The following is a 243,793-nucleotide window of genomic DNA, read 5'->3' as shown; positions in this document are numbered from 1 at the left end:
ATGCATATGTGCACCCACTCAGTGAGGACAGTATAGGACAGCTAATTGAACAATATCAAGGATGTGACAAGAGGACCAGAGGAGAAACTCTGCTCAATGGTGCCATCTAGTGCTTTAACAGAATGAGCTCTATAGTACAGTAAGAGCTCTCACCCCCTGCTACTGCTGCTGCTACTGCTGCTGCTGCTGCTGCTGCTGCTGCCGAGGAAGTTTGGATAACAATTATCTGTTGTATTTGCATTAATGTGATTGCTTTGTCTGCAGACTCATCTGACTGCAATTATAAAGAGTAGCATTAAAACACTAATTAATTAACTCAATTGTGGGTAGATTGATTAATTCTAAACAAACATGAGATCGCAGCAAGCAAATGAGCTCTGGAGTGCCGATGCATCTGGGAGTGCTGCTGCAGAAGACATTTTGATTATCTGCAGACACATGTAGTTGCAAATCTTTTAATTAACATAAATAGATAGTGGGAGTGAGTCAGTTGTACAACTCTCCTACTTGTTACTTGTAATCATAATTTGGTCAGTTTTTTTTTTTTTTTTTTAAAGGATGAGGGTGTAAATGTGCTGCTGTTGCTTTGAGGGGTGGCTCAATTATTCCAAAGTTTGCTGCGCATGTGCGTGGGCGTGCACACGTGCACATGCGCAGCCCGTAACGTGCGTGTGAGTTTTGAGAGTGGAACAAAATGGGTCTTGACATGGAAAGTCATCCCCACAAAAAGAGATGATCAAATTATGATCGAAACAAAACAGATGGTCACATAAATCACCCATTCACGTGTTGGACTGGTGCCTCCGTTGCAAAACTATGAATCACTGCCTATCGATGGTAGGATCAAAACAGAAGGGCTGCGATGAACGCAAACAAATCCAAAAGATATTATTGAGATGAGGAGCATTCATCCTCATCCTCATTCATGGAGGTTTTTGTTCAGATATCATATTGTTTTTGGTAAAATGCCCACAAAAACCCAAAACTGAATAATTTGACAGCGCAGTTTAAATAGAGAAAGATGAAATGTTGACAGTGAGATTGAATGAAACAGGGTTTTCATTTTCTGTTAATGTGATTTTTCTATGTGTGTACACGTGTTTTATGTTTAAAATGATGAGCCTTCAGAGAGAATTTCTTACAGATTGGTGATTTTGATGCAAAAATATCTCTTTTTTTTTTCATTGTGTGTTTTTCATGCATGCACACACCTTCATTATCCAGAAAAAATCCTGGGCTCCTGAACTAGATTTAAAAGGGAGCAGTCAGTCAGAGCTCCCTTTCTCAGTGTGCTGTCAGCATCTGCACATGCAGAAAAGCCTAATCAGAGAGATACCAGTAAAGTGCATGTAATACTTTAGAGATTTAATGCAGTTTTTAATTGGATAGAGGCCCATTATTTTTCAATACAGAAGGGGCACTGAGGCACATAAAGCTCTTGAATATTTTTGCAAATCGTGTTCAACAGCATAGTGATTAACCATGGCACTAAATTTGCCTCACAAAATGAAAAGCAAACTTCATGCAAGGCGTAATTTAATTGTTTCCCTTCACATTTTCTGCCTCCCATTGTTGGAAGCTTAACATTTTTAGAGTCTGCTTAACAGCTGCCTTGTGATGCTTGAGCTCCAACAATGTGACTGACAAATGTTTTGAAGTAGCTGCAGACTTCCTAGTGTCTTTGCAGGCAACGTGTCAGGGAATCTGACTTCACTTAATGTCACATTTGAAGCCTTCTTACATGGATTAAAAAAAAAAAATTAATTTAGGGCTCCAAATTACCACTAAATGTATAATTCAATATTTGTAATGCATCTGCTATTTTTTTTAAAAATTTGTTTCTTTTTAAAAATATTTTGTCAGCACAACTCAGCTGCACATTCATGATCCACATTTTTACACAGAGACAGCAAATAAAAAAGGACAGATATTTCCAAAATGTCCCCAGCCCTGCACCTGGAATTACATAAATGTTTTTCTTTAAACCACAGCCTACTGTCAGATTATATAAATATCTGCTTTGAGTACATATGTATATTATTTTTGTTCCAACATATCACATAATTGTGTTGAGCATTTTTGTTATTGTACCATAAAACATTTGAGCAGTCAGAACATCAGGTCACATTTTCATTCCAACCTGAGGAGAACACTGCCATCTGGGCTGCAATTAGTGGAAATGCAATTCTGGGCCATTTGCTTGTTTGCATGAATATCCAGAGTCAGAAGCAGAATCGTGTTAATTACTGGTCATGAATTTTCAAATATAATACATTATTTAATTTAAAAATAAGAGCAGGATTATTGAAATGTGTATTAAAATGAAACTGTTACAAATACAGTGTATCAGCTATAGAGAAAAACACTTGAAACAATAACGCTGTGGCTATAAATTGATTACAAGCAGCATGCAAGTGTTGTTGGTTACTGTGTGCAAGGCGTGAAAGGACTTGCAGAGGGTGAAACTTATGCACAGCCTGTGTTGTGAATGAAAGTGTGCAGATGGTTATGCTACATTTCTGTTGAATCAAAAATGCCAAGTAGTGGTTATGTTTAAAAACTGTAGTAGCACGCTGATGGATGAGTGGGTTAGTCATCAGTGGGATGCACCCTGTGGAATCTTCCTCTTCTTTAGCATGATCCCTTTCAGCATATGCCATATAAGAGAGGAGGTGATATAAATTACAGGACATGGGTGGGGATGCTGTCCACTGATTATCTGAGTTTTCTCTATTTACTTTGCAGGTGTGTTACAGTACTGGAGGATGGACATGGTGGCAGCAACAAGAGACAGTGTGCTGTTTCTTCTGCTGGGATTTTTAATGATCATCTTCCTGAAGATGGAAGCTCTAAAAACATGGAAGATCGATTTTCATTTCCTTTGCATTAAAATCTACTGTGATTATCCAGCAGAAATTCAATAAATCATTTACAGAAATTCCAGTCTAACCGCTGCGTGATCTTCTTTTCTTCTTCCTCACATCTGTAGTATCTTTAACGCACATTTGCTGTAGCTGCAATGTGATATGTGGATTTGTGCTACAAACGCAGTAAACAAGCCTCTCGCTGCCTGAGCGGAGAGCACTGATAATCTGCCTGAGCATTATCTTATGTCACTTTTTTGTGCATGCTATGCCCTTCTAATGCCAGAGTTTTTACCATGTCAACACTCAAAGCCGCGCTCGCTGAATTTCAATTCAGTCATAAAAGAAAGTGACATCTGTGTTGGTTTGTAGTGCCGGTGGAGGAAATAAAATGATAACAACAGCCTTGCTCTAAATCCAGCAGAATGGCAACTTCCCTCATTCAGCAACACAGAGACTTTTGAGGAGATGCCATTGCTGCCTCATTGCTTTTTCACTCCCTCTGATTACTCCTCTCATCTTATGTAAATCCTCTTAAGTCACATGTTATTGTTTATTGCAACTGTGAAGGTTAGGTGTTCCTAAGCCTTGTGCGTGCTCTTATCTCGCCAGTGCATGCATCTTTGTCTCTCCGATGTGTCTTGTTTTCGTAATACACTAATGGATGGGAAAAAGTTGTCTGGACTGATGCAGCGAAGACAACCAATCCACTGCAGTAAAATATTAATCTCTCCCGGTGGCTAACAACTCTTCATGAAAGAGAGGCAGTTGCATGCTCTAGGGATATCACGGCATTATCAGCAGCCTGCTGTGTTGGGGTTTTTTTCCCTTTATATTAAATATAAACAGTTCCAACAGATGTGTTTATTTATTGGTGGTGGAAGTCAAAGACTTTCTTAGCAAATGACCACGCTCTTCCAAAGGATATGCTCTCCAGGTGTTCCACTGTTACTGATTTAATATATGTGTGCTACTGCTGCTGCCACTGTTTCCACAAGTCAAAATGTGTGCCTTCAAACAGTTATCTAGAAACAGAGGTGACATACTTGCTTTTAATACTGAAGCTGAAGTCTCTTTTTCTGGTAGCAGGAAGTGAAAAATGAACTTTTGCCAGTGGATTGTTCAACATCTCTTGATATATGATCTTTTGTAATGTGGTATTATTTAAAAAAAAATTATTCATATTTACAAACTGTGGTATTATGAGACATGATAATATTTATACATTTTTATTGTATCTTTGTTTTGAATTCTCTGTATGTTTGTCACATCCTTAACCTCCATGTTTGTGGTCCATAACTGCTTTAAAACTGCATTTCCCTTGAATATTGTGTCAGGGAGACAAATGTCCTTTATTAGGTTTTCATAGGTTTGCTTTTTGTTTGCTTAAAGGAAGCTTGTACAGTGTAACACAAAACTACAAACACTAAAAACTAAAATACTATTTTCATGTTCAGAAATGTTTTGTAAAAAAAAAAATAAAAAAAATTCCAGTGCAAAGACTTGAGATTGTACATCTAATATGTCTAAGTAAACAGTGCCGTTGCTTTACACGGGATCTTTCTAGAAAAAGACACCACTCATACACATCTCACAGTTTTTACATTACGAGGTAACTAATATTTCTATTCAGCTGCTTGAACATCTTGGAAAATTTTGGCAATAGTAATGTGTGGGATGTAAAGGTTCGGGGCATTGATCTCTGAGATAATGGAACCACAAAAAGTACAATTTTCCCAATGATACCTTGAAACATATATTTTTTAAAGCACTATAACGTCAGTGACCACAGTGTGTTTGGTGATTTGATGAAACGTTACTCTAGAATTTGTTCCTACTAGAGGGATCTATTGTCCTTTTCTGTTTCTGAATCAAGTGTAGTTATAAATTAGTGAGGAGATGGAAATAAAGCAGATCTTTGGTTTTAGATACATAGAATCCTAATATAAAAGGACTATCATAGTGACGGATTCCAAATTTCTACCCAAATACTCAATAAATTTTGACTGTAAAAGTTAAAACACAATGGTCTAAATTACCTCATATGTTTCTATGCAGGGCTTTTTCTGCAAATATAGAGTTTAGATAACTATTATATCAATTTATGACGTCTTTATGAGTGCAAGGCAACAACAGTATTCAGTAAGATGAAGCTAGTTACTGGAAATAACTGATATACAATATCATATTCAGAGTGCAGGGCTAGATTTTCTTCCTGAGGGCCCCTGAGACTGTGCCTTAAAGTTTCATTATTTCTGCAAGCAAAAGGAAATTAATCTGTGAACTGAACGTATGATTTAATTACGTTTACTGACACAAAACTGATTAAACTGAACTGATTAATAACAATTCAGAAAAAATAACCGTTTTAGTGATTTTCTCAGCTTTTCATTATGAGAAAACTTATGCTACACATTTTAATATTTTACATATGGAACAGTTACTTAGTTATTAAAGACATCGGCTCAGTTTTGGCTCACAGTGAGTCAGTCCATCCAAGACTTCTATGATATTCTCCACATATTCTTATGCATAACGAGTTAGTATAAATCATTATTAAGAAGGCCAAATCTCTTTGGGTTAACTTTAGCGAAATACTGACCTGGGGCGTTTCTGTCCTTTGATATCTCATATGAACTTTGGAGCTGACCTGCGTAGCTTCTTTGGCACAGCTTCTGGATTCCACTGCACACATCAGCGTCAGAGCGCAGAGATCGGTTCAGTTTGCGCAAATTTTGTCCTTACGCAGTCCTAACACTCTGAGTTGCGCGGAGCAGGAATGGAAGAGCCCAGCGGCATCCTGATTAAAGGGGGCAAAGTTGTGAACGAGGACTGCTCCGTGATCAGCGACGTCTACATCGAAAATGGGAAAATAGTTGCGGTTGGACTGAATCTTCAGATTCCAAAAAGAGTGCGAGTCATTGATGCCACCGATAAACTGGTGATCCCCGGCGGCATCGACACGCACACGCACATGGAACTGGCGTTCATGGGAACCAGAGCTGTGGACGACTTCCATATTGGAACCAAAGTAGTTTCATTTAAAATTAATCTGTCATTTTCATTTCATTTTGCTTGGCAAGATATGTTTGGCTATGTTTAGCAAACCAAAAAAGCTGGTAGTAAGAGTAATCACCTTCACCTATTATGAGTGGAAGTGGAAGTGCATGCGATGGATGCAAGTCCTATTTTGTTTTTTAATCAAAAGCTGAATTTGGAATTTGAGAGTAGAATCAAATTTCTGAAAAGAAGGAGAATATGGGACAAAATATGAATAAAACACTACAGTAACCTGAGAATCACCTCTGTCTTAAAACAGCATCAACATGCAGTTTTGCTCCATAAGTATTTGACAACAGCTTTAATTCAAGGAAACATTGTTTGTTCAGGCACCATTCACAAAGGTGATTGTTTTTAACATCTGGACTAGTATCCACACTCAAATCACTTTTTTTCCAGCATTTTCTACTTTACAGGTTAATCATTTACTTACTTCTCTGTGGTAATGTGTGCATTTCACCAGGCTGCTCTGGCAGGAGGGACCACAATGATCCTGGACTTTGTCATCCCCCAGAAGGGCAAGTCTCTTCTCGAGGCTCATGACCGCTGGCGTGAGATGGCTGATCCCAAAGTTTGCTGCGACTACTCGTTGCACGTTGCGGTCACATGGTGGAGTGACAAGGTGAATGAGAGTGAATCCTTTTGTTTTAGTATACTACTAGTATTTACTGTCTAGACACTAAAACTAGTGACACTAGGTCAAGTAGGTTTGCCCAGTCCAAATATTGCAGCCCCCTTTTCCCCAGAGCTCCATACATGTCTCCCTTATTACAATCATTTTTCTTTTTTAGGTCAAGAAAGAGATGGAGACTCTGGCCAGAGAGAAAGGAGTAAATTCCTTCAAGATGTTTATGGCCTATAAAGATGTGTTTATGCTGCAGGATTCTGAGCTATATGCTGCTTTTGCTCAGTGTAAGGAGGTCGGAGCCATAGCTCAGGTTCATGCTGAGAATGGAGATTTGATTGCAGAGGTTGGTGTGAACCACACAAAACAAATGAAAAAGAAGTTGCTTGTATTAATGAGCTACAATTTTTGTTTTTTTCTTACAGCTACTTATTGCCTATACTGTACAGGGGGAAAAAGTTGCTAATAGTAAAGTAGATCTGATATTTGACATTCCAAACTTAAGCAATATGGTTATTTTTTGTAAAATATCAAGAGTTTAACTTGAGAAATGAAATAGCTTAAGCGTGGTGAGATACTAAAGCTGAACAAAACCCTGTGTCATAACAACACAAGCCTATATGCTGTTTTTGATTTTCTGTCAGTGAAGGTTTTGTAAGTGCAGCTCAGGTAATCAGTGTCAGAGTATAAACACACCAGAGCCCAGAAGGAATGCTAAGTTAATGTTTCACCCTGACGGCAGCTAAGCTTCATTTTGTGTCCAAAGAATAACAAACACTGTGGCTGTGAGGAACAGAGAGGAACTGTGGTGCTGAATGAGGAAGACAGGAGCGGCAGAGAAGTATGTGAGAGTTGTGCAGGACATGTATGAGGACAGGGAAATAGTGGTGAGAAGTGCAGTGACAGAAGGGTTCAAGGTGGCGGTGGGATTACGTCAGGGATGGGCTCTGAGCCCCTTCTTGTTTGCAGTGGTGATGGATAGACTGACAGATGAGGTCAGCCAGGATGTTTGCACACAACATTGTGATCTATAGTGAGCATGCAGTAGGTATGTTCTGGAAAAGTATTAAAAGTTAGTAGAAGCAACACACATTACATTTGTGTGAATGAGAGGGAGACAGGTGGAAAGGTGAACATCCAAGGAGTAGTGGTAGTGAAGGCAAGATGAGTCTATGGATGGTCAGCGATTCAAAGCAATGGCACGAGAAGTAAGGAAGAGAGTACAGGCTGGATTAAGACGAATGTCAGTGATAATTTATGACAGAATGACAGAAGCATGAGTGAAAGGGAAGGTTTACAAGATGGTAGTGAGACCTGCTATGATGTATGGTTTGAAGACGGTAAAGCTAACAAAAAGACACAAGGTTGAGCCGGAGGTGTGCAGGGCTGAAGATTTTCATTGGCAGTGACCTGAAAGGACAAGATTAGAAATGAGTACATCAGAGCGACAGCTCAGGTTGAGCGGTTTGGAGACAAAGATAGAGAGACAGGTCTGAGATGGTTTGGACACGTGCTGAGGAGGGATAGTGGATATACTGGAACTTTGTGGAGCTACCAGGCAGGAGGGAAAGAGGAAGACCTCAGAGGAGGTTTATGGATGTAGTAAAGGAAGACATTCAGAGGACTGGTTTGACAGAAGAGGATAGGGATATGTTGGGATGGAGGCAGATGGTCTGCTGTTACCCCTGAAAGAAGAAGATGAAGAAGGTTGGTTGAAAGCCCTGTGACACGCGATGTTGGAGCAATGCCAAGGAAAAAGGATGAAATCCCGCTCATTATCTGTCACCAGAAACCTTCCCCACAGATATTTTGACAAGTTATGTCAGGATAAGCATAGGTATAATTAATAGCATCTATTCAGTTAAGGTGTTTAAGTTCCAGAGGGATAGGAATAGTCATGGTGGCTCACTGAATTGACATGAATTGGAAATTAATGATGTCATTTCTATTAATATTAGACAGAACTGCAGCTACATTCAGACAGTCAAAATCCCCACTATGAGAAAGATCTGTTATTTCTTATGTTTATTTTTCAACATTTTTTTTCAAGTGTCATGGCAAAAAACTACCACCAGGGGGAAGCAAATACTCAACAACAACTCATGTGGCTCTGCTGTTGCTCAGAGAAACATGAATACTGTATTATTGCTGCTTGGAAGTGTGTTAAATGTCTTGCCAGCACTACAGTAAGGCACTCACATGTAGTGAATAGTAGCAAATTTTATTTTAATCGAATCAATATAGATTCATCAAGTATAAATCCGACTGTCTTTGCCTGGTCAGTCCGTCTCTGCCTTGAAGTGACACTGTGCCGTGTTAACCTTCCATCTCCTTTAACCTTTAATCCTGACTTGTTGTCCATGCTGTGAACTGACAGGGGGCTAAGAAGATGCTGTCCATGGGCATCACAGGACCAGAGGGCCATGAACTGTGTCGGCCAGAAGAGGTGGAGGCCGAAGCCACCCAGCGAGCTATCACCATCGCCCATGCTGTCAACTGCCCGCTCTATGTGGTTCATGTCATGAGTAAATCTGCCGCCAAGGTTGTGTCTAACGCACGCAGAGATGGTGAGTGTGGACTCCTCCCACCTGCTGTTTAAAGAGGGTGAGGCTGAGAGGTGATGAGCTTCAAAACTGGTTTCAGTTTTCTTTGTTTTATGTTTTAATAAAATATTGAGTTATACAGTGTTTCCACATTTTGTTTTTTGTTGCCATGGCAAAAAAAAGCCACTGAGAATTTTATCTCAGCATGAGGTTTCTGATTGCTCTCGAGCAGATAAAGTATACTCGATTTTAGTAAACATCCAACACAGGTTTTTTCTTTCTTTCTTTCTGAACAGGGCGTGTAGTGTTTGGGGAGCCAGTTGCAGCTGGTTTGGGCACTGATGGTACCCACTATTGGCACAAAGACTGGGCCCGTGCTGCTGGTTTTGTCATGGGTCCTCCGCTTAGACCTGACCCCACCACACCTGGGTACCTTATGGACCTACTAGCTAAGTAGGTATAACTGAAAGTCCAGCAATATTGCTTGCTGGTGGTTTTTATTCAGTGCAGTGTGTGTTTTTTCCTGTCTCTCTCCCCGCACCCCCAACCAGTCGTGGCAGATGGCTGCCCCTCCCTGGGCCTGGTTCTGCTGGAGGTTTATTCCTGTTAAAAGGGAGTTTTTCCTTCCCACCTTCACCAAGTGGTTTCTCATAGGGTATAGTCAGATTGTTGGAATTTTTTCTCTATTGTTGTAGGGTCTTTACTTATATAAAACGCCTTGAAGCGACTGTTGTTGGGAGTTGGTGCTATATAAATGAAACTGAGTTGAACTGAAATTCAGTTCGGTTTGTATTTTGGCTACAGCTACAGATTTTTTAGGCTATGAGAGTATAGAAGTTCAGAATCCCACGTGATCCCACTCAGAAGCAGCTAATACAAATTTATCCAAATCAGACAAAATTTATGTTTGTGCTGGTTTATGCTGCTACAGTTTTTGTTTGTGCTGCTATCATTTTAAAAATATTAATAAAAGAACATTTCTGAAGAAATTTAAAAGCATGCCACTTGGTGCGTATCAGTTGGACCAGAATCAGAGGTTCTGTTGACGAGTTAGGTCCAGCAGGCCTCAGGTTGGACCATCAAACCCTAAACAGCTTAAAAAATACATAGTTTGTATCTGTCATTGTTCCATGTGATAAAAATACCCCAAAGATTGTTTGGTCAAATTGTTCATCCAAGGTCAACCAAATTGACCTTTGAGAAACTTTTATTAATATCTTTAAAATGATAGAGGCACAAAGAGCAATTTTTGCAGCGCAAACATTGAATACCACGTCTGTTGGATTTAAAGAAGGTGGGGATTTTAGCATTTTAGGATCATGTTCACATATGACATCTTTGCATGACAGAACTTTCACTTGCAATTTTGGATGGTACGACAAACTGTGTTAACAACAGTGATTTCTGGAAGTGTTTTTGAGGCTGTGCAGCTATTCCTATGACTGAATCATTCATGTTTTTAATGCGGCGCCGTCTGAAGGCCTGCAGATCAGGGACAACTAATATTAATTTTGAGCCTTATCGATTGTGCACTGAGATTTCTCCAGATTCTCAGAATCTTTTAGTTATATATTTTTCTGTAGATGATGAAATATTCAAAGCTTTAGCAATTATTAGGAAAATTATTCACAAATTGTTCCACAATTCGTACAGTTTTTTTTTTTCAGATTGGTGAACCTCTGCCCATCTTTACTAATGAGAAACTCTGCCTCTCTAAGATGCTCTTTCTATACCCAGTCTCATTACTGACTTTTGTCAATTAACTTAATTAGTTGCAAAATACGTTAGTTCCAAATTAGCTCAAAATGAACTAATATTTTCCATGAAATAGTAAAAATGTCTCAGTTTAAAAATTTGATGAGCTTTCTATATTCTATTGTGAATAAAATGAAGGTTTATAAGATTTGATAATTTTACATGCTGTCACAACTTTTTTGGGAATGAGGATTTAGAATTGACCACAGTGACCCTCAAGGTTACTGATACATTTTTTAGGTTATTCCATCATCAGTTTGGACATAACAATCTTTTTCCTTCTGTTAATTGTGCCAGTGATGATTTAAGCGTGACAGGGACGGACAACTGCACCTTCTCTGTGTGCCAGAAAGCCCTGGGCAAGGACGACTTCACCAAGATCCCTAACGGTGTGAACGGTGTCGAGGACAGAATGTCTGTCATCTGGGAAAAAGGAGTGGTTAGTACTAAGGATATACTCACTTTTTTAGTTGTCTTTTTTTAAAGCACCGGTTTCTTGACAACAAGTTTTAAAGATGCCATGTGGTTAATGTTCGCATAACAAAAAGTAGCAAATACACATTTTTGACTCTGTACCGGCCCATTTGCATTCATGACGTCGTGCCATGATGTTTAATGCTGGGTTACTGTTTTTACTATCAAATATTAATAATTCTACTTTTCTCACAATTATTTGGATGATATGCGTATTTCTTTTTTCCTGCAACACACAATAAACTCTCAGAGCTGCAGATGGCTGCACGATTGCAAGCACTGCATTTTCTGGCCATTGTTGTGGGGACTGTGTATCGGCTCAGCTGCCCCAAGGCCACTGGAAAGATTTACTTTGTGCAACAGTGCTTACAAATCACACATTAGATGATATTTTGGCAGAAATGAGTTGCTTGCAGCACAGTTAAGCACTGACCTTTTGTCTGCTAATTCTGTGTATTGTTGTCATCGAGTGTGGCCCCCTAACTCAAACTGGGTGCTTTGTGCATTTTCTCCTCCCCTCAGCATAGTGGCAAAATGGACGAGAATCGATTTGTGGCTGTCACCAGCAGCAACGCAGCAAAAATCTTCAACTTCTACCCGCAGAAAGGCCGAATCGCCAAGAACTCGGATGCTGATGTGGTTATATGGGACCCAAGGATGACCAGGTGAGAACTCCAGCTCAGGTCATTCAGCAGTCTGGAAGAAATCTTTAGAAATCGAGCAGTGAAAGAAAGCCCTCAGCTAATGTACGTAGTTTTAAAAGTGCATGATGAATGCAAATCCTGATGTTAAAAATGGTAACATCGCCACTGTCTCCATCACAGCTCCATCACACGGTGATGCTGAACCATTTGGCACACTTGAGAGCATGTCTTAAGGTTGTCAGGCACTTCACTAACTAAGATAAGGTTTTTAAGTTTAGCTGTAAAGCATGTAGGCCACAGATACAGGCACCTAAAAAGAGAAGAGCTATATCTTTCATCCTGTGCCACGTCAACACTAACGCACTCACTAACCCTCCACATAAGCTGATTACGTCTATGCTCCATCCAAAAGTCGGTGTATGTCATCACTTATCTATAGCTGCAAATTAAAGCATAACACAATTTACATATGAATGAAATTCATCACTCTATTAAAAAAAATCTTGAAATGGTTCCTTTTTTCTATGTTTGGTAATTTTATATTTTTAGTAAAAGATTTTAACACACTTACATAAGCTCCATCTACAAGGCATGAGTGAGACGATGCTGATGGGTCATGGTGAGAATTTTGAAACTGACGAATATTTCATGTGGGAGCTAAACCAATTTCCTTCGTGCAGAATACACGGCGTTATGGCTGTTTTCAGGAATGTGCTCAGAATATCGCAAAACTGGTCATGTGATTGTGTTGTATTATTTGAGCTGTTGTGTGAAGCACACGCACAAACGAAGACAGTTTGCATTCCAGCATCATGTGTACTGTAGCACAATCTTATATAACCTGGAAATAGCAATGCACCACTCTGATTGCTGAAGGATCTGGGCTGCGTCCCTCAGGGATCTAACCAACTGTGGATGTGAGTTGATGAAGAGCACATTGAACCCCAATGTAATTTCTGTAAATGAATTTACTGATAATAACACACACACACACACACACACACACACACACACACACACATGTCTGGTTTGCTATCCTCGTGGGGACATCCCATTGACATAATGCTTTCCCTAGCCCCTTACCCTAACCCTAACCATTAAAAATGAATGCCTAACCCTAACCCTTACCCTAAACCTAACCATAACCTAATTGTAACCCTGACAGTAAAACCGCATTTTGAGTGTGAAAATTGCTTTCAACCCCGAGGGGACCTGGATTTTGGTCCCCACGGTGCAGAAAGTCCCCACCAGGATAGTAAAAGTCAGATTTTGGTCCCCACCAGGATAGTACGAACCCGTACACACACACACACACACACACACACACACACACACACACAAAGATTGTGTCAGGGACCAATAAGTTGTTACTATGAAGTGCTTTGCAGTATGTCTTTCCTCTCTGACCTGTCACTCCTGGACATCACCTGTTTACTATGCTGTCCATTTAAGTTGTGTCTTTACCATATGTGCATGCCTGTGGAAGTCATAATGACTTTCAAGCATGAGAGCGCATTGTATTTGATTGCTGCACAGTGAATTCATCTGTGAAACTGTGTAATTAATTTGCCGTGAGCACAAGTGTCACTTCATAACATCCGGGACCAGGGGCCACAAACAGTTGCATAACCGCCTCCCCCCCACAAAAAAAACCAAATCCCTAGGAAGCTCACTCAGTTGACTTGTTTCTCATAATTGGGTGAGCTGAATAATGAGGACACATCTTGTTTTTGTCTGTGCACACTAGGCTGGTGTCTGGCTTCACAAATCCACAGGAAACATGTTTGTGAATGGAGAGTAAAAGGGGTCAATGAAAAAAAAAGAAAGAAAGACATCCGGTGCATTTCATGGAAGCAGCTGAGTCACACTTACTTTGCTGTTCCCTGCTGACTTGGTCTTTCACTCAAATATGATTTATTTGTTCGACATCATCAGTTTGTACTGTGCAAAGCATTCATACTTTTATTATGAAGAGATTTTCTACAGTTTACAGAAAGGCTCAGTCAAGTCCTAATCAACTTACTTCACGTAGTTGTGCAAATATACATTTTGTAACTTAAAGCTGCTGTGATCAGTCATTTTCTGCAGATTGCCCACTCCTCTCTCTCTTATATTTTTGTTTGTTGGTCCAGTCAATTCCAACTTTAAAAGTGACTTTGGTTTCAGTTTTTGATTGAATGGGGTCAAGTTAGTAATTATATGGAATCTGTCTGATAATACAGCCACAAATTCACATTAACTCCCATTAATTTGATACTGTATACATCAGAAATTCAGAAGTTTGTCAACATGCCTAAATATATTGGGTGAATCTCATGTGTTTGACTGATCATATACACCTGTTCAGCTACTGGTTGAACAGGTGTACCTTTTTCACATTTTAATCCAGAAACTAAAACCTAACAAACAAAGAAATTCTATAATTTCTTTATAAATCAAACCAGGCAAGCCCGTGTGAACTGTAGCCCCAGTTTCCTGTCCTTAGCTCACAGGCGTGGTACCCAATATGGTCTTCTGCTGCTGTAGGCCATCTGTTTCAAAGTTCGACATGTGTACATTTAACACCAGCATTGTCATTGTACACCATTTAAATTACTTTAATAATTTCTGCTACTAAACTCCATCACTGCTATGCTAAATTTATTTTGCTGAGAACTGAAAAATGTTGCCGCTCTTGTGTTTCTTTGTTCATATTTACCATCAGGCTCCAGCTTGCACAGTCTTTTTTTATATCTGGATACTGGCTATGCTGCAATATTATGTGGCAGTGCTCATGCAGCAGCCTTTGGATAGATGCCACAATAATGTAATAGGCAGCAGTGAAAATGTTGAGGTGCCTTTTTATTGTCTGAAAGAAGCTTAGTGTATGTGCTTAGTAAGCCTTTAAGAGCCTCACATGAGCAAAAGTTTTGAATAATACATTATATTACTGCTGCACAGTGAACAAACTGCAAGTACATCTTGGCCTGATTCAAACAGTTTCAGATGAGGATGGACTGCATTAAGTTTTCACAATAGATTTATCCTTTTCTTTGGTATTCAGAAAGCATCCAGCAATTATCTAACGCAGGCTACATGTGACCAATGAGTTCAGCTCATAAAAAGCCTCCACTGACTGTTTTTAAAGCCGCCAATGTATCTTTATGTAGGAAAATATCAGCCAAGACTCATCACCAGGCTGTGGACTACAACATCTTTGAGGGTATGGAGTGTCATGGGGTACCTGTCATTACCATCTCCAGAGGCAAAGTGGTGTATGAGGATGGGCAGCTGAAGGTGTCACCAGGACATGGCCAGTTCATCCACAGAAAACCATTTTCTGAGTTTGTTTACAAAAGAATCAAGCAGCGGGAGCAGGTTAGTAAAGCCTTAGCGTCAGAAGTGTCACTGAAGTTCCACATTTTTTGGATGTGAACTTAATGGGTAATGTATACACATACATATACAAAAGTGTTGCGATTTTGCAAAAACATTTGCTTTTAAAAAAATGCACTCAAAAAAATCAAGTTGACATCAAGCGATGATTAGCTGGTCCTGAAACAGAGATTCTGGGTTCATCCAGTTCTCATGAGAGGGTCCAAGAGTTCAAGCTGTATCACGATAGCTTTCATAGGTGAGTCTGAAAAATATCTTTAACACACAAAATATTCACACCATTTTTACACATCTGGTGTGTAAAAGCCTTTAGCCTAACTGTTCCCTCTTTTATTTACTATTTATGGTCAGTTGAGGTAAGCAAACTGGATGCTGGTTGTAGCGTCATATATGCTGTAAGCATAAAAATTTAGATTAAATTACCCAGAATATTGCAAATAACTATATCTCAATAAGATGAACTATACAGGAGACTACAGACTCAGGACACCGGGGTGTGATTTTGACTCAGTCTACTTCTGATATTTGCTAAAACTGATATTTTCCTGTGTCTATTCCAAGTGCAGATCATGAATTGCACAGAGGACATACACTGGCAGGACTGCTTAGCTGTAAAACACTTTTCGTAGTTAATTCAGAATTATGAACTTGAAGCAACCAGACTGGGAGTAGGTACCACGCACAGGATGACCTAATGTTTCTGTCTGTTTGTATTTGACCTGCAGGTGAGGAAACCTACAGCTGTGACCAGAAAGCCATATGAAGGCAAAGTCATTTCTGTCTGAACATATACCTGAGAACTTAAAGGGCACCTTAAATCTCCAACAGTGCAACCCAGAAGCTACCCATTGCACAAACAACAAGTGTTTTCTCAAAGACAACCTTCTTTGGAGTAGCTTTTTGCATTTCAAGCATATGAGGGTTATAACATGTTGAATTTCTGCCTGAGTCAATGCTCCGCTGGAAGAGGAAACTGAGTCACATACAGCTCTATCTGCAGCCAGCTCTGTTCAGTACACAGATCACAAAAACCAACTCTGCTGCTGCAAACTATACATTTATTACTAACACCATTATGTAATAACGCAACTCACCATAAGAAATGCAAATCAGGTTTATGCATGAGTTCCTGGTTAGTAAATGAAAAGTCTCTAAATAGAAAAAAAACCCAATTTCACTGTATATTGTGTTCTGTGCTCTACAACAATAGTAAATCAGCATTTTTAGTTGTGTGTAATTATGCCTGAGTTTTCTTCTTCACAGCATGTTTTTGCATTTTTTACCCCCCATCTTCTAAAATGCCAGTTGCCACTGGTAACAGAACTGTCTCTCACCCAAAAGCATCCTTTCCCTTTGATGAAATATTCATTAAAATACACTGACATGCATGCAGTAATAAGATTTACTCCACTGACCCAGACGGACTCTGTGTTTGCATATTCAGCAGGCTCACACATTATTATACACTCCATCTATGCCCATGTATGGACTGCATTCATTCCTTCTCGTGGTAAAAAAAGGTCTGCGGCTGTCATCGAGCATCATGTGGCAGCTTCCCATTGGGGCGGGCATGCTGGCGTGTTATTATGCCACAGGGCCAGTTGAGACATAGTGTGAGCTTATCAGGTTGCCACACGGGTCAGTGGTAGTATGTGAGTCACAGAATGCCTACTCATCCTCAAGCAAGAATGCTTCTTTCCTCTTTTCTTAAACGGTGCAAAGGATGGTTGGGGGATGGCGGGGTATTGTACAGTGAATGGTGAGCCTATTTAAAATGGTGACCTGACTCCATTTCAATACAAGTTAACACAAAAATTATAATTATAACTTGGGTTTTCAAGCTTTAAACACAGAGGAAGTGATTCATGCTAAATATTTACACTTTAACTAGTGTAACCCAAAGTATTTTTTAAGTGATCACAGTATTTCTAAGAATCAGGTTTTGCCAAACATGGTGATATCAATTAGTCTTGCTAACTGTAACAGCAATGAAAATGTTTAACCTGCAGTTGAAGAGGTATACTTAACTAACCAAAGTATGGGAGTAACTCAAAGTATCTATTATTCTAGTATTCTGAACTTCAAGCTGAGCATCAGAATGGTGAAGAAAGACCTTTCAAATGACTTACTCAAATAACCACTCAACCAAATGGCTATTGGTTGGATAACAGTGTAACACCATTGTTATAGCTGGTTCCAGCCTGATATGTGCCATGTCACAAGGCTGAAACAATCTCAACCTGGTGTCTTGAAAATGACAGTGAGTTCACTGTACATAAATGGCCTGCATAGTCACCAGATCTCAGGCCAAAAGGGCACCTTTGGGATGTGGTGGAACCAAAGCTTGCATCACTGATGTGCAGCTGACAAATCTTAAGCAACGGCATGGTCCTGTCATGTTAATATGGAGCAAAATCTCTGTGGAATGTTTCCAGCACTTTGTTGAGTCTGTGCCGTGAGGAATGAAGGTAAAAGGGCATCTACCTTTGCAAGGTATACCTAATGTAGTGGCTACTAAGGATATGTTCTCACTTTGCCAGAAATTATATATTAAGTAAATATATTAATCATGACTTTCCTCAATCCTACAAGGCTGAGCCAGTGGTGACGCCAACTGCAGCTGAGTGATATGATTTGAGCATACTACTAAGTAGCGTGTGTGTACCACTAATTATTTAAGTACACGGAATGATAGTAAATATACTGAGCATGTAGTGTATAGTATAGGATTTCTACTACTTAAAACATCTGTCATAAGCTGTTAAATAAAGGAAGTTTTTTTTTTTTTTTTGCAAAATATTAATGCATAATGAACAAACACACCCTAAGGGATTTCTCAAAACTGTGTATATACCAATAAGACAGTAATAAACTAATAGTATTTACCTGTATTTAGTATTTACCCTGAGGAATACACATTAATAGCAGTTTTTACCTTTCCCTATTCACACATCACTGCATTTCTCACCTGTCACAGTCTGCATTATAAAGTCAGTAGGCTGTGACCTGTCCCTATGCTGAGTGAAGAAACAGCACCTGCATGATGCTAATGAACAGTGACAGTGCATAAGTAGGAAGAGGACAGTGCTGCTCACTGCACATGCAAAGGACATCTGTCTTAGATTATGTAAGCAAATATCGCTGTTCTACATTCTGCACAGAGGTAAAATGCAGAAGCCTGTGAGGTTATAACTGTGGTTTCTTTATTTGATATTTTATGTAACAAACATAATTAGGTGTTTATTCATATCAGGAATGACTGCAACCATCACAACTGATAGTTTGGGGTTGATTCATAATAAAATTCTTCCTCTGTCATGTTATATAATGAACATGATGTAATAGGTAAGTAATAGGTATGTATTTCCTATTGCTGAGAGCTCATTGCAGCTCTGATGAATCAAGGTAATACCGCTTAGCTTATGGTCTTTAATTGCTCCACGGTTACCACAATCATCAATTAGTAGACTGAGCTGTCATGTGATGCCATAAATCGTAGTATACTGCTCTAGTTTTCTGAATAATAATGACACAGTAGGTGGTGGATTACAGGTGAGAACTGGGGCACAAAGTCAGAGTACATATTTATTCTGATAAGTGTTAAATATAAAATAAAACAATTGCGGAGAAATGGTTCACAGAAGCACAGTTGTGCCTACAGTCATACCAGCACTGAGGTCAGCCTGCTGAATACTCACAGTGATGATGCTTATATGCTAATGTTCAGCAAGTATAATGTGCATTATGTACTGTCTTTGTTAAGTGTGCTGAAAAAAAAAGACTAATTAGCACTAACCCAAACTACTGCATATAATCCACATTAGGTATTAAACCATCAAGAGAATTAATACCTTATGTGGCTAACACCTGTACCCATGTCATTTCACTTACAGTACAATCATAAGATGGTGCTAGAGAAAAAGTCAGATGTTGTTGTACTGGTTTATTCAGAAGTTTTGGAGGTATTCCAGCTTTACTGAAAATAATCAACAAGCGGTAAACTAGCAAGATGTGCATGATGAACTTTCTATTACTTAAATATCCTTTTCTATCTTCCGGTACGTAAAATGACTTACAGTCATAATGTTAATAATGTGTGTCTCCTAAAGTACCAAGAAGTTGGGCAAGGTTAAGCCTCTCCAAAATACGGCTCGTGGCGCAAAATGTATATTCACACTTACGAGGTACTCAGTGGATAGGTATTGTTTGTTTTTCTGCTAAACCAACAAAAGTTTCTGAACTAAGTATAGTATATAGTAGTAGTATACTTACCTTACCTCAAAAAAACCTGACTTGTTACTCCTTTATTTTCATATATATTTAAGTATTGGTAACTAAGAACAATTATGATGTATTTTGAAATAACATACATTGAAAGTTTTCTATATGTCCACCCTAGGCACTGATTTTATATTAGGATTTAAAAATCTAGGTGGTATTGGTATGGCGAGTAGCCTTCAGTAATATTAATAAATCACACAGCAAAAGTACATTCATGTAGTTGTAAAAAGCATGACAATATAGTAAGTAATCAAAGTATTCAGAGTAACTTAACGAAATACGTTACAAACTACATTTTGGGGCATGTATTCTGTAATCTGTAGTGGAATAAATTTTAAAAGTACCCTTACCAACACTGGGGATGGTTAAAACATCACTCTTAGATGCACCCTGGCTAGATGTAGAGCAGGCACTATGCAATAATATAGCAATAATATAGAGATTTCGGACCTACCATTTATCAGCTCAAAGACCAACCTACATGTATGTTTTAAAAGAGTCAACATCAGCTCTTCTCTGACAGCACAATGGGAGTTTCTAAAAATGACTGAGTCTTCATTAATCCCATGCAAATGTACACCTATCTGGAACAAAACTGACATACTACAAAAAAATAATATGATTAACCTCCCAGATTGGAGTCGTAAAGGAATTAAATCCTTGGAACATATATTAGAAGGAGGACTTTATTCCATTTGACAGACTAGTTGTACAGTGTGGGATTAACAAGAAAGGATTTTTAGAATATCAACAAATTAAATTTATAATAAAAAAAAATGTAAGCCTAATCAAGTTGAATTACAAACACCATCAAGTGTGGTACAATTTCTTAATCTTAAAACCCCAAATTACTGTCTAAAATATACTGGACACTCTCCAAAATAGATGAATCAATATCCCTTTGCAAAATGGGAAGTGGATTTATCAGTCATCTTAGACCAAAACGTCTGTTCCAGTCTACAATTAATACAATACAAAATACTACATAGAGTGCACTATACAGGTCAACGGATATTCAAGATGGGCTTTACATCTTCTAACAACTGCTCACACTGTCAAGGCAATAAACCTGACAGTTACATCCACGCTGTTTGGTTCTGCCCACCAGTTCAGAGGTTTTGGTGCTGGATATGTGAAGACTTATCAAAGTATCTGAAATGTAACATTCCAGACTTCCCTCTAGTCTGCTTGTTGGGCATCTTGGATGATGTCACTACATAGATGAATACAGCCCACATGGTTCTCACCAACCTATGCATTGCCATGATAACTGTCCTCATGAACTGGAAAAATAAAAATAATCCTAATTCTAACCATTATAGAGACCGTCTGAAAGATCATATTAGTCTTCCCGCCTTCATTATTGCGCTTGATGTGGGGGTAGGTACAGGCTTGGGGTGTCTGGGGATTCTTGGGGGACTCAACCTGGGGGCTGTGGTACTGAACTGAATGGGGATCTGTGGCTCTTGGGTGGTGTTTTCCTGGTGGTTGCCTGCAGCAGGGCTGGAGGAGGGTCTGTGCTGGCGGTCGAAGGTTACTGACCTGGTAGTCTAGCTGAACTCTGGGTGGGTCTAGAGTGGACTTGGGGTTCTGGGCGTGCTAAGCCTCCAGGCTGGGGCTCTGGCTGGACCTTTGGGGCTTGGGTCCTGGTTGGTGTGTCACCGAGGTTGTGGGCGGGTGCATGCACGGAGGCCCAACCCTGGTGCGGGGGGCCTCTGGTGCATCGATGGAACTGGGGGCCGCTTCAGCTGGTGGGGAGGTTGTTGTCGTTTTGCTTGTTTTCTTCTTTTAGCAGATTTGTAGTGTCTTTTCTCACTGTCCCTCTTCCCCTCTGTTAATCTTTCCCTCTCCTTTTCTTGAACTTCTCCTGTCTGCGTCTTTCCCTTTCTTATCCCCCGGTCGTGTCTGTTCCAACTGTAATAACTTAAAACTTTAAATACATAAATAAATAAATAAATAAAGATCAGTCAAGTGGACCAGTATGGTAAAGCTGTAATGATCCACTTGGGAAAACAAATCTGCTGGGCATTTTTCTTGGCCTTCAGACAATAATTCTGAGTGCTACAGTGCCGGACAGGACAGGGAAAAAAAAGAAAAAAGAAAAAGAATAACAAAGGTTTACTTTTTTATGCAGAGAATGGGCTTAAGTAGAATGGTCTCCCTCTCCCAATTAGCAGCTTAATAAAAAACAAAAGGAAACCAATAATATAATTATTATAATAAATAAATATTGTTGGATCTCCACACTGCCATGGTGCAAGATACCAATACATTCTTATCGTGCCAGATAATGATGTTTTATCAAACACGGTTGAATGTCAGACATACGTAGAAGGTGCTCTTGGTGTAGGTGCCCTGATGTAACATGTTTGCAATATACTGTAGTGTTTACCCGGACGAGGCAAAAATAGAGACTTTGGTTCAGAAGTTCTCATTGACAGACTAAAGTATAAGGCTGATATTTCTCTCCGCGAGATCCATGGACCATCCATGTTGATCTGTCAGTCTGCACCAGACTAGTGAGACCAGCCGACCAAAGACTAGCACTACCATCACTAGAGTGTCTGTAGAGAGTGGAGAAGATTTTCCTCACAGGATACTTTGTGGATCCTCTTTGGGATGAAACAGTAGCGGGAACCAGAAATATGGCTGATGAAGAAGAACAGAAAAAGTACATAATTAGAGATTTGGCTTTTTTTTTTTTTGGCTGGCAATAGTTATTCTCAAGCAATATGTTAACATGCACCTTGGTAATAAATGACCTGAGGCTGCAGTCATTTTTCTCCTTTCTCATTTTGAATCTTTTCCTCAGGATTTTGCCGTGGAGGTACTCCACTCTCTCCTCTGCAGCAGAGGGGAAGAACTGTTCACAGACCATCAACCTTAGCTGGGAGACTTTGGTTGCCATCAGAGCCATAACAAGCAGGGTGAGCAGGATGGCAGTCAGTGGAATTACAGAACTATATAGCAACAACTTGGGTTTGGGGAGGCACTGCTTCTCAAACAGAGTCACAGAGTAGGAAAAGTCTTTTTCATGATTTTCCTGTCCAAGAGGCATTCCAATTAAAGTTGCAATCCCCTGCAAGGATAAACAAGTGAGTCTTTTGTGGTTGAGATGAGGAAAATATTTAAAAAATAAATAAATATTTACTACACTGTACTTACTTTGATGCTCATTAACAAAGGGACATGGAATGGCTCCAGCTCTGATAACCTTGTTGTAACAATGTCAACAAAACAGTACAGCAAGGCGTCCACAGTTATGAATATGACCCAAGCTACAAAGTGGGAGACAACTGGAATTCCAAATTTCACCATAGCTTTCCCTTCTCTTGTTGTGGGACGGGCGGAGGGAATGAAGGTGTACAGCTGCTCCTCCTCTGCCGTGAGGGGAAGGACGTGGGATTTTCCTTCCGCCTTCTGCTTCTCATCAAAATGAACAAACTTGCTGCTGATAAACCTATTTTTGTATTTCATGTCTCTGCAGTATTTTTTTATGTGCAATCCTATAAACATCATGAGCACGAGGAAGCTGATGGCAGGAAACATCCTGTCGGTCACTGAGCTCACTGTATTCATCAGGGCCTGTGCATATTTAACAGTCTCGTTGAGCTTCTGCTCTGCTCCTGCGAGCCTCTGCCTGAATTCTTCTGATTCCAGTCTTGGAGAGACGTTGAGCTGGGAGTCAAGTCTCACTACTCCCAGGTTTGTAACCCCTTTGAGCATGTCTCCGATCCACTTCAACATCTGAACATAGTTAGTAAATGGAGCAATGATGGAGGCTTTTTTTGCCTTCAGGTTGCAAATCATACTCCTGACCAGCAGCGAGAGGTTCTCCAGAGTGTTACGGATGTTCTTAAGAACCACTAAACTGGTTCCAGCAGTTAACAGCAAGTTCCTACTCTTTTTCATGAAAATGGATATAACAAAAAGAGTCCCTAAACACCTTACTCTCTTTGATAGGAAGAGGGCAACAGTCAGCAGTGTCCCAAAGCAGGCGGCAATCCCCCCAGCCACTGCTAGCTCATAGTCCAGAGCGAAGAGGAGGTACAGGAGGAGCAAGGAGCTGAGCAGGAGGCTGGAGATGCTACAGATGAGGAGGAGAAGGATTGTTCTTCTGAATCCATCCCTTTTACCAGTGGTGAACACATCCACAGCTTGAAAACCCACATCCTTAAGGCTTTGTTTTACTGTAATCCATGAGAAAAGCATCCTGGATATTAAAGTAGACGTTGGAAAGCAAAAGCAAAATTGGAATGAAATGGCAGGTTATAAGAAAATCATTAACAAATACAATATATTCAGTAACTAATGTGTCCAAAAACACACTTGAGCTGAACAGAAAGGCAAAGTAGTAGCCTGATGTATAAAGCTCAGCAGTTCTTCTGATTCATGTAGAGTGCAGTCGCCTTAAATACGACATAAACAGGAAGACTCTTGTCTTCGTCATTAGTCATTTTGTAGTCATCCCTATTTTTCAACCACAAGCAGAAGTAAACAGAGGCTGAATAATGACTGTGTGGTGTATGGAACTGAAATATCCTTTTCACATAAAAATCTAATGCTTTACTAAGAATTTCAAGGCGGTATTGCACGAATGTATGAGTAGATTGAATACCAATAATTTTGTGTATTTAGGGTAACATATTCATATTGCAGAAACAATGATAAAATACCCTTTAACAGGAATAGGTGATTTCAGAGAATCCTAATATTCAATAGAATTAGAAGGTCCGTGTGACTGTATTCATTTGACCCTATATGGTCATCATGTTTGTCACATGTCCAAAATGGCAGGCAACTTAACGTTAAGTGGTTAGTGGTCATGTGATCTGCAAAACCTCAATGTTGTAATGCTTAACATCAGAATTTCAGCACTGTCTTGGTCAGCACATTAAGTTCTGTGTACTTTATTCACACACTGAGGCTAGCATTGAATGCTTGTTTCAGAGAGAGGTGATAAAAAGAAAACATTTTCACTGATTTGTGAGTGTGACCTGAATACTTAGCGAGCTTATTTAGCTAATTACCTTTAGAACAGGCTTTGATTTTTCAGACAAAGAAAATAATACTTCAGAAAGTCTATCTTGTGGTATTTTCCTTCATAGTAGAAATAATAGATGCCTTTTTTATGTTTAATTGGAAAAAAAACTTGCACAACCCTGTCAAGGAGAAACCCGTTGAATTGAAACATTAAGCAAAGTAAGTTGTCGACAGAGCAGCTGGTGTGTTTGTGGTGTGGACCCAAAAAGCAGACAAAGGGGAGACTGAAATGAAGTTTAAACAAAAAGTGAGCCGTTTATTTGGCTGAAAAAGCATGAACACAAAAACAAAGCAAGCCGAACAGGTGCAAGAAGTAAAACTAAAACCTAAACTGGGAATAACTAGGAATGACTATGAAAACTATGACAAGAGAAACATGAACATAAATCTGAGCAGGTGCAAGAAAACAAGAAACATGGACATGGACCTGAACAGGATTATGAGAAAGCTGACGTGAAGTGGAGGGAGGAACACAGATGAACCGACAATGAATTAATGAGAAAGAGGACTTAAATACACAGGATGGTAATGGGGAAAACAGCTGACACAAATGAACTTGAACGCCACAGGGGAAGTACAACTAAACACACTTAACATGGAACACCAGACTCTTTGCAATAAAACAGGAAAGAGAAAAGCGACGTAGACAAGACAACACCAGCTTGACAAATAGAACATGCAACACGAAGACATGAAATACATGGGGAGACACAGGACACACAAAAGACACAAACAAGGAGACACAGAAAAAACATAACTAGACCAAAACTCAAGTAAACCTTAACTAAAATAATAACACAAGAACTTTACATGATTTCAATTAGGGCAGGGCGATATGGCCAAAAATATATATCACGATATATATTTGAAAATTTGCGATAACGATATAACTGACGATATAATTTCTGCAAGACAAAATACAACTCCACAACTTTACTAGCGCAAAAAAAACCCCATCCATTTATTTTACTTAAACAAGCAGCTGGTTTTTTTATGTGCATTAAAGCTATATAAACATTTAACAGTGCAAATGCAAATTCCTTGCTGAAAGTTTAACCAAAAGGCATTTCCAGTAGAAATGGGCTGACATATCCTGAGCATAACCATGTATCCACTGAAGTTAAAAAGAGGTGCGTTGCTACATTAAACTGCAGTGTGCCAAATAAAAAAGTCAAATATGTATTTTTCGGACCATAAGGTGCACGGGACTATAAGGCACATTAAGCAAAACAAAGCAGTCAGATAAATCAAACTTTATTCAACTCATTCTTCTTTCTTCCTCCACTTCTGTACCATTGATTCGTTAATGCTGTATTCTATTACAGCTGCTCTATTCCCATGTTGTTGCAGTATATTAATGACTAACCTCGTATTGTGGATGGATTATCTCAGTTGTTATCTTGACTGAAGTTTGGTCCGTTTACAGCATCCTGCCATGCGATTGCATTTGTCTCTAACCATCAGGAACCTTCACGTTAACGTTTATCGAGTGGAAAAGTGTTAGCGTTCATCCTCCAGCTTCACTGTTTATGTTATGCTAACATAGCTGTGTCGCTAGCGATCACGTAGCACATCATTAAATACCAGCTAGCCCAACTTCAGTAACCCTACAAACGTCACTGCTGTGTAGCTTCCTGTCTTCATTTATGTTGGAAGTGATAGCAGAGCTGTACGTTAGATTTTTTTCAGAAATCTCTCAGTCAGAACATGCTATATCATGCTTAGGTAACTAGCGAAACTAGCGAGCTAACTTCCACTAACTTATAACTCCGTTAAATGTAATGAATTCTGTTTTCATGGATGCCTGGATGTTAAACATCATAGTTACACCTGGTAAAGCAGCAACGCTGATCGTTTTATTAAAGATGGAAGAATTTAGACAGTTTTTAACTCTCAGTGATGTTCATTTGACTTCAGGACCTTAAAGGACGGAGTTTAGGACCCAGATTACTCCCTGATTTACGAGCACTTTAGTCCGACAAATATGGCAATAACGATGGCCCGCTTGCATGTTCTACAAAAAAATGTGCTTTGTTGTGTATCTGACGGACAAACACCAAACCAGTTAAGTTTCACCATTTTTACAAACTAATTCTGGTTCATCCGTTTCACTCAACAATCTGCTTTCCACATTCTCATTCTCAGTTACTGCCGTGCTTTTTAGGCACTGCGCATGCGCGTTTTACCCATATTCTATCGCGATATTTCATTTTCTTATCGTTGCCTAGCATTGTACCGGTATTACCGTGAACGGTATAATATGGCCCAGCCCTAATTTCAATATAACAATCAAAAATACTAAATAAACTCAAAATGCTGGGTCACAGACCCAGCCCCCTGACAGAAGTGGCTAAAAGGGAGTCAGATCCCATAAACTCCCACGTTAAGATAGCTAAACACATACTTACAGCCTGCCAAATTCTTTTGTAAATTTCCCCACTCATCAATTATCAACTCTGAGTGGAATTCTTAGATTTTTTCCCCACAGGAACACTGGTTTTATTAACATCTAAACGGATTCCCTGTATCTGCACCCTGACTGGGATTCATTCATTGCAACATGAGACTCTGTCACAGTCACATATAATCAAATGTATGTACTTGCCACTGCAGAAGGTTTCCCTGTTTACAAATGGTCTAGTTATTACATGAAATAAGCATCCATAATCACATGGTAACCTTGATATTTGAGAGGAAAAAAGCCTGTTAACTCAATATGAGTAAATAGTCACTGTTTACATGTATAGTGCACTTTAAACGTATTCATATGAATTTATTTGTGTTTTGATGGGAAAGCAAAAATTCTCTCTAAAACATCCCATAAACTTCAAAAACAAAAAAATTCAAATAAAAACATCTTCACTGTGGAGAATGTTTGTCTGTTAAATCAAAGAGCTGCAGTCTGCCTGCTGAGAGTTACTAGGTGTATGATGTCACAACGGGACGGAACTACCCATATAGAGCAGAGGCTTCAGTCATTTCACTGCCCTTCCTTCGTGAGTGCACAACAAAAATCAGAGCTCGTTGTTTAAGTGTCTAAATATCACATTTTGAAAATTTTTGGGGGAAGAAACATCGTGAATACACTGACAAGCTTCAGGAAAACCGTTGCTGTATTTATTGGATCCAGCCAAGTGGTGTAGCATCTTTTTACAAGAATGCAGCGCCAAAACCTGTCGCCAGTGTCTGAGAAAGATCAGCTGGGTTTAAACCCTGTCAAGCTCCCACTAAAGAGAAAGCGAATCCAGGATGATGCTGCACAAAATTGCAGCAGAAGTGCTGACAGCTCCTCCCCAGCAAGGGAAAAGCGCAGAATCTGTGGAGAGAAATTTGTACTGAAAAGAAATTTCAGTCAGATTTCAACCAACTGCAGAAGCATCACTGAGGCCTGCTCTTCAGAAAGAAAAAGGATGAAGAAAGACACAGACAAGAATGAATCAGCTGTGACACCACCAAGCATCCCAAAAAGCGCCTCTATCACGATGATCCGACTCAAAGGCAAGAAATTGAACGATACGGCCTTGAGTTTCCAGAATGATGCCAGATCCTCTGAAAGCAAAGTGATGGAGAAAAAGAGGCCAGAAGACCAGAAAGTTAGAAACATTTGGATCATTGGCTCAAGCTACGTCAAAAGAGGAGAGTTCGGAGCAAGACAGAAGTTTGGAGAGAATTTGGGACTTAATGCCAAAGTCCAATGGTTTGGTAAAGGAGGGATGCGCTGGAGCGGCGTCCTTCCACGTTTTTATGAAGAGTTATCTACATGGAGCCCGCCTGACGTATTGATTATCCACGCGGGGGGCAACGATTTAGGACTCATGTCTGCCCAGCAACTTTCTGGTATAATGAAGACGGAATTGATGCAACTGCACAAAGAGTTCCCCTCAATGACGATTGCTTATTCCTGCATCAATCAGCGCCAAGTGTGGAGGTATGGAAGTCCATGGAAGATAAATAAGGACAGGGAGATTGTCAACCACACCATGAGAAAGGCTACCCACTGCTTTGGAGGGGTGATTATTGAACATCCCTGTTTGAAATTTTTCGACAACACAATCTTTGTACCAGACGGAGTCCATTTCACAAAGAAAGGAAATGAACTGTTTGTGACCAGCATCCGCTCCACCATCAAGAACATTCTGCAGTCAACGCAGAGAAAACAGATTTGAGGCATCAACCTCTATAATCTGACTACACATATGAACGAGAATACTGAATAAATGCAAAGTCAAAAGAGCAGTGTGTAAAGACTCCTTTGCTTACAGATTCTGAATAGAGATTAGAAAATGTTTGTGACAAAGACACATACACAGACAGTCTCTCTCTCTCACATTCACACTCACACTACAAGAAGATTGTTGATTCATGTGTCTATTTTCTAATTTTTATTCCATGTGCTGTATGTTTATTTTTTTATTTTTTTAATGCAATAACTGAAATAACACAGATAGAAATGAATAAACCCAGATAAAAGATTCACATGAATAAGATGAGGCTACAGAGATTTTTTTTAAAGCTGCTTTTGGAAAAACAAAATGTGTTTGGCTATTCTGACTGCAAAAGCTGCCAGAGAGGTCAGGATTTAAAACAACGCTACCCCCCCCCCCCCCCCCCCCCCCCCCCCCCCCCAAAACCCTTTAAATCTAGGGTGTCAAACATAGGGCCCAGGGGCCAAAATCGGCCTGTCAAAGACTCCAATCTATCCCACTTGATGGCTGGATGGATAGTGCTTTTCTACTCTGCTACAGCACTCAAATCACTTTCTACAACATGCCACTTTCACATACACATTCATACAAACTCCTTTTCTACATCTAAGTGCTTTCTGTCTAACATTCACACACACATTGATGAACACACTGGGAGCAACTTGGGTTTAGTATCTTGCCCGAGGATCTTCAGACTGGAGCAGCCAGGGATTGAACCCCCAACCTTCCAACCAGTCGTTGATTTGTATGAATTACTCCAGGGCGGTTGTGGAGGTGGTGAGCCACAACCACCGTCAGGCAACAAATCACAAAGAACTGTGTTTTTGTGTTTCTTTGTCTGTGCTCATGCATGGTTTATGTGCAATAGCATGCATGTGTGATTGCATGGGTTTCTATTAGGGGTGCAACGATACACAAAATTCACGGTTCGGTTCGGTTCGATACTTTGGTGTCACGGTTTGATATTTTTTCGATACAAAAAAATGTTCATGCCTTCTTAATTTGTCATTTATTAAAATTATAAATATATATTTTAACTCAAAAGTACACTTTTTAAATTTAATGTTGCTGAAACAACAAAATAATAATAAAAAAAAAAAATCTATCTGATCGAGAAATCACTCATCTTTGGAAAAGAGAGTTTATTATAGAGAAATGGCTCTTTCCAAAATAAAAGCTATACTATACCCTTCTTCTGGGCTATATTCTCAGCAGCATATTAAACATATCAGGTCCCCATAAAGAGAATCATGTGCTAACGGCTGTCTAAATGACTCAGGTAAAGTTTGTAGCATGCGTGCTTGTTGTTTTTGTCTGCTTCCACTTGTCTTTGCACTAGGATGATGTCGGTGTAAATGTGCAGTCATATTCGTTGTGTTCCCACTAGTGCTGTCAGTGTTAATCTCGTTAAAATGACATTAACGCCATAACGCGGCAAATCTCCATTAACGAGTTACCGCGGATCGCCCCGTGCGTGGGGCTGGACAACGTCAACACGTTAACAAGCTAACTGCGCTAACGCACTAGTTCCCACCAATTGAGCATTGTGTGGCACATCCGACATACTGTTTTACTTTTGTCCATGACGCGTTTACCATCAGGGTCATGCTTCACATTAAAACCAAGATAGTTCCAAATGCCAGATCTGAATGAGGGTGGGGGAGGTTCAATTTCGGGTAGCGTTGAGGCAGTTGCCATGTTGCAACGAGCTTAGCTTCTGTCTTGCTAGCTTGCGCTGCGCTCAGTGGATCTGCACTGACAGTGCAGCCTAGGCGGAGTAGTCGAACGCAGATCCACTGAGCGCTCAACACAGACAGCATCGTCAGAAAAAAAGTTGATAAAATAAATAAAAAATTTTGTATTGTTCGATACATATGCATACCAAACCGAAAGCACTGTATCGAACGGTTCAATATCGATACCGGTATTGTTGCACCCCTAGTTTCTATGTGTCTGAATGTGTCTCATTACACTGTTTGGAACTTTAGAAATGAAAGGTGGATATCACATTTCTGTCATTTGACATTTGGAGTACCATTACATCCTTGTACCTTACATGTCTTCTCCAAGCTCTTGAATAAGGTGTTTTGGAATGGGGAGACACCTAAAAACGTAAAACAAGCCATCCTAAGGACCAAAATTTAGAACCACTCCTTTACCATTATTGCCTGAAGAGAAGTGACCTAACTGCACAATGTTGTCCTGAGGCAACGGACCAAAAAATGCTGTTTTAGTAAATAAATGAAATCAGAATCTGCCTATAAACAACTAAAAAAGTGATTCCGATGTACATGAACATATTTTTTTAAATATGCTTATTTCAATTAAAATATGCATAAAAATGATTTTAGTCTTAGCAGTAGCTAGCACTCTGTCACATGCATATTTGGCATCTGAAAGAATTGCTCCACCCCCAAGTCAAAGGTCAAACCGTCTGCTGCTCATCATTTTACTGAACACAGAAAAGTTTTGTCACAAAATAAGTTAATATTTGAAAGGAAGAGCGTAATCACTAAAAAGTTGGTTTGCCACAGAGGGTTAAGTTATAAATAAAACAACTTAATGACAGGTTGGAATGATTTTTAAAAATTTCTTTAAATGTATAATAGTTTTTTTATTGTTTATAACTGATTTCCCCAGATAATTGAGTTAGGGGTATGCTCGTGCTGACTGACTAACGTGGCCGTGTCTGCACCCGGTACTTTTCTGATCGAGCAATTTATTCACATCGATGTAAAAGATGATGTAGAAAGTATTTGACTTGCGCGTGTGTGAGTGTGCGTTAATTTGATCATCACTCAACTCTTGACATCAGTGTAATATCATTTTTTTTTTATTTTTAATTTGAAAAATAACTTACATAAATCTCTGTACTCAACCATACTTAACCAAGACATAGCCTTGGCATTAACACATTGCACCAAAAAGAGAAAATGAAAAGGCATTCAAAAGGATAAATAACATGTCTTTGTCATCATGAGGCATTTTTCCTCTTCCAAAAGAATCTATCAGTCTATTTGTGGTAGCTTGTTTACTCAAATTCTGACATCTAAAGGTATGTACAATGAAAATGAAAATATATACTGTAGCTTGTTAAAGCGACAAGGTTTTTCTCTGACATTAAAATGCATTATCTTCACGTGGAAAAGGAACAATGCCTCAATTCAGTTTCATTCAGACATACTGCAACTATAAGATTCATGTACTTCCCAGACACGAGAAGTATTGTTAATTACTAAAAATAGAAAATAAAAAATAAACTGGTCTTGGCTTTTAAATAAAACTAACAAAAATATAGTAAAGTAATTTCATTTTCATTAAAACAAGAAAAAAAAATTCTGTGGCAATATCCCTTATTATTTCAACTTGTGATTAGCTCATCTTCACAAACAGTGATGTAAAATTGAACCATGGCAACACGCATGTCGTGCATGTTTGCCATCTCTTGATTCAGTATAGACCTCTTTGCTGTACCAGTACAGATTATTTTTGCATGTTCGTCAACAATACTGAAATAAAATACACTTGCAATCACAACTGTTTCGCCAGCATCCATTAAATATAAAATATTTTCCTTGTCGTATTTTTTTTCTTCTTTTTTTTCCTCAAAAACCTGAAAGAAAATGTGACTTTCGGGTGGGGTGGAATGTTCTGTTAAAACTTCAATAAATGGCCCAGGAAGACCAAGAACTAATTTGCCATAGAGCTCAATTTAAGGTGAGGGAGAAAAGTAATGAAGTTGACATGCACTGTACAAGAAATTGCAAAAATTCCAAATATCATCTTTATCAAAACATGCTGAGTTACTGTAAGGTGTGCCCAAGCCATGTTGCAAAAGACCCTTTTCAACATGCTTGTTAAACAAATCCAAATCCAAAAGAAGGAAGAAAACAAACATAGTGAAACGATACAGTACTGTAAAGTAACCAACAGTCCTAAAATCTGGACGAGTCAGGGGACTGAACAATGGTAGCAATGAATAGTACGATGAGAAGTACCCTGGGAAAGGAAGAAAAAGAGAAACATGTACAATTTGCACATTATGTTTATCTTTATAAGGCATTAGCCTTTTACAATGAAATAGATCATTTACATTTATTTTCATTATCACTTTTTGTCACATAAACATTTTCTGTTAAATAATTCTTAAGTTCCCCTTTTCTGCATGTCTGCAAAATGCAGATTCATGAATGGTCTAAAGAATGATAAACAATGTCTTTTTTTTCAGTCACGATGTTGCATTCACTCCCCTTGAAAACCATGCACTAGTGAAAATTTTCTTTAAAAATAATATAAATTGTTGAAAATGGCTGATTCTGTTTATTTTTCATCTTTTATTTTGCAAGTTACAGCCTCAAGAAAATAATTTTCTTCTTTCTTTTTTTATTCAGCTAAATTTGTGTCCATGCAAAGAAACTAAAAAAAGGGAAAAGGAAAATCTCATTTAATTTTCATACAATATATCAACAGAGAAAGAAATATGGTAAGATTGTACATCTTTTCATGGAGTTTGGATTGTTACTGTATTTCTTTATTTTTTGGGGGAAGGGGGTGTTGAGGGCAGCCACTTTAAAGTGGCCTTTGATTAATCTTTTTACGGTGCTTTACCAGTATGGGTTGATCGGGTAGATATATGTAGAGTATGCAGGGTTTTTCTTTTTGGGGTCTGTGGGAGTGTGGTTACAAGCTGGGACACACCTCACCCAAAGTGATGGTCTCAAAAACTCCATCTACACGGCTAGGTCTGTTGGCGTGGCGTGACCAAGCATCTGGTTAGAAACACTGTCACCCCCTTCAGATACAAGTACACCGACATTTAAAGAAAAAAGTAAATAAAAGAAATGAAAATGAAACAGGAAAAAAAATCAAGCAACACACAGATTTTTCATTCGAAAAGGGCTTCTGTAGAACTCATTCAGAGGTTCCCAGTGTTGACCCCCATGGCTTCGAATTGGATGAAAACCTGGAATTGACGGATTCCTCGTGCTAAGGAGTTCATTCCGGCTTCCTCCAAACAACAACAACAACACCTGGCAATCCCTGCTACCAGGCGCTCGCGATACGCTTCGCCACGTGCACAGTGTGCGTGACGTTTTTGCTCAAAACACAGGATCACGTTTGCACCCCTAGAAACAGGCTCAGAGGACACAACATCAAGCATGCAGTGTAACCGGGGGGGCGTGACCTGTAATCGCAACACTGGCTGCTACAACAACGCTATCAGTCCACACGCTGCTATGATCGAGAGAAACTGTCCAGTGAGGATTGGGAAGCTCTTCTTGTCAGTGGGGCCAGAGTAGGGTCCACCAGTGAGGAAGGAGGAAAGAGCTTGTACCAGCCAATCACCATGTTGGACAGGTCCAGCTCATCTAACAGTATCTGAACTGCTCCCATGAATGATTTATGGTCCATACGTCCATAGTCACCCCATACGATGACCTGCAAAGAAGAACGAAAAAAACTTTAATTAAAGGATGGTACAAGTTTAGAAAGATAAATGAAGTCAACAGTCTTAGTCAAAATTCAGTTCAGTTTTATTTATTTAGTGCCAAATCACAACAACAATTGCCTCAAGGTGCTTTATATTGTAAGGTAAAGACCCTACAATAATACAGAGAAAACCCCAACAATCAGATCAACCTCAATACAGCTTATATAGCTCATTATATGAAAAAGCCAATCTGATGTGCAGAACAGTATCAGCTGTGTGTCCTGGAATTGAGGCCAGCAGACTGCAAGGAGAAATGCTAATTGTGACACTTTGTTGCAGTCTAAAGGAATAATATTCTTACCTGTAAAACCTTCCCTCCTGGACTCTCCTCAAACGGCAGTTGCTGCTGATAAAGAGGATCCAAAGTTTTTCTTGCTACTTTAGTTTTCTTTTTGGCTATGCAGACTCCGTTTTCCAAAAGGTAGACCTTTACATACGGCGCTGGAAATCAAGAAAGCGTAAAGGAGAGATGAGCTTTTGAAAGGCTTCCTTTTCTCTTTCCGCAACCAAGTCATGCTTACCTTTATTTACTCTGTGAATACCTGACATAGACTAGCACATTTAGTAGCTTTGATTACCTGGCAGTGCCTTGGAACCTGGTTTTCCCACAAGGCCACGGGCTCTGATGACCTCCACCTCCAGTGCACCTTTCTTCTCCACCATGCCAATCTGGATGTCTCCTAAACAACCAACAAAACCGAAGATTTTAACTTGTCTGAAGTGAAGCTTCCATCATGTCAAGCTACAAATCTCTGTAAAAAAAGAAAAGAAAAAAAAAAGGATAACTGTCCTCACCCATAGGGGGAGTAGCCAATGTCTGTCGCCCAACCAGCTGAGCAGGGCCAAGACCATCCAGGAAGTCGCTGAACTGGGCATCTGAGGACAGCCTCACACCAGGGAAGATGAGACTGAAACATTATTGAAAAAAAAACCCACCAGGTGTTTATAGTTAGACTAGAACCTGATACAAGTTATCAAATGAAACTCTGAATTTTTCGTGTATATAAAAGCTGCTGAATTATCTTTTTGATCGTCCGCAGAGCGTGAGTGCATGTCTCCTTACTTTCCCTCGGAGCTGTAGCTGTTCATGCTTCCGTCTGTGGACTCCCTGCTGGCCTGCCGAGTCATCCTGCTTCTCATCTCCACCGCCAGGCCTGTCTCTGTGCTCCTCTGGATAGTGCTGCGCAACTTTTTACCTCCCGCTTCTGAACACAGAGTTACACGCACGACACAAATGACAGAGAAGGAGAGAGAAGAATTGTCAGTCCACAACACTGAACTGGGGGGATGCGAGTCGCACGGCGAGAAGCATTCACGCGGATTATCAGTGGCGTACGAACGCTTTCATCGGCTCGTACAAAAATCTTTCCTCAGGAGAAAACAAAGCGCACCTCAGTGAATTCAAATTCTATACCAGAGCACTGCCGTCTCTTTAAAAAGATCGATATTAGGAACACTATGTGCAGCCTTCCTCCAGTCTGCGCCACCGACTGCCTATGGGGGACTTCTGGGAGCAAATTCACCTACAAACATCCACTGTCTATGCATCCCCACCCCTCCAACCCAAACCCACCATCCTGACTGATCCAAGAAGAAAGCTGATTCTCTCCATTAAGCCACCCGCTGCGCATCTCCACCTGACCGCGTGCGTGTGGCACAATGTGGACACGCCTGCGGCTTACAAACACATAACTCCTCAAAAGTATAGTATGTATGCTCTACCACTTTGCACATATATACACACACACACATACACACTTTTTATATCCCATTTAAAAAGAGGTTGGCAAAAAGTTGTCTTTTACTTTCAGTAAGACTAATATGCTGAGAAGCTCCTCAAGAGATTAAAATGAAGTGAAACATAATAGGTTACTTCTAAAAACCTCCGTATGAGCTTTCTACACACATGCAGCTGTGTTAAACTGAAAACACGTCCCTTTCTAAACATTTAATTGTGCACTGCTACGGGGTGATCCAACCATCACTAAATGTTTTCATGCCTTTTGCAGGTATGGGATTAATTTTTTTTCTTCTTCTGTGTAATCAAATGTAGCAATAAGTTATTTCCCAGTGGTCAGAAAATCCCTGCAAAGCCTGATGAAGGTAATAACACAGAGGTACTATACACAAAGCTTCAGCTCATTACTACAGGGTGCAAAAAACGGCCGTTCACAGACCTTATGTAATTTCTCTCTAATATTTTGCAAGTTGGTGCAGATGAGTAATTTCTAGGCTACAGCAGTCCTAATCCAGTTATAGGCCTTGCAGTCTTTACTCTCCTTCCTCTCTCCTTTGTTTGCCTTAGTAGAGGAGGAACTGAAGGTAAAAAAAAAGGATCATTTTGTGCCTCACACAGACATAAAACAGGCATGATGCTCTTCAGCCTTGAAATCTCAGTTATTCAGCTGGCCTCCGCCTCCTCTTCCTGCTCTTCACATTTTTTACAATAAGAGAATCAGCCACAAAGGTCGTCTCTGACGTCTGCAGCAGACCTCCGCTGTCATTCAGTGGCCAGTCAGATGTTATCAACGAACTTGAAAAACACATGATTTATTAATGGCAATTCTCCTGCGCTTTTGACACAAGTTACAAGGTGCAGTCTTGGATTTATGCAGCTTTTGCACTACATTGAGCGCTATGTGTTCTTATCTGAGCACTTTAAATTCTGTTCCAATGCATTTCAAATAAACACTGTATGTATCTGCTCTATAGACAAAAATATACAGAGGTGCATTAAAAAGCAGTGGCAGATAAGATAAAGATTAGACTGTTATAAGCTACTTTTATAAACTATCCAGCAACCGCGAAGCAGGAGAGGCCTCAAAACGAGACAAACTGGCTCATCTCCATAAGTTTGCTGCCCTCAAATTGCGACCCTGCCAGTCAGAAAAAGACAGCAAGTCTAGGGAAGCTGCCAATGGTGGAAGTGTGAGTTTAAGTGAGTGTGAAATTGTAGCTAAAAAAAAAAAAAAAAAAAAAGGAGGACGAGGAGTGGTGAGTACTGTGGCAAGAAATATGTTGCCAGATAAAGCTACAGAAGAATAGATCATGCGCACTGCAAATCTTCTTTTGTAAATACAACTGCAAATAGAACGAGAAGTGATTGTGAGGCTGAGCTATAAATACACACAGTAGGCGTTACGCTACCTTTTTGGAAATTTGAAGTGACAGTCAGAACAATGTTGTGGTTCTAAGCAAAAAGACAAAGAAGCACTACTTTCCACCTAAATACTAAAGAGGGATTTATTCCAAATACAGAGTCCTTTGTTTTCATCCACAGAATCAGAGTCACAGTCATGCGGGGCAAATTAGATTTTTAGACCAGCGTGAGTGGCATTTGTAAGCAAACAGACCGGTTCCATTTTGACAACACCACCATTGGTGGCAGCAGCAACAACAGATGCAGAAAGAAGTGTGACTTCTTTCTGCATCTGCAACTAACTGATGATAAACTGACCACAGATGAAATTGCACATTAAGCTTTATGTCATCATATAACCAGATCATGCACAGTATGGACAGCTCAAGCCTTATAACACATTACACTTACTGAAATAGACTAATTGAGCTAAACATCCTAATTGAGCTAATAACATTTCTGAACTTTCCAACGTCCCAGTTCTCTCCCATGCCAGTACCTCTGCATCTTCCCTCTAATCCTAAATCTATCTCCCCTCGCTCACCGCCATCTTTTAGTTTAAGCTGCACTGTTTACCCCCCAGCAGGAAGCTTTGGCTGTGACATTTCCCCGCCTGTCATCTTACCTCCGTCCTCCTCATCAAAGGAGTTCATGCAGGGGAAATAGACAGCCAGCGCTTCGAATGATGCTGACAGGCTCATCTTGCTCTGGGAACACTGGATACGCATCCCAGGAGCCGGAGGAGAGGTATCGTTCCCCTGCCTGCCCATGGTGACCGGTGGCTGTCCTCCTCAATGCGGTGAATTCGATGCTCAAGGCGTCAGCTTTGCCCTTTCTGGCTGATAAAAGCTTTAAAATGTATCTCCAATCTATTCTATTCGATGGATTCCTAAGGCTAGCAGTAGAAGATGCTCTGCTGTAACAGGAGAGGGATCTGGCATCTAGTCTATCCCTAGATGCTCTGCTGACTGCATCCTAGGTAGAGCTTTGGAAAAACGCTGCTTCAGTAGTCAAGTCTTGTGCCGTCTGGGTCTGACGTTCCTGCTGCACCTCTTTCTTCAGGGGGGGAGGGGAGAGCGCTGCATTGCGCTCCGCCAATCAGAGGGCCGGGCTGCTCAGGCGCACCTCGGCTGGCTCTGCGGGTGAACAAGCTCTACCCAGAGATACTGATCCCCCCCTCCTCCCTAACCCACTCTGTTTCTCAGCAGTATTTTTTTTCATACCCTTACTTTTGTCATTTGCTTTTTCATTTTTCTCTCTGCGCTTGTTCTTTTGTTCCCTTTGTTCCGTTCACCACTACTATTTTCCTTTTTTCCCATCCTCTACCTCCCACCCCTCCCTCTCCCCCGTTTTGTGCACACAGGCCAGTGAAAATAAGCTGCCATTAGGCCTGCCAACAGTCCTGCTACTTGATGAGAACGCACGAGCCACATGGCGATCACTCAAAGTTCACGTGCCAAACTCTGCTCCTTCACTTTACTCTTTTCCACAGCCGTGATTTCACAGCTGTGTTGCGTTAGGAGGAGTTCTGTTTCTCACAGACAAGAAAGTCAACGAAAGGGAAAAACAACGTTAAAAGCTCAACCTGAAACCCCTCTCGTCTGTCGTCCCTTTGTGGCACAGCCACGTTAAAAAAAAGTATGTCTCTCTTCATCCATCACAAACTTTTAAACAGCCACAAAGACTCTTTGTTTGAATTAGAGCCTCACATTTCTAAATATTAACTTTTCTTTTTCTTCATTCCATTTCTGCCATTTGTGGACAGCTGGGGTCAGCTTATTTTAAACAGTCGAGAGCCAAGAGACTCAACAGCGTTGCTCGCTGAAAGGACTTCTTCACCGGTGGTCCTTCAAGTGCTCATGAATGTACCACCGGAATCGGGTGTGAGTGATACCGCAAAGTAAATGCACGACTTTCAGCCGAACTCCAGCTTCTCTAGTAGCTGTCACCACCGCATTAGGTTCAAGCATAAATCCTGAGAAACTGTACTGCCCCGACATGCTGCCAGAAGTCCTGCTTTTTTGTTCTCAATATGAATGTGACAGAATAGGCGCAGGACAAGACAATTATGGTGCTTTCTTTGCACCACGGTAAATATAGGAAGCTCCCTGTGGTGTTACTGCAGAGGCAAAAGTTCCTCTCTCTGAGACACTGCAACCTACTTCCACAAAGGAGCCACTTAATGTCCATTTGCGGGTTTCATCTAGGTCAACACTGACAAAAACAACTCTTCACGTTTACCGCCACAGGGGGAATCGGAGAAGCGCGCACAGTTATAATACAAACAGTTGATTTAATATGAACCACAAACTCCTTTAACTCATTTAAGGATCAGGTAGGTGCTTCTCTGAATTCAAACAGTGATGTGAATGTGAATGTTTAAACTTTTATCAGTTAAAAGAAAACTTCTGATCTTTGCCCTCATGATGATGATGTAGCTCTGTGTTTCTGATCGTCGATCCGGGCTCGGAGGTTATCTTCTCCGTGTGATGAATTCAACTTTCTTTGGTGGTTATTTTGCTGTTTTTGTAGCACTAAGAGAAGGCTGACATTTTTTTATTAAAGTGATTTTATAGCTATGAATTGGATGATGCTGAATGATTTTGGTCATCTCCTGTTAAGTTCTAGATCAGGGGGTGTCAAACATAAGGACCAGGGGCCTTAATCAGCCCAGCAGAGACTCTAAGCCAGCCCACTCAATGGCTTTAGAAAATATGGTGGACGAAAGTTTTGGACTTTTAACTTTAAGTTTTACAGCTTTTCCTTCTGATATAGACATGTCACACCAAAGTAATTCAATTACTGAATTACTTTCCTGTTTTTTCACAGTCTGCTATAGAAAAATCTTATTTTCTACCTATTCCTTACACTTTTAGCCCAAAGAGTCATGCTGACAGATTTCTTTCATTTACTACAGCACCATTAAATGTATAACACAAAGGGGAATTTTACTGGTTAGGTTTACTTAAAATCAAACTTGGCTTTACGTGGCCCACTATGTAAAATGAGTTTGATATCCCTGCTTTAGATAAACTCAAAGCCAGCAGGTCAAAAACCTACTACTGAACAGATATGAGTTCAAGTTGTTTAAATAAGTGGAGATATTGCTGACATGTGACTAGAAATTTGTATGATATGAATTTGATCTTTTTAATTTTTATCTTTTTAAGAAAGCTGGAACTGTGTTTTCCAAGCAGTTTAATTTAACTGAGGCCTCAGACACACATGACAACCTCCAGTCACTGGGGAAAATCGTACCGATAGGTTGGCAAGTGGTTGCTTGAGGTTGTTGACTGTCTCTGGGTGAAGTCAGTCAGAAAGAGGATGCTCTACCAAAGCCCCCCTCAGGATTGCTTTTGGTTGCTAGCAGATTGCCAGAGTTGCCTGTAATTTGTCTGGAAGACACAGACTTCAAAGACTCACTAACAACGGAGCTGCTCGGAAAAAGTGCAACACAAGCTAGAAATGGAGAACATTTGCCCATAAAGAAAAAGTTGTGCCTTACCACTGAAACCAACACATTTCAAGAGATGAGACTTTTACTTTGAAGATAAACAATCTCAGTTTCACCACTGCTTAACAAGTAGCTGGGAAGTAGTTTACAAGTTGGAAACCAGTTTCAAACAGATCAGGGAATATATGTATTCCCCCTAAGACCACCTGGTGACTGGGGTTTCACAATCAATTTCACAGGAATGGCCAGCAACCTGTAGCAACCTCTGGCAACTTTTTACTCCTTAGCAACTAGTGATTACTGTGGCGGGGCGTGGTTTGCGATGCTGCTGCAGGTGCAATGGACGCACCTGCGCAGCATCTGCAATCACTCCCCGCCAGCTTAAAAGTCGGGACTCTGAATTAAGGTTGTTGTTATGTCGAGCTGGCAGCAGGAGAGCTGCAGCTCTGTATGTCCAACAACCGATGAAATAAAAACGATTAAAATGCCACTGGGTCTGCCGTGTATGTTTACAATTACCAACCAGTCTCGAGCCTTGTGCGATTGGGGCCTAAACTCCATATCTACCTTAGGTAAATTTCTGTGGTTCAACTCCCTCCAATGTAAAGTAACTGGTCGGTTGTACTAATTTAAAGTAGATTCCTTAACAAAGACTGTAAGGATACCTGTGTGTCTGAATTCAGCTTTGCTTTGTCCATGTACAGCCACACAGAGTGGTTAGCAAACTTTTGGCCAAGGACTTGAATACAAAAAACTGCAGTAAAATGTTTTAGCATTAACAATGAAATATGGTCAGTGTATTTCACTCGTATGACCTGCTTAATTATATTAGCTGGTCCAAAAACAGGGGAAGCAATTTGTAAAGCGGCTTATACACCAAAACCCTGCTAGAGGAATATTTCTAAGGAAAGCACATTAGGACTGCTAATAGCTGAATGCTAATCACTGTTTCCTCGACAGTAGCAATTCGTCACTCTATTCAGTGATTTTTACTAACAGTAGTAAACAGAAGTAGACAGAACCTATAACGGGTCTGCTGTTTTATTGGCAATAAAACATGAATGTGTCTTGATGCCAGAGTGTAAATGTAAGAGTGTAAGTGCAAATATTAATGGATTGACTAAAAAAAAAATCAGTCATTCATGATTACTCCTTTAATTCAGTCACATGTTTTGGAGTGTGAGGTTATCTGTAGATTCCTTTACAGTATCACCGTTAAGTATAGTGCTAAACTCGTCACTTGGCTTCTCTGGTATGTTTCTGCTAGAGCAAAAAAACGTCATTAGAATTGTACTTGTTGACACTGTGAGGTAGACTGAAGCCAGGCACAGACAATATGGAACTACCAGAGCTGCAAAAAAATATAATAAGTGCCCTTACTCATTAACTGCTTAAGAGAAAGTGGTGATTCACATCATGGCTTTGCCAAAACATTAACAGCAGACCACAATAATTCTTCTCTCCTCTGTAGCTGGCTCGTGCGCACGTGTCTCCAGCAATGCATTAGACACGTGTGGATAACTTCAAATTTTGTATCTTGGACACAGTTTATTATTATCTGTCCACCCACAACCAGTGACATAGTGAAAGAAAGAGGCATTGCAACAATTTTTACTTCACCTGACACGCACAGCAACTGGAGACAAAAATGTGCTTAATTACAGTCAACATTAATCTGCTTAATGCAGCACGTGGATGCGTGTTCACAGACTGTGAAAACAGAGTTTGCATCAAGTACGAAAACAAACTTTGAAACTTTTATTTGCTGGGTAATACAGATCATGCTTAACAAAAAAAAGACTTCATTACAGATCAGAGCATTTTAAACACACTCAGCACTGTGTTTGTAGTAAGAGTGTAGTTAGAATCTAGGTCGCGTCACTAGACTTTTAGCTACTTTACCTCTTTATTAAAAACACGTGGCTGCAGTTACAAAGACCAGATTGCATGTTAGATAAATGATGTGCCGAAAGACTTCAGGAGCCAATATTGGCTGGCCTTTCTATTAAACGTTGACGTGATCGGGGTGCCAGTTAAACAAGACATCAGACCTTTAGCTCATGTGATTTAGAATTAAAGTATTTGGCACTCCTTCCTCTAAAGCATCTCCATCTTAGGTCATAAGCGTACTACTCTCTGATTTCACAACACTGTGACTAATGCTGGTTAACACTGAACATATCTTGCTTTGCTCTATACTATGACAAATCTGCCAGACAATGACCACACAACTGGAAATCACAAGCACCTCAGAAGGCAGGAATGTGAAGAATCTACAACAACATAGGAGCGTAATATCCCAGAAGTCCTTCTGCCTGAGAGGTGACGGGACTAACAGGCGAAAGCCTTCAGAAGTCTTGATGTGATTGATGAGCCCAGACCAGGCCAAGCATCAGACAGCAACTCTGACCCTGCACACTGTAAACAGAGCTTAATGGAGGGCTCTAACCCTTTCCCTCACATGCATGGAAGTAGGCAAACAGACACCAATAAGTGTGTGAATATGAACACAAGGATACACAAGTACAAGTGCAAAGGTAGGTAAACACGCTCGCTCTTGCAGGATGTAAATGTAAGAGAATAAATAACACATCTTTAGCTTTCTTTAGGTTCCTCTTTTTTAAAAATAGCATGACGCTAACATTGTCTGGACACAGTTGTTATGTCTGCACGCAAAGAAACAATTTACTGAAATATGAATATGAAAGGCCCAGTCAAACTTTAAACAAAGGCAAAACCTTAAATGGCTAAACACTTCATAAAAATGCATAACGCAATCAAAAGTGCACAAAATAAAATAATGTTCCACCTCAAGCCGTTTACTACATATGAAAGGAGACTCCACTCACAAATGTATACACGGCGTTTCCTGCTCTTCACTTTGCACCTTAAGTAGAAGTTGTCAGGCTAAAAGCAATATTTAAAACAGGCCCTGCAGGTGACGTTTGAACAGTTTGTCCCCTGGCTGCCTCCGTCCACTCAGTGGTGCAAACACTGAAGCAACAACAGATGGAAAGCTCATGAGAGAGAGAGAAAGAGAAAGAGGATCCAAATACGATCTGATAGAAACTGCTGACATCTCTTACGGTCACAACAAACTACTGTCATATGCAATATGTTCTATATTACTACAGCTTATTTACCTCTCAGACTGAAAGAGGAAATAAGTTGCTTTAACCACTTTTTTAAAAAACAGAAGCATCCAGCCCAGACTCTATGACTACCCTTACCGCAGTATTTTTCCAGTACATGTCTCATCAGACTTCCTCTCTGACTGACAGCTACAGAGTGGGACTGTCAACAATAAAAGAAAAAAAAAACAATCAGAAGAGGAAGTACAGTATTTTTAGCAATGCCTAAAAATCTAAAAATGCATTGTGTAAGTTCTATTTTAGCTCTGCTCGGGCGGGAGGGAAGAATGTGCTGTGCTTGAACTGCGAGACGTGGCAGTACAAGTGTATTCTTAAACTGCGTCCAAGCTTCAAATTCAGGCAAGGGAGACATATGGCTGAGGAGTGTGAGTCACACCGCAGGTAAAAGCACCGTGCAGCTGATGGAGCACGGAATGGGCAGAAGATGAGTCAACGGCTTTAAACCTGAGCTCACTGAGATACTGCCTGAAGACAAATAATCTTTGACTCAAATATATAACATACCAGTCATGTGAATGGCTGAGTGCACCCAAACTTTTGACTGATACTGTTTATTTAGAACACTCAGCAATTTTTTTAAAGAAGTTGTAAAATCATGTGTACTTTCATCCTTCAAGGATCGCTGTGTGTTTTTAGTCTACTCAAAGCAGAAAATCACTGAACATGATAATGAAACTTCCCATATGGAAAGGGAATAGAAAAAACTTATAAAAGACTTGCATAAGATTTGGCTTACTTCATATAGTGAATCATATAAGGCTTATATGATTTACTCATGAAAGTGGCCACTTACTCATTACTTTCATATATTGTTTTAGTAAGTATCCAAAACATACAAGTTTCATTTATATAATTTTTCAAGGGATCTTATATCTGTTTTCACTCTTGTATGCTTTTCATACAAGTTTCACACAAGACAGATACAAACCTTATAAGATTTATATATATCTTGTCCATATGGGTTAAAAGAAATTAAATTTAATTGAAAAGCTTTTATTGTGTAGATTCTTTATTGTTCAAGGTTAAAACATTTTGAAATAACTCACTAATTTCCTGAAGCTTAATAGCTTAATAGTCTAGCACTGGCAGCTCTTCATATTTTCTTTAGATCACAACTGAATTATGCAACACTTAAACAGCACAACAAGTGGCGGGAATGGGAATCAGCACTGGTCCATCTACGCCCCCACCCTCACCTATGGTCACAGGCTTTGGGTAGTGACCAAAAGAGGGAGAGCGAGAGATAAAAGTGGTAGAAATGAGCTTTCTCCAAAGGGTGGCCTTTTCCTTAGAGACAGGGTGAGGAGTTCAGCTATCCGTGAGGGGCTCAGAGTAGAGCCGCTACTCCTCGACATCGAAAGGACTGAGTTGCGATGGTTTGGGCAACTGATAAGGATGCCTACTGGGTGAGGTGTTCTGGACATGTCCCATTGGGGGGAGACAATGGGGCACACCCAGGACACATTGGAGAGATTATATCTCTCGACTGGCCTGGGAATGCCTTTGTGTTCCGAGTGGACAAACTGGAGGAGGTGGCCAGGAAGAGGGAGATCTGGACTCTCCTTAGGCTGCTGCCTCAGCGTCCCGGCCCCAGATAAGCAGAAGAAAATGGATGGATGGATGAATAAAGAGCACATTAAGAAAAAAAAAACATCTTCAAAACAAGAACATTGGTTAATATCTTCAAAACAAGAACATTGGCTGATAGCTTAGAAAGGACAAAATACACTGTCTGCTGGGAGAGACACCATGTCCTGCACACGCTCAGTGTGAAAACAATCTGTTTAGTCCGCTACCTCGGAAATTCACATCACCGCTTATGAATAAACAATATGACTGAGTGATCATTTACAGTCAGAACACCCAACCCCCAACCCCACACACACACACACACACACACATGTCTGGTTTGCTATCCTCGTGGGGACATCCCATTGACATAATGCTTTCCCTAGCCCCTTACCCTAACCCTAACCATTAAAAATGAATGCCTAACCCTAACCCTTACCCTAAACCTAACCATAACCTAATTGTAACCCTGACAGTAAAACCGCATTTTGAGTGTGAAAATTGCTTTCAACCCCGAGGGGACCTGGATTTTGGTCCCCACGGTGCAGAAAGTCCCCACCAGGATAGTAAAAGTCAGATTTTGGTCCCCACCAGGATAGTACGAACCCGTACACACACACACACACACACACACACACACACACACACACACACACACACACAAAGAGCAAATACTTATCTTAGCTGATATCTGTGCACTCTTAAACTGTTTTTCAGACATTAACTTTAGACAATCTCAGGAGTCAAGGGTCAGGATTATGTCCATAGTTGTTCTTTTGCATATGAAATAGTCCCCTTGGCATGTGTTTGTGTTACCATTAATACTCTGTATTGGTTGAAGTAGCTGCCTGGAAGGAACGTGCAGCAGGCAGCCCACAGGATGCCCACTTGCTAGCAATGAATAAACCAGACAGGTATTAGCTGTTCACACATCAATAGCTGGCAGCTTGGGAACTGGCAGGTTAAAGACCAGCTTGTGTGTGATCCAGCTGTGCAGGAGGTTTGCCATGTTCCCTTCTGCTAGTTAGGTCTTAGAAAAGTTCAGGACTGTTGTGTAAGTGTGAAAACAACTTTAGCACATAAGTGGGCGTCAGTTCCAGCACCAGGAAGTGTGACAGTGTAATATTATGGTAAATGGTAAATGGCCTGTATTTGCATAGCGCTTTTACTTAGTCCCTATGGACCCCAAAGTGCTTTACACTACATTCAGTCATTCACCCATTCACACACTGATGATGGCAAGCTACATTGTAGCCACAGCTGCCCTGGGGCGCACTGACAGAGGCGAGGCTGCCGGACACTGGCACCACCGGGCCCTCTGACCACCACCAGTAGGCAACGGGTGAAATGTCTTGCCCAAGGACACAACGACCGAGACTGTTGGAGCCGGGGCTCGAACCAGCAACCTTCTGATTACAAGACGAACTGCCAACTCTTGAGCCACGATCTCATAATATTATGAGAAAAACGCATTAGGGTTTCATCTTAATCAACTATACAACCATCACCCGTTTACACTACACACTGTAAAACATGTGTAACACAATAGATACACTGTAACAGACTTAAGACCCATCCACATACGAAGCAGATCACTGGGTAGCTGACAGTTTAGTCACTAGTGGCTGCTCTGTTTGTGTATTGTAGGTAAATGTCGTCTGTATTTCCATTCAGTCAGGTTGGTAAACAGCTGCATTAGAAGTCACTTCAAATGCCTCAGAGATAAGATCAATTTAATTCAATACCTGCTTGCTTTGCATCAGTTATAAGTTGCTAAGTTTCACTGACGTTTTATGATCTCCGATCGCCATGTCAATGCATGCCTTTTACTTTGTGTACGCTAGTTAGGGGACTATATAAGATAAGATAAGATAAGATAAGATAACCTTTATTAGTCCCACACGTGGGAAATTTGTTTTAATTAAAGTGCGAGTTTAAGTATCATCCCAAGTGCTGCGACAGAACACAAAGGGACTTCAATAAAGAATTCATAACAACAATTTTCTCGGGGTAATTTACATTGTAGGGATTTGGCAGCTGGGATTTATTTGTTATGGACATCATGTAATGAAGATATAAAACTGACATCTGGCGTATACAACAACCAGCCATGAGAAACTCGTACTGTCAACTGCAGAGGGTAAACCTTAACAACTTCCAGACCAACTTCAGTACTAACTGCAGAAGCACTATAATGGACACCCATGAATGCTGTGCCTGTAAATGTTGGTGGTATAAAGCTTTAGGGCTACTCGGGTAAGCCTGACTGAATAAGTGCAGACATCACCGATGGACGACCGTATTCAGTCATTAGATGAAAACTGTCAATCACATAATGCTGCCTCTTGCTCAGTTAAAGCACTAATAAACTGAATCTGCTGAAAACATGTGTTGGATATGTACAAGTTACCATGTTAAAATCTACCTAAACAACTGTGCAGTAAAGAGCACCGATGTGTGCTTTGTGAACTTTTAACAACAGGATGTTTCATCATCATCCATTGCCATTTCTGAGTCATGTGTGGAAATGAGGGGTTTATTTTTATTGTCTGCTGCATGTCGATTACTGGACCTACTGCTGACCATCATGACTCATCCTTGCAGCTGATTCATGAAACAAATCTGAAACTTTCAAAAGCCTCATCCTACCTACAGTAGATCAGCAGCTATTTAGGTCAATGCAAAGATGACTCGTCTGAGTGCCTGGACTGATTAACAACCATGAAGCCGCTTTTGAATAGTTGAAATCGAGAATGATGGAGGACACGCAGGGGAAAAAGAACAGCTAGAAGAGATGGTAGGGGGAATAATGAAGGAGGTTAGAAAGAGATGGGAAGAAAACACAAATAATGATAGAGATATAATAATATCAGGAAGATCTGAAAGACTAGGTGAGGCAGAAAGAGGGTTGGGGCTGTACCTGTGCTGCTGTGTTCCATTCATGCATCACTCTGAGAGCAGCGTGTCTGCGCTGGCCCCCTAGGAGATTAATTAGGAGCCTCAGCTAGCAGAGGAGCTGCTGAGATAGGCACCCAGCTTAACACCGAAGATAAATTACCTTGGCTGAAAGCTCAAAGTTCAGCTATTTTACCACATACAAAAACAGACTGAGGATTTTGGAGGTCCAAAACTGCGTCAGTACCTGGTGTAATAGGAGGGAGAAAGGGGGGCAGCCATCGCTTTCTTTCTATACTGTATACATTTGGCTATAGGTTCACTATTTTTGGGAGGGGTGAAGGAAGATTAGTACTCAAAGCAAAGTTTTGAATTTTTTACTGACCAGACTCAAGCCGCTGAATATTTCAACTCTTCCTGGATGAAATATCTCCATATAAATCTTCATCAAAGTCAGTTACCCAGCTATGTGACTGCAGAATCAGGTGCACTATCAACATTAAATCTGAGGTCACCAAAATAATTCAGTTTCTAGGAGCAAAAATAGGACGGTTACATGACAAGATGTTTACAGATAACTTTTAGAGCATCAAAAGAAATGTCTTAGGGAGAAACATTATAAAGAGAAGGTCAAATCTGGTCAGGTTTCTTTCAGGGTCGTAAGTAAAAAAAATAAATTGCTGGAACACTCAAGGCTGCACCCAGGGGAACAGGAAACTAGATGTTACTGACAAAGTATCATATAACATACTTAAATCCCTCCCACTGATTCCACATATTCCTTATTTCTATATCACTGCAGGCTACCTCGGTCACTGTTGCCCTTTTTTGTTTGACTGATCATCATCTCAGCCTTAATACTTAGAGGCCGGTGCTGAGTCACAAAGATCGCTGTGCAACTGCATGTGAAACATAATGAGGACAGATGGGGGTGGGGAGACACAAGTGAAATTTATTATCAGGTAAAACGCTACCAGCCATGCTACAAAAATGGTTTCAGGGGCTCAATGAGTATGAAGTGTTTTATAAAGCCATTACCTCACATCAGCTAAAGTTGCAAACAACAGAAACAAAATTTGTTTTTTTATTTAAAGTGGATTCACAACACCATAAGGCTGAAAACAATATTTAAAATTAAAATATTAACAAGCAGAAAAAGGAAGGAATGAAAAAGCATCCCACCTGCAGATCAGCAGCACAAATAGCAATTACACTGAAATTACAGGCTGCCCTCTTCAGAGGCGAGTTGGAAGATAAGTTTATGAAGAAATACACACGTGGTGAAAGTATGAAGATGGATTTTCAATAAGCTTGCAACATTAGACTGCTTAACTATCTGCTTTTTTATCTGCATGGAAGCTGCTTTACTGAGGTGTTTAGGAAATAAACTGCATCTCTGTCAAGCTTAAAACATAATGCACATGGAAGAAAGGATAAAAAAAAAATTAACATAATAAGTCAAGTTGATGAATGATTGAGTGACAATGCCTTAAATGACTACATGTAAAAGCCTAATAGTGTTTTTTAAAAGTATTTCAAAATTTACATTTAAAGTTCATGTAAACTATCAAATAAACTCAACAATTCTCTGTTGCTTAGTAACAACATAGTATAACAAGAGCGAAAACCTCTGCCACTCTTTGGTTAGTGTTTACTTTTAAAGGAATGATACTGTATTTTCTATATATTGGTTTTTGTTAGCCTGTCCTGTCCAAGGTAGTTGGGATAGGCTCCAGCCCCCCCGTGATCCTGACAAGGATAAGCAGTAGAGAAAGGATGGATGGATATATTCATTTAGTCTTATGCTTGTGGTAAAAAAATCAGATAAGGGTACCGTGACAGATGTTTAGGTTGATTACACAAACATTATGTAGGTTGACATTTACTGATTTGTAAGTAACTGAACATGAATATCTTGAGCTTAATATTTAATATTATACTACAGTATATATAAAAACAGGCAGCTCGTTTTATTTCTCTCAACAATACGTTCTTTGATGATATAACACATTTTTTACCACACATTTTCAACTTGAATGAAAGGCAGATGTGAAATGTAAAAGTGAGGTCAGATATATGATATATATTTTATATGTCGACAATACACACTTGTAAGAATCATAGTTTCTAAGCTATAAGGCTTTCTTGTCAGTTTTAAACCAATAGATCATTGAGTGGAGCTTGAAGACCTTGGTGGATGTGAGTCAAATTAGAATGGCTTGTTAACGAGACCCCACTTTACAAGTTTTATCAGAATTCATTCAAAACTTTTCGAACTATCCTGTTTAACGACGCACACAAATACTGCCAGAAACATAACTTCATTGAAGGAGGTAATTATTTCTTCTTAACATCTAATTAACTAGTGATTAAAAAGCATTTCTTGATGCATTACTGAACCTGAGCCTGAATTAGAATCAGCTTAACTGGCCAAGCATGCAAGGACTGTGACTGTTTTCAGAATGAACACAAAGAAAAAGAGAAATAAACTCATAAAATTGACTCCCATGTGTCCACCGTTTGCTTTGTACTGCTCACTCAGTTCCTCTTACAACCCTGCGAACTTAGAAAGTAAATTTCCATCACTTCAGGTAGCATATTTATGCAGCAGTTAGCAGTTGTTGGTCAAAGCATATTAAAGCACTCCTACTTCCTGTAAAGTGTACCGTCTTGCACTGTGGACCGAGAGAATGACGACTGAGAGCCAGAGCTGCCAAATTTGTACACACTACTCATGGCGGTCACCTGGGAGCACATCCATTCCACCTGACTAACCAGTGTTTGTCAAAGCCAGAGTCGTGCTGCTTGGCTGATCTACCCATCCCCCATTGGCACTGCACACACAACCCCCCCCAAAAAAACTAAAAGAAAAATCAGCCATGCTTTTGAATGCACCTTTGAAACGGGCAATGAGCCTCCCAGCACAGCGCACAACAAAGTAGGACACAAGACAACTTAGCAGTGTACGTGCTGGTGCAGAAACAAATACAGATACTGAAAGGGAGATGCATGCACACTCTTACTAACTCCCTCTGATGCACTTAAAAGCAATGAGTAAAATATTGATAGCCTGAGGAGGTCCGGGCTGCTCAGTATGTGCTCTGTACGCACGAGGAAAGAAAGTATGTTCATGTGTCTGCTAAAATGAGTATCTTCAAAATTTGTATCCATATAAAAGTCAGAATAAATGCCATTTGTTTCTACTGTTCTCAAAATTGAACTTCAGAGGGTTCATCTTATTCAGCAACAAAAACCTTCTTCATTGTCAAAAACATTAGCATCTCCTAGCTTATATAAAAATCATATATAATAGCTGCAAAGACAGGCTAATTGTCATATTGATGTGATTAACAGTTAGTACAGTTATTAACCCGCAGAGATAAGGCAGCAGCCCATGTGCCAGTTAAATCACGAGCCGGGGAGTGGTGGGGGACAGCACAACGCCACGTGAGCGTACCATCTCTCCACTTTCTCGCTCGTCCCTCCTCATCATACACATGCATTCATCCCCCCCGCTGTGGTATTGGAGAAAGCGCTAATGGACAGAAGTGATTACTGGCCACCTTAAGGTTGAATAGGCGAGATGAATAGGTGTTGAACGCTTCAAGATACGGTCACAGCCTCGCAGGGGGAGTGGACGAATCGACTGACCTTCGCATGAACAGACCAGACTCCAATCTGTCATCCACAAACTTCGCTGCACACCACCTGCTAGGCTGTCTTTTCACACTGTGTGGCACCAGGTAATGAGTAATTTTGAAAAGAAAGCAAGATGGAAAAAAAAACAAACCGAAAAAACAGAAAAACTTGCAAAGTGTAGAATAGCGAAAGCCCCTTTTCCACAGCAGATAAATACACATTACTACTTTCAGCTACAACACACCCTTTCTTGTTCATATCTCGCACGTGCACGTGGTCTCACATGTTCTCACGTGCACCCGGAAACAAATACAAAACAACTGCAGATGGCAATAGTAAAAAAATCATAGTCAAAAGAGCATCAAACGAAAAAAAAGTGACAAATATTGAAAATTGTGTTTTAGTTGTGTTTGGAAGGATCAAATCCAGTTTCCCAGAATGAAAACATGAAAACACAAATTTGCACATCATAAGCACAACAAATGAGCAGCTTTGGGCTCGGAAAGGATAACTCAAACTGAGTAAAATATCAAAGAAAAGAATAAAGGGAGGTAAGCAAAAAGGGGAGAGAGGAGTTGAATTCACTGTTACCTAGAGAAAAGAGAAAACATTGTTAATAGTATTTTCTTCAGCTCAAAGCCCTTGCACTAAAAAAAAAAAAAATCTGAGGGGAAACTGGAAATAGAAGAATTAGTACTTGGTATCAAGAACAGAGCGAGACGAAGCAAAGTCAACACAGAGACAACGAGAGGCCACGGGACAGATGCAACACTGAACAGTGGGAGCACGCTGGCTGTGTGACTGGATGCCCTACCTGTTTGGCTGAGTTGAGAGGTACTCCGGCTCTTGCGCGACATGCCAACCATGGCCTGCATTTTGGCACCAATGCTGGAGCGCCTCTTCTTGTCGTCAGTGCCTACCGTGCCAACCGCCGTGTCCGACTGACTGCCGTCCGTCTTCTCCAGGTTACACATGTCGCCACTGATGCTTGTGCTCTTGGTCATGTTCATCCCACCCGACGAGCCCATCTGCCTGTTTTTCATTTTGGATGCAAAGTCACTGTCAGCCACCACCATAGATGGGGGGGAGGGAAGGGGACAGGTGAAGACAGAGAAGAGAGGACAGGGCAGAGAAGGGGAGAGAGGAAGCCAGTGGAGGGGGATGTGAATGGAGAGATGATGGAGGAGGAAACAGAAGGAGAGGATGGAAGAGGAGAGGAGAGGGATAGTAGATGACAAGGTGTGGGGTGAAAAGGAGAAAAGGACAGAGTTCAGGTACAGGAGTTCATGACTTACAGTATAGATGAGGTTAACACTGATGTAGTGTATATTCTAAAGCCTTTTCATGCAGTGAAAGACCAACCATAGTCTGCTCTCCAGCTCTCTAAATTGTTTTGTAAAGATTTTGAAGCCGTTTGGGAAATCGGGAGTAACATAGAGTTAATACTCTGCATTTTATCTGTTAGGTTATTTAGTTTTTTGATTTAAGATGTCTAAAGATACTAATCAACTAAGACTTTGGTAGTACTCTGAGTATTAATTTAATAATCAAAGTATTAATTTATTAAATGAAAAGTTCACGGACATCCACAAGTAGGTAAGAGCTGTGATCAAGCGCTCAAAGCCGCACACAGAAAAGTTGCCTGTCATCAGCATTATTCTCCAGCTCCTGCAGTTTGAAAGGAAATAGGCCAGTGTTCAAATGAGGGTCCTATTTTAGCCCTGCCAGTAAAATTATCTTTAAGAGACAAATTACATTCTGTATCATAGGCTCTGAATTCTTAATGGGATAAGTTACGTGTAGCACCCTGAGGCTACTGCTCATTAATTTAAGTGTCTGACCTCCATCATGTAACTGTGTTGCAAAGACCGCTCATAGAAAGATGTGCTGGGTAAAACGGGAGAAGGTTTAATAAATTCTGACAACTGATTCCATCAATTAGTTCAATCGTACTCCAAATTTCACATATATCAGACACTCTGGTGTATTCAATAAACGCTGGAGTTTATGTCTGATATGGTTGCGACATTTCATTATCCTGCGCATGAACACAGTGATGCTTTTAGTTTAGACAATCAGCCGTGCCAAAACATCAGCAGTCGACCAGGCCTTCGTCTGTCTCACGCACATTCTCAGGCAGTTAGCTCATAAACAACATATGGAACCGTCATGAATGTGTGAGCACGTAGTAATGGCTGCTCACGTCACTCCTTGCTATGCTGGCGTGGATAGTATACACTGGCACATGCGTATCCTGTTTTGGCGGTCCGCACTTCATATTTTGTTTTTCAGCTGCTGTTGGTGAAATAAATCAGGTGTGCTGTTAAAGAGCACCTCGTACCCCAGCCAGCAGTAGCAAACCTTTTGTTTACACCAGTTCTAGCACCAGTGGCTTCTGTTAAGTATCAGCCTGTGCTTCAACACATAAATATTGAATGCTTATTGGGAGATTAGCGCCTTTGATCGGTTATTGCAGCCCAGAGGCTTTGAAGACGACTTCAAGCGCTCGGCCGGCACCACGGGCCCGTGTGCTACAGGTGACATTCTAAAATATGCTCTTTCACCATCATCGCAGTGAGGCTGCATTTCATCTGCTCCGCACACGGTGATCCCGCTGCCTCTTTCATTACATCAGCACAGCAGCGAGGTCAGGGGGGATCGTGGCCTCTAACAATGATTGCCAGCTGAGGTTAAAATGCATGAGCGCAGAGGCTTTCAATTAGAAATTTATGTTCTGTAAAATATTTAACGACACAAAATAGGAAATGAGATGAAATGTATTCTTCTGATGGAATAAATGTCTCGTCTAATTCCCTACTTGTCTAATAAAACACACAGTGCCTGTCACCATGTTTATATCAAAGGCAAACTTTAATCCTTCTCTAGGAGGAAGGCCAATAATAATATTTAATCTAAAGTGATGAACACTGCCGGTACGTGGACACATTCTACCAATTATCGGAACAAAGGACAGATGAATTATACCCAAACCACTAAGGGTCTATGATGGTTTGTTCCCTAAAGGGTGAACTTGCAACTGGATTGAATACACATTCGGTTCTAACTGAATTGACGGCGCTTTTATTTTTTGTTTGGTTTTTTTGTCAAAATGCACAAACATCTGCTCTTAATGGACACACTGTTCTAAAGTAAATCATAGTCTCACGATTCTTACATACTCTCATAAACCGGTGTAAAAGGACACCTTACTTTGATTGTCCTCAATAAAAACAAGTGCATAAAATCTCTCGCACCTCCTCTCATTACAGTTTCGCCACTCTCTGAACAGGTCTTGGCACTCAATCCAGGGTTGCTGTGTAAATATGCCTACTTGGAAAACTGGGTCTCTCCAGGGATTTCTGAATTTCAACCTCAGCTCAAAGAACACAGAGCTCCTCATCATGCAGATTGCTCACCATGCATTTTCATCTAGGCCAACATGTTCCCAAAGCATAACCCACCCCAAAATACCTTCGAAATCTTTGGTGTTGCAAAAATGTAGACAGGTTTTGCTACACAAAGCTGTCTTTAATAGGCCAATCTCCATACGGTATCATGTATCGATCATTTTCAGAAACGATGGTAAAAATTTAAATAAAGTCTTCTAAAAGGAAATGAGTTTTTAGATACTTAGCAACATTGGGGTGAAATATACATTTTATTTATTTAGTCTCACTGACAACAAGGAAGGAGCAGCTGTTATTAAAGGTGAATCATAAATGATGTATGGAAAAGTGCAGGTACCATGGCAACCGTGCCCCAAATCAGAGCATTAGCATGCGTTCATGCCTGCCAACACAGCTACAAGTTTTTTTCTGTGGTTTTTTTTTTGCAGAGGTTGCAGTGAGCAGAATTGAAGTGATTAATTAAAGTCTGGATATCATATTTATCTTAAGCTGTAACTTGGATACGACAGTCTCGTTCAGATCAGAGATTTTCGCTTCTGTCTTCAAAGGACTAAAAACACACACGGCTATCATGATGTTCGCATGCCAAGCCTGTTTAATGTGTAGCAGATGTGTATTTACACTGTGACCTCAATACATAGGAGATGACTCATAAATAGATGTAGCTGGTGGCCATGTTTCTGCTAAATCACACTGCTTTACTACTTTCACACACAGATAAGGAGAGCAGCGAATGCATCTTTTGTAACTTGAAGCACATCGCATGTCACTTGCTGACTCCTCAAATCATCTCGATACATGTGATTGACTGTTTTCAGTATTCTGACTTCAAATCTGGAGGCTCTCATAGAAAAGCTTTTTTACCTATAGATATTCTCTGCTTGATTACGGTTCAAGTTCTGAGATTTGTGGCTTCAATGCCCAGTGGCACAATTGACTATGCAGTGGCATGAATAACAGATACGCTGAATAATATCCTCCTCAACTTCCTTCCTTTTTCTCTAAAGCAGTATCGAGGTTTAAAACACATACAGTACGTATCTTTGTCAGTGCAAAGGAAGCTTTTTTTTTGAGGGAGCGGTCACCTAGGAAGTGGTGTCCTCGATTAAATAACAGCCAATTATTTTCAAAATAAAGATAAAGATCAAACAGCATATACATTTTAACACGACATACAATTTAGACGTAACATGAAAAACTGCAAGCTGTATGTGTGCGCCAACAGAAAGCTTAGATTATTACTATCAATATTTTAAAACATTTTTATAGTCTAACAATATAATCATAGACTGTATACAAAAGATGGACATTAGTTATGTATGTGAAAAATTAAGCCAATGCAGAAGTGCTTTATCGCTCAATCACACTGGAGTAAAACTAGGACAGCAGCTTTCTTGTGACTAGACTAGAGTTTGCCCAGGGACTTCACTGAATATTTTTGCTGTTTGAGACCAAACGCACATATTTGACCAATTAATTGCCGGGAGATTCAACATTCATCACCTGTAAACACTAGATGACTACTTTCAATTGCAAGTTGACTGCACAGGTCGCCTGGTGGAACGCAACACATTTCCAAAATAGTCCAAATTGGATTGACTGCAAACACTCAGACAGTTTGGTGGAGGTTTGCAAAAAATGTTGTGTAACGTGTCTTAATATGTCTATGTAATTTGAAATAATGCTAATTCCTGTGTATGTACATGACAACAGATGAGAAGTTTTTCCAAATTATTACAATTATTATGATAAATAAATTGCATGTAATTCCCAAATTTAGCCAATTCAATAGCAGACTGACTCTGCCTTATTGTCGTTTTATCACCATTTTGATGGGCTAAAGTTGATTTAAGACTGACTGCAAGTGGTTGCAGACCTGGTACCCAGGTCTGCAGAGATGAGAGATAAGTTCAGTCATAAGCCGCAAAAAGTTTGGTTGTGCCATAGCCTTCAACAACTGCTTTCCCTAGTGTGAATGCAGCATTAAATATGCAGTCTTTCAAATGGCCTGCAGTACATGACTTCTGTGGTTGCTTTTAAATCTTAATAAACAACTTTAATAAAACCCGAATAATTACTACAGATCTTAATAATCACTGCTACTTAATAACCACATGTTTCACAGCTGGATTTTGTTTGGAAAAATATTGTTTGCAATGATTATTTTGTTAATACCTTTGGCTAAACAACCATTTACACCAAACCTTTGATTTGACCTAGTCTACATAGCATGTTAATATTATGTTAATGTGACATGCTCTATCTCAAAGATCCTAAGATCTTTGTGATAGATGTGACATGCAGCAATTTTGTTTTTTCTATTGTGTGCAGCTGCAAAAATCATGACTCAGTGAGCAAACCTGAATGAATAAAATGACACAGAGTGTTTGATTTTTTATCTGCGCGTCTCTTTTTCTCTCAAAAAGCAGAATATTATATTACTCACAACTAAGTGGAATATCAATTTATACTGTAGCTGTCATGAAGGAAAAAGGGTTGATCACACAGATGAGAGTTGTCAGCATTTTTTAAAGTAGGACCAAATGAGCTCACTTTCAGTCAAAATAAAACACATTGCAACTGCAGCATTGTAGCTTAAATCAAATCTCTGGGACGCGTGTGCTCAAGTCGGGTTTTTCAAATCACATTTGTACGTTTCCGGTGAATTCACTGAAAGTGATTACCCCGTGGTCATCAGTATGAGGTTTGTGATGTGACACATAAAAACAGGGAAATATCGAGGAGTAGCTGGAGACAAGGAGGAGGTTTGAGTCGACAAGTTGCACGTGCAAAACATGACTGCAGGGGAGCAAGTGAAGAACATGGACTGATAAAATATTGATGCAGCATCCCAACACAACACAGCACACACAATAAAGCAATATACACAGCAGCTTCAGAGCAAACCGATGGATGAGTGGGCAAAGCGTTAAGACTTCCTAATCTTCTGTTTGCACTGTATAATCCACGATCCACTGTGTAAGTCCAATTTACTTACACTTCAGTGGATCTGCTCCTGTTTCTGCATGTGCATTTAGCCTCCTACGCGCATGTGCAGAGTGCACCTTCTCAATCAGACGGTGCACACTAGTGTAGAGTTAATCACGCGTGAGAGGGTGTAGCTTTTATCTTAATGTGTTTTCTGTTAAGACCGAGGGGCAGAACTAATGTTGGTGAGAAGCGCTTGCTTGGATCCTGCTGTGAATGTGATTTGATAGTAAAGACATCTTATCAGGAGTGCAAGCTAAGCTTCTTTCTGTTGGCCTTCCAAATAAATTTTGCTCTTGAATTTGCTCTTGACACAATTTTCAGACCTGCTAGTCCAGCACAGTGCAAAAATAAAACCACAGTCTCTTGTGGTTTACCAGGAAATAGTGTCATGTTAAATATAGTCTTAACATGTCAGAAGCCAAGCTTCTAATATGCCAAGGCAAGAAGCCAAAGCTCACTAAACATTTAGACATGAATGTCCACTCAGAAAAACAACAGCTTTTATGATGTGTAGTAAAATATCAACAGTTCACCTAACCTCTGATTTAAATAAGTCTTCAACTTTATATTTACTGTACATCTCTATGCACACTGTGAATGTGTGAATGTGACTATTATTATTATTATTATTATTATTATTATTATTATCACCTGTATGTTTAATACAGGGAGGCACTTTGTTGAACCTCTTAGCAAATCAAAAAGTGATGTTTAAGAGGGTCTTGCAGTACACCTTGTGGTAATGCTGGATTTACAGTACTGCATTAAATCTGTGCCATAACCTGGTGCTCACTTTCTCATAAATGTCTCATAAATATTGATCAGCAAAAGGCTGATACCTATGTAAAACATAAAGCAACAGGCTGTGATTGTATCTAGCACACTAATAATCCTAATAGTATTTTTCCATAGTAAACAAGCAGTTTTTCTTGTTTTCATTGCTCTTTTTCATTGGTTCAAAGGTCTTCTCTGCTTCCTGCACATTGGTAAAAGTAACTGTTGTTTAAAAGCATGAAACATGAAGAGCTCAGTTTTCCTCGTGGTGTCAGAGCATTGCAGGCATACGGTAAAAGCAAGCTCTGATTAAGTGCAGTACTATAAATTCAGGATAAAGATTATTCTTTAGATAGTAACTGTAAAGTTCACATTATCTGATGTGTGAACAGGCTGCATGGACACCAACTGTTTTCATGTCACTGCAATTATACACTGCTCAAAAACGTTAAAAGGAACACTTTAAAAATACATTCGATCCCAATGGGATGTGTGCATGACTGACAACACTGGGGCATGCGCTTATTGAGATGACCACTGCTGTCCTGGGAGATCTCCCCCAAAATCTGGACCAGAGTATTACTCAGCTCGTCGACAATCTGAGGTGCAACTTGGCAGCGTGGACTGAGTAAAACATAATGTCCCAGAGGTGCTCTGTTGGATGTAGGTCAGTTGAGCGTGGAGGCCAGTCAGTAGTATCAATTTCTTCATCCTCCAGGAATAGTGTGCTTACTCTAATTACATGAGGCCGGGCATTGTTGTGCATCAGGAGGACCCACTGCACCAGTATAAGTTCTGACAATGTGTCCAAGAATTGCATCCTGATACCTAACGGCCGTCAGGGTGTGTGAGCCTGTGGGTCCCTCCATGGATTATGCCTCCCCAGACCATCAAGGACCCACCACCAAATTGGCCATGCTGAACGATGTTACCCTTCCACGTCTGTCACATGGGCTCAGAATGAACCTGCTCTCATCTCTGAAAAGCACAGGGCACCAGAGGTGGAGCTGCTGATTCTGGTATTCTATGGCAAATGCCAATCAGGCTCCAGTGCTGAACAGTGAGCACAGGGGCCACTTGAGGACGTCGGGCCCTCAGGTCACCCTCATGATGTCTGTTTTTGATTGTTTGGTCAGAGACATTCACACCAGCAGTCTCCTGGAAGTCATTTTGTAGGTCTGGCAGCACACATCCTGTTCCTACGTGCACAAAAGAGCAGATACCAGTCCTGCTGATGGGATAAGGACCTTCTACGGCCCTGTCCAGCTCTCTTAGAGTAAGTGGCTGTCTCCTAGAATCTCCTCCATGCTCTTGAGACTGTGCTGGGAGACACAAAAATCCTTCTGGCTATGTCACACATTGATGTGCCATCCTAGGGGAGTTGGACTATCTGTGCAAGCTCTGTAGGGTCCAGGTACCACCTCATGCTACCAGTAGTGACACTGACCCTTGCCAAATGCAAAACTATTGAAAAAACAGTCAGAAAAGATGAGGGAAAAACGTCACTGGTCTCTACCTGGAAAACCATTCCTGTTTTTGAGGTTGTCTCATTGTTGCCCCTCTAATGCACCTGTTGATAATTTCATTACCATCAAAGAAAAGGTTTAACACCAACCCACAAGTTGAACTGACTTGATGCTCTGATTAAAAAGTGTTCCTTTATCTTTTTTAAGCAGTGTAAAATATTAATGCTACCCTACCTTAGTATTGTTAAAGGTCAACAGGGCCACAGTTACACCATCATCAAGGTAAAGAGAGGAGGGTAGTCACCACACTCTGTCTTGCACGTCCTCATGTAAATGTGCAAAAGACAGTCATCCATTGGGATCTATAGTGGGATCTATACTACTGTTAGTAGTTTTCTTCATCATTGTTAGTCTACAGTTTGAAGCTGCTACACATGTGTTACCTGAGGTCAGTCTCTGAGATACTCCTTTGGTGCAAGTCCTCTTCTTTCTCCACCAAATCCTTCTGATGCTCTTCGCCTGCGTCTACCTTTCCCTCCCACCCCTTCCCCCCTCTCTGCACCCTTCCTTCTTTACTAGCCCCTCTGCCTTTTTCTCCTGCCTCCTCTTCCTCCCTCACTTCTCCTAACTGCTCATCCCCCTCCCGAGAATGGCTCCTCGATCGCAACTGGCTGAAGATGGAAACAGAGGCACAAAGAGCAGCACATGCAAAGCCAAAAGAAACAAAAAAAAAACAGAAAAAAACAAACAAAGCGTGAACAATGTCAACAACAAAAGAGAGACGAACACAGAGATGCAACGCAGCCATGATCAAAAGCAGATTGATTCTAAATCACAGAAGAACTAACGTAGACTTAAAGCAAAGCACCATGCAGAGGAGTTTGTTTTTGCTTTGATATGAGACGACACCCAAAGACTAGAAATATGTTTAATGTTTCAGTGACTACTGCCAGATATGGACAAACTTCCCCCACAGCGTGAAGGAACAGAGTTCAACCACTTGGCTCCAGATTCTCTAAAATGGAGCCAAACTTGAACTCATCACAGGGAGAAAATGACACGCAGCGCTACAGGAGGGGCATTTTCTCCTCGAGTTTAACCATGTGCAAACAGTTTCAAATCTGAAAACGTCTGGACATGGTAATGAATATGGGGTTCACAGCTGAGGGGGGCGGGGTTTGTCCATTCCAGCTTGATGGTAATTTAAAGAGCGGCACAAAGTTTGCATCAGCCTACCGGATCTTGCGGTTTCCTTGCGGCCTTTCTGACTGGACAGACATGTAGCTCGTGCTGCTGAACCGAGAGGCACTACTGGTTCTCGACACAGCGGACACGTCGCTTACATCACTGTCCGACGACTTGGCTGACAAGTTGTCGGAGCCCCGTGGATCTCTGCCTGAACGCTGCAAAGAGGGCAAAAAATAAGACATAAAGTATGGCGACATCAGATATCACAAGTTTGGGTTTTTTTGAGCAGTCAACAATTTTAACAAGTACAAAATGTTGTTGCTAAAATAGTCCCAATGAAAACTTCAACAAGTTACCAAAGGGTATAGATTTCTAAAATGACTTCTACGTCTTTGCCTTGCAAGAGAAAACTATTTGATCAAGACAAGCAGTATTTCAGAAATATGCTGTTGAATGTAAATAAAAGAGAAAAAATATGCACACTATTTTTACGTTAGGCATATTAGGTGAGCGACTTTAAAGGTCAGTATTTTAATTATGTAGTGGGAAAAGATTGGGCTTGCAGTTAGATAACGCAGGGGTTCATGGTTTGAGATTTGGTCTTACCAGGTTCAGAGACTAGGAAAAGTTATAAATGACATCCACAATTTCAGCTTGACTTTCATTTTTGTGTACAAAAGGCTGGAATGGCACACGAAAGCATGTCTTCCTTTCATTCAGCTTCTGATCAGCATCCATCGTTTGTGTGTGTGTTGCAGGTTTTCACAGGTTTGTCTTGTTGATAGTGATGCTGGTATTTTAATTGACTTTTTACATTTGAGCTAATTTATGCTTTGGATCTATCTAGCATGGATATATTAGATGGTAAATGGACTGTTACTTAAATTGTGCTTTTCTAATCTAACTGAGCACCTAAAGCACTTGTTACTACAATTCTCATTCTCCCAGTCAGTGTTTTTTGTGCAAGATCTTGTCTAACATTTGCACATTTACTCACACTCTTTATAAACAAACATGATACATGTTTTAGAGTAACAAGTAAAATGAATTCTGAAAACTAGATTTTTGAATCAGGGCCCACCCACTAAAAGGGAACTAGGGCCAAAAAATAAAACTGTTGTCAAAGTGACAAAACTGCAGATTCTTCAATGGCCCCTTGAAGATGTCACACAAGCAAGCTCCTATGTTAAAATGCCCAGTTTCACAGCAGAAATAAACCTAACATTGGTCAATCTTCAACATCAAAAGAGCCATTTTAGCTCCTCCCAACAAACTACGAGAGAAAAAGTGCAGCACACGCGTGTAACGTGGATTAACATGTTTATTTTCTATGAGTTTTTAACTTGAATATGTCAACCTCTGCCTGCTCTTGCATTACTGTGTTCGATTAACAATGCAGACAAAGAAATAATGCGCACATTTGTGACTGATTAAACTTGTGATAAAGTTTACAAGAAGCTGTTGATCAATCACAGTCCATACAGTGTTGTTGCCAGAGACCAAAGATGGAACATTCGTCAGCAACTGTTCAATAAACTAAATTTTTTGGATATTGTTTTGAAAGATATTTGCAGGCACTTAAGTTAAGCTAGCAAACATTGGAAATATTAGAAAGTCCAGTTGTTCTTGATTGCATCACAGCACACCTGGGAACCTCGGTCTGCGCCGTTGGTTTCCTTTTTGCACGCTCTTTTCTTTTTCTAACAACTACCCAGTTTAAAGTTATGCCTAGCAGTGTGACAGATTTGTGTGATAACAATTGGTTGTAGGTGCAATATGGCTTGCCAACAGCCTGTCCATGAAATATGTAATCCAGTTTTGCTGATTGGCTAGTAATACTGGAAGGCTTTTTTGTGTGTTACATAGAATTGCTCATAACAGGTGTTTATGTCTGTGTGATGTACGTTCCTAACCAATGTGTGATAGCATTAGCTGACAACTTAGGACTCCAAAGATTCATCCAAATATGGTCACTCCTGGCTCTGAAACACCCAGATGGCAACAACTAAAACGCTATTTTCCAGGCTTCAAAACGGGACTTCATAAAACAAAGATTCTTGTCATATCTTGTCAATTGTTTATATACAGGCTAAGGCTCTCATACAAAGCAGGGCTACAGGGATTAAGTAATAAGATGGTTTATAACTTACTTCAGCATGCAAAACTAATTTGCAAAAGTCATTCCCTGTATGCCCGCTTCTTAATGCTTGTGATGTGTAATTTTACTGCTAATTTTTTAGGGTATGATTTCCACTGGTGAAGAAGCTGAATGTCTAACTAAAAACGAACACTTTTCAGTGGAAGACTGGGTGGAGCAAAATCAGGGTTGTGCTCTGAGAACTTGTCCCACAGAGACTGTCAATGACTTGGTCAACTTTCCAAAAATTAAAAACAACTTGAGGTATCATCCTTCTGATTAACTGGATGAGAACCAGAATGCATCGCAGACATACAAGCATGAGGACTTGTAGAGTGCGATCTAAAAACTGCACCCACGCTGAAAACAGTCGAAAGTGGCACAAGAAGATGATCTTAAACAGGCGATCGCCCAAATTTCAATCAGGTAATGTGTTTGTTTTCCATTTTTGAAGACTTGTGATCTCATGTAATTGTACTCTTAATACTTCATGTACATTTTACTAAAAAAAATTAATGAATAATATTCTGATTTACACATACAAAGTTTTGCATGAGTACTTAACCATAAGTGGCAGGAAGACAGTTACCATATACTGTTTAATCCAGTGACAGTCAATTGGCTCACAAAGTCGGATTCTACTCAACTAACTTTATACACAGGCTTTCCTGGAAGCTGAACTGGGCTGGGATGATCTTGGCACAGACTTAGTCCAAGCACATTTGTGAACGTGGATGTGTATATAATATCTTATTATGTTTTGGTTGGCTGTTTACTGTAACTAAATCTGGACGGAGTGTTACAGTAACTGCCCTTATTAGCGATAGCATTGTTTTTGTCAATGGGAAGATATTGCTCAACATACAAGGACTGGGGAATAATTTCAGCAGCTTTTTATAGACTCCAAATGCCATAGTTTTCATAGCACTGTCTTAAAAGGAAAGCAGACAGAGGGGCTTCATCTGCTAGGTCTCAGACCAGACCGCAGTGAGACAGCAGGCTCTGGCCGAGCTCTCTAAACATGTTCAGGACTTCTCCAGAACAGAGTAGTAAACAGTGCACTTTACACACAATTCCTTGAAATTGCAAAGTGATGTATTGAAGTGTTTGGCCTAAATGACAAGGAGAAAAATGTAGTTTCCCACATAGAGATAACTCTAGGTGGCTTTAGATTATTTTGTTTGTTGTTGTTTTAGATTTGTGTGCAATGATTTTGAGATATCATATCTTTCCATTTACTTTTTCTGGGTTAACAATGGACACTGCTGAGAAACTGTTGGGAAGGATTAATAAAATACATCCTGTGGCGCTGTGGATGCATGTCGCTTTTTAAAGTCAAAGCTTTGAATAAAGACGCGTATAATATATATCTGTGACTCAGATGAGCTGATTAGAAGAACAGCTGTATCCAGCTCTGTGTTTTCCAGCCTTTGTGTTGAGTCTTTACCAGCTGCACTTTGTTTTGATATGTTTTGTGACCATATCTGTGCATGATGCAAACATCAGTGAGCATGCATTTTGGAACTTTGTGAACAGTGTTTGTGTAGGAACGTCGTTTTCTGGAGTGTTGAAGCATAAATTAAGCAGGCCTGGGCGAGTTTTCTTTACCTTGTGGTAGTCCTGCTCCAGTCTTGAGTCAGAACCAGCTCCCTGCTTGTACTTGTTCATCTTTAGTTTCATTTGTCTGGTCCTCTCCTCCATGTCCATACCTGAGCACAGAGACAGATGCGAGTCAGCTGGGAGCTGGTGGACTGTGAGGAGAGCCTCATGGAGGGGCATACTGTTATGGTGAGAGAGGCTTCTGTTGAGCTATGAGCCATGAGCTATGACGGGACAGATCTAATGGGAAAAGCTGAATGGTTGGCTGTTTTTTAACAAACACAAACCCGTAAACATATGCTGCATAGAATAATAAACTAATTTTTGAAATCAATAAGTCCCACACAGAAAATTCTGAACAAAATGTTGCTTTTTAGTCAGTCACTAATATTCAAATATTTTTATCTGACCTCAATAAAACACATTTGAATGCTAAGCCAAATTACTCCAGTACTACTACAGCACTAACTGTAACAATAATAGTGACACATTTCACAAAAAACTCTAGATGAATGGAAATGATTAGACAACAAATTGAAATCCCTAAACGATCACATTAATTGGCCAAAGCATCCCTCTCGATTAAAACCGACAGGCATTTTAGTCCTTTTTTAATTGCATAAAATCATCCAGTTTACCCATCTTATCACCTCCCAATTTCAGTTTAAACTCTGCAAATGTGATTCTTACATTCGCAACCATGCACAGGCATCTGTGGAAGTACAAATACCAATAAGAATAGGAACTGTGTACATTTTACAAACCTAAAAATGACAAAATAAGCTACAAACAGTTTCTACAGTGACTGTTTCTTTTCTGCAAAAATGTTCTCCACCACATGGTGACTTTCCTGCTTTTTCCTGCATTTCCATTTTCCTGCTTACTCTTTGTCTCTACTTTTGTGTCATATGACAGCAGTGACAGAGTGAAGATGAATGCACAAGTACAGGCGCCATGCTCACGTGCCTTCATGTACACACGCACACACAAAGAGAAAGGAAAAAGCAAAAAAAAAAAAAAGAGTAAAATAAAGGAATACAAGCTCAGAGCAAATGAATGACTGCATGAGTGAAGCGAAAGGAGTTAACGCATCACGCAGTTAGTAAACTACATGTGGTTTCGCATCTCTCCAGGAGTATTTTGTTAACTAATAGTATTTCATTTAACTTTGTTAAATGATTGTAACTGAGCTGCTTTTGAAATTCCAGTGCAGTCAGAAAGTATTATGTCGTTTTTTGTGATCGCTTCGTTTCAGTGGTCGTGGTAAATATGAGGTTAAAATTGAACAACTTTTAGTTCAGTAATGTAGGAGTTCATGTTCTTTTATACCAACACGTTCTCATCCCAACTTGTAACATAGAAACGCATGTGACAAATCGCCAGTATGTTACGCGTTTGGAGGCATGAGAGCCGTTTGGAATGAATCTATACATGTAAATGTGTTTCACGTTCTGATCATGAATCACTTTGGAAAACACTATCTGATAGTGTTAAGGTTATGGTTATGGTTAGGGTGTAACACGGCTGGAGCGTGTGTTACCGCCGCGAGTGGAATTCTATTGGGTTCAATTGAGAATCCGGAGTGTCTCATAAGGACGCGGAAGGGTACCTTTCGTTACTATGAGATGCCTCGGGACATGACAAATCGTCTGTATGTTACGCGTTGGGAATGATAATGCTCTGTTTATCCAATTTTTACTGGACAGACAAGATTGGACAGTTCATCACAATAAATTGTGTTAGATCCTAGAAGACTGATGGCTTTTTCATGCTTGAAGCTGGAGAAACGAGGCAATTAGCTTAGCTTATCATAAAAACATTTAACCTCGTGTGGTCTAGACATAAAAAGCTGAACGACCAGGACCTCAGAGGCTAGCTGCTTAACAGGTTGTACCTTTTGTTTTGGACTGCAAAGAGACCACATTTTAAGTGACTCGGTGACTGTGCATGAATGTGTGCGGCCATCATTGTTTCATTTCAAAGCAAATCTGTGGAACAAGATCATGAAAACGATACTCACTAAAGTGTACATTTTTGACTGCACTGCATTAGCAGCGTTTAGGAACTCTAAGTCATTCAAAACCACATGAATCAACAAATTTCACTTGAAATAGGCCAAAAAGAAATCAATTTAGGGAAAAAGTAGCAAATCTATGTCCACAAAGAGAGTAATCAAAAAAATAAATCTGCTGTCATACGCTCACAGTAAGTTTTTTTTTTTTTATCTTGGTAGAAAATGACAGTGTCTCACGTGCTGCAAAGAAACCACACTGGTGTGATCGTGATCATGCTTTAGTGAATGATAAGCCCACACAGTCTGTCTGCAGAAAAAATAAAGCAGCAGAAATGGTATGGAAGCCAGAAGCATCATCTACACAACAACGAAGAGAGCAACGCCGCAAGGAATTGGAGTCAAGCCAAACGGGAAAATAAAAGACGACTGAGATGAGGGGAGGCGGGTTTGGGGAGGGGGAGGGCAAGCCAGGAAGACGTACAGAGAGAATCACAGCAGAGGAAGGAGAAGAGGGAGCTGAGACAGAAAAGAAGGAAGGTGCAGAAGAAGAAGGGACAGACCTGAGTTCGTCCAACTTGGTGAGTCCGTGTCTTCTGGGATCACATCACACAATGGACAGACACAGACAGAGGAGAGGAAGATGGATGTGAGAGGATGCACGAAGGGTAAGGGGGAGGGTGAAGGAGGAGAGGAAGGATGGCTGGGAGGGCGACGCCATCACCAAAGGTCTCGGGTTTGGAGGGTCAGAGTAGACGGGAAGGAGTCGGAGGGGAGGGAGGGGGACACGACACAACAATACAACACGACAATGACAAAAACAACAAGCACAGAACACACAAACAAAATCATAGAGTACACCAAGAACACACAAACTCCACCATGGGCACAGTGAGAATTCAAAATAGAGCAAAAAGGGTGCGAGGCCGGGGGAGGCTGAGGTAGAGAGGCCAAGAGTTTAGTTATTAGAAGTCAGAGAGAGAGGGAAGGGGAAAGGTTCTGTGCTTTAAAGGGGAAAAAAGAAGCTGAAACAGGAAAGAGATGTTAATGTACCAAACCAGATAGAAACTTGAGACCTCTCTGCAGGCAGGTGGGGAAAGGAGGAAGAGGAGGAGAGAGGGGAGGGGGTGGAGGTATATAAGGAGAAGTGGATGTCACTTGAACCTGCATGGGGCAACTGTGGGGAGACAGCCTGGAAAAGTAACATGAACGGAAAAAAAAAAGAGGAAAAAAAACCAAACTGAAAGCACAGAGCAGCGAGCACACAAAAGAGAGACGGCTACCTCGCACAGTTTCACCAAGAGAACGTTCAAACTGACAAAAAATAGAGACATCACCTGGGTAGAGTGCGAGAGGTTTAAATACACGCAAGTACACGCTCAGGCACACACACGAGCATCAGCCACAAGATCCCTCTGAAAAGTCACACAATACCAACATCCAACTGTCTGCTGCCAGGCATCTCTGTTGATTCCGATAGATTCACATTGTATTCATACGCATATTTCACTTGTCTCTGTATTATTCATGTTCTTCCTTTCTTCCGCTCGGGCCCCCGAAATATTCTGTTTAACTCCAGAGATGAAGTGTGCTTCCGTTTCCTCTGCGGCTACCAAGACACTTTCACACATGTTTTGATCTTGCGTCGAGACAGCTGCTCATTGACTGACCCGACCTCAGTTCACAGGTTTAACATCGGGGTCCGGTTTGTTACCGACCTTCTCTCTTAGAGTCATGCTGACCCCTTTTGTTTCTCCTGTTCTGCTCTCCAGCCCTCCCATCTGATCTCTATCCCAGGGGCTGAACCTGACAAATCAACAGTAACGACCAGGAGAGCCTTCATTGTCCTACCCCCCCACCTACCCCACCTTCCCAGACACACACACACACACACACAGAGAATTTGCATTTAGCTCAATTAGCACTCACTTAGCTTGAATAATGAAGTGTCACATGAATTAAAAGACAATGTGAGGCATCTGCCTAGCTAGCTTTCATGAAAGTAATAGCAGTGTGGTTTAGCTTCGTCAGTCATTCCAGGAAACACACAGAAAATATGCAGAGTTGGAGAGAAATGAGAAATGGATGGAGTGAAAAAGTGAGAGAGACTGACTGAAGACCAGGCTAGCTGTGGGTTCATCACAGATTGGCCTGTGGGAAGCAGAGGCTTTGAAGACATACCTCTCTGCATCCTGCAGACGCACTGAGAGAGCTACTGGGTTTTTAGCTCAGAACAGCAGATGTTTTATGTTTTATTTTAAAGCCACAATCCTAAATCTGGTTCTGTTGTCAAAACGTATCAGCAAGCGGCATAACAATGAGGCTTAACTTAAAGGAAGGTGAAGGCGTGTCACCATGGAAACATTTCAGGAACACATTTCATGCTTCCTATACATCCATGGGCAACAAGCATCAGGTGTCATTTAAATAACGCTGTTATTTGTACAGTGCTGACAAAAAAAATCAGTAAAGAAATTAATATAAAGGGTAAGAAATCTATAAAATGCATCACTATTTTTTAAGGCGCTAGAACCCCCCCCCCCCCCAAAACAACAACCTGAATCTTTGGTGGGGTTTTTTTCATAGTTTTAAAATGTCAACTCCAAGATGCACTGCAATACCACACCAAGCAAGAAGAGACTGAAAAATAGAAGGATGCCATCCAGAGGCTGACAAAGACACCTCCTGTTAAATCAAAGGTGTGTCCGTGTGTGTCTACACACACACACACATATATATATATATATATATATATATATATATATATATATATATATATTAGGGGTGCAACGATACACAAAATTGACGGATCGGTTCGATACTTTGGTGTCATGGTTCGATATTTTTTCGATACAAAAAAATGTTCATGCCTTTTTAATTTGTCATTTATTAAAATTATAAATATATATTTTAACTCAAAAGTACAGTTTTTAAATTTAATGTTGCTGAAACAACAAAAAAAAATAAAATAAATCTATCTGATCGAGGAATCACTCATGTTCGGAAAAGAGAGTTTATTACAGAGAAATGGCTCTTTCCAAAATAAAAGCTATACTATATCTTCTTCTGGGCTATATTCTCAGCAGCATATTAAACATATCAGGTCCCCATAAGGAGAATCATGTGCTAACGGCTGTCTAAATGACTCGGGTAAAGTTTGTAGCATGCGTGCTTGTTGTTTTTGTCTGCTTCCACTTGTCTTTGCACTAGGATGATGTCGGCGTAAATGTGCAGTCATATTCGTTGTGTTCCCACTAGTGCTGTCAGCGTTAATCTCGTTAAAATGACGTTAACGCCATAATGCGGCAAATCTCCGTTAAGGAGTTACCGTGGATCGCCCAGTGCGTGGGGCTGGACACGTTAACAAGCTAACTGCGCTAACGCACTAGTTCCCACCAATTGAGCATTGCGTGGCATATCCGACATACTGTTTTACTTTTGTCCATGACGTGCTTACCTTCAGGGTCATACTTCACATGAAGACCAAAATAGTTCCAAACGCCAGATCTGAATGAGGGTGGGGGAGGTTCAATTTCGGGTAGCGTTGAGGCAGTTGCCATGTTGCAACGAGCTTAGCTTCTGTCTTGCTAGCTTGCGCTGCGCTCAGTGGATCTGCACTGACAGTGCAGCCTAGGCGGAGTAGTCGAACGCAGATCCACTGAGCGCTCAACACAGACAGCATCGTCAGAAGAAAAGTTGATAAAATAAATAAAACATTTTGTATTGTTCGATACATATGCGTACTGAACCGAAAGCACTGTATCAAACGGTTCAATATCGATACGAGTATTGTTGCACCCCTAATATATATATATATATATATATATATATATATATATATACATATATATATGTGTGTGTGTGTGTGTGTGTGTGTGTGTGTGTGTGTGTGTGTGTGTGTGAGGGTAGAATCCAGTTGATAAAGAGTCCACACAAGGACAAAGTCAGCAATTCTTCACAGAAACCATATTCTGTTAGAATACTTTCAGTGAGTCCATGAGCAATAAACAGCTATAGTAGATACTATTATTATGCAATATTTTATTGCTACAAGCTTCGCTAAACTTACAAACTGAAGTAAATACTATACAACAAATGACAAGTAAAGCAATGACTGTTTTTGAGCTGGTTTAGTTTAGCTTTGAAATGTTCCTGAAATATTCAGTCAGTTAAGCTTGATACACAGACCTTAAGACATACTTGTTGAATTTCAAAAGACAAATTATAAATCTTTTTTTTAAAGGCTTGTATGTAGAAATCATCATGCTGTGTACAGGGCTGATCAGACAAGCATGAAGAGGCCTATACGCAACATTGATGCGCTTTTCTCTTTTTGACCGGGTACTTGTCTGGTTAGATACGTTGATTACTGTTCATGTACTCATATGAGAGAGAGTAAAAAAGACTTGTCCCCTATCAGACCGACCGACCTGTGTCAGTGAGTGAAGGGTAAGGTTGTGTCCCACCATCAGACAGAGAGCCATTCAGCCCTCGCTGCTGGTCCTCCCATGTCACCTCTAAAGCAAGACATACACATAGATATACACACACACACACTGATTTTGACACCATTAGGCGATCTCCTTCCTGCACAAATGTTTCATTTATTCTTCTCTATAAAATACTTTCTATGTCTTCATCTATTGATACATTGCATAATGAGCATTTTGTGTATTATGCTCTGTACCAATAATAGAAAGCTGCTGCAAGCATAAATTAAAACAAACAAACAGATAAGAAAAAGGCATCTTTACTACTTCAGCACTGAAATCAAGGACAGCTCCTTATCAAACATTATGAACTTTGCTCCATCTGCTGGCCAACAGAGGTAACAGCCTCTCAAATAAAAAAAATAAAAAAAACATCATTACACTCTGCAGTACTGCAGCAAAGTGTAATGCACAGGCAGCAGGAAATGCTGTTTATGTGAAACACTATCCTAAAAATGTCTCTATTCACCTTTACTCTATTACGCCATTTTTATTACTGTTTTTGGCAAAAAAGGACAATTTTCTTTGCACTAAGCACCAGTTATGTTTGTAAGAGACTGCCAGTCTTAATGGAGTGCATGAAAAGACTGTGTGCACAAGAGCGCAATAATCCATGTCTAATTGAAATGATTGGCAATTTCACAATGGAAATGGAGAGCTCTGTCTTTGTGAGGTGGAGCTGAGCAGAATTAATTAGTATTAAAGAAGAGGGCAGATTAGAGCTCTGAGGCCACGCTGGAGGCAGAGAAGGGCAGACCAACCAAACTTCCAATCACAGCACTCTGTATGCATTAACATCAGTTACACTACACACAAGTCTCTAGTTTGATCACGCAAATAAAGTCAGAAGGAACGAACCATGCTTTTTGGGTGAGAGATGAAACTTGGGCGAATAAAACACTTTGGTGCAACTCAGAGCAGCTCATCATCAAGGACCACAGCTGCTGCTAACGAATGTCACAGAAGGACCAAGAGAGCCCACACAGCAAAATCACACCATCACACTGCTCGGAAGACTTGCCTTTCCTCCCATTTACCGGTGGGCCTTGGGGTTTTTCCTCACTGCCTGCTGCTAGTGGGGAGACAGATGGAGGTTCATGAAATGGTGCAGCACTGAAACTTTACACTGTACGTCACCGTAATATCACAGCTCATTCCACTTGGGCCCAGACGCAGATGCACATATGCTCACACAAGTCTGCACGCACGCACACATACGCACATATACCACAAGATCTGATGTGCACAGCAAGAGTTATTGCATAGAAATGCCGTGAGCTACTGGTTAATTATTCTGCTCAGTGTGTGATTGTCAGAAAACATTGTTTTATAATATGCAGTTGTACAGTTATATTGACAACTCAACATACAACCATCTTACCATCCAAAGATACCATTAATTAACCCTGTTTAAAAATACAGTTTCCTTTTAGAGACCTTACATGAATATCCAATGTGCCAGTCAGCGTTATAGCTGTGACAGTGTTGAGTAACAGCACCACACAGTCAAAGGACAGAAGCGTGCCACGTAAACAGATGGGAAGGTAGGAAGTAGAAACCGTGGGGAACTCCAGTTTCTGCCAACACTCTTGCCGCTCATTCAAGCCTGGGTTTGAATGTACTATACATCAGCGTGTACTGTACAGCACTCTCGAGCAAAACGCAAACTCCACACACTTAAAACGCAGAGGCTCGCATCCGCCGTGTTTCATTTTTAAAGATTTGCCATGACACAAGAGTAAAAACCCGCTGCTTCAGAAGACTGTGTTCTCAGTGATAAACACACCTGGATGATCGTTTTGGGGTTCAGGCGCCCCGGGCTCTTCCTCTGTTGCCACACATAAACAGATACACACATACAGGACAGTTAATGTATCTGCCAACTAGGCTTATATCAATATTCCAGCTTCTCCCTGGAATAATACAATAATATGGATCCAGTGTAGAAAGGTCCACACACACACAAAAGCACAATCAGATTTGCACTGCATAAGCCAAGTGTCACACAGCTCTGTGGGAACCACGGCGCAGGGTCGGATCAATGCTTCCCCTCTGCCCGTGCAGTGCCGCTGTCCTATAAGGAATAGACTAAAACACAGAGCAAAAGAAGGAGAGAGTGAGAGAAAGGAGAGAGATGTGAAAAGGCAGAGTGCCTGTCAAAGAAAAAAGGAAAAAAAAAAACAGGAGTAAGCGAGGTTGGGGGCAGGTATGAAGAGGAAGAACAAATAAAGGTGACACAAAGGAGCAACGGAGAGGTCCAGACACAGAGAGAGCTTTTGAGTGATAAAAAGATGGCAAAGATACAAAATAAGAGTGGGACTGAGAGAGAGCGAGAGACAGAGCAAAGGGGAGAGAGCGGGGCTGGCTGGCAGCTGTACAGAAGACAGGGAAAGGCCCTTATGGACTCTGACAGTGATAAAAGGGTTGTGTGAATACTTTGACACCTTCACCAGAACTGCACGAGCTTCTTCTCTCCAGATTTATCTCAGTCATTCCCTACAAAGCTTAGAACAACCCTTTTACAGCATCCAATTTAAAGACACATGTGAAAACAATCATTGCCTTCATCACAGTGCTTCATATCACAGTTCATTACAACAACACGCAACAATTTGCCAGAGGAGTGCTGAGTAACACTAAGGACTTCACATGTCTCTGTACAATGTGAACAAATCCAGATTTTGCTGTAATTATGAAAATTGTGGAGTTTAGCACAGAATAGCATAATATTTGCTTCGGTGACGTATCTCAGCAGTCCAAATGTTCCAAAAACCAAATTATTTGCAGATAGTTAGTAACGATATCTGGTGTGTAACTCAAAGCAAAAGAACAGCAAGGCTACAAATCAACACAACACTGGTACGATCAGTAGGATCAAGGCACCACGATGGCACAGGACATTTTAACTGCACGTTTAAACACAACTGCAACGGGGGGGTTGGAGGAGGAGGATTCAGTATGCACAGATCAAGTTTAGCCTCCACTGAACCGAGCTACCCGCCCTGTTGCAGACAGGGTTTTGGCTTTCGGAGGGAGGTGCAGCTCAAGCAGCAATTCCCAGTCCGAAAGACGAAACCCGAACATTCAGGTACAGACCTTCACAAGGCTCTGTTCCTTCGTCTCCATCTTCTGAGAGAGGAATGGAAAAGGAACCGAGCAGAGATGTTAATGGATGGAAGGCCAAAGTGAAAACCCATAAAGCAATGAAAAATCCTCGTACTTTTGAGACTTTTGATCTACAGCTTCTACTGAAGCGTTCCACCGGCTAATAATAATTATCCCTTTGGTCAGTGACACCAAAACCAAAAAGCTCCTCTTGTAACCCACACGTTCGGGTCATAAAACAGTAACTTTATCACTTTAAAATACTGAATATATGAATGCTCAAAATAAATTTAATTAGGTAGACAGTAGCCGTGTAATTTAAATTTAAAAAAGACATCCAGGTGACTTACTTCTGTCTTTGCCTGTGGGTGGAAGCTGTGGGAGTTGCCGACCTCGTCTACTGGACATAGGGGTACTTGTGGGACTGGTCTGGACGGATCCACTACGCGGATGTGCCCTATATGACAAAAAGTAGCAGACAATGGCTTGAGACATAAAGTAGGAGCTCGATGTAGGTGTTGCAAAGAAGAGAAAAGCGTACATTTGATCGGAGACGAGCAACATGAAAAGTAAAACTATGTTCTTTAATGGAGAGCCAATACGTGATTTAATGTAGTTAGCTGGGGTCATTCAATTATTTACAATATATGTAAGGTCATGTGTAATTTAGTCACTGCCAGACACAGCAGAAATCAATCAGTGATGGAAAACTCGCTGCTGACTTTATCTCCAATATAAAACCAATGCACACAGCGGTGATGTTTTGGCACATGGCATGGAAGTGGAGGGCTACATCGACTGTAGGGAGCTGAGCTGCAATAAAAGATGCCAGGAGTGAATCGCATGTAAAGTCGACTCATCAAGCTGCGGGAGAGAAGAGTTGAAATGCAGAAACAGCAGACCAGTGCGACCATGCGTTCAGACTGTCCCCGCAGGCTTCCAACTCAAAAACAAAAGAAGAAGAGGAAAGAGGACAAAAAAAAGTAAAAACAGAATGCCATCCGAGGACAAACGGCATCAGTTGATGTTAGTAATGAAATCAAAGTAAAATGTCGGCCCATCACTGCTATACTCACTCAAGCGTATGAGCAGTGTGTCCCAAATTAAAATTTTTCTTTTTAATAAAAGGAGTCAGCAAGCTATCTACGGTGTCAGGGTCATCGTGCCCGGGATATGTGTAAAGAAAATACAGCACATCCACTGGTGCTTTTGGAGACAAAACAGAAAGTGGCGTGTGACAGGTGGAGGTCGGTGGAGTGAGGTGAGCTGAGGTGAGGTGAGGCGGGGAAGCGGGGTATTAGGAGGGTGGGAGGTAGGTGAGTGTGATGTGGTATTTTTGGTTCATTCTGGGAGTTAGTCAGGCTCGGGGTGGGTGGGAGCTCATGGGACAGCTTCTGTACGGCTTTAAGCCTGTAAAGGTTTTAGCTGTACAAACATTTAGAAGAGGTAGAGCATCTCTGGAGGCAGAAATATTCTTACAGGTTGATTTAAAGCTCAGTGTGAGAGTAGAGCACTTTTAGCTAGGCTGTCTACACAAACCCTAGTTGTAAAACCTCGGTACATGCTGCACATCCCTTGTTAAAAGCAGAATATTAGCCTTGATGTTTCAAATGTGCTTTTCGAGAGTAAGGTTTATTAAGAAAAATAACAAAGAATCCCCCAAACAAATGTTGAACTACTTATTAATGTTTAAATTTTCTGTTGAAATGATTTCTCCCTCCAGCGCAGCTATGCTTCTGGGAAATGAGTGTACAACTAAAAAGTACTGTCTGCTTCTATGCCACGTTGGCTGGCTCTGATCTCTGATCTGGGTCACACCTCGTCAAGGCAGGTGAGGGGGGGGCGGACCTCCCAGATGGCAGAGAAGGCATGGACCTCATGAGCGAAGAGTCGTGGGGGCGTTCAGTGGAGCGCGAGCGGGACGTGGGGCGCTCTATAGTGGGCCGCTGGTCTGCAGAGCGGGACCTGCTGTGATACTCGTGTCTATCCATGGCTCCGTGGCTCCTACAGAGGTTGTTGAGAGACAGGCAGGCACTCAGTGTGTCTCCAGCAGGGCACGGACAGTAAGGAGGGCAAAGAAATTTTCTGCACCCTCAAAACTCCAAAGAATCATGTGGAATCCTGTATTTTTAATTGGTATAATCAATTAACTACCAATAGCATAGATACTTGTCAGAAGCTAATTGGGTGTTATGTCAAGTGTGCCTGATTTGCAGGTAGTAAGCAAAACTACCTAGAGATAAAGACAAAATGAGATGATTCCTAAACTCTTAAAACATACATTATTGTTTATGACTCTCCACGTGAGGCTAATTTACTTTATTTAAAGAGCGGACAACATGGACTGTGCTAGGTGGCTCCTGAGTGCTTTGCAGTCCTTGGTGGAACCAGTGACTTAACTGTGAAGTTCTCAGGATGTGTGCAATGAACAAGGACTATGTGCTGTCTCTCTGTAGGTGATAGGTGAGCATTCTGTTTGAGCCAGAGTGGGAATGTGAGGGAAAAGTGACTGCACTTGGATTATTTTGTCTGTTATATTCTGCAAAATGCCCAGGCAAAAGAACTTTTGGCACAGTGACAATGAAGGCAGATTCAGATGATCTGAAGAGCTGTAGGGGAAAAAAAACAGGTGAGGTTTCTCAGCTGGGAAAATTACTGACGAGGTACAGAGAGGAAAAAAAAATTCGCACAGAAATTCATTGATCAAGAAATAAATTCACATATTAAAAACAGTGAAGCGAAAAAGGCACCTCAGTCTTGGGAAGCAGAGGGGATTTTAGAGCATGCTGTTTGGTAACCTTTGTATGTATGTTACCAGTTTCGATTCATACACCGTGAGTAATAATATTTTATAGTTTTTGTACTTTCATACAGAACAAAAAAGTATTGAAATGAACCGCTGCACACACTGTTTGCTAAAATGCAAGAAATGCAAGAAAACACTATAGATATGTGGGAACGTCTTCAGTCAAACTGGGTTCTAATGATAACAAATACTTTATAAATAATTTCATTAGAACAGTCCATTTTGTTATTGCCATTTAGTGTCTGTAGTCTTCTCCAGTATGAAATATTGTCCAGTAGAGGAGATGTCCTGATAAAGGCTCATCAGTCAGTGACCTTACACAATCTATACAACAGTCATTTACTCTCATCATCACCGGGTCCCGTTCTCATTACGTGCTACGGCCAAGAATCTTTGAGTGATGTGAGGTTACGTCTGTTCAAGCATCACATTATGTGTAATTCAGTGGACACAACTGTAACACACAAACTGCTCTGCTCACTAGATTCTCACAGGAATGTTTGTTTTCTCGGCTCGGGAAAGTTGCTGTATTCATTCCTACATGCTGCATACTGTACAGGCTTTGTCCTGCTTTAAGTGCACTCTGGAGGGTTGCACTTAAACTACAGAACCATGAAAAACCTTTTCTGCAGGCAAATCACCCAAAACTAAAACATCTGGCAAAAGGCTCCAACTCCACTAATGCTCTTTGTTGCTAGACTCTGTTTTTTCTCATCCAAGTGGCTTTTGTGTCTGTATTGTGCCCTCATTTCTTTTCAGGTCTTACTATGCCTGACTGCAGACAGAAACAAACTATCTATATGAAGAGTGGAGGGAAATCAACTGTAGTCTTCTGTCGGCTACTTTCCTTTCTCTGTCAGTTTAGACAAAAGGAAAGGCACAGAGAAATAGATGGACAGCTCTTGTTAATGGGTATCTAGGTTATAGGCTGAGCCTGAAGTCGGGCCAAGCCAGGCCTTAGGGAAACTTTGTGACAGTTTTATAAAGTCAGTCGGGCTCTTGGGCTGAGTTCAGAAGACTCATCAGTTTTTTTTTCCTCCTGGAGAGGAGAGAAGTAGCACAAATGTCACGTTATTCCTGACTGGAAGCCAGATGGCAGCAGGCAAAAGACTGAAGCATGGTGCACCAGTGTGGGTCGGGAATTGATGGGTGTCAGCAGGCCTTTCTATAGGTGCTTGAAACAGCCCAGCAATCCATTCAGACCATATAGAAGAAGTCAAAGGGCCACTCTATGGATGACTGTAAGCGCAGCTGTCAATAGCATGTTAAATTTAAAAAAAAAAGACAACATCAATAATAACAAACACCACTGATCAACATATGGCTGTTTGTATAATGCGCACAGGTACACAATGACATCAACAAAGAAACAGTCAAGTGCGAGCCAGCACTTACACAGCCGACATCAGCAACACAAATAGCTCTGAGCCTCATCGCACAGAGGCAGTTGTGTAACATAACTGTACAGCCACACAACCTCAGAGCCGTGATGACTCCTTAACAAAAACTGATATCAGGGAGGATATCATTTTCCGTCATCACCTGTACGATCACGGATAAATTAAAGACGGACGAAGAACAACTTCAGGAGACCACAAGACGGCGGGCGCAGCAGCGCGTGTCAGTACCTCTCGTAGTCATAGTCGGAGGAGTAGGCACCCTCTGAATAGGCACGGGTCATCCTAGTGGAACGCAGTAACCTGACTGCTTCCTCGCGGCAGATCGGATACACACGATGGTTGCGGCTGCCGAGAAAATATCACAACTGGTCAGCGCTCGAATTTTTAATTTTGTTTCACCACATGGGGGAGGCAACATGACAAAGAAGCTGGAATTCAGATCTCAAAACTGAATACAAAAGTACACTGATGCGCTGAATGTACCCATACAACTGCAGGGGAAACCACCTCTGCTGGACAAAACTTCACAACCACAAAACACTTATCTATTTAACAATATGGCCAACAGACGCTCTTTTAGTAAAAAGACAAGAGACAGACTGAACTTCTCCAAAGCCTGCATTCATGCACATGATTTATTCTAGAAGATTTAAATGCTTATATGATAATGAGATGGTGAGAGAGAGCAATGCTGATACTGGATGAAATGTATGGCTATTATCCAATCAACACGATGCACCACGGGAAAGTAAACAGTTCTGTATATATTTAATCTTTGGCAGAAGAAATGTATACTGATACACATACACACAAAACACTCACCGCACTGACACTGAACAGGTCAGCTGAAGTGATTTACACCTCAAATCCACAAACCCATGTGGCTTTTTAAAGCATGCCACAGTGTCAGTGCTATATCTTCAACACCCTAATGGAAGCTTTCCTCAAAAAACAACCCAACAAATAAAATATATTAAAAAAAAAAAAAGGCTTGTGGGTTGGTGCATGGTTGGGGAGGGGGTTTGGCTGGCTGGTAACTGGAGTAGCAAAGGAGGGGCTTCATGCAAGCTCTGGTAAAAGTCTACCTGGGGTCCTTCTGAGGGTCATCAATAGGCTGAGTATGTCTGGTTCGAGGTAGGGTGAGAAAATGGCTGCAACCACATGGAAGGAGGAGAGAAGACAGAGATGGATCTGAGATGGTGAAGAGACAGAAGAGAAGGAGGAAAGGAGAGAAAGACAGCAGATCGGAGACAAAGATCATACAGGCGGACAGCCGGAAGGGGGAGGAAACCGAGGGGGGGTTGTAAAAGAGAGAAAGCTCACAGGAGAGAGGTTAATGTACACGATTCAGGGTGGAAAAACTGGCAAGGAAGATGAGATGTGAGAGAAAGCCGAGACATCACACGGCGAGGAGACGACTTCCTCGGCTCTAGTGCACAGACAGATAAAAGTGGTACACAGAAGACGCCGGAAGAGAACAGCACAGTCCGAACCCCTAAACCGGTCCCCTCTGCTGGACCATTAAACTACTTTAGACCATTTAATAACTACAGATTTTTTTTTTACATACATCATTTCCCAAGAAAGTCAGAAAACATTAAGTGTTGAAAAAATAAACCAGCAAGGCTCACAGAAAGCTATGAAAGCCATTTTTTACAATATTATAGGATACCTGGGAGAATGCCAAATTCTCTGTGACATTTTCAACTGTTTTCAATAAATAACTGAAAGCTGTTAATTGAAGCAGCTGAAATACACTCAACTGAGCACCGTCCCAGACAATTTAGATAAGTGCATTTTCTGCATCTGACACTGATTTAGCTCCAGCTTCAGAAGTATCAAATAAAGTTAATTGGAAAGAGGGCAGGGTGGGCTGGGGGTGGGAATAGCTGCGACCAGGCAGTGCCAAGGCCGCAATTGGACTCTTGGAGCAACATTTTCCAAAGCTCACAGAAAATAAGTGCTGATGGAGGATAACTGACCACTTCCCCTTGACCACCTCTTCCATAAAGATAGTGAAATACAGTACATGCAAATCCTGTATAATGTGCTCAGCACTGGCAACATTTCTTTGGCTTCCAATGTTTCCTGCAGAATTTCAGTCTCTCCATTCAAACTTGTGCACTTGTCTTTCAGGAGTGTGCCAATGCTATTTTTAACTCTAAGAATGATGATTTTAATCGGGTATTTCCTGCGCTCGTTAATTCTCACTTTCTTATTTGGAAATAAGGAGTAGATGAAGATTGAGGACACAAGTTTTAAGTAGGGGAGAATCCACACTACTGTATCAGGAGGACCCTGAATAAAAAAACAACACAAAAAACCCCCACTACATCACATTAAAGATGAAAGTGCGGACAAAGAAGAAGAGTTTAAGGCAAAAGGCGTTGTGCTGTGGTGTATGCATACATAAACAGCTCACTGTGTACTTACTCATCTTGCGCTGGTCAGCATTTACACATTCATGCTTAAATAAGTAGACGCATGTGCTGCACACAAGTGTGAGCTGAAGTGTATGTGTGTGTGTACCTGTCAGGTGTGCAGTTGTCGTCAGACAAACTGTGGTGCTCCACTCTAGCAGAGGAACTGTACTGAGAAGGCCTAAGGTCAAATGCTTGGTCCAGACTTCTGCTGTGTGACAGAAGTGGACCGATCACCCCTTATGTATGCTACATACTGCCCCCTGCTGTCCAAGAGGCACATGGCCTCATGTTTAACAGAGGCCATGAGAGGAAACAGGAGAGACGCTGCACACTACAGAGGGTTGAGGTGCTATTTTGAAGTAAATATAGCAACATTTGGTGCTACAACCAAAACAGGTGGCGAATTTGAAAGTAACCTGAAACAGCATGCATTTCAGCTAAACTAGTGAACCTATTTTTTTGTCGATTCCAAAGCATGGAAGCACAACACTACGATGTACAAAAGACCTACCAAAAACTATACATGTCGGGCCTTTGGTGCATTGAGCAACTGGTTACCTGGAGGGTGGGGGAACGCTGGGAGAGCGCGACCGCACCCTGTTTATATCAGCTGACCGAGAGCAGTGGTTAGAAGACATCACCTGCTCGGGGACCGACAACGTGGAGCTCTGGAAGTCTCTGCCATTTGGCCGGTAGTCTGTGAAAACAACAATGAATAAAGAGAAGCAGGGGGTGGAGAGAGCAGGAGAGAGAGGGTACAGCGTTATTTAAGCGATTCCTTTATTCCCTCACAACACCAGAGATGCTACTTGTATGCTTTTTACTTGCTTTTTACTTGAGTGCAGATTCCTTTTATACTTGAGTTATTTAAATAACTACATATGGTTAATGAACAATAATGAATGCTGCTTTTGCAGACTTAGTTTGACCACCGTCTGTAATAACTAAGAGGAGTAAGGCAAATCTTGGTCAAACTTTGTAAAGCTAAAAGCCATTCTGCACAGGTGACAGACTCATTTTGATATGCTGAGTCTTTATCGTACAAAAAATGAGGAGTGGGTTTCCATAAAAGTGTAAGTCATCTGCTGTTTTAACACTGTGCATTAAGCATGAAAATAGCCTTTCAAAAGAATCTGAAACATTATAATGAATTTTCACTGGTAGACTGATTAGTCCATTGAACTTGAAAGAGTTCATTAACCGATAATCAGACATGGCTAGGAGCCACGGTTAAGGTCAGTGCTTAGCACTATTAATGTTGATTGATATTCAATAGAGTGTATAGAAGATTTAAAATGAGTTAAAGAAAAGCCTGATTCCAAGTTGGAAAAGATGGAAAGGTATGAAAGAAATGTTGCCCTTCACTTTAAAGGAGTTGCATGTTAATCGCATAAGATTTTCTTTTGCGTGTCGTAGATAGAATAAAATAGATTTCTTTAAACGTGTCAGGCTAAATGACCCATAGAGTAAATTGTCATATTCTGCAAGTCCACCATTTGTTTATTGACATAAACAAATACAAGCTACAAACATCTGAAAAAAAATGACCACAATCCACAATGTCTTCACTCCATTATGATGTAAATTAAATTTGTCATTTCTTAAAAAAGATGCTCCACTAGTAAGCTTCCTGCAGCGCAGCAATCAACTTCCATGCAGAGCCAAATTAAATCTATTCTTCCTCCTGACATGTCGCAGATGCAAAGAGGAGATTCTTTGTTGACAATTAATAGGTTTTAACAGGAACTGGCTGCAATGGTGCAGAAAGAGGCAAAAGAGCAGAGGGTTAAAGCAACATGAAACATGTTGCACAGATGTAAAAAGCCTTAAAAGTGTTCAGTTGTAAGGCCCATTTGTCTTCTACAGTAGCTACTAGTAGCTACAGTAGCTGTACTGTGTGTACTGTATGTTCTGTAAAACAAAAGTAAAATGTTTTCTTCCCCATTTGAACTGTGGAAGCAGATAATGGCAAAAACCGCAGGATGAGATGCAGTGGAGCCCGAGCAAAGGGGAGGGAGCAACCAGGGCTGAGTGAAGGGGTATTCCTTTCACTGTGGATGAGGTGAGGGGGTGGGGGTGGCTGGCATTGTGAGAGGCAGTGAGGGGCTGATGAGAATTTAAAAGAGGCTGGAGGAGGATTTCCCTCAGCTGCGGTATCATCGGCAGGCCGGTCTGAATGTCTGTGTGTGTGTGTGTATGACACGCAGTTTGCTACAGAAACTGTCTATTCTCCTGTTTGTTTTCTCACATTTTTCCACTCGCTTCTTCTGCGTGGTGAGTGATGTGAAACGACCTGCAAACAGTGCAGGTAGCTGTTTCCATCAAGCTTAATTGCAAAAAAAAAAAATAGCATGTCCCGTGGTCTTTTTGTGAAAACTGAGAAGGAGAACTAACAATTATAAAAAGACAGGCACCATGTTGCCCTCAAATGCAACCTTGTGCTTAAAATTTAAAGGAAGCCTTTTTTTTAAGCCCTCGCTGTCTTTTTCAGCATAATTTTTCTTCCTAGTTATTATTTCATGTGAGCAAATTTCAAGCACTTCTCAGTCTTTTTTTCCCCTTCCCCTGTCTTATTCTCTCTGGCTGTTAGCAGCTCTGCCTCTGCTTTTCTGATGCAGCGTGGGCGTGCTGCTGAAGCCTTAGCAAGAACAGCAACTAGCAGTGCAGAGGCAGACAAAAAAGCCCTCTGCTCCCTCACTGTGCTGCTGCTGTTGTTTGCTGATGGGTTGCAGGATCTTAGCCCGATACTGCGAGATGTGATGACGTGTGTAAGCATCTTTCCGGTGGCGACGTGAGTGAGGTTAGCTAAGTACATTATTAAGAATCGTAATGCAGCTCTGGTGAAATGGAGTGGATTCGATTCACTTACGCCACACAACGATGGCCTTCTTAATATGGCCTTGAACTGTTTATTACCTGTTATTACCCCAACGCCGTCTTCACAATCATAGTCTGAGATCTCACTGTCACTTATCCTTTGGGATCCTTTGAGAGAAAGAAACAGACCGAAAGGCAAAGAAGCAGGAAAGAGGAGATAGAGGGGAGAGAGAGAGAAAGAGGTCATTTTCATTCCCTTTTCATTTATTTAGATGTCTTTTTGTTTTTCAAATAATAAGTCATCCCTGCTCTGACTGTAATGTTCACTGGTCAAAGTGAACCCTCCAACTAAAACAAATAATGCAGCATTTCGCTGCTCGATCCCAACAAGAGCAGCCGATCCTTCTTCATCTGAGCTGTGGCACTTTGAAATGGCGCAGTCAATCATTCAGTGCACACGTGAAGGTGGGGACGGGGAGAAGTGATAGGGCCGTGTAGCTCTTTCCTCATCCTTCCCCCGTAGCCTTATCACCCCCACTCCCCACCCAACGCATCCCCACCGCCTTCACCGTTCATTCAACTTAAATCAACTGGACACGTGTGCTTTTTCAGAAATGACAAGTGCAGCACTCTGGCAGTGCCGCTCCCAACCTCTCATCTCAGTTGGCTGAAAACTTTTTACAGCTGTCAGCTCTTTCACTTCACGCTAACACCAACACCCAGAAAATCGTCCTAGTGGGGGAGCAAGCCAGCCTCCCGTGGCTGAAAGAAGCAGCGGAGTGAAGCCGTATGGCATAACGGACTGCATCGCAGTCCTCTTAAGCGTGTTAGGAGGTATGAGGGCCAAAGACTCTAACAATAGTAAGACAAGGGTCAAAAATATCCTATATAAAGAGTATTTCATATTTCATGCATGCAGATAATCAAATATTATTTTCTTCTTTTTCTTTTTTTTTTCTTTTTTTGAGTAAATATGCCAACTGTGTTAGAGGATTAGGCCAGTAAATAAGAAGTATCACAAAAGCAACACAGTCGCCTGCCGTTTTCAAGAAGATATTCACAATGAAGACACACAAACACAAGCAAAAGCAGAATGGGCAGAGTGTGCCACTGGTAATCTGTGCAACTGTTAAGAGGAAAATCTTCATAATAGGCCAAATAACAAACAGTATACATGACAGAGGAGAGGCAGGTGGTCATAGGCCAATTATGTCTGTCAGGAGGGGCGGACAGCTCGGGTTTTAATAACATCACATTAGGACTGGATACAGTTTGGCAGGATCTGGTTTTGGGTTACAGGGTGGGGTTGTGAGCCAGTTAACAGGTGAACACACAGAGAAGGAGAAACCACTGTGTCCTAAATCTCCCCGTTTCCCCACAGCGTCTGTGGTTCTGCTGCTCTGGGTGGATAAGGAACGAGCGGTGTAAAATATACACTGAATCTCCGCACAGAAATCCACGTAAAGCAGCAGAAACGTCAGCTGTTAAGGGGGAGGGGGGAAAGGGGTGGAGAATTGGGGCACAAGGGTGTGTTTTTAAAGAGGAGGAGGACGACACTCAGATGCTCCATAAAGCTGCAATGTCTGGTAGGGCAAAGGTCTTTACCTGAGTTGTGTGAATAAGAGCCTTTGTCTGTAAAAGCAGAAGCAGTAAGGTAGATGTGACATGGACAACAGAAACAAAATATGCAGAAATAACAACGGCCGTAAAGGCCTCGATGACCTGAAGCAGCAACAGAAAAAGCCAGCAGGCAAACAGCATGGGCACTGATCAGATAAATATATATGGCTCCTTGTTTGTTGAAACAACTACAAAAATCAGAAAGCTACCTATTGTTGTTTTCATTTATCTCAGTGCTAAAATTTAGATTTCTGAGTGTTCGGTGCCATGAGTCTGTCGGCACAGATATATTTGTATGATGGCAAGCTTCAAGTAATAAAAAAGGAACAAATTCATTATTAACATACAAGGAAACGTGCATGAAGACAAGCTACAAAACGCACACGAGTAAAAACCTCCATTGACTCTTTCTCTGATAGCTGCAGATTTCTCTCTCTTATTATCCCACAGCTGGTATAAATGTGTTTTTGCACTTAAGGCCACATTATTAGCTGCTGTCATTGCTTCACCTGTCTCATTGGTAGTGTGTGGCAGGGTGTGAGGAGGTGCATACGTAGCAAGGGCAGAGAACCATCAGTGACAGTAGAGTACATTAAACACTCTGATATTGTGCAGGGTGCAAATAAATTAGATAAAAAACAAACATGTTTTTTTAATCTTTCATTTATCGTAACCTTACTTGAGTGTAAAGCTAGGAAAGCAATGTTTAAGTCAAGCATGATTCATTAAAACAAAGACTCCCTGTCTCTCACTCAAAGTAAGGATTATTAATTTAACCCAGGTAATGGACTGATAGTCTGTATCAGCAGATACCCGAAGCCAATGTATCTGCATTGGTATTAGAAAATCAGCTGACCTGCTTCCATCTCACACTGTGAATGAATGTCACATGTCTTTACATTACAGCAGGTAAAATGTTTTTCCTACAGGATGCCCACCTTCTGACTCTTTATAGTCACTTTCAGCACATTTTGGGACCGTTTGAGCGACAGAGGTGTTACTCACTCTGCAGTCGCCGCGTTGGACTCTCTCCGTGGAGCTGCCGGCGCTGTGCGTTCGGGGAGGCACGTGGGAGTGGGATAGATGACACGTCGTGTGTTTGTAGCTTGTACCAGTGTGGCTCGTCATCGAGAAGAGCCGTCTCCAGCTCAATCAGGATCTGGCAGAAGTAAAAGGCCCAAGTAAATTTTCTCTCCTTAAAAACAAATGGCCTCACATGCTTTAAGCTCACATATTTTTTTTCTACTCACTGATGGAATCAAGGGAACGTAAAACATGCTAGCTTTTACAGAAAATGTAAATCCCCAAAAAAGCCCTTTCTGTCACTCACACGCGAACAGAAAAAAGAAAGTTTCTGATCCATGATAGGCAAGGACTGGACCACCCAACACTTTGTGATGGACAGCAGCTTTCTTAAGGGCTTGACACCATTCAAGAGAATAAGCTGAGATACTGTTACTGAGTGTCTCTGTGAGGGCTTGGGTTTGGTTTTCTCACCTCTCCCAGGAATTCGCTCTCCTCCTCCCTCACCCTGGCTTGGTCCCACAATGTGATCTCCAGCATACGTTCCCGAAACTCCCGCCGGTGCACCGGCGAGTACATAAAGGTCTGGTTCCATTTGGGCTCTAAGGATTTCTTTACTGTTTTTGTTCTCCTCTTGCTTTTGTCACTGGAGGAACAATAATTCAAACTGTTTTTATTTACAATCATGATAGGGAAGAGCCACGAATACAACAAATCCATCACACGACACAGCATAGAGCACAGCACCACAGCATGCAGCTGCAGGGAACGACATGGCAAAGTGAACGTGCTAACTGCTTCTTAACGTCCATTTTCTGCATTCCTCATCAATACATAAGAATAAATGACTTAATAAGAAAATAAGAGCATAATTATGAAATAAATCTCACATCAATGCCCCGCATAAATTGACCTTACTGCATAATCTTTTTTTAGTGACTTTCTACCATCGGGGAAATTATGCCCTGAAATAGAGGAACTGTTTCTACTCTTACCTTCTGTCAGGGAGGAAATAGATTTTGACGTAAGGGTTCCTGGGCCGGCCGTCTTCCCTGGGTGGCAGGTCTTTAGCACCCAGGATGGTGACGATTAGCTGATGGCCCACTTTGTCATACCACAGTTTGACCTGGGGGAGGGGGGAGAGCAGAGGCAGTCTGCTGAGAGACAGCTCAGGGCCAGCACAAATGAGAGCACATAAAGGGAATAATGCAGGAGAAGACAACTTCATCAGGTCCTCACATATGCATTTATATCCTTTTGTTGAGTTCAACACCTTTTCAATCAGTATAGGCCTCAGTGCAGGGTCTTCTCCTGTATTTACCCTTTAGGAAAAAGGAGGAGGGTATCCAATTGCTAGGATGTCATTTTCATAAACTAAAACTATATCAATGATAAAATGGTGTGATAATGATTTTTAAAGATGCAAAAACTCTCCTTTTCGTGTTCTAATTTAATCATAATGTTTCTTTTTTTTTTAAATCTATAGTATTCAAGTGTGTCTGATTACAGTTTTTTAAATGGAACTGACCTTTTCAGCTGGAGTGAATTGTAGTGAAATGCTAAAGGCAACATGCTATAAAATTAACACTGTCCCACCATCTACCTATATGATGGCATCTCTAATAGTGTCCTCCCAAGTATTCAGTGGGGATCGATAACGAGAAATCAGTCATGCTGCTGCAATAGGAATCAAACAGTTCACGCTAAAAGAAAAGTATGGACTCCAGGAGAAAAAACTTAGAAGAAATAAAAGGCCAGCTGAAGCCTTAAAAGAAATCAGATGAAATGAGAAGTAAGACTTCTAAGTTCTGGTCCATACTTCATTCAGAATATGATTATGGATAGGGGTCTGCACTGTTTAAGAGGACTCGCCGTTCATGCAGCAATGCAGGAAAGAGCATTCAAGACAAGTCGAAACAGACAGCAGGGGGCTCATGGGAAAAACAAATTGTACCAAGTAATCTCTAGCCCACCAAAATGCCACATACTGCAAAATATGAATTCAAATGTAGAGTAAGATTCACCATAAAAACTAGCAACAATAAGTAAAATACCTAAATATATACTACTGAGTCTGATGTACAGTGTGTCCAATACAGCCAGTTAACAAGTAAGCAGTTTGCTGAAACATGCTGGCTTTAACAACATTAATGTAGACACACACATAAACCTAAACGATTCATATGTTTGATCTGGAAAACACGCAGTGCACCCTTTCCTCTGCATGCTCTGTTACACACACCAACAATATTACCGACACATAGGATATGATGCTTAGATCTCTCTTAAGCAAAACAACACAACAGTGAGATAAACATCTAAGGTTTAACACAGGAATATTAACCCTCAGGCTATCTAAATCAATAATGACCATAAAACAGAAACCACAGAAAAGACAGAGTGATATTAAAGCAGGCAGCTTGTAGCAAAGAGAAGCCTTCCAGGCTTCGCTCTGTTTGGAGTTATTATTTGGGAGGTACAATTTGCTTATTCGTTAAATCTGGTATCTGTAACGGGGGAAATGCAGTTTTGGCTTTGGCTTTCCAAAGAGGATGGTGAACTCAGTATCTTTTCACTGCAACATGAAACCACACAGCCATCAGCTCAGATCTGCTAATTAGCATCACTTCAACTCGCACATGGGGGAGCCCTTCTGTGTATGCGTGTAGGGTTAGAGTTATCGAGGCCTGGGTTCATGTCACACTGAAGCAGGAGAAAAAAGAAAAACAGAGATCTTTGTCCTAGAAAGACTGACAGAGACACCGACCAGCATTGCCCTAGACACAATACTAAACTACTGTTTCAATTAGGTCAATCACTGAAGTCAGTCCAAAGACATCAGGCAATGCAAGAGCGTCTCTTAAAATAAGCTCCGATTAGTCGAGCATGCACTACTTGGGGATAATGATGTGTATGGGTTACAATGAGCTATAAGAACTCTAATCATAAGAATGATACCAAGAAATCAAATCAAAGAAAATGACACAATGCACTGCACTAAGAGGGAAACTCAAAGCTGCCATTTCCCCAGGAATGCATTTTCCAAAGTATGGAAACAGAAAAAAAGGCCAGTCAACAGTCAATGAGCAAAAAAAAAACAAACAGAGTTTGTGCCCTTCACACAGGGCCCATTACCTGGACCCTAGGGGCAAAAGGCGGTGTTCTTCTACTAAGGCTTTGGCTCTGGATAAGCATAAATTAAACAGCAAAAGAAAAAAAAGGAAGAAAAGAAAATGCAATAAAACCAAAACCACAAAACACAAAAACTCACAATACACCCAAAACACAACAACAGAAATTTGTCATTTAGATGAAAGATTTAAGCCAGCAGGTTTTGTATTTTTTTATTTCTGCTTTCTCAAAGATTACTCATCCCTGAGCTGCTCTGCCCTGTTCTGCATAGGTCCTCGGAGAAAATTATCATCGGCTCACAATTAGATCTTTTTGTCTTTTAGACCTTTTTCTCCTCCGCCTCAAAGCTTGCGTCACGGTGACGTTAAACCCGATTGTTATCCACAGACGATGCTTGATACAGACAGCTCCTTACTGTGTAGAATTACTCATCAAGGTCTTGCAAGGTTTATCCAGTGAGCTGAACTGTTTTAGTGATTAGTCCACTGCGAACTTCAAGGTCGGCCCTCTCATGAAAATCCAGAACTTTAAGCAGTGAGTGGATGAAAAGGCTGCGCTATACAGTATAGGGTATGTTTTAGTGGTGACCAAATACTCTACGGGGCTCTCATAAATATTGAAAGAGCAGGAAAAGCACATTCTTGAATCCTAAATTTAAGATTTGATTTATCTCGTTTTAATGCAGCCTTTTTACCAAATTTACCCCAGGAGGGTTTTTATACTGGATAATGAACAACACACAACGTAATCTGATCTACAGTCCTGTGCTGGCTTGGTGAAGGGCCAGCTGAACAGGCTGAGTGAGGTTGCTGAGTCTGACAACAATGTTTAAGAAGGGTTTGAATTAAGATTTAAACTAAAAAAAAGAAAAAAATTGGTTGCATAATGAATCTGCAATGGGAAAATTATACTTTCTAGCTCATCTATGATCTCAAAAGCAATTAAATCCTCTCTAACAATCCAATCCTCTTCCCGGCTTTTACATGTAGCCCATATGTGGAGTTGAGCTCACTTACTGAGAGCTGTCCTGACAGGTACTGGGGGGCGTCCCTCAGCATGCTGGGACTCATAGGAGAAGTGACAGAGATGGAAGGACGGTCCATCTTCTGAGACTCGAAAGAACTCGAACCTGGCAGGGCACAGACGACACAGTCAGATAATCCACCCTATCTGTTTGCTGTTTGTAGTTTTTGCGCCGCACAGGGAGAAAACTGGAGATTGTAGCAAGGACATACAAAGAAAGGAAACACAAAAAGAGCACAAAAATCTTGCCATGTGGGGGAAGATAAAAAGGCAGGGTGACAAACGCAATCTGCGCCAAACAGACATTTCCTTCACTTGGTGTTTCTGGGATGATTAATAGGATCAAACGGCACACTGTCAAACCCACGGAAAAAATGTTGACAGAACTCACTTGATTCCAGTTGTGAGTGTGTGCTGTCTGGTATCCTTGGAATATCTCTGAAAAAAAAAGCAAAAAAGAAAGTGAAAGAGTGTGAGAAGCAGGAGAGAAGGAGGGGGATGGAGCGGATCAATTTAAGCTAATACCGAATGCACTGCGCTTTAATGACCGTAAGCACCACATTAGTCTTCATTCACCCAACGGCTCCCTCAATGGCACAAAGCAGGTCAGACCTAGGAACCGACAAAGCAAAGGTGCCTCTGTTTTTCAAAAACAATCGGAGTGGAGAGGATAAACGATGTGACGGGCTTTCATGTTTTTTGCCGGCCGGCATTCTTTGGAGCCTTATGAGGCCAGAAATGGCAGAGCCGGAACCAGAGGGAGGGAGGAACAGATGCTGAATAAACAGCTCAGCACAGCTCCTTCGCAAACACATTCTGAGCTATGTTCCCTTCAGATTCCCCTTTTCAAGTCTCCACATTCCAAAAATATGAAGCTACTCTGAGTCATAGAGGCAGCTATGTGGCACGAATAAACCTACAGATGTTGGCACTGTAATAGTTTTACAGCGAAATCAAATCAAATAGGTAAGAGATGTTGGCACAATCTAAAGTGTGATTCTTTGAAATACTGACTAATACTAAAGTCCAGATTTATGCATGGTTTGCACCAACGTGAGAGTGAAGCAGGGACAAGTCTTTTATTGTTGTAGCTGGCATTTTGCATTTAGTTTAGGAAGACAAAATACTGAAAGTATTTAAATGAAACTATATGAGTCACTAAGGTTAGAGTAGCAACATATCCTACAGAGTCCTGCAAATTCTGCATTGGTCGAAGGGGGAGAATGAATGCTCATACAAGTAGGTTTGTTTATACACTTAATATAAAGTTAATATAGCCTAAACTTTATGCTTTACATTTCACACAGATTTTCCCATAATAATAACTGCAGAGAGTACTGCAAAGTCTGTTTGTGCGTCCTCAGCCACACACACAGAGCTCTCCAACATCACAAATATTTTTCATATCACGTCTGTTTCAGAAAATACTGAAATGTCTGTCAAAATTCATCTATAAATGTGAATTGTGTGTCTCAGAGCTGTCTGTGTGTCCCATTCTTTCCTTTGTTTTTAAAGAAATACTTGAAGCATGCATTTCCACACACAGCACAACAGGAGCAGAAGGTATACTCTGCACCTCATCTGACTGGCTGTTAGACACAGATTCCAGGTATATGCAGTGGAGGTATGTGTAATAAAGTGGCCCCTCTCTAGATGAATCCCACTCTTGATCTGAGATGTCAGGATTCATCTAGAGCAGGGACGTCAAACTCATTTTACATCGTGAGCCACATACAGCCCAGTTTGAGCTTAAGTGGGCCAGACCAGTAAAAACTCCCCTTCTGTCAGCGTAAAGTAGTTTAGCCACACATGGAAATGTTTAGACATCTTAATAGAAGAAAAAAGAACTTCAACAGTAAATCTTCGTTTTTCCACATGATAAAGAAATGTTGCTGAAGGAAATTGATTTTTTTTTAACTTTGGACCCACTATAAAACACAGAAGCTTGTATTGGAGATAGGGAAAGGTTCAGGATATTTTTTGTTATTTATTACTTAGTACATTTTGGTGTAGTGTGAATGACCATGGAGGAGGTCTCTGTCACTAGAAAAAGCTGCAAAACTTAAAAGTACAGAATCTATTCCTTCCTTCACGTTTACCAAGGCCATCCAGTGGGCTGGAAGGGAGTCTTTGACCCCCAGGCCATATGTTTGACACCCCTGAACCAGATAATTGCTTCTCCCATCACTGAGACCTCACCCTGTTCTGAGTATGTATCAAAAAAGAGTTATTTTTCTTACAGTGCCTCTCCTTGGTCTGAATTATCGTCCTGCACCATATTTAGTTTTATCATTAAACACACAATTCCTTTTCTGGGGGTCACAAACTATCCCAGCACAAGAACATAGTGGGGAAAAGGTCAATGCCCTTGACAGATCCTAGTCCTGGCTTCGCTTAATTAAAAATTACATTTTCAAATCACAATTTTAACACATCTAGTGAACTCGTCTGCTTCAGTATGCTTATTGTGTTGTATGGAAAAGTAACACAATTGCAGCACAAATTCTCACCCATGCCTAACACCTTGGTTAGTGTGAGCGAGAGCATCCTGTTGCTTATTAACACCAAAATCCAAAGTTGTGTCGTGAAGAACAGTGTGTGTCTGCATGTGTGACACTGGTTGCGAGATCTCACCCTATAGGCCGCGAGACCACCAGCTCCACCTGCGGCTCCGGCTTGGATTCTAGTATGATATTGTAAACTTCTTTAAATGTGGCTCCTTGTAAAAGCTTCCCGTTCCACTCCAACACCTGATCTCCTGCAAAAACACCAGAGATGCTCAGCATCACGTGGAAGATCTTAATCCTTTCTGCTCACACTGTCGTCACAGCTGAATTTTGCCAGTTTAATTTCTTCATAAATGTGTGCATGTGTGTTTCAATACCTGGTCTGAGGTGTCCAACAGTGTCTGCTAGACTTCCTTTCCTCACTTTAGTGATGAAAGCACAAAGTCTACCAGATTCTGTCATCTTGCCTCCCACCACCTGTAGAAACAGAGAGGTGACTGTGCCAGTACTAAAATGCATTTGTGAAACAAAAGTCGAGCTATGTCATAATAACTGTAGATTTAATGCACCGCATTAGCACGCAAGCCCTGCAGCTCATAGAAAAACATGGATTTATTTTCTCAAAGCATTCTGTTGATGTCATGGCTTCAGTTTTTGCCTATGAGGTTTGAAACTACAAGAAATACACTGGAAGGGAGAACATCAATGCTAAAAGTCTAAATCTAAATCTTTTCAGAAACTGTCCAGGACTGTGCTTTGTTCCCCGTGGAAACACTCCGGTGCTGTACCGTGGTTCTGTAACAGTGCAAGGCCGTGGGCTAGAGCTGTACTGTACAGTCCTGAGCTGCTGTACTCCACTCTCCTCGGCTTACACTGGCATCATACAAATAAAAATCCCCTCTTAATGGCAGCTGAATGCCAACATACAAAGGAGCTTAGGGAAGTCTGCTAAATGAAATGGCTTTATGTAACAGGCAGGAGATAGAGAGAGGAAGGCTTGCAGATGAAGAGCGCATAAGAGAGAGAAAGAGATGGGCAGTGAGGGCGAGGCTGGCAACCTGACTGATGCACTGACTGGCTGGATTGTGGAGCTGGGTGGCTGCTGCTGAGCGGACAGAAATGCACAGAAGCACTGAGCAGACACAAACATGCCATTTCAGGAGGCTCATTTAATCAGTAATGATTTTTTTCCCCATCTTGCCGCTCTCGCTTCTTTCTCCAGCGGCTGCTGCCATGCTCCTGTGGACATTTGGCCGCTCTCTTATTTTTTTAAGGGTACGCACCACCTACAGAATTACACAACAGTGAAGGATAAAACAAAACTATATCTATCTATATAAAAATAAGTATATGCTTTTTGAATATATGGAGACACTGAAAGGGAAACTGACTTAGCATTCAATAAAGAATTTGATCAATAAGAAGCAGGCAGCACTAAAACTATAAGAAAAAGACACACAGAGAGCAAAGAATGTAAATTTACATTAGAACGTGATGGTACTGTATAATGCACAAACAGGGAATGACTGCAGGGACAATACTGGGAGGTTCTGCTCCGACTTGTTTCCTCCGAGCAGCTGAATTCTGTTCACTGAAGTAGCTCAGTATGAATGAGTTCAGAAGATTAGAGAGCCCAGTATCAAACAACACTTATTAATATTCATCAGGAATATAATGGCTATTAATAGTGAGTCGTACTACTGTATGATGTAACAACAGAAAGCCGTGAAGAAACCTAAAAAAAAAAAGGCACAAGATTTTTAACCTTCCACCTAAATGCCGCATCTAACACTGATCCTTTTGACTGAACCCTACTGGGTAAAATGTTAAAGTCACTGTGCTAAATATGCATATTTTAACAGGATATTCTAATGGCAGTTCAACATGAGTGTGTGTAGTGCAAATGACGCCCACACAGGCTGCAAGCTCACCTTCAGACCGAGCAGAGCACCTGAGTCTCGGGGCACACTTCCATCTTTCATGCGCTTGTTGAGCAAAATGCGCCCTATTAGGCGATCCCCATCTTTGGATGGCTGCCACGTCACTGGGTGCTACAAGGTCAGAGCAACAACACACCTTTTGTTTAACAAGTCATCCATTTCAGTTCGATCACTTCAGACCAAAGCAGACAACAAAAAAGTGAAAGGAGGGCATGAAGGGAGCACTTTATTTGTTCACTTGGCGGAAGAATGTTCACACAAACTTGGATAGCTCAGTAATTTAAACTCCAGGTGATGCAGTTTTATCTGTTAGGCCAAAAGCGTTCAAAGGAAAATTTGAAATTTCTCCAAATAACACACAGCTCATTAACTGTCTCACAGAGTTTGTGTGAACCTGCCGGTGTGAGGGTGGAGTTAAGCTTCATGCAGCGCCCCATGCAGAGTAAAGCAAGCAGCCCCAACACTCCTCCTAAAACCAGCTCTTCAAACGGGAGCAGGAAGACCAGAGTGTGACTCTGGTGCTTTGCTACGCACAAACACACAGCCACCATCAAGTGGAGTAGTGAGGGGAAAAGCAGATAGTGAAAAAAAAAGTGGGAGGGGGTAAGACGTGATACAGATGAAGTAGATCCTAGGGTGCCACATTAGAGAAGGATGAAAAACAGACAGCACAGAATAAAGCTATGAGACACAGGGTGATATCACAGACGCGGCAGTGGAAGGGAAAAAAGAAAAACAAATGTTTTTTTGGTGCAAAACAAATCCAATCTTCCCTGTTTGTGTGTGTGTTTGTGTCTTTTTTTTTCTATAGAAGTGAGTGGAAAATTGGGCAGAGGGGACAGGATCTGTCTGGACTGGGTGCTGTGGGGTAGGGCAGCAGAGTGAGAGGGGACGGGCCCGAGTAAGGGTGTTCCTACTACACTAAACAGGACCGCTGCAGAGCAAGAACACAACATACGGAGGAAAAAAAACGAGCATGCAACTAGGAGAGACCCACATTCCTGAGTGCCATGACAAACAGAGAGGTTGTGTGTCAATGCCCAAGTCTTTTACAGCTACTGTAAAGAGGTGTAGTTTCTATTTGGGGAGCAATACAGCAAGTACAAGTAGCAAGCAAAGAGGGTGTCCCCAAATGACTTTTATTTTTAAGGCAACACCGAGGTGGAGCCAAAAGTAACCGAACCAAAAACAATAAATAAATTTTTTAAAAATCGCAAGAGAAATCAATTTATACAACGTTAAATAAAATCCATAAAACAGACATCTCACCTATTTACACTTGGTAACAGAGAGCAAACAAAGACTGGATGGGTAAGGTCATAAATAATAATCATAACAAAAAAAAAGAAAAAAAAAAGCAGGCTAGATTGTCTCAGTACCTTCTCACTATGGCTATGCTCCTCGTTTAGCGTAGTGCTACTGCACGTATCAACTCCCGAGTCTTTAACCTGCGGTTCACACCATGCCAAGTCCTCTTCAAATGAGTGTCCCCCAAAGCGCACCATTTTCTTTTGCCTCTCAGATAAGGTGTGTGTCGCCTCGGACATAAATGCCTGCTCAATAGTTTTTCTTTTTCCCCTTTGACTGTCCCCTACAGGTGTGGGATAAAAAACAGAAAGAAAAAACAGAAAAAACAACATGCAAAGGTGTAAATAAAACAAAGGAAACATGAAATGACAAAAAGACTCCGGGAGGACAGGGGACGGGGGAGAGGAGAGAGAGAGACAGAAAGAGAGGGAAGGAGAGAGAGAGAGTGAGAGAGAGAGGTGGGGTTAAGGGGGCGGGTGGTAGGGAGGGAGGGTCAACGCAGGGCTCCACATGTCTCACCAAAGACATTGGGGAAGCCTCACTGCTATGCCATGACGCATGGTCCCACCAATGGCCATCCAAATCTCCTGTAAGGTGGGAGGGAGGGCATATACACACGAGAGAGGACATCGAGAGGGACAAGTGAGGACGCCACAAAGTACAGACATTAACGCGCGCACACACCCACACAGAGACACAGAGAGCTCGAAATAAGACATCCAAACATTCACGTTCCAACACACACACACACACACACGCAAACGAGTGCTCACATGCTCCCATAATTCAGCAAGAGAGATAACCGCTCCTAAAATCCCTGCAGAGAAGGAAAAGACGCAGATGGATTGAGCTCAGCACTATACAGTTAAGGAAACTAAACAAGACACAAGCCATGGCTGAAGTCAAAAGCACAATCTGAAGCTTCAAATCCTTTAAAGGTATTAGATGTGTTCCAACAGCACATTAGGAACCTCTGATAAACAAAATGACAACATTCAGACAACAGACAGAATCAGCACCTAATTTGACCTCATCTGGGACTTTTGCAGCTTCAGCTAACTTCAGCGCAGCATTCCATACCGAGCTTTGATTTATCATGTTGAAACTGCTTGGTAGGAAAGGGAATTTTTCTTCTGCTTTATTGTTTTAATCCAGTCATTAATGTTCTTAAACATCTCGCTTGTCAGAGCAAATCAAGTGCGATAATAGACAAGGAATGGGCGGGGCAAGGATAAACGGCCCATTTGAAATAAATAAATATGTTTAGTATGATTATAAAGAGAAAAGAGCATCACTAAGGGGACATATAGGCCACAGAGCAAAGTTTTGTTTTCTTTACAATACTTTGGCTAATAGGTAGCTCTGCATGATTCACAGTTCAAAATAATCCTGCTTTGTCCCCTCAGTTCATGAAACATGTCACACAAGCATTTTTATCTCCCATCCTCCTCCCTTTTAGTCAGCCTTCCTCAGATTAGCTGCCCCTCCCGAGCAGGTGAAGAAATAGACCTTTCTTCATTTCTTCAAATATAGTTAAGGCAAACTTTGCTTTCAATCAAAACACATGTTCCACGTTACATTCCTCTGATTTTTTTCAGACAGCAATCTTCAGAAACATTCGGGCCAGATTCCGTTTTGTTGAAACAAAGTCAGCACACTGCTATCTTATCCTAAAGAAGCTGCATCTATAGGAGGGAGCAGGGCAGACCTCTAATGTGTTTAACTGGGGATTCAGATTGCAATGCCACACAACCTTAACTGACCTCGATCTAAAGTGCACCGGGGAGAGCTTTTAAAGATGAGGCTCTGATTACAACTTCTGCCGTTGCATCGACGGATACATGGCCTTGAGAAAGGCAGGCAAGTGGCTAAGATGACGATCGCAGGATGAAGGATTCTGGGGCATTTCTCTACTCTTGTCGTGCCTTCAGGACAATAATCAGTTATAAAGGGAAGACTTCTAATGAGACAAATGTGAACCGATCAAAACTATCCATCTATCTCCAGAAGCAACTTTGTGATTCTGCAGGGTTTGTCCTGTTCTCCAGTGTGGATGTACAGAGCAGTGAGATGAGCACTTTCAATTTGATTAAGAAGCTTAACATTTAAAGCTAATTAAAAAGAGCAAAAAATATTGAATCCAAAGGTAGTGCTGAGATTCTCAGGGGAGAGCAGTGTGGAGGTGAAGACAGGCACAAGTTAAGAGTCAAATCCTGCTCTTCTCTGTCCAGGACTTCAGTCAGTAACATCATTTTAGCATCCCATTACAGTGCATAATTCATTTAAATGATATTCAGCTACGATGTCAATTCATTTTACAAAGGGGAAATAAAGTTGCTCTTATTAAAACATTTACCGAAGAATGGGCCATTTAAATAATACAGAAACACAACGTGTTCTTGGCAGCAAACATGCTGTTGTAGACTTGTGTGTTTGCACAGATGTACAAAGTCAATAGCGGACCTCAGGGCTGCAGTCACAAGTGAGGTCATCTGAAAACACTCGACTTGTTTAACCCATGGGCCACATACATCACATTCGCCACACTTCACTTCCCCTGCAAAGAGCTGTAGAACCTAATGGATCTATAGAGGACAATCTCAGGGAAATCAGGGAACTCTGATGGAAAGGCATAAAAATAGACTGCATATGCTTCTAGATGTGGAGGCTGAGGAGGTGGTGGGAGGCTGGACTGGACAGGGGTAAAGAGAAAGAATTTTCAGCATAGGACAAAAAAGAACCTGCACGGAAGACGTTATTTGCATAAAGACAGGGTCACTGTGAATACACATAGCCAGAAATGTCTTAAATAATCCCTCATTGCACTGGGGTAATATGGGGTTCAGTACTTTCTTAACAGATGTGTACAGAATTATTTGGAGATTTTGAAATTTAATATTCCGATGGATCGGAAATGGTTTTTTTTCCATTAAGACACACAAAGGATAAACAGCCTTCCATAACATTTGCTATCTCCTGTTGTTTATGCACTCATACAGGCTCTGCCTGACTCTGCTCGGATCAGCTGGCTGTTGTGTTTCCAAACATAGGTGGCCAACTGGTAAGTTGCAGAGTGCGCTCTGGTACTTATAACATCACTGAAGGTGTTTCTCCCATTTTTTTTTAAACTTTTTAAATTTTCATTTATCGGCATAAACGCCAATGCCACTTAGCAAATAACTACTACCGGCCGATAATACAGGCTCACTGATAAATCTCTCAGGCTCTAACCTTTAAAAGAAAATCTGCTTCTCTTAAAGAGACATGCTTGCAGAACTGTGGCTCTTAAACAGAAGGTCTGTTTCTGGCTTCAAATTAATTTTTAGCTTCCTAGCTTTCTTTTTCAATATTTTTCAATAATAAAACACAATGTATCTTATGTCCTATCTTATCCATATTTTATCTTGGTTGCAAATGAAGTTTCAAATAACAAAGTCAGTGTAGTGTCAGTATGTATAAGCAATCAATATTAGCCAAAATCTCAAGTGTCAAACTGCTGTAAACACTGATTTTTTTTTTTTGCACTCTTGGTTCTATATGATATCAGTGGGAGAAGACTTTTTAATTTTTATTTATTATTCTTTTTGTGAATCAGAAGAAAATTCACTTAAAGGTGAAGGAACTTAAATGATTTGTTTCAGAAAGACCACAATCTAGTCCAGTATATGACAAATAAGGATTAGTTTGGACTGTGAATCATACAAAGCTACACTGGAAGAGTCCAAGAAGAAACGATAAGACGAAATAAGATCATAATATTCCCCCTTTAATATAGTAAAAAAAAAGATCTTCAATAACATTTTCCAACTTGCAATTTTGTTGTGACCAAGCTGCAAGGTCAGTTTAGGCCAAACAACACCCTTTGTATTACTATCCATCCATCATTCTAAAGAAGCACTGTAACTGCTTAGTGTATGTAGTAATGTGCTGTGATAAACTATTATGGATGTCCCCAGATAGGCTTTAACCTCCGTGGCCCTCTCGCCAACAGCTGACAATAGTAATTACCTCCTTTGCCTTTCAGCTGCTCTTCTGTCAGCAGCGTAACACCAGAGCACACTTTGCTCTCCAATGAGAGTGTAGTGTGTTTGATGTGGAGCTATAGACTGAATGAATATAGACACTACGTGGCTCATCTCAAGCTTCCATCATTTACAGTTCAACCTCCATCTATGTGTGTTCTTCTTCTTGTGGCACGCCTCCATCTTCAGGCCCCTCCCCAGCCCACTCTTAATGTTTTAAAAAAAGAATTTGAGTGAGCACCGAGACACACCCAGCCTTCTCTCCTTACTTTCCCTGAAGCTTCATTAACAGTGGCATGCCACAAATGGGCACCATTGCCCCTTTAAGGCACTGTCTGATTTTTCAGCAAGCAGGAAACTCATCACGGCCATAAATTGTGAGTATCAGCAGTCTGCGCCCGGCCCTGCCGTTTCGCTCCGACTCCGAGGCCCCGCAAAGTGCTGATTCAGGTCGAAGGCAGCGCGCAGGCAGTGGCGGAGTTCACCACCAGCAGGCTCTCCATCACTTTGACGGCTCAATAAAAACCAGTGTAAACTATTAATTGGATCATTAATTATTGATGCTGTTTTTACTACAATTCAAGAGGTGAGAGCAGAAAAGAGGCAGGTCGAAACAATGTCTATGTTTAAACATAGCCACCATGGTGAAACAGTATCATGTTAAGCTACTGGTGAGCTCAAAACATCAGTATCTATTCTATTAATCTAACCCTAAACTAACCCTCTTTAATATGCCCAAAAACAATGCCTTTCAGGTAGAGAAAGGATGGATTAATAAGACAATCTTTCTCTGATCTAGCATGAGGCCAAACACTACAAACCCAGCAGGGTTACCGAGCTGCAAAAGCTGATCCCAAAGGCCATTAATGAGGATGTAACTTAGGTTGTCACTACACAATGTCCACCTGTCTGCTGCAGTTAGCCAGCCATCCTCTCCTTTTCTGTGTGCTGGGCACTATTATGAGACTGCATGTCAGGGGAATCAATAAAGAGGAAAACACAGGGAGAGGACCATCGCAATAAATCAGTCTCCTGCGTTCACAGACACAAACCAGGCCCATTACAGCTGGCACACCCTTTCTCTTCCAGTCTAACTCGTCCCCTTCAACTACTCTTATTCTCACAACCCCCAGCCCCCCTCATCCTCCTTCTTTACAGATTCCTCCTCTCCCCCTTCTAGGTACCAGAAACTGGAGAGTGTGGGATGCACGCTGCTTAGCCTGCTGTTACACACCAATCTCGTTGTCCAGTCAAGCTGAATGCACAAACCCCCAAGATGCTGACGGGAACATATGGTGAAAAAGTTGCTTTCCGCCCTCGTTTGTCTCACGTGCAATTACAACCACTGCTCTTCGTATTGTTGGCAGATTTCTGATGCTGTTTTTTTTTTCTTCACTTTTCACTGTTTTCACTCTGGTAAATAATCAAACTCCTTCTGTATGCTTCTTTTTTTAAAACAAAGCAAGAAGGAATATTTCTTCTCTCGCTCCTTTTTTAGGAGCATTAAAAACACCTGCTTGATCTGACCCAGCTGAAAAATATTTGAGGGTCACATGTGCACATCGGGGGTGGCGTTAGCTTTGAGTCCACTTTCTAATTATTGCATAATTAAACTTACTACGCAAACACGTACACACTATTTTAAAATAAATGGTTCAGTACAATTTGCTGACCCATTTATCAGACTCCCTGCATGCACCGAATCACAGCAGCCTTAGTTATGTCATAGATGAAAATAATTAATGAAACTGCCAATTAAAACTAAATAAAGCTCCACATAATCAGCTGTCTGAGTATGTTCTGTACCTAGCATAGGAAGCTATACTTATCCAGGTCAACAGTTCAACTCTTCCCTATGTTTTTTTCTCCTACGCAGCGTGACCCGCGGAGGAGGCAGGCAGACAGACGCACACAGAAACAACAGAAACTCTGACCCTCTAAACAACCTGCCTTCTCCCTATTTTTGCTCCACGGCTACCTGTAAATCTGGAAACTCCCACATCAATAATGTAGCGCCGGGTGCTCAGCTGCTCGCCTTAGTGGAGAACAGTTACATAACAGAGCAGGCCAACCAAATTCCACTGCTCTCCTGTGCATTAAACATTTCATCTACCATTCAGCGACAAAGGCGAGCTGTGCCACTGTACTTTTGTCCTTTCTATAGTCTAACCCCTAACACTCCTCCTCCTCCTCCTCCCTCTTTCCTGATTTTACAGCCCAGGAAAAGTTAAAAAAAAAGAAAAAAGAAAAAAATCAATTCGCAATTACAACAACTGTCAACCAGGAGGAGCAGGGAGAAGCTGACGACTGCCTCTGATGTTGATTCTATGCAAAGTGGCATTTCTCTCAGTCAGTGTGTGCTTGCTTGGTGGGATGTTTTTTTAAAAATATATATATACTTGAAGAAATGTGAGATGCCAACAGGCCAGTCACAGCAGACGGCAAGAAAACCACTTCAGTCAGGGATCCACATTATTATTTTAAAGTTTAAGCAGTCCTTGATTTAAGAAATAAATAAATAAATAAAAACCAACAGAGCTATTTTTCAATTTTTTTGCTAAACTGAACTCCTTCGCAATACCAGCAAGGCAGCACCGCTTTCTGCGAGCTGTAAAGTCAAGGCTAACAGCGCAGATACAATTTGCTGCAGGAACACATTTCTACATTCTAAAGTCAGCTCCCTTTGTTTCGGTTTACAGCCACAACTCCCAAAACATCTCGCTTTCTCCTCCTGCCTGTCCATTACGTAACGCTGTCCATTAAAGAACACTGTCAAACAGCTGTGGCAGGACCTGGCAAATAGTGCCGTAACAGCGGCGAAAGCAGAGAGCCTTAAGATCAGCGGTGCTACATCAGTTTCCAACTCACAGCCGCACACATAAACCACCCATCCACACTGAAGCATGTCTGGCTGGCCTGTGAGCCCACAGGCCTCCTCCTCGAAGGCACCAAGAGCTGTTAGAGGAGATTCATTAACGACAAACAGAAAACACCGCAGTTCTCCGCACAAAAAATAAGGCTCATCATTTTCAGTTTTTATAGGCTTTTATTGCACGTGTGCAATGGCTGGTTTGTTTTCTTGTTTGAAGATGAATGAAATGGCAGTAAAGACAGCCACTTTTAAGATGTTCAACCCCTCCCCCCCAAAAAATAATACAAAACCTAAGAGCACTTATTTCTGGTTATGGAGCATTTTAAGAAGAAATTTTCTGCATTTAGATTGTTTAATGTTTTACGAGAATGTTATCTTTATTGAAAAATCTGTATAAACAGAAACATCTTTAAAGATTTTTCAGAGTGAAAATGATGAGCCTTAAAGATAAAAAAATACATTTATAAACAGACACACATACACAGAGCACACGTACACACTGCAGACTGGGGAATCTGAAAGTTATACAATATATACATCTGCATAATCAACATCACTTGAAGACAGCAGCAATGATTGAATTACAGTTCAGTGACTGCTCAATAACAGTAAAGCAGAACGCCTTTAAGACTTCACAATAACAGCACTGATATGTGTGTATTTGTATGCTGTAAAAACCTTTCGATACAGAGAACAAGAAACAGAGAGAGAGCAGACAGAGTGAGGCTCGTGGTGTGCTGGCTCCTACCTTTTTCACTAACTGACTCACTCTCTATCTCCACATCCTCACAGCTGGTGTACTCCGGCGTGGTGGCCAGCTCCTCCTCCGAGCTGCTCAGTGACACCTGCCTCATCTTCCCTCCCTTTTTGGTTTTGTGGGGCTTGGGGGGCGGCGGACGCACCGACTCCGACTGGTCTGAGCTAAGAGAGTCGTTCCTCAACATGCTCTCCATTTTCTCCCTCTTGGTCTTGCGGACAGCTGAACTGGGGTCCAAGTGGTGCTGCGGCCTCCTCATCATATCCCCACCTACCCCCAGGTCTCCTCTTCGCAGGTCCCCCGACCGGTCACCCAGAACGGGACTACGGTGTGGCGTTGGGGGGCTGTGGTTTCCTCTGTGGCCTCCGAGGCCAGGACCCATTGGCCCTGGTGAGGACCGGTCAACGGAGTAGGAGCGCTGTCCCACCATAGGCGGCCGGCGCTCAGTGAGAAGCTGACGCGACAGCCGGATGGGGCTGGGCTCATCTTGCTCCGTGTAGGCCAGGGAGACGTCGCTGTGGCGACGCTCGTGCCTTAGCCGGCCCACTTCAGCGTGCATCCTCATCTGCTCCTCGTAGGGCTGCGGCTTAACAGGGTAGCGTGCCAGGTTGGGATCGCTGCGATAGCGTGCCTGGAACTCTTCCTGGCGCTGCCGCTGGAGGTCATACTCACTGGGCGGTCCATCTAGCTCCTGGTCGAGTGGGTATTCCTGTGAGTGCCAGCGACCGGGACCTCGACGGTCCCGATAGCCCATTCGCGCTGCATCCATGTCTGAGTACATGTGTGGGCCCCGCGGAGCCCGCCGAGGGTCCCCCTCCCCATAGTCAGACGGTGATCTAGGCATGCCGCCGTCCGTCGGGGCATACTGTGAGTGATCGCCCCCCTCCCTTTGGTCGTATTTTTGGTTTGGATCCCTGGATGCAGACGGGCTTCGTTTCCTGCAGATCAGAAGGAGAGGAACAAAAGAAATTATTAGCTGGTCAACTGTAGACAAGATTTTCTCTCGTTCTAATTATATGATGTCTTTTTGGGCTGAAAGCTGTTTGCATCCTGTAGCTTTACTTTACTTTGGTCTGCACTGCACAGGTCCCAGTCCTTGTGAAAAGCTAATGAAAGCCTGCACTGTTTCTGTCACACAGAGAGAGAGAGAGAAGACTAAACTAAACAGCAGGATGTAGCACCAGTTCCATCAAGAGGCAAGAGGACACAAAATATACAATTCAAGTCATTTTACAATATGTGTTCTCAACACATATGCTAAACGTGTGCTGAGAGTAGTGCACTGATAAATGATTCAGTGATCTACCGGCTGTGTTTTTGTGCACATTACAGTGCACATGAAGGGGTTGTAGGGAGACAATAAAAATATCTCTATGTTCTGGTATTGATAAAAAAAGAACACAATTAAAAGCTGGAAATGTTGAAATGTTAGAAAGTACGCCCTGATTACGATCAGCAGCTTCATATTTCTAAAAATTAGGCGTCAATCGTTTTATTGTTGTCTGGTTGGAAGGAAACCATCCAGGAAGTGGATGAAAAGGATGGAGGGGGCTAACTGTGCATTAATGCATTTATTCTTTTGTTCAGAATCAATTATTCATAAGCCACTTTTCTCCTACATTTCTCCCACTTTTCCTCCAAAGTAATAATGACATTTTGGTAAGGAAAAAGCTCTGTGAAGCATCCCCTTAATTTTGTACGTGACAACTTTCCATAAATTTCAAAAGGACTCATAAATCACCGCTGCCAGCTTTGCTCACCAGCCAAGGTAGGGACTCCTCACATGTGATTGGCTGATTCACTGAAGGAAGGCTGGCCCTTCCCTGTTGGATCACAGACCGTTCAGGTTAGTCAAAGCTAAAATGGATGTGCAGTACAAAAGATATAAACATTGCGGTGAGGGACATGTGGGCAAAGATGCTTTTTGTGGTCCCCGTGTTGAATTTCTATGTTGTACACTGAATAATCTCACTAAAGTCAAGTGCTAGCTCTGGGGAGAGACAGCATGATGAACGAGCGTTGCGTACAGTTCATGAACTGCTGTACAGTTAAAATATGGGCTCTTAGAGAGGGGCAGAAGCTGAGCAATAGTGCAGCACAAAATGTGCTTCCCAGCAACGCTGGCACATAAAAAGCAAATTTTACTTAATTGCAAAAGGGACAAAATAACAAGAACAGGTCAAAAAGAGCATTTTAACATATTTACATGCAGCATACAAACATGACTGCCTATGAATGCTAATGTTATGCCATTAATGATGCTTAGGCAACAGTTAGCTGTTCATAACGACATTATAAGGTGAGGATGTCAGTGTTGTTTTTGCAGCAAAAAGAATAAATACTCCATGCATCCATTTCAGGGTCGTGTGTGGGTGTGTGTACGTGGCAAGTTTGCAATCTGCCTGTGATTTTTGGTCTTTACACTAGACGTAAAGGAAGCATTATAGCTGGTGAAAGCTGCTGAGACTTTGTTTGTTTTTTAATGTTCTCAGTTTCTGAGACACAAAAGATATTAATGCCATCTTTAATAACTGTCTGCATTTAAAAAAAATCACAAACACTTAAAAACTTAACAAACACAGACTTTTTTACTTTTTGTACTTGTAAATCAGGATTTGTATGTGTAAAAAGAATTTGTGCGTGCGTAAAAAAGATTTGTATGTGTAAAAAGAATGTGTGTAAAAAAGATTTGTATGTGTAAAAAAGATTTGTGTGTGTAAAAAAGATTTGTATGTGTAAAAAAGATTTGTGTGTGCGTAAAAAAGATTTGTATGTGTAAAAAAGATTTGTGTGTGCGTAAAAAAGATTTGTATGTGTAAAAAAGATTTGTGTGTGCGTAAAAAAGATTTGTATGTGTAAAAAGAATTTGTGCGTGCGTAAAAAAGATTTGTATGTGTAAAAAGAATGTGTGTAAAAAAGATTTGTGTGCGTAAAAAAGATTTGTATGTGTAAAAAGAATTTGTGTGTGCGTAAAAAAGATTTGTATGTGTAAAAAAGATTTGTGTGTGCGTAAAAAAGATTTGTATGTGTAAAAAGAATTTGTGTGTGCGTAAAAAAGATTTGTATGTGTAAAAAAGATTTGTGTGTGCGTAAAAAAGATTTGTATGTGTAAAAAAGATTTGTGTGTGCGTAAAAAAGATTTGTGTGTGGACTTAGCCAAAAAACCCCTGCAAGTTACAAGTACGGATTTTGACCCTATTTTTCTTCTTTTCATCTGATTGGTCAATGTCATGTCAATCACAAATGTAACAATCCAATCACAGAACAGATGGGTTTGCCTGTCGGAGGGGCACTTTTTTGAACTGCAGGTCCTTGAAGGGTAATACAGTTTGAAGCTGGCGGATCTCTATATAAATATCCGATAGCAGCTAGGTCCGCTAACTTTCAGCAGCTGTTGAAAGGATAAAGTTGTGGTATGTCAGTGGTTAGAAATACCATTATTACTTTAGGATTAGTTTAACACAAAGTCAGGGCTGACCCGGGACCATTGCTGTGAGTCACAGTGCGCAACATAAAAGTCCTTTCACATCGGAAGCAGGATGTGCTGCTAATGCTAACTAAAAGCTAAGGATCCAGAATTTGTTGCGCTGGCTGCTGGGCTCTGTGGGTTTTTGCAGCAGCTCTACCTGTACTAGATGCACCTGCTCCTTGTCGTTTCTATCTCTGACTTTATGTCCTCTACAAGAGTTTCTGGGTTTTTTTGCTAGTTCTTCAAATGTTCAATAAAAACCTGTATGCTAATTCGTAATGAAGACTGTCATTTCCAAAACACTGCCCCCCCCCTCCCGCGGTCCGCAGCGCTGTTGAAAAGGCTGTGGAAGTCCCCGTATTAAACACGTAGACCTGTGACACAAAAATCACCAAACTCGGACGACCACAGACTGTTTTCCTTCGTGGTGATGAAGGGAAACGCTGGGTTGGCATGTAAAAGGGCATTTATTCCCTTCAAAGACCTGCAGTTCAAAAAAAGCGCCCCTCCGACAGGCAAACCCATCTGTTCTCTGATTGGATTGTTACATTTGTGATTGACATGACATTGACCAATCAGATGAAAGGAAGAAAAATAGGGTCAAAATGCGTACTTGTAACTTGCAGGGGTTTTTTGGCTAAGTCCACACACAAATCTTTTTTACACACACACAAATCTTTTTTACACATACAAATCTTTTTTACGCACACACAAATTCTTTTTACACATACAAATCTTTTTTACACATACAAATCTTTTTTACACACACACAAATTCTTTTTACACATACAAATCCTGATTTACAAGCATAAAACTGATTTACAAGTACAAAATATTTATGACCACATTTTGAGCCCATACTGGTAGGTTGGTAACTTAATGCACCAAGTTAAAGAAAAATGTCTGGAGCCACACTAAAACTTAATTGGTACTTCCTTTGCCTCTCCTCTCCACAGAGAATCTTAAAATAGCAGTGTTTGCATTATCTTGCTGACTAACAGCCAAACAGACAAGCATGTACGGTGGCCCTGAGAGGTCAAACACAACTTGAGAAAAACCATAAAACACAACAGAAATTAGAAAAAAAACAAACCTCTCAGGGCCACTGTTGCAAAGCAGGCACTGATCACATACCTTCGCCAAATAAGAACGACCTAGAGGAAGAAAAACTGGCCGCTCGAGTCTCTGTGATGCTGCCAGCTCACAGGAGTGACTTCTTTATGTTTCACATCAAAACAAATACCTTCTATCACCAGTATCATGATTCAAAGATGGAGGAAAAACACACGAGGGTTGGTACATTATTCATGAGCTGTTTTCTGGACACTAACCGAGCTGCACTTCATTCACAAATTCAAAGTGAAGCAGCAGCAGAAATTAGGGGGGACAGGCGGCGTGACATGGAGCTGAGGAAGGCGGGGGAGTGTGTGTGTTTGTGAGAAATCTCTCTTTATAGCCACTCTGTAATCACTGAGGTGTGTGTTTGCGACCGCGTGTGTGTTTTTTGAGCCGACTGCTTAAGGAATGCTCTCAGGATCTCTTTGGGGCTTCAGGCCAACGTCCTCTCCGAGACTGTCTTAAAACGCTACACCCAGAAAACACACACACATACTCATAGCAGCTGCACACAGTTCGCACAACATACATTAACAAACAGCTCTTTGATGAGGTCTAACACAACTTGACACAAGCATCACAATCCTCTGCTCCCGTTTAGCCTTGTATGTCCCTCCTGTCCAAACACAGAAATGTCTGTGGCAGCTCGCAAGCAAGCCAGTAAGCCCGTTGCACTCTATCAGCGTCCGCATCATGACTCTGCTGCTGCTGCTGTTTGTGCTGAAGCAACCTTCAATATATACACAACAGAGTGGTGACGCAGGGCTATGTTTTGCACTGTGCAATATTCTCTGCTGCTTCAACAGCCTCTCTCTGCATACACCTGAGTGCTGGCATGACACACTCTGCTGATCTTGGATTTGTATTCCATCCTTAGTGACTCAGACAGAGATGAAGAAAGGAGGGGCGAAATGGGAGAGGAGGTATCGACAAGGAATGTGGAATTAGGTGGAGCAAAAGTACGCAGATGCCAAATTACAGTAACCGTGTCCTGCAGTCGGACATTGCATCTGGTATACGCGCCGCATTAAAGCATCATGTTTGTCAGGCTCAAGCATGAAGAGGCAGGATGTGACACCGTGGGATTATGATGCTTGCCAAGTTGCACAGAAGTCTGGCTGCAGCAACGATTGAGTCACGCACGGCAACGTAAAGGCCTCCTATCACGTCCCCTTATAGTGCAAGATTTATCCGCGTTTGCGTGATGCCAGAGCAGATTGATGAGCAGTGAATCAACCTAACGGGCCAACAACAGGGAGGCACGTGCACTTTGTGCGTGCTACGTTATGGGAATAGAGGCCAGGGCTTCTATACGCTCCTGCTGTGGGAATAACAGCAGCCTTTGTTACTGCTGTTGTCCTGTGCTGAGCTAACTATAGAAATCCTCTGCTCTATCATGGAGCTACAGACAAGGACGGAGATGGCAATAAGATTCGATTCATGCAAGGTGGTGCCGGAGCTTTTCAACTAAAATATAGAAGGTTTCTGACATCCCTTTGATGTCGCGTTATTACTGCTGCCAGGACAGCCTTGTACGCCTGCAGTGCTCTAGAGGTAATTCCAGTTAATCATCTTTTTCAAGTACACTGTCCTTATCAAAAGCAGCATAATGTATCAAATCCAGGGCTCAAAAAAAAATCCCCCCCCCCAAAAAATCATGGGATTACACTATGGCACCGAAAGATTAAAAAGTGTGACCCACAAAAAGATTAAAAGTGACCTGACATGCTCGTCATGATAAAAACCTTTATGTGATGTTATTTTCTGCAAAGCAACACACAAAAAACAACTGGTGAAATTCCCTGATTCACTGCAGGGCGTAATGAGAGGACACTGCCCTATTCTGTCTCTGCAGATCCGGTCAAAAGCATCCACAGACAGAGCTCAGTTCCCAGGCTGCAAATGGACTAAATCGTCTAACTGTGTCACTCCCTGTGTGTGTGTGTGTGTGCGTGTGTGTGTGTGTGTGTGTGTGTGTGTGTGTGTGTGTGTGTGTGTGTGTGTGTAATTTTCCCTACACCCATATACTCTGTATGATGAAAGCGATGAAACTGAGCAGAAAGCCCTGGATATAAATCATAAACATTTGAAGTGAATTTATGATAAATCTACAACATCATCATCACATTAAGAGGCACACACACACACACACACACACAGCCAGTATGCTGTCCAAATTATACACTATTGTCGACTTAAATAATAAGAGATCATGTCCTCTCACAGCTACTTTAATAAGTGTTTTTTTTATCAGCAAAGAAAATAAAATTTCTTATTATTGAGGTCATTTCCACAGTATTTCCACTGAGCAAGGATTTTCTTTCCTGGATATAATTGTGCTGAGAGTTTACTTCCCTTTTAAAACCGAAGAAATGCCACTGGCACGAAAATCAATAACACAGAGTCAATAAGGAAGCTTTCAGTGAGTGATGAACCCTTCACAGATGTCGCAGGATTCAGGTGCATGCGTAGGCACCCAGACACATGTACGCACTGACACACAGGCACTAATGTGCAAAAGAAACCCAAACTGCAATGATGGAGTTGCTGCTATGACAAGTACCCTCACCCAAGAAAAAAGTCAGCAAGTCCACTGTTCTACTGTAAAACAAAAAAACAAAAAAAAAGTAAAAGGACTGGATTGCATCTGCTGTAATAACACAGGGCAAATTTAAATGTTCATACAGTTCCATGGAAAAATGCCTTCACTGCTAAATAACCTTTAAAGCTAAACCATTTGAAAAAACAAAACAAAAAACATTTTCACACATGCTTTATCCAAACTGCTCATACCAGTCTAAATCCAGAGATATAGCCAGCCTTACTGAAAGTCACTGTCGAATCCTGGGATGTAGCTCAGTTCAAATCTCTGCCTGGCAGCTCCACGCAAACACATTCTGCACACAATCCCAGCGCGCACCTAGTCCGATCCACCCTACTACCGGAGCCTTGTTGTTTCCCAGATTCACTCTCCTCTAATACTAAAACTTGTGGTTTTCTATCTAGAGGTCTATGGCGGATCTACCCACAGCAGATGATTCAGTCATGGAGCAGTGCTTTTCGTTGTGACACAGCTTCTGTTTGCTCCTGCTTCTGCTGAAGAAACATGTTAAATAAGAAAGCCAAAAGCAATCAAGGTGAAAATGCAACGCTGCCCCCGCGGGAATGGTGCCACCTCTACTTCACGTATAATGGAGAGCAGTCAAATGAGAACACATGAGCGGCGCCGCGCTGCAGAAGCCCTCCTCTCTTAGAACAAATCTGGCCCGCTAATGACAGCAAAACAACCTGGAACAGTCTCGACTGAGTAGAAAAAAAAGAGGGAAAAAAAAGCAGGGGGAAGAACGAAAATAAGCTGAGTGTGCATGTGAGTTTCGAGTGAGAGCAATCAGAGGAGAGGAGGCAAGAAGAGGAAAAACACCTCTAATGATCCATTTAAAGATGCAGCATCACTCTGCCTTCCAGGACTGACTCAGTTGGTAGCCGTGAATCTGAGACACAGCAGCATGTCCGATCCTGTCGTACAATCAAACCAGCTGAAACCCCCGAAGTAAACCGGACAGTTCAGCTGAATTTCCCAATATCCCAAATGAGGGCGTACCACCCGGATGACCTGCTTTGATTCCTATGGTCTGCTGCATCTAAAGCAACCTGCCACACTGCCGGATGAGCACAGATGACACACGTTTACAGTCCTGCTGCAGATGCTTCTGGGTGGCTGAAAGTGAGCCGGCTGAAAGTGAGCCGACAGCAATGCCGTCCAACCCAGCAGCCACTCTGTCCTCTGTCTCGGAAAGGATTTACACTCCTGGGCCCGATTACTAGCTAATGTCTATGACCAAGGACAAGTACATGAGGAGGCCTCACCTTATCTCATTCAGCCTGCAATTATATGACCAAACTGAACAAATGACATGGCTTATGCATTTTTCTTTTTTTATCCACTGGGCGGATTTTCAGGCATCAAATCAAATCTACACAGAGAGCGAGCGAGAGAGGGGGCAGAGAGGGAGATTTGGACGATAAGTCTACTCTGTGCATGTGTGCGGCCGGGTGTATTAAGACTGACTGTATCTGGGTGTTGCTAAGGTCACTCTTCTGCCATAGTACTTTTTGCATCTGTCTTCTCCATTCAGTTTTCCTCCGTCCTCACCTCCGCCCTCGGGCTCTGAGTTTGGACCGAAGACGCGCTACTACATGTTTTTTGTTATAGTGCTGGTGACAGCTGACTGACGGGAGCAGGGAGTCAGGGAGGGCAGGCGGGAGATGGGTTGCTGACACGGTAAAGGAATAGTGGAAGTGTTTTATAAACCTGCAGTGGTTTTAAATAGAGTGTGCTGCAGATCTACTTTCTGCCTCTCTGGGAAGTAAGTAGATGGCCTGAGACCATCTGTGATCACACAGTGAGCTCGAGCAGGACTCTGAATGCGTTGAATGGACTCGTAAAAACTATACACTGTAAGCATCTTTACATTTCCCTTGCTGAAAATCCGTTTAATTCCACATACTTCAAGAAGACGAAGAAGTAAAAATAGTGCATGTCTGTGTTGGAATAATATCCTCCATGGTGCTCTTAAGTGGTGCTCCCACTTCAGTCTTCAAGTACACCAAGGAGATTTTGTTCTATATTTTCACTCCAGCTCACCAGCTCTCCATAACACCTCACACTTGACGCTACCACTCTTCAGGTACATCTGCTTCTATTGCTTCAAGATGGCCTGTGAGTGATGTAAAATGATGAAAGCTGGACGGGTAACTAACAGGAGAGAAAGTACTTGAGAACTGGATTATGAGCTGCCATGGAAATAAAGCCTTAGAAACCCCAAAAGCTTTTCCACCAAATCTATTTTCTTGTCATAATATGTAAAAAGCGATGACTCTTACAGATGAGCCAGTTTTGTTTTGGTGTCTGGTCCTCTTGGCTTTCAGTAACAGTAAGTACAATGAGTAAGTAGTGAGGAGATTATAGTTAACTGTGCTCTATAAAGTAGCAGTGATTTACTCACCTCTTTTCACTCTCTGTGTGTTTATACATCCCTCTGCATTTAATCATTACTTATTAATAATCTCTGGTTCTCTTCCACAGTGTGCCTCTTGTCCCGTCTTTCTCCCCTTTGCCCCAACTGGTCGCAGCAGATGGCCGCCCCTCCCTGACCCTGGTTCTGCTGGAGGTTTCTTCCTGTTTAAAGGGAGTTTTTCCCTCCCACTGTTGCCAAGTGCTTGCTAAAAGGGGTCATCTGATTGCTGAGGTTTTCCCTGTATTGTTGTAGGGCCCTTTTTTTACAATAGAAAGTGGCTTGAGGCAACTGTTGTTGTGACCGAATTTCTTAATATTTACTTTCACAAGTACGCCCCATAAATACTGGGTTTATCAAAAGAAAGAATCCAATTTCAAAAGGCTATGGAGCTTGTGGTGAAATTTATACTACATGTTCACAGGAGCTCAATGTGTCCCCCTCTGGATGCATGGCTTTTGTCCATATGATAGTCAGGCACGCCCCATACTTTTGCATGTCTGGAGTCACAGCAACCATGTGAAACTCACAAATCCTCTCTTTCTAACAGTACATGTTTCAAGCTCTTTGATGCACCCTTTACGTCTTGCAACTAGGATGGGAGGAAGTGTCTTGGAGTTTAAATGTGATTTGACCAAATTTTAAAAAGGTGTAAAATGCATACAGCAGCCATTTCCCGTGTCAAATCAGGCGACTGCAGTGATTCCAAGGTATTTATCTGATACCTGAGCAGTGGAAATACCTGAGGGATTTGTGTTGGTAACTTGGTAAACTGTTGCCTGAGTGTCTGAGTGTAAAGACTGAATGCAATCCAATTGTAATCTGGCTAACACCCATCCATCCATTAACTTAACTGCTTATCCAGCCAGACTCACAAGGGGGGCTGGAGTCTATCTCATCTGGCATTTGGCGAAAGTCAGGGTACAGTCTGGACATTATGGCACTGGGCTAACATGGTAAAACAGGCTCAACTTTTAAATCCACCAAAGTTACCAAACATGCATGTATTTGAAGGTTACAACAACACCATGTGTTTGCAATCTGGCTCACAGAGGAACATACACGAAGAGCATAACACTATTAAATATTAATCCTGCAAATGTTATTTTATAAACCTCTACGCTGATCAACTCGCTATACACTTATAATTTATCAACTTTTCTGTTTTTAATAAAGGTTAGTAAATAATCAGACACATGCACACAGCCTAAAAGCCCAGTTTCATTCACAGAAGCAGACTGCAGCCTCCCCCTCATTTCATCTCCCTGCTCTGTGGAAAGTTTTGTGTGAAGCAGGCAGACAGAGAAGTCGAGCAGCCCCACATCTATCAGCGCAGCTGACAGTGTCTGTACATCGGTGAATGTTTTCACTAATTGGCTCCAACAACACAGAATCCATCCTCCTGTCAGCACGTAGACCAAGCGGTGCCTTGTGTGTTCATGCTATGTTTATACCCAGCATGGCTGATATATCTTCTGCACTGCATAGCCCGTTAGATCTCCTTTTTAAGAAGAGGCACTGCTAGTGCTCTATGTAGGCCAAGCCCCAGCAGAATATGCCATTAAGATTAGCTACAAGTCAGGACTGCTACGCTGCTGCATATTTCTCCTCACCCTATAGAGAGAGGTTAGAGGAGCAGAACATGTGTATGGTTTTTTTTCTATACTGCCAAGACTAGCAACCATAAAACGTACATCACAGCTGATTTTTTTTTCTTTTTTAATGACCCATGTGGAGCAGTGAAACAGCCTGACAGTATGTGGGGTCACACTTGGAGCAGTATATGAGCACTGTCTTTAATTATCCTTACTGATTTCAGCTTGACTAAACCAAAGCTGTTTAACACAGAAAACTATTCACGGCCAAAGTGTGTGTGTGGGGGTCCTCTGGAGAGCCTGGAGGCAATCAACACCCCAACACCAGTGGGTAATTATGCTTTATTTCTGCCAAGTGCTTGAACCCACAAAAAAATGCATGTGATTGGTGTTCATCTGTGACCAGGCCATACTGCTACATCACCACATGAAGGACATCATAATCCTATTCACCCTCTCTAAAGGAAACACATAACTGCCTGTTTGACACCATCTGGGAAATAAAAAGTGGCTTTTTGGTTTGAAGAAAAAAAATGGTAGCTTTACTTCTTTAGTGTTTATGGGCCCATTTAAGCTGGGATCTTCAGAGCTGTCAGTACATTTGAAAACACACAAATAATGTCTGGACTATCATGACTTACTGGGATAGTTGAGAAAAATACACCTATCCATGTTGTTCGTGAGTATATATGTATATAATAACCACTAAAGTTTGCTTCCCACCGAAAGCTTTTTCCACCCGGCTTTAGATAGCACTTTAAAACCATTAGGAGAATTGCATCTGAACTCAAAAGGTGAATTTCTGTTCCTCAATGGCTTTCTTGTTTTTGTGTTTTTGTCACCATATTCTGCACTGTTTAGCATGACACAGCAAGTCCTTAAAATTCAACATCAAAATCTTCAAAGTTAGAAAAAAACTCTTTTCTTTTAGGAAAAAATAGTATTTCACACTCTGTCTGGTTGAAAGTTTCAAGTCTGTTGCACAACTGACTGTATCCATTACTAATGTCACAGCGTACTGACATAGCCTGCGTATGTTGTTACATCACTGTAGCACATGAACTGTTTGCTGAAACAGACTGTATAAAAATGATGGACATACCCACACGGTCTGACATCTGAAGCCAACTGCTTTCAACCTGCATTCTTTCTAATAGTCAACAGGGGGCAACTCCTCTGGTAACATTATCCTACTTGTCACTTGAGATATGACTTGAGTGACAAACACTGTCCTAACAGGTTTACAGCATCAGTCCCTAGCCTGAAGTCCTACTGAAGACAACATCAAGAGGGTTTAGTGACCATCATACAAGCCTGCAGTGTCCCAAAGCTATTCTTCACATGTTTAAAATTCAAAACTTGATTTCTCAAACCAGTTACAGTACCTAACAATGTCTACATCTATCTTTTACAAACAGTGTATGGCCAGGGCTTCTCAGGCAGTTTCACAAAGTGCTCTGTGTAGGGGACGTATCGAGATTTGCCTTTGTATATCATAACCCAGCATTTTATACTGTAACAAAACGCTGGGTTGTATTTCTGCAATGGGAAAAAAAAAACATTTTAAGAGCTACTTTCTCCCCCATCTCGTTCTCTTTGACACACTCGTAATTGCACACACACACACGCACACATTTCTTCTCAGTTCTGCTAAGTATGCATTTTTCATTCCAGTGAGCGGGCTGCATTCGAAATCAAAGGCAGTGACGCTGCACGGCTGTCTGGCTGCACAGAAAGTGAGGAGGTAATGAAAAAAGCTAAGGGGTGAGTCAGAGGATGCTTTAATAATCCTTGTAGCCCAAAATAACATCTCTGGGGCTGGACGGACCAATGACCCTCTTGGGAAACCGGCAGCAGTCCAGGCTGGTCTGGACTCCTCACGTCTTTCCTTCCATTACCCCCAACCTACACACACACATATACGCCCCCACCCACACTCATCTCTCTTTTTTTCTACCAATGCTTCTCAGTCTATTATAGTCACCAGATAAGACTGCAGCAGCACAGCACAACGCGGCAGACAGCCAAGCCATCCCTGTAACAAATACAGAGCAAGACTAAGCAGTGTGGAGGGGTGTGTGCACTGGATTTGTACAAAGTGTGGTCAAGTCAGGAAGAAGCATGAACTCTGTTCACAGGTGAGCAGGCATTTCTTTGATTACGGATGATAAATGGTGATGAGTCCAAAGCTAAATAGCTCTTTATGTTAGGTTCAAGGTTGTGTCTCCATTGTTCAACATTACACCCTGCCTCATGTAACAAATGTAGGCAGAAAATGAGTCCATCATCTTGTATTACAGGCACCACTCTGATATTTCAACAGGAAGCCTGTGGAGTCATTTGACATTCTTAAATTCCATCTAATCAGAGTCATGCTTGCTCTACTTATCTTTTTTGACAAGTTACAGCCCTTAAAAATCATAGTGCCGCTAACTATAAATGCACAAGCTAGCTGCTGAGGTCATCAGAAGGTTGTTTTTTGGTAACCTTAGCTCACGTCTCCCAACAACATAACATTTTGATAATAATTAACATGGTGAGCCCGTCCATTACTCATTCATACACTTCATATTTAACAAACAAGCACACAATGGCAACTGCATCAGCCATGCTGCAGCAACACCAGCATCGTCTTCTAAAGCACCACTGCTTAGCTTCTCTCATTAGTGTGTTAAAAGCATTAGGCTCAATCACTAGTGTGAGTCACTGTATGTGTATGAAAAGCAATATTTATTTGGTGCACTTAAAACAAATGTTCTTTCATGGTGATAGTGGCTCCGCTGTGATACTCAGCAGTTCCACTTGAACTGGCCTCTTCTGCCATGAGAGACAGCATTGCCTATCACACAAAGTATAATTTATTTATTAAATTAATCATTTATTAATGTGTTTGTTTAAATAATAGCAAAAAGGTGGGAGGTAGTAAAAGCTTTACTCAGCGGAAAATCTGAAGCAACCAGTCAGAGAGTAGCTTCAGGTCACCTGCTTGCCAAAGAACTCCATACACATGTTTGGCTGGAGGCCGTTTTATAATACAGGAACTATATTTACACAGAAATGAACCAAGTAAATGCGAATAGTCTTTGTAAGGAATGCACGACTAAACACTTTTTTTGGTAATATATGCCTATTTCATGTTTAATGGTACTCACTGAGCTCATTTCTAGCAGTTCAGTTCAGCCTTTATCCACTATGTAAAACAAGCTGTTTAATCCCTTCTCCATTCCTTTAAACCAGCTCTATTCTGACTGGCTATCCCTAGCAAACAAACTATTTGATTGGCTGGTGGGTGGGGACAGAGCTATGAGATGACCACATAAGGGATATCCACTATCACTGATTTCATGCAGGCACCTTATTACTTCAAATACTGGCCAGGTTTAATTTGAGCACCCAACAATGTACTATTATATACAGTATATGACAGAAATTAAGGATGAGCATTACAGGTTTCCTTTAAGTAGACTTTTTTTCTGGATAACTGAAAGGTGGGGGCACTCCAACCCCCCTAATATTAACCAGCCATTGCTGACCCTAACACTGAACGCTGAAAATGCAGGTGACTCTACATAACTAGTTTTGCTGAGACAAAAAAAGTTGATTTTAGAGCGCTGTGGGCAAACATCCTACACACCACTGAAGCTAAACCTCCACACTGCCTGACCTTAGCTGGAGTTGCAAGTTTTTCAAATAGCAACAACAAAAGATACCTGCACACTGTAATGTTTAGACTATTACTAGAAAAACTGTGTGTGTGTGTCTGTGTGTGTGTATGTTTAAGTAACAGGAAGCCAACTTTTTTCTAACAAGAAATGAGGACATGTTGAAGTTTAAATCTTATAATATATGAGAGCACTCACTGTATTTCTTTCTTAATTCTCTTTTACCTCCTACACACTTGGAGCTTGGAGGTGGTTTATCACAAACTGAGGCCTGAATGGGAACAGACTGCCATGGAAAGGCGGCATAAGTGCTCTCCAATTACATCCACAGGGAAGGGAAGCCACTGCAACTGAGTTACCCCGATGCATCTCTGTGGCAGGGCCTCGGGCATAATCAAATCAACCTGTGTGCTACTGGCAGTGTTGTTCACTGGTTGTCCAGCTTAGAAAACGAAACTGACTGCAAGCTGACTGAGATCGACACACAAAGACTTTGCATCCAAGAGCCAATCTAGAGTGAGACCCTGCATACGCAAAGTGAATACGTTTTAAACGGTCCATCTGCAATTGGTTTGATTTCGAAAGAAGGATTTTGTTGTAATAAAATTAAACTAAACACAGCAGCAGAGTGTAAAAGACTTTTATTTGAGACAGCATGCTTAGACATGCTGCACCTCAGGGTTTGGCCTACAATGTGCCAAGGGCGAGGTATACAGAGCTACAGGAGTGCAGACGGGCAAGATAATGGGAGACGTGTACCAAAGTTTTTACTTGAGCTACCACATCACACAACCTTATTCTCAATGCTGATCATGGATCAGTTTGCAAAGCATTTTGAAACACTTCTCCTCATGAAAACGCTCCATTTCAACATAGTTTTAAAATGAAAAAAAAATTGCTGTTCCCACTCATCTCTTCCATTTCCAGGCTCAAACACGCCAGCTGCTGGAAGGCTTGCCTGGAGACTGTCTGTAAGTTGTGCATAATGTGGTGAAGTTGCCTCCCGACCTCCTCCCTAAAATGTTTTTTTTTTCTTGTATGACAGCTGTCACACTAACACACACGATCACAAAAACCCATTCAAAGGTGGCAATGCTGTGAAAACAAACAAGGAAAACAGACGAGGAAGATATTTTTCTAAAAAAACAACAACAGATTTTAATTAGTTTTAATACATTATGGAATTTCAGATAGGAAAATTTTTCACTATTTAATTAAACTTTCACATGCGTTTATTAGTGGTACACTGCTGCTTCATTTCCCGGAATGAATGTAATTGTTCTCAAAACGCGAGACACATGCAGATAGCAGGAGATTAGTGACAGCCAGGTAAGCTAAGTAACAACTTTTTTAACAACCATTGCCACAGGAGACGGAATTGAAAACCGACTAAATGCCCACTCGGATACAAAAATAAAGCTGACTTTTTCCAACATAGCTGGAGTTCCGGAGTTTTCACCATTAAAAAAAAAAAAGGGAAAAAAAGCTTTGTGAAGAAGTTCTGCATCTCCCATTGGTCTGATCAAAAAGCTCGCTGTGAGCTCAGCAGAAAGACCTTTTCGCCTGCACTCGATGGCATTGACAAGCCGTCTCAATCGATGAACCCACAGCCAGACCTTTGCAGAGCGAGCACCCAGACCAAAGAGTTGCGTGGGTTAATTGTAATTGCACGGGACAGCGTCTGTAACACATGCCGTTAGCCGGAGAGCTAAACTGGCCAGAGGGTATCCGTTCTGAGAAAACGTCTAATCTGTGACGAGATCCTCAACTTTAACTTATTTTCTAAATGTCTTTAATGAGCCAAATCACATTTAGCCACCGTTTTATCCATTAGGTTTCTAGATTTACTGGCATTCAAAGGAGCAGATCTGTGTTCATCTATTGACACAAAAATCCAGCCTTTAAGTCTCACCTTTACTTCTAAAAAAACATAAGAGCATAAGTGTGGTGAAGAGAAATGCTATACAATTTGGTAAAGCAAGGGAGGAGCCATTGCTCCTTGAATAAATGTAAGGAAGCCCGGCTGGTGCAAAGAAAAATCTTCAAAGTCAGCTTCTTTCCTCATCCCAGCCACCCCTGGAGATCAGATCAACTACTATCCTAAACCTAATGAACTAGTAAACATTGGGAATTAAATGAATATTACATGGGGTTTCATTAATGCCAGCCAGCAGACTCCAAAAATAATGAAGGTGGGGGGAAGTGCAAGCGGGAAGAGACGGTTATCAGAGCTCCTTCTTCTTCTCTCGGTGTTTACTCAGCATCTGCCTGCCAGAGAAGGAGGCTTTTGATCACTCCTCGGCTGGGTTCTCCTCTGTGCCGCGTGGCAGGAGAAACCCGGGGAGGCCACTGAGCACCGTCAGGGCCGGCTCATTTGCAACACAAATGAACTGAGCTAATTGTACACGTGCAGGGAGACGTGGGGAGCGGCGCACACGGTGCAGTGTTTGCAAAATATGGAAATAATTAATCTCTTTGAGCTTGTGAAATACCATCAGTGTTGCAAAAGAGGATTTGAGTATGGGCCGGGGATGAGACGGATGATGATAGCAATGGACTGGAGAGACGCAGATGTTTAGATTAAGCCGTTTCATTATTGCTTTATCACACGGTTTCTTCAAGTGTGTGTGTGTTTTTTTGAGGGGGGGGAATTTTGGGGGGGTAATTGAATAAATGGGAGCATGGAAAAAGAATTGGAATTGGAGCACGGTAACAGGATTACATGTAAAGCAGTCAGTTTCCTATTCATGAAACGAAGCATGTGGCTATGCTAACTGGTCAATCATGCACCTAAGCGTTTTAGCTTCTCAGTAACAGTAGAGTTTGAAATGTTTTTGATTGACTCCCTGTTAGGTTTATATTGGTGGATTGTCATTTATGCTTAGAAATATATACTCATATATGCTTAGAGGGATATAATCGATTGCATGATGATAGAGGTCTGATCCTTAGCAGTCTGCAAAGACTCTGTGTGCCTTCCAGAGTGTTCTGGCATGCACACATATCCTAAGGTCATGAGAGAGGTCGTACCTTCTCTTACCGTTTTATGGTATGGTAAAAACATCTATGTCCGTTTGTTTAGATGAACTGCTGGCCTGGAAGTCCAGCAGATTTAGGGGAGTCATTCACGGGGTCACATCTTGACACCCCCCCCCCCCCCCCCCCCCCCGGCCCCCGACACACACACACTCACACACACACACACACACAACACACACACGGTACTCTTTGTTCACATGTATGCCTGTGTAAGACGTCATATGTTAATGAGACTATGAATATTCATGTAACCACAATAAAGAGCAGTGCTACGGGGGAGCTAACTGAGAGTGACTGGGGTTCGAGCGGCAGGAACAGCGCTCGTCTCAGGCATCTCCCTCGTGCACGAGATCACACAAAGAGTTCAGCCTGGTGTCTAATGCTTTTGCTGTTGTAGTAGAATTGTCTCGTTCCAGCAATAGGTCTGTGCTAGACAAACCTATCATTAATTGGTCCTTCGAAGCAGGATTCTGCAATCAAACATTCAACGAGGGGAAAAGCGCCAAGCCGGAGTCTTACCCCAGTCGGGATTCATAGAAGCACCTGTTAAAGAACCTGTGACGTAAAATTCGTCACCAGGCCGGTGGGAGAGCGTCCATTTTTCCCTCGATGGATGATGATTGACGGAATCCAAGACTGATACTGCATGCAAAAGCAACACCAAGTAAGTTGACAGAGAGCGACTCTATAACCGCGTGACTGGGTTTGTGCCCTGAAACTGGGTTTGTGTCCCGTGACTGAGTTTGTGTCCCGTGACTGGGTTTGTGTCCCGTGACTGGGTTTGTGCCCTAAAACTGGGTTTGTGTCCCGTGACTGGGTTTGTGCCCTAAAACTGGGTTTGTGTCCCGAAACTGGGTTTGTGTCCCGTGACTGGGTTTGTGTCCCGTGACTGGGTTTGTGCCCTGAAACTGGGTTTGTGTCCCGAGACTGGGTTTGTGCCCTGAAACTGGGTTTGTGTCCCGAAACTGGGTTTGTGTCCCGTGACTGGGTTTGTGTCCCGAGACTGGGTTTGTGTCCCGAGCGCCCCGGTGTGAGTCCGGAGTAGGCCTATTTTGTGTTGTTGTGTTTGTGTGCGTTTGTGTGAGTGAGTACAGACCAGACGTGGTCTGTGTGGCCGATTGTTGTCTTGTAATGGGGAATAAACTGAGTAAGACTCCCTTGAAAGAGGATGAAATACATTGCAAAGTATTCACCGGGCAGCACGTATTATGTGGATCATTGAGGAAAGAAAAGAAATGAAATTGTGCACAAAGCAGATGAAAAAGTTAGTGCGAATGTGCCTGACGTCACGGTGTGTGTGCACGTTCCAGAGGAGCGTTAAAGTATGTGAGTGAAAAGAGGTCTCCAACTGGGGCGGCTGGTGATTCTGCAGGTCACCAACTACCCTAGTGGACACAAAAGAAATAAAATAGTTGTGTTGTTGATGAAAAAAGCAACAATAATATGAAGAGTGTTTGGTGTATCTCAGCCTAAAACTACCATCTCACTTTCTGCAGGCCAAGAGACAACAGCAGAGTCCTGAGCAGAGAGGTCCAGCAGCAGTATGGGCAAACGGCATCATCATGGAGAAAACACCATCATCATGGATGGATGGAGATGCGTTTCCAGCAAGCTGCAACTTCACTGTGTGTGAAGAGGACTTTTGAGGAGACTGTCTGAGTTGACATTTGCCACGTTTGGAGTGAAATGGCAATAAAAGAGACAGTGGGAGAATACACAGGACGAAGCTGAAAAGAAGAACTACCATTGGACTGTTGAAGTGGGAGAGGAGAGCAGGTGAGGACACAGAGGAATGCTGTTATTTAATGCGGGAAATCAAATTTGGGTTAGCAAACCTGGGAAAAAGAAAACTGACTGCTTTAAGTGGGAAAATTGATAAGGAGTCTGAAACACTGCAAAGAGAAACGTATACAAAATCACACATACAAACAGAAAATGCATTAACCATACTAACATTTACAAATACAATAGAGCTCATGAAGATTAGACGGCATCTTGAGCATGTGCTTCTGTTTATCATCTTGTCCAAGTCACTTAGTGAGATGAAAAGTAATACATAGACCAGAGTAGTGCTGGGCGATATGGAAAAAATATTTATCACGATATGAATTCTTTTATATCACGATAACGATATATATCACGATATACCACCTGACCTGTGGTCATCTGGAAAGTATGAAGTCTGTAAACAGCGAGTGGAGAGGGTGCAGTCTTTGTTTTGAGTTACCGTAAAGCATGTCGCAAATCCGGGTGCACGTAAAGCAGCACCATGTCGCAAAACCACAAGACAGAGTCATTGTTTTTATCATCATTTTTTTATACTTTATTTTCTCTTGCATAAAGTTCAGAGTATGTATAGTGAGAAGACAACACTAATATATTTGCCACAGGCTATTTAACCCTTTAAGACCTACCATAGAACCAAGTCCGCCAGAGCTTATCTTTACATTTTACATGCTGTAGTGCCATTTGTGGGAGCATTTCAAGTTGCTATACATCAATACAACCGTTATAGCCCAAATTATAATAATATGTATGCATTAAGTCCATAGAAACTACATAAATTGCAAAAAAAAGTGCAATAAACTACAAAAAAATTGAAAATCGTTTTTGTTTTGTTTTTTACATATATTTCTAGTTAGAGAAATTTAAGAGGCTTATCCCTCAAAACTGTAAATACAAAAAAGTTGCACAAAATAGTTGCCAACCACAAGAAATTTATTTTGAGTGTCTTCATAGTTTTATGCTTGAGATACACTAATTTTAATATACTACAGGAAAAATGAAAATAAATATCATAATGCAAATTTGCAAAAAAAACCAGCATGTGCATCAAAATAAACTATTTCCAACAGTGTAATTTGACTTCTAAGCATCCCAGAAACGATACAGAAAAGCATAAAGTCAAACATGACTTTTAAAAACACCAACATAGGCTTTGAAGGTAAAAAACTAAATTTTCCGCGAAAATGACGTCACTTCCGGTTTCGGACAGGTAATGGCGGACATGCGATAGTTCGCGCTGACTTATATTCCAACGTAGGAAGTGTTATGAACAGCTGATCGGATCGGCAAAGCGTGTTTCTGGAATATTATGTTTTTGTTGCTGCAAGTCTGGAATATTATGTTTTTGTTGCTGGAAGTGCTTTTTATGCAATTTTTGCAAATCCATATGTGGAAGGAAACCGTGACCTAGGGCAAGCTAATGGAATAAGATGTAAGTACAACTCCTAAGGTTTCATATGCAAAAACAATTATTGCGCTACCTTACGTGGTTCCAGTTCTACAGGGATTTAAAAATAGTTAGGAAAAACGGAGTGTGCCTGCTCCGACCGGTTGTAAAGGGTTAATGATATATTTTATGTAATAATTTATAAAATTAGGGTTAGAAACGATAGAAACGATAGAAGACAAATGGCACGATAGACACTTTTCTATCGTCCACACGATATATATCGTCATATCGCCCAGCACTAGACCAGAGGACTAATAGTATATTAGGAAAAATGATTCAATCATAGCGGGGAAAAACTTAACAGACAAGTTTTGTTATCAAATGCTGAATTTATCCACTGCTGATAACTAACCCTCCAGGTTGCAGGACAACAGTTTAAGGAAGAAAAGAAGATTCTGGTACGACCAACCAGTGATCAGACAACAAATGTAGTTGTTAATATAGTAAATTGTGAGACGCTTTCTGCTTAATTGGTGCAGCACAAGTAAATTACTGTATGAAGGAAATTTTCTTTTGTGATAATATTTTGAACATGCATTTCTGTTGTCCTGTCAGCTTAGTAGGTTATGAGTTGTTATGCAAATTAGTTGATTATTAGCAGATCAGGGAAAGGTGACTGAATTATAACACAAGTGAATAGGATATGTTATAATATCTAGGAAGAATATCTAATAAGACAATAGGGTTATGTTGTGTGGTGTGTGGCTGATGGATGAATGTTTTGGGATTAATTTAGCTGATGATTTTTCTTTTGTTACAAAGTTGAACCTGCCAATTAGGTTTGGTATGATTTACCCTCCTGAGATGAGGAGCATGTGTCATGACTTACGTAGGCCTTTTTATTTTGATACTTTCACAGTGCACTGAAAGTTTTGTTTGATAATCTCTGTAGTTTGAGCAGATCTGCACGATTAGAATGAAAGCGCTATACGACACGTTGGGAAAACCGTTGCAAGTGAGCTTTTCCACATTAAAACGGGTTCTGGGGAAAGCAACTTATTTGGGACAATTAGAAAGCGAGTCCTGGTCTAAAAGGATTCACCAAGGTAATCCAGTCTAAATTATTTTTCTTCTTTTTGAAATGACGTCATATTGCTGGCACTAGAAACTTAATGCGACAAGAGATTCTACTATCAGCAATAATGAAAAAAAATGGGGAACTGACTGAACTGGTAAAAGCTGACAAGAGTTGACTGACTTAACACCACTATGTAAGGTTAACCCCCACCCAGATGTGACAAATGGGTGGATGTATGGATGTGTGTTTCTTTTGTTGCAGGAGCAGGAGGAGACCAGAGGAGGAAACTTTGGGTCACATGACACTATGTGAGCTCTACAGATTTAACCTTTGACTGTAATTTTTCTGGGTTACTGGGTTTATGTGTGAAAGAAACTGTGTTTACTGGCTATATGTTGGTTATGCTATTACACTGTGTTGTTGGGAAAATGTGAATATTACTGGGAGAATGTGTATACAATGTGACACACATACTGTGTTGAAACGAGTGTCACTCCTTTTCACAGTTACGGATGGTTAACTTTATTACCTTTTTATAGCACCTCTGGAATCTGTTGATCCAGACCTGACCTCCAGAATGCTTCATATGTTTTTCTAATGCTTGTTTTTCTCTAAGAATGCTTGTGAAGGATTCAGCACAGACTGACAAGTGATGTTAGAGCAGAAGTGCAGTGATTATAGCACATTTTTTAATATTGGGCTCATTATATGACCACTATTGAGCTCATTAGAGATGAAATAAGTGGAGTGACAAACTTAAGGGAAGTCACTGATTACAATGTGGAATAAATTGGGATGATCCATGATTTGAGGCAAATTATGACAAAAAGTAGTGGGTTTAATGATTTAGAATAAACCTGCATTGACACTTGTCTCTGTGGTGCTGAATACTTTATTTCTCTTATGATACAGTTGTTTGCAAATGTGAAGTTTGTTTTAACTTACAGGTTGTGTCTGACAGGCAGTGATGATGATAGTGTGGATACAGGCTCCAGGTGGAGCAGGGAGTTAAACAAACTTAACATTTAACCACTGACTAATGTTTTTACACAGGGTTACAAGTTTGGAGTAGAGCTACTCCAAGGGGGAAAGCCCTGGGGAATTTTTCAGAGAGAATGTGCAATTTTCTTGTGCATGTCTACTTGTGTGGAACTGACACATGGCAAGGGCCATGTGGCAAAGGAGGAGTGTCAATTTTTAAATTGCAGGTACCATGAGAAGGAGTGCCTGAGGAGATCGTCCACAAGATGGAAGCTGAGGCCAGGAGAGAGGCTTCAAGAGGATCAGTGAGGAGCAGAGATCACCTCCAGCACAGCAGACATCCCACAGAGGGCTGTGCCACTGGGCTTCCTAGAGATCATCATGAGGAGACTTTAAACAGTGAAATCAAGAAGGAGTGAAAGAGATTCGACGTTGACGTTGAGGAAGACAACTAGGGTGTAAGACTTGCTCTACCCTAAATCTTCAGCGGCGTTGGAACAGGGGAAGCAGAAGGACGAAGGGAGCGTGCCAAGCTCTAATCGACAGCGCAGACAGGAAGTTCAGCAATGGAATTGTGAATCTGTGAACAGCACAGATGCCAAGTGACTGGGAAATGACTGACAGCAATTTCTTATGAACATCACCTAATGCTGTGTCACTGTGCTGTGCATACTTTGACACTCTGAAGAGGGTCTTCCTTTGTGTCATTGTTGTTGTCATTTGCATCACGACCACTTCTACAAGACTGATGAAGTGATTCAACAGGTGGGAGCATAACAGCAGTAAAACAACTGGATTCAATACCCTTTCCAGAAAAAGGTTTTCTGCAGAGATGAAAGGACAATAGAGGAGTCATAAGTGCAGATAATCCACCAGTTGGCTCTATCCTCCCACAGGAAGAATGCCTGTAGTGAGGTGATGGGGGCTGATAGAGGCCATAAAACAGAAGTGCTGACGAGGCCTGCAGCTTTGAAGTTAGCTGAAAGCCACATTGACAAACAACAAAACCAACTGGTATGCTTGTATACCCATGTCGGCATACATTTGGACTCTGGTCATATGGACAATGATGGAAACAACTGGAAGAGACATTTATGAAGCTCTGTAGAACTCAAACCACTCTGCGAGAGATGCGTGATTTACACACCTGGGGAATACACCGCAAAGCTGGAATGATTTTGAAAATATTAATTCCTGTGTTTGACTATTAACATTCATTTGCTTACTTGTAGGATGCAGTTTACCATTGTATGAGATCAATGAGAAATATGATAACTGCTAACATATTTATCAACTGTGTACTGTTACAGTAATTTGGGGTGATTGACAGATGTTGGGTATAAAAATGCCTGCACTGAAACGGTCAAACACAAGGGGTTCATAACTGGGAAATTTCTAGCATAAATGTCAAACAGGGTGGAAATGTTAGGTTTATATTGGTGGATTGTCATTTATGCTTAGAAATATATACTCATATATGCTTAGAGGTATATAATCAATTGCATGATGATAGAGGTCTGATCCTTAGCAGTCTGCAAAGACTCTGTGTGCCTTCCAGAGTGTTCTGGCATGCACACATATCCTAAGGTCATGAGAGAGGTCGTACCTTCTCTTACTGTTTTGGTATGGTAAACACATCTATGTGCGTTTAGGTATAAGTGCCTTTTGTTTAGATGAACTGCTGGACTTCCGGGCCAGCAGTACTCTTTGTTCACATGTATGCCTGTGTAAGACGTCATATGTTAATGAGACTATGAATATTCATGTAACCACAATAAAGAGCAGTGCTACGGGGGAGCTAACTGAGAGTGACTGGGGTTCGAGCGGCAGGAACAGCGCTCGTCTCAGGCATCTCCCTCGTGCACGAGATCACACAAAGAGTTCAGCCTGGTGTCTAATGCTTTTGCTGTTGTAGTAGAATTACTCCAGCAATAGGTCTGTGCTAGACAAACCTATCACTCCCCTTCACTAAATAACAGGGATTTAGCTAAGAAAGCCTACTTCCCGACCTTCCAGAGGTCTGACCTTATAAGCCTCTTTAATCAATAAATCAAAATGTACAACAAGAATGATAATGCCGTGCTGGAGCAGACAGCTTTCACTTAATGACTCTACTGACTACCGAGGCCAGGGGGAGGATTTGCAGAGTAACACACCTATGCGCACTGATGTCGCACAATAACAGTCAACTGTGACAGCAAAGGTGGTCGGATTTAACCCTTTTATTAGATTCTCAAACGGTCACCAATGCTGACGAACGGTATCACATGTCAAGGCGTATGGTTGAAAGCAAAGCACCATGCATATGTCATATGCGGTTTCTCTTCTCTCCCTTGGATATTTAAAAAACGAGATGACATCAGGCATCTGTTCGAGAGTACAGAAAAAAGCTTTATAAGAGAGAGAGAGAGAAAAAAAGACCTTCTAGGGACTGGGCTTCAAACATATGAGCATACAAGTGCAGCCACACAGACTCTCACAAAGACACATAAGGACACACACACACAGAGATACACAGAGAAGAGCTGAATCTCCCATGTGCGCCACTCAGCAGCCTTCTCTTTGGTCCGTCGGTTGGCAGAAAGAGAGGAAGTTAAGGACCTAGAGCGGCACTGGAAGTGGCTTATAATGAGCCAAGTGAAGAGAGAGGACACTGTGCCTACTGTATCCCAGCCATTTATGACAGGTTAAGGTTGAGGGTCAAACACACACACATACACACGCAAAATGCATGCGCACGCGCAGCCATTCAGCCTTTCAGGGAATCAGTTTCGCTCTGTGAGCATGAAAAGAGCCCAGATGTCAGCGCTCTGCACAGGCTGGCGTTTCTGTTGAAAAGTACTCTGTCTTTCCTTTCTTGCTCTGTGGCACTTTCCTTCCTCATCCTGTTCCACTGCTGAGAATGACCTGGCCAGGCAAACCTATACCTAATGTGCATCCCTGTGGATGGGATCACATGTACCCCTGCCTGCGGGACTGTGCTGTGGCTAACTGTAACCAAACATCAGCAAAAGCAATTTCACCTCCCTCTCTGGGCAGCGGCAATAGCAGCAGAGGCAGCAGGCCCGGGGGCTGGGGACATTAGCCTGATGTTTATCTGGCCACACAGCCCACCGCTAGCCACCAGTCCCCTCTCTCCCTCCCTCCCTACCTCTCTCTCTCTCTATCTCTCTCTCTGTCTTTCTTCCTCTCTCACTCGCGGTTTGATGCTGAGATATGATTTGGTGAGAGGAGAGGAGTCGAGCATATCGATTCAGCCTCTGCCGCTGTCTCTCTCGATCACTCCAACTCTCTCCACTTTCTCTCCCCTCTATCTGCTTCTTTTCTCTCTCTCTCTAGCATGCAATCATAATAACCCCTCTCTTAGACACCCAGGCAATAAACCAGGGCCTCCCTTCTTCCTCCGCACATCTCCCACGGCGAGGACAAAACCAATAAAGGGCCAGTTTAATTACAGCTGCTGAGTGCCGCCGACACCCGGGTACGACACCACGGGGCTGCGGGTGGGCTGAACCGTGGGCGAGCTGTGACGGGATATTAGGGAGCAGGAGGAGGGTGCATAAGAAGTATTGAACATGTAGCCTTAGTCTGCCTCACATCAAGAGAACACTCTTTAGTGCTCACAAAGATGACAAAGAAAGAGGTGACCATTGACTTGAGGCCAGATGAGAAAAATAATAAAGAAAAAGAAAGCGTGATGTTCTCTCCTGCCCAAACTGCCACTGCTTAGGCCCTCCTTCAGCCGCCAGTCATCTAACTCCCAGCAGCTACAGAGAAGCACCTCAGTCAGCCTGATTTTGCATCCACAATGCTTTAATGTTAAAAGTGTGGGAATAAAAGGCAGGGTATGGCTAGAAGATAAAACACACACTCAGCTGACTCGCTCTGAATGAAGAAGGGTAAGAAGAGAGGGTAAACGTGTACACAGGCATCCAGAACAGAGAAGAGTTAATGCAAGGAATGCTGTGGCTCTATTTGGGAAGTATTAAAAAGCTATGGTCCATTTTTGGGGCGTGGTTTTGGTCAAAGAACTCAGATGTACTTTCAGTTCACTTAATACCCAAATGACCTTTAAATTTTAGCTTGCTTTAACAACAATACCGGAAGACAGAACTGCAGTTCAATATTGCAGGTGTCTTGCTTTCAAGACCGCCCCTCCCCTAGAATCCAACGCCTTGTTTCTTGTTTTTTCTGGGTCTGCGATCTTTCCCTCTCCTTCTTTTCTCTAGTTCTGTCACATCAACATGAATCTGGGGAACCAGAGCTTCAGAGTCCCACAAGCTGCAGTCTGCTATGTCTTGCCTTGTCTACAGCTCTGTCACCATGGTGACTGATGCCTGGGTGTTTCTGCCTCCTCTGGTACGTTCTGTCTGCTCCTTGCCATTTTTTTCACTCCCTGCTTTGTTTCTCCACTGAACTCCACACAACACAGTGCTTATTATCAACATGGGCTGACAAGATGCAAGGGCAACAATAAGTGTAAATTGTGCGTCATTACTTAATCATGTTAGAGATGACTGTCCAAGTTTATTTTATGTATTTTATGTTCTCAGTAGGTTTATTTTTCCAAAATAAAACATCCAGCTAGTTTGATCATCCTGACACAATAAGCTGTGCACCTGTTATGTAACGCTGCTTTGCAATCAAATAACAAAGTAAGACTGCACGTGCAGTACTTATTGACATGCCTGCACTTCCTAATTAGTTCAGTCAAGGACTACTACAGGAAAATTAGCTGCTGCATAGAGCTGGGCGATAAAACGATAACGATATGTATTGCGAAATAACTTTTTCTCGATAGAAAAAATAAACTATTGCCATAGACCTTGCTCTCTTAAAAAAAAAAGAAAAGAAAAGAACAGCCAATCCAAATTAAGTAGCGCAGAGCCGAACCAATCACAGCCGCAGCGTCACGTCACGTGACTTGTTACGTACAGCACGAGTGCCAAGCCGCACATGTGTAGTTGTTTGGGAAGCAGCCAGCCGGGCTGCCCAGGTAATGGAGGAAATGAGTGTGCCGACTAGAGAAAAATCAACCGAGAGCGTGGGTGACCAGGTTACCGAAGAGAAAAGAGATGATGGTTCCAATGCCGGAGAGACTGTCGAACGGAAGGGCCATAGAAGTTCCGTAGTGCGAAGGTATTTCGTAGTGATGTGTCAGTCGCAAACGAAATGGCTCTTAGAGCCGGATTTTTGTGAACGACGCGAGCCGGCTCCTTATCGCGAGCCGTGGGGGTTTTTTTCTTTCCTTCTCTCACCCTCTCTCTCGCACTTTTTTTCCGCTTCACTCCGCATGCGAGCCTTGTGCTTTGCGCTGGGAAGAGGGGGGAGGGGCGGTAGTTACACTCGCAGCAGCACAGGAACAGAGCGGGAGGGAGAGAGAGAGAAAGAGAGCCAGGGACAACAACGTCACATTAGAAAGGTATAGTAATCATCCACAACTATTTTCAGTTGCGGATGATAAATGATTCAGAAAGTTCAGAAAGCTATACAACAAGGAGAGATTGAAAATTTCCTTTTAGTTCTCAGTTTATTTGATATTGGCAAAAGTTAGTCAATTTTGTCTGTTCTTCTGTAAAACAAACTAAGATTTATTTTTAGAATTAATATTTTGTTTCTAAGTGGAATTGGCAATTTAGTAGTCTGTTTTGTTTGTTCTATTTTGAAACTTAAACGCTTTAGCGGCTGCCTTTTGTGTAGTTTGCAATATTTGCCTTTATTTATCTGAAAAAGTCTCATGTTCCTTAAGTACATCTACCCTGTTGAACTTATTATGGGAAATAAATATTAAAATCAAGACAAGCTGCTGATTATTTCACATTTTACTTGTGAGCAACGGCACATTTAAATCTTACAAATATAGTTATTTGGCTTATATCGTGATATATATCGTTATCGCCTGAAATGAAAAAAACATATCGTGATATGAAAAAATCTTATATCGCCCAGCTCTACTGCTGCAGATGCACCGCTGAAAAGCAAATAAAATTTGGCTCTTAACTGAGCGGGCTCACACCTTCTTAGTGAAATAATTTGGGATGAAACATAAGTTAAATATAAAGATTCTCGTAACGTTTTTTTGTTCCATTCGGGAAAGTTGTGCAAAAGTATTTCAATGGGAAACTGCCATGATATTCATTTTATCAGAATCAGAATACTTTATTAATTCCAAAGGAAATTATATTGGTTAGTCACCATCTATTGCCAAATGACATGACAAAATGGTAAATGAGTTGCCCACTAAAACAAGTATGGAACATTTACATGTTGGAAATATTGCCGACCGGGTGTCAGTGGCAGCGAACCACACAATTCCCACAGCTGCAACTGTACATTTAAAGCATTTATCTGGTGAAACAACAGGTACTTGTATGAAGTTATAGGAAATGCAGTGTGTTTGCTTATTGGCTTAACTCTACTACTATTATTCGTCAAAAAATGCATTTGTTAAAAGTGTGCAGCGGTTATTTTCAGCATTTTTTTTTTGACAGCAGATTAGTTCAAATATTGCAAGTAGGGCCACAAAAGGAGCAGCAACAGTGAGCTGTCAGATGAGCCTCCTCACTGACATAACTGACTACTTTCACCGTGCCCTGCAGACTCGACCCATCTGCAGTGACAGACAAGAAAGTCTAAATATTACCTGACTTCAGTTTGTTTTGCTGCTGCCAGACTTCAGTGCTCTGTTACCACTACTGGTGTCACCAAATCAGCAGGACCGAAATCGCTGAGACTGCTGCTCTTGCTTTCAAATTCACTGATCCTTTTTCCACGAGTCTTTTGACAATAAAGATACAAATTGTGGACATCCTTTAGCCAATGTAGAAATCATGTATAATATGTCTATACAGGGAAATCAAATATTGATATTTTATTAAATAAATGAAAATAAATAATAAATAAATAAATGGAAATACTCTGTCAACAAGAGGGCTCATCTCCTACACAAAACAATCTGAGATAACGTTAGCTGAGCAAGCATCCAATTAATCATCCCAACTGAAAAACCATGCGACATATAATAATAAGGTCAAGTTGGTATTAGTAATTCCCAACTTGACCTCATTCAATCTTCATGGCAACAATTATGGCAGGTTTTAGTGACAGTGTTTGTATGCTTGACAATCTCATTTTACATCAATAAGAAATGCCTGAAGAGAGATAACTTCGTCTTATTGGGTGAAACATATTGACAAAGTTTAACTTTGAGGACATAATTTGTGTTTGAAGGAAAGGTGATAACTTGTGTTATATGTTATTGCAGCTCTAATTTTATTGCAAAATGTAAAAATATGTGTTAAAAAAGTGTCAAAACATCGTATCAAGGGGGGTCTAGTCCCACCTCTAGAAACACATCGTCATTCTCATCCCGATAACTTTGATATTGATCGACAGAGACAAAACAGCATCATTTCTAATGATGAAAAATTACACCTTATCGTTATGGCAACCCAACTGTTGGAGGGGACGAGAGCAGAGACTGTGATGGGCGTGGGAGAAATCCAGAGAGTTTCCACATCAGAGGAACCTTTAGTGTGGTGCTGACGGTGCTGGTAATAAGCTGGTTTGCAACGTGCCGCACGTATAGGCTAGAAAATCCACAGCTGCAAATACACCGTCACTGCAGGAGGACAATATACGTGAATGTGGCATGATGTAAACAGCTGTGAGTAAGAGGATGACTCACTGAACTCACACCCCAGATTGTGCGGCACAATCGGAATCATCGAGCTGCAGCCACGTCGATTTCATTTAACATGCTGGATTTGATGCACGGAGATGATTTCATTACATTGCATCTGTGCCAAAAATCAAACGCTCCTGTATACATATCCCACTTATCCTGCATCACACACTTCACAACAGGGGAAAGACTACAAAAACAATCTGGGGAAAGACTACAAAAACTGCACTGTAAAAAAAAAAAAGAACTCAGTAACATGCCTTCTAATGCTACAAACAAAAGTCCAGCAGACACAATCTGGTCTGAGGTATTCTGGAGAAGAGAAGCACAAAGAGATGCAACACTGGATGGGTTATAAGCGGAAAGCGTGTGTATTAGAGGCGGCGGCGGGGAGGGAGTATGGTTGCAGTTTAAATGTAGTGACCACTCAATTCCAAACCATTCAAGCCTTCTAAGAACAGATCTCACACACCCCATTAGAACCTCTGCTGACGCACACATGCATAATACATGGAAGCTGGATCTAAAAGCATACAGCCCATTAGGAGGCCGAGCCTGTGAAAAGAGTAACAGATAGAGAGGGAGAGAGACTCTAACGGCTCCGATCGAACGGAAAGCTAAGCTGGATATCCGCTGATAACAGCACACACTGCTGGTTTAAGGAGTTGTGTTGTTATTGTGAGCTTGACCACACTGTGTACAGACAAATTAGCGAACAAAGAGGATGACACCGGCTGTGCTGTCCTGAAAAAGTAACTACGATTAAGAGTCTGCCATGACAGCTTCTTGCCATTAAGAAATACCAGCTGCAAATGTGATCGTTTATCATAAAAAAAACAGCCTGTTTTGGACTGCTTTCGACCGCCACCATCCTCAAACTGAAAGGTTTTGCTGAGAAGAAAACAACAACAAAAAGGTTGCAATGGAAAATAAGTTCAATTTAATCAGTAAGATGTAATGCTTGCTGGATCACAGTTTCCAGGCACAGATACCCACCCCCCACCCCCTGTTCCGCCCTTCCAGTGGCTGAGTGTTCTGGCCATGTAATGTGAGGTGGCAGAGAGCCCGGCAAAGCTGTAAATTATTTCTGACGGTAGGGGTGGGGGGACAACAGGGGGAAAGACTCGCAAGTCCCAAGAGACAGACTGTGGATGGTGTGGCGATACGGGGGCCTGCGTCTATAGCGAGAAAGAAAAGTAGCCTGTCGGTCCCCCAAGCCTCAACCCTAAAGCTGGAAGTTTACGGCCCTTCTGCAGTCTGCATAATGTGTCCAACAGCCATGCCTGGCCAGATGACCAGAGGCCTGTCCGTAGGATACAGAGCATTTAGCAGACTAATCGTAATATGCTTCGGTGCATCTCTCTCTCTCTTTCTCGTTCTCTTTACACACACACTACGCTCCTTTCTATCTAGCAGCAAATGTAAAATTACAGCAACGCCTGTATGTTGCAGTGACGCTGTACTGAAAAGGTTTTTAAAGCACAGCAAATGTAAGTAATTATTGCTCTGTTAGTCTAAGCATAGATTATTAATTCATCTGCAAAATGCACATGATGTCCATTCTTGCTGCCATTTTGCTGTCAAGTAACTGACACCTTTAAAAAAAAACTTGCCTCCCCCTATACACCTTCAAAAGAACATATAGTGGGCGTGTAGGGGAACTGAGTAGGGGGTGGGGGGGAGTCCCCACTCATCCCCAGCACTGGACTCCTAAGATGTACATTAACCCCTCATGATCGTCGCCTCCCTCATGTTCTCCGCTCAGGCAGCAGCAGCAGGGCACAGACATGCTGCAGCAGCCGTGCGCTGGGCCATAAAGGCGCACGCGCGTATATACATTTACGGTAACCCCCGATGTGGTCACAGTGTGCCTATAAAACTACCAACATCCAACCGTGCAAGCTTGCGCGCGTGCACGCGCACTGAGCAAAGAGCGGCAGGGACGTTGATCGGCCCCCATCATCCCAGCCAGGAAATATCTGCAGCAGCACTACACTGTAGGCTGTTATTACGCAGGCAGGCTACCGATCGATATATGCAACCCCCCCCCCCCCAAAACAAAAAAAAAATACTCGCCTGACATACCAACGGGGAAGCCCTCCCTCATAAATCTGGGCATTTCTTTTACAAAGGAATCACTCACCCGATGTTGCTCAGCGCCTGCTCGAACAGCTCCGTCTGCAAGATGTTCTGAGGTGCCGTGAAAGCCCCGTTGAAATGTGATAAAACCGAGCTACAGAACTGACGCAATGTCTCAAACTGCATTTTCCCCCCACCTCGGTTTTCTTTTTATCCTCAGTAAGTGCTCAGCCTTTTCCCTTTTCCCACCATTACATCCCAAAGCCTGCGCTCTCTCCGGACGCCCCCCTTCTAAACATACACCTCGTCAGGTTTTTTTTTCTTATTATTATTAGTAGTAGTGGTAGTATTAATGTTATCTCCCGGGGGCGCATTAAACGCGGAAAAGACGCCGATCAAGTTCCATATTCCTCCTTGCGCTGCCGGTAAAAAAGTGTCCTTAAACGAGACGCATACCGGGTGGGCTCCTTCGGTCATAATGCTTCGGACTTGCAGCGAGAAAAGGGAGGCAGTGCCGGTGCCGGTAACAAGCCTTTTCTTCTTCTCGCGGCAGCGGCAAAAATCTCTTCTCCGTGTGCGGGGAGAGGTGAAGGAGCGTCCGGAGGAAAGAAAAAGCGAAGAACCATCCTACACGGCACCCGGCGGCGGCGGCAGCATCCCCGTACCGGCGCATCAGCTGCTGCCTCACATTCAACTCATATTTCCCGTTGCCCATGAAGAGTACACACTTGCCCTGACACGCGCACAGACACGTACGCACGCGCTACAGTCGCGCGAACTCTTTCGCCATATCTCTCCATTCTGTCTCGCGCACTCTTCGGGACGCGCACAGCAGCAGATAACCGTCAGAATCACGCACGAGGGGGGTGGAAGGGGGCGTGCTAGCGTCACGGCTTTTTGTCTTTCCGACATTCCACCTTTGGAATATCAGCGCTACATCAATCAGCAATAAAGTTACTGTGAGGACAAAGCACGCAACTAATGAGGGCTTTCCCGAGAGCCTGCTTGTTTATTTATTTATTTAATGCGTTTCATTTCGTCCAGAGAACCAACTGTAAACACTTGAAATTAGCCAAAAAGATCCCAGTTAGTTCCAGGCCCTTCTTTAAAGCTGATGCATTTAATGTGGTTACATATTTTTACAAGTCTTCGTGTTTTTCAGAAATCTGTTTGGTTGTACGGGTTTTTTTGTTGTATTTTTTTTTTTTTAATTCAGTTTACTTTCCAGAGTTGGAAGAAGTTTAATTTAAGTTAGTTTCAGTCGTAGTTATTATTATTATTATTATTATTATTATTATTATTATTATTATTATTAATAATAATAACCATTGTCATTATTATTATTTGGTTTTAATGTTCGTAATATTCCAAGTTCACTAAGTCGTTTCAGTTGGCTTAATTGTTTTTTCAAATGTCTACTTTTTATTTTTATTTTAGGTTAATGAAACCGTTTTTTTTACATCTACTTTTGGTTTTTAGTTTAGTTTTAGTAAACTATTATAACCTTGCTGAGAGATAAAATATAGATCTGCTAAATTTAAAGCAGCGCTTCAGCTGTTAATCAATACAATAAAGTGGCCCTTGTTTAAGCATGAGGCAGTTAATGTATTTATGTGGGATGTTGTTGGTACTGTGATCATGTTAGGATAATAAAGTCCCGAATAAAACAAACATGCAGATGCTATAGTTACCCACATCTATCTAAACTCAAACATATATGAAATACTGTAAATACTAGACTATGAAAATATTAAGCTTAGACCTGGGATTGCAAATGTTTGTATTATTCCACTGTTCCATGCAAGGGACCAGGTGAGTCAGAAAAAACACTCAGGCCCCTTTAGGTTTACCTAAACCTAAAACCTCAATTCGATTACATAAATAAAATTGAACTGAAATGAACTGCTGGGCTCAAATAAACCCTCTCCTACTTAATACAAATCTAAAAGAAAACATTATATGTTCAAATGAAACTGATGACTAAAACAACAAAAACTATTAACCCTGAACTATCTGTGTCAGCTGTTTGACCATATTATCATTTCACTGCAGAGCTGATCGAGGCCAATGCGGCATGTGCATAAAATAGGACTAGTGCCGGTACACAACTTTAAACTGGGACAGACTAGGTTAGACTAAACAATTGTCCCAAGCTTACTATGTAACAGACTGGGTTTTGCTGGTTGTTACAGGATGTTCGAGCTAGGTTTGTTGCGCTCCTTCCTCTTCTCACATTTTTTTGGCAGGGTGAATGTGCCCGCTGCTGGGTTAAATGTGTTGAAAATGCAGAATCTAAAGAAATTCTTCCAGGGAGTACATTCCAGTCCCTGTTTAGGTATGGTGGTTTCATCAGCATCACCCAACACTGCAGCTGTCCTGGCATATTTGTGCGTTCATTCAAATGACACCTTCGAGACCAAGACAAATTGAAAGCCCTCCCAAGTTATTTCTCCTTATAAATAGACCTCCAGCTTTTCCCCCTCCTTTTTTAGCACAACAGATCGAGGAGTTAATTTAAACATTCTTTAAGATTAATGAAAGTGGGTTTTGGTGCTTATGCAGAGGGAGTTCTATTTATACACTCTGTGCTATCCATCATCAGCATTATCCCATGAATTTTCAGACAGCCAGTTTCCTGTTTTGTCACTGCAAATGTAGGCAATGTCAATGCGAGATTTACTCCCTGGTACCATCTCCACCTCTCAAAGCTATGCAATCATTCACGATATAAAGGCAAAATCCTCGGCCGGAAACAAAAAGTGATTGAGTGACTAACTGTTTGGAGCAGTCTGAGCAACTCCTGCATTACTTTGCACTGTAAAGCACTGCAGCTTTAATTAGAATTTGCAGTTGATTCTTTGCTTTTTTTCCCTTTTTTTTAATCATTGGATAGTCTAAGGAAGATTAAACAAGAACACTGTGGCCATCCTTATCTTCCAACTGCATCCAAGCCATCAGGACTTTTTTTCACTGTAGGGAAAAGTCTGATCCTCTGACTAAAGTCTGCTACATTATGTTTTCATGTGTTTCCACAACTACAAGAAGGACATAACCTCTATATAACTACCAAAATACAGCTGACATGCTGTATAAAACTGTAACCTTGTGTGTTATACATCACTGAATGTATAACAATCTCGCACCCTGGGTATATCTGATGGAAGATGGGAGAATAACAGCATGCCATCACTGTAACAGACTGATGAAGCGGCAGTGTTACGTATCCCATGTCTGAAAAGGCTTCATGTGTCACTCTGCTTGCTCATTGTGTTCTTGTCTATATTTCTGTAGGGTTTGTACCTTACAGTATAAAGTTCCCTGAGATGCATACGGCTATGAATCGGTCCTGTATATAAATATGTAAACTGAACCGATTCAAATTAAACCATAGCACAGTGGCCTCATTACACAGTGAAAGCTCTAACAGGACACTCATGTATTTCCAACTGACTTGCAGGGCAGATGTGTTAAATGGACTTCATGTACGAGATTTTTAGTGGATTCTGAGGACTGTGTTTAGAGACATGTTGTAATCAGAGTTGTGCAGGTTGTTTGTCCCTGTGCTACACAGGTCAGTGTAACTATACTTTGTTGGCATGTAACACAGATACACATAAATTACTCTGGGCTAACTCTGTACAGCTCTCCAATTAGATCCAGGCTATCCACTGAGTATGCTCTCCACAGCATGGCTGTATACAGCCTGCATTTCCCATCTTTCCTATAAAGAAGCATGGAGAGGGAGAACAGACAGAGAGAGACAAGGGGGCAACTGTTAGTCTGTGAGCTATATGGTTGCTGTGGCACACCAAGGGTTGTGGAAAACAAAGCCTTACTCTGAACAAATGCCGAGTTACCTTACATCTGAGAAGGAGCAAAGATGGACATGAGAGGGTTTTTTTGTTGTTGTTTTATTTCAAGGGCTCTGCTGAGAAATTCCAGAGAGTGCACAGATCCTGACTATAAGCGTCCATCCTGCCTTTAGAAGAATAAAGAGCAAGGAGCCCCCATGTGGACATCAAAGTAACTACTTTACTTGACACCAGCATCAAGAAAAAGGCAACCGGATATGGGATTCACAAACACAGCATGTCCGTGTTGTCAGCATGTGAGAGTGTTGCACTCAGAGGGAGCGCTTAGTGCATATGACAAAAGAAACACAGTGTTCTTCATTGTAATTACCCTGCTCTTGCTTTTGGAATAAAAAAAAAACAAACAAACAAAAACATCCTATTAATACTTTATTTACTGCAGTGGCCGAGCTGGCCTACAAACAGGACTAATTACTAAATAGGACCGCTGCAGTGAAAAAGTGCGCTTTTGTCTCAAAAACAGAGATAGTACTAATCACTGCACACACACCTCACACACCTGCCTGTTTCCCACTGCAGCTGAATCAGAGTTTCAACCATCTGTGATCATGTGTGCCACTGTGGTGTATGTGTGTGCATGCATGCATGTGTGTGTAATGAAGAAAGAATGAGTGGGTGGATGACTGTAGTAGAATTGCTGAGTTAGTGCCAGTTAGATACGGTATATGTCTCCCTGTGTCCTTTATAGGCCTCATGGGCTCCATGTAGAAGAAGCTTATATGGATTCTTATGGCAGGCTTGCATGTCTGTTCCTTCTACAGCAACACAGAGCAGCGGTAATGTTAAAAAGCTTTCTGCAGTTAGATGAACCACCTTTATGAAGCTCTTGTCTGTAACTTACACTGTGCATGTGGCGCATGCTTGCTTGTTTGTTGTTGTTTTTCACAAACAGAAGTGAGGTGTGCATGTGTGGGGCTCGTGTACCTTAGCCCTGAACCGTTGTCAAGGGACGCCTGTCTGGGCAGGAGCCCGCCGTGAGGTCTGTTTCTGTCTGACGCTGGTGTCAAGTCTCCTGAGGCTCCCTGGTAGGGGTATAGGGACGGGTCCTGCAGTTTGGCCTTCTTCCCCTGTGGCCCACCCTCAAACACACCCCGCGCTTGATCAGGCCCCGAGCCGTAGAACCATGCCCCCGATTTGGTGAGGATTTCTTGTTGTTTTCGGCACAAGTTGCATACCCACATAACCTGCAGACAAGAGAAGGGGAACAGTTAGTTCAACTGAAGAGACAGTGGCAGCCTTATAAAACCTAAGATGAGCTGCAATGGAGTAATTTGTATATTTGTTATCTAAAGCTGTAACATGACTATGAGGCATATTGTTGTTGCTGGGTGAACAAAAAAACCAAAAAGATCTCTCAAGGTGTTTGACAATGAGGAATCAGGAAGAGAGCTTTTATGAAAGTGAGTAAAATGAGTGTTTTCACCCCTGCAGCGACAATATTCATAAACACTACTCACAATTCATGTTGATGAGGTGAATGATGAAATATTAGACACATGCAGCAGCCTTTTAAATCAGTGAAAGGTAAAGTGACATGAGTGCAGATTTTTTTTTATTGCTGCTCTACATTTTGAGCCTGTGAGTCCATCCTCTACAGTAGTTTTAGTGCAAATACAGCCGACTAACAGCAGAGGCTACATCATAGTGAATGTTACACATATTTTGCTAATATATTTTAAAGGGAATGGCAATAATTTTTTTTCTGTGTTGTGTCATCCTGGGTAAATAAAATAATGTTTATTTATTGGTATAGCTGGATTGTCAGTGGACAGTAATATCACTCGGGTGCCCACACCTCTCTCATTGAGTAAAATTTGAGAAGAGTAAGACCTTACTAAATGACTGGCAGGCCAGACAGCCAGTTGGGGGTGGCAAAGAGCCACTGCAGCACCCCACCCCCGACCCACACCACACGTCGTGCCTTTACAGTCCCAGTGCTGAGTCAGTGCATTACCGTTATTAGTATAAGCAGGTGCTGAATTGACCAAAATGTTATTTCTACATTAACTGAACTCGTTTAAACTGCGCCCGCCTGTACGGCAACTGTCAGAACAGGTTCAAAGGCTCGATCTGTACCACAGCTCCAAACCACAACTGCTTATCTCAGCCGCTGGTTCGAAACGAAATACAGAGAGACGCAGAGTTGGGTCTCTCCACCTCCGTGGCAGAGACCTAACAAATTATTATAGTTGGTAACAACCCAAAACATCCTATGCAACCTTTGCACTAACACACAGACCATGAAAATTTTTCTGGGTGGGACAGAGAGAAAACAAAAGCTGTCATCAAGTTACACAGTCAATCATTCAGTTTTATAAATTGTCACACTGTTATATCACAACACCCTGGGTGCAGTCGAACAGTAAGGAAAAAGCCTCCTATAAGACCTCCTGTGACTTTTCCTAAGCAATATATGAAATTCCCCTCTCGTCCATCCGGGCGGTCTTTATCCTTCAAGCTCGGGTCCTCTACCAGAGGCCTGGGAGCTTGAGGGCCCCAGGACTGCGCTCTTCTGGACAGAGATCTCGGATGTTGTTCCTGGGATCTGCTGGAGCCACTCGCCTAGCTTGGGGGTCACTGCACCGTGCGCTCTGATTACCACTGGGACCATTGTTACCTTCACGCTCCACATCTTCTCGAGTTCTTCTCTGAGCCCTTGGTACTTCTCCAGATACTCATGTTCCTTCTTCCAGATGTTGCTGTCATTTGGTATCACTACATCTATCACTACGGCTGTCTTCCTCTGCCTGTCTACCACTACTATGTCCGGTTGGTTAGCCATCACCATTTTGTCCGTCTGTATCTGGAAGTCCGACAGGATCTTAGCTCAGTCATTCTCCACCACCCTAGGGAGCATCTCTCATTTTGACTTCGGGACTTCCAGGCCTTGTCGGCACAGATGTTTCTGTATACTATGCCGACCATTTGGTTATGCCGTTCCATGTATGCCCTGCCTGCTAGCATCTTGCACCCTGCTGTTATGTACTGGATTGTCTCAGGGGCATCTTTACACAGCCTGCACCTGAGGTCTTGCCTGGTGTGATAGACCCCAGAACTATTGATCTTGTGCTTAGAGCTTGTTCCTGTGCTGCCATGATTATGTCCATAGTAATGCATTCACATCATCTAGTAGACCTTCAGAGGATACTTCACGTAATCTTGATGACCGGCTATGGAGGGATTATGTTTCAAGGTCAGTTCCTTCTTCCATTGCATATATATGTAGAGAGAGAGAGAGAGAGAGACGCTACACGACTGAAACACACAAGAAACACCTCACAAAAAAAGAGAACATCAACCTTTTTTTTAAACACAGGTTAATGTCACAATAATGAAGGATCTGCATTATATTTCATAGGTCAAAGGAAGCTCAGCATCTACACATCTACACAGTATGTACTGGTCTATGTTCTAGTGACACATGAGGTATTTATGACCTCCTATCAGTGTTACAGATGACTTAGAACTCTGGTCACACACAATGGAAGCAGGGAGGCTACACACTGTGCTTTATGTGTCCCAGAGGACAGGAGCCAATCAGACCACAACTTCCTTTATTTATCCAGTGCCACTGTGAGAGCTCTACAGCAAACCAGGGGTCACTGTAGAAGACCCAGCTGTCACCTTACTCCTAATCAACCCCACATTACCTCCTGTATTTGATTTAACTGACATTGTGAATTGTAAATAAATCATGGGAAGTTATCTCAAAGTGGAAGTCTCCAATCACACAAAGGAGTCTGTTTTTGTTTTTTGTTGTTGTTGGGTTTTTTTGCTTCAGGTAACAGTGCTCTGCAGTAATCAAGGCAGAGCAGCGTATGTCAGCACCTTCAGTATGTCTGCTGACAAAACACATGTGCACACACATTACTAAACACCAGGAGGCCCCAAAGGCTGCAGCTTTTCCACCAAAGACTAGTTAAATCCCACATATCAATCATCATCATTTGTTTTTCTCAGCCAAATGATTTTTTGTGTGTGGACGAGTGGATTAAGCTTACTCATGGAGAAATGTGTGGGTATCTACGCTAATAAAGTAACTAACTACATTAGAGCATGTAGGATCATGGGAAAAAAATGTTTTACCTGGTTAATTACCTGAAATCTGCCCTTTCCACTGCTGTAGCCAGTGACCTACATATTTACTCCTCCAAACTGCAATTAACAGGGAGTCAGTTACTGTGCACCTCCCCAGTCTGCCAATAATAATTAACCATATTCTCAGCCCTTGGACTGCACATGTCAAGCTCTTTTATCTCATCAGCGAAATACCTGATAGCCTATTAGTATTCCAAAAACACAGGCCAAAAAAAACCCAAAACTGCATGGGTCCAGAAAATGTTGCACACACTGAGCTTCAGACATCAATACTTGGATTTGATTTACACTTTGGATCTGAGTCAGAATAAAAATTGAGGGTTATAAAGTCTATTGGACAGGAGGAGGGGAAAAACCTCCACAGGCTGAATCTACAATATCTTAAAAACACTGAATGAAATGAAATGAAATCATGTAGTGACACTGATGACAGGGCATTTTCTGTGGTTGCCTAAATGTTTTACAGAGGTTATAGAGGGGCTTGAGAGGCTAGCGAGTGCTATCTGGTTTAGCAGTACAAAGACTTCTGAGCTAAGGATACAAAATTTCTCAAATTCAACCCAAAATTAAGAAATCTGCTGAAATTTTGACGGTAGAGATAAGATCTCATGCTGTACCACAGTACTAGATGTGTGACAGTAACAGAAGCACGTTGGTTTGTCTTTAGTCACACTGGCAGACACCACACAGCATAAGGCTGCTAACAGTCCATCCAGGGATGCAATCCAAAGACAGATTGAGCTCAACCCACACTGACAGGAAACTATTATAACCTCCATTCATTTGCAGAGCACATTGACAAAAAGACTCCACAGTAGATGAATGCATTCACAATGACACACACACACACTGGTCAAGCAGCTGTAACAGCCCCAGGTATTTTCACTATCACTGCAGCCATTCTGCTCCAGACTCTCAAACACACGCGCTTCCCTTTGGCTCAACTCTTCACGGCTGAGCGCAGGCAGCGGGTTTGGGGGCTGTGGCCCTCGGGCAGGACCATTTCTCTCTGTGTTTGCACATTTCATAGTCATTGAACCTGCAGTTAAAAATAGAAAAATAAAAAAAAATACCACCCTGTCCAAAACACCTGGAAGATAGATACTCTATTCAACCTGCTATAGGCTGCTTACTAAGGCAGTGAATTAAGGGAAATACACACCACATGCCACAGGATCAATAAATAATTTCCTTTCCAATACTTTCTCATCAGACCAAAGGTTTGTTTTTTAGGGTAGCAGCAAATATCATCTTCCAAAAAAAGTGGGTGTATTCTTGGGGAATTGGCAGTGCACATTCACATATGTCTTTGAAGGAGAGGTTATCTTTGACCCCCCCTTTTTTTCTTTTTTTTTTGCTGTGAATAAGCCAACAAGTAAAGACAATAACATGTATCCATCAGCAATGTCCATTACATATTAAACACTGTTGTGCATGCTCCATTCAATTTTTTCCTGAAAGAGACATCCCCTCACAAAGCTGCTGGATCTGCAGTAAGCAGAGAGCACCGAGCTCTCTCTTGTGGCCGTTAAATGGCACTGCAACATTATTTAACACTCCAGAGTGAATCAGCAGTATCCTTCCAGGCAAAAAACAAGAAAAGCAGAAAGCCAGCTCCAATGTTAAATGAAATCAATGACACTTTTAGATTCATTCATTTTACACTCATTCATCCGTAACATCGTCACAGGATGCTATTTCAAATCGAGATGAAGACCTTCTGGTGACATCTGTGCCACATTCATTTGTTTGACAGTTAGAAAGAAACCCTGCTGAGTGTCCGTGCCACGATTCCAACTGAAGATTGCATTTGGAGGTTTTCTGTGAAATTTGTTGCATATCAGCTGCCTAATAGAGACAAAAATAAGCTCATCTACAGCTAAAGCAGCAACAAGATGCAATATTGATGGGGCAGTAAATGAACTGTCATAGGTATCATATTGCATTCCTGTTTCCCTGCTTCACCTGAACTGGGGTGAACTGAACCGCTCATTAAAGACTCATTGTTTGGGGAGTGAAGTGTTCCTCAGAACATCCCGACCTGGACAGAGTCCAGCTTAAGCACACAGGCATCACAAAGTATCCCAGCTGCAGTCCAGAGTGGATGAGATCTGAACACTTTGGCCTTATGAAAGGAAAAAAACTAAATGCACCAGGAGGGTAACATAGCATGTTTCAGCAGAGGTTATCACCCAATATTTCCCTTATTACATCCTATTAAAGATGCATATTCAGTTTAAGGTGTTTTGAGGCACTTCTCTAGAATGAAAGGTTTACAGGGTGTCATTATTATTATTGTTGTTTTGTAAGTGTGTATTCCAGCCAATACTAACGCAAGGAGAGCGCCTACATTCACATGCCCTAACACTGGCTGCACGTGGTGAATTACATTTTAATGAGCTTCTAATTTTAGTGTTGCGCGGCAGTAATAATAATAGACTTGATGAATATTTATGCTCCTTGTTTGAAGTTCAAGAGACACAAGAACGAGGAGGGGACTGCTGTGGAAAACCAGTGTATGGATTCACACAAAAATGGCTGATGCCTGTCAGACCCACAGCCCCTTCAGCCTCTCTGTGACCCAAATAAAGGTGTTAAAAATGTTTTTTTGTTTTTTGACTGGCACTGCGCGCTCAGTGGAGACAAACACATGCAGTACTGTTGGTAGGATAAAAGGAATCTGATTTGGGATTTTCTGAAAAGAAATTGCTGCAACACATGCTGTGTTCGGCCAGAGTGCTGAACTGAACTGCCACATTTGTGGCAAAACAAAATGACCAGTGGTTTAAAAAAACAAACAAACAAACAAAAAAAACAACCGCGATGTTGTCACTCTGAAGCCCGTTCAGCTTACCCATGATGCCGCTGAGACAAAGATAGCCGTCTCTCCAAGTCATTCCAATAACGTGCTGACGACCGTCAGAGGCTTCTGCTCCTGAAAGCCAAGAAGCGATTCCGACCTTCAGCACCGCGGACAGCTCCGAGTGCAGACACCGGGTTGCCTGCCTGCCTGCCGGACAGCAGCTGCTGAAAACACCGTGAAGATAACACCGGGGGGATCAACCGGCCACATCCGATCCAAGAAAACAGACCAACGAAGCCTTATTCCCTTATTTCTTTCCAACAAAGCGATAACGGACTGCACAGAAGCCTCAATTCCTCAATTCCTGCTTGTGCCGTTATACTGGATCCATCCGTGCAAACAGTCCCGGACTGAATGTCAGCAGCGTCTCTCCGAGAAAAAACAAAACATAAAAAAACCCCAAAACCCAAATATGTGAGGTGAGCAGTAACGCGTCAAATCACGCTGTGTGAGTTCATCTGGAACAGAGAGTCAGAGCTCTGCTGGACCTAAAAGAGCTGATTACATATGCGACGCGTCCCAGCTCTGCTCCCACACTCCGGCAGACAACGCACAACAGCTACAGCCGCTGTTCCCCCCTCCCGCAGTTAGCGTTCACAGGAACACTAGAGTCTGTGCTGGAAATGCATCCCGAGCCTCAGCAAAGAGACTGGAAAACAAACGCGTCATCGTGCATTTGCCCTCGTGTCACACTGCCGCTGGACCAGGAGTCGCAAAATGTTGAACCCACGCGAGGGGAAAAAGCAAAAAAAACAAGTGAAACAGCGATCATATCACTTGAGGAACTGATCCGGGTGATGAGGTGTCGTCAGTCTATACCAAGCTTCCACCCTCATGTGAAATCTGCCCCCCCCCCCCCCCCCCCCATAACATGTGCAAGCAGCATTTTGTCTGCTATGAAGGAAAGCACAGAAACGTCCTTGTACAGCTACATTTGGAGAAAAAAAAATGACGAGATGTGCATTTTTCATGCTTTCTACCACAGATATATATAGCTGAGGTAAATGTATAATTAGCCATGTTATCAAGCTCTGCAGGTTCAGTCATAAATAGGTGGCATCAGTATCACAGCATAGAGCTGAAAAAACGCATCTGTGCGTCAGTTATGTCATATTTCAAGATGTTGGGACACATTTATTAAAGGGATTTCTAACTGCATTACTACTGTAACATCACGTGCATGTTCAGCACATATGAAAAAAGGTGCATCTCTATGAAAATCAGAAAACAGTTAGTAGTACACCATCAAGGAGCATTGTTCTAATGGTGAAAGCAATTTCACTGGTGCCATTTAGAGTCATAATTTTTCTTTGATTCATTAAAAAAAATTTTTTTAAAGGAAATAGAATCCAACAAAGTAGTGTCATCCTTGCACTTCTATTTTATAGCAGGAATGTCGAGGGTCCAGGAAGCACATGTAACATCTTCAAGAGTTGCTTTAATCGCAAATGAGTTCCTCCCCGGAGACTGTTGATTCCTCAGGCCGTTTTTGAAGCCACATCAGAGGAAATTGGTGGGGGTGCTCTACCGCTACAAGCAGGGACTCTGAAGACTTCACAACACTGACACACAGTTTATCTATATCAAAGGCATTTCCAATTTTGAGAACAGAAAAACAGAAGAAGAAAAAAAAGAAAGTTGCTCGGAAGTTTTTTTGCTTGAAGTAGAGGCTAAGCTACCTGGCACGATTGCTGAGCAGTGATTATTATCAACACACACTCTTATCACTGTTTTTACATCTATTATTCAGCTTGTTGCGATAAGATAAAGTGATTAATGTGGCTACACTGCAAGAGTCATAGAGTCAATTGAGCTTTTCAGGGTTAGTGAGCAGAAAACCTCCATCTTGTCGAGCCTAAACTTCTTTACCAGCTGTTTTAACTCTCAGTCCCTCTACGCTATATCATATTCTAGCGTGTCATATCTCTTCTTGCTGTTCCCGGCATAGACACTTGTAAATATTCAATGGCGTTTCACAGAACAAGATCTCTCTCGCCACTGCTGTCACCATCTGCGAGAGAGGGAAAGAGTAGACGGATGGAAAAAGGGCAGATTTCACCACCCCCGCCGCCACCACCTCTTTCACTGACACACAAGCTTAGACACAAGACCGTCAAGGCACGCCGCAATGTGTCCCTTTGTTCATGCGGGAGTAATCAAAGCTTCTGTCCATCAGTTCAATATGACAATAGTGATCAACTAATGCCCTGAGTGGTCTTTTGTATTGGTTTGTTTTGTGGAGGTAGCACAAACCAACATCAACAACTGAAAAATGCCTCTTTGCTTTTTCACACTCATCACCTCTGTTTCTTATTTTTATGCTGACCCTCTGACTGACCCTGTCATCTGAACTTCTGCTTCCTGCCATAAATGCTTACTTTGCTCCCCTGCTGCAGACGAGCGTTGCAACAATTTCACATGCAGATCTGCAAAAAAATATTCAAAAGTATGACAGCACTGCCAAGCACTGTGATAGTGATGTTACGTAGAGCAGCCAGAGGAGACATATATTTTCACCTGTACTGGGATCAAGTGTTTATTTCAGTGCATATAGACATACATTACTTTAGAATGTCCTTTCATTACAAAATGATTCAGTTCTTTTTGGTGTAACACTCCCATACTCATGGTCTGTATGGAGAAGTGACCTTGTACACCAGGACACCGGGGCATCACCAGGTAAATAGCTGGCACTGGATAAGAGGCACATCACATGGTCTAGCTGCCATTGCCATGACTGTTTATCGCCAGCCTGCTGCCACTGTTATTACTCAACACCATCTGTACAACATGGTAACCGATCTCTCAGCTATTATCTAGCAGTGAACAATGGAAGCCCTTACAAATGGGGGTCTTGGCATTATAGGGAGCAGCTGGACAGATGTCGCTCTGTGTTTCTGCTGAGCCTGTTGGTATGCAGTGTCCTCCACAGCCTGCAGTCTGTCACTTTAACGGCTGAACACGGGAAGGTGAGCGCTAAGACAACTCTGGGAAATGCATGTTATACATATATACACGTACACTGATATGGCCTCCTGTTGTGCATTGACCTGCCCGGTGATGGTGTACATCTTTAGTTCATTACACACTTACAGATTATTGCCAAATGTAAATCTATAGTGTTGTGTGTTACATCATGTGGAAGATTACATATTGGCGATGACGCAGGAACATTGAGGCTAGGCATGGTATTTTATGAGCAAAAAATAAATAATAAATTCAAAAACAGTTGCCAACTTAGAAAAGTTACCTGTTTTATTTAATTCAAATTATTTTAATCAAGATATTAAAATACAGGTCAGGTCTAATTTGAATGTCAATATTAAGCTTGAAAGGACACACCTGTATTAAATATTATACCTATATAAAGTCTAAGCCTTAGAAATAACACATTAAAGATGACACGTTATGCTTTTTCTGAAAATTTTTTCCTTATATAAGGTGGGGTGACTGTGGCTCAGGAGGTAGAGCAGGTCAGAAATTAATCGTGAAGGTTGGTAGTTTGATTCCCTGCTCCCATGCATGCCAAAGGCAATGTGAGTTGAGTGTGTGTACAAATGGGTGAATAAGACATAAAGAAAGCACTTTTAATGCTCAAATTGAGTAGAAACCTGCTATACAAGAACCAGTCCATTTACCAATGTTACAATGGTACATGCTCACATTAAACATGGTCAAAATCTAATTAATGACACTGAATGTGTAAGCAAGATAGAGGTGGGCAGATTGATTCAAATATCGATAGTATCAATACCAATGCTAATATTGCTAGTATCGGATCAATACTACGAGATAATAGGATTGATGCTTTGTTTCTATCGTCTAAGTTAGCTGCCTTTATAGGTTAAAAGTAGTAGTACTTGTACTGGTATCAACATCAGCATCAGCAAATCAGAAGAATGTTGGCTTAAAAGAAAGGAGCTAAGAAATGGCTCTTTCAGACAAAGGATGAACTGGAGGTTTACACCAAACCTCGTGCAAAATAAAATAAGGATTGTTTTCAACTGCAATCCAAGAATACAAATATAAAACTTTAAAATGATCACATTTAGCTGATTATTTGAAAATAAGCCTGCTGTCAGTACAGCAGAGCACTAACTGGCTCTATTCTGTCTTTCAAGACTCTGCAGTCTTTGTATTGTCCTAATGTACCTCTTCAAAATGGCTCTCTCTGTGTATGTATTTCGTATTAGTTAACGTTTATTTCAACACTGACATGACTCACAGATGAAACTAATCAGCACCTCTCATGCTCACTTCCCATCTGTCTTGGCTGCTGTATGTGTATTTATGCATATCTCAGCATTTTATGAACCATGCTTGTGTTCAGACAGTCCCAAGAAACACAAAAAAATAATTTGCTAACCACTTTGTCCTCCTGTTGCAATTCCATGAGAGCAGGAATGCAGCAGAAAGAAATAAAGAGGGAAGACAGATTAGAGGGGAGAGGGGGCAGGAAAGATGGGGAGAGAGAGAGAGATTGTGAGCGGCGTTAGTAGGTCCTCGTAGCACTGTCACATACTCCATCAGCACATTTTTGAATGGCATCAAATAAAAACACACATTTAAAAGGCCTAAAAGCTTTAGCATAGTCTTGTACAGTGGTTAGCTGGGCATCGAAGTGCCACATTATACGAGAGCAGTCATCGGGTTCCTCTATGAGATAAGAAAAAGGAGGGACAGCTCCCTCGAGTGGTCAAATGGAAGAACTGTACGTTAACATGTAAACGTCTATAGCTGTGAATGAACACATCAGAGAAAGAAGAATTAGAAACGAAGGCATGCAGAGCACATCTGACTGGAGTACACGATTGTGATCTGAAAAACATTAGTTGCCATTAGAGACACTGCTGGCTCAATGGCCATGACTATGATTTTACAGCAAACTTTCATAACCTTGTATTTTAAATACAAACATATGAAAAACAAAACAAAAAAACCCAAAATTGCCTGGGTGGGGCATCAGCACATGTGTGAGTGTGTGTCCTTATAAACAGGGAATACCAACCACGGCATTACCTTATTTGACCGCAGAGACACTCGTCCTCCGCACCGAGCACAGAATTTCGTTTGGCAATATGAACAGAGGTGGCCACAGCCATCGGCAAACTTGGTTTTGTGGCAGATCCCGCAGGTTGGGGCTTCGCTCTTCTGGTCCTGACCCTGCTTTGTCTCCTCCCCCATCTTCTTAACCTGGTCCTTATATGACTCAAACTGCTGGTGCAATTTTCTGCAAGCAAATGGGAAGGGCAGAGGTTAATAAAAAAAAAAGGAGATACGGATTGGTGACCCATTAAAAAATTGAACATCGGTATATCATTGATTTTTTTTTACACATACAGCCTTTTTCTTTTACTCCAGAAGTGCTATGTCTTATTCAGGATGAGTGGGAAAAAATGCTACAAACAAACTATTATTATGGATTAGATAAGTCTGAATGATCAATCTTGACATAGAGTATACATAACATTGGCCGTAAGTATTGCACTGTTAGAGTGTCCAGTGCACACTTGTGGCAGTGTGGGAGACTCGTTTCACACTGGAATTATCCTTGTTGGGTGACTCATGGCTTGAGTCCTTTTCTCCAAATCACACTTCCACAAAAAGCTTCTGCTGTCAGCTGACTAAGTGATATAACCTCAGACGTATGCAGTGTGTTAGATTTTGAAAGGAAAAGCAGACGCCATGACCTCAGTAGCTTCAAAGCTGAGCTCCTCCTTTGATACCGCGCTTCGCCTAAAACACGGTGGGGGTGGGTATCAAATTTGCTTTGCAACTTTAAGAACATCACTTAATTCCACTTTCTCAGGTTCCATTGCGTTTAATGAATCATTTGCACCTGTGTTTCTATATCAGGACAGTTGTAAGGTGAGACCGAGCACACCTTGGAGCCATACTGTTAGATAATCATCTTCCAGATACACACAGTTATTACTGCTCTGGTGTATTATGCCCAGGCAAACATTTGTCATTGCTACTGCCTCTATTGTGTTACTCCTTGTGTCCTATAGATGGCCTCCTACTGGTACATTACATCTGATCTTATACAGTGGCCGCTTAACTCCTAACAAGTCCTCAGAGGCTCCTAAAAAAGCACGGGCTCTTCACATGCATTTTGTATGACACATGTCAATTGAGCGTCTCCTTGGAAACTAAACACTGGGCTGACTTCATAATATGGCGATTAGAATTGGTTTCGGCCCACATATCCCCTGCAACATTCATTAGCGCTTGTGAATTATTGAGCAGAGCTATCCTTTTACCACATACAGCTCTGCATTTGAGATAAACGTGTTTCCTTTGCTCACAACTAGACCTTTAGAGCCCAAACTTAAGGTCCACACACGCCACTTCGAGTCTGTTTGTGGGTGTGTGGTAATGTGCACAAGTAACTGTGCCATCTGAACATTAGATAGAGTGCCACAGGCATGCCCCACGTTGTACCCACCGAGGGATTAAAGGGCTAATTGTGTCAGAGCCTTTTGTGTTTACCAGCAGAGATTAGTGTGTACTCTTGTTTAACAGATCCCACCAAATCCCATTTACTGACAGAGGGGCTGATAACAGATTGATCAAGAATATGATACAAGAGGTAAAGACTAGTCTCCCAGGGATAAAGGAAATAAGAGTACAAACAATCATGTTTTTTCTCACTTATCTCCCCTTACAGTCAAGCATTTAGAGAAATATGCCCTTGATCCTGAACCACTAAGTGGCCTAGACAAGGTCACTTACACAGACCACTTCTAACAGTCACTCAAACCTTTTTGGTGGGACGAAAAAGAGTTGCTGATGCAAATCTGTGCACTAAAACAGATAACACATAGCAAGAATAACCTGTTTAAGCAGGGTAAAGCATATACTGCATACAGTCAAGGTCATAAAGAGTAATGCTACTTTCATAAGTTTGCCTCTCTACACCAGTACAGTGAAGACATTTAGCTTTAATCCAAGACTTATCAAAAATATAGCATTATCTGTTATGACTTACAGTTGATTAATGACCTGTTTCATTGCCAGGTGTGCAATCGTGTTCAGGGCAGATTAAGGAGAGTAAAGTTCTGGAGTGAGTTCTAAGTGTAGTTGTTCAGGGGAGCTCTCAGTATGTGGTCCAAAGATGCGGCAATTCAATTGAACAAGGTCACTGTAAGGTGTAAAAAAACAAGCAGTCCTAGGAGTGGCCAGGTCAGCATTCTGGTACGTTCCTTGGAAACAAGGAATGGACTAAGCAACATCAAAAAACAAGATAAGTTAAGAGCAATTAAAATTTATGTGATAGCCAATACAAAGAGTCTGTAACCTGCTGTGAGCCCAACTGAGCATGTGTTGTATTTACTTAACACAAAACTAAAGTCAAACTAGCAGTAACTGATGGTGGCTGTAAAACAGACTTCAGAGTCCATCACTGCAAATGACCTGCATCCAAGTATTAAAGATATGTCAGATTACCTACATGGTAGTAATTATATTTGTCAAATAACTTTGAACCTTTAAAAACTGGAATCACTATGTCTAGACTTGGCGATAACTAACAACTTGTAAATGCAATATTATGATTCCTTAAATCAAAGCTGAAAGTCAATACTTTAATTAGAAGTTGATAACTTTAGTCAAAATCAAATACAGTGGTGTAGAGGGGAAAAATTAGGAGTTTACTGTCAGTGTCCAAATGCATCTTGCTGTATAAATGAAATAGCCCAAAACTAAAGAGACAACTATCCCAGACTAATAAAATGCAGGAAATAAGTTACAGAGTAAAACAGAATAAATGTACAGTCAGAGTAGAATCTCGTGGCAGCCAACAGCTGGTACACAGTAGCCATTCTTGCTTATCCAGTCAGACTCGGTCAAATATAGGTGATGCTGCTGACGAGTAATCATACGCTACTCATTGTCCCATCCCAAGCTAGCGTATCGGAGCTCTCTTACCTCTGTGCCACACCAGAGCAGCTATAAGCGGCCTGTAACACGAAACTCTCGCTTGGACGTATGACAGAGTCTGCATATCAACACCAACCCTGAGCTACAAGCTCTCTACAAGCCTTGGGATTCCTCCTTTGTCACACACCACTGGAGCTGAATTCTACCTTCCTGGTGTCTTTATTATGCCATGCTGACCCTAAAACATCAGCAGTGAGTCTATTAATTGATTTATTGATTACTGATTAATTGATTGATTTCTACAAGATGAAGCAACTTACTGGGTGCAAATCAGATTGTCCAAATATCACAATTCTGTCTTGAGTTTGACTTTAAACTCTAGTCTAATTGATTTATTGGCAGAAGAAGAATTGAGCTGACAAGTCTGCAGTGTCAGATTTTCACAAACTTTGTTACAGCTAAATAATCTAGACAGCAGGCCCACTATGTGCAACATTCATTTCTCCCTCTGCTTTGGTTTGTTTTTTTATTCATTTCAATAGCATGCTTGATACTCTGGTATGCAAGCTAATTGCTAACTTTGTCTGACTTTCATTTGATAATTTAGTATGAGCCATTTATTGGGTTTATCACATTGTTGTGTGGTTGCTGCTTCTGACAGTAAGTCTTGTAAGAACCCATGGTTGAAACTTTGATGACATCTCCCTGGTCAAACATCTCGCTGTACGAATGCAAAAATAAAACCTGCTGAATGGTAAACTTAAGGCATCAGACTGTTTCTATTGCCCCTCTGGCCCACTGTCATGATAATCAACCCAAACACTTTGCTTGTGTGATGAGCCCAAAACCCTGATATCATCAGTTTGAGTCTTCACAAAGATATTTTTTCCTTCTCATTGCCTCAATTTTTTCTAATCAATAAAGACATACCAGAAAATGGTAGAAAACATTTCTTGAACACAAACATTCTCTTGCTAGAAAGTTTAAAAATGACGTCCAGCCAACGTTGAAGAAGTACTTTGAGCCGTCATCGCGGTAACATCTGCCACGTCAGTCCAGCTTTCATTTGGGAACTTATTTGACCGTCAATAAAAAAAACGTCAGCTGATGGTTATTCAACATTAAAATGTTTGTTGGGAGCACTACCACCACATCATATAAAGTAGCAAAGCTTTGTTAAAGCTAAAAAAGGCAAATTGCTCCAGAAGGCACACAGATTATATTTTTTGCTGTATATCAGCATATTATATTACGAATATTACTTCTTGCATACTTATACTCATTAATTTAAGTGCAAAACTGTGATTATAGTGGCCTTGGTGTCATACTTAATAAGCTGAAACAGTGTGGAAGGACGTAGAGATCTACACCCCGTGGTTGCTGTCTTGGTCGCAAAGAAAAGGTAAAGTCATCAAAGACTTTTCAGCCATCAGGAGGAGGATCCACTAGCAAGGTAATGCTAGCTAGCAGCAGTTAACACCATCATATTTTTTACAGGCAGTGAAGTCACATTTGTCGGGATGTTTGGTGGTTACGTTTTCTACAAATGTTATCTTCATTTATTATCACCTTCATAGAAGAAATTAACATGAGTGCTAAGAATCTCAATAGTTTGCAAATGTTCACAAAATGCACTAGCTAGCATGACAATAGTGATAAACAATTCAAAAGATTTCAACTGAGTACACCACATGTCCCTGTACCCTATTGAAATTCAGAAAAATGAGTAATAAGTCTGAATTCTACAATGTTAAACAATCTGAATTTAGACACGGAGCAACTATCTTAACCTCCCAACTTTGACCGTTTGGTGTTTGGTGGAGCTAGCAGCTGTGAAACTGGTTTCCTGCTCTATATTCTATTCCTCATAAAAGCAAATCAAGCTAGCTAAAATGTTTATCTGTGTGGTTGTTAATGAAAGATTCAATTTTAACAGGAATTTAATAAGTGATGGGTTTTGGTAGGGAAAGATGTAATAATTATTATAAAAATAACCTTAAAGTAAACAATGATTTATACAGGATTTGGTATTAGAGTCCTGATCAAAGATTAAGAATACACCGACATATATTATATGACTAATTCCGCTCTCTGTCTTCTTGATCAGTGACCTGTTACAGCCAATAAATATGTCATTTATTAAAGTTAAATTCATTGTGGCACAACACTTCCACAGCACCCCTCGCCTATGTGCTTAAACCAGCAAACTGAGAAATTTCGAATCATGCTCTCACATCAACCAATGGCCAAACAAGCTGTGAATCCAGCTGCTCGGTTCACCCACCACTATATGTCGGTTCCTGCTGGGAGAAGATCAAAAAGGGGTCTGTACTTTTACTTACGCATTTTGCTCTGGCTCCTTGTCATTTGGGGACTTTTGCTGGGGCTGAAGAACGTTATTTACCAGCTCAGTGATCCCACTAAAGGGAAACCACCTGTTCAAATAAGCAAAGTGTGACTGGAACATCGCAATGAGTCATCATGTGAGAAAACAATCTGTTCAGAAAAGGGGCTTTTAGGAAGAAGGTTGGTTCTTAAGTAGTGGGAAAATAGCAGGGACATTCACTATAACCAGAGCAGAGAGAGGAGGAGGAGGCCGGGACACGGGCAGAGCAGCGATTAGTGGAACACTGACAACCAGACACAGTGTCAGAAATACAGAGAGAAAGATAGAGAAGGAAAGATGATTCAGACAGACCTACATTTGAGGGAAGGACAGAAAAGCAGGAAAGCTCTACAGCCAATGGAAATGAGAGCTGCAGTAAATGTCACTTATAGCAGCTTTTTGGTGCAGTGGGGGTCAGGTTGTCAGACTGGTTAGCCCTGCAGGTAGATCTAATCACAATGCAGCTATAGTACAGAATAGCAGGACAGGCGGATCTACTCCACACTAGCAGTTGAACTACTAGACTACCCAGCCAACCAGAGTGCAGATGATACACTGAATGAAGATGAACAGCCAGTTAGATATCAGGAACAAAGGAAAGATTCTGGGGACCTAGCTGCAAAAAAGCTGGAAGAAAGGAGAAGCCGATGTCATTGATGTCATGGAAGTCAGCTGTTTAGTGCACAGCACAAAATTCAATGACTTGATTCACTCATTGAGAAATTATTCATTAAAACGGGCCACTCTTTTCCAAGACATTAATGACTTTTTTTTTATTAAACTCCCAGACGAAGAGGAGAAAGCCACATGAAGCACGCAGCATCGACTGACAGGAAGAAGTGTCAAAGCCTAGAGCACTCTGGGTAATGCAGTTTACTTACTGTGCCGGCTGAGGCTTTGGTTCTTCTTTGATCCTAAAACATAAAAAAATAAAAAGTGTGCACAGCTCAGTGCATATCAAACAGAAAGAGATGAGGAAAACAATAAAAGATGGGGAAAAAATAAACAATGAGGATGTCATTAAAGATGGGTGTGACATAAATAATTATCCAGCTCTAACAAGAACAATATTTAAAAAATATATTACAGATGATGATTTAATGAAAACAACAATTTAGCTGTGAAAATGGTAATAAAGTAAACAAGAAAAATCACAGGAAGATTTTAAAAATGACGTAATGTAAATAAGTGACGCAGATAACACTTAAATTAAAAATGACCGCTTCATGTGAGTAACACCCTCTTCCATACTGAATCTTCTGGCGTGGACAAACATTCAATTTGATGCTGTGGCTATCTCAAATCCAAATCCGCCTCCCTATTGCACAAAGAGCTTCACTAAGGCGAATCTATAAGTGATAAGACCCCCACCATCATCAACAGCATCAGCTCATCAATTTCCAGAAACACTGGAAAACATCAACAAACACAAGCTAAAAGTAACCACCAGGGAGAGCGGTCCAGCTGTGTGACACGTGAGCACTGCCTTCAATTACTTGCTGACCAGCACTGTGAGGCAAGGTTGGAAGTAGTAACTAATTCTGTGTAAACATTAGCTACACCAAGTCATCAGCGAGGTTTAACCTAACTACACTGAAAGTTCACGAGGTGTATTTTGTGGTCTGAAAATCTATAACTCTACAAGATTCAATGGGGAAAAATAACTCATATGGTGTCACAGTATGAGTATTGATATTATTAGAACCTGACCGACATACTGGTGGGGCCAATGCATTGGCTGATATTACCTATTTACAGATATATCTGTATGTACAATGGCCAATAAATGGAAAAAAAGTATCGTTCTTAAAAATTCTGCTGTCCACATATTGAAATATCCTGAACTATTGAACCCTAAATTGCCCCTGATGCAGCCACTGAAGTGTGTGTCTGATAGAACTTTATACGTAGTAGTACATTAACCATGTAACACAGTTATTATGTTATTTTCTTATTTCCCAACTTCGGGATAAATAACATACAGCTTCGCAACAGTGAGTTACTTCCAGAAAGTTCTTCACTGGAACTACAATATATAAAAGACATAGTCTCAGTGCAAAAAGTTTACAGCGTGTTCTCTGGATTTTCTAGAGTAATTGCAGATTTAACTGCTATGAGCACACACCAACAAAATTCAATTTACCTTGCACTGATGTAGTGGAAGAAATCCTCTTATAACTAAGAAAATAAAACCAAACCGTTGCAGAATGCTACGGGAGGGATTTGATTTGTTTTTGGTGTATTCAGCCTTGAAAATAAATTATAAAATGAAGCAGCTTATAATACATGTTTGTGTGGAGCTTTGAAGAAGTCAGCTAGGGGACAAACTGCTGCCATGTCAGCTGATAATTCTAATGAGGTATTTATCAGGCCTACAGCTTGCGTTGGTAGAACTGATACATAGAAATGATCATTTAAATAACTTACTATCAGAACAACTGTACATAAAGTACAGTATATACATTTACTTTGTTGATTAGGCCTGTTTAGCCGAAGCAACTGTCTAATGAGTCCATCACGGTGTAGGAACTCACTGCATTTAAATATGTAGACAGGAAGAACTGCTGAAGTTCAAACTAAAGAAAGTCGAATTAAGTGACTTGGAACTGGCATTGCTGTTGGTGGCAGATGGGCAGAATTCCAGAATTTGATGATTTGCTGGGAAGGAGAAGCTTTTCTAGGGTTTACAAGGAATCAAATGCAGCATTCGACATGAAAATGCCTCACTGATGTGGGAGAACAATGGTCAGCGTGGTTCAAACACAGATAGAAAGGCAGCTCTAACAACGAGTATTACAACCAAGGCACATCAAAATTATTGTAAAAACGCTGAATCATTTTGAAACTTTATTTGCTCGGTCTGCTATATATTCAATAACATATTCAATAGTAGTATATAATACATCATGCTTTTGCAGGTGGTTACAGTTTAACCAGAGCGTGTTGTAAATAAGGGTGGGTATGCGTAGTTTCTTGAACATGACAATAAACATGGCCTCAACAATAACGATCCGAATCCAGCAGAGCAACTTTTGGAAGTGGTGCAAGTGGAGATCATGTAATGAAGGTGCTGCCCAAAACTCTGCCAGTATCAATATCATGCCAATCTATTCTGAAGGGGTGCAACTCAATACTAGCATCCATCAGGGCATTCATTTTCTTATCCAACAGGGTCATGGGGGGAGGCTGGAGCCCATCCCAGCTGTCACGGGAAGAGAGGCGAGGTATGCCCTGAACGTGTTGTTAGTTTACTATAAGACCGGTAACACTGAGACAAAGAACTGTTCACTCTTACATCCAAACCCACAGCCAATTTAGAATTGCCAATTAACCTAACGAGCATGTCAATCTGTATGTTTAAACAATGCAGATTCAATATCAACTTATTTCCATTACTGAAATCAAAGCAAGAAACCAGTACTTTTTTTGTCCTGGAGCATATAACATACATACCCTATCCCTCTAATGACCACAGGAGCTCAGAAACAGGACAAATATAGGAGTAACAGCTTGCATACGCAGCATCCCTTAACACACATTCTCTTCAAATGACGCACATCTTATATAGTGATATCTCTAGAAGTTCAAAATACGTGCAACCAGGACAAAACATCAAATTTACACCGACACAGACACAAACAGCAACCACCGTGTGACTGTCTTGTGTCTGTACACCATCTATCAGTGGCGCTGCAAGCTCAGCTGCTGTCGCCTGGTTTAGGAGCAAATGTCACTTAAAGCAAAACACAGACATACTGCAGCTGAGAATCACACACCAGACCTCCGCACACCTGATCGCCGCTTATTCTAGTGAGCTGCCGGCTTTATATAGCCGTGTGAAATGGAATGTGTTAATTGGATTTTGTCTGATTCTGACCATCACAGCAACAGTAGCTAATTTGTTGTGTGTGACTGGTCTGATTCCTACATGTAGTGCTGCGAATAATGATTAGTTTCATTACTGGTTCACCTATTTTTTTTTTTATTAATTGCTAATAAAATGACCAGGACCTAAGGCAACATGCCCATATAACTATTTTTGTCCGAATCCCAAAAACATTTAGATTACATGCATCCAGTTTTTGTCTGCTTCATCCCATCATCCCAGCTGTCATAGGGCAAGAGGCAAGTTGTCCAGGTATTAGTCGCCAGTCCATCGCAGGGCTAGCACATAGACATGAGCATTCATGCTCTCACCTACGGCCAATTTAGATTCACCACTTAACCTAACATGCATGTCTTTGAACAGTGGCAGAAAGCCAGAATAACTGGGGAGAGCATGCAAGCCCTGCACAGATGCTGGCTAGTGGATTCAAACCCAGGATCTTCTTGCTTTAAAGCAAGGCTGCCCTCCTTCAAGTTTAATGTGTTAAATAACCTCTGAAACAGTCCCAACTAAAAATTGTAGCGGTACCCCTTACTTTACCCCTTATTAGTGGCAGCCCATAGAAGCCTAGTAATGACACATTAAGCCTGTTAAGCCATATTTGAGAATACCCCATCATTTTAACATCCCATACTTCACATACAAACTCAAACTGCCAAAAAGATGCTGAGGCTAAAGCAGAGTCACACAGAGCATCAGAACGGAGCACTGAAGCCTCACAACAGTCTGGTTTAGCGAGAGGTAGAGCACAGCAAAAGTGAGAGATCTGTCCATCTGATCTGTGTCGGACGGGTGAGAGAACACACGAGAAAAGATATAGTCCTGTGTACCCATCAGTCTCGGTGCTCTGTTTTCCAATGAGCCAGTCCATATTTATCCTCTCGCTGTGTTCTCCCGATGACCTGCAGCGCCGTTCCTTATTGATCCCATCAGCACAGTCTCTGTGGTCGCATTACAAGCCTCATATTTATCTGATCGAGCCTGCTGCCTGCCTGCCTGCCTGCCTGCCTGGACAGCTGCCGGGTGCTGTGTGTGTGTGTGTGTGTGTGTGTGAGAGAGAGAGAGAGAGATAGCAAGGAGAGAGAGAGAGAGAGCGCATCCGACTATGCATTTATGCACACCGTATCAACATGTGTGCGTGTGTGAGTGAGTGCTCTGTGTATTATTTGACATGGGGCAGTGAAATGAGTGAGTGTAAAATGTCACAAGTGACGTATTCGGGATCCTGGCTGCTGCGGAGGCCTCCAGGCCAGATGCAGTCTCCTGTTTTCTGTCTGTTTAACCTGCTCACTGCAATCACATGAGACCATCGCAAGACATAAAAGACAGATGAAAGACACAAATGGTACAGAGTTTAGAGCAGGTTTGTGTGGGAGTTTTAAAAAGTCACATCCTGCTGTTATCTTTGGTCTTATTTGCTCCTGGATTTCAGTTTCCACTTTTTCTCAGTGGCTTTGAGTCACAATGACTGATGCTGCACTGCTCTCTAGTGGACAGATGTGCTGCATAAGCTTCTAAGAGATAACTTCCTGGGATTTTATTAGAGCACAATCCTCTTATTTTCATACCATGTGGACTTAACTGCTGTGCCAGAAAACAGCAACACATAGAACTAGCAGCCATCCAGAGAGGTGCTGGATCCCTGTCTAGTTACAAATTACTGAATGTGTATCCAGATTGGGGCATGGGGCAGCGTCCATCTTGCCTGATGCTCCCAGATCGTTAATCTTAAAATGCCAAAACCACTGACAGCGAGTGTGGATGTGACCAATGATGGACTCTAACAGAGTACATTTACTCTAGTGCTTTACTGAATTGCAGTCTGAATGTATATGAACTTTAAGATTTCTTGTTTTACTGCTTTTTGCTTCAACTTTTTTTTTACTTTTTTACTTTTTCAGCATATTTTACCATTCTTTATTATTAAATAAAAAGCTGCCTGGCAGTATATAATACACACATTAATCTCTCAGTAATTCTGATTCAAAAATACAACATATATGACTCAGAAAGGGGCCATTGTGTCTTTCATTTTAAATATGTTGTGATGCTAAAACTTTTACTTAGGCAAAGCATTGAAATGCTTGTTTCAGAAAACACCTAAAACTTTTCAGGCTCTGCAGTGTCACTTTTCATCTATATTAAGCCACAGGGCTGCACAGCGCAGAAACTGTTTTCTGCACTCTGCACTTGGTCTCCTCCGTGCCACAACACTTTCAAAGATCTTGTAAACACCCTTCAATAAAGGCCAGACAATCAGCTGAAGGAGTTAGCTCTGAAACAATTACAGCCTGACCAGTGGAGTACTGATATTTTTGTGTTTATTTCATGCTTCCAATAGTGTAGTGGTTAACAGATTTACTTGGCAAGCAAAAGGTTGCTTATTTAATTCCAGCTGGAACACAAATCTCCTTTATGTCTGGAAGGGCATCCGTGTGTCAAAGGAGCAGCTGAAAGTAGCTTTACTGACATTTGGTGAAATTATGACATATCAGATGATATTTGTTTCCCTTCAGATACAGGAAACATGGGATTTCTCCAACATTTTTTATGTGTAGCTCTTTATTTACTTGTTTACACCCGATTTCACTCGATCAGTTGTTATGCTTGTGGCATCCCAAACGCGGAAGTTCAAAAATGCCCTCTTGTGGACAAAGTATGCAACATCAAGACATATAACGTGGATAGATCCACAAACAACTAATAAATGTGTCAGGCTCTAGAAACAATTAGCTGATTATTATTATTATTATTATTATCATTATTATTATTATTATTATTTTGTCTTTTAGCTCCTTTTTTATTTATTGAATCACTGCAAAATAAATGTATTTGTGTTTTGGGCAAAAATAGTAATGTATTGGCTCTGTGAGGCCATTCAAAAATATTACCAAAGATGATAACTACTACAGACCTACTAAAGCCAAACAAATAGATTCTCTTTGAATTTTATAAGTACGCTTGAAAGAAGTTTTCATTTCATTGTGTGAGATTTTTCTAATTCTTTACTGTCAGCTTAGTGTATAAATAGCTGATGAGTTTGGACTTGTTGCTGTGAATTACTTTTATGTTTTAAAAAAGAGATCTATACAGGAAATGATGAACACACTTTTAACACCAGCCACAGCAAAAAGGATGCAAATTGACCAGAGAGAGGAGTCTAACATGCATAAATAGACCTCGACTTAAACAGTGCACTCTTCAAACTGCTGCTCCTGTGTCGCAGCTGTATTAAGACAAAATTACTGATATGATGGCTGCGCAACAAGCCCTGAATCAGCGCTGGACAATGCAGTAACAACTTGCACCACAGCAGTTTCACCAACAGCTAATGTGCATGCAACAAAGAACAGAAACCAGGAAACAAGCAGGACCCGAATGGCACACTATTTAACTAACCTTAATCGATATTTCCACACAGCCCAGTCTAAGTTGCCATGAGAAAGTATTTTTAAAAAACAAGGAAACAAGACCAGTAGAAGCATAGTCTACATTTAACTGATTCTAAATAAGCTCACAGCACATGTCGTGCGGTTTTAGAAGATAACTCTCAGTTGACTTTCTTTGAGTAGAAACTCAGTTACATATTGACAGAACAGCAGCAGAGCAGCAGGGTTATGATGAGGTGTACTGGGCAGTGTCCTCCTCAGGGACAGACTGACAGGGCCGGGATTACCACGAGCAGAACAAAACAAGCCTGCTCATCGCTAAATATCTCTTGCAGTTCGTGACAAAAGCATCTCTACTGTGCGTTTAGATCTACATGCATCAGCGTGTTCACTTGATTGGGATCCTTTGCACTCAGAACTGACTGACTGTGTGTCTGAGAAGATACTCTGCAATGAAATATTACAGATGTCCCCTTAAATGGTTTGAGAACAGAATATTGGCATCCCGCTATGGGTGACAGTTTTTAAGCAGAGGGTCATATAAGGCCTTGGCTACAACACTGGAGCAGAAAATCTGTGATAGAGGATCTCATGGCTAAGCAATGACCCCACAGGCCTTTTGAGTCCACTACAGACTGAGCGATAATTGGATCATAAGGGAGTAATCTGGCTCTGTGAGTAAATACAAACTACATATATCATTAACACATCCCGGTCAGTCAGTACTGCCAGGAGATGAGGTTAATGTCTGTCTGAAATCACTCACAGGCAACTAACCGTTAGGGAAAACTTTCATCGGAGACTGTGGCTCGGCAGAATTTTACTCTCGGCTTATTTACTGTATGATACAACTTGCCACGTGGTATGTGCCAACAGTTTCTATTTAATAATAATCCCTTAAACTTGCCTGCAATTGAGACACAGTAAAGAGTTCATATGGGGAGCAATAGATGGATTACATTTGTCAAAGTGCTCTGAGTGCTCTAATCTCTAATTAGTCTAATGATCATTTAGCTTTTTTAGACTTTTTATTAACTCTTAAACAAAACGATAGGAGTTCATAAACAATATGGCTATCCCCACTACACTAGAAACCCTGAAAAACTGGTGCTTATTCCTTCTGTATTAATATTTAGATTTTGGGGTTATGTGTAACTTGTGACATATAAGCAATGCACAATAAATGTACATGTGCCCACTTTTAAAAGAAAACCATTACAACCATAAAGTCATCAGTCCAGCTGAATTCTGTTTCCTTCCTAGCTTCAGTGGCCACTGTAGGGGAAATTACTCTGGCCAACTGCTTATCTGTAGTGAGTGTAGGCTGACAGTCCACTGTTTACCTCAGCTGTCAATATTCGGGTTGTCCATGTCTACTCATTTGATGAGTCAGTGACTCTCACTTCTGTCTGATGTCAGCGATACTGAGGTGAGTTGTTGAGGATATCCTGAATTTTTCTATAAGCTCTGCTGTTTTTGCCTCTCTTAGCCTCTCTTAGCTGTTTTTAGCCGCTGTAAGCTGCTGTCTGGTGTTAGTGAAACATCTTTAAAGTAAATCTAACATTGTTGGACACAGACACTTAGAGAGTAAACTCTTATACAGTGTGAGAATATTATCAAACTCTTCATCAGAGGGAAAGCGTGACTTTTAGGACACTTGCGGCCTAACATTAGCTGGTATAATATTAGCTTATAACCTGCTGTTGTTGCGTTTAGTCGGTCAGCTGTCCGAAGATGGGAGGGAAACATATCTAATCTGCTAACAACAAGTAATTGTGATAATACTTAGAATAAATAAGCATGTTTATCCACGTTGTAGAACCCTGACTTCAGTTCAGGAGATGAGGCTTGAGGTGAGAATGAAGAGGATGAGGTGGATGTAAGGGAAGAGAGCACATTGGCAGAGGAGGCAGATGAAGAGGTGGAGGAGAAAGACATATTAAGAAAGACTAAATTATAAGGTGGACTACTTATATGGGCAGTCTCTCGCCACATACATTAAATGAGATTAGGCGAAATGGCGATGTCCATCTCCGCTATTGTATTCAACATGGCAGGGCAACATAGCTGGCGCCGCTCCTTCAAACTCTTAATGCACTAAGTTTATGAGAATTCATCCATTTGCTGGAAGATATAATTACACACTAATCAGTGTATATTTATGAGTATAACATTCTTTTCTCTGTTAAATCACCTTAAAACAATTACTGTAACTTTAAGACTGTGTTACTGTACTTTCCAATGTACTGCACTGTGCATGCAATGAAATCCTTTCTAACCCCTCTGCTGTACATTACCAAATCTTAAACAAAGAGAGAGAGGTGGCTAAAAATAGCTGCTCATTTAAAGATGGGTGATTAGATCTTGAGACACTTTTTTTTTTTCATTCTACCTCTCCATCAAATGCCAGGAGAAGGGCTACTTAACACTTTCTCTCCATCTCGTAGAGGATTAGGGGCAGGGGATGAAGTGCTGATAACTTCCTCTGGCACGGGGCACTGGCAAGGCGCGATAGGCAGGGCAGGAGGAACGGCGAGAGGGCAAGCGCCTCGGTGTGGAAGGGGTTGGCCAGCTACCACAGCTGGGCCTTAGAAAGCAAAGATAGGACTGAATCCACGGGGCGCACTCATCAGAATAGGCAATTTAACAGTGCGCAAGCCAGACCTCCTGACCAAGAACTAATATTCAGATTGTCAAACAGGAGTTGGCAACAGCAGGGTTTTTTCTGAGCAACGGGGAAGTGGCTAATCTGCTGCCAAATATAACTAAAATCCATCTGTTTCCTTAGATTACCTGCCAGGATTCAATTGAGCTGCTCCATATCTCTCTTCCTGAGAGATTTCCAAGTGGCAAAGAGTCAGCTAATCACCCAGCAGCCCACACATTCACAAGTATATTTCTATGCAAAAGCTTACAGGAAGCATATGTACAATATCCATATGTCATTTTAATACAGCAACTTTGCCATACAGCGAATCGTGTATAAACAGTACGAGAAGCATTTAGTCAGAGGCAGTGAGGCACCATGTTTGTGTTTTTGCACACAGTATATGAGCGTATTTGCTTTAATAATGGGTGTGTGTGTACAACCGCGTCTTTCACTGTATGTGTACGCTTAGCTGCGTCTCCTGTCAGCCCACTTTATTCATCCTGACAGAGATACATTTCATAATGGCTGTGATCAGCACTTTCTTGGCAGCTGACATTGTCCCTAGCTAACGTCACAACTCCTGTTATATGTGAGGCTCAACAGCTCCACTGGGAATGCTCTAGAACTTTAGCCTCAGCCCCACCGTGGCTGGGTCACCACCCCCCTGCGTTTTAACTCTAGACAAACACAGCTGAAGGCAGCTTCATGCCTTCCTTCGTGCCTTCCCATGTACCATAAACAGTGAAGCATCAAGAACACTTCTCAAGCACCAATGCCGTTTCTCCATCCCCCCGTATTATTTCCAGTCTCATAATCAGCAAAAACCTAGTTTCAGCCTTTTCTCCTCATGTCCATGGTGAGGGTAGAGTAGTGATGATTATGATCACATTCTCTGACACATGCCACTATCCAAACCTTCCCCTCAACAAAACTCCCATCAGCCCCCATCTTTAAACGGATACAACAGCCTCTCGACAGTGTTGTTGTGGTCTGTACTGAAACTGCAGTCAGCTGTCTAATGTCTCACTGAGGGCTATAATAATAGCCCAGCCATGGCTAACAATAGAGAGGTAATAGATACCCCGCCTATTGTTGGCCAAGCCTGCTCTACTCCTTCCTGTCACAATTCATCACTATAGCACATCACTATTAGCTTGTTTAACTAAACTGCAAGCAGTGTACCCAGACAGACAAGCACTGAGCCTGCTGAGATCACCTTTCTGCACACAGGTTACACCTGTACACGCCATAAGAAGTCCCACACCATGGATCATGTTACACTGTGGAGTTTTTATATATTGCATACACTACACACAGTCTAAAAGACTAGCATGTTCATTCAAATGAACAGATGTCGCCACGACACTGTATGACTTGAATTAACTTGGACTTGGTGGCTGTCAACATCTGTCTGATGGTGCAGAATGATGTGTTTGAGTCTAGCTGCTGTAAAAGCTCAAATCAAAAGGATTCCCTTGCATTAGCAGCCTCTGCACAGATTTAAAGCAACAACTATTCAAGCATCCGCCCCCTTGAGGATAAGGACCGGCCTCTGTACACCAACTACAGAAAAACAGCTCCCAGCCCCCCTCCTCATCACCTGATGCCTAGTGGCTTTAAATGCCTGCACTCCGTTCCTTGAGGTGTCGCTTCAGAGAGCTGCATTTACATTTTGCAAAAGAAGGATTTCTTTGTGTTTGTGCAATGACCCTTCTCCCCTCGCCATCATCCACTGCTACACATCCAGGCCAAGTCAGCATCATCATGGCGATGGTGGCAGTATCTCAGTGGGATGGGAGATATTAAGGGATTAGTGGGAGATCCTCCATCAGACTTCAGTGACGGAGCACGATCCCGGGATCACAACATCAGCTCCCTCTGCCCACCACCGTCCTGATCAGTGTCAGACGATGGGGATGAGAGACAGGCCTCGTCACTGTTTATGTTCAGTTTTGATAGTACACACCCAACAAACCAAGCAAGGCTGAATACGACAGATACTGAATCTTTGGGATAATGTCTTTAAAGCCACCATTAGCTCTAGGCAGAGTGAGCGGTGGCCTATATGCTGTACAATATATCCCACTGTAGGTTACATGGTAGTGCCTGTGTGCAGTGTTCAAATGGTGGGCTTATATAAGAGCTGCGGCTGTATTTGTGACATCACCATAAGCACTGCTCTTTATCCTCCTTTATTTATGTCAGTCGGCTACCTACATCAGCATCTGCATCCACTGTACATGTAAAGCTGTGTAGCATTACATAATATCTAACCTGACTCATGATGGAAGAACAATAACCATAACAATATATACTATATATTTAAAACAGAGAGCAAGCAGGAAGCAGAAATAATAACAAAGAAGCAAAATGTGTATTTCCATTTTTTTAGAATGTATTCTGGGCACAGTATTAAAGGACCTTAGATCCATAAGGTTTTTTGGTTGGGTTTTTTTGGGGGGTTTTGCCACACAAAGGCGTATTTGAAGGACCGGCTCTGCTGCACGCACGTGGTTGAGTCACCAGTTTGCACCTGCTTTGACTAGCTGAGTCTTGAATGAGCATAACGTGGAGAGACACACAATCACGTTGGAGAAAGAGAGATTAGACCGGCCTGTGTAAACTATCGCTACTAAATACATTAGCTCACACACCAAGCATCTCGGGGGTTGGATATTAGCAATTTAACTGTGTGCTTTTTTTTCCCCATTTCAACATTAACTTGAGTTGATAGTGATTAAAAACAAATGAGAAAAAAACAAGAAAAAAGTAGCCAAATCTAGAAATTTAAGTCTGTACCCGCTACTTTTTTCTGTTCAGGTTTATTTTAACATCCAGGACAAAAACAGTCCGTGTCTTTTTTGTATTTCTTCATAAGAATCTGCAACATAAAAATCAAGCATATTTTGCCTGTGCATTTAACAAAAAAGGGCCTTATTTACCCTGTACTGTGAGCTTACATGTTCAACTTGATCTAAAACACTTCAACAAGTGTTTTGGATTAAGTTTTAGCTTCCTTAGCAACATTCACTGAAGCTAATGCTATTGTATAACTGGATGTTAGTTAAGCTTTGTGACTGAGTTAGCTATTTAGCACAGAGGTTTTCGTGTGGACCTTTCTGTATGCCACAACTCATCATGGTGAGATTATAGTCTGCCACTGAGAAAGTAACTGAATGAAAGGAGGGAAGGAAAAGGGCTTTGTGGTATCTACTCTAGGGTGACCATATTTTGATTTCCAAAAAAGAGGACACTTGGCTCAGTCATGAAGAACTTGCTCAAAGAAACATATTTAACATATTTAAACGATACCTCCTCTGTGCGGTTAATGAATTGTGAAATAAAATATGCCATATAGGCTTTTACAAGTCAACAAGTGCAAAAAAATAACTTGAAAGCCTCTGGAATTAAATAATGGTACAGAAATAATGCCTCATCTGCATAAGAAAAATTACCAGTTTCTTTTGCAGTTCATCTGAAAAGATGGACTTGTGCTTTGGGATCTTTTAAACATCATTAGGCGTGTTGCTGCGCGCTGTCTGTCCCATCTGCGAGCGCAGAACAAGCGCTCACAAAGCAGCAGTTCGGGGATGACTTCAAACACATGGGTCCTCTGTCGGAATATAGTAAAACCCAGACATTTTTATCAATCACGAAAATCCCCCCGGACAGAACTTGAAAAGAGGACATGTCCGGGGAAAAGAGGACGGTTGGTCACCCTAATCTACTCTGCTTCAACCAACACGACCTGGCTACAGGAGAAAAGGATTAATATATTTTTAGAGCAAAATCATCATTAAAACATTGGTCAAGATTTCAGGAAATATTCTTATTTCCTTACTTGTCAAGAGTTGCTTGAGGAACATTGATACCATATTGCTTAGTATGACGCTAAGTCAGGCTAACAGTTAGCATAACTTTGCATAGTAAGTGGAAGCAGACATGAATAAAGCTAGCCTACTTTAAGGGGTTAGTTTTAAAAACTATATCAAACGACCCGAAAGCCCACTTAGGTATATGTAAAATTTCAGTTTTTCTAGTTTAGTTTTTCTAGTATAATTTTACTTCTTCCTGAAGTTGTTGTTATTTCTTATGAATTAGAACAATTGAATGAGTATTTAGTCTCTGAAGAGCACCCTAACCCAAATCATGTTACTCCAGCATTGTATACCCAGAGATGATGGGTAACCTTCATTTAGCTTTCATCAGAGCATGAACCTGATTAAGGCTGTAAGGCTGAAATGTTAGCATTTTTGTTGGTGTATTTGAGATTTTTCAGCTATCAAAGCAAATAAGTATGTTTTTGAATCTGAGAGGACTATGACAGAACTATCTGTGAGGATAAATTTTATCAAGACTTTTGATGAAAATAAGTCACTTTGGTTTTGTTAGATGGGTGTCAGATCAACTGTTTATGACACTTATTTGTCAAGAACGAAGATGAATTAATCAGTTCCTCAGTTAGTTAACATGATTCTTCGTTAGAAGCTCCTTTGTCTTTATGATTGTTGGAGATGGTTCTATTTCTTTGCTGTCTGGGTTTCTTGGATGCCTGGCTGCATGCCGGTCACTGCGGAAAGCTGAGTGTCCCCACTATTAATAGTCCAACTAACAGCATGAAGGTTCTCACTCTTTGAACGCAGTCAGCTGGAGATGACCTGGTGCCACGTTCCACCTTTAGTAACTGGCCATTCAGCAGCTTCACTTTCCCATGCAGGTGTCACTGTCTCCCCTGCTTTCAGTTTCTGTCTCCTGCTTGCTTGTTCACAAAGCATCTACATAGATGTTAGCAGTACAAACATTGAACTATATTTAACAGCTGTAAGTGCTCAATTCCTGTGCCACAGCCTTAGATTCATATTTTGAGAAATCAGTAGCAAAGATTGTTGTTATGATAAATTCATCTCAAGCGTGTCATCACTTTACCCTTAGAGATACATTTAACATTGACGCTACCAGCTATTCTATAGCAGGCACATATGTTCTTCAGATACGCTAGGCGTCCCTCAGAGGATCAAATGCTGTATATCTTCTTCCAAAACGGACTTTATAATGGTGGATGGGGACGGGGGATGGGCAATAAAAGTGATAAAGTGTCGGCTTCGCAGTGCCTTTCCCTTTCATGATTCTGCTCTCTTTGTTCTTATTTGGCCGATGTTCCTTTTTTGCATTCATTATTTATCTCTTTTTCTCCGTTTTCTTTGTTTTACCGCACTACTATTCATTTATAGCTGCATTTCTGTTTCATTGTGTTGCTCTCATTCAGGCTAGTCTTGCACAGCATGCTGGGAAGCTTACATAACAAAAGGCCAGATGTTCTAGTAGTGAAGCTGTAGCTGGGTTCTGTTCTGGCTCAGTCCAGGATCACTAGGATCGCTTTCAAGTACTTTCTAACAGACAAAATGACACACTGACTCACAGTCACATAAAAATTGCAATACAAACAGTGCTATGTCTATCTGCCCACCTAACTTTCACAGCCTGCCTTCTTGTGATCCGACCCATAGAAATGAAATTTTTAAACACAGTTAATTAAATAAGACATGAAAGTTGCTTGAGGCTTTGCTTAACTATTATTTAACATATAATATTATAATAAGTACAGAGGAATCATCATTTGCTGGGGTAGCAACAATTTAATATGCATTGCTTGTACTAGTTCCAACAACCTATTAAAACATTTTCCTGTAGTCGTGTTTCACCAAGGGCATTTTAGATTGCACAGCCAGGGGCAGGAAAATCCCTTCAAACTTTGCTTGAGGGATAAGATCCCAGAAAGTATAAAACCAATGCTGACAAATGCAGATGTTATTTTGAACAAAGCCTTAAGAGACAATGGAGCCCAGTGCTGTGCTGTGCCACACTGGAGAATAGCAGGCTATGGGAGATGGCAGGCTGATTGCTCTGTCAATGAAGACTGAGGCTGTCATATCAGCAACGGGACCTGATAGCATCACAGACGTCAATGTCTCTCCTCTCATTTTCTCTGTGATGTTCTCTTCTCCCTTTCCCCTCTCACCCCCCCAGTCCCTGCTCATTTCCTTTCCTCCCCTGCCCTTTCTTCTGCTTTCCTAACACATTCTAGCCTATCCACATGTGTGCTCTCTCTTCTTTTACAAACCCTGTTATTGACTCAACAGAGCATTGTCAAAAAAGTTCTTAAACATTACATCCCTGTGAACACGACTAAAATGAACACCGGTAATCCCACCAGCAGATCTACATTACAGACCAAAAAATATTATGAGCTATTACACACTATTACATCAGGTGACATGTTTGTTTATCTGTAGTTAATCCTGCAGACATGCTCCCAGTGCTATAAATAACTGGCAAATGTATATTAATCCTGAACTGAAAATAGCTACACGTGAATGTTTTATTTGTGTTTTAGCAACATTTGATTGCCCAGATGTTCTGCTCTTATTTGTATTGTGAAAAAAAAGTTAAAACATACTTTATGGCTAAAAGCATGCATTACAACTACAGCAGCTGCTTGGCTAAGGGTGGATGGTCTTTGCTTTAGAGACAGGGTGAGAAGCTCAGTCATTCTAGAGCCGCTGCTCATTCCACATTGAAAAGAGCCAATTGAGGTGGCTCTGGGACAGACCCAGGATTCGCTGGTGAGATTATATCTCGACTGCCTTGGGAACAAATCGGTGTGGCCAGGGTGAGGGAAGTCTGGGCTTCTCTGCTTAGACTGGGGCCCTTGCAACCCGTAGCCAGGTAAGTGGTAGAAAATGGTAGGATGGATGGAGAACGTTCACAAACTGCCTTCATGGCTTCAGCCTACATTGCTAAATGCTATATTTTATACAGTGTGGCAATGGAACTGAATTCCAAGATAGATTAGAGAGATTAGATTAGATGAAACTTTATTAATCCCTCGGGTGGGTTCCTCCGGCAAATTCAGTTTCCAGTCGCACTGCACCGACAGACGTTGCATGTTACAGATACAATAAAGGGGAATGAGAGCAAGGATATAAACATAAATATACCATATATACACATATACATATATATAAATACAGAATATATAATATGGATAAATAGGAATACCAGTGGATTGCACATTTGAGTGAGTCTATTGCACGGTGATTATTGCACAGTCGAATATAAGAAAAAATATTGTGAATATTGCACAGTGGAAAAAAAGCACTACAGCTCAGCTTTGTCCCCCTGTTTCCCCTCCCTCTCTCCTCCAACGAGGAGTTAAACAGTTTGATGGTGTGTGGGACAAAGGAGTTTTTAAGTCTGTTGGTTCTTAACTTTGGGAGAAGCAACCTGTTGCTGAATAGGCTCCTCTGATTATTTACGACCGTGTGCAGAGGATACCCAGCATAATGTCCATAATGTCCAGCAGTTTCTTTACTGTCCTTTTCTCTGCCACTGTCACCAGAGTGTCCAGCTTCATGCCGACCACAGAGCCAGCCTTCCTGATTAGTTTTTCCAGCCTGGATGAGTCCCTCTTTGCTGTGCTGCTCCCCCAGCACACCACAGCATAGAACAGTACTCCTGCAACCACCGACTGGTAAAACATCCTCAGGATGAAGAGGTGTGGCCCCGTATGTTTGTCCATATAGTATAATATGTACTGAATGTGAAGGATGTGGCTTATATTTACAGAGAACTGTAAATCAGCTCACTTTCTCGGTTTTGTGGCATTCAGTCTAAGGGCTTCCATGAATTATGCTGGTCGCAGAGATATTTAGCCACATGCTGGCAAATTTAATAAGGAATTTAGCAGCTAAAAACATGATATGTTTATCTATTCTTGATGTAAACCGAAACTGAGCTAACAACAATAAACTAAGCTTAGAAGTAGTCTGAGGCATTTTCTTTATAATAATACAGTAATTTTTAGAAAAATACAATGCCTGTATTGGATGCCACATTTTGGCGTACAAGCCTTTGTTAGGGTTAGAGAGACTTCATGGAAACAATGGCTCTTTTGTCGTTGTGTTCCACCAACAGGAATCTTCCATTTGTGCTGTCCAACAGCAGTGGAATATTCCAGTCTTACCCAAGGCGGAAGAATGGAACATTCCACGCATTGGAATTTTTTTTAGGTGTAATATCACCATCCCATGTGACTTAAGGTATTTGAAATCATATAAAATAGAGCGCCTTGGAGGTCTTTGAGTTTAATTCTTATGTACATATATTCAATCAGTACCTCCGTCTAAAACCATTCAGATCCAGGAAGGACTCTGGAGGAATTTTGTCTCACTCCTCTTTGTAGAGTTGGTGTAACTTAGCCACATTGGAGGGTTTTTGAGCATACACAGGCTTTCATTCCACATGCCATGCAACAGCATCTCTTTCAGTTTCAGGCAACGACTTTGACTAGACCACTCCAAAGTCTTCGTTTTGTTTTTCTTAAGCTATTCAGAGGTGGACTTGCTGGTGTGTTTTGGATCATTGTCCTGCTGCAGAACCCAGGTGCACTTCAGCTTGAGGTCACAAACAGATGGCTGGAGTCCCAAAGCCTTGGAAATGGCTTTATAAACCTTTCCAAACTGATAGATGTCAGTGAGAAAAACTACTTGATTGGGTTTTGATAGTTTTGGGATTTGATATTTTACATTTGTTCAGAAAATCAACCCTTATCTTGTAAACTAATGCTACTACTAAGTGCGTTCAAATGGTAAACAAGCTGGGAATGAGATTGGTCTAACAAACTAAAATTACTCCACATGTCATGTTTAAAGGTATATTTCTTAGATCCTGGGAGCATATTCAAAATGAAAGCTGGTACTGGGCCGTTTGAAGAGGACGAAAAAAAACAAACAAAAAACCCCAAAGCATTTACAGACATCAGTGGCTAATATTGTGTCAGAGCTAATATGCATCAGTAAAATGTTCATTAACAGTGTGATAAAGAAGTAAAAGGTTTCTAAAAAGTTCATTTTTTTAATATTAGGAAGATATGTGGCTTTACACCCACTTGTAGTGGCTTACAAGCCACTTGTAAACATATTGTTTTAAAGTGTATTATATACAGTAAATCATGTCACATTAGATCAAACTGAGCCAAACTACTTAAAATATACCAACTGTCCATAACCAAAGCACACAGATACTTTAATTAGCATGATGATGTATTCATTTGGCGTGTGCTCTGCTTTGCAGAGTCAAGACAACATCTTCTCTTCCACTTTCTCTCTCTATTTTTTCCCTTGGGGAAAAGCGATGGGGGATGGGAGACTCATGACAGAATCTGCTCTCTGCATGGGAAGGCGAGTAAGCATGGGTGAGTGAGCTAAGGGGGACTAGAGAGACAGAGAGAGAGAGAGAAACAGAGAGGGAGTGTACTGTAAACTGTCCAGTGGGAAGCTTATCAGCATTGCCTCATCTTATTTCACAACAATACGACTCTATCTTTTTTTTTTTTTAATTTGTCAAATTGAAATTTGCTTTATTGGAATTCATTAATTACAAACAACATTACATAGATACAGTCAGATTTACAGTTTACATCACTGGCTTTTTCTCATCCTATAATATGTTAGCTGTCATTTTCTCCCCTTGTATATTTTTGTAAGATGCTGTTCTACATTTAAATTTTGTTTCGCAGACATTACAAGCTTTAATATTTTTCTTGAATTCAGATCACTACTGCTGCCAACATAATCTAACACGTGGTATTATTTGTTCAATGAAAAAGTATTAAGTTGTAGAGTAGAACAAGAATTTTAGAGGCTTAGACCTCTGTATGATGTGTGTGAGTACAGTACTCCACAACTGCTACAGCCTCAGGAGGCCTGAGATCCTATAGCCTCCAGGGACACAGGGCCTCTGAGTAACTCTGACCCCAGCTGGTATGTTGAGCTCTCTGGCACAATCAGATAAATGACCAGGATCCAGGGCTGGGGTAGGGGGCGGAAGTTTTTGAGTGTGCATGTATGTCGGGGTAGGGGAGGTAAAAGCAAGGGAAGAGTTAACGGAAAATGGGACGTGATCAATCAAAGCTAATTTTAGGCCAATGCGCTTCATGTGGAACACCAGCCATCATAGCTGTTGACAGGCATGCTAACCAGAAGTGTAATCTGTGTTTTTAGGCGACTCGTCGTAGAGAGAAGTGAAAAGGAACTGATGAACAGTTTACCCTTGGGTTTTGAGACTAGAAATGGAAAATCAACATTACAAACTGGGGGCTTGAAATCAGTGACCTTTTATTGTATATGGTGGGTTTATGGCAGAAGGATACAATCAAGCTGCATTCGGGGAACTGTAGGATACAGTTGTTTCAGATCTTGACCCACATTAGAGGCTAACAGTTAGGATACCGCTGCCTTTTTGGATATCCTTTTCTTACAATACTAGTCTTGCGAGTTAATGAAAGTGCAATATTACAATGGTGGCTTATTTTATTTTTTTATTTCACAGCAAATTCACTGACATTGTTTTCACATATGATTTTCTTTGTGCTTGGAATTGTTGCATTCCATGTTTACATAAAAACACTAAAAGCTTTAGTGATTATATTTATGCTAGGATACATGATGCTTAAATTTCTAGTATGGAGGTCTTTTTAGATAAAATGAAAATTTAAAAAATAACCTTAATATAGAAAAAAAAAAAGGTATTCCCAAATACAGAAAATAGGTCATACTTTGTTGTGTGCGATTAAATTCAGGGGGGAGCCCAAATAGATGGCAGAGCAGCAGACACCTCACAGCCCCGGAATAGCTGCATCTCAGTGGGAGTCCCTCCTTCAAGGCAGACAGTATAATTAGCACTGTCAAAGGCGATCCCTGAACAAATGGCACAGTACCCCCTGATCCACGGGGTGAACACTGTCGCAAAGAAGAGGACAAAGTGGCATATTTACTGGGATGCTACTTATGTGGTGTTTAAAGTGAAAAGACAATTAAATAGGACAGCGCTTGCTGATGTCACTGATAGGTAGGTGGTATGAGACTTGTGCCACTGAAGTTATTCAAACAGTTATTCTTCCCACACTCTAGCATGCAGGCCTAGAGGACTAGAAAAGAGGGAGAAAGGAGAAGTGGAGCTACAGGCATTCTGTGGGTAACCCATCATAGGCAGCTGATACCTTGCTGTAAGACACAGAGTGTCTACATGAGTGGGGGTCCCATAGCCATCATTACTGTACTGCTCAGGGGCTCACTGAACCATGGAAAGCTAGGATAGTTGATAGCTCCAGAGGATTCTCCATAATGGAACAAATGGCCCTGGAGATATGCTTAATTGTCTTTTATAGGTAGACATGTTAGAATTATGCACTGAAATATGATTTAAAGGCTACAACTTTGATGAGCCTCTGGGGAAAGAAAATAAGCTACAGATACGTATGCCGCTGCCTTATACACTTTTCACTGGGGCAGCACATTTTCAGCACACGCACACACCGTGGCACCTCCAGTGAGATGACAGCAACTTGGCAGGCCCTGCAGCTGGAGGCTTCTCTCTCTTTCTCTCTTCTATCCATCCCTCCATCCTCGCAGGATTCCCTCTGTTATATTACACACTTCAATGTTCAAGCTGCCACTTTCCAGAAAAGCTATCAGAGCTGCTGTGGGATCAGACCAGGACTGCGACAGCAGAAATGCGTGAGCCACACAGGCAGGGCTAGATGTTGTTGCGGTGTGGAGGTGTTTGTTTCCAACACTGCTGGAAATGCTACGAACCATCCAATGACAAGTTAATCCGCTGCGGTTGTACCTACGCCAGGGCTGAGCATATTAATGCTACTCCGGGATATGTTCTGCTTGTGTGATTCATAGGTAAAGAAAGTGGGGATCTACTGTTTTGATGAATCATGATGAGTCACCACATATGTATAGAGAGGCATTCTAAAAGTGAGCCAATATCCTGTTGCATGAAAGAAAACTTTACTATCAGGCCACAGAGGAGTCAGACGGTCAAATCAGAGTCTCAATAGATAGCAAAACAGTGCCAGCCAACCTTCAGTGTAAAATCCACCTCTTTTGCCACATGTAATTCAGTACATGATGCAACCCCCCACCCCCACCCCCACCTGCACCCACACACACACAAACACACAGTAACCAAGGCATGAAAGGGGAAAACCGAAAAGAAAACACAGAGTGATTCTTATGCAAAGCAACTCAAACAAAGGCCTCTTTGACCTCCCAACATCTGGTGTCCATTCAGCCTGTGTGGCATGCATCAAGTTACCCAACATTATGGTGAGACAGCCAGTCACGCCTGTCGCAAAGAACAGCCTCTTCTGCCCATGCTCAGTCATGACAAGGCTTTGACATCACTGTCAGACTAAGAGTGACTAAAACTGACAATCTCCCTTTACCTCCGGAGAAAGAGAAATAGGAAAAACATGCCGCTGTTGGGGAGTAAGGGAGGATGAGGGGAGACAGTGAAAGGGGAGGAAAGGCGGAAAAAGCCTGGATGAATCACCCAGCACGCACCGCAGCGGCTGAGGTAGCCGTGTCTTGGAGTACATGAGTCATGTTCATCATGCAGCAGCACTGGGCAGGGATTGCACAACTTTCTCTCCATTAGGAATGTTGGAAATATTTACCCTTTGATGGGAAAAAACAATAGCTCTAATTCTTCTAAAGAGCTCCCAGTGATAGTGCCACACATCCCTCACACTGAAGTCACTGGCACCTGCTGAGAGGGTGGATGGAACACCAGTCAGCCTGCTGCAGCTCTCAGGCACCCCCCCCCCCCCCCCCCCAAAAAAAAAAACAAAAAAAAAAAAACATTTGACACCTAAACTGCAATCGGATATTTATGCTGCATTCTAATACAATAGTAAAAACCATGCAGCATCAGAAGTGTGTGCAGCTTTTCATTGAAGAAAAAGATAAACCCCAAGAAAATCAACAGGATGGAAACATTTAAGGCCCACATTTATAACCCTCTCTCTTAAAAGTCCCAACGGGTTCAAAGCCATTTTTTAATTAACAGTCCATCAGCAGAGTATGTTTCTTTATAACAGGTCAAGACGAGCGGGGGTAATATCCCACCATAAACGAGATTTATGGCTCCGGCGGTGATAGTTTTAGAGCCATGATGGCGGAAATACTCCGGTCCACCTTAAAAAAAAAGAAAGAAAAAAAAAAAGCTAAAACCCTACAGTGGACAGCGCCGTGGTGCTGAAACAGCTCCGAGCGACATCTGTACACAAGAGGAGCGGGAGGGGGGTACTTTAACGTTGAAATCACACACACACACAAACACACACCAGCGTGCGCCATTGCCACAAAGGACACCTTAAATGATCTTTCCAGTGTCATATTGTGTAATCTCGGTGACGTTCGTGGGGAAAGGTTAAGCTATTTGGCGTGCTTTTTACGTGAAAATGGCGGGCGCCGCTGCTAAAACCCAACCCATTACAGCTATAGCCACAGCCACAACAAAGTGGGAGGAAAGCGCCTGAAATTCACATTGCACTACAGCACTGATGCCAAGCTGGTAGAATAATATAGGAAAGGCTCTAAAAGAGGGGGAGTCAAGAAGCGTCAGCCAGGCAAAGGGGACCTTGTAATAATCACTCCGGTAGCCTACTATCCGCTAGTGGTCGACAGCAAAAAGCTCTAGCTTGGAAGTCAAGAGTCAACACGGCCACCAGTATCTCAGAGATATGTACACACGCTGTGTCTAATGACAATCCACCAACACACAAGGTTTATTCACCAAACAGCACCGACACCGCCTGTTAACACCCTCTCTTTCTCTCCGCTTACTTTAGCATAGACTGCTCCTTCGCTTCCTCCTTCTTCTGTCGGTCCATGACGCCGAGGATGATCTTCCTCTCCTCCTCGGTGAGGTGGCTGAGGTCCGGCATCTCCGGCATGGCGCCGGCCGCTGAGGGAGTAGCAGCAGCAGGGCCAGGGCCGCCCCTGGGCCCGTGTGGAGCAGACATCTTTTACACACAGTGGCTAAAAAACGAGAAAGTCACCGTCAACCAGCAGCATCGTGGCCGCTATTATTTATTTATTTACCGTTCTTTTCTTAGTGTTAAAGCCGCTAAATGTTCGGTTTGGTTTGGTGTGGTTTGCAGAAGGCACCGCGGCTTATCGACAGCATGACATCTTGGTTAGCGGTATCATGAACATTATTATTATTATCATCATTATTATTATTACTGTTGTTATTATATCATTACAGCGTGCTGTGCGAATAAGCGTCAAAATAGGAACTACAGGCTTCATCCCCAGCTAGTGCAATGCACGCGGTGAACTTATCAAATACGCTGCAGCTGACCGAGCTGGGAATATTCAAGCCAATTTTACACGCCAGCATTTGAGAGCGAGTCAAAGATTAGAAAGAAGCAGATGCCCTTAAAAGAAACAAGAGTGCACAGGCTGTAGGCTACAACCTTCAGGTATTCCAACCACAAGCTTCCATCCATCCAGGGATTAAAAAAAGTAGAAAAATAAACAGGCTTAGGAAGAAAAAAAGAAAAAGAAAGACAACTCTTGCCTTTTATTTTGCAGTCATGTTAAATCCTGTCTAACCCATCGCTGCCATCCCTTAGAGGGGTTTCACTCGCATGTTGGAATAAAAGATGCCTGGTCCGTCCTTATTTGTCAGCCTCTGGGGTCCTTAACCCTCCTCCGTCACTCTGCTTAGCTCGCCTTCCTCCAGGTTAGTAATTCTTGGAGATTTCTTTAATGCACAAAAATGGATGCAATGAGAGAGAGAGGGGGGGGAGTACTGTGTATGAGTGTGTGTGTGTGTGTGTGTGTGTGTGAGAGAGAGAGAGAGAGAGAGAGAGAGAGAGAGAGAGAGAGGGAGAGAGAGGTGGAAGAAGAGGCGGAGCAATGGAAACACGTAGAAGAATAAAGCCGAGAGGACGCGCTGGATGTTCATTGACAGCAGGCTGACAGCGGCCGCTAAAACGCGGAGTGGAGGAGCGGTGCGCAGCTGGAGCACCGCTGGAAGCGGGATGAGCATCGTCATGCATATTTCATAACCAGATCATGAGCGCCGTGAGAGTGTGGGTGGGGGTGTAAAGTGGGAAGGTGAATGGGGAAAATGACCTGCGACGATGATCGTAACCGCTGCAGGTGTGGCAGCGGCGGTTCTGCTTTCATGCACCATTTGCGGCTCACGCCGGCTTTGATGCCAGATCACGTGAGAGATTGTGAGGGACACGCGCAAGAAAACAGAGGCAGAGCGGCTACACAAGGCTGGTGCACTGCACAGTGGAAACAGGAATATTAATATCAATATTATAGCTGCTGGTTCCATGTATGCTAAATAGACAGCTTTAGGGATTTAAAGGCAACATCTGCAGTTCGTTTCAAGTGTTTTGTGACATGAGCCATTTCGAATAAAAGTTGGTTGCAGGCATATTTTTAAATGACATTAAATGATATTAAACTGATTATACGATCAAAGCAGTTCCACACACCTTGATCTAGGAGTGTCTGTACCACCACTCCCTGCAAGGCCTTTCTTATCTGGGTGACTTTTATCCTATTGGACATTTCTCAGGTCTGACCCCACAACTATACATTCCTCTTCCTGACCTCTATCGCTGTTCCAAAAACAGTCTCCCTCTACCACTTGTTTGCAGGATTTGAAGGACAACATTAAGAGGACAGAGGCTCTACCTAATAAGGGCTCTAAAGTCAATTACCACAAGCGGCTTGATCTGCCATAATAAGCCAAAATAAGAGTGAACTTCTTGAGTTTGATTTGTGAATGACTGAGCTCATAGTTTCTTCAAAGGTACAAATAATGAAGTTTATTATAAATATACATCAGAAAAACTGTGTGGAGCTATTTGCATATTACATTGAACAGCTCATAAGCTGATATGTGGTATTCCAAACATGAAAAAAAAAAAAATACTTCCTTGCACTTTTTTGGTTGTAAGAATTTTGTATTAAATCCAAGGACTTAATCTGTCCAGTTAAAAGCCTAAAATGGAAACAAATGAAAAATCCAGAAATGGACAGAATTCAGAGTAAATATCTTTGCTTTGTGACTTTGTGATGAAAGCCATCTCTGGTAGTTTGAAAAGGAAATTAACACATTTTGTTACATTTTATTCACAGAAAATGACGCATCCATTTATCATTCATCATGCTGAACATCAGTGGTTCCAAGCATGATGCAGCTTAACTTTTTATAATTGTCAAGGTGGCTCCTGGGTTGAGAAATGCAAACTTGCACAAAGCAAAGTGTGAAACAGAACCAAACCTAACCAAGTATACCAAGTCTGAATGCATTTTATAGTCTGTGTCCTTTTCCTTTCCACAACAGTCAAGTTCAATCTTCTTCAGAAATCTGAAAAATATCCATATAGATGAAATCTCAGTCTCTAGTTCTTCTCTCCTTCAGCTTTCGCCTACTTCACCACAGTGACGACATGCTTCTCCTTCTCAGACACCACGGGAACACTTCCTGGTTTGCTGTGTTTGCGAACATTCCTCTCCCTGAAAAATGACACAAGGAATCATGAATGTGAAATGAAGCTTTCTGGTGAGAATATTCAAGGAAGGATGGAGGGACGGGGAAGGGAGAGAACAGCAAACAGTGAGGAGAGTGACTGAATATGAGCCTGTTGACCTAACACCTACGTCACAGACTACACTGATGCACTCTGAAAATAATGCATAAAAGGACAGATAGTTAATCATTCACAGTTCAAACACATGTCTGACGTACCATAATACTCCTGGTAATTAAGGAAAAAAAAAGCTATGAATCACTGAACGGCAGTGCAAACTAGGACAATCAATCCAGCATATAAATGAGTATTTAATGCCAACTGAGACCGTGTCATAGAGGGCAGTCCCATCTGTGGTATTTTCCATCAGGCTGGTGTGACTGCTTTAGGTCAGACCTTTCCTGACATCATGGATAAAGAGTGACTTTAATGTGGCTCCTATAACAAAATCAGTATCTGTGTTATGTAGAAAATGAATGCGTACTTTCTACGACGAGCCTCCTTCATAATCCTTAGCTCCTTGGTCTGGTGGTAGATGGTCTTTGGTAGATGTCGGTGGCGAGCGATGCGCCTGATTTGTGGGTGGTGCTGGAACTTCTCTTTTAGTTTCTGACTGTAGTTGGCAGCCTCTCTCTCCCTGGGGGCCAGCTATATCACACCAGAGAGGAAGAAGTTATTACATAAAACAAATTTTAAAAACGATGGAAAAATTAAGAGAGGAGATGAGTGAGAGATCAAAGAAGACATCAAAGAAGACAAAGAGAGAAGACGACAGTTAGGAGAAAATGTATACTGGGGTCACTGTTGACCCTGGAAGCCAAATTCCACAAGTTAAATTTGGTTGCCCTTCTGCAGCTTTCACACTGCGTGACCACCAGCAGCTCAGGTTTGCTTCGTTGTCATGGAGCTATAAAACAATCCATCCTCAGACCAGTCAAAAGACTTCCTATCTCCGTTTGATTTAAAACATGGCATTCAAGTTATTGCAGAACTGGGCCATGTACTATGAAGCAAGCCCAACATATCCAGGGTAGGGCTGTTTGATATAACGATATATATCGGATGACGATATACAAAACATCTATCGTTTCATTTTACGCTATCGTTTGTTTCGTGGTGTCGCAAAATAAACTGTTCACGGCAATATTTTTTCGTTGTTTTAAAGGTCACTGTAGTGGCTATATTAATTTCTTAAAGTTCTCTCTTTCTCTTATATTTAAGATAACCACACTACGGACGGACAAGCGACTGTTTTTACGCGTTGTCGTTAGCAACAACGACGGTAAAACCAATGCGTGTCCACTTGTTTATTTTCCACATAAACCTTTCACAATAAAGTTCAAGATCCTGTTGAGACTTTTCAAAATAAACTGAATCACGTGAAAAAGTATGCAGAGTGTTTACAGATGAGAAGCAAAAAAAGAGCCGTCAGGTGCTAAAAAATAAACCTTAGACGTTAGAACAGGCTTTTCCCCGCAGCACGCCGTGTAATAAATACTCACAAAGAAAACTGCGGCTGTTATAACTTATGTCTAAAAATGTATAGTTTAATGCATCGGTTAAAACACTCGACTCCAGGTACACGACGCCCAGCTGGAAACACTTCAGCTGCCCGAGATTCACAGAATTTACAGAAAATGTTAAATTTTTGTGATTTATATTGTTATCGGACGATAGATGTCTTATATCGGGATATGAGATTTTGGTCATATCGCACAGCCCTAATCCAGGGTATATTTCTATTATCTGGATCCACTTACCCCAACATCGGCAATCAGGATAAGTGGTTGTAGAAAGTTATTAACTGAGCTAACCCATGGTTACCCTAGGCGCTCACACCACCAATCACTTGTGGAAAATACTGGCGGTGGTCAGTGCTATCCCTTCAGCCTCCTAGCCACCCCCCCCCACACACACACACACTAACCCTTGTTCTCATCTAACTCTGAGAAAGATATATTTACATAAATATCTCCTCTGAGACAGTCATGATGTGCAATTAAATACAGGTTTTTTTCAGTGAATACTGGTGGTGACTTCTTTCAGCCACAAACAAGAACTTGCTCAGTGGACTTGTTAAATTGCTATTCTAACAGTGCTTCTTTAGAGCTGCAGTTACGGTATGTTGTCTAATGTTATAAAATATTGGACAATACACTAAGCAGTAACTTCTTTTTGACAACATGTTCACTCAAAACTGAATCAATGTCTGTTAAAAAGTAAAAAAAAAAAGCCAGTGGCTCATAAAAACCACTGGCTAGCTGAGCATGTACTGGCTGGAGCTGCTCCCCTAGAAGGCTTTTATTCTAATTAAAAGCAATGATTTGTCTCAGATTCAATTTGCTAGAGAAGAGCTGTCAGATGCTGATCCTGTTGTACTAGACTAATTCCCCTGGATACAAATGCTAAACACTGATTGCATAATCAACAGGACATTCAAAATATGAGACAGTAGAAAATTATGCATTTCATAGGTTTTGGGTTGGAGGGATCATACATAGCAAGGCTCTTATTAGCCAAACCAAACTTTCTAACCGGTTACAGTGTGATGTGAGAACAAAGCATGACACACTACAGTTGGGGGAGTGAGTGGGGGATATGACGCTTGAGATGAGCGAGTGTAACATAGGGACAGCTGCTCCCAGAGAAAACCTGCACAGGGACAGTGTGACAGTGACTGTTGGCAAAACAGATGAATCTATTTAGTCATTTAGTCATCCTGTCAACCCAAAGTTGAGGGGCCTGCACTACATGGTGTCAGTATTAACTGTAATCCTGCTGAGGCTCTGAAAACTTAAGCTATACACACCCAGCCCTCTGCAGAAACCACCACCACAATAAACCTTCCAATGCTATTAAAACTAAACTAAAAACCTTACACACACACACACACACACACACACACACACACACACACACACACACACACACACACACGATCCTAAAATTCACACCCCACTTTATCTTTTTTTAACCTTACACTAGACTATAATTTACAAACTGAACCACGTTTTGTAGCTGCTTCTCATAACTTAAATGAGAAGCGGGATCACTTTCCCCACAGACTTCTATACAACTGGATTTCCTTTTGCAACCACCTAAGCTGGCCTAAACTGGTGTTTAGAGAGAATGCACATCCAGACTGCCAAAGAGGCTTATAACCAAATTAAGAGTTTCATTATGTCCGTGCTTTCATTGAGGTAAAAGTAAAAAAGAAAAAACTAGCAATGTGAGAAATATTCCACTACGAAACAGCTCTACACTTTGACCCTATGAGCCAACTGTCATACACAGATCCAGACTAGTCACTGAACATAACGTTTTGTCGTCTTCTTGGGACACCTACTTCACAGCCTGTCTCCCTGACATGCCCGGTTATATGGAACTTGGCCTTCAATTTGGAAATGGTACTAGGGCTCACTCCAATAATTCTGAAACTTGGTTTTGTAGAACATCAGCTTGAAGTTGCTCTATGGCACAGACCCTATCGAGATCAGTCACATGTGGCATGCTTGGAACAGACACCAAGTGACGGCTGTAGCAGGGTCCATGCTCACAGTTGCTGCTAATCAGGGACTTGACTGTCATCACCAACCAGCTCAACCAACTGATGCCTTTTTCCTTACAAACGTGTAACTATTAAGAGGGGAAACTTTCCAACAGTATAAGATTTATTACCAAGATGCACTGTTACAACAAAGAAGTCATCGACCAAATGCAAATTTTCTTACTTTTTGTGCAAAGTTTATATATTTTTAGCAGTCTGTGTTAACTTCAATCCAAACTCCACAGACAGGCTGTGGATACCTGTGTGTATTTGCTTTTGTTTCGTCGGTGTAACCCCAAACCATTTTTAATGTTTCCGACTTATCCATGTGTAACTTCAGTCAGCGTGTATTGTGCTCTGTTCTCTTTTGGTAGTCGCACTGTGGCTTAAAGTCTCCAGTGTACACACCAACAGCTGTTGCTGCTTTGCTGCTTTCCCTCTTGTCTCACTTATGTTTTATCAAATTCTCCATGTTTCCTAATATCTGCTATCAACTGATTAAGTAGAAGGTTATAACAAGATGCAAAAGACTGAAAGCAAAACCCAACTCATAACAAAGCTACAAGGCCTTGTTTCAGACTGTAAACGCCTTAAAAAACATAAAAAAAATAAATCACAAGCACTATCTTTTCATGTTATTGACTCAAAAAGTAACAAAGCATGTGAGCATCAATAATTCAGTTGAGTTAACTCTTTTAACATGTTTTAGGTCTTGGTCTAAAATACAAAGGGTTAAGCTAGAACTGGAGTGTACACAGTTATAGGGGAAAAAGGGAGTGATGTGCAGCATCAGATAGAGAACTCCCCGTCAGTGCAGCGTGCTGTACTGATGGTGACACAGACAAAGCTTCGAGTCGGCGTTTCAGCATTTCCTGATAATTAAAGACCATCTGAGTACAACTTGAATGTTAATGCTTCATTATTTTCAGAGTGGCCCCCCGCTTTAAGTGATTGTCCGATTTTAAACTGCTGATAGGAGCAGCCCTTGTCTGATCTCTTTAAGTGCAAAGCTTGCAAATAAATCTCCCCTTACACAGTTACAGTAGAACAAGTGCCAAAAGCAGGCCAGTTTTCCACTCGGAGCCTGCATTAAGAGAATAGGCGAGAGTGAATCCGATTAGTAATGAAAGATGGCTGCTGGAGATGGCACGAGAGAGGCAGCTGATCTTCGTGAGTCAGCCACGACCAGGATTGAGAATGGCACAATATAAATGCTGATTTCTGCCATCAAAACCTACATAAAAAAATTAATGCAGCGCTCTCTAACAAAGACAGCTGGAGTGGAAATTTGGGAGAATGCTTTGTTGATGATTTGTTAAATAACTGCACTGAGCAGCACAAGTACTGAGTCCCCCCCCCCCCACACAGGAGCCCCTGTGCCAACCGGTACATTGTACTTATTGAGAGTGATTCTACCCTAAGTCAGCATCCATCAGGGCATTTGGCAACAGTAGTGCCGTAGCTCCTGGCACAGTCACCCACTCTTACACTGCTGAAGGTAGGCGCAGAGCCACAGCGGTGTCGAAGAATCCAGCTAACTCATAAAACAGGTAATAAAGTGAAGGAGAAAGATATAGTGTGTTTGACAGCTGAGGAAAATACAGCTGCCGACTGGCAGGTAGACATCGTGATGAGGAATTACCCGAAAAGCTGCCAAGAAGCAGCAAGTTGCCTTTGATATGAAATCAGTAGGAATAATGGAGAGAAGACGAGGGCAGACTCACCACTCCTAGTTTCTCGGCTGCGTTGGCTTTCCACAGTCGGATATTCATCTCGTCTGAGGCGCTCAGGATGTACTTGTTGTCTGCAGACCACTTTATACAGATGACGTGTTGCATGCGTTTGGTGTGGTACACCTCCCTAAATTTTATTTTTAAAAGATTGCAAGGGAAACAACAAGAAGCCAGTAATTACTGTAGGTAGGAAACACCTAGAGACACTCTTCAAACCACTGATGAAGTGCATTTTAATAAGCCAGCCATCACCAAAACAACTCTTGTATTATGACAGAAGAGGGCTTACAGAAATGTGGTTACACAGCTCAGGTTTGTTACTGTGGAGCTAGAGGTTTTTTGTGTTTATTTGTTTGTTTTTAAACAGCACCAGGTAATAAACAGGTATCACGATAATGTTTAATATCTGATTTCTGATTACATAACAGAATTGGGCCTATAAGTAGAGTAATTAGTAACACTTGTGCTCTACCTGCTTTGATCTCACAAAAAAGGGGGAAAGTGATGCAAAAACACTATATTTCTACTTGCTGACTACTTGCCACGTAAGCCCTCACCAGCCCATGCTGTGATGCTGTCCGGCTGGCAGCTAATGTAACACTACTACGGCTATTTGTTCTGGAGCTTGACAACAGTACAAACAATACAGCATGTACTATTAAGTCACATAGAAACCAAACAACGGCTTTGTTTCTTTGTGGTTCATTATCAACCAGCAGCCATAATCTGCTACTGTGTTCAACACATGGCCTTTTTCACAGGGTGTGTTTGGAGCATTTTGACATTATCCTAGTAGAAAATTCACAGCTGTTATTATTACACTTGCAATTGATTTAAGTTAACGTTTAACAGATATAATAAATAATATACTCAATACTTAATCAATTCAAGCCATCAGCAAAAACACATTAACTGATTTATTGCTATTCTTTTTCAAAGACATTCTTCAGCTAAAGCCTGAATAAATCTTTAAAGAGTAAAATATGAGCCAATTAACATTAGCTGTGTAACAGTTCTAAAACTGAGACTCAAATTGAGATATTAACATTGTATAATGTGCAATATGAGTATTGTATTATGATGTTCATAAATTAAATCATGGCAGAAAGGAAGAGCCAGTAATTGCTTCATTACTGTAGCACTACCAGCTAGTAGCTTCTGGTATGTTAGCTAGCTTTGTGTAAAAATACACAGCTTATCTGAGCTGTTATCCTCATCTTCTCCTGATTTTTTCTTAATAAAGCGAATATTTTTTTGTTGCTGTTCAAACAATGTGTTTAAATGCAAAGGAAGAAGTGACACTGAAAATTTTTTTTTTAATAAAATGTATAACTGTATGCTAATTAGCCAGAAGCTAATGTTATTTTGCTAAATAGCAAACTGTCAGTAGTTAGCACTACAGACATTACGTGAGACAGAACTGGGAAGTCAAACCAATGCTGAATTCTGAAATGGTAATAATCGTTTAAATTAAACTTCATTTAAATGAGGCTTCAAAAAAAAAAAAAAAAAAAAAATCCTGAAAGAGTGTTCATAAATGCTTCAACATGGTTTCCATGTGGTGAGTCCTTCTACAGGTGGATGTACCTGATTAAAGCCATAGACAATATAAAAGATGGATACAGCTTCTGGGTCTGAAAAGTGAAGCCATCAGGGTCCATTAGCAGTGGTTGCTTAAACACAGGCAGTCTTATGGAAGGGAAAAGGGACCACCCAATTTTTAAAATGCTCCAAATTCCCCATCCATTTTCTCCACAGTCTCATCAGAAAATCCTTATACAAAGAGTTTTGACCCCGGAACCAAATTAACTATCTATCGGGTGATCGTGGCTCAAGAGTTGGCAGTTCGTCTTGTAATCGGAAGGTTGCCGGTTCAAGTGTCGGGCAAGACACTTCACCCGTTGCCTACTGGTGGTGGTCAGAGGGCCCGGTGGCGCCAGTGTCCGGCAGCCTCGCCTCTGTCAGTGCGCCCCAGGGCAGCTGTGGCTACAATGTAGCTTGCCATCACCTGTGTGTGAATGGGTGGATGACTGAATGTAGTGTAAAGCGCTTTGGGGTCCTTAGGGACTAAGTAAAGCACTATACAAATACAGGCCATTTACCATCTACAAGGTGAATAACAAACATAAAAATGTCCTTCACCTTTCTTATCAAATTTAATCCTTTTCCTTTTTGTAGTGTTTATATGGTTAAAAACAGTGATGAATAATAATATTTTTGAATATATTTTGCAGTTTGTGTTGTGTATATAAAGTAATGCAAAGCCTAGTTATAGATCTAGTGCAGTGCTTTGTTCCTGACCTGACATTCAGATTTAAGCAGACAGACTTGTGGTTGCAACAGGAGCACATACCGTCATTTCAATACTATAGCTCATTTTACGTCTGCTTTGGATTATTACAAAGCAGATGTTGTGGCTCATAATCAAAAGCCCTATTAAGAATATGAATGGGATTTTTACTTCCTAAACCTCAGTGTTGAGGTTCATAGAAGTCTATGCAAAATCATCGCTCCGACTTTACCTTGGAAAACACTTCTGAGTTTACGCGCTCAGTCACTCATTTTGGATAATACTGCATAAAACATTAAGTGACTTTTGTAAATTTTGGTCACCAACTTTCAAAAATCATGATTATCCAGGATATGCTCATTGGCTGACACATTTTGACTGACAAAATGCCCCAAAACACCGAAGAGAGCGAAGGTGAAAACATTCATCCTGAGGCATCAATACAGAGCTTCACAAACCAGAAGGTGACATCACGGTTGCTACATCCATTTTTTAGTTGGTCTATAATCAGGCATGGCAGTCTGGTGAGAGCTGCAGTGTTTGAAAGTCATGAAAGTAAAGAATGAACGGAAATAACATCAGGAGAATTACATCTTTTTTTTTAGTTATTTCCACTCAAAGGGGTCAAAAAACAAAGCTATGAACCAAACCAAAGGATTTATGCTATAATTTAATTACACCACAAATTATACAGCATAGTCAACAACAGTACAATTTTTCCTAACACTTTGCTGGCACCATAAAGTTTGATCAGCATTACTGACCTGCTGTGTCCACCGTCCTTGGCAAAGATTCGGATGGTCTTGTCAAAGCTGGCAGACACAAACTCCTTCCCCGTGGGAGCATAGTCAACATCTAGCACAGCAGACACATGGTCCATGTGTACCATGATGGGCTTGGCCAGGTACCTCATGTCATATGTGTAGAGGCTGGTGAAAAGGAAAAAAACAAAAACAAAAAACAGTTTCTATGAGCTGAAAAAAAAAAAAGGGACCAGTTAAAATATGATCATATGATTAAATCAGAGTTTCTTTCCTAGACTCACTTGTAGTCCTCATTTGCACATGTGAAGTAATAGGCTTCCATGGGGTTCCAGCTTAGCGTGTTGCTCCTCATTGTCATGATGACCTTAAGAAGAAAGTGAGAGCAAAAAGTAGCTGATTATCATGCCACATCCATGTAAATTAACAGGGAGATAAACGGGTGCATTCCTGCACAAACTGTAAGGGAAGATTTACCTTTTTAAGTGGTGTAGATTCCCTCATGTCGTAGAGCACTATACTCCTGTCAGAGGCACAGCTTGCAAGAAGTTCAGTCTGTGGAGAGGATAACCCTTAACTTTATTTATCAGCACATGTGTTGGCTTTAAGTCACAATAAACACTTGTGAGCTTATACGTCCAAGCAACCTTTTTCGTCACATGACTGGAGGGCGGGGCCCATGTGTGTGAGATATAGCACGTGGTGTCTTACCTCCACGGGGTTAAAGTGCACAGAGCTGAAGCTGTCTACACCCCAGGTGAAAGAGCGGATCGGGCTGCTCCTCTGCTCATCCCAGATGTCCACCTGCTGGCCGCACGTTGCAAATACAGGATCGTTCTGATGATGATCCAGACCTGTGTACACAGTCTACAAGGGACATTTTTTTTGTCATTCATACTTCACTGATACATGAATATGCAATTCTATGCGATGAAACAGCAAAATTATTACAGCTTACTTTGCCCAGGATGGTGTTAATTGGCTCCTCTTCTTCTCCGTAGCCTGGTGATTCCATCTTCCATTGTTTGATTGTTTTGTCATCACCGACCTGTTGCAGAAAAAGAAATCATGTTAGATGTCAGCTAATATAAAATCAAACAATTCGGAAAAGTCTTCAAAAAGATGATCAGTTACCGTAAAGAAAGAGGTCCCACAGTAACGCACAACCATTCCCCGCACAAAACCTTCATGTGCCTGAAGCGTCCGAACGCACTCGTGTTTGGACAGATTCCACACCTTCACCTGAAGATCAAATCCAAAAGGAGAGTCCTGTCAGTTTGCAAGAATGGCTGAGATTAAAAGGAAATGCATCTCCACATACCTCCCCATCACAGGACCCTGACAGCAGGGTGGAGAGGCTCTTTGCGTGCTTGGCCATACAGTTCACCCCATCTCTGTGACCATCCAGCGAGGCCACGAAAGGCTTGGCAAACACACGCTCCAGCTTGGTGGCGTTCAGAGCCCGAGTGTACTCCCTGCTCACCTCAAACGGATGAAGGGAGGGGTCATAGTTTCTGGGGACTAAAAATACACAGCAGTCACTTCTTTATGTGCTCACAGAATAGAGCATTTCCATTAATTAAAAAAAATCCAAGTATGCAGGTATGTTGCTGCTAACCAAGTCAAGTAACACAGACGTAGGCTCCATATTAAGGAGTTTAGAAATGTGTGAAGCAAAATTTGTAATTCCGAACGTGCTAAATGCAAAGACAGCTATGCAAAATTAGATTAAAAGCATGACTGTTGTTTCAGTAGCTTTAATCAGATGCTAACACTGTAGCTCTTTCGTATGTATGCTGTTAGCTATTTAGCCGAAGAGTTTCACTTACCGCGCTGAATATCCAGTTTGGTCTCCCGGACATAATCATCCGGGTTCCTTGCGATGACTTTAACTTTCATTTGGTAGCGGAGGGGCACGCGCTTACAGAAAGGGACAATTACAGCAACAAAAATATTAGCAAGTAGTGAACACACCAGCCATGTGTTGATAGTGAAGAGAGTCAGCGATCTCGCGTTGCATTGTGGGATGTCCGGTCCTCCTGGTTGCATCACTCACAAGTAAAGAAACGAGTACGAAAGTTACAACATTTAGAAAGAGAAGGACCGGAAATACTTTTTTCGTTTGTTTGTTTTCAGCTAAATCAAGGAAAACCAACGCTAACCTTCTGAGAAAGGTTCACGGAGACATCAAGGCACCTTTACCGAAGACACTTGAGAATAAGATATAATAATTAAGGGCAATATTACAAAATTATGAAGAAATAATAGATATATGAAAGCCCGTAAAAGCGCTATTTAAATCATTATTTGAATAACCAAACTGATTTTATGTAATTTATGTGGAAAACATTTTTTAATATAGGTAAGTTTTATCAAAAATGTCTCCGAACCATCATACAAAATATGTCGACGTAAATAATCCTAACTTTTGTATTAGTAAAATAAATAAATAAAGCATATTTCATGTGTGAATTATTTTGAATTATTTAACCGGAAGTACTATTTCAACAACGGGAACTTGTCATTACTTAATAATAACAGCAAGGTCGAGCACTGGTTCTGCGACTTGACACTTGGAGAGTGCGTTACCCCTGTGAGGTACCTCCGGATGTCAGAAACGTGGTGCGTCATTCGCACAGGAGCGACATGAGGAAGCTGTTCCGTCCTCGTACTGTATGTAAACTGCAGCAGAGTAAGCGAGGGGTCGCCTCAGTTTTATAGAGAGTTACATTTTGACACGCTGCGTGCTTGCGGTGTTGTAAACACTGCTAGCTGGTAGGATCTAGCTAGGTAGCCAAGTTGCCCATGAGCATGACCTCCGCTCCAAATCACGGTCCCGTTTCAGAGACAGGACTGCCCGGCAAACCCGTGTCCGCTGTCTCGTTCGGCGGACGACTACAGAAGGTCTTTAGCCATGTGAAGGTAGAAAACCTGATCGCGGGACTCAGCGGGGGAGTGGTGTCAACGCTGGTGCTTCATCCCCTGGACCTGGTCAAAATCAGGTTTGCAGGTACGGCATGAAAATATGAACTTTTAAAATCAATTTCCTTAGTGTCTGATGTGCCATGCTGCTATGACTTTACTTGATTCTGCTGAGAAACTACTGCTATGATGTGTTTAATTTGTATCATATGACTTCAAGGTCCGTAATGTCTTTTAAATGCAGTAAGTGATGGACTTGAATTAAGACCGAAGTATAGTGGCATGGTGCACTGCATGAAGAGCGTCTGGCAGCAGGAGGGACTGAGAGGACTCTATCAAGGCGTGACACCCAACGTTTGGGGTGCTGGTGCATCTTGGGGCCTCTACTTCTTCTTGTACGTAAGCTATAAGTTTTAAAGAGGACATGAAACACTACACATAAAAGCTAATTTACATCATGGAGCCCTGTTAGCTCCATCTTCTGACGTCATGTCGTTGGTTGGTTGCGGCTAATGGGCTTACATTAGTTTATGTTAGCTAATTAGTGACAGAATCGATAAGTCAGAAGAAAACAAGGACACTAAAACTAAAAATGAGTATAAGGGGATCACTTTTGTGCTGCCCCTGGCTGTAACAATGAGTTTTATGTTAAGAAACCGAGGATGTACTGTCCACTTTCACTGTCTGACTCTTTAGCAGTCAGTGGCTGCTTGTTGTTTTGCTAGCTGCACTGAAACGGGAAAATCTAGCTGTTAGCCGTAATGTTCGGGTTTGTACAACACCCCATGAATGAAAAAAGCCTTATGCATGACTTTACAACTGCAAGATGTCTTATTGCCCTTGCCCTGTTCCCTCACAGCTACAATGCAATCAAAGGGTACACAAAGGAAGGTCGTCAGGCTGAACTGAGTGCCACAGAACACCTGGTGTCAGCGGCTGAAGCTGGTTAGTACTACCCGTGTTTGAACACTGCTGCACTGCAGAAAACCACTCCCCCACCATATAATCAGCACATGGTCAATAAGAACAGCTAGATATGACTGCTACAAGCTGGTAGTAACTGACAGGGAGTTGGTTACTTGTGGTTCAGGGCAGCCTTACATGCTTGTGTGAATGGGGGGAAAAAAGGCATTTACAGCCTTCACAAGGTTTTCAATGGAAATAAATTGAAGAAGCCGAGGACAGGGAGGTTTTATAGCTACCATCAACAGTATAGAAAATGAAACCAAAACAGATGTTTTATTGATTTGATCTTGTGATTATTTTTTTTTCCCCATCAGGCACTCACACCATTCTAATGAGAATGAGAAGGTTAGAATGATACTTGGGTGGCATTAAAGAGCCTAATGCACCAATGCACTCTGTTGCGCTTCTTGTTCAGTTTGGTGACACAGTGAGCTAATTCCAAACTGTGCTGTGCACAAACAGCTGGGCATTTGTGTGAGATCTCTAGCACAACTTCACATAAGTCTTTTTTTCCTGTACCACTTTAAAGTTAGGAACTCCTTGGTCCTGTTTGTCAAGTCATAGATATTGAGTTATAGTAAATGACTCTCTGTGTGCTAATCATGGGTCTAACAAAGTAGTAGAAGTCACATGTGCTTCCTAGTGACATTTCCTTTCTTGTCCTTGCCTAGGCATCCTCACGCTCACCCTTACCAACCCAATCTGGGTGACCAAGACCCGGTTGGTGCTGCAGTACAGTGCTGACCGAAATGGCAAGCAGTACAAGGGGATGTTTGATGCTTTGGTTAAGATCTACCGCCATGAAGGAGTGTCTGGACTCTACAAGGTGAGACATGAGTGTGTTGGTGTTCCTTATGATGTAAGATTGCATAAGATTGCATGGTTAGCAAGTTTAAACATTTGGGAGGGGTGGCTTAAACTGGGGGATTTTTCTACACCTGTTAATGCCAGAATGTTTTAGTAGTCTTTATTACTTCCAAATAATTATTCTCAACTTTTCTTCTTTAAAATATTATCCCTGTTGAGTAACACTTGTAGACATAATTTCCTCGCCCGTGCTCCTTTGTGTCTGCCTCGTCCCAGATGGTGAGATTCAGTGTAACAAGTTGATAACCCTCGTTTGTGGCAGCTTTTCTGTCATTTGTTTGGTTCAGCTTAAACATGCATACCCACTCATGAAGAAATCACAGGCATCTCAGCTTTGTTACTGAGATGGCACACTAGCAACAATTCCTTAAAGACCTGACAAAAAAATAGCCCACTGTGGTTTTCAGACTACCTGCTGGTGTCAGAGGAGAGAATGTGCTGTCGCTCGCTTAGATACCAACATGGTGTGTTTATGTGTGGTGGGGATCATTAGGTTTACCACCAAACATTCAGTGGTGATTAGGACTCATATTTCATATTCACATTTTGGGAGTAAGTACACTCATTGTTAAAGAAAGAAGGCTCAGCCCTGGTGCAGCTTGTGTTGGTTTGCTGAGTGATGTTCTGGCGTTTTTCTTTTTGAATTATTTTGCTTTTTTTTCATATTTCTAAGTGGGGAGACAAATTAATGTGTTCTGAATATCCCCTCAGATCTCACCTTTGCTTATTTTGATAGGAATACTGAAGACCTCGTAGGCGCTATTGACTTTAATCACCACTAGAGGGCATCAGCTGCCTTTCTAGCTGGAACAAACCACAACCCATTTATACAGGAGTAGAGGTTTTAAGCAGTATGTCAGCCTCTTAATTAACAATATTGAATTTTAATTTGCTGTCGGAAACATTATACCGAAAGTTCAAGAGAAAATAGGGCCAAGGGCCCTTAATTTAATTAAGTTCATTTTCATTTATATAACGCCAAATCACAACAACAGTCACTTCAAGGCTGTTAATATTGTAAGGTATAAACCCTACAATAAAAAACACAACAATCAGACAATCCCCTATAGCAACCAGTTGGCGACAGTGGGAAGGAAAAACTCCCCTTAACAGAAACCTCCAGCGGAACCAGGTTCACTAAGGGGAGGGAGACGAGACAAAAGACACACTGTGGAAGAGAGCCAGAGATTAATACTAACTAATAATTAAATGCAGAGGGGTGTATAAACACACAGAGAGTAAAGAGATGGGGAGTCACAGATGTGTGGGCTTTTCAGTGGATAAGTCACACTGTGGGAATTTGAGTGTCAAGTCAGACCAACTTACAGAGTATGTCTTTAAAAGGGTTATGTTCCCGGTCTGCTCGGCACGTCTCACGGAGCACTGCAGTTCATGGCCTACGAAGAGCTCAAGAGAGACTACAACAAATACAGAAAAGCACATTCAGACGCAAAGCTGGTGAGTCACTAACCATGAGCCACAGACAGGCTGGAAACATTGTTTAATAAAACTCAGCCATAAGGCTTGTAACTTTTGAGTCTAATGAGACAGAGCCCACAGTTGATAACAAGTGACTCATCAGTTTTCCTACACTGCTCTGCTCCCTTCTTCCTCCTTCCATTTATCTGTCTGTGCAAACAGAACCCATTGGAATACATCACAATGGCAGCATTATCCAAAATATTTGCCGTGGCCACAACATACCCATATCAAGTGGTGCGAGCTCGCCTGCAAGACCAGCACAATAGATACAACGGAGTTATTGATGTCGTGAGACGGACGTGGAGGTAAGACACCGATCCGCTCACAGTGGGACCGAGCATGCCGGCCCCGTCTCAGGTTCTGAGCACAGTTCGAGTGCCTCTTATGATTGATGCTTACCATTTTCCCACTTGTCTCCTCAGGAATGAAGGTACCCTTGGTTTCTACAAAGGCATCATCCCCAACTTGATCCGCGTCACCCCAGCCTGTTGCATCACCTTCGTGGTTTACGAGAACGTGTCTCACTTTTTTCTCGGGCAAAATAAATGAGGTTTTAAAAGCAGGGCACGGACTGCCCCGAATGCTGCAAACTCGTGCTGACACGTTGGCGCCGTGCGGAGGAGATGCAGGGGAGGATCGTGTTGATCGACACCGAGCTGTCGTCGTCCAGTACGTGTAAATGTGCTGAAGTGAAAATCACTCATGTGCACTGAAAATAAGTGTTGCCAAATGGAGCTGCAACAGTTTTTCTTTCTTTTTTTTCAATACAACTTCCTGACAGTCGGTGAAAAATGGCAGAGATCTTTCTGTGATTCAGACGCACAATGAAGTTATAGGGAGCATGTCTGTTGCTGCTCACCTTTATGGGGACAATGTTGCTTTAACAGTTTGTTTTTGTTTGGTTTTTTTTTTTAATACTGGTAGTGTGAGGGTCTTTTCTAAAGAGGTGGGTGAATATTTCATCATGCAGCAGTTTTGTTTACACTTTATGCTTTCTGGCAACAGAGAGATACAGTCTCAACTATAAAACTATGAAAAACTTCATTATAAACATCAAATTCATGATCGGCTCAGGTTCAGATGTTGCAGATGTGTGAAATGATTTGCCTGATGAGTGCTTTGAGCCCTCACACATTTTTTTTTTTCCCTGAAGTTTTTGTGTCATTGTATCAGCTGTGCTTTATAAGATTTTATTATAAAATCTAAAATGTGCTTTAAATGCAGTCTCATGCCTGATTCATGTGAATACATTAAATGTTACTTTGTTGCTACACAGACTATAAATACGCAGTGTTTCAGAAGTGAGAAGTAACATTTCCTTAAAAAAGAAGTGCTTTATTAACAGTGATAATGCATATAAACAGGTCACAGGAGTACAGAGTTTAAAGATACTGTCCATGTCTGTTGCTGTACTCTTAACAGCAGCCACAAGCTGAAAAAGCTACAGTACAAAGTTTATTTCCGGTAGACAGAAAAGTACAGTACTCGTAGGCCTGTCGACGGGTGTAGCATTTAAACAAAACTCAAAAACATTCACGTTCCCATCAGTGACGCCTCAGCAAACCACACCTGATCGTTGTGGCGCGTCGGATAACATGCTGTCACGCTACCAAAACTAGGTCCCTCCCAATTGTATTGCTTTATTTTCCTTACTTAGGCAATTCCTCTATGATAATCCTGGATACGGAATTCCAGCCTGTGGATGCGTCTCCTCTTGGATAATCAGCGCAGGTCCCCACCCACACCGCCACATCAACCAGCCCTGCTTTGACACCCTCACACAGCCCCTCAACTGCAGAGAGAGAGAGAGACGGAAAGGGAAAAAAAGAGAAGACAGTGCAAATGAATTTCAGGGAACACCCAAACCGAACGCCGAGACAAGTTGTTTTCTGACACAGTGGTGAAAAACTGGGCCTTTGAGGTTTAAAAACAGAAATAAAAAATAATTAAAACCATGTAATCTTTCATGTCTGCAGTCAACACTATTGTCATGTCTGTGCAGTTAATTTAAGGCTGTTCATTAGCTTAGCTTAACAAAAAGACTGAAGCTGGGGTAGAGCCAGCCTCACTTTCTGAAAGTCCCAAAGCAAAAAAGGGTGATAAATTGTGAGCTGTGGCTTCTTCACTTCCTCCATGAACAATTTGAGGAGCAGAAACTTGATGCTCTCAACTGTTGTTTCAGTTGATAACCCCGTATAATAACCCCAGTCTTTTCTTTAAAAAAAAAAATACTTTAACCCTTCAAAACCTGCAGCTGAGACAGGTTGTCCTAACATGTTTTTGGCTGTAAATCTCACACACATTCTGTGCTGTCTTCAAGCGTAGGGTACATAAATGCATTTAAAAAGCTGTCTTTTTTTAAAAGGCACATGAATCAAACGCTGTAATACTGTGAATCTTAGAACTGAACTGTTCTACACATCTATACAAGCCCTTTTGGGCACTTTCCAGAAAAAGTCTCCAGGTGTTCCCCCTTCATCTGTCAGTTTGTGAAAGAACTGGAGCTGCTGTTACTCGCCCAAATCGCAGTAAAGAAGGGGGCTTGGTTTGCCATGTCAGCCTTGGCACATCAGGTCGCAGAAGGCGAAATGTATTTTTACAAGAAATGGGGGAAACTAGCTGTTTCCCTCGTTTCTTGACTTTGTTGTAGCCTAACTAGCTGCTGGAGTGTGCACACAGTTTTCATTTTAGTGTAAAAAAACAAAACAAAACATGAATTGGTCTGAAGTACAGCTAAAAATGTAAACTACAAAATCTAAGCGTCCTTATGTCCTTCATGTGAACCACTGGATTTAATTACTGCTTGGACTTTTTTCTCTTTTTTTGGTGGGAAACAACTGTTTCTAGCAGCAGCAGCAGACTAAACAATGTTCAACAGGAAATTTGTGCCACTCTGCACACAACTGCTTCTCAGGATGTCTGTTGTGAACGGCTCTCTTGAGGTTATTCCTGTCTTTCGGTTCTGTCCTCTGACTTAGTTTCTCTAAAAGGTGGATTTTCTTTGAAGACATTCTTCACTAGCTTGACTTTGATGTTTAAAGTTATTGCTCCAGCCAGCATGGTGAGCTGTACAGGCCCAGAGGCAGCAGAAGAGCTCCAAGACATCATGGTGCCACCACCCTGCTTTCACCTTTGGAGCCTCCAATCTAGTGTCACTAATTGGAATAATTGGTAACTCCTGACTCCAACTCTGATGATGCCATCAGCCGAGGGCAAGGATGTCAAACTTTTTGATCTTAAGTGAGCCTGACTAGTGGAATTCCCATTTCTGTCAGTGTAAAGAAGTTTAATTGCACATTTGATCCCCAAGATATGTTAAAATAAGAAAAGGAAGTACAGTTTTAACAGGTAATCCTATTTTTTTCCTACGTGATAAAGAAATGCTTCTGTAATAGAAGACAGAAACCTGTCAGCACAATTCTTCAGGCTAAGAGTGTAAGAGATGGACATGTTAAATAGGAAATGTTCTTTTTTTATATTATGTATCATGGTTTTGTTTTTTTGTAAAGAAATTTCTACAGTTGACTGTGAAAAATGTTTTTTAAATCCTATACCTAATGACTTTGTGTAGCATGAATGGCCATGGGGGAGATCTTTATCAGTACTGATAAACCTGTAAAACTTATGAAAATACAGTTAAAAGTCCAAAACTTTTGCCTTACTTCACATTTTCCAAAGCTGTCCAATAGGACCAGATTTGAGTCTTTGCTGGGCTGATTCTGGCTCCTGGGCCTTATGTTTGACACTGTTGGCTTAGGGGTTCATTGCTTTTCCTAACATTTCAACATGAACGAAAAGAGTGCAACTATTCATGTGTTATGAGCTAAAATATTTTGTGCTTGTTCATGATTAGGACTTGGATGAAGACCTGACATTAATACAGGAAATTCCACTTCACTTAATGTTTCTTTCCATAGCATTACTAGCACTGTGAGGTGAGAACAAGTATTGTTCAGAGTCTGTGTCGTACCTGAGGAAGTTCTGTGGATGTTGATGGTTGAGTTGAGCTCGGGACTGCCTTGGTCTAAGTAAATAATTGACTCTATGGGCAGTGGTCCTGTGCACTCTGCTCCGTTGAAGGTGAAGTACCACCTCTGGCAGCATGCGCTTTTACACTTGAGTCTGAGGGAGCCACTGAAGAGGACTCTGAGGGCGCTGTCAGAGCGCAGCTTGGTGAACGTGCAGTCCTGCAACACAGAATGGAGCATAAGTGTGTGTTTAATTTGTGTTTGCAGTGATTGAAATGCCCGCATTCCCCATAGATACAGTGAGATACTTACAGCCACTTTACCCAGATCGATCCCGTAGTTCAGCGAGTTCCAGGCACACTGCTTGTAGTTGGGTTTCCAGGGTTCCTCAAAAACTTCAGTAACGCATTCTCCTTTCTCGCCTTTCAGTCCATCGCGTCCTGGGATACCAGGCGTCCCAGGAATGCCGTTGGCCCCAGGGTTACCGTCTCTTCCAGCGGTGCCTGCTGGACCCTGCAGGCAGCTACCATACTGAAAAAAGAAACAAGGAGAAGAGGACATAGTGGTGGAAGCTCATAGTAAAACAAAACCATACAACAGCAACATGACAACAACAGAATCTATTGTTATCGGACTTCCTGTTTTAAGACTGTCTTTCTTCCAGTGAGGTTAAATCCCTGTTTAAACTGCATGCACCACAGACACCTAAATGCTGCCATCCATCCAACCATCACACACAAGGAGCCAGATTACACATCACACAAACAATTGTGCTGAAGGAAGTGCAAAAAGCCGTGTTATCCAAATCAAGCCAAAGCAACACGACCAGCAACCATGAAGCCGCCGAGCAAGCAAAACACAGCTCTGCTGTTAATGAGGAACTGAAGGCTCGGCAGTGGCCTAAATTAGTGGCTGTCTGGCCACTCATCCATTAATGTGATTCATTGTCCTGTTGAACCTTCTGCTATGTTTAAACCGACGCAGCATCCTACTCAGGCTGACTCAAACCCACGCAAACACACACAGAGACGGGGGGCGCTTGCCAAGCCTTACCACATGCAAATATAGACACAATGAGGATCTAAATAGATCTGCCTAACGTGTTCCTCAAAGGGACGCTCTGACCAGTAGATTGCAGTGTGTCGTGTAGGTTCAAGCTTTTTTTAGGTGGAGGTGGCTTTTCCTTTGTAAGCAATTAGGGACACAAGTTGACATACAGAAATGTCTCCTCGCCCTTAAGTAAGCATGAAAGCTGAAAGCATTTTGCAGATTTTTGGAAGGTCATTGTTGCCCTTTTGCTCAGTATGCATCTGTGAAGTAGTTATGGAGAGTAGGAGGGGGGCATGTGTCCAAAAGGCATTAGGGCAAGAAAAAAAAAAAGCAGAGGAGGAGAACAAAGAGCTTTTACACCAACATCTTAACCAGACTTAACCAGACTTGAATCTCTGGGGTGAAGTTAAAAAAAAGTATTTCAGATGATGTGAATCTGAAAAATGCCTGAAAGTTAGAGAGTCAGAGCATTTAATGTCAGCTGCTGTGAAACAGATGGTCCAGTGTCTGTTTTAGCCATTACGAGGCTAACGCTGGAGCAACCTGGAGATGTGAGACCTGACATCATCTGTATAGAAGTCTGGGAAGTGTCTGATGACACCAGTAGATTGTGGGTTTGTATGCAGGAAACTAAATAAAGCTGGAAGCATGGCTTTCATGCACCTTGGCAAAATTAGGTGGCAAAACGTGGAAACGATGCAAAGACTCCCCATTAGTCTTGGAGTTGGGTAGATATTCCAGTAAGGAAAAAGTCTTGGTGTTTTACTAAGATTTTTGGAGAGCTTTCAAAGCAGAGTAATGAATGGATCCTCTGTCCACTTAGCCACACAGCTGACTTTTATATTAGCCCCCAGTCTGTTCTTTCTATAGTGGTGCTGGCTGCCTGCATGAATTAAACTCCAGCCCTGCTGAATATTAGTCGCGTACAGTCTGCTACTGTAACTGAAAAAACTAAAAGGCTGCAATTGCCCCGAAGAGCTGAGGAATCAGGAGCATTTTATGCGTTAGTCAGCACAGAAGCAGGGCCTGAAGCTCTCCTGGAGCATGCAGAGCGGAGCGTGGGTATAATGCTCAGCTTTGAGCGATTTTTAGATTGAAAGGAAGCCGATGAGATGCAAAGCAGTATTTTCGTGATTACCATGTTGGCCAAGTAAGCAGATCTTTCTTCTCCAGAGTGTCTAGTGCAGTTGGGTTTTTCGGCATCGTTTCCAGTGCACTAGACACAGATGGTGACATAAGTTTTTTTCCTTTCTTCTTTTTTTTTTTAAATTAAATCACTGTGGTCATGGTTGTGGAATATTAAAGAGCAACTGCTTGGGCGGGCTCGACAGGGTCCAGAAAAATAAATAGTAGTTTCACTTCTGTTTGATTCCTAAAAGATTCGACATCTGTGTGTCCAGTTGGTTCCTTCAATCACTAAACAGATGCATCATTGAGGGTTATGAAATCCTATGCATAAACAATGTAAGATTGATAGGTATCGTGGGACTGTGAAATTAAACAGTTGAACTCTGCCTTGGGTACTGTTAAAAATATCATATTACCCAGCTTTAAACGTACATTTAAGTTTTTTGCCCAAATTGCACCCACTTATAAACTATTCAAACAGTCGGGTGGATAACAAAGGCCAGCAAACAGTATGAGGCAGACCACAACTTCCTGTTTAGTCCCCCCTTATGTCCACTCAGTCGTGGAGGACAGCCAGATCTGGTCTGGAGTATAATAGAAAAGCAGTTGAGTGTATAACAGCTACAAAAGTGGGATTTTCTGATCTGCTGCTGTCCACACTATTCTACATGTGGATAAATCTTTTGAAACTTTTTTTCCTTCCCTCTAATGTTTAAAGATACAATTTAAAAATAGCAATGCATAGCGCTAGAAAAAAGAAGCCCAGAATGAGTTGGAAAAATAGGCAAAATAGTCAGTGGATGTTAAATGGGATGCACCGAAAAACAACTAAATGACGGTAAAGCTGAGTGTAATAATTACATGTTGACGTGAGCCTTTTTTTTCTCTCCCAGAGTTATAATGCCACAAAATCTGTCCACTCCTCTCCTGCCACATGTCTACTTATTTTGGAAGCTGTCGTTAACGGCTACACTGTAATCTTATTTAACCCCTTTTACCTTGTCGGCGTCAGGATCCTTTCGGTAGCCTCTGCTTCTCACCTTTTCCACCGCATAAAGAGGCAAAGCCAGGCAGGCGAGCAGCAGCAGGCGGACAGCTAGAGGAGACATCACGCGTGCGACAGAGACGGCCGACTACCGTGTGCTCTGCGCGACTCCAGCCGGTTATAGCCCAGAGGGCTGGACCAGGAGAGGGGGAAGGAGCCAGTCACCTCACTGAAACGCACTCTAGGGAAAGCATCCCTGTGAGAGTAACGTTAGGGTTAATAACTGACTCACACACAGTCACATTCATTTCCATGTTTAATTGAATATTTTTATCAAAATGAAACAACAGTGGTAGAAAATTGTATTGAAAAGTAAAAAAAAAACAAAAAAAAAAAACAGTTCACAAAAATGTTTGGAGTACTGATAAGACTACAGTAGAGCTACATACGTCATAAGAAAGACCCTCATCCACATGTCAGAATAGGAACACAACATAGAAAACATACAAGATTCCCTTTTAGTGTTACTGGAACTGTCCTTTGACTCCCAAATAAATCTATGTAAGTGAACTGGGGGGTAGCTCAGTCCCTTACACAGCACACAGACAGCACAGTAAGGCACTCCTAATGAATCACAGATGTTGTTCTGGAGGTACTTGAAGTAGAGATGCTGCATGTGGTCTTTTTTTTTTTAAAAAAATTAACATAAATGATCCCAAAACTAATTTTTCTATTTATTTATGACAACTTAGTAATCAGTGGATAATGCTACTAATGACAAATAGTGCAAAACTTGTTTTGTTTCCTCGATTTCATACACTGTTGATACTATAGGGATATCGTGATAACTATATATAACCCTGGTATCAGAAAATGAAATATCATGATTACGGTTTTACAGAAATAAAACATTCCCTCACCATGTCCATGCACTTGTACTTTCAGTTTAAATGCACGCTCCAATCTTAATTTCTGCCTTTAAGTTTAAAAAAAACATGAACTCATGCATTAGATTTTCAATCATTTCCAACTAATCAATTTAGTAAAAATTTAACTTAAAGGTGCTCTTTCATCAATATTCCAAAAGAGAAAAGTAACACAGTAATAAAAAGTAAAGATGAACTTGATTGATAGTATTATTGAAATAAGTCAAGTTCATTTTGTTCATTTTCTGTTGATATTTCAATGTCATAGATTTCTCTAACCACAGTAACTATGAAGTAAAACTCATATATCATGACAAGATTTTCTAAGCAAAAATACATTCTTTTAGAAAGCTTCAAAGCTGTATTTCACCAAAATTCACAGCTTTGAAGACAGTTCAGCACAGCATGCATTTCTTTAACAAAAACATGGAGAAATGACCAGAAAATGGAAAAATATATGTCTCTTTTAAGAAAAGTATTCAAAATAAAATCACAAGTTCTCTGAAAATCAGCTATATCAAGTTTAAGAGTACGCCTCAAAGGAGTGACACACAGTGTGTTTTACAGGATGACGTTTTAAGAACAATAGGACATTTAAAGACACTTTATCACATGAAGACTTTCCTTGGATTCAATATTTGGCAATATTTTCACCTTAACAATTAAACTCTCAGTGTGGCGACTAGTCCAGTGAACGACTAAATATATGAGATATAAAAAAAGAATAGTTACATAAATATTGCAATCGTTTACTAGCATGCATATATGCCACTGAAATCGCAAGTTATAAAACAGCAGACCCAATGCATGTAGCTGTGCTGCTGCAACATTCAGGTCAAACACTGAGTAAAGCTGGAAGACAAAGTCATGACTTAAACAGACTAAATCGTCAAACACCGTTAGATGTGGGCTAACCCTCAGAACATCTGAAATACAAGTTTTGTTCTGTTTCCATTCAGTCACTCCAGTGTATTCAATAGAATCCCACAATGGGAACAACAACCAGCATCAAGCATGACTCCCATGTGACTGGTGTCATGGATGGGTGGATGGATGAGCAGACAAATTTGAAAGGTCAGATATCTCAGCAGCTGCTGTCCTTTGGGTCCTTGCTCTCCTCAGGCACCTGGAGCACCATCTGGTGGCTGGAGTCTTGGAGGCTGCTGGTGTGTGCTGGGTTTAAAGCTGAAAGCTGTTGCTTCTCACAGGGAATGTGCCTGACCTCTGATAGCTCGCTCCTTGGAGTTGCCCTTAAACAGGACACGTCACAGATTACTGCTGGTTAATGCTTGTCTGGTATTACAGTGCAGGATAGACTGGAGCCACAGTAAGTTATTCAAGCATTATAAATTCGACTCTAACAACAGAGAGGCATAAAGCAGCCACGTAAAATACATAATGCAGTAAAAAAAATGTAAGGAACTGTACATATACAATCTATTTTTTTAACATTTCAAAAATGGCATCTCACACCTCTCCTACTTACCTCCCATCTGCCACTCTGTGCAAGCTCTCTGAGCGACTGCTGACTTTACTGGAGCTCCCCGTTTTGCTGCGTCTCTCCCCCCCATCCCTCTCCCTTTCCCTATCTCTCTCCCCTCTCCTCGAGCTTCGACTGGAGGTGCCTCGGTCCAGGTGTTCCCTGGCTGAGGTCTCAGACAGCGAACCTTGCATGTGGGGCTCATGGTTGCCTAAGGCAGATGTGCCTTGATTGCTGGTGGTGGAGACACTGGTGGGTGTGACTCCGGTACTCGTGCCCATGGACTTGGAGATGACCTTGAGTTTGTGGGAGCTGGGTTTGTAGTGCTTCTTCTTGTGCTGAACCCGGCTGTTGTGCTTTAGGAAGAACTCGCAGGACTCCTGGAGCACCCGACGGCTCTCGCTGATGGGGCTGTGGGTCACATGACATGGGATTAAACACATAACAGTTGATCTAGAATACTGTATTCTCACTCCATCAATGACTGTGTGAAAGATCTTCCACGTGTTTTGCTGTGGTCAGAGTTGTGTCTTACTCTTTATTGCGGGTCCTGTTGAAGAAGTAGGCCCACTCAGAGCAGGTCTTCTTACTGCTGACCCAGAATACTGCAGATATGCCAACCACCAATGTCATCAAGTATTTTACCAGAAACAGGGAGAGGTCAGGGCGTTCATGATCTGTGGTCTAAAACAGAAACAAAATCAATGGTAATGAGATCCTTGTGATTTAGAGCAACTGGTTAAATAAAAAAATCTAATTTCTTACTTAAGACAAAGTCAAGCACTTCCAGTGTAGGCATCAGGTACTGACTGTCAAAACAAGACTAAGCTATTTCCCATTGCAGTGCTTAAGAGCTCACGTATTGTATCTTCCACATACCATACAGATATCCACTGATGTATAATTCTTGCACTACTAAAGCACTTCCAATCAATTTGGACCACACCATCAAATCACCGAACATGGGCACTACATGCTGTATGAAACAACGACAGGACAAAGAACTAGCCACTGAAATATCTGAAGTTGTGCGGCAGACTGCTTGGGAAATACAGTCGTCCTCCACCAGTTCCTGAGTTTGGAGAGACTCCTGTTGGAAAAACATTGAATTTTGGTCGCTCCTAAACAGAAGTCCGAACAAACTGGTGCTCAGCTGGCTTGATGGAGGAAAAAATGGTTAATAATGTCCATATGTTTTGGACTTGCACCTTTAGGTTTTGGGGATTTGTGGGAATTATTTCTAAAGTCTTTTGCTTTAATGTTTGCAGAAGTTTGACATTACTTAATGTTGGCTACACCCCTATTACAAGGTGCTGTGTTAGTGTTAATATTGTCAAACATATCCTGAGACAGATGACATATTGTATACGGCTCCAAAGAGAATTGTGAGAATAAAGGAGGGAGAAATAGTGTGCTTATTTGGCCCTTGAGACAAACTGATGATGCCAATTTTTTCTCCCCACCATCTCTTTTAAAATTTATAACCCTGCATTAAATTGTGATTCATATAAAGACCTCGTTCTTTGTTTTTTATTTTTATTTATTTTAATGTGGAAAAATTATATTTAATAAATTAAAGAAAGCTCATGTATTCTGCACTACATTTTTGAGGTACCGCAGCTTCTAAGACGTTTATAGAATGACATGTACTGCTTTCTGTTATTTCCACACTGATCTGTCATAACAGTCTTGATTTTGGAATCCCTGTACTCTGCAGGACATTATAGATATTTAATAATTGGGATTTTTAAATAGATGAGCCATTTGGATCCTTTTGAGCCCTGATCAGTTTTATGAAATTTTCACTGTGCTTTGGTTTTGCCCTTTTTCAGCAGTCTAAAAAAAGCTTGTCCTAAATTTTCACCCCATCTTTACTGAATGAATAAGTCACAACAACCTGGTTTAAGCAGGGGATGCTATACTCCTGGCAGCGGTCGTTTATCCAGGTGTTCTCCCAGCTGCTGCGGTGGCTCTGTTCGTAGGTGTAGCAGGCTAGCAGGGTGACCAGCGGGACCAGGTAGAGGCAGCTGAACACGCCGATGCGAATCATGAATTTCTTAAGCTTCTCCTGGTTGCGCTCGTCGTGCTGGATGACCTGACGGACGTGATTCAGAGAAACGATACCTGCCAGGATGAGGAAGAGGCCGACTACGACGCCCACGCACAGTGGCGCCAGTACAAAGTAGCGCAGTGCATCCAGGTCGTAGAGCCCCACAAAACAGACACCGCTGATGTTGTCTCCTTCAACTTTGTTCAGAGCCAGCAGCATGACAGTGAGTGCCCCAGGGATCCCCCAGGCAGCAGAGTGGAACCACACCTTAGACAAAATAAAAATACTGACTGAGCTGTAACTGCACATATTTCCTTGTTGTGTTTGCTTCCTATTTGCTACTAGGAAACAAACCTAAATACTTAAGAACCTTACCGCTTTCTTCTCAATGGCCTCACAGCTCCACTTGGGGCCGGCTGCCAGGAACCAGGTGATGGTGAGTATAACCCACCAGACGATACCGGCGATGGAGAAGAAGTAGAGGAGCATAAAAAGCAGAGTGCAGCCTTTGCTCTGAGAACCCAGCACTACTGTGTCAACCCCAGCAGGATGGGCCGCTTTGATGCAGGCTGCATTGTTTCCCAGCAGGAAGCCGATGAAGTATATGAGCGAGACAAAGCTATAGCACACAGCATAGAAGATTATGGGCCGCTCTGGGTAACGGAAGCGTTTGACGTCAATAAGGAACGTGAGGAAGGTGAAGAGTGTGGCGCCCAAGCAGATGATGGAGCACACACCGATGAAGCTCTTTGCAAATTCTATGTCGTGGGGTTTGAAGTACATGTTGGAGCAAGGTGGAGCACAGTCCTGGGCGCCTAGGAATGATGAGCCATGACCTGGCTTGGTCTTTAGCTGCAATGGGCACCAGAAGCCCAGCTCTCTCTTAGCTGATGAGGAGATTGCTGGGGTGGTTAAAGGGACTGGAGAACCATGCACACTGCAAGAGTCCAATCTAGAGCACAAATAACAATATAACAGGATAAGTGCCTCAACATGAATTGTGGGTAATGAAACTGGGGAGGTATATTTTCTTACTTTTCACACATTTCAGGAGGCCAGGGGACATCAAAGGTGTGGATGTTCTTCTCACAGTCGGACCGAACAGCCTTGCACTGCTCCCTGCAGGGGTGGATCACCTTGTTCTCCTCAGTGCATGCTGGGATAAAGACTTGGCACAGGAAGTGGTGGACATCTGGAGAGCACTTCAGGTTTATCAGGGGCATAAATGGCTGAAATTGATCAGATTAAACATACTATATTAAAAATTGGTTTTCCATTATAACAACTATTATTGCACTCTGTTCTTCCATTAAGTTTAGATGCAAGGTACATCACCTGAGAACTTTGAATATACTGATAAATCTGAAGGCTTGACAGCCCTACTCGTGACCTGAACATTCACGTGTGCGTGCATGAGTTATATAGCATTCCCTAAAGAAACCTTTGAAGTAGTTTAAATCTAAATGCAATTTTCCAGCTATAACTTTTCTTTGAAGAGCTTCCAAAGCATTTTCATGATGTTACAGCTATGTACAGTCTGCCTACACTGATGAATCCAGTATTTCCACAGACTGTGCTGTGCTGGGGGAGTAGGTGTAGGTAGCAGTCTGCACAGTTTGAAGTTTTTAAACATTTTCCTTTGAAAAATAGACAGACTGTAAGATTCTGAAATTACTTTTGTAAATTCAACTGGAAACGAGGCATAAATATAATGGTTTGACTTGTGTTATAAGTGCAGTCTGCGTGACTGGACATTGTAATATAATAAATGCTGAGATTACAAATGATCAGGGTAGCAAAAGCGGGTGAAAATATTTATGCTACATAAGCAACAGTACACTATAGTAACACACAAAACTGTCCATTCATTGGCCGGAAACCATGACCAACCAGAGCATTGGAAGGGGGGGTATAGGTGGCAGGAAATGAGTGTGCGGACATTTGGAAACAACCAGGGACAGGCCAAGAAGGCTGGAATGTACAGAGCTGTTCATGGGAAGGTTGCCTAGAATATGTGTGGAGGACAGCCTTATTATTTTTGGATCGGCACCAGCTACATCACTTGGAGTAATATGCATGTTCAATACATAACCAGTTAATAGTGACAGGCATGCATTAGCACAGACTGTGTTGTGCTGTGTTGTATTGTGTGTATTTCAGAGTACTCCACACTCTTGACCTCATCACTGGATAGCTTGCTGTAAATCTAAACTGCCGATATGTGCAAAGAAAATCCACACGACCACACTTGAGCATATTGCACTAGTTGATGTTTTCTCTTCTCTGCTTTTTCTGGCTCCAGGCCCACATCTCTGGGCCCTGGGCTTGCCCCCTCAGACAGTAAGCGTCCTTGTTTCTCTCCTCTGGAGGTCCTGGACTTGAGGCTCCTCGTGGCTGAACAATCTGACCTTTATTTTCTTTAGAGCACTTACTGTAAAAACTGCCCTCATTTCAAAAACCTTCAAACAGGATCAGCTGCAAAATCTGAGCTGATTTGCTCTTTAGGGCAAAATCCTTCGCAGAGAATTTCTGCACAATGTACTTTAAGTATTAAGTGAAGTTTTTTTTTTTTTTTTAAAAAGATGACTCTTACTTTTCAAAGTTTTACTCAAACTTTCAAGGCCCCCGAGTGTCCGTTATAGTGTGTCAGTTTGTCTTTCCATTCTCTCTATATTCTAACACTTCAAAGTTTTTGCTCTTTCCAAAGCTGGCAAACACTGGTGGAAGGGCGGGAAAAGGTTAGCCCTCCTCCGGAAAATCCTACTGATAGGCTGGCCTGTGCCCAGAATAAAGCAGAAACCTGCCTGATTCCAACGTCAGAGCTTTGTGATAAATCATTGCACATGTTCAAAGCGGGCTATGTTTAGTATTTAACGTTGAATGAAGGCCAGAGAGTGTAAGCCTGTCACCTGGGAGACAGGACTGCGGAGGTAGGACCGTGTGTGTGTGTGTTTGTGTGTGTGTGTGTGTTGGGGGGGTATTAAGAGACAGAGGATACTCCTTGTGGTATGCACAGCAGGCTTTGTGTGCGACTGGGTGTGTCCCTCCCCTTCCTCCAGAAATCAAAGGGCCCTCACAACAAAGTCACTGAAGTTGCCCGTGGCCAAGGTTGCCATGAAATAAGAAGCTGATACCTTTGCCAGATGCCACACAAAAGACTCCTACAGATCATGCTCAACACTCCACGCCAAATGTGCGTAACCCAAACCCTCAGGAATGCCAGGAGACAGGATGCAACAGCTAGAGAAACAACATTTCTGCTGAGGATATGTGCAAGACAACAAATGGTCTTAAAGCACATTAGCCAAAGTGTCACAGGGTTGACGGAGCAAAGCTGAAACACCAGTTACACAAACTTAGACTTTAGTCACTGCAAAGGGTGGTGATAGGGTGGTAAAGAGAAAACACTGCTAGTCTGAAGAGAAGTCAAATGGAAGAAAATTTTAAAATTTTAAACTGCAGGGTGTAAATCTCTAATTACACCAGTTCAGTGTCATTTGAGAGTTACTGTTGCTAAGAGATGGTCTACTGACTTCTGTTGTGTAATACTGACTGGAGCACATAATAGCCCTGTACAGTCTATAAACCTTTATACAAAAGCACAGCTTATAGGTGCTTCTACATATACAGCTAGACTTCTTAGCTTGTCATAGATTTTTCCTAATTTGTTGATGCCAACAAATGATCAGACAGTCATATCACAAAAACAGGTCCTTGAACTCAGCCCAAATGTTACCCAGTGATCTGAATCATGACCTGAACTTACACAATAAAGGGACAGGAGATTTTCCCGAGAGCTGAGAAAAATCAGAGTTCGGGTATTCTATTAGTCTATTTGATGAAAGAAAATAATAAAGTCACAGTAAAAAAAAATAAATAAAATGGATTTTATCTTTATCTTCCCTTTCTTTTCTGCAGTTTCGAATGATGAAGACCAAATTTTGGAGAAATGAAAAAAAAAAACCAACCTAACATCAAACATATATATGATTGTGCTTTCTGTTATAATTGTACGCTTATTCTGTTGAACACAAACACAAGTCATTTTTCCTCCTGAATCAAGATTATACACTGAATTACCACTGGATATTTTGAGCCAATCTTGATATTGACTTTTGAAAGTTCAAAAACCCTGATAACATGTTTGCATATGGTATTTTAAACATACCTGAAAAATGCCGATAATAATGTTCCAAAACTGATAAAGGCATTTCTTACATAAAGATAAATTAACTTAGCTTGGATTCGGATTACATGCCTCATTTCAACCATTCATCAGTCATCCAGGTGTTAGTCAGAAAATCACCCACTGATTGGATGGAAAAGTGGTCACGCAATAACAGTCAATCCCAAGACCAAATGCACCCCATAGCCACCTATACTTACATGCAATTGCATGAGTGCGTGCAAATGAAGAAAAAAAACCCTAAACTGACTTAGCAGAAGATCAACAAGAAACCCACAAATTGCAAAAGTAATGAGCTGAAAAATGTTGATTATCCTAAAAAAGAAAGCTGCCTCTCAGCTTAGCGTGCAGAATTAGCTGTTGGCTCCACTGATCGGCTCAGAGCCATGGATTTTCTGATAAATACCGTTCCACGTTTACTGTGTGTTGATGGCTATTTCACATCCTTCCATTTCTATTGCATTTTTGCCTCTTTAGCAAAGCCCAGTGGAAATCTTATAGCTGCTAGGGAGAATGGAGTTTTTGGATTTCTACTTGCTATTAAGTACTTTCTGTTTGGTGTCGCTGCTGCTGGCTTTCGATTATTGTTAGGGTGAGTCTGAGCTGATTTCCTGTAAAGTAAACTGTGAATCTTAGCTCTGGTGATATTGAGTGTTTAATCCCCATTTAGCTTCATTGTTGTTCTATTATGTTGCTGTTCTATTATAGATACCTTATTATAGTGATAAGCTCCATTTTGTATAGCTTACATTCTGGTTCATGCCTTGTGTATTTGTAGTTGTAATAATGTTCTTCCCTGTGTTTTTCTTTGTCTCATTTCTGTATTTGTGTTTGTGTTTCTTCTTTTGTAGAACTTTAAGTCTGCTTTGGTTATTTCCTGTTTAGCGTTGACGGTTTATTTTCTTCACGTCCTGTGTGTTGCTTCCTGACGGTCTCCTCCAGGTTGTGCTCAGCTGTGTGTAATTACTTACACCTGTGTCTCGTCTCCCTCCTGTCTGATATTCCCTAATCAGCCTCCAGAATAAAAATTGTCCTGTCCTTCTCTTTGTTGTTTTATCTGCTTAGTTCTGTGCACATTTCTGTGAAATGACTGTGAATGCACCTGTTTTGCTCCCCATGTGGCCTCTTGTTTTGTTGATTTTTGGACTTTGGTTTTGGACTTAGTCAGTGATTAAAGCTTGTGACACATTTTTGTTATAACTAAGAATGTTCTTCTTTCTTAACTTCTTTTTCTTGTAAGAGGAACCCTAAGCAGAGCCTTCTTCTACCGCAAAGGTTTCTTAAAAGCTTCCCTTTAAAATTTAAGTGGACAGATTCACAGTTTAATCACTAGCTATTTCTTTTTAAAAATCAGATGCGATTTGTGGACAAATTGTGGTTGGTAAATACTGTGTGTCAGTTGAAGTCCATTACAAAATGGTAATTATAGTTCAATCAATATGTGCTTCAGTATGGGCTGAGAGACACCGTCAATTAGTAACCGGAGCCACAAACAGCGCTGATGGCACTAATAATGGCAATTATATGGACATGATATTCATCATCGCTGAATGTGGCCTGAAGTATAATTTCCAATTATAAGGAGAGGAAGCGTTTTTTTCAGCGTTCCATGAAAACCAAGACTGATGAGAACCTTTGAGGAGGGTCAGAGGCTGCCTGCATAAGTCAATAAACTCTGCATTAGCCCAATATACACTTTGAACAAATTCAGCCTAATTTTACATTAATTCTACTAGAATTTAAAATGAGTTCTGTGGGGTTGAATCATTTTTGACAATTGTTCACATACTTAGCTTGCTTGGCCCGCCCAATCTATAAAACACTGGACCTTTAAATAAAAATTAATGTCACTGTATGCTTCACAGTTGCACGATGCATAGGCATACAGATTTCTACAGATAAATGTTGTGTAATATTACGAAGCTCACCTGCATGCGGTTGTATGCGATATCCTGATCATAGTGGCCCATCATGTTGGGGAAGAAGGTCATGTTGTAGGACGTCTCCAAGCACCGATGCACTTTGATAGGCTCACACGTAAACAGGCTGTGGGCATAACAGCTTCCCACCCACATCAGTGCCAGGCACACCCACAGTGGTCCTGGCATCAGCATTGTGATGAGTGAGTAGGAGTTGGCGTGTGCACAGTTCTTTTTATGTGTGTGTATAAACTAATTCGAGTTTCTTTTTAACTGCGTGCGAGGACGTCTTGGCCTGGTTCAGACTGTCATCCGTGTATCATTCCTCCCAGGGACATCTCAGTGGAGCTGGTGGGCGCTGCAGCAGGTAGAATTTTCTCATGGTGAGTCAGCAAGTGCCTATAGGCCACAGATAGGAATTCCACATCCCTGAAAAGAAGGAAGGTACTTATTGTGACACGGGTTTATTTTTCAGACACACAGAGAAGTGGACACACAAACCAAATTTTCAGCAAGATATCCCTTCAGAAATCCCAGCTTAGGAGGTTTTTCTTTTTCAATAGTACCATATTTACTGCACAATTTCAGTTTTAGGAAAACAACCTGGCATGCATTGTTCCGTAACTTAAAAAATAAACACATTTTCATGATTTCAGTGCATCCTTACAAGTCCGTTGAGGTCTTAAAATCTTAAGTTTGGGAAGCACTGCTTAGAGACTCCTCAGTCAGATGGAATCAAGCTACCAGAATCCAGTCAATCCCCACGCAGGCTTCGAGTGCATGCTTTTTACACAGGGTGGGGAATGCGCAAGATCCATGCTGATTCAGAAGAATGAGTCTCGGCTTGTTGATGCACATTAAACTTCACATTAAAGTGTCAGAGTTCCACATACACACTTGGTTTACGAGCCACTGAGAAACCTGAACGGCAGACAGCCTGCTGTACTTTCCCACTGATGTTTTGCCTTTAATAAAAACAGAGTATGTGTAGGTTTACGCTTGTTTTTGGTGACCTAACAAGGGGCCCACAGATTATGCATTTATTTGATATAACTTCTGGTTATATTCTAAATTTTAACAATTTGAGCAAGGGTAGCTTTGGATCAGTTTGCACAGAATTCTTGTCCATTGAGACTAAAGAGACACATTGTTTATATAGGTACTCGTCTCTCTGATGATTATCTTATCACTGATGATAAGCGCTTAATATTACCGCATCCCTTTTTCTACGTACAACAAAATTCAGCAGTCCTCAAAGTACAGCATGTAGTCAAGGAGGTTCATAGTGCTAAAGTAGCTAAAAAGTAATTTACGCTTAATAAGCCCTTTGGTTAGCATATTAGCGATATACCAGGAATAGTTAGCAGGGTAAATATTTGACACGTTTCACCAACACTTCGACATACCATGGAGACATGGCTACAAACAGACATAATAAGTTTCTATTACTGTTCAATTACTTCGCATATGTCAAAGCTAATTACGTTTTAAATCAATACGCGAGTCCACGGCGGCCAGGAAAGCCGTTTGTTTCCCCGTAAATGACACACCAGCTGTGGGGAGACAGTGCAGTCAACATCCCTGCCTCGGTCGCTGCCATGGGACAGGGGGCCGAAACTACTTCGCCACAACAAAGCAGAAAGAACCTATGAGAGGGTAAAAATGCGAAACACAAAAACTTACCCCCAAATATCCAAGAGTTAGTGACACTGCTGACTTTATGAATAGTTGCAGGATCTGCCCGGTGAGGAATTTGGTAGCGTGTTTCCTGAGATAAGCTCCCGCACCTTCCCACCAACTATTCCCGTCCGGCTGAGCTGAACTAAAGATGCTTTCAGGTGCAATTGGAAATATGAAGTGTTTTTTTGTTTGTTTGTTTTTTAAGTTAAAATCTAAGTTTCACGGTAGTTTGTGGGTGGGGGACTTCATGTGTATAATAGCCTTTTGTATTAAAAAAAATTAAAGGGCAAGTTCATCTTTAAAAGAGTGGCGTACTGTACATACTAACTTTACAGGTCACTGTAAAGTTAGTTGAATGCCCCAACGAGAGTAACAATGTAAGAATAGACAGGAAGCACTTAAACGCGGCGTACGTGCAGACGGCAGATAAAGGATGAAACAATGCAAAATACAGCTGAGAGGGTTTATTAACAAACACCAACTTTTCTATTTTTTTACAACAATCATAACTTATCAAATATAATTCTATAATTTCTGTATTTTCCCCAAATACTACTAGATGGAAGTGGGTGATTTTACCATTTAAAATGTGTCATGATGTTTTGCAAGTGACAAAATGCAGTCGTATACAGATAAAACTGCACTGACGTTTCCTGTAATACTGATATCAAACATATAAAGGTAACAATGATCTCACAGATGCGTGCAACTACATAGTGTTATATTTCTTCTTTTGCTACTTCTCAGTGGAGCAGCGTAGTATCGCCAAATTTGCCGGGCACCCCGTGGAAATCCTATGAGGACCCCTGGTGTCCCAGTAGTGTCTACAATACTGCATGTAGCACACGCCGAGGCATCCCCAACAATTTGCCATGCCTCAATTATCCACCTGGAGGCGCTCTCTCCCGACTGTGTCCATATTCATGTGACCTGCCGTGGAGAGGCGGGGTTATAATGTAACAATTTAGGTCCTACAGTGTAACCAATAAAGTGTTGGTGATAACCCAGCGCATCTGGTCGCCGCTGCACCCTCCCTTCGTGTCGCCGCTGATGTTAAAAAAAGGAGCCCAGCCTCGGACATCAAATGATCAAATGATCTGTAACGGAGGCGCCGCCAGAGGGGGACGGGACTGACTCATAACACAATCATATGAGGTGCGTAAGCTTGTGGAACATTAAGAGAGGAGGAGGAGGAGAAGGAGGGGGTGAATACTGTAAATTCCTCCAAAGCCGTGAGGTGCTCTGGGTAGGATTTGGTACAGATCGTATGCTTGTGCTCTGCGAAGGATGCAACAGGATATTCTGTTCGCACAGGAGAGGTTGCTCTCTTCTCCGTCCCCGTAGTTTGTGGACCGAGGCGCTGGCCTGTTGCTAGGAGACCTTTTGACAGCTGGGAGCTTTTTTTTCTTCTTTTCTTCAAAGTGACACTTAATGCACAAAGGGTGTCTGCTTATCTGGCAACCCAAACCTTCCCTCCTCCTCCTCAATTCAGCTCCCTCGCGCGCTTTTCGTGCGTAAATCCTAATTGTCTTCTGTGCGTAAAAGACAACATTTGCACTGTGGTCGTTTTCGGTCAGGAGATTACAGTGTTTTGCAGGGAACAATGGCCTAGTTGTTGTGATTATCAGATCCTAAATTTATCCGCCTTCCGGACGTGTTTAACCTCTCCCACTGCTCATTTTTTCACTTGGTAAGATAATTTTTAGATATATGTTATGAAAACCTCGTAATCTAACAGCACTGAAGACGTTTATGGAGACAAGGAAATTATGATTTCCAATTTTATTTGCTTTTTTAATTATAATTATTATTCCTGAAAACACCATGTCAGGATCACACGTTTTTAGCATGTGTTCAGCAGGACTCAAGGGTAATGCTAAGTTTTTCCTTCATCACTAAGTACCTGTGGCTATACATCTGAAGGTCAGTCGTGAATGGATCGATAAGTAAACCTCACTGAGGATGACACCTAAACCAGCAGTACACTCGGCTCTATTAAATAAACTGCAAACATACAGAGGCTTACTTCTGTAAAACAGGTGTATGAGAAGACCCAGGTCAGCTTATTATTTGTACACTAAGCGAGTGGGGTTTCAATCAGAGTACCCAGAGCAGCTTGGATTTCCGAGTGACCTCTCTGTGCTGCTGGACATTATCTGTGGGATATCAAGATTCAGGTGTGTAGCACATTATGTCAAGGTTGTAGCTACACCAGAAGGACTCGGTGTAATTTGGACTCCCAGCTTGTTCAGAGAAGTGCTGACCTTGTTGATTCACTTCACTGAAGCCTAGCTGCCTGTGGCTGTCGCAGTCCCCGGGCTTTACAAGAAAAGGTCTTCAAAGAACAGCTCTAACAATTGTCAAAGTCAACAGCGGGCCTGGCTGAGAGAAGGGAGAAGTCAGCATTAGGCGTAACGTGTGGTAGCATCCCTTCACACGTCGCACAGGAGGCTGTCACATTGTGGCTTTGTTGAGTAGATGGACTGAGTGAAGCTGACATGCTGTTCTGTCCTATCAGGCTGATGTATGTGCCCAGTGAGGAGACTACAGTCCTCAGGAGCCACATAGCACCTCCCCTCCACCTCCATCTTAACTTCCTTTGTAAGAGGGTATGCCTTCTGAACCGAGCCTCAGGTAGGTCCGCACATCTAAAGCTCATAGCAAAAATAGACAATAACCCTTAAGGAACCGTTACTGTGTATGCACCTCCTGTGGCTTATCAGGAGGTAGAGCGGGCTGTTCATTGATTGGAAGGATGGTGGTTTGGTGTACGCATGTATGGGTGAATGTGGCTACTGGTGTAACAGTGCTTTGAGTGGTCAGCTAGACTAGAAAAATGCTATATTAATGAGAATCCAAATACAGAATCAACTGACAGTTTCAAGCAATACTTAGATAACTCACTTCTTTATTTTAAGCTGAGAAAGATCTATTTAGGATCGATTTGTTGTTCAATAACGGTGTTTGGAGAGCGCAGGCTCTACCAGCTTTCTCTATCTTTCTCTCTCTCCTGGACTGTCCATTCAGTGTCTTTTTTTATCTAACTTAATATATGGATGTAGACAAGGTTACATGAGAGAAAATCCACCTATCTACCTAAGAGCCCAATCCGTTGTACCAAACCTACTTACTAAACCTTCAAAAACAGGTCACAGATGTATTTTCTTTTAGTTTAATCAAATAGAAGGAAACTGCTCTTTATTGTGTTATCAGGGAGTCTTTTTTTTAGCAGCAGGACGCTGCACGTGGGATTTACTTGGAAAAAGAACTCCAGCATCTACACTAATTGCTTCATTACCTAGCCTTCCGACTGTGTGGTTTATTTATATGTTTAATAGTTTTTGGACACTAATGAAGCTCGGAGGCAGGGAGAAATAATCAAGTGCTGATTTTGGCCTTTTTTAAGAAATAAGATTATGTTGCAACAAGCTATTTTCAAACTGAAATCTACTTTTAGCCTTTTAAAGCCAGCATATATGGCATCGTAACATTTCTGACTGTTGCAGTCCTTGCAGTGGTACTTTAAGAGTAAACATTGGTGTACTTTAAATGTTAAAGCTGTTTTACACATCATACTTGGTTAATTAGAGAAAAAATAACCTCTGATAACATTATTTCTTTATTTTTTTGTGAGCTGGTAAATTGCAACTTTTGTAACACAAACAAAATATGACACACTGTAAAATGTAGGACACAGATTCTTTTGCAATATGACCCATTCTGAGGGCAGTTTAGCCACATTATTCTTCTTGTGTTGCTTTAGTTTTCACCATTCGGATAACAGCATATGACGTTTTTGTCCTAATATTTTCATTTCATCCTTATACTCTCTTCTTGGAATGTAAAAACCTTTAACTTTAAATTATGGCAATCCCCCCCCCCCCCCCAAACTACCAAACAAACAACCTGAGTCATCATTCATCCTACCTCAATCCCAGAGCGCATTAACGCATCCGCCCACACACGCGCCCATTATTTCCTCTGTCTTACACCCCATCACCATGAAGGTGACAGAGTAAGCCTCTTGGCAGGCAGCATCATTTAAAGTGATGGCCAGGACTGGAAGTGGACATAGATGGATTTGGGTGGACAGACTGGCTTATGAATGGGTATAAGCGGAGAGGGACTGAGGATGAGTTGGAAAATGGGGTATAGTTGCTGCTACATGGATCCTCAGCTTTCTGCCAATCGGGAAAACTCATTTTGACATGTTCTGTGGTCAGCGCGTTTATCCTATCAGCTAAACTGCGAGATAGACGCTGATGGGTAGGAAGTGCTGTTTTTGTAAGGGTGGGGGAATGGCAAAAATGTAAATCATGGCAAGCCAGTGAGCCACTTGTCTAAATTTCTGATGCAATTTTAACAATGGAAAATAAAGATAACTGAATAATGGGGTGTATGCACTTATGAATGTGTTTGTATCTTGTGGGTAGTACTAATTGGAGGGCTTTAGGCTATTTGATTATATTATTCAAATTATTGCTAGTCCTGTGGATATTTATATTTAATATTTTGCAGCCTGGTTAATCTTTTGGGTGTACCTGTTCAGGGACTGTAGATGGAAATGAACTAGTAGCGCGATCTGATAAACAGCTCCCTTTCTCTTATGAGAGCAGTGTTTTTGTGCATAGTCTTTGATAAATCATCTCATAAACTCATATTTTATTCACAATAGAACATAGAAAACACATCAAATGTTTAAATTGGGACATTTTACTATTTCATGAAAATGTTAGCCCGTTTTGAATTTAGCAACACGTCTCCAAAAAGTTGGGACGGGCATCATAAAAGGCTGGAAAACTAGCTGTTACAGAAAAACAAACCAACTGGAGGAACATTTAGCAGCTTATCAGGTCATTTGGCAACAGGTCAGTGACATGAGGTTCACCATTCTGCAAAAACCTGTGTCTACATATTGTGGAACAAATTCAGAATAATGTGCCTTGATGAAAAATTGCAAAGACTTCAAATATCTGATCATCATCAAAAGATTCAGTGAATATGATGAAATCTCTGTGTTCAAGGGACAAAGTTGAAAATTAATACAGGAAGCCCTCACGTACCAATGCATTAAACACTTTCTTAAAAGTTTAACCATTTGATATGTTTTGTATGTTTTATTGTGAATGAAACATGAGTATGAGATTTGCACATTTTTGTTCACATTTTACACAGCATCCCAACTGTTTTGGAAATTCACTTATATTTGTGGATATTCTATTCACAGAAAGGGATGCTTTGCCACTATTTTATCATAAATGAAAATATGGGACAAGCTTATGTGCCAATAATGATACTAACCAGAAAAGTTAAAGCATGACCAAAGTCTTTACATTTAATTCTGAGAGGGCTAATGAATGTTGTAGATAACAAATAATGTAATTATAAAGCAGAAATAATAACCTCATGGAGGCAACAAATGCCTCACTAGAGAAAAAAAAACCAAGGATGAATAATTACAATTTATCGCCTGGGAATCATTAATGTTCAAAAAGCCACGCTAAATTCTTGGTACAGGGACATTAAATTCATATTAATATGGACTGGACTGGCATGTAGATAGCACTTTTCTGGTCTGACTGCTCGAACCATTCTACTCTATAAGCCACATTTAGCTTTTTCACACACTAATTCATGCAGCACTTAAAGACACACCTACAGCCATTTTTAGAATCACTAATTAACCTAGCATGCATGTCTTTGGAGTGTGTAAGTAAGCTGGAGTACCCAAGGAAACATGAGCAGGCAAACAAGCTAAACAGGCCCCAGATAATCAGGAGATTTAAACCAACTGCACCACCATGCTGCCAAATTATTCAAAAATGTCTTCATCCTCTGGGCATTGTGGTCACTTCTAGAGAGTTTTATTGCAGAAAACCAAGAGTTCCATCTAGTTCAGTAAAAAACAAGAAAAATCAGCCTAACGGTGGTGGAAGAGAAAAAATAGGGCATCGTCGATAAGAGTAATCCTGTGTGGACTAATAATAGTTTTAGCACGTCTGACATTTATAGTAGCTGTCGATATGTGTCTGATCCACAATAGTAAAGTAATCAATGGATACTGATATAGTTGCAGTGGTGTGGTAAAAGGTAAAGGAAACTGGGTTAAGAGATACTTTATGTATGGATAATAATGATACAGCAAGCAACGTTAGCTTGCTGTAGTTCCTTAGCTTAATTCGTGGAGTGTGTGTGAGAGCATTTCATTTCAGTTGTTTGGTGTGATTTTCACCACTGGACATGGGGTAAAAAGTTATGATTTTTCATGTATTTGCTGTGTACATTACATGTATTTAAAAAAATAGAGATTTTTATTAAGGTAGGTGTTTTACATGGATATATGTTAGTATTGTGCTGTCAAGGTGGTTAAAATGAATGGAATTGTTTAGATTTATTGTGAATGTTTGCTCACAGAAATGTCTTAATTTGTTTTAATCCATCTGTGGTAAAGGATAAATTATTATTGCTTATTATCATTAGTGCAAAATCTTTGTCTTACCTAGTAAATCCACTAAGATCCAACATGTGTTCTGTATGTCTGTGTGTTGTACAGCAGTAGGGAGATGCTGACAGGACAGAGGCTCTGCCAGTCAAAGTCGCACCAGGATTCGGTCCTCTCTGCCCTCAACCAGCAGAGGAAAGATGGCCTGCTGTGTGATGTCACTCTGGTTGCCGGTGAGCAGAAGTTCCACGCCCACAAAGCCGTCCTAGCAGCGTGCAGCGATTACTTCAGGGTGAGTCTAGTTCATGTTAGAGATCTCAAAAATAATTGATCCTGCCAATAAATGAAGTTCTTGAGCAGAGTAGTAGTAGAAGTGTTTGGTTGGAAAATTGGTCATGTTTGCAAGCCCACATGGTATATTATATGTCACACCAACTGCTACACGTTTTTCACTAACCCACCTGGAACAAGCCACATATGTTGCTTTAGCTAGGCTTGTGCTGTCAGACAGCCAGGCAGGAGATTTCCTCAGATGGGCCACACAGGGAAAAGTGCACACATGAGATTTAATTCAGGGACACTGAGCAGATTAGAAGGTAGAAATTAATCCCTGTTGAAAATGAGAGGCAGATTAAATATGTCCAAGTTGCCCGGGGATTATTCCTCCTATGTGTGTGTGTTTGTAGGGTTTTTCTTTTTTTACTTCTGTCTGAAGAGAGTCGAGGGTGGGCGAGTCACACTCCTCTCCTCCTTTTGTTCATCCTCTTCACATTTGTTCTCCTTTTGTTCTTCGGCTCCTTTTTTAAATGCCGCTCTTTCAAGTCCCAGCTGAGCCGAGCAACACTGTTGTTCCAGCGCTCGGATTATTAGATCAGCCTGCTACAGTAAGCAAGAAAAACTCACTCCGCTCCTCTGTTCCTCTGGAGCAGCCTAACAACATTATGTTCATTTTGTCATCTGACTCCACCGCTGGGTTTCATTTACTTCATTTACTGAGGAGATGAAGGGGTCTTGTGTGGGCTGTGTTTTCCCCCTCTTTCCACGTCTCAGTCTTCTCACACTCAGGCAAACACCTGCACACTTTGCAGTGATTAGAACACATTATCTAGTCCAGCGGGCATGAGGGATTGTAATGAAATACCTGACCAAGCATGAGTTGTGTACCTGGAACTTGTCCTGAATGTGTCACCTGCCTCTTCCAGTCCCATCACATTACTAAGACGTCTGGACAGCTTGGCGAGATACAGCCACAATCAGTCACACCAGCCTCACACGCACACCGCTCTCAGCGAGAAAGTACCCACACACAAAATCTTGTCTGTTCGCCCATCAGTTAGGAAGGAGCCTTTACCAAAAAACAGTCACTATTTTCAATAGAAATTTCACAAACTACACTAAATACAAGTCATTTATTGCTTTGTGACAACACTAAAGACTGATCGGTATTTCCTGTAGATCATGTATAGACAATCTCTCCTCTGTCTAATCCAATATAGCTCGATTTGCTAATGGCATCTGTTGTAAGTTGATCCCTGTGAGGAAGTTGGTGCGTGGGGATTCAATGTATACTGTGCTATTTGTAGAAAGCTGTAAATAAGTGGAAATAGATTCAGTTCTGCATACAAAATTGAAAGTTTGTGAATTCCCCTTTCAGGTATTTATAGTAGCAACAGCCTATCTAGTTTTTTCTTCTGAATACTTTAGAAAAGGAGTTTGCAGGTACTACTGTGGCACTGATGTCGCATTAGGCAGTTGCATTGCATATTATATATCTCCGGACCGCATGCACAGAGGTACAACACACTACATGGACTGCCTGTGGAAAGAGTTGAGCTCTGTTTAACTGAGCTGTATTGATTTCATTTATGAGAATTTGACACTGTTGGGTCTGCGCTTCCACAGGCCCCGCTGGTTTAGAGACTTATTCCCGTTAACGAAGCAAGATGAACAGCAATCGATCGATTTTACTTGCTAGCAAGGGAGGCTGGTCGGAACCAGGCTCTTGGAGCTGAACGCTCCTCACCTGTTTCCTAGCCAACTTCAAATAAACAGCCTTCCTTGCAGCCTTTTTATTGAATACAGTTACAGTTTACACAGGCACCACCCACTGTAACACCCCCTGTGGTGTGTCGGGCCCTTGTATGTGTGTGTATGCATGTGCGAGAATGTGTGTGTGTCTGTGTGTGTAGGTGCCCGTGAGTGTGTGTGCTTGTGTTTGGGGGTGCATTTGTGTGACCTCCTGCTCACCAAAGGGTCATAAAGGCAGGAAGTTTACTAAACAAGAAAACAGAACCTTCACATAGGATGTGTCCCTATAATAAAACACTACAGCCTCCCCCACCATTCAACGGGCTGGGGAGGGGGTCAGAAAAAAAGGAATGTCTTTGATCATACAGTTTGAACCAAGACTTACAAATTTAAGTACAATAATGGCAACATTTAACAATTTGACTCCAACAGACACAAGCCTGAAATGTTCTTTTCTTTAAAGCTGTGGGTAGAACACCAAGTCAGAAAGGTGAAAACATATCCGCCTGTATCTCAAGCCTGAAGAGTTATGAAAATATATAATATAATAGTATAATTCTATATTATTTTTAGATGAGAACATTTCCAATAAAAAATATTAGACCAATGGAACAATTTACAGTCGTGTGAAAAGTATTTACAAACCTCTTTGCAGCTCTGTTTTTCTTTATTAGCAGCCATTAACTGATCATCAGCAACTGTGAGCACCTCTACAAATGCAAAAGTTTTGACTGTTTCCTGGTTTGGAGGATCTTAACACAATCCTAAACTCTTCCCAGGAGTGTATGTCCCAGAACATTTATTTTAAGCTCAGACTAAACAATGCTCGAAACACTGCAAAAGTCCCAAGAGCTACATGTTAGACTATACAGGCCTCACTGAGCATATTAATATTAAAGTTCTTGAAAAAACAATTTTATAAAGACTCAACAAGAATGGCTTAAAGTGTTGCCAGGAGAAAGTCTTTACTTATAAAAAAAACATGGCAGCATAGCTTAGGTTTGTATCTTGAGTTGCATCTCAAGAAATCACAAGACTTCTGGAACAGTGTTTTTTGGACAGACAAGACTAAAGTGGAGCTTTTTGGCCATAATGTATAGCACCACTTTGGTAAAAATAAAACACAGTTGATCAGCACAAACACATCACACCAACTATCAAGCATGGTGATGGAGGGGTAATGATGTAGCCACAGGATCTGGGCATCTTGCAGTCAGTGACTCGACCAAACTCCTCTCTATAGAGCTCAGGAGGTAGAGCAGGTCATCTACTACTCAGAAGGTTGGTCATTCGATTACTGGCTGTTCCAGTCTGCACGCCAAATATCTTTGGGCAAGATACTAAACCCAATTTGCTCTCCAATGCATCTATCAGAGATTGAATATGTGTGAATGTTAGATAGAAACGTTGTATGAATGTGTGAATGAGGCAAGTTATATAAAGTACTTTGAGTGCTCAGATAGAGTAGAAAAAAAGCTATATAAGAACCAGTAAAGTTAGTATACTGAAGTCATATGTGAGGCAGTCTGTCCCATAGCCTAAGCCTGGCCTAGACTGGGTCATGCAACAAGACAATGGTCCCAAGCACAGTAACAAGTCTATAACAGAACAGCTGAAAAAGAAAAGAATCAAGGTGCTGCATACCTCAACCTGACTGGAATACTGTGCTATGCATATATAAATACCCGCTAACCTCAGTGTACTGATGTATTATTGTAAAGAAGTATGGGGCAAAACTGTATCACTTATCACGTTTTTCTAAAGGTGCTTCTACAAACTACAGAGTGATGCAGTGCACTTAAATTTTAATGTGACTGCATTTAAAAACGTAACATATACATATCAGTTACAGTGGTATATAAATTATGTATTATTTGAAAATTCAAGATTCAAATAAAGAATTTTGAATCTTGAACATTAAAAATGTAAAGATGCAGTTGAATCATAACTACAAGGTCTTTCTTTATAAAGTAGAAAGGAGAACAGAGTGGCTGTCAAGAATAAATAAACTGTTGCTCTTAATCAGTTGTTTATTTACAGCAATCAAAGTTCAGATAGGAGCACTATAGTCAAAAAAAGACTTTTATTTTAATCTTCAGGAATTTATATGTTATTATCCTTTATTTATCCAGGTGAAAAAGTCTCATTGAGGTTAAAATGTCATTTTCAAGAGAGAGCTGGCCAATAGGGAAGCAAAAGTTACAATTTGATGGCATGGGCAACTTCCCAGTCCTTCCATGTGCACTAGCACAGAATTGGGCAGGATTCAAGGACACAGACAGATTAAGTCAAATGCAGCATTAAACTGTGTTCATGACTCAGGATATAGAGTGGGTTGTCTGCCTATCAGAAAGACAGTGATTTGATCCCTGGCTCCTCCGGTCTGCATGTTGAAGTATCCTCAAACAAGATACTGAACCTCAAGCACTTTGTAAGTATCGATACCAGTCCATCCAAAACAGGAGCTGTGGGTTGCAGAGTGGCTTGCAGATGTGGGTAGGCTAAGGCAGATGAAAAAATGTGCTCCATATGAGATTTGCCAATTATATATCAGCTGATATCCTGGGTTTGTGGTGAGCTTTCCTTTATGTTGTGCTCTGTGAGCACTATGCTGGACTTTGAAACATATTAAGCATCTAAATCCAATCACATAATCACCACGCAGTTTACCATAGAAATGCTGACCATGTTTATTTCTTTCTACTGAGGCAGTTAAGGACAGGAAGGTTGAATTAACAAATGAATGGTTTTCACAAGTTTTTGTGCACAGTCTTAAGTAAAATTCTGCCAAGTACCCTGAATCCTTGTAAACTTTCCTCATTTCTTGGCACCAAGAACGAGAGCAGTTGGCAGATTCAGTCCAAATGCACTGATACACGCATTGGTCTTTAAAAAGCATAACAGCTGAGCCTCTGGCAATTTAACAGCTTGCAGCAGTTATGGAACAAACATTCCAATTAAACTTTACCAAGCAGTACCAAAGTGTAAACATGTCTCGTTTAATACTATTTTCTCTGATCTAAAGGTCCCGGCAACATATAAAAAACATAGGAAAATGCCAGAAAAATCCAAAGAAGAACGAAACAAATGCAGTCTGAAAGGTTTATAAGAAAATTCCACTGGACACTCACAAAGCAAAAACACAGATTAAGTAGGAGAATGTCTTCCTAAATGAGATATTGTTGTTGTATATGAAACTACTCCAGTTTTTTTTTTTAATTACTGTGCATGCTCATCATAAAGGTAGCCAGGTAGAAGGCAGAACTAATTTCTTTTCAAAGTATTGGAGGACCATCATACATTTTTAATGTAAAATTCAGTTAAAACAAAAAGAAGACATTTTTGTTTCTCTATTATAAGAAAAGAATCAGTGTAAAATAGAAATATTAAAGTGAAGTGCCCCAAAAAACAAAATCATCCATTTACCAAATACATTCAACTATTCTTTTTGGTCTTTTCTAATAAACATACTTGCAAGAGTAGTCTCCTTCCCTGGAGATAAACCACTACTTTTCTCAGACTGAATACTGTAATTTTTCACTGGGTGCGTGAGGAAGTCACGAATCCTTTATAGTATGATCAGGCCAAGCAGGCACACACAAATTTTGCCAGCGGGTCAGGCTAACTGCAACGCTACACCCCCACTGCAGCAGTGTGTGAAACGACTGCAGTGAACGTGGCTCTGTGGCGCAATGTGTCTCTGCGATGGATCTATATCCCAAATCAGGGTAGCCATCCGTCACCACCAGCGCTCCCTGAGCTCCTTCACCAAGGTCAGGAGCGCTCATGCTGAAGGCACACAACTCTATGAGCACTTCTCAGGGTGTCTCTGTCTATCGTAGGCAGTCTATATTGTGTGTCCTCCACTCTTTACTTCCTGCTTGTGTGTCAATGCTTTTGTGTGTGTGTGTGTGTGTGTGTGTGTGTGTGTGTGTGTGTGTGTGTGTGTGTGTGTGTGTGTGTGTGTGTGTTTTATGTTCTTGCAGACACTGACCAAAGCTCAGCCACTATCACATCCCGGGTTTAGCCAGAGGCTAACTCCTGGGCTCTGTGGACCAGTAGATTTTTAATTAGCACTGTGGTGAATCAACAAGATTGAGCTTTGAAGACAGATACACAGACACTGGTTTAAAACTCAGCGTAGCCCATTTCTCACATCATGCTCACAATACAGAAGGGCCATTTGCCAGAGAAGGGGGTGGGCGTTGGTGCCTGGTGAAAGTTCATGTGTGCTATGAATCAGGGAAAGCCACATTCATTATAGGCGAAATGAATGTGGCTTTCACAACAGAAGGAGATCCTGCGATAACCAGGCAGCCCGAGGGCTTTTGAAGCTTATAATGCTGTCACACACCAGAGTCTCAGCAGAGATAGAGTGGAGCGACCGTGTTGCACATTGCGCTGTGATTAAAAAGATACTTTAAAATTGCAAGTTAGCTAAGATCACTATCCTGAAAAGCAAGGAAACTGTGGATACAGAAACAGCTGGAATTACTTTTCAAAAGCGGTTTAGTGGTGCTGTTTGTGCCATTACAGAAGAAACATTGAGACACCACACTTAAAGATGGTATAACGTTACTCTAGCTCAGAACTCAGGTGACAGGTAGCAGATGATCGTCATCATGGCCATGCTTGACCTGTAAAACTCCTTCTCTCTCTCTTTCCCTCAACACTGCTGCGCACTGCTGGTTGGCTGTGATCAATAGCGCTGTCATCCCTTCATGGTGTGACACCAATCAATAGCTTTGATTAGCGAGCAGCAAGGTGGACTCACACACAGCAGGGCCAGACTGCAGATGCTGTGTCCACGGCTTTGATTTCACATGGAGTTTGACATGTACTGTGCTCGTGCACGTGTGTGTGTGTGTGTGTGTGTGAGACAGGATGAGGGAAAGACAGAGGGGTATAACAGAAAGTACTGATTGTGCTATTTCTTTCTGTTGACCTTCAGGGCCAAGGCAGGTAAATCAATACGAAAAGGGTTCTAGGATGCTGCGTCTGGCAGGTTTTGATTAACTATCAGGCTGTTTTTTTGTTTTGTTTTTTTCTCAGTGTGTCATAACCTCCAGATATTTATATGATGAACCTCCAGAGCCACCTCTGAAAGACTGGAGAAACAAATGTGAATGGTTGTGATCACTGGACTTTTTTTAATACAGTATTATATGTGTTTGCTTCTTTTATTTCAACAAAGAAAGAAAATGCCACATGAAATATGTGCGATGTAATGTTCCCTCGGCTGACCTCCATGTTTTGGCTCTGTGTCATCAGGCCATGTTCAGCCTGTGCATGGTGGAGAGCGAGGCAGATGAAGTGACTCTGCAGGGAGTGACCAGCGTTGGACTGAAGCACGCTTTAGATTTCGCTTACACTGGACAGGTGAGTTTGAGCCATCGTGAGCACACTGACAAAAGAAAAAAAACAACAACAACAACATTTGCAGAGATGGAAATGCTGTCGACAGAAAATCTCATGAAAAGAAATCACAGTACACCACACAGAAATTTTTAGATTAATATCCAGAAAGTTATTTTTCAGTACATATCATTACATTTGCTAAACTGTGGGTGAACGTCCACTACTACTGTTAAATTGTTCTGATGTATCATTAGGTTTAGCAACCAAGTTCTCTGCCAGGTGACATAGTTTGTTGACTCTGATTTATTGAATCCTTATTTGGCTGCCTAATCAGCCTTACTTTCTACACTGTTTCAAGGCTAAGCTACATTGCCTGATCCCATTTGCCTGATTGGCAGTTTCGTCTCATTTGGACGTCTAGGCCTGCTCAATTGATCAGCCTTCGTCGCTTCAAATTTGCAACCTCTCTGGAATGAAATGCTTTAACCTGTAGTACAAGAAATAACATACATGTTTTTAATATAAAAATATACAGTAATAATGCAAGCATCTCTTTTGCACATGTGGTGAACCCCCATAATAACTGGTGTATCACTGTATATAAAAAATGGTGCTACGTGCAGTCCCCTTGAGAAGCCTGAAGTTAAGATTTTTTTGCAGTCACAATTGCAATTTTAAGTTCAGGACTATACAGGACTGCAATTTAATGCAGCCATTCTGTGCCTGTGTGTCCTTTGAGCCGGGTTGTGACAATTCTCAAAGTGAAGAGTGCAGTGTCCCACTTAAAACCCAGAAAATCCCCTGGGGCCCACCCAAACTTAAATCTTCACTCTAATGAAAATACAAGAGAAAGTGATGTATTTCCTTGACCGTTTTATTCAGGAAACATAAACAACACAGGCCTTTGGCTATAAATCACCACCCATCCATATGTAAAGTGTTAAAGCTCATGTGTGACCCACCTGCCACTGGGACACAAATTTCAATACAAGAGTAAGTAAATTTAGGTCAGAGTAATGAGTAATATCACAAACTAACAACCTCCTATTACCAGTTTTAATTCACTTTTTATCTAAACAAATTAATTTACGTATATAAATATGTAAATGTAAATAATTTCACACTGAATTTCTGTTATTACTACAGCCTACCTGCAGTACCGGCCCCCACTTTGGAATTCACTTTGTTAAAAAGATACTTCTGTTAAACCCCTTGAGTTAAAGCTGAAAGTCTGGACTTCAGTCACATCTTGACTGTTTGACTGAGGCAAAATCCATCCATTTTTTTTTTAAATATACAGTCCTAGAAAACAAGTAAATGTCCTGGCTACCAGCAAACTCCGAGATGCAAGTTATGTTTGTTTTCCCAACTGTTCACTGAAATACACCATATAAAGACAACATAAACGCTCACGTGGTTTAGCAAATTTATTTAGCCAAGCTAACCAAGCTATCTAAGCAAGCACAGTGCAGCTACTCAGCATGCTAAGCTAACCAGCATGTTCTTAGTACTGGCAGACAGTAGCCAAACACTAAACTCCCTCAGCTAGCATAGCAGCACACAACATAACTGGCTAACAAGCTATGAAGAATATTTGCAGAATTGATTCCAGTGCTGTTCTTCTTTGATATATACACTTTACATGTACATATTGTTGTTTGTTACTAAATATCTTGCTAAACAATTTTTTGCAGTTTGGGACTGTGTTGTCATGCATACCTGTAAATAAGTGTTCATCAAACAGTGATGCTGGTAATTGATTTAAGAACAATGAATGTGTGTATTTATTATTTATGAAAATCAGTTTTTACTGTCTCACTATATATAGTGAAATAACAGATAAAAATAAGATGAAAATAATAACATGATAAATGAACATATGTCTGTGTTTTCATTCATTAGCAAAGTGAACAAGCACCACGGGCTTGGTTTTTGCTATTAGTAGAGACGCTATGGCTGGTCAAAGTAAAGATAAATTTGACTACTTTGAATGCCAGAGGGTTATCTGTCAAAGAGCATTATGTAGTTCATAAGCTGACCAAGCTTATGTTAGTAGATTAAAAATCCTATGTGCTAGCTATATTTTATAATTAAAGGGGAGTAGAAAAACAGCATACAATTTGAAATACTCAAATACTGTACATTTACTTTAAAGCTGAAAATAACTTAATATTCTATCAGTGCCAAATATGTCACAAAACTAAATAAAAACATGGATTCTGCAGATTACCTCTTTAATCTCAGCAGCATAAGCTCCTATCGCTGGATGACTGAGTGTGCAGGTGCTTTATCAGATTTTTACTATGAACTGGCCCCTGCCCTGGCCACTCTGGTCAAAATAAAAACAGAAGAGCACAAAATTACATTTCAGTGCTAAAGGTTCTTGTGAGTTCATGTCCTTGTCTTGTCGCCCAGTCGACAAAGAATGAGTGCGTGAGAATTCCTGTAAACCTTTCTTGACATTTTTTGTGCCAATGATTCTTGCTTCAATAAGCAGCCCAGCGGCTTATTTTGTGTACCAAGAGGCCAGGAACTTTGTAATTACTCCTAATTTTATTTCCACAGTGGAAATGAGCAAAGAGTGAGTCGGTTAGCCAGTGTAAGTAGGTCAACAGCAGGCTTGCAAGCCGCCCTGCTTTGGTTGGCTCAGCTCCTGTCTGCCCAGAGGAGATGATAGCAGATGAGATGAGGGCAATAAGCTTACCCCCAGACCGTTAATAATGACCTACTAAAAATCCTTTAGCCACATGTCATAGGCCAGCAGGGTGAAGGAGGAGACATGCCATCAGTAGCTTCATAGGATTTCTTTTATTTTTTTTACTGCCTACCAACCACAGTGGATCTCTCAATCAATTAAACATCCTGCAGCGCTGCCACAGTTTTATTAGCCACACGTGTACCAGATCACATGGCAGAGGACATGCGTTCTGCCTTACACACATCTTGTTCCATTTTAGATCTCCTCCAGGTGAAAGCTAGTAAGCGGCAATAACTGCTGGTTTACACAAGAGCTCACTGTACTCCCACACTGAAGCGGGCACGGAGTTATAAAACTGACTTCTGCTGTGTGAGGTAGAGGTGCTCTAACTCTAGTGGGCTTCTGGAGTGGATAGGAGAGCACGATATGAAGAGAGTTCACTTACTGTTATTACAGTCATTATTGCTGCTGCTGCTGCTGCTGCCTGACAGGATGCTGATTGAGTGAAAGGGAAAAAATGCGGGGTTTGATGTTTTTGATAGCATGCTTTCCTCAGTTCATAGTCACCGAATAGATGAAGAGGTGCTTGGAAATTAGTTTTTTCAAATCAACATTTTTATCTGCTCTGTTCTGCTGGGTTTTTTTCTCTAGCTCAGTGTATCTAGATTCTTGTTAATGAAGCGAAAACCACTTGCTATTGCTCTCTGTCTTAATATGTTAAGCTTATGAGGCCCATAGATGGTGCGGCTTGTTAACTGGATTGCTGCCCAGGCCTGGAAGGAAACCATACTGTGATAAATGGGAATGTGCAGATGCAGCTAATTGTGGAGAAGGAGGGTAGAAAAAAAATCTTATCAGAGCGGTTTGCTGGGAATATTTTCTAAGTGGTTGTATATTATACTATTATAAACAAGTAGCCTGATGATTTCAAATGAAGTGTTTACATGAATCCTAAAGTGGCCAAATAATGCGCTATAATGCAATGAGAGCAATCATGTAGACTGAATGGACAAACAAGCAGTAGAAGAAAGTAACACATTTGTATTCAGATCTGCTCATTTTGTTTTTCAGATTCATAAATAATCAGTAGGCTCCAGCAAAATTGATACTCCTGAGGCCTGCTAAACAATGTTCAGTCCATTACTGTGGCAACAGTAACGATGGGTGAGAGAGACAAATGATGAAGTCATTTTTCACACTTTCACTTCTGATGCAGTCACAGCTCTGTGGATATGTAGGGCAGAGCTGCTGAAGGGATTATCAAAGGTTTTGTAGGTTGTTTTTTTTGTTTTTAAAACCAATCTAAACTGTGGGACAGGTGATTCCACAGGATGAGGGAGATAGCATGGTGTCTAGTCTGACTGGGTTACGATTTAAGTGATGCCACCCTCTGCGCAGTTCTCCACCCCTACCTGGCTCTGCTCCTAAGAGCTTACAAGAACGAACTGGCTGCGTTACAGAGCGTTATGTTGCATATGGGTGGGTAATATGGAGGAAACAGAAGGAAGCTTTCAGTGGATAATTTTCATCCGCTGCTCATTTAGCTAAACAGGAAGCATTTTGGCAGAATCTGTGCAGAAATAATTGCCTGAATATGTTGCTGCGCTGCAAGGAGAATAATGGCAAATCAAGCACAATGGTCAAGCAGGGTTTTTTTGTTCGTTTCCACATCATCTGTTGCACTGTCTGAAACATTTTTACATTTAACCAGTGAAAATCAAACTTAGCTCAACTAAAGAGTGAAAATAAGAAAGAAATTACAAATATATATACTTTTTTTTAGTTCTAAGGTTGTATGTGTTAGGACATGAAAAAATAAATCATCTTTTTCTCACATGCTTGATAGCTGGATTAATGTCTCTGGGCTAAAATGCTGTGTTTAGTTTTTATCAAATATAGCACTGTGCAGTATGGATAAATATTAAAGACATCATTCCAGAAATCTTGTGGTTTTTCGGATGGAATTTGCTGAAATGTTCCAAGAAAATTGGTTGTGTTCATCTCGACATTTCATAATTCATCCAAGTGACTTCTTCAGACATTCTGCATACCATAGATAAAAATGTGTGCCTGAACCTGAACAGTTAAAAGAAACAGCGATTATCAATAAATAATATACAGTACAGTACAAAAGTTCAGAAAAAGTCATCACTTGAAAACAACCTAGAGCTCAGCTGCAGTGAAACGGACACTCAGACACAAATGTTAAAAAAAGAAACCTAATGACCCTGTTTGAATGCTCTGAACCAGATTCTGCTGGAGCCAGCGGTGATCCAGGACGTCCTGTCTGCAGGCAGCCACCTTCAGCTGCTGGAGCTCCTCAGCCTCTGCTCACACTACCTCATCCAGGTGCGTGCACACAGCACAGACACACACGCGCACATGAATGCACGCATGCACACAAACGTGCACATGTTCTGGTGTCCTTGTGTGTGAGCTGGGAACTGCGGACATTAGGAAAAGAAATCAGCGCAGAAACAGATTCATGCTACAAAGTCCTCATCAGGTTAATGAAAATCTGGTAATAACACTGATGTGTGAGAAGTATGGTCCACTCAGGAACAGTTGCTCCATTTGATCCTATCTGCCAGTTATATCGGGGGAATTTTTACAAATGAGTCACCTTACTTGGGGTTGAATAGCTTACATAGGTCATTTTACACATTTCCTAAATCATTATCCAAACTGTCAAGTATCTCCCGTGTTTCTTTCCAGTTTTCTTTAATTACTATATAATTTTTGCTTTTTTTCCTTCAGAGTCAGAAATGAGGATATTATGTGTAAGAACTGTGAGTTGTTGCAGTTATTAGGTGTGTAAAAGGCATCTCACCTTTGTTATGAAAATAATGCAATTTTATATCAAGATTATTGTGATTATATTGATACTGACTGCTTGCATATTAAAATACTGACATGGTGTCCCCATCTAAACCAGTAAAAGAGCAAATGACTAGAATTGGATCAAAGAGTCCTTTTCTTCAATCTCTTTTTAATTAGGTAATTTCTACTTTTAGTACTTGTGTGAAAATCAGGTGATGTTTTAGGACCTATTTGAGAAATGTAAAAATTCCAAAGGGTTCACAACCTCTACAACAACAGTGTATGTGTTAACTTCTGTTTCTGCGTTGTTGTTGTTAGTCAAACTCACTTAGGCTATAATGTGTTAATTAGTGAGATGCAGAGGTGCCTCTAGTTTAACTGTTTTTTCATTTTTTTTATTTTGACAGAGACAGGCTCCCTCTGTTTTGGTCTTTGTGTTTAAAGAAATTAAACTGGGATCAATCTTTTCATCTTTTTTTTTTAAAAATTGGTGTGTCTTGAAAAATGTCGAGCTATTTCTTCTAAATACCTTGACCGCAAAGTCAAAACTAATTCATGCACAGGAAGAGTGCTGCAGTTCTCCCATCTACTAATGGTCTAGTGTGAATGTTTAAAGGTCAGTTAGAGGATGCAAGCCCCAGAGCTGGGAAGCGTTTAGTGCTGTTGCTCAAGGACACTTCTGCTGGGTTTATGCCTGTCGTCTACAGCAAGGTACCTCAGTCCAGATCATTTCAAGAATTGGGCCACACTGACGTGTGTTTCATGCATTTTATCACAAGATGCATGTGTTAGAACAGAAGCAAAGTCGGCCTACTGTCCTCTGGGTATGTAGCGAAGCGCTGCTGTAAATAAAAAGCAACTCAGGTGGAGGTTGCTGTGGAACAGAAATAGTCTAAGATATCTGATACATGGCTTTATAGTAAGCACCATGCTTTGCCAGAATGGAATCAGTGACTTTTCATAACATAGATAGATAGATAGATAGATAGATAGATAGATAGATAGATAGATAGATAGATAGATAGATAGATAGATAGATAGATAGTGGTCTTGAGCAGCAGCTTTCTGATGTTCCTTCAGAGCTTTTCTTTGGAATTGGCTACTTTTTCACTCATTTTCCGTCCAGTCCTTTTACCTAACTGTTTTCTGAGGATGTGTTTTGTTTATTAAACCACTTAACACTGATCTATGAATCATTCAAGCATAAAAAAGCTCCTTACTCAAAGGATGAACTAATGTTGTGTCAACACATAGCAGGGAACAGAGCAAAAGAACCTATTTTAAATCACACGTTTAGGCACTTTGTTACATGTTACTGTTGTATCTATGAAAAATGCTGAAGATCACAGTTTGACAGGCAGAAAAACGTATTTTTCGCCAACAAGATGATTCCTAAAAAGCTATTAGCTGAAAGCGTGACTTGCATGGTGTGCAGTGTGTCCTAAAAAAAAGGATGACAGTCTCAGTGGAAGGGTGGCTGTCAAGAAGCTATTCTGAAGGGGGGGAAACAGGGAGAAAAGGCTGAGGCATGCCAAATTACACAAGAACTGTACTGAAAATCCAAAGACGAGCTTTGAATCTATCTGTCTGTCTGTCTATCTATATAGAAGAGTGCAGTCCTAGGAACAGCTAAGATACTGCACAGGACCCTAAAGCTCCCAGGCCTCTGGTAGAGGACCTGAACTTGAAGGGTCGAGAGGGGATTTTTATATATATATATATGTATAAACTTGATATTCATTTATATCATGTTTTATATTATGTTTGGAGATGTTGTCCTCAATTCCCCCCCATGAGGGTATAATCCTTTAACACTGTATTTCAACTCAGGCAAGACTTGGGTCTTACATTAGGACTGTAAATTTAGCTCCGATGTGCCATCTGCTGGTTGTAAAAGGATCATTGATGGTTTTGTATTAATAATAACCATCCTTCATCATGACTTATCAATCAGAACAATTGATAAGTCATTAGCTAGCAAAGCGCTTGTGTGTTCATCACAGCTATCGCATCAGCTCAATGTTCTATACGCAATTTGCTTAGAGTAAGGCCAGACTAATAGAAAAGACTTCTCTGTAAACACTTGAAAATCAGATACATTAGCCAGTCAGGATCATCTGTGTGATTTGTTAGATTCTAATTTGTTCCGCTGAGCATTTGATCAATACATTTCTGTTGCAGTGTATTACATTTTAACATTGACTGGCATGCGTGTGTGACCCTTGCCACTGTTGTTTGTAAGATTCTCTAAACCCTCATTCAGATTTTTCTACATTTTTTTTTAATTTCACAGTAGCAAAATTGAAATGTAGTGAGCTGTAATGCAATGTTGTTCTTTAAAACCTCTGAGTGTGGCTGATTCATCAAGGTGCTACATTATTAAAGGCCGATCCGTAGGAGAGGGGACCGCATGGAGCTGTTTGTGCTGTAGATGCTGCAAGAGAGCCAGAAGATGGCAGTCTTATTCCACTAGTCAGATCTCACTGGGCTTAGTCTTGCGCCTTTCTCTAACTGTCTTCTAGTATTTGACACGCAATGTTGTCGTGGCACTGAATTCAGACTTAGTGTGCATGTGGCTTATAAATGCAATATGAAGTGGGGATGATCGGCTTCTATTATTTGTAAATGTCACATATTCTCGGAACAAAACAATGGCTAACACATAAAGGATATTTGATAAAATCTTACAATTTACACCTGCTAACAAAATGAGAAATAACACAGAGGTACAACAGATGTGAACCGATCTTTGTAAATGAAAGGTTCTCATTAGAATTATAATTCAGTCACTGCTCAAATTAATTTTTATTAATTTCTATAGACAAAAATCATCCTCACTGTTTACTTTGGTGGGTTTCCAGGATCATGTAGTCTGATAGCTGTCTCTAAAGTTTTTTTAACAGACCCTAATGGCATAGACGTCCATTCATCCCCCAGGAGCTGAGCAGCGTCAACTACCTGGAGCTGTACCGCGTGGCTGACTTGTTCCACCTCCCCACCTTAGAGGAGGCCGTGGTGGGCTTCCTGGTGGAGCATCTGTCTGAGCTGAGCCAGAGCCGACAGGACGAGGCCCTGCAGCTGCCCTACCGCCTCCTCAGGGAGGTGCTGAAGAGCGACCGTCTCACCTCTCTGAGCGAGGAGGAGATATGGAAGGTACAAGACACACGGGATGCAGCCCTGAAGTGTTAAAGCACAGTGTTAATACGCTGATGACAGTCTGGAAAAACAATCATCTGTGATTGCAAATCTGAAGAAATTGCAATTTGGCACCAAATTCATCAAACATATATATATATGTATATATAAAACACAAACACGCAGAGAAATGCATGACACACAGCAGACGCTCAGGCTAATAAACAAGAAATTAAACACTGCCATCTGCATCTCATATACTGTTTGTTTATGTTGATGACAATGTGCAGTAGGAAGGGCTGCGTTTGACCGGGTGTTCGTCTGTCAGCGTATAGTAAGCGTGATGAACTGCCAGCATTGCGGAGTAAAGCGGCAGTGCAGGGTGGGACTCGCCGCTTTGACTGTTCATTTGCTCCAATCAGCCCCCGCACCACCGCCACCCCCGCTCTCTCTCACTTCTTTTCTCCCCTCTCTTTCTTTCTCTCCTTCTTCTCTTCTCTGATTAGGCCCACCGCGGCTCCATCAGAGCCCCAATCCCCCAGCTGTCACTCGGCCGCCCGTCTGATTGAAAACAATCAGGCCTCTGATGGCACAATTACCCTGACCCTTTAGCCAGCCACCGCCGCCATAATCAGCCTCTGATTAGGCTGCTTTGGGGCTCCTTCACTTCACCCAGAAGGTTAATTTGGGCATCAGACGGAAGCGAGCGGCGAGCGGGGGCTGTCGTCCGAAAGGGGTGGTGGGCTGGAGGGTGGTGGGGTGCATGCCAAAACCGGACTGACCTAGCTCGGGCGTCAATCATCGTCACTCAGAGTTTTCTTAGAGCCTCTCGTGCTCTGGAAATCACATTTTCTCTGCCTTTGTTTTTCCCCTCTCCCTCTCTCTCCCTCTCTCTCTATCTTGCCATCCTTTGCTCAGCCTCCCCTCCTCCCCTCACTATCTCTTTCCCTCACCCTCTTCTTTTCTCACACACACACACATACACATACACACTCTCTCTCTCTCACACTTTCTCTTTCAGCATGGAGGGGAAGGAGGGAGAAGGAGTTGATTTATTCTGTGCCCCGAGGAAGTTGTGTGATGCAGCGTGACCTTCACAGTCAGCTGCCGTAGTGCGCACACGCATGCTCACACACACACACACACACACATGCACACGCACACATGCACGCACGCACACTGTCACTTTAAAGCATTGAGGAGGAGAGAGGCGGGGTGAGCAGAGGAGGAAAGGGAAGACGAGACAGCAGAGTGGCACAGTTACCACAAAAAAGACAGAAGCCTGACTTGCATGTTTGTTGCATATTCACACCTTCAGAGGGGACTGAAAGGAGAAATGAGGAAAGGAAGGTTTCGTCTGGATAGCAAAGACAAGGCACGCATCCAGTGTGTGTGCATACATCACATCCCGACTCCTGTATTATCAGTGCAGTCGTGACATTGTCAGTTTTTTTCCCCCTGATTTGTTCTTAGCCATCCTCGTGTCCCTTTTTCCCCTAAAAATCTTTATTCCTTTATTCGCTGTAATAAGCTCTCAGTCTCTGCGCAGATTGCGCTAACAACCACTTTGTTTTCCTGATAATGGTATCAGTGATCTCCAGTCATCTCGCCCACATTCACACCTCGTCGCAGCTAAATAACCTTCCATCGCTCTCAAGTTCAATTAAATCCCTTCCCTGCTACCCAGTTCGCCCGCGTTAAACAAAGGAGGCTGCCTGTGGATATTTACAGTCTGAATATTGAATGCTGCTGATTAATAAATGCTTGTGTGTGTGTGTGTGTATGTGTATGTGTGTGTGTGTGTGTGTATGTGTATGTGTGTGTGTGTGTGTGTGTGTGTATGTGTATGTGTGTGTTGGCAACTATGGCTGTAGTGCTGGCTCAATCTTGCCATAATAGCCTATAGGTGTCTAGAAAAAATTCTGATTAGCAGTCCTTCAGTGTTTCTTTTTTTTCTCTCACATTGGTTTTCTTTCCCTACCTCTATTTTTCCCCAAAGTCTTTCCTACTGATT

At 41.4% G+C, this 243,793-nt stretch overlaps 8 protein-coding genes across 45 annotated transcripts in view; 3 read left to right on the top strand and 5 right to left on the bottom strand.

Moving 5' to 3' along the window:
- Window positions 1-5,643: 5,643 nt before the first annotated feature.
- On the top strand, window positions 5,644-16,125 carry dpys (dihydropyrimidinase). Its single transcript, XM_063486678.1, has 9 exons — window positions 5,644-5,895; window positions 6,388-6,546; window positions 6,716-6,895; window positions 8,927-9,116; window positions 9,389-9,545; window positions 11,145-11,286; window positions 11,844-11,986; window positions 15,115-15,322; window positions 16,066-16,125. The coding sequence occupies exons 1-9, from the start codon at window positions 5,644-5,646 to the stop codon at window positions 16,123-16,125; spliced, it is 1,491 nt and encodes a 496-aa protein (XP_063342748.1).
- A 6,085-nt stretch (window positions 16,126-22,210) lies between these two features.
- LOC134635432 (dendritic cell-specific transmembrane protein) lies at window positions 22,211-23,833 on the bottom strand. The gene is made up of 3 exons (XM_063484816.1): window positions 22,787-23,833; window positions 22,368-22,700; window positions 22,211-22,270 (listed from the first exon to the last, which is right to left on the bottom strand). Exons 1-3 carry the CDS (start codon window positions 23,831-23,833, stop codon window positions 22,211-22,213), a joined length of 1,440 nt encoding a protein of 479 aa, XP_063340886.1.
- Window positions 23,834-31,689: 7,856 nt separating this feature from the next.
- Window positions 31,690-183,639, bottom strand: rims2a (regulating synaptic membrane exocytosis 2a). Of its 31 annotated transcripts, none has more exons than XM_063485116.1 (35): window positions 183,381-183,638; window positions 182,642-182,836; window positions 159,901-159,933; window positions 158,976-159,068; window positions 153,772-153,982; window positions 153,119-153,130; window positions 142,716-142,975; window positions 105,018-105,964; window positions 97,895-97,962; window positions 96,059-96,178; window positions 94,505-94,604; window positions 94,255-94,378; window positions 92,012-92,058; window positions 91,614-91,726; window positions 90,601-90,648; window positions 88,461-88,591; window positions 87,940-88,132; window positions 87,448-87,601; window positions 86,428-86,454; window positions 84,922-84,990; window positions 82,564-82,702; window positions 80,668-80,733; window positions 79,811-79,927; window positions 77,195-77,380; window positions 75,727-75,833; window positions 75,368-75,400; window positions 65,780-65,880; window positions 62,083-62,249; window positions 61,290-61,517; window positions 53,023-53,240; window positions 35,424-35,565; window positions 35,156-35,268; window positions 34,939-35,040; window positions 34,662-34,801; window positions 31,690-34,308 (listed from the first exon to the last, which is right to left on the bottom strand). In XM_063485116.1, the coding sequence occupies exons 2-35, from the start codon at window positions 182,818-182,820 to the stop codon at window positions 34,105-34,107; spliced, it is 4,992 nt and encodes a 1,663-aa protein (XP_063341186.1). In that variant the 5' UTR covers window positions 182,821-182,836; window positions 183,381-183,638; the 3' UTR covers window positions 31,690-34,104. The 31 variants fall into 31 exon arrangements, with proteins under 31 accessions (XP_063341186.1, XP_063341174.1, XP_063341176.1 ...); XM_063485104.1 differs by lacking the exon at window positions 97,895-97,962 and adding an exon at window positions 97,447-97,658; XM_063485106.1 differs by lacking the exon at window positions 97,895-97,962 and adding an exon at window positions 97,447-97,658 and having other exon boundaries at window positions 87,940-88,111.
- A 1,015-nt stretch (window positions 183,640-184,654) lies between these two features.
- On the bottom strand, window positions 184,655-195,697 carry dcaf13 (ddb1 and cul4 associated factor 13). Its single transcript, XM_063486551.1, has 11 exons — window positions 195,519-195,697; window positions 195,011-195,210; window positions 194,824-194,931; window positions 194,648-194,737; window positions 194,401-194,556; window positions 194,167-194,244; window positions 193,974-194,056; window positions 193,693-193,857; window positions 190,630-190,765; window positions 185,843-186,006; window positions 184,655-185,344 (listed from the first exon to the last, which is right to left on the bottom strand). The coding sequence occupies exons 1-11, from the start codon at window positions 195,586-195,588 to the stop codon at window positions 185,257-185,259; spliced, it is 1,338 nt and encodes a 445-aa protein (XP_063342621.1). The 5' UTR covers window positions 195,589-195,697; the 3' UTR covers window positions 184,655-185,256.
- Window positions 195,698-196,242: 545 nt separating this feature from the next.
- LOC134636305 (solute carrier family 25 member 32-like) lies at window positions 196,243-201,139 on the top strand. The gene is made up of 7 exons (XM_063486230.1): window positions 196,243-196,699; window positions 196,856-197,006; window positions 197,471-197,556; window positions 198,249-198,403; window positions 199,789-199,902; window positions 200,086-200,231; window positions 200,349-201,139. Exons 1-7 carry the CDS (start codon window positions 196,495-196,497, stop codon window positions 200,473-200,475), a joined length of 984 nt encoding a protein of 327 aa, XP_063342300.1. The 5' UTR covers window positions 196,243-196,494; the 3' UTR covers window positions 200,476-201,139.
- Window positions 201,140-201,262: 123 nt separating this feature from the next.
- LOC134636897 (collagen triple helix repeat-containing protein 1-like) lies at window positions 201,263-207,227 on the bottom strand. 3 transcript variants are annotated; one of them, XM_063487146.1, is made up of 5 exons: window positions 207,071-207,227; window positions 206,083-206,160; window positions 204,207-204,425; window positions 203,897-204,113; window positions 201,263-201,718 (listed from the first exon to the last, which is right to left on the bottom strand). In XM_063487146.1, the coding sequence occupies exons 1-5, from the start codon at window positions 207,179-207,181 to the stop codon at window positions 201,576-201,578; spliced, it is 768 nt and encodes a 255-aa protein (XP_063343216.1). In that variant the 5' UTR covers window positions 207,182-207,227; the 3' UTR covers window positions 201,263-201,575. The 3 variants fall into 3 exon arrangements, with proteins under 3 accessions (XP_063343216.1, XP_063343217.1, XP_063343218.1); XM_063487147.1 differs by having other exon boundaries at window positions 207,113-207,210; XM_063487148.1 differs by lacking the exon at window positions 206,083-206,160 and having other exon boundaries at window positions 207,071-207,226.
- Window positions 207,228-207,373: 146 nt separating this feature from the next.
- fzd6 (frizzled class receptor 6) lies at window positions 207,374-219,421 on the bottom strand. Of its 2 annotated transcripts, none has more exons than XM_063487512.1 (8): window positions 219,302-219,421; window positions 217,628-218,047; window positions 212,549-212,742; window positions 211,889-212,465; window positions 211,358-211,780; window positions 209,999-210,147; window positions 209,470-209,874; window positions 207,374-209,233 (listed from the first exon to the last, which is right to left on the bottom strand). In XM_063487512.1, exons 2-8 carry the CDS (start codon window positions 217,811-217,813, stop codon window positions 209,068-209,070), a joined length of 2,100 nt encoding a protein of 699 aa, XP_063343582.1. In that variant the 5' UTR covers window positions 217,814-218,047; window positions 219,302-219,421; the 3' UTR covers window positions 207,374-209,067. The 2 variants fall into 2 exon arrangements, with proteins under 2 accessions (XP_063343582.1, XP_063343583.1); XM_063487513.1 differs by having other exon boundaries at window positions 211,361-211,780.
- Window positions 219,422-220,301: 880 nt separating this feature from the next.
- klhl32 (kelch-like family member 32) overlaps window positions 220,302-243,793 on the top strand; it is a 32,993-nt gene continuing 9,501 nt past the window's right edge. The window contains exons 1-6 of one of the 5 annotated variants that reach the window (XM_063487233.1): window positions 220,302-220,453; window positions 221,817-221,932; window positions 225,855-226,032; window positions 233,040-233,147; window positions 238,075-238,173; window positions 241,582-241,797. In XM_063487233.1, coding sequence (XP_063343303.1) covers window positions 221,910-221,932; window positions 225,855-226,032; window positions 233,040-233,147; window positions 238,075-238,173; window positions 241,582-241,797 — 624 coding nt within the window. In that variant the 5' untranslated portion in view covers window positions 220,302-220,453; window positions 221,817-221,909. Of the gene's footprint in view, window positions 220,454-220,580; window positions 220,989-221,816; window positions 221,933-225,851; window positions 226,033-233,039; window positions 233,148-238,074; window positions 238,174-241,581; window positions 241,798-243,793 lie in introns of those variants that run through there. The other 4 variants (XM_063487231.1, XM_063487232.1, XM_063487235.1 and 1 more) reach the window with 4 other exon arrangements.

Source organism: Pelmatolapia mariae, linkage group LG10_11 (assembly GCF_036321145.2).
Source record: "Pelmatolapia mariae isolate MD_Pm_ZW linkage group LG10_11, Pm_UMD_F_2, whole genome shotgun sequence".
Lineage (NCBI taxonomy): Eukaryota > Metazoa > Chordata > Actinopteri > Cichliformes > Cichlidae > Pelmatolapia > Pelmatolapia mariae.
The sequence above is the reverse complement of the archived record's forward strand: the minus strand, read 5'-3'. Positions and strand labels throughout refer to the sequence as shown.

Excerpts from the sequence above, each read along its gene's own strand:
- dpys (XM_063486678.1), top strand. The coding sequence starts at position 5,644 with ATGGAAGAGCCCAGCGGCATCCTGATTAAAGGGGGCAAAGTTGTGAAC. Across the intron at positions 11,987-15,114 it reads TGGGACCCAAGGATGACCAG|GAAAATATCAGCCAAGACTC; the intron begins GTGAGAACTCCA and ends ATCTTTATGTAG. Across the intron at positions 15,323-16,065 it reads GAATCAAGCAGCGGGAGCAG|GTGAGGAAACCTACAGCTGT; the intron begins GTTAGTAAAGCC and ends TTTGACCTGCAG.
- LOC134635432 (XM_063484816.1), bottom strand. The coding sequence starts at position 23,833 with ATGCTTTTCTCATGGATTACAGTAAAACAAAGCCTTAAGGATGTGGGT. Across the intron at positions 22,701-22,786 it reads CTTTGTTAATGAGCATCAAA|GGGATTGCAACTTTAATTGG; the intron begins GTAAGTACAGTG and ends TTATCCTTGCAG. Across the intron at positions 22,271-22,367 it reads TCAGGTCATTTATTACCAAG|CCATATTTCTGGTTCCCGCT; the intron begins GTGCATGTTAAC and ends CTTCTTCATCAG.
- rims2a (XM_063485104.1), bottom strand. The coding sequence starts at position 182,820 with ATGTCTGCTCCACACGGGCCCAGGGGCGGCCCTGGCCCTGCTGCTGCT. Across the intron at positions 94,379-94,504 it reads TGTTGGACACCTCAGACCAG|GAGATCAGGTGTTGGAGTGG; the intron begins GTATTGAAACAC and ends GTGTTTTTGCAG. Across the intron at positions 79,928-80,667 it reads GACCCTCAGAAGGACCCCAG|CCGCAACCATCGTGTGTATC; the intron begins GTAGACTTTTAC and ends TTTTCTCGGCAG.
- dcaf13 (XM_063486551.1), bottom strand. The coding sequence starts at position 195,588 with ATGAAAGTTAAAGTCATCGCAAGGAACCCGGATGATTATGTCCGGGAG. Across the intron at positions 194,057-194,166 it reads AATCTACACCACTTAAAAAG|GTCATCATGACAATGAGGAG; the intron begins GTAAATCTTCCC and ends TTTCTTCTTAAG. Across the intron at positions 190,766-193,692 it reads AAGGACGGTGGACACAGCAG|GGAGGTGTACCACACCAAAC; the intron begins GTCAGTAATGCT and ends AATAAAATTTAG.
- LOC134636305 (XM_063486230.1), top strand. The coding sequence starts at position 196,495 with ATGAGCATGACCTCCGCTCCAAATCACGGTCCCGTTTCAGAGACAGGA. Across the intron at positions 197,557-198,248 it reads GGTGTCAGCGGCTGAAGCTG|GCATCCTCACGCTCACCCTT; the intron begins GTTAGTACTACC and ends GTCCTTGCCTAG. Across the intron at positions 200,232-200,348 it reads GTCGTGAGACGGACGTGGAG|GAATGAAGGTACCCTTGGTT; the intron begins GTAAGACACCGA and ends TTGTCTCCTCAG.
- LOC134636897 (XM_063487146.1), bottom strand. The coding sequence starts at position 207,181 with ATGTCTCCTCTAGCTGTCCGCCTGCTGCTGCTCGCCTGCCTGGCTTTG. Across the intron at positions 206,161-207,070 it reads AGGATCCTGACGCCGACAAG|TGCACTGGAAACGATGCCGA; the intron begins GTAAAAGGGGTT and ends ATCTGTGTCTAG. Across the intron at positions 204,114-204,206 it reads TCGATCTGGGTAAAGTGGCT|GACTGCACGTTCACCAAGCT; the intron begins GTAAGTATCTCA and ends TCTGTGTTGCAG.
- fzd6 (XM_063487512.1), bottom strand. The coding sequence starts at position 217,813 with ATGCTGATGCCAGGACCACTGTGGGTGTGCCTGGCACTGATGTGGGTG. Across the intron at positions 211,781-211,888 it reads AGGCCATTGAGAAGAAAGCG|GTGTGGTTCCACTCTGCTGC; the intron begins GTAAGGTTCTTA and ends ATTTTGTCTAAG. Across the intron at positions 209,234-209,469 it reads CACAGAGTGGCAGATGGGAG|GGCAACTCCAAGGAGCGAGC; the intron begins GTAAGTAGGAGA and ends GTCCTGTTTAAG.